The sequence below is a fragment of the Caretta caretta genome, chromosome 7, assembly GCF_965140235.1.
Source record: "Caretta caretta isolate rCarCar2 chromosome 7, rCarCar1.hap1, whole genome shotgun sequence".
In the NCBI taxonomy this organism is placed as follows: Eukaryota; Metazoa; Chordata; order Testudines; family Cheloniidae; genus Caretta; species Caretta caretta.
In genome coordinates, this window is record NC_134212.1 from 99020454 (window position 1) to 99308811 (window position 288358).

Genomic DNA, 288358 nt, shown 5'->3' on the forward strand with positions numbered 1-288358 from the left:
CTTCCCACTAGTTGTGCATAATCTTTTTTTTTTTTTAAAGGATTGTTATTGGCTTCCATAAAACATTAAGACCTTAACATGAGCAATATGATCAAAAGAGAGTTTGAAGTACAGTGTAGTAAATAATACCAAGCAAGCAAATGTGGGCTGTGACATGAATAACAGGAGGTATATTTTGTCGGAAAGCAAGGAATCCCATCCACAAGTGGCTCTCTCCATTCTGCAGAGTTAGAACAAGCTCTCCCTAATTTTGAATTAGGCCAAATCACATGCTGGCCTGCAACTAACCTTACAAATGGCAGGGATCTGTGGTTCCTGTTAGTCCATTTCACATCTTTAGTGCTGCATGAAACAGTTCTTAGCTGTGATTGAAAAAACAAAACAAGAAACCCCCAAACACCACAACCTGTTGTTATATTTCTTCTATTCAGCTTGAGGGAAACCATTAAGAACACAGACTTGCAGCCATACCTGTCAACCCCCGGACTCTGAAATGAGGGCAGTGACCCTCCAAATGAGGGAAATCAATTTTTTTTACTGAATACATCTGGCAAGGATGCAACACGGGTCCCAGGGACTGGCAGGGATTGTGTGGGGGAGAGTCCCTTGGGAACGGCAGAAGGATCCCTGAAGATGGCAGGAATGGGATGAGGTTCCTCTGAGCGTGGCAGGAATGGGAATGGCAGGTGGGGGAGCCCTGGGGCTGGCAGGTGCCCACAGGGGGCATCTGGACCAACATTGGGAGCAGGTTTAGAGGAGCTGGAGTCTGCCCCTCTTCCCATTTCAGCAACAGCTGCACCCTACCATAAGCCTTGATGCTCCTGGCCTTTCTGGCAGGCTTCCTGAGGGCGCAGTGCTGGAACACACTTCAGAACAGGTACTGCTTCATGCGTAGGACCTACCAAATTCAGAGTCCATTTTGGTCAATTTCATGGTCATAGGATTTTAAAAATTGTAGATTTCATGATTTCAGCTATTTAAATCTGAAATTGCAGTGTGTTGCAATTTTAAGGGTCCTGACCCAAAAAGGAGTTGGGGAGGTGCAAGGTTATTTTGGGGGTAGTTGCGGTACTGCTATCCTTATTTCTGCGCTGCTGCCTGCAGAGCTGGGCCCTCAGTCAGCAGCCGCTGCTCTCCGGCCGCCCAGCTCTGAAGACAGCAGCACAGAAGTAAGGGTGGCATGGCATGGAATTGCCACCCTTACTTCTGCGCTGCTGCTGGCGGGGCGCCGCCTTCAGAGCTGGGTGCCCAGCCAACAGCTGCTGCTCTCCAGTCACTCACCACTGCTCTCCAGCCGCCCAGCTCTGAAGGCAGCGCAGAAGTAAGGGTGACAATACTGTGGCCCGCCTAAAATAACCTTGCGACCCCCCTGCAACTCCCTTTGGGGTCAGGACCCCTAATTTGAGAAACGCTGGTCTCCCCCATGAAACGTGTATAGTATAGGGTAAAAGCACATAAAAGACCAGATTTCACAGTCCGTGACACATTTTTCATGGCCATGAATTTGGTAGGGCCCTATTCACGCAGGTCAGAGCTCACTCTGCAGCCATGATGACCTGCACTGGGGCAGCCGAATCAGGACTTTGCTATGGCAATGTAGAATGGAGGGACAACTTTATAAATTGGAGCCAGATGTAGGATGTCCTGCACAGTGCAGGACACTTGAGAGGTATGCTTGCAGCCGATGAAGATTCTAGATGTCCAAGAATTCTATCATTTCCTCAGCCCAACAATGTCAAATGATATGCCAGATAGCCAACATCTTACACCTATATACATTTGTCATCAATATCACTGATATAATTTATTTTATGCCTCAATGGAGGATTTAGGTATGCTCTGGGACAAATCCTCAAATGAGCAGATTAGTTAAATTTAACAGAATGTAGACACACCAAAATCTGTGCCAGGAGTTTATAGATTTATTTCTGATCTGATCACACCCAGCACATTTACTAATTAATCATTGGAATATTTAATTCCTATATCTTCTTCTCACTTGGGCTTCCCTAGTGTTCATCTGGCAAAACTGATAAACAACATTGGAAGGACACACAACCAACTGCTGGTAGTTCTGCAGATTAAATACAGGCCAGATCCTGAGCTGGTGTAAAGTGGCATAGCTCCATTGATGTCAATAGAGCTATTCTGCTTTACATGAATCTGGTCTGGGGTTGGTTAATGCCTTATATAGTGCATAAATTGCAGAATATATCTCTCCAGAGCTGTGATTTAGGGATATGCTAACAACCTGTGGGCTTCTCAGAAAATATATGAGTTTCCCCTTCACAGATACCCAGCAAACTTGCAACACTCAGTACCTTCTATGGAGTTATAGACCAGTGACTGGAAAAAGGCTATGCCCTGCGTTACCTTGCAGAATTTAAAGAACTTGCATCAGATTATAAAAGCTAAGTGAATTGCATCATTAGTAGGGTCTTCCAGTTCATCTTTAATTATAGTAGATAACACACTTGTGGCTCTTAGACTGTCTATCCGAGCCTTTTTTTCTGAAAGATTTTCCAGTTTTGCTAACACTAGTGTGGCCACTGTTTGATCTAAACCTGTACAATGCAGGTTTACACAGTATGCTAGTAAAAATGTCAGTGGGTCTTGGTGCCTTCTCTACACCAGTGCTCCCGTTATCGCTACCCTCCAGTCAAGGTACAAAATTTTTCAGAAAAAAGAATAGAAATGTTGTGTCCTCTTCAACCCCCTTAGAAAACAAGAAGGTCTCAACCAGCCATCACCAAATTGTATTAATCAGGCTGAAGTTTCACGATATAATGTGGAAATACATTCTCTAAAACTGTTACTAAAACTCATCTGTTTCTGTTTAGGAAGCCCACAGTCAGTGTAGCCAAAGATGGTTTCCACTTTAAGTGAGCCCACTATTTATAGGTCACCAACTTCTCAGATTCAAAGACACTGAAGGTGACTTCACTAAGCCTGATTAATCTCTGTATTTTATCCCAAATAAGGGTACTCTTTCCTTTTAGCTAATGGTTTAAAAATTATCTTAAATTTATCATTTAGGAATGATAGTGGTCAATAAAATGAAAACTGTAGTGGATCTTGATTTGGCTTAACCATTACTGAGATCATAGCCTCGTTCATGATGTGTGGTGGTCTGTTCTTAACAAAACATTCCCTGTACATTGCCAACAGCAAAGGGGATCATTTGGTTGCAAATTTTTTTAAATACAAGGGGGAACAATGGGAAATTTATCAGGTCCCAGTGCCTTGTTTCCAAAGCAAACACAACAGTTAGATCACAGATTGCTGCACTGTGAATTACTCTAATTGCTTACTGACCAAACAGTATAGCCCCATAAGCAAGTTTTACTTATGGCTTCCTAATTCTATATTTATTCAAAAGTGTATGCACCTGAGTAATAGTGACAAATACTTTGTTATTCTTTCAATCTATGAAAAAAGCATTGTTGCTGTGTGTCACGAGCGTGAGGTATTAGGGCCTGATCCAAAGCCTAAAGTTGATGGAAAGATTCCATGGGCTTGGGATCCAGTCTATTAATTTCACGAAGGAGCAGTCTATTGTTATTAATAATAATTTATATTGCACTAATGCTCACAGGTCCCAAATTAGGACTGGTGTCTCATTGTGCTGGGACACATAGAAACCCAAAGAAGGACCTAATCCTTGCATTAGATAGTTTACAGTCTGATGAGGCTTGCTAATATGAGCCAAGCTAATAGGGAGTTTATTTATGATTCATATTAATTGGAAGCTTGCTTTGTCCCCATGTCTATTATCCCTTTGAGACATGAACAGTCTGATTTAGCTCTTAACATTAACAAAGTCCGTCCAATTCTCTTGTAGTCATGCAGATTGCTTCTTCTGTTTCCAAGGAATAACAGTGAAACAGTTCAGCCTCTAGATCTCCTAAATCTGTCAAGGGTTTTCCTTCCCCTTCCCCTTTTTTCAGTTGTTTGAGTAACCAGTTAAAAAGCCTCTTATGAAAGCCTTCAAGGCCTCAACACACACCCTGAGTCACATCTCCTGTGCAAATGGCTCATTTGAAAGCATCAATATTGGAGTTGATTGCATCAGTAAACAGCTGTCCCTGTGGGATAGTGGCATGCAGTTTGAGAATATAGGTCAATTGACTAACACAGATTAACAGATAGTGATCAGACAAGAGTTTGGGGTTATTTTTCAGATTATTTTGTTTTATAAAGTTTCCTGTGAGGTACCCATAGTCATTTCTAAATTGAATGGAGATTTATCCACTAGGGAGAAAACAGTGTTTGTTTTGACTGGGGTGTTGTTCTCTGCACATCTACCAGCTCTAATTCAGCTGTAGTAGGTACAGAGATAGTCTTTTTTCTTAGACTATATCACCCTGAGAACATTACATCTTTTCCCACTCCAACATCATTACAAAAATTAAAGTCACCAAATTAGTCATTACAATACTTTACTTGGGCTAAATCTAAAAGTGACTTTTTGAGCAATATGTAATTTCAGAATCTAGTGTAATCATTAAAGTATATCTATTTGCTCTTTCATTCTTTCACCATCTTGCAACATTTTAAAATCACAAACAATGTCATTATTATGAGGAAATATTTTCCTCCAACATTTCTTATCTCTGGCTTCTTCTGCTAATTTGTACTTTGCACAGGTGTCTCACAGGTGACACAAGCAAAATATGGTAACTCACCCTCTTTTGTCCAAGCTAGGCTGGATCTTGAGCCCATGTGAGCAGTCACACACAGAGATTTGTTCCTTTTGATAGCCATGGCAACCACACCACACTACAAATCCTGGAGGCAAGTGTGATAGACACTTCTAGTATCAGAGCAATATAGTCACCGTTGTGTGGGTTCCCCCAAGAATGACACATCAGGAGCCACATAAAACGACCTTTACCCCCAGTCTGGCAGAGATAAAAGGCATAGGACAAGAGATAAAAGGCAGAGGTTAGTTAGAATACTGGCTACTTCAGTTGAAAGGGTTACACTAAAGAGCATTAAGAAATATATGAAGAAATAATAATGTACGTATATAAATACAATTAAGAATTCTAATAGCTGATTGGTCAGAGTTAACTCTTTCAGTCTACAACTCATCTAATCCCCATAGCCTACATGGTCCTGTAGGTTATGTGAGTCACTGCCCAAATCAGGATCTAAAGTCTATGTATGCTGCAGATGTTTCTCCACTTTGGTTCTGAGTATTCTTATTCTTCCCATTATTTAATCTTTCCCTTGAGGAATGGAAGCCCCATTCCAGTCTGTTCAGTATCAGAAGCTGGGAACACCAGTGAAGACAGAGAAATAAAAGCATTCTTAGAGGGATCAGAAACAACAAAATGAGGCTGAACAGAAAAATGCAAACCATCTGGGGAAAACATAGCTCACGAAAGCTTATGCTCAAATAAATTGGTCAGTCTCTAAGGTGCCACAAGTACTCCTTTTCTTTTTGCGAATACAGACTAACACAGCTGTTACTCTGAAACCGAGCATGAAGTAGTTTTCCTGGCCCATGAAAATTTTCCAAGGTTTCAAACAATTCTCTTTCCACTTAGGGATATTGACAGTTTTGCAAACAAACGAAAAACCACAAAGAGAGAAATCCAGTGGTTAGGGCACTCACCTGGGATGTGGAGGGCCCAGGTTCAAGTCACTCAAGTCCCTGTGTCTCTCACATGCCAGGTGAGTGACTTGAACATGGGTCACTCACCAGGCGAGTGTTCTAACCACAGGGATAGCCCAGGACACACACCCACGCTTTGACCAGAACTGATATGTTATCACAAAAAGTTTTGGTTTTGACAAATTGGCATTTTCTGATCACACATTTTGTCAAAAAATTCCCAACCAGCACTGTATATGAATTAAATACGTAAAGCTGAAATCCTGGCCCTATTGAAGTCAATGGGTCTTTTGACATTGACGTCAATGGAGTCGGGATTTCATGGAAATAATTTGTTTATATGCAGGAGAACATAACACACTGCAACATTTGCAAGGAAGGAGAGCATGACACGTGCCAGGTTACCCAGGGTCCTGAGGCATCTCGCTACCACCTGCCCTTAATGTGAGGATGTTTTGTCTGTGCCTGTTGTGGATTAGCTCTCTGACTCCACTGGCCTGTGGCATCACAAGCACTCTCCTCTAGGCCTCCACAGCTCTCATCTTCTCTCTACAGGTAAGCAATAGGCACACACCAACCCCCAAGTCCTCTGAGTTTCTCATCAAAGAATAGAGAGTTTCAAATGATGGTAAATCAGAATATTGGGAAAATATATTAAAAAAAATCATAACATGCTTTCTAAAGCCTAAATTTAACTCGTATGAAATTCCCTCATCTCCTATAGCTTACCCAAGTCCTTTTCCTAGGGTTTCAGCCAGGCTGGCTAAAATCCCCCTTTCATAAGATAAAGCCTGCAGGTGGCTTGTCTTCACAAATTGAAGGATGCCCAAGGATTCATTTGCACTCCAGTTAGACCAGACCAGACCTTTGTACATATATACATAACTCCTCACATATTTTCTGTACATAAATCTCGCAATGGTTATAACGACCAGTGTATCACAGGCTTTCATGGCATTCTTTTGGTGAACCCAGGAGTACAAGAATCCCCTATCTACCCCTGTGCCATTTGCCAATTGTCATCAAGAGGTCTTTGGGTGACAGAGAGGATTTACTTGGCATAGTAAATGGGTAAGAATAATGGGTTGAAAGTAAAGTTAAGGTTGAGGGGAAATTTCTTGACAGTGAGATCTATTACCCTGCAGAAAAGCATACGAAGTAAAGTGAGAGAAGCTTCAAATGTTTGACACGTTTAAACTAGATTGAAACTGTAGGGATGATTTAAAAAGGTGGAGTCTAATTACCTGATTCAGAAATTGTATAAAGCCATTATTGTTAATGTCATGCATAGAATAGCAGGGGATATAATCCCATGATTTACTAATTGAAGTGTTCAAAAAAAATAAGGTGTTGTCTCTCTTTAAAAAGTGAGCAAGTGAACACCATGAATTGCTCCTTATGTCATTAGGGAATGTATTGTAACCACTCAATTCATATTGCATCAGCACAAAAGGCCCTTTATAAAAGTGATAAAATATGAGTCAAGACAGTTCCTATTTTCTCTGTGAAAGATTATATGGAATTTAAGAGAAAAAGATAATCTTTCTATAGGTTTTTGAATAATGAAATATATCCTTGCTATAGAACTTGATAGGATGGTAAGAAAAAAACCTATCACACTTTTTAGGATTTTGGAATAATTTCAGAAGAAAAATATTGGTTTAATCCCTATTAGATTCAATAGAACTTTTGCAAAAGGTTAACCTTTTTACCAATTTTATAGCTAAAATGTAAGTTAAATTAGAAGAGCTTGTTAAGAGCAGTAGTTTCAGTTCAGACCTTAACTTTAAAATCATTTTTATTTTCAACTGGTCCTGTAGTTTCTGAAAAGAGTTTCAGATGATGGTACCAGGAAAGTGCATGGAGAGGCCTTGAAGTCAGAGGTGTACCTATGTTTCTAATTTTTCAATGCAGCACACCAGTGTTTTCATAGATATGCAGTGGTCTAATTCTTATTACATTGTATTTATTAAATGTGTACTCACAGGGTGCTGTAACTGCATATAATTATGAACCCTTTTTGCCACCAATAAAACAAGAGTGTTGAAAGAGAAAGTTTAAAAAAATTAATATAGAATTTTGTTTATTTGCCAAAGATGGCTCAAAAGAAATTTACAATAACAAACTGAGATTTGACTGTGCCCTTCTGATCAGAAATGTCTGTAGCACTGTAGTGTAGACATTTCTTGTAGCAACAGAAGGGTTTTTTTTCCCCATCACTGTAGTAAATCCACCTCCTTGAGAAGAAATAGCTAGGTTGACAGAATAATTTTTCTTTTGACCTAGCAGTGTGTACACAACGTGGGTTAAGTTGATCTATGTCACACAGAGTGTGAAATTTTTCACAACCCTGAGTGAGATAGCTAGGTTGACCCAAGTTTTAGTGTAAACCAGGCCCCACAGTGGCTAAAGGCCACTACAATTAGTAGAGTAGGGAAAGGTAATACTTCTCGGCACACAGGTCAGTAACAAGTTGCATATGCAAGGGGACAGTTGGCTCCTTACTAAAGCTCAGTGGGGGTTTTTGATTGGCTAGCTCCCAGTACCAAAAGAAAGGAGAAGAGTTGATGGGAAATCAGGACACTGAAACTGACAGACCCCAGGAACAATGGGGAGAGGTCAATGCTCCAGGTCAGCCTGATTGACAGGGCAGGCAGGCTAATCAGGGAGTCAGAAGGAGTCCCATTCTCCATGTGAGCTGGAATTGCCTGAGACAGAGTGGGGCTGAGCTAAGGAGAGAGCAGGAGCCTGAGCTGAGCTGGAGAGCAAAGTCACAGCAACAAAAGCCAGAGCAGCAGCCCAGGGAGCAGGTCAGTGCTGGGAGGAGAGCTGCAGCAACCAAAGCCAGAGGGGCAAGAAAAGCAGCCCAGGGAGCTGGAGGCAGAGCAGCAGTGCTAAGGCAGAATGGAGCTGGAGCTGAAGCCGTCCGAAGCCAGGTGTGGTGAGCAGCTAGGGAGAGTGAGGGGGACTCTGAGCAGTGGACCCAGCATAGGGAGACGCTCCCAGCCAAGAGGCCTTGCAGGCCAGACTTGGAAGGGAACCGTAACCCGATGGGGCTGGGGCAACGCTGGGAAGAAGAGTCCTGCCACCTAGAGCCTGAAGGCATGTGGCCACCGTCAGAGCGAGTGTCCGACCCACAGCATCCCTGCAGCACAGCCAGAGCCTGAAGAGGAGGCCTGGGACTTGTGAGGAACAGACTGAACTTCCCTTACATTCCAGAGACACTGGTTGTGATATCCCCATGCCACAGAGCAGGGTTATGTGTTTTCCTTTAACTTTTCCCATGTTGTCCTTATCTTTTTTTAATTGAGTGTTAATAAATTGTGTTTGCTTTGAACTGTATGGAATGATCAGTGGGTCAGGGAAGTGTCCAGAACGGAGAGAGCACTCCAGAGTGGGGACACCCTAGCCCCTGCCCAAGGTGACCACAACAAGGTTGGTGGTCGAGCCCTCAGGAATCCTGGGTCCAGTCTTGTTGGGGTTACGAGGACTCTGCCACACAGGAGAGTGGAATGGGAGCCCTCGAGGTCAGGCAGGCCTCTGGGTAAAGGAAATGGTAGCGAGGACTCAGATCCTTTCGCTAGCCCACTTCACCGGGGTAGTGTATAAGCCAGGAAAGTTCCCCACAATAGCAGGACCATAGCTGACGCATAGCAAGTGAGGAATGAATAAGTGATCCAGATATTAGTACTAGAACATGAGGTCATGCATGTATGCATATAAATCAATGCACATTAGTGTGCTAGAAATTGAGCATTTTGACCGTCCCCATTTCCCATCCAATCTGAAATGAGGCCAGCTACACTTAAGTGTCCAATGCAAAGTCAAACTAGTCGTTTACCTTTTTTTTTTTTAGCCAATCAGGAGTCAAGGCCAGCGGGGGAGAGGGGGAGGCTTTAAACTCTGTAATGTGCAAAAGGATGGTGCTACATAACTGCTTAGTAACAGCGTTCCCCCACATTTCAATGACAGACAGGGCGCCACTAGGACCCAGAGGACAGTAACTGCTCGAATCAATCGATACCTGCAGCTGCTGTCTCTGGCTGGTGGCACTCAGGTTCTGTGCTGCTTTCCAGCAGCTCCCGAGCTCGCCGGGCAGCCAGCGCACCAGCCAGCGTTACAGGGGCAAAAGGGGAGGAAGGTGATGACAACCAATCAGGGTGGCCCGTTCCCTCGAGACGTCATAATCACAAACAATCCCCAGAACCTGCAGCAGCAATAACAATAACAGACTGTGTCAGCTGCTGGTCAGTCGGCGGTGCGTACGTGGCCACAGTCCGCAGCAGCTGCTCCCGCCAGCGGCGTCGGGGGAGAGCAGGCAGCGAGGGCGGGCTGAAAATAGAAACGCTCCTGCCTAGAAGAAACTAGAGGCAATGTCGCAGGGCGAGGGACCCAGCCTACAAGAGGAGAATTTGCACGGTAAGAGCCAGCCCTTCCCCCCCTTTCCCAGCAATGCCTGGGCCCCTTCATTTGCAGGCCTTGCTAGGGAAAGCGCCCCCATCAGCCTGCTGTCGCCTAAGGACTTGCTGTCCAGAACGGGGGCTGTTGGAGACTCGGGTTCCCTTTGTTTATAGCATGTGACGTCTTCCCAAGTCTAGGTCTGCTGTTACGCTGTTAACAATCATGCAGTAAACATGAAACTTGACAAGCATGGGGGGAAATGTCAGCACTTGCAAATGGACGGTGATCAGTACTGCATGCGCAGGGAATATACAGGGCTGTCCTTAACTCCACAAATGAGTGTGTGATTGTGTGCGGGCTTATTGTATCTTGCCTAGATACAGGGTTAATGTGAGCCATTTAAAAACCACACAGTCAGTGAGGGATCTCGTTACACCACCCCTCCCCGCACCGTGAGGTTGCCATTAGCAGCAATCCAGTTATGGTAACATGGCAGGTACAGTTATAGCTGCATGGATGGCTGGGTGTTTAAGAAAGAAAAACACCTTCTTACAAGCTCCCTGATATAATTCATGTTCCTTAGACTGAGAATCCATGGGCCAGGTATGGTGGATTTGAGTCTGTTTGGAAAACACGCACAATCAACTGTATAAAAACGGTTTCTACAAAACCAACTTCTATAAATTCGACCTAATTTCCTAGTGTAGCCATACCCTAAGACACTGATTTTCTACTGGAAGTAAATAATGATGATCTATCATTTAACATCTTTTTAAAGTTCAGATGTATCTATTCTAGTTTGACATCTCCACCCCTTGCAGCAAACTATAATACTTTGACTGAATATACATTTGTTTCAAAATACTTAGGCACCATGGAAATGGAACAAAGTGAGTTAGGATTATAATAGATATGCATATTTTACTAAGCGTAAAAAAGGAAGTGAAATCAGGGCATGTATTTGCCATACTTAAAAAAATAAAGAAATCAGTTTGCAGAAAAGGAGAAATGAATTTCCCTTATTCACCTCAAATTGGAGAAAGTGGGTATTTCCTATAGATAGATAGATATAGGAGTTTTGGAAATAAAGAAAAAAATCTAGTTTACATTCCCACTGTTCTCTAGGATTTCCCTTTGTGCCAATGTGACAGACAGAGCAATTTGGTTTACTTGATTACCCAGTGTATATATACCAGTTTAGGAGTTTCGCACGTAGCAAAACCACAAGAGGGTGTTTCATAACTCTCAGGGCCTTGGAAGATTTAAAAAAAAAAAAAAGACTCAGATGGTCTTATTTCTCGGTCACTGATACAGGGAGATAGGACACACATTGCATAAAGGGACTTTGTCTGGTATGTCTCATATCCTCTGTATGTTTGGAAAAGTTAATGATGTTAAACACTATATACAAACATTTATATGGGTGCCACATCTGGAATGGGACACTAAGACAAGTTTGCCTGATAAACCCATGCTTACACCTGGGATAGAAATACCAGGTTTTCTTGGGAAATAATGTTCCATTTTATGTATCTTGAGTTGTAATTTTATAGCAGTTCTGGCAGGAGATTCTCAGAGAAGTCAGAGAGAGAGAGAGAGCTGTTTCTCCACCCGGGAAGTCAAGGCTGGCTCAATGTCTAGGTGACAATAGAGATGAAAGAAATTCTGACTAACATGAAAAATGGAACACGTTAAAAAAGCACTCAAATCTCAATCACACAGCCCCACCGCCACGAATAGATTCTCAAGAAATATGTGCTCCCTGGTAAGGTACAGAGTGTGTTATTTGCAAACCAAAATCAGAGTTAAGAGATTGTGCATTCAAATGTGCTCTAGTGTTATTGTACATCTTCCTTGTATAGGATGATATGTTGGAAATGCAAAGGAGTTTGTTGGGGAGGTGAAGAGGAAGACTGTGGCTGAGCATTAAAGCATGTGAAAGACAGTTGTTTTAAAGGGGGTTTTCACTGATATATTTGTGATATACAGAGAGAGACTTCTACTCTGTACAAATTGAGTTTTTCCTGCTCTCTGAACAGTTTGTCATTTCAGACATCAGAATTTTGTGCAAATGTTCTGTGGCAGTGACTAATTTTGAAAGTACGGTATTGTGGTAGAGATATTCACAAAGCCAATGATATCCCATCAGTTACTCCATCCATGCCTTTTCTCATGCTGGTCCCTATTTTTGCATAATCTTGTCTGGTCCACTGCACAAGTTAACCTTATTTTTTCCTTCAGATCCCTCCCCATGACTCCCCAAGCCTGCCTTCCAGCCTCCGCCCTCTTATCTGTTTATGTTCCTGTTCTTTATAAAAACATGAGCCTTCAGTATCTAATCACTATTGCAACAGCTGATTTATAGTAATCTAGCCATCGCCCCCATCACCAGAATATCCAATATAAAAAAAGAACACAATGTATATGTAACATGTATTTAGCTCATGATCTTTTAAAGTCATAACTCTTGTCCTCTCCATATTCTATCATATACTGCTGTGTTATGTCTGGATTGTGTGTTAAATCAGGGACTGTCTTTAGTTTGCTGTGTGAAGCAGTTTTGAACGTCTGTGGAACTGTATAAATAGGAAATGATCATTAAAAATGGGTTTGAAGCTGGGATTTTGACAATTTTAACACTATTACCAGCACTAGCAGTTATCAGAGGTTCTTTCTGTACAGCACATACAAATTAGGTCCAGATCTCTTCCATCATATGAGAACATAGTTTGATCTTGTTCAAAGAGTAAAAGATGGAACAGTGATTTAACTCAGTTGCACCTGGGGCTCCTGACACTTGCGTCTGTATTGTGGATGGGCCCTTAAAGGCTAAAGAAATAAAACAGCTCTTAGGTGTTAGAATAGCAAACAGAGTATTACTTGTGATTTCCATTTGTTTAACATGGCCTAATATAACCATTTATTCTAATCAGATATTATTGTGCATTCTAATTATTGCAGGACTACAGAAATATTTTAAAGTCTAAAATCAGTCGTGAGAGCACTTAATTATCACTGTTTATCTTGTCTTTAATTTGAATAAGTATTCTGACATTGCTAGAACTTGGAGAATGAGTAGCCATTTGCAATCAGAGATAAAATGCTGAGTATTTACTGTGATTAAAAGAAATAAGGTTACTTGTGCAGACATTAACCTAGCATTAGGATAACATTTTTCAAATTCAAAGCACTTAAACGTTATTTAAATAATCAAATATAATTATTCTAAGCAAAGATCCTGTCCAGATTCACAATAGTAAAGCATGTTACATTATTTTGGTACAAAGCTGACAGCATGTAAGGTAGTAATCAGTACACTGCATGTATGCACAAATCCTACCTTTATATTTCTGGTGTTGTTTGGATAAGAGTTTTTTGATTCATATGTTTCTGGCATGCTAGCAAAAAATCAAATATTTGGCTTATAATTATTTAAAAGTTGACTTACGGTACTTTCACCAATCAGATTGCAGTATGCAAATATATAGTTTGTACTGTATGACAGTTGGCTGAGTTATGTGATATCACCAGTGCACCATCCAGTGACAAGCTAATTATTTTCCTGTAACTGTGAGTACAGGCATAGTTTCAATTTAATTTCTTTCATATCCTACACCTAGTAAATGGAAGAGCAAAAGGCGAGCGAGGGCTGGAAAGAGGCATTTGGAGCAAGGCAGGACAGGATGGGAGCCAGATGGTAGGCTCAAAACTGCTGAAGGTGCAAAAGCCAGGGCCACAGTCAGGCCACATCTACTTAAACATCCACACTGATGACTCTTCTGAGCCTGTTCAGGATTTCCACCACAACATAACAGAAGGACGAAGAAAGGTTTTTATATAGACAATCAGACAGATGAAAAGGTAGGAAGGCAACAGATGGCAGTTAAGTAAAGTGTTTTCCCCAACTTTGTTATCACCAGATATTTGCATGCAAAGGATTATATGGAGTTCCAAATTTTAGAGGAAGGTTATTAAATTGTCCATTTAGTCAACCACAACACAAAATGACAGGTTTCAGAGTAACAGCCGTGTTAGTCCGTATTCGCAAAAAGAAAAGGAGTACTTGTGGCACCTTAGAGACTAACCAGTTTATTTGAGCATAAGCTTTCGTGAGCTACAGCTCACTTCATCGGATGCATACTGTGGAAAGTGTAGAAGATCTTTTTATACACACACAAAGCATGAAAAAATACCTCCTCCCACCCCACTCTCCTGCTGGTAATAGCTTATCTAAAGTGACCACTCTCCTTACAATGTGTATGATAATCAAGGTGGGCCATTTCCAGCACAAATCCAGGGTTTAACAAGAACGTCTGGGGTTGGTGGTGGTAGGAAAAAACAAGGGGAAATAGGTTACCTTGCATAATGACTTAGGCTTGAATAGAGACTGGGAGTGGCTAAGTTAATTGTTTCCAATTTGCAAATGAATTCCAATTCAACAGTCTCTCGCTGGAGTCTGGATTTGAAGTTATTTTGTTGTAATATCGCAACTTTCTTTTCTGATTACTGTCTGTAATCGCGTGACCAGAGAGATTGAAGTGTTCTCTGACTGGTTTATGAATGTTATAATTCTTGACATCTGATTTGTGTCCATTTATTCTTTTACGTAGAGACTGTCCAGTTTGACCAATGTACATGGCAGAGGGGCATTGCTGGCACATGATGGCATATATCACATTGGTGGATGTGCAGGTGAACGAGCCTCTGATAGTGTGGCTGTTGTTATTAGGCCCTGTGATGGTGTCCCCTGAATAGATATGTGGGCACAGTTGGCAACGGGCTTTCTTGCAAGGATAGGTTCCTGGGTTAGTGGTTCTGTTGTGTGGTATGTGGTTGCTGGTGAGTATTTGCTTCAGGTTGGGGGGGCTGTCTGTAGGCAAGGACTGGCCTGTCTCCCAAGATTTGTGAGAGTGTTGGGTCATCCTTCAGGATAGGTTGTAGATCCTTAATAATGCGTTGGAGGGGTTTTAGTTGGGGGCTGAAGGTGATGGCTAGTGGCGTTCTGTTGTTTTCTTTGTTAGGCCTGTCCTGTAGTAGGAGACGTCTGGGAACTCTTCTGGCTCTATCAATCTGTTTCTTCACTTCCGCAGGTGGGTATTGTAGTTGTAAGAATGCTTGACAGAAATCTTGTAGGTGTTTGTCTCTGTCTGAGGGGTTGGAGCAAATGCGGTTGTATCGCAGAGCTTGGCTGTAGACAATGGATCGTGTGGTATGGTCAGGGTAAAAGCTGGAGGCATGTAGGTAGGAATAGCGGTCAGTAGGTTTCCGGTATAAGGTGGTGTTTATGTGACCATCGTTTATTAGCACTGTAGTGTCCAGGAAGTGGATCTCTTGTGTGGACTGGACCAGGCTGAGGTTGATGGTGGGATGGAAATTGTTGAAATCATGGTGGAATTCCTCAAGGGCTTCTTTTCCATGGGTCCAGATGATGAAGATGTCATCAATATAGCGCAAGTAGAGTAGGGGCGTTAGGGGATGAGAGCTGAGGAAGCGTTGTTCTAAGTCAGCCATAAAAATGTTGGCATGCTATGGGGCCATGCGGGTACCCATAGCAGTGCCGCTGATCTGAAGGTATACGTTGTCCCCAAATGTAAAATAGTTATGGGTAAGGACAAAGTCACAAAGTTCAGCCACCAGGTTAGCCGTGACGTTATCGGGGATAGTGTTTTTGACGGCTTGTAGTCCATCTTTGTGTGGAATGTTGGTGTAGAGGGCTTCTACATCCATAGTGGCCAGGATGGTGTTATCAGGAAGATCACCGATGGATTATAGTTTCCTCAGGAAGTCAGTGGTGTCTCGAAAGTAGCTGGGAGTGCTGATAGCGTAGGGCCTGAGGAGAGAGTCTACATAGCCAGACAATCCTGCTGTCAGGGTGCCAATGCCTGAGATGATATAGCGCCCAGGATTTCCAGGTTTATGGATCTTGGGTAGTAGACAGAATATCCCAGGTTGGGGTTCCAAGGGTGTGTCTGTGCGGATTTGATCTTGTGCTTTTTCAGGGAGTTTCTTGAGCAAATCACTTTAGATAAGCTATTACCAGCAGGAGAGTGGGGTGGGAGGAGGTATTTTTTCATTCTTTGTGTGTTTATAAAAAGATCTTCTACACTTTCTGCAGTATGCATCCGACGAAGTGAGCTGTAGCTCACGAAAGCTTATGCTCAAATAAATTGATTAGTCTCCAAGGTGCCACAAGAACTCCTTTTCTTTTCACAACACAAAATGGCTTGATTGGATTCCTGTTATCTCTTGAACATTCTGTCCACTCAGAACACAGCCAGCAAGATCCTCTCTGTCCTGTCGCTCAGATTACATTTCACACTTCACAAATCTCTGTATTGGCTCCATTCCTTCTGCGTTCTATTAAAGCCACTGCTTTATTTATTTTGATTTCATTTCTTTGTGTATGTCATGCTCCCTACGCTCTGCTCAAGCCTCTCACCTAACTGTTCCTTTTCCTGGTCCTGATTTATTGGCTTTTTTAAAATTTCTTGTAAGAATGGTCCCTCCAGTTAATACATGCCAGTACCCTCCCCTTTCCACTTGCTCTCATTAAAAAAGTCCCACCTATTATCTTCACCAAAATGCAAATACTGTCATCTTTTACCTAATTGTACTGTGCCTGGAATGCCTGGAATGCAGCCACAGCCCCTGAACTGGTGAAAGTCGCCTCTTTCTCTGGCAGCGGCACATCCCAAATTTCGCCCGCCCCCTCTTCTCACCCCATTGCCCCCTCCCACCTACCCCCTATTCCCCCGAAGGCCACCACCTCACCTTACGTGTGTGTCTTCTGCAAGGTTCAGACACCAAATTAGGTGGGTGGCCCTTCATTTTCTCATGTGCAGCTGCCCAGGCGCGCACCTTAAAGGGAACTATCCACGGACCACCTGAATGGAGCTCATGGACTACAGTTGGAGAACCTCTGCCTTAGATTATAAACTGTTCAGGGTACGGACACTATATTGTGGTATTTACTATTGTAAAGCTTTGTGTACATCAACATTTTATATAAATAAGCTCCATTGATTTGTGTGTATATATGTAATTATTTAAATGTTATCCACTTATTTGATTTTATACATGAAGAACCAACTCCAGGTCCTTTGAAATATGGGTGGTGCTTTTAACATGGAAGTTAGTTGTTACTGAATACATTTTGATAAGACAAACATGTCACTGTCAACTGATCTTACATTTATTGTAGGTAGCAAATAGCTGATCTAGCAATTGCCAGACATCCTATATTGCCCAACAGTGATACTTTAAAATGTGCTTAATGAAGAAGGTAAACAACAAGCACTGTTTTTATGGAGCAATGATCCTACTACATTGAATAAATTAACAGTGAAAACATTGGCAGAGGAAGTCAGTCCTTGAGAGTAGAATCCGTATCTGTCAACTGCATTGAGCTGTGAAGATGCATACAGTGGATTATCCCACCAAATTAAAATGAAAGCTTCTGTAACGGAGTATGCATACAGACACTTTGTACTTTCATATTTTTCCTGTGAACCAGAACTGCATGACGTATTAGCTTTCTAAGAAAAGCATCTAAGTATTATGGTAGCCATTCTTCCCCAGTTCATAAGCTGGAATACTATGGCGTTGAGCCAGTATTTTCTGATACATTTTACATCACCCTGAAAAGTCCTTGGTGGGAGGTCTGACATTCTAGCTCCTTTTACACAGAGCCACTTGTCCACAAGTGTGCAGTTGCTATAAAACAAACCATATTACACAAATGTCTGAGGGGGGGCCTGATCTAAAGCCCATTAAACTCAATTCAGAGACTTCTGTTGACTTTAATGGGCTTTAGATTGGGTCCTTAACGGACAAGAAAGTGGCATAAAAAGAACAAACAGTCTGAACAGTACCAATATATTTACTCTGGGGAAAAATGTCTTCAGACAACTATTTTGGAAGTAATTGAAAGGGTTACAACTTTACCTCTTTGAAAGGCATGTTAGAATAGAGTTTTACTGTTAACCAGCAATAACCCATGTGTACCAGGTGTAGTCACATTGTAGAAAGCAGGAGTGAGGTTATCAGACCTAACCTGGGTGTTAGTCTGTTTTGCAACTTTCAATATTTGTCTTTGTGACTTTTTCCTGTTTTGTTTTTAATTATGCCAAGCAGGGTCCTGGGTGGAACTGCACTTCAGCAGTAATGGCAATGGTAACCCCGTCCAGCCAACAAGCCACGAGCAAGTACCAGACTCTATTTCTATTTACAATGGTGACATGGAGAAAATACTCCTAGATGCGCAGCATGAATCCGGAAGAAGCAGTTCAAGAGAAAGCTCCCGCTGCGATAGGTAGCTATAAATACATTATTACAAACACAGAAATGCTCATTATAGTGCAATTTTCCTGGTGTGTGGGTGTGTGTGCACGAGAGATGTGTTTATATAAACACATTTATATCTGTATAAAAATTTACAACAAATTGTTTTTTATAGTAAGTAAAAATAGGAACACATTCTGAAGTAGCCCATCCTGAAACCATAAAGAAACTGTAAGGGAAAGAGCCATGGAAAATTTAATCACACAATGTAAAGGGGTCTTCCCAAAGTTTTTGACATGCTGGGACTTTGTAGGGAAAGTGTATCAGCATCAGCTGCACTTTGCACAGTTACACTGCTAAATCACTGGCAACATTCCTGCTATAATAAAAGAAAATCTGATGCTTTCACAACCTGGGTTTGCACATGGTGGCTGCCATCCTAAGAGACTGTACGATCAGTCTGTGTGGAAACAATGCCAGTGCCATTCTCAGGGTGTAAGGTGTTACTTTATTAGCTTTATGGAAAAGTAATGGTGGAAAAGTAATGGTAAAAAAGGAATGATAAAAACAATGTGTGCTTGTGACCTTAGGTAATTGCTAAAATGATATTTTAGCTTAAATCTAATTTACGGACCATGGAGCTTTCTAATAGCAGCATTTCAAAGCAAATTTCCATATGGGGCAGCTCTCGTAAATTGACAGATTTCATTGGGGCTGTGACAATTTAAACCAGTGGAGGATCCTCACTATAAAGTTTAATTTGATTCAAGGAACTAGAAGACTTATGGAATGGGCAAGGGGATGTAGGAGCTCCCATTTCTAAGTGGCTGATCTGAATACAGGCGAAAAGCCATTGTCATCTATCCGCTGTTCTTCAGTGATATTTATGAACTAAGTCGTGGGGATAAGTCTAGTAACCCTGTAGACAGATGTCCACATCTGCAAAAAGTTATACCATGCATTAAACTGACTTCCTTCTTGGCAGATGTAGTCAAATGAGCATGGAGGATGTGTTATGCTGCAACCCTAGAGGTAGTTCCATTAGGTCAGTATTTAAGCACATCAGTGGAGAAGCCTGTGCCCTTGCTGCCCATGCTGTAACTGTCCAGTAGAAGAAACTTCAGCTGTGCCAACAAAGTTTGTTTGCTAACTTTTAGTTCCACATATAGAGAATATCAGCATGAAGAATTTAATGAGACGTTTCCCTCCTTTTGCTTCTGTTTACAAAGCCCTCCTCGTTCCCAGACACCTCAGGACAATAACAGAGCTTCTGAAGTGGAGACTCACAGCAGTGGAGAAAAGAATAGCTCTCAGGTAAAAGCTAAGTCACCCCTCCTTTGAGAACCTGTTTGACTATCACAGTTCCAAGACCAGTCTAAGGAAACTTACATAGAAAAGATGAGATTGATCCTACAAAGATTAAACCACTGAGTAACTTTAATCCTGAAAGTAAAAGGGATTTCCCTCTGGAGTCAAGATACTCAGTTGTTTAAGGGTATGCCTACGCATAAAATACCAACAGCTGGCCAGTATCGACTAACTCGGGCTCCTGGGTTCCAGAGCCCGAACTCCAGCCTGAGCCCAACCATCGGAGCTGCAATTTTATAGCTCTGCAATCTGAGCCAGGTGACCCGGGCCAGCTGCAGGTGTTTTATTGCAGTGTAGACACATCCTAAGTCTTTGTAGGCTCAGGCCCCATTGTATGGACAGTTCTAAGCCACTGAGTTGCATAGTCACTCTTTTTGAAAACATATGAGCTGGGACTTTCAAAGGGCCCCAAGGGAGTCAGGTGCTCATTTGTATTTCAATGGCAGTTTAGTGCCTGACTCTCTTAGGCCTCTTTAAAAATCCCATACATATAGGTCAAAATGTTCATAGTCTGAATTTACAGATTAGGAAGGATGGTTCAGTAAATACTCTACAGGATGGGGACTCAGGAGACCTGGGTTTGATTCCCAGCACAGCCACCTGCACCATGTGTGATCTTGCCCAAGGTCATACAATCTACTCATGGTCTCAACTGCCCATCTGTAAAACAGGTAATACTGCCCTATCTCACAGGGGTCTTAGGAGAATAAAACCCATTAAAGATTGTGAGGTACTCAGATATTACAATAATAGGGTCTGTAGATATACAAATATTATTGATATTCACTAATGTCATATAGATCTGCAAGGCCGAAATTTCCTCCTCCTGACATGACTGTAACCCCTTTGTATTGCTCAGGCTTACACCAGAAGGTGTTTGTTGGGAATCATTAAAAAAGGGATAGATAAGACGACAGAAAATATCGTATTGCCTCTATATAAATCCATGGTATGCCTATATCTTGAATACTACGTGTAGATGTGGTTGCCCCATCTCAAAAAAGATATATTGGAATTGGAAAAGGTTCAGAAAAGGGTAACAAAAATGATTAGGGATATGGAACAGCTTCCATATGAGGAGAGAATTATAAGACTGGGACATTTCAGCTTGGAAAAGAGACAACCATGGGGGGATATGATAGAGATCTATAAAATCATGACTGGTGCTGAGAAAGTAAATAAGGAAGTGTTATTTACTCCTTCTCATAATGCAAGAACTAGGGATCATCAAATGAAAATAAATAGGCAGCAGGTTTAAAACAAGCAAAAGGAAGTATTTCTTCACACAACGCACAGTCACCCTGTGGAACTCCTTCCCAGAAGATGTTGTGAAGGCACAAACTATAACAGGGTTTAAAAAAGCTAGATAAATTCATGGAGGATAGGTCCATCAATGGCTATTAGGCAGGATGGGCAGAGGTAGTATCCCTAGCCTCTGTTTTCCAGAAGCTGTGAATGGATGACAGGGATGGATGACTTGATGATTAGCTGTTCTCTTCATTCCCTCTGGGGCACCTGGCATTGGCCACTGTCGGAAGCCAGGATACCAGGCTAGATGGACCTTTTGGTCTGACCCAGTACAGCCATTCTTATGTTATGTTTGTTGGTTTTATTTTTAAATAATAATGTGCTGCAAGAGCACATCATGAATTTAAAAGGAGTAACTTCAGGCATAACAAAACCTTCCTTTTGTCTGTTAGAAATTATAGCCTTATAGGTAAATTTTAAAAAGCAATGAACTGGGATTTAGCCATATGATCCCTATTCACTTTAATAACTGGGATTGAGCAAGTATATTTCAACATGTTACTTTGATAATTTACCCTTAATATTTTGTGTGTTAAATATATTAAAACATTTTTATGCATTACTTTTTAAATACTTGTGAAGACTGCTGGCAACCAATGCAGCTGGTAAATCAGGATTAAAAAAGGATATTTACTGGAAGCAAAGAGTCACATTTTACATACTGTGTATTGTCACATTGCTGAAACAAGGCTAGAATCACAGGTCCACACAACCCCCTTATTAGAAACTTGCTATTAATCTTTAAATTTTTCATCTAAAAACTCTTTTGTAGATAAAGTTTTATAAGTAATTCAGTTAAATGTACAAAAGAACCTCAGAAAAGGATGAGCTGCCTGTCCAGAGCATGCTTTAACCCAAATAATCACGTGTCTGGATGCAGCGAGAGCTTCATCCTGAGTAAGAAAAGGAGGACTTGTGGCACCTTATAGACCAACAAATTTATTTGAGCATAAGCTTTCGTGAGCTAAATACACACACACACACACACACACACACATCACTGAGAAGGAAATATTTTCATTCATTCTCACACTCTTGCTCCCACTCCCTCCCTATATATATACACACACACACACACTTTTGCACCTAGAGAGAGAGAGAATCATGAGTGAACTGTTGATATATATTATACACAAAAGAAAACCTTCATTAAAAAGAAAATTATAAGATTGCAAACTCGAACACTCAAAAGTTATTATATGCCAGAATTAATGTTCTGTATGACCTTAATTTGTTTCCCTGTGTACACACACATTATCATAGTCTTAACTTACATGATCACATACTCTTTTTTCACCACCAGGACCCCTGCCTCATTCAGTGCACACTTAATGAGCAGCCATTCAATATTTTGTTTTCTCCTCATTGTTCAATGTGTAGCCCCAGGCCTTATTTACTGTACATTATTCAAATGCTTCTCTGAAGACAGAATTAATTTCCTCATGGGCTTTTCCATAGTGCTCACCACTGTAGTATCTGAACTCTTCACAAACATTAATGAATTTATTTTCACAACACCCCTTTGAGGTGAGGGTGTGGTATCCCCATTTCACAGATGGGAAATTGAGGCACAAAGAGAGTAAGGTCAAAAGTATCCACAAATTTTGGTGTTCAGTTTGAGATGCCTAGTACCTTATTTTTTCAAGAATTTAGCATTACATAATTCGTTACATGTTCAAAGCACAGCTCCCATTGACTTCAGTTGCAGCTGTGAACGCTCACAACTTCTGCAAATCAGATGCAAGGGTCTCAAGTCAGGCACTGAGAAAACAAGGAACAGGGATATAGGACTGGCAGGGACCTCCTGGGTCATCAAGTCCAGCCACCCGCTATCACAGTCAACCCTGTATTGTATAATCGTGCTCAGAAACTTAAACTGCATCTTAACACTATTTCAAACAATTAGTGACCATGTGGGAGAAGTTTGGTTTAAGGTGATTTGCCCAATAACATATAGGCATTCTGAAGCAGATGCAGCAATAGAATCCAGTTCCCCAGGACACCATTCAACTACCCTAATCACGAAACCATCCTTTCTTTTTCCTGCAGTCCCCTGCCTCATTTACTACACACCTTCCAACTTCTGCAACATATGAGGCAGGGTCCTACAGACAATAGCCACCTTTTCTATTCAACCCTGATTAATCTTCAAAGAAAGTACACCCTATGCACTGAATGAAGTGTGGATCCTATGGAAAAATTAGTTTGGGATCATGTAATTAAAAGACTATCATAATACATGTGCACAAGGGGACGAAATTAAGATTTCAGAGGCAATTTCTAAGTTTAAGTTTCTGAGGAAAGCTTTTCCTAGCTTTTGAGTGCTTGACTTTGTAACCTTAATAATGTGGTGGTGTTTTTTTATATAGTGGTGTGTGTGTGTGTGGTTTCTTAGATTTTTAAAAAGTGAACTGAAAACACAAGCCTTTCATTATGTGGCATCATATTGAAACCCACATGGGTCATCAGCAGGCTTGGAACCTTTAGATTCAGCACGCAGACTTCTCCCAATTGAGCTAAGGGAGTAACTGATAGCAGGTTGTCATCCTCTATATGGAGTATCACCAGAGGAGGAGGAGGAGAGATTTTGCCTGGGGTTTCAGTTATTTGCTGACAGCCTTGGAGTGGTGAGACTAAGAATCTTGGGTTCCATTCCAGGCTCTGGAGGGGAGTGTGCTCTGGTGCTCATGGACCCTTCTACCGCCCAAGTCTGACACCTTCCAAACCATCCCCCTCCAGCCAGTCCCTCTCTGTTGAAGTCCTGTCTCTTCCCCATCCCTGGCTCCCCATCTCAGTCCCAGTCTCTGTTCCTCAGTGCCTATTTTCACAGGGATGGCAAAGCCACATCCCTGACACAAAGGCCACCCTTTGCCAAATTTCACATCCTGTGCCAAAGCATGGGGACAGAAGAGCTTTTCACATGGTTTGTCATGGGTTAAACACATTTTTTCCCTAGCCCTGTTGGAAGTGATTGAACCATTTTGGCTGAAATTTAAAAAAAAATAAAATAAAAAAATGCATAGAGGGAAGGCATTGAATACTGGGTTGCAGGAACATATGGACGCCGCAAGTGAACTTGAGAATTAGCATGGGGGACAGATGAGAGGGCTGCATTGTAGCAGTACAACCCAAAATGGCCTTACGGTGGGCAAAGCCAGAGAGAGTCCAAGTTCTGTAAGTGAATCCAGTTTCTATAAGGATGGTGGTGGTAGTGATTTGTGTAGTCATAACCATCTAGTGCACTGTTTGATGAAGACTCTTTGTTTTAGTCTGAAGAAGATTTTCTTGAAAGAAGAAAAGAAATAGAAAGGCTCTTGCAGAAAAATTCAGACTGGATATGGGACTGGTCCAGTAGGCCTGAGAACATCCCACCAAAGTGAGTGTCCTCAGCATCCTGCAGTCCTTCTGCTGGGGCTTTTATTTTTATGGGTGGTAAATGTACATTTGCTAACATGATAATTTGTTTTCCTCTCCTAAACTAGGGAATTTCTCTTTAAACACCCTAAGCGTACTGCCTCTCTCAGCATGAGAAACACAAGCATGATGAAGAAAGGGGGCATATTCTCAGCAGAATTTTTAAAGGTTTTCCTTCCATCTCTGCTTCTCTCTCATTTGCTTGCCATAGGGCTAGGGTAAGTTTTTTTTTTTTTTTTTTTTTTAAAATAAAGTCTTTCTACTGTAGCTTTCTCCTATCTGTTATCTGAATAGTGTCATTCCAACCTGTAGTTCTTCATATGCCTACAATTTAAATGGTACAACTATTTTGACACACTGACCAGTTATTCACTAACTGGTATCCACTACTTTGAAGCTATTGTATCACAAAAGCAAAGCAAAGCATGGCCAGACCTGACCAGTCATCTTATGTTTTGCAAGTGTCCTACCTGTTTGTGGCAATGCTTGTGGCATTGCTGTATGGGTCAGTTTTCCTCAATGCTTTTCTCAGTAGTTGAGGATTTACCTAGAGAACTGTCAAAAGCTGAAGTTAGGAATTATACAGACATAGTATTCAGTTCTGTTGTGATGGGTGGATTTGAAAGGGAAAAAAGCCAGTGGGTTTTATTCCGCATGTTTCAGAAACATGCGAGCGTCTATAAAAACAACGAGAGGGGTCTTTTTCAAATTAGCATTGTGCCAGATCATATGGACCTGTAGGAAAGGGACTGGGGGAAGAGATTAATCCCTTAACTCCATCCACTCAGGGCTGGGGTTTCCCTACCTGTAGAGGGTGCTTCAGAGCCTATCCCTAAACCCAGAAGATACCCAGGTATCCCCACAGATGTTAGGGAATCTGTGGGAGGCCAGGCCCATCCACATCAAGGCCCCATGGAGGTTTACTAGGGACTTCCCACAACCCTAGAGGGAGTGAGCTTTGTGGAAAGGACATAGAATTCTCAATTGTCATGTCTTTTCCTAGGAATCTCTCTGAGGTTAAAGGGGAATGATCTGCTTCCCACACCAGCCACAATCTTCCTTCCTCCCTTATCTGCTCAGTCTCTGCCCTCTCACCTGTGTAGATGCTAGACCTCTGAAGAGGCCTCTAGAAGTTCCGGGGGGCAGGGGAAGGTTTGCCATATGTTGCAGAGCCACTGTTATAAACAAACAAGGTGAAGCTTGCTCATTCCACAGGGCAGCGTGACTTGTTGTGATCTCATACCAGCATAAATCAGCACTAGATCCAAAGGGTTCAACCATTGTAAAACTGTTGAACATAAAATAAGAATCAGGCTTAATAACTTGCCAGTGCTGTTTACAATTATCGCATTGGCTTGTTTTCAGTATGCCTTCCCTGATGGAGTGTCCCTTATTTCCTCTCTGTTCACACACCCAATCCAATTGGTTAGGGTCAGACTGCAGATAAAGGAGAAATATCTGAAAGGTACACACTTCTAGGTGTGTGAGGGCACAGATTAGCTAACTTAATATACAAATCCTAGACCCCAACCATCTAATAAAATAAGTGGTTTTAAACAATCCAACCTTTACTTTCCCCCAAATCTTAAATATATGTTTAAACTCACTTAAAATAAGTCTACAAAGTTGATTAAATAGAAATAAAAAAAACCTGTATCTGACTGTTCAAAATGTATAGAAACATAGTGAAGTTTTCCTTTGAAGTACGAACAAGAATACTATAATATTATATGTATTTCATTAATTGACTCTCCAGAATTTCTCTGACCTTGCAACATTCTAGCTCACTTACGGATATAGTAGCAGAAGATCACAACCTGTAACACCTTCATGAAGTGCTATGTTTAAATGTGGTCACAATGGTTAATTTTCATAGTGGTCATTTCTTTCATTTGAGAAAAGGAAACAAATACAGGAAAGAACACAGAATAAGAGTGAAATCATATTGAGGTAAAAAATAATGAACAAACAAATAATAAAAAGTGATTGATGAAAACACTAAGTCAAATAACTGAGTGGGTGTAACAAAGCTCATCTTACACTGAGCACGTTATTTTGCCTCTTAATCTGGTGTCAATTATGGGTCAAGAGTACACAGAATCATAAGCAACCAAAAGCTGGTGTTTATAACAAACTCTTTTGCAATCTTAACAATAGCAGGTACTGCGACTGCTTCTATAAATTACATTCTAGTAATCTGATGAGGGAAAAAGCATTCCTTACATGCTGTACATTCTTTTTAAAATGAAATGCGTATTCACATGTATTCTCTTCCCCAAGGATTTATATCGGAAGACGTCTGACAACCACAACTACAACCAGCACCTTTTAAAGGAAGAATAAAATTTGGTCAGGCTCAAAGCAGTGAGAATATCCATCTGGGAACACAAATGGTGAATGGCAGGAACTTCTGAGCTTGTGATAGCTACAGGACCTTGCTGTTTGTTCTGTAAACATGTTCCTAATTTAGTAGTAGATGGGGGACAAGAAATACTGAAGCCAAGCTATCATGTATAATGTTTTAGATCAATTTATAAAGCATGTTTCAGATTAATATCTGCTGTAATGCTTGGTAGTGAAATATCATTGAAAATTTAAAAGACCCTCAGTGTTAATAAACAAACTCTTAGCTTTCTTGTACTGTTGTGATGCAGCTAGGAATTCATCTAAACCATTATTTCTTTATATTTCTGAAAAAGTGAATATTGTCATTATTAAGATGTGGCCTTATATATGCTATTAGAGAATCCTGTGACTTGATTTCAGGTGACTCATTTTCTTAAGGTTTTGATTAGCTCTTCTGCATAGGGGAGACACCAAATGTTAAGACACTCTCTAGATGCTCAGCTGGTACATACAGTGTAGCTTCAGTGGAACTATGTTAACTTACAGCAGCTCAGAATTTGGTCTACAAGAGCCTCAATTAAAATTTGGGCCTCAGTGCCGAACAAATTATTTCCTTTTGCAGTGCTCTTTATTGTTTGTCATTTAAAATTCCTCTTGTTCTATATTCTTGCAAAATATGGCTTTAAAACAAAGTATTTTTTGATTTGATGACAGAAAAAGTGCATTTCCATCCTAAATTGGCCTACTTATTTCCCTTATAAATGTTAAGGAACAGCATACTTGCTTATTTAGGTATACTAATGGAACTCATTTTGATTCAGGAATTTAATCTTACTGTAATAAGGAAAAAGGAGATTGATTTTTTTGTGTGCCAAATTCATAGGTCTTATGTATTTTTTAATAAAAACTTGTGGATTCACAGTTGTTTCCCCTTTTTAAAAAATATTTCAAACCAATTTCTGAAAGCTGTTTAAAAGGCAAGTGCTCTCTTTTGGACCATTTCACTGGGTTTATTTTTTTCATACCTAATTCATCTGTGTTATCACAAATAGCAAAGAAAGGTTTACTTAACATGATTTCATGATTCATCCTTAGATATGAGTAACTCTGAACTACTAACTGATTAAAAGAAATTCCCAAGTGGAAATAATTGAAAGGCATGGTCTTTCATTATACACACACACACAGGATCTGCACATACAGATTTGACTTTGCTTTGTTTGTGATAACATCATTGTTTAGAAATAAAATTTACTTTGAGTATTGCCAAATGATAAGGAGAAAATCAAACAGACTTATCTTTTGTTCTTGGAATGGAACTGAAATTAACATAGCTGTTTACAACAGCTCCATGACTGTATACAGTGGGCACCTGTGCTACCTCACTATATTTATGCCCCATCACCAAAAATGTCATCACAGTTATAGGGATAGTTTGCTGCTGCAAAGGCACGAAGTGGCACTCATCACCTAGCCCCTGATCTTGCAGACAGTTACACATGTTTATCTTTACACATGAGTAGTCCTTTGGGGATCAGTGAGACTCTACATGTGTATGAATTTAAGTACATGTAGGATCAAGACCTGTTTTTTGTTTTTTTACATTTTTCTTAAGGTTTCAACTGTGGATTTCTAGGATTTCTTTATTTTCTGAATAATCTTTCCCATCAAATTGTAAAGCATTTGAAAATAGATTTTGTTTGAAGCCTAAAACTCCTTACACAGTTTCACTCATTATAGCCCCAGATGAGCTTTGTGTGGGCTGATGCCTGCACCCATGCAGAGTTCACTCCATGATTAGGAGCCAAAGTTTACTGACAGTTTTTATTCAACATCTCCTCTCCCCCCCACACCCCCGACAAATATTATAGACATTATCTAGATGTTTGAGTGGCTGTCAGAGCAAGTGTACAAGAAAAATAAATACATTTTAGTGTAAAGACTTAACACCAATTATTTTTTGTAATTTTTAAGAACAGAAGTGAGCACCAGTAGGGTTTGTTTTAATTATTAGTAGTAAATATCAAATAAGTTTATATTCTTCAAACCTGCAGGGTTAGCTTTTTTCCCCCTAAAATCAGTGTGTGTGCATGTGTATCACATTTTTATGTAACAAGCCTGTAGTACTGCCCTTTTTCCATTGTGTTAGATTGATATTTCTTGTTGCATTGGAAGTTCCATGTTTTTAAATATATCCTGGTATAATTAGCGATATTTTAAAGAAGTTTAACAGAAGCTGTGAAATGCATTTGAGAGAGACTTCCTGGTATCATTGAAGTAATATTCAGTTAAACATTACCAGAGTAGATTGTGACATGACTTGTAAGAAAAATACTAACCATTAATAAAAGGAAGGAAATATGTTTTGCTTCATTTTCTTATATTAACAGAAGTAAAGAAATCTAACCCAGGGAAACAGTTACTAGTGGGGTTCCCTGCTTTTGGGAAGGATGCTGGGGTATGTAGTTCTGTGGACACTGACTTAAGAGTTGATTAAGTGTGGTTTAAAACCTTTATAGCCCAAGTGTGTCACCCTGTTGAGTCCAAGCTGTAAAGCTTTAAGGCTGCATCAGAATCTGTGCCACAATGCTGTTTGCATCCTACAAGACTCTAAAACCTATTCAGCTACATTTACTGCACCACCATTTTCTTTTCTATTGTTCCATTTCCAGTATAAAATTCTCAAAATAATCTGAGTTGCAAAATACCTCTCATTTAGATCATCCCTTATGAAAGGATTAATATCTTTGCTCCTAACTGAGTCCTTATACATAGGTGACAAATAATAAGTTAACAAACAATAGCTTTTTCATCAGTCGAAATAAAAATCACTTTTCAAGCAAATTTCACTTGGTACCTGCAATGTCAATTACATATGTTTTCTTAGTGGTTGTGAAAGGTGTCAGATATATTCATGCGTATCATATATTACTGTTTTGCACTAGCCCCAGTATGCTCCCTATCAGGATCAGGACCTTGTTGAGCTAGGCTCTGTAAAGGCTTACAGTGTTGGGCCCTGATGTAGAGTGGAGCTCCTGCTGGGTGCATCAGAGCTTCACTGATTGCGGTGGGGGCTCCTAGCAGATGCAAGGGTCCGATCTTTACGGAGCTCCTTGCAGGACTGGGGCCTAAACTGAAGCATGATGCTACAAATGTGCGTTGCCAAACACTGCAAGTAAGAGGTAACAGTAAGATCTCCTAATTACATTGGCCAGCTATCTGCAAAACTCGATGGTTCCAAATCAACACTGGGAGCTTTTTGATTTTGTATACCTAATATCAGCTATTCCCAACATCACTGAACTTAAGCATTTGAGTTCAATAAATGTACAGTGCCATGGCTAACAGACAGTTGCAAGGAAAGCACATTTGTCAAAGGTTCAACACTTCTCTCCTTTCAGTGAAAGGCTGAGCATGCTCTCAATCTAGATCAGTGCCACCATCCTCCGTGAAAAGGTCCAGCAAAACAAGTCTCTCTCTACATGCAAACTGAACTGAAACAACTAAAGGCATGAATTAAAACCAATTGTCATTTTGGTTCTAGCTTGTGTGCAGACAAGCCCTAAGTCAAAAATAAAGCAGAACTTTTTAATTTCAAAAAGAAATACAAAGTATATAAACTCATCTTCTCCCTCTTCAAGTCACCTCGAAAGGTCAGGTTCAATCCCTGAAGAGCAATACAGAATAGTAGTCAGGCAGTCCATTCTGATACTTTCAGAAAGAACAAGTGATTCAAAGGCAGCATGTAGCTTTCCGATTCCATTTCTCAGATAAACTTGATGCATCCCAACAGTGCTGTGCGTGGGTAATACAACTCACTGGGAAAACTCAAACGCCAGTATGGCTCCTGTTCTAGCACTACTGCTTCTGGCATACAAAGAAAGGTGACTGATTCCCATGGGAGTTGCAGGTACTCAACACCTTTCTGCCTCAGCTCAGAGCCCCATTTACCTCAACGTGAGTCCAACCACATGGAGCATTTTGCAGAGTTGGGGCCTAACTTTGGTGAGATCTAGTACAATGTAGAATATTTTTCTCAAAGAAAAGTCATGGAAATGCCATGGCTTGCGGCTTGTCAAACTACATTGAGCAAGGCATGAGAATACACTCTGTGGGAACAATCCTGTGCCAGCAGAAGAGTAGGATATAAATAATTTGCATCCCCAATTAATATTAAAAGAAAGTTGTACTCTCTATGTGCCAAGACTAGTGGGTTCATTAAAATAAAGTTTCACCACAGAGAAGAGGTGCAAATATACCTAACTAATAAGCCAACAGAAAAAAAGGGCCAAACTGCATAATTAAACTTAAATACACTTTTATTTGTAGCTAATCCAGGAGACCAGGCAAGCAATTCAACCATCTTTGGCAAGGAGTAAAAACCGTGATAATGTAGGGGGTGTGTAGGGGCATGCAGGATAGGTGCACAGGAGCGCGTGAGGGCTGGTAGGGGGTGTGTAGGGACGGGCAGGATAGGTGCATAAGGGCGTGTGAGGGCTGGTAGGGGATGTGTAGAGGGTGGGCAGGATAGGTGCATAGGGACTGGTAAGGGGTTTGTAGGGGGCAGGATAGGTCAAAATCATTGGAGATCCTTAAATTACTTATTACTTTAAGTATCAAATGAGAGATGTTACTACTTCAATTTTCCCCCAGTTCCAGGATCCTCACTCAATAAACTTGTGTTCACTGTTCTGACATGCTATACACATCATGAAAAGTATTCCAAAGAAAAAACATTACTCATTTTACAAAAAGTGACCTTGGAGGTCATTTTAAAAAAACATCTTACAGGCAACTTCTATTAGACAAGTGATTGTAGGACCAAGATTTCAGGCTCACTCCAGACTCTAAATTTGTAGTCGAATCAGAGAGTTAAGTTTGCCAGCTGCACAAAGAGCCTTCTGAAGTCTGCACTACAGCCACAAAATTTCTGCTAGATAAAATCCTTAGTTGGCAGAAGATCAGAGATTGTAGTGAGGTCATTCATATTGCACCTGATATATGCTGCATTAATGAAAAATGAGGATCAACTTGACCAACTAAAGATTCACTAGACACAGAAAAAAAATTATAACCCTCTGACCTTTTCACATGGTTGAAAAAAGGCAAAAAATTGATGGATAAATGTAACCATATTATCACAGCAGTATTAATCTAGCACTATTATTACTATATTGAACATTTAACAATATAGTATTATATGGTGTATATATATATATATATATTACTGTATAAAGTACTAGACTAGCTCTATCTTGTGGTCAAATTATTAATTGCTTTTTGTACATGCAGTTCCTACATGGATTTCTTGCTTCAACTACCAGTTCATTTATACAAGCCTAGAGAGCTCAGAATACACTACAAATACACAAGTATAACTAGTGGACAGCTAGTGTATATATTATGGGTACAGAACTCATTACATCCTGGGACTTAAAAAATAAACAAAAAAAATGGTTACTTACCTTACAATATAACTTATAGTACACTAAGTTAGGAGCAATAAATCATCACAAGTCATACCCAGGATCTGACCCAAAGAGAACCCAGAGATTTCTCATTCCAGGCAAAAATCATAGCTCTAGTTAATAAGCCCACTTGCTTGTCACCTAGCTGGTTTTCCTTATCAAGTACAGGACAAGTTTTTGGTTTGAATGGCTACAGTTGAGTCTCAAAATTTCTGTGTAGTGTATCCTTGATCTATTTTCTATAGGGTCTTTTGGAAAGAAGTCCTCTGCTGAAGTTGTGACTTGTCTCTTTCACTGGTGAGGCAACTGCTTTACCCACATTGGGTTGCTGTTTACAGGCGGGAGATAGCACACTGCTCATCCTGGTCTGGGGACCCACTCAGCCAAGAAGGGGTATGGTACAAATATCTTGACTGTGAGGAATAGCCTGCGTGATGGCCCCAGGAGCCTGGAAGGACGCCTGTCTGCTCCCCCGGATCCTCGCTACTGTAGGGGACACCTCTCTGGGCCTTACCCATTAAAAACAGGATTGATGAAAGGAGAAAGGGATTTTTCACTTACCTCCCTGTAAGTGATGGTGCAGCCGTGTGAGTCTGTGACCGTCTGGTCACAGACTGCATGAAGTGCTACTAACGCTTAAGTGTGGAGACATCCAGTGAAGAGGGAGAAGGGCAAAGAGAGACTCCCCTTCCTACTGGTCAGACTCAGAGCTCCTTTTCCTGGCAAAGTGAGGGGGCCACAGGCTGAAAACCAGACCAGCATAAATCTCATTACACTGCAGCCTGTGGCAGAGCTTCACAGAAGTGGCAGGCTTCTCTGCAGGCCCAGACATGCTGCAGGGTGAGGGAAAGGTAGTGAGACTGTCCCTGAATACGGATAGCCTCTGTGAAGAGAAATGCCCCAGCAAAGAGTCTCTCAAGGGAGAAGACAAAGAAGGGGTTTAAACCAATTTTTACAGCATGTGCTCATTAACAATACGAACTATGGCCTTTGGAAGGGGGTTTGTTTGCATTTGCAAGACTTACCCATGAGCCAGCTGTGAAGGATTCCCCTCTCCATGGGAACCCTCTGGTTCTTGGTTAACTCTCCCATGGAAGTCAGCTTCAGGTGGAATTGAGGCCTAAACACCTGTCCAACTCAAAGCCCCATTCCCCAGCAGAGTGAGGGTCAGCAGCTTGTGGCAGCAGGGCATAGCTTGCTATCTCAAGCCCAGGCCTTGGCAAAGTGAGGGTGGATGGCTTGTGGCAACAGGACACAGCTCGGCTTCTGATGCTCCTGAAAAGCTGTCTATAGCACCTCTTGGACTTAGCTCAATGCTTCTAGAGCTTCCTTTCTGCAGTGGTGGAAGGCAAAGGGAGCCCACTTAATAGGTGCTGTACCAGAGAAGCCAGATAGTTAGAGCATCAATATTCTGGTAAGTCCTAACCTCAGGAGAGGGAGAGAAGTTGTCAGATGAGATTTTTTTTTATTCATTTTCATGGAATATTAATTTAAGTTATAAAATAAAAACAGTCTGGAAAAACTGAACTGCTTGACACAGAAAATCTGGTGACCTGAACTGAGTCCTGGAGCATCCAGCAATGCTGGACCACATCCAAATTCCACAGGTGGGAGGTATTCCTTATTAGTGATGGATGGAGAGAGAAGCTAGGCAACAGAAAATTGACATTTTAACTTTTCACTTTTATAGAAAATGCTAAGAGGAAGTCAAGAAATGACACGGTCTAGCAGAAAAAAAGTTAGGCACATCTCATACAGTTTGAATTATGGATATCTTCATGGAGAAGTACAGAAACGCCACATAATTGCATCATGTATAATTTGTATTTAAATATGTTATTTAAATTAATCCATGGAATTAAATATTTGAGAATTCCACAGTCAATACCATGAAATATACTTTTTAGCACGAGCATCTTCATCCTCTGTTCATACTATATGTTATCAATCTAGCTTAAAGGATTCCTAGATGACTTCAGCATATTGTAATTTCACACTTTGCAAGTTCTATAAAAATGTGATATTAGTCTCTCTCTCCACTCTGTCTGCCCTAACAATAGAAAGTACCAGTACTACCAATTAGTCTAAGATATAACTCTTTACTCAAAATCACCTATCTGAAAATGTACCTATTTTTAGAAGTTTAAAATGCACACTGAATGAGCATGATGACCTTTATTTTTCAAAGAATCATACTCTCTGCATCTTTAAACAAGTGAAGCGCTCTCTGTTATATGTATTACTTAGATTTACGGGAGAAAGATACAAAAGCAAATACATTGATTTTAATTCTCCAGCTTACTCTGGTGCTCGGCTCCATAGTTTTCCATTGATTTTTTTCACCATTAACTTATCTACCAACTCTCCATGTAGTGATTAGAAATGGTTGAGACTAAGCCCAACTCTTCTCTGTTCTTTTGCTACTTCCAACCACACTCAAACTGAACACTATGGCCTGTCTTTTTTTAAAGGGTCTAAAGATTTTAGTTGTCTCAATTTTTAGGTAACTGACTTGAGACCCCTTCAAGGGAGCTGCTTTTCATTCAGTGCTGAACAGCAGCCTTCTGAAAATCAGGCCCTCAATTTGAGCCTACAAAATCACTTGAAAATTTAAGCACTGACTTGTGGCACCTTAGAGACTAACAAATTTATTTGAGCATAAGCTTGTAGTTCACAAAAGCTTATGCTCAAATAAATTGGTTAGTCTCTATGGTGCCACAAGTACTCCTTTTCTTTTTGAGGATACAGACTAACACAGCTGCTACTCTGAAATCTCTCCTCTCTGTAACTCACTGAGTCAGGTCAACATTTCGGCGCTACACAGTCCAGCCACGTCCCCTCTGCTCCTATTTGCTACCTGTTTCTCTAGCACTGCAGCTGCACACAGTGGCAGTTTTTTGCTGCCACCATTCCTCCTAATTTAACTTTTCCACCTTTTTAGGGCTTTGCGAATGGCAAGTTTTTCCCAGCTCCACCCAAGCCTTCTGTCCCAAACTGAGCTAGATCCTGGGTCTGGAGTTGGACAGGCAGCCACAACTCCAAGAGTAGAAGAATGGACCAGAAACACCAGTGCAGAGTAGAGAGAAACTCCAAAAGCAAGGAGAACCCTGACCAATGAACTCAGGGGGCAACTTCCAGGGGACCCCTGCATAACAAAGAGGGGAGGCTTATGGGGACACAAGTCAAAGTAGGTCATTGGCACCCTGGAGAAGCAGGGCTTCAAATCAGCCAACAAGGAGGGCTCTGAAAATGGAGTTCCCCCCCTCCCAGAGGGAATGGGACCCAGTGGGAAGATTCTGAGGCAGTTGTCTTGAGCGGGCTGCAGGCTGTAAGGAAGGCAAGCCACAAAAGAACTCACCAAAATTGCAGCACAATTTCTACATTCCTAAAGCAATAAAAATCTAAAAGGCCAAAAAGGAAAAGAAAAAGCACAAAAAACCAGGAGACAGGAGTCCTCTGACGACTACTCCTTCTGTGAGTAAGGTAAGCTGTCTGGCTCCCAAACCTGAGCAGGCTTCTGTGAGTAAACCTCAGAGTAAATTTCTCCTCTCAAAATCCTCCCGAGGCTGCCATACCCCTTCACTCCTCCTTCGAGGAAGTGATTCGGGATAAATAGAACAAGACTGATAATGGGAAGTATGTTAACAAGAGCAATCTCAGGCTATACAATATCCAAGAACCAAAGACTCTATTGCTGATAACGAAGGAGGAGTTTTCCCCCCTAAGAAAGGATGGAGGCCTGTCAAGGTTCCTTCCCCACTCTGAACTCTAGGGTACAGATGTGGGGACCTGCACGAAAAAACCCCTGACGCTTATTTTTACCAGCTTAGGTTAAAACTTCCCCAAGGTACAAACTGTTTTACCTTTTGTCCCTGGACCTTATTGCTGCCACCACCAAGCGTCTAACAAATATAACAGGGAAAGAGCCCACTTGGAAACATCTTTCTCCCCAAAATCCCCCCAAGTCCTACACCCGCTTTCCTGGGGAAGGCTTGATAAAAATCCTGACCAATTTGCATAGGTGGACACAGACCCAAACCCTTGAATCTTAAGAACAATGAAAAAGCAATCAGGTTCTTAAAAGAAGAACTTTAATTAAAGAAAAAGTAAAAGAATCACCTCTGTAAAATCAGGATGGTAAATACCTTACAGGGTAATCAGATTCCAAACATAGAGAATCCCTTTAGGCAAAACCTTAAGTTACAAAAAGACACAAAAACAGGAATATACATTCCATTCAGCACAACTTATTTTATCAGCCATTTAAACAAAACAGAATATAACGCATATCTAACTAGATTGCTTATTAGCCCTTTACAGGAGTTCTGACCTGCATTCCTGCTCTGGTCCCGGCAAAAGCAACACACAGACAGAGAGAACCTTTTGTTTCCTCCCGCCTCCAGCTTTGAAAGTATCTTGTCTCCTCATTGGTCATTTTGGTCAGGTGCCAGCGAAGTTATCTTAGCTTCTTAACCCTTTACAGGTAAAAGGGTTTTTCCTCTGGCCAAGAGGGATTTAAAGGTGTTTACCCTTCCCTTTATATTTATGACACACCACTCTCAAGAAGGGATTTAAAGCCTCTTCCACCACCCTCTCAGCGTCCCTTGCAGCTACCTGCATTGCAGGAGCATCTCCTTCCCGACTGGAAGATCTCAAAGCCCTTAAAGATAGAAATTACCCTGACTTTGGCTCCACTTTAAGGAAAGTCTCCCTAGGAACAGAGTTTGTAGGTGACACCTCAATGGACACAAGGAGGTCCTCAGCCCAAGGCATGGCTTCCAGCTTAGTAGCCAGGCACCACCTATGGCTTCAACCCTGGAAGGTGGATATTCACTCTAAGCAAGTCCTGTGCTTGGCTCTTTTGTTTCTGGAGAAAAGCAGAATAAGGTGGTGGCTAAAAATACAGAAAAATCCAAACAGCCTTCCCTTCCCCACTAAAGGCCCTCTGGAGAGGATATAGATAGGCCTTCAAAGAGAGGTGCTTCTTTCACTCATCAGCATAGAGGTACCAGAAGATTCCCCAAAGGAAAACAGAAGAATCAAGGTCCAGTGGTGAGGTGAAGTCTCCAGAAGGACCTCATTCCCCTTCCCCCCCAATTCACTTCATGACAAAGACTGCAGAGGCCTCTATCCAGAACTGAATCTAGGAGGCAGGATTTCCATTTCCTAAAGGAATGGTTTTCATCAGACAAGTGGGTCAGTCAGATAGCGAGCCAGGCATACTCCCTCGAATTGGGGGATCCACCTCACCTGTTCTTCACCCAGTCACTCAGCTCCAATGACCCCATCGAACAACCTGATTCAGAACAAAATATCTCATCTTCTAGATATAGGAGTCAGAGTGTTCCCACAGAAGAAAGGTTCTTCTGGTTCCCTCCCACAGACTTCGGAGGTTCACCCTGGCACCATAACATCCAGTACCGAACATTCCAATTCAGCCTGTCGTTGGTTCCGGGGGATTTTAGAAAGATGGTGGCAGTGATAACAGCCAGACTCAGGATGCAGGGAACTCATGTGTACACTTTCTGGAATGATATCATGATCAGAGCACCATTGCAGTCAGCAGTGCAAAGGGCCACATCTTCGATATTGAACCTTCTCCAGGAGCACAGCTTCATCATCAATGCCAAGAAAATCTCTCCTGTTCAATACAAAATAAAGTTTCTTGCTTCAGAGCCACACAAGGCCTGCCATAGCATTATGCCTCCAACTGGCTGGACTCCATGCATCACTCCCTGGGCACAATCAAATATCAGAAGTCTTCAAGACATTATATGAAAGGTGTGGGATCACTGCACAGAACACATGAAAAATAAGTATAGGTTTGAATACAGGTGTTCAGCTCCTTACAGTGGTGGTCTGCCCATGACAATGACCACAAAGGCATGCCCATCTGCCTTCCAGATCCTTTAGTCCCTGCAATCAATACCAGCCTGGAGGGCTGGGGAGCTCACTGGGGGAACCTTAAGAGCCCAAGTTCTGTGGAGCCACAGCATAAACCTCTTGGAGCTGGGACTGGTCAAGATAACACAGCAAAGATTCCCGCCCATCCTAAGGAGAAACTACATCCTGTTTCAATAAGACAATACGACTAAACCACCAAGGGAGAACAAGGAGAACACTACACAGGGGAGCAATAGAAATAATGAGGTGGGCAGAGCAGTTCCTCCTTTCCCTCAGAGCGATCCACATCAAAGAGGACCTGAATCAAAAGGCAGAGTGGCTCAGCAGACGGAGGGGCAACAACTCCAAGTCGAGCTTGAATCAGGAGATTTTTGATCTCATTGTTCAGATGTTTGGCCTCCCTCCCACCTGTTTGCAAATCATAAAAATGCAGAGCCGCAGACCCTAGTGTGAGGTTTTGGGGATCACTCAGACCAGTAAGGGGTTCTGTCCCTGTAACTCGGGTGCCTTAATGCTGTACTGCCATGGCTCAGAATCCTGACACCAGTAGCCAGCCCACAAGCAAAGATTTCACCTTGGCTTTCACCAGCCTAGTTACTTTGCGAGGTGATCCCAACAGCCCTTTCAGTCACAGGTCTCCCCAACTCTATCTATCCAGAGTTCTTAGCTACCAGCCTCTCAGACTTTTCCCTCTGGTTCATCACCCCTGAACGTGTGAAAACAGCCTCCCCATTATAATTCACTTTGGCGCACACACTCCACAAACGAGAGACCTGTTTTGGGTAAAAATAAAAAGAGCAAACAGAAAAAAAATCACAGATTCAAAGATGAAATAATAAGGTAAAGCAAACACATACAAGTTACAGAAAATAACAAAGATGCTATTTCAGACTTTACACTTCTATATCTGACATATTAGAAAAGTGAATCTAAGTTACCTATTCCCGCTGAACAGTTTCATAGCAGAGGCTGTCCCTCAGTTTCTGGATGAAGACTTCAATTTTAAGTCTCCTTTAAAAAGGCTTTTTTTAAAAACAAAAACAAAAGAACCTTTCCCCCCCTCCTGGCATGGACACTCGTGGTTACATTGGGCAGTAGGGAGTTCTAAGTGTTTTCCCATTAACCGTAAAGGCACCTCATTTGTCTTCTTTTGTGGGTTGTACAACACTAAGTGCTCCCCTTCCTGCCTGACTCCTCCCTCCCTGACTACTTCATTGTTCTGAGGTGATGAAGTTGCACCAGTTTACAATCACAATTTTCTACATATGTATATACACAAGTGTACAGGTTATGATTATGGATGTATCAATGTCAATGAACATCCAGTTCAGAATATTAAAAGCTTCCATGAAAGACGTTTCTTGACATTTTTATGCATAGTAACATTGTATAAAACCAGCAGTTATGCAAGCTTTACAGCTTGGAAATTGCTCCTGCTTGCTGCCAGATGAGTTGAGGTGTAGCCAGACCGTGTGGCACCATATTGATCTGCCTCTGCGAGCTGCAAAGAGAGCAGAGTAACCCCAGATGTCCAGAACTGTAGAAGACACTGCTAGCTGAAAGAAAATTATCAGTAAGAAATTTTCCATTTCATCTATAGCTCTCAAAAGCACTTTATCCCTGTTTTACAGCTGGGGAAACAGGCACAGAGGGTGAAATGATTTGTCAAGGTCACCCAGCAGGCTGAGGCAGGAATAGAACCTAGGTCTCCCGAATCCCAGTCTAGTGCTCTAGCCACTAGACAACATTGCCTTCCCTTATCAAAAGGAGTTTTATACAACTGATTACAGCATACAAATCTTAAAATGTTCTAAAGGGAGGATCTTCTTGGATATGCTTGTTGCATTTAAACATCAATACATTTTATGGGAAAGAAGAGTATCAAAGGATAGATCAAAAAGGGAAATTCTGACAACTGTAAATTCTGATACAAAGATTCAGGACAGTTACACTTTTCATTTCCTCACATAACTGAAAATTACTCGCTCCTACAGATTTATCCTCCCTCTCAGAAATGTTTGCATAAAATAAGGATCCTTATTTCCTAAACTGAACATTTTTACCTGCCAACATGAGAACTTGGAACTTAATTTCTCTTGCAATATTTGTAGACAACACATATAGGCTTGAAGAATTCAATTTTTAAAAAAATTGACTGATTATATTGATATATTTGTAAGCATTTTTTCAATTTATACATTTAAATTTTCACAATTGTGGGAAATTTTTTTTGCGGGAGTCCGACCATTTATGACAGTACATATTGAAATTCAAAAAGTTAAAATTGTCAACATCAGATGTCAATACACACTGAGTAAATAGTTTGATTTAAAGCTAATAAGTTATCAAGGAGCGTTTTTCTTACTTTACCTATCTGTAAATTTCTATCATCATCAATTTTTTTTTTTAAAATCAGTTTGGGTGTACACAGTGAAATCAACATTTATTAGCTTTTACTGATAAATATGCTAATCCATCCAGTACTACAAATATCTAACGCTAACAATATTTCTCCTGTTTATACCTCCCACTTGAAATCATACTATAATCCTGTCTCCTTAAGTACTTAAGATACCATGGTGTTGGGTGCAGTATAACAATCTACCTAGAAAACAGACAATGGAAATCTCGCTCCCACCACTGCCAATGGAAGTTTTCATCCTGGGTCAGGATCAAGACTAACTTGAAAAGAATAATGTGGTGTTCCAAACTGATTTCAGATACCAAACAATAGATTTTATTAATCTCAATTTTTATTTTTGTGCAAATATTTGAAAACTGGAGTGGAAGAATCCCACCCACCAAAACAAAAAGACAAGAAAAATTGTTTCCAAGTAAGATGCATTGAAAGCTTTTCATGAACCACCAGCTGTTTAACCAAAGAAATTTAAATTCTTTTATATAATCTCTCTTACAGAATCCTTTAGTTTTCTCCTAATCCTACTCATGGTTTGGGGTTTGCTGGACGCAACCACAATGGCTCTATAATAGGCAGCCCAACTATATTTACAGTCATCTAGTATGGTGATATGTCCTTCTGAATTAAGGATCTGACCGTACGAACACACAGTCCCGATCTATACTAGAAAATGAGTTTGGTTTAACTACATTGGTCAAGGGTGTGAGAAATCCATACCCGAGTCATGTCAAGCCAACATAAGTCCCTGTGTAAACAGCACTAGATCAATGGAAGAATTTTTCCGTCAACCTGGCTACTGTCTCTTGGGGAGGTGGATTGCCTACACTGACAGGCGAACCCCTCATGTCAGCCATACATAATGTCTACACTGAAGCACTACTGTAGCGTTTTAAGTGTAGACAAGCCCTTACACATATTTAAATTTGCTCAGTGGAAAATTAATGGGGCTACTCAAGTGAACCAAGTGAAGTGCATGAGAAGTGTTTGCAGGAGATTCTATAGGCTTTTGCTAAACATACTTGGTCATTTCCCTTTCCTAAGAAGCATACCAATTTAACATGGAAGTCTACAATGAATTATGTTGGCAGAACTCAGCTAAAATTTCAGAAGCAAAAATAAGGAAAAAGTTGTCAAAATACAAAGAGCACGTTCAGGTAAACATTTAAAATTTATTAAACTTTTTGGTCAAAATAATTGAACAAGTATATACAATCCCATTGTATTAGCTCTATTATGTATTTTAAGAACAAGGTCAAATCTAATGTTTAAATGACCTAGTTCCACATTTCAAGATTTGCAAATAGTGTCACAACCAATATACAGTATAAGATTTTTATTTAAACTTTATTCATAGAACCCCAAAAAGTTAGCTGTATTTACTAGCTTATTGTGAACAAGAGTGGCACTATGGACGTTAATTGAGAGGGAAGGAACAGAGACATTTTTTTCTTGCATATCCATATCTGGTTGAGTAATCATAATACACCTTCATTTTATTAAAAATGGAGTGTAAACCACACTTCTCTATTTCATCACGGAGGCTCAAAGGATCTGATTTTCAGAAGACACCTCTGATTTTGCAGGCACATTTTATAGCCTTTACATATCTAGGTAATTTGATGCTATTAAAATGTGCCTGCAATTATTTCAGGTACAATTTTACACCCACACCTGTTTTGGGTGAAAAACTGAGGGATGAGTTGCAGGCCCTTTTGAAAGAGAGTACCAAGAATTATTCTTTAACCTTCTGTTGTCAACAGGAACAGACATTACCACAAATGCATTTCACATGTAGCCTCCATATAACCTTATCTCATGGTCTCAACATGGGTTACAATATGTTAAAATTTGTTATGTTGTGCTGCTGTTTGGCATAAGTTAATTTTTTTAACTGCAATGTGAAATTCAATATACATATTATGCCAAATTTTAATATTTAAAATAAAGTATATTTTTTTCCAAAACAAGAGGTACTAACCAGGTTAAAAAAAAAATAATGCACATAAGGTATGTGTTTATGTCGAACATTTGAGAGGCATCTGTTAAATCGTATTTTTAATTGTTAAAGCAGCAATTTTGTTGAATGTTTTAAGATATTTTTTTCCTTCTGTTGAAGGGGGTCTCTTTCTAGTATGGCTCTAGATAACTTTATACCAACCTTTTCAATCTCCTACTTTTTGTATAAAGTATGATGTAATTTTACAGGCAACCAACACAATTTCAACTAATGACAGTTTTGTGGAAACTAAATTTTAGAGTAGTACGAAATATTTCATACTACACAAATCTGTTCATACCTGCCTGTCAAAAATCAATGTTCTGGGACAAACTTTTCAAATCTTCCCATCAGAATTATTTTTCACAACCTCAATACATGCGATAAAAAAATAAAAAGACTGAATACATACTTTCAGATTTAAAAACACTTTTTATAGTTTGTTATTTTTATTAAGTGGTTTACACCAGAAGGTGTGGTTATAGATACAGTTGGTGAGTAAATATACATGGAAACCTGCCTACAAACCCAACTCAAGACCTACCTAAGTGCTCAGAGATAAAAACACCTAAGCCTAGATAAAAGGCCAGAGAAGGAATGTTTACAGGCATAAAGCACAATAAATGTTTTGAAAGGCCCAAATATTACAGCAGAGAAAGAGCGCAGAGACAGAAATTATATTTTTATGACAAGTTTTCTTCTTGGGTGTTAAATTTTTGGTCTATAAACTGGAAAGGAAGGCTCAGACTTAAATAAATACATTTGAGTATTGGCCTTTATTGAGCACTGTCCATCAATTCTGCTTCTAGTGGGCTTTTTCTTGTTGAAAATTGCAACTCACATCCCCCTCACTGAAGGCAGAACTACACCATGAACTCAAAACCAGGCAAGCTTCTCTCCTTTATCTATAAAGGGAAGTAAGTGCATCAATGTTCTTTACTGGTAGGACAACAAGGCCTTCTTTTTTACAGAAACAACTGAGCTTAACTATGCAAGAAGACAACTTTGTCCTCAAATAAGCCATCTTTAGTTAATTTTGTCCTGGAATATATACAAGTTATTGGTGGCAGCTACAGCAATGATGTTCTCTGTGGGGTGCCATGCTGTATGAAGGATCTTCTTGTTGAAGTCCAGACTGTCAACACTTATCTCATCTTTCTTTCTCTTACCACCTGTACACACTTTGCGTGGCTTTAAGATGGCACGAGGTTTGCTACTTTCTCTTGATGCTTCTAATGTAATATCCCGTCGTGTGTTACGGTCAAACATCCTAAAGAAATTGTTGTAGGAGCCAGTCATAATAGCACTGTTTAAAACCAGAAGAAAAGGAAATATTTTACTTGGATTACTAAAGACCATAATATATTATTCCACTGCAGTGTACCTCATTTATTTCTTCTGTGCACAGAATGAATGACGGCCAGGGCTCAAATTTAAAACTAGAACCTTGCACTATATTCTTTTCTCTTACTTTATGTCCTTCCTCATTGCCACTCCTTTGATCCATTTTCCCACATCATTTATTTCATACATCACATTCACCACTGCCTCCTCTCCAGCTCTCTCCCCACCCCCTTGCTATCCTACATATCCTCTCCCCTCACTGTCTCTTCTCTTACAGACACAGACAAATCACTCATGACCTTTCCCTGCTCTAGCCCTCTGGACCAGCACAAGAAAAAATGGCTGGTGAAGTAGCAGCACCCTCCCTGTCACAGCTGACAGAACTGCCCCTACTCCTACTGTAGTATTATCCCTTCCCTACCCCCTCTTCATCCTACAACACTGGAAGCAGCCAGGGGGAAAGGTAGTCCTTGAGCAACCACCCAATTCCAGCTAGCAGTACCAGAAATGCAGGGCAGCTCTCCTGCACTGCCGACACTTGGATGTGTATTTCAAAACTGCTTCCTGGAGCCCAAAGCCACTTCCCAGATACCAGTTATCTCTACCTTCCCCTGATGAGAACAAATTATAAAAGTTAATACAAATATCTACATCACAGTAAAAATTCAATAATTGAGAACAGTGTAAAACGAGTTGACTTTAATATCAAAATACAAGGAATACTATACTGATTGGATTATACCAGAGAGGGAGAGAACTTCTCTGGGGTGCAAACAGCACCACATAAATTGTGTAACAAGAACGACATCAGAGCCTTAATTATAGAACAGATTTGTTTATAACAGTCTAAACCTATGATTTTGAGAAATCAAAAAGGTAACGCAGGTAACCTTTCGCCTGAAAATTTCAGAAAATGATCAACTTTGTTGAAAGATATTTAACTCTTGTATTAGCAGAAATGTAAACAGATTGACAGCTCCTTTCTGGAACTTGATACGAGCAGGGTAGGACTGCTAATATTCCAAGTGAGATTTTTGCAATGACCCTAATAAGTTCTTTGTCATGGTTACAGATGTAGCTGCACCTATGTCCCCTTTCTGATCTCTCCTAGTGCACTCCTTCAGGTGTTAGGCTCATTCTTATACCTATCCCAGGGTGGAATTTTGCAATGCTCCCTCTCCTTGACTGGGACCTGTGCTACAGTACCCTATCAAACATTTCTGCCCTGCAGATTTTCCTGTGTTTGCGTATCAGGTTCTTCCCTTCAGGAATCTGTGACCGGAGGTCTATATTGACCAAACAGCCTTCTTAAAACAAAAACATGGTTTATTTTGCTGCAGAAACAAAGCCTTAGGGGACAAAAGGATTTTAAAATAAATAAGTCTATGTGCATGTCTATCTTATTTCAGAGTCCTATCATCCCATGATGGGGACACAGGCAGGTCTAGCTTCCCCAGAAACTTGGAGTGAGCCATTATGTCAGAGTCTTATTTTAATCTGGTTCCTTGCAGGTTCTACCTCCCCAGGAGAGCATGTTCCTATTTATACCCTGCTATGGTTCTCTTGTTCTTTGGTGGGTCCTGGCCAAAACCAGTTTTGTAGGATGTTTGGAGACTGAGAAAGAATCAAGCTAGCAGTGCTGGCATTGTCCCTTAACAACTCTCCAGTGTTTGCTGATAGGTAGCTCTCGAGCCATTCTTCTCCTTCCTGCCTGTATTTCAGACATACCCCTATTGAGCTAATATAGCAGTATATTCATACAGTAAATACCCAATAACCAGGCCAACATACAATATCAATAAGTTATCACAGCGCAGTTCCAAACCACCACACTCTTGTATATCACTTTTTATCCAGAAATTTTTAATGTTTCCATGGATCATATAACAAAACAAAAGCTAGAAGACATAAAACTGCATTATACAGCTACCTCTGTTTCTATATGTATTGTTTACCTCTGACAACAAATTTAAGGACAAAGCCCAACAGAAAGGTTGGAAATAAAATTAAACAAAAATTGATCTTTCAAAATAATGAAAACCAGTTCTGTATATGTCTTATTTAAAAAAAATATGAAAAAATTGTTTCAGGATAGTTTTAAAGTCAATATCCAAAAAAGCTAGTTGTACGCAACTGCAGCAATAATTTAAACTAAAATAGGGTTAATTGAGAGAAAGTTTACATTGCCTTTGCCATCTTTTTGAGGATGCAAAAGGTAAATATTTTCAGACCTTAATCTTGCAAATTGACTTCAAAAGGACTGTTCACATACTTAACATAAGTTAAGTGTTCTCAGGATTGGGGACTAAATTTCTGAAATTAACCTTACCTATCAGAACCATTCCAGCAGCACTCAAACTTGTCAAAGATGCAGTCATTTTCATAGAGAGAACAAAGCTTGCTTCGAAGATATTCATGAACCTTAAAACATTTAAGGAAGTATTAGACAGATCTAAAAAAAGAAAAAGATGCTTTTTTTTTTTTAAATTAAAAAATATGAACACTTTACCTGATATGTCTCTACAGGCCTGTTTTCCATATTGAGATCCCACACTTTAACTGAAAGGTAGTCTCTTGTCATCATGTATCGACCACTGTGACTGAATTTTACATCAGATATTGAGGAAATAATTTCTGAAAAGAATGATCTGCTGCTGGGATCTTCAGGCTCTTCAAAAACTGTAAATTAAGATGTAAAGTAAAACTGAATCCAATACTCAAAATGTTACAAATGGCAATGCTATTCAGTATTTACATATTTTAAAATCATGGACCTGAATACTAAATCCTCCATTTAAAAAAAGAAAAGAAAAAGAGATTATAGCCCTGCTTAGCTTTTTTTTTTTTTTAAAAAAGGTGATCTTTCTTTAAAAAGGCACTAAGTTCTCGTAGCTAGAACCACTAGCTGCTAAGCTCCAATGGGTTCTCCCATTAGGGCATATGAAGAAGCTGCAATTCCTGGAGTTTTGGAATGAACATTAAGAGGCAGAAACTAACCAAAAAACAAACAAACAAAAAACAGTATATGAAGTTAAATTCAAAAGTCACTGTGTTCCCTCTAGGACTACTGATTATTCTATAACTTTACCATAATGTAAAACTAAAAAATTTTTAAATGTGAAACAGTAAGAGAAGTCAGCCTCTCCAGTGTACATTTCTTTTACAGATCCCACATCTTTTAGTGGTGCTGTAGGGTACATGGTTTATTTATAAGTGAATATAAATTGCACCACACACAAAATCTACTGAAAGAGCAAGTTTGTATTTACACTGAAATTCAATGAGGATTTTTGTCTGTTTTCTTGAACCGTGCTTCTTGGTTAGGTTGAAAGTCATTTACTCTTAATTCTTCAAATCAATGACAAGATGAACCATTCAACACCAAGGGAATAATAGCAAAGTTCTTTCTTACAAACCTTTTATGAAAACATCACAGACTACAGTACGTTTTACAGAGTAAAGGAAACTAACAAAAATATGACAAGTTAGATTGGCCATTGACATTTCCAATTATATAAGCTAAGTTGACTAAAAAGGAAATGCGCCATACCTTACTTGCCACAATGTTTAAATATTTCTCTTCCCCAATCAAAAACCCCTCATCTTTGCTTCAGAATATGAGCTTACCTAGAAATATCAATGCAATTTAGGTAAACCCCAGGAAGCAGTGATATATAAAACCATTACTACTGTAATACAACCAAGAAACAACAGGCTGTGTGTAAAGATGGGCCCTATTCCTTATGGTGGAAATATAAAAGCTTTCCTCACCTATATGAGGCTGTGTGGCTCAGTGCTTCAAAAACACTGGCCTTTCACCTCTGGGAACTGGCTTCAAATCCAGCACAGATCATTATGAATAAAATTCATTCCGATAGGTGTAAATGGTCACAAATGAAATGGGTTCTGGCAGCCTCAGCCCAGTTCCTAATGCACAAAGGTAGATGTCAATAAACTGCCCTTAACTGGCACTTGTTAAGCAGATACCTTTGAGAAGCACCAAGACTGAGTCTGGACAGAAGACAGGTCTCACTGGTGCCAAAAGCACTTGAGTCACATCGTCAATTGTCTCATGCTACACTTCTGCTTGCTGATGGCCTAGAACAAGACAATTAAAATGTTCCATTCTACAAAACTATGACTCCTTACCTTTGTAAGTTCTTTACCAATAAGCAGAATTTGACATTTTAATGTTTGTTTATATAGGTAGAACACCTACACGGTCTCTTGTTGTATATGACAAAAGTCTATAAAGCAAGAAGATATAGTCTAAATTACTTACATTTTGAATGTCTATCACAGAGGGCTGAAGAACGCATATCACAGAGTCGTATAGTTCCTTTGCTACTACTGTAGACAAACACATTACAATGATGTGGGTGAAACTCTGCAGCAGTAATCACTTCTGTTAGTTCCTCCATGTTAGCGGGCTTAATATCTACAATGTCTGAAAGTTGGTTGGTAAAGGCAACAAATAGCATTTCCCATTTTTATTATTTCTAAAATACAATTTCCAAAAAATGGTTAATTATGGTTGTAGTATATTTTTAGAAGCATAAGGTAAGTTCCTCCCTTCTGCTTTGTGGACATTTACTCACTGTAAAAGGACAGGAGTAGCATAAAAATAATCCTGGGCTCGTCCTAGAATCTGTACCCTAAAAACTAAAAATATTTGTGTGGAAATTTTTTTGCAGGATCTTACAAACAGAACACTGAATGGCCTTCGTTCCTCTTATGCCCTGAAACAACTTAATGGCTATTTTATATTTCTCTCACCTTTGCTTTTATTGAAGACACCTACGTTACTTGCCAAAATATCTCTTGGACCATTTTGGCCTGAAATAGGCAGCCGTGAGCCATAGCAAAAGGATCACTTTCAGTATTGTCTGTAAGGCATATCCATACTTGCTATGCAAAATTCTAAGTCTTTACTTTATTTCAAGATTAACATCAGACTACATAGCTGACACTTTGAATACAACAGGAGATAGAACTCTCTAGCGAAATGGAATTCTTTTATTTTACATATATTATCAATAAGATCATTTAATGGAAGACTGACCCCCACATTTAAGATATATGGTCCCAGAATTTCACCTCGTCTTCACTTTCTGCTCTGCAAAATTAAACTCTACATATCTTCCTACGTGCAGCTTTTCATTTCAAAAACATGTTTCACTGTGAATTAGTGCATTTGAACTAGTGTTTAATTATATGACTAGAGTTAAATGGAAGTATTTAGGGAACTTGTGTTTAGTAAAACTGCAGATATAACAATGAAAGTGTTTCTATTAATAGTCAAAACAGAAATTTATATGGAATCATAGAATTCATACAGGAAAAGGATACTAAAACTTCTATCTGTGATTTCTAAATGCCATAGGTTAATTCTTAGGTCATCTGCAGAAAGGTATGTTTCATGATCACTATTTACTGAAATAGAGTTTATGTGATACGTGTGCGCATTTGCAAATATCCTTCGGGGACTTGCTTCTACCATTAGGTCCATGGGTTTCAATATTGGCACCTGCAAAGGGGAAGAGAAGATACAAGAAAAGTCAGTGTTTATATGTGGGGAAAAGTTCACTGTAAAGATAAAAAAGAGCTAGTAATTTGTGATTCAAAAGTTTACACTGAAGATGAATTCATTCAACTATGGTATACATAGTCATATTTCCTATTATGTAAAATAGCAATGTAGACTACAGAAATCTCATTTTCTCTCTGTACAGGAACACAGTTCACTTAGTTCTGGGGCACTTTTCAAATCCACTGGGCAAAAAAATCTAATAAAACAGTTGCCCACCCTACTCTGATTTTCCATATTAGCACTCACAAACCAGATCCCAGGTTGCCATTTTTTGCATTTCAAATATGTAAGACTCTCCCATACCTCCCCATCGAGAGAAGTACATTTATACTGAACAATTTCGAGATACTCAATTTGAAACTCTCATATACCTGAAAACATATCTTCTGCAGTTACTTGTAAGATCTATAACAAAAATTAGCTAAACAAAAGAGATCTAAGCCTGTTTACTTTGAGCATCTGATAGCACTTGGTGCACTGACTGTTTCTCCTTTGTCAGTTAATCCCTTCTAAACATCAACAAGGGAGCTGAAAAACCCTTAAAACAACATTTTAAAATGGAATGAAAAAACTATTTGAAGGATGAACAACAAGAATATGGACTTTTAAAAGAAAATTAGTTAATTTACAAATGAAATCAACTTAACCATGTCCTCATAACACAATCTGATGCTCTTTTTACTGAACTATTGATAAATTATTTTTAACACACCAAGAGAATAGAAACAATTTTTTTTTAAAAAAGCTTAGATACAAGAGGTTTCTGGAGTTGCCACATACCTTGTTTATTATAAAAAAACATTCCTCTTCTTGCCACTAATGATTAGTCACATTTTAACATTTAAGGTTAAAATGTAAGAAAAAAAATATAATGGATGAAATAGAGTGCTAGGATGAGGTGGACTAAAATTATTATTTTAGGGTACATGGGTTTTATAATAAAAGAACAATCAAAATCCAGGAACACTAGAATTAGTGTAATTAAGGAAAGGTTAAGCAAAATCTAAATTACAATTAATGCAATTAAGTGTGAAATTCTCCTTTAACTCCTGGCTGCAAGGCTGCACAGAAGAACAGTGGGCACATGAGCCACACAGAGCGCTTCCACTCTCCATGTCCAGTGGAAAGGCCCTCTGTGCCAGTTTTGTAGATCAGTATTGAAGGAATGGGGATGTCTTTATATGAATCCAGTAGGCCTAACACCCCAAGGGTCCAGGAGTGGCTACACCTGCAATTCTGGAGTACCTGCTGTTTGGAGGGGAAGTCACTGTGTACCACATTGACAACGATACATTCCCTACATCTAGTTATTTAGGTTTTATGTGGGTGAAGCAGATTTCTAAAATGCACAAGAAAGGGTGAAGTAAAATTCACACAATGAAATCTAAAAGTAACTTTTGAGACTAAAATGTGAAAATGAAATAGCATCAGGCGAACATATTAAGAAACCACCTGAATCATTCCTGGGTGATTGATTATGAAAAACATACAAGTGTAAATATTACCAAATCTCAAATAAAAGGAACATATGTTATTAATAAGTTACTGGTGAAACTAAACCCTGAACCACAAAGCTTCCTAGTAACTGTGCCATGCAAGTAGTTTTTACTATTTATAGCTATAGGACACTAAGAAAAATTTTACCTACACATACAATCTTGCTCTGGAAAAGTGACTTGACCTATTATTGCAATTTGATTGGGTTGTGACTGGCTTTAATAATACTGTGTTTTTATACCCTCAGTTTAGTTTATACTAATATAAACACACATGACCAAAAGTAGAAAGGCTTCTCGTTTCTGCTCTGTAAGTATAGTAGAACCTCAGATTTAAGAACACACAGAATTACAAACACTGACCAGTCAACCACACACCTCATTTAGAACCAGAAGTAAGCAATCAGGCAGCAGCAGAGACAAAAAGCACAAATTCAGCACAGTACTGTGTTAAACAAACTACTAAAAAAATAAAGGAAAAGCTTAAAAAAATTGTAAGGTAAGGAAACTGTCTCTGTGCTTGTTTCACTGAAATTAAGATGGTTAAAAGAAGCACTTTTCTTCTGCATAGTAAAGTTTCAAAGTTGTACTAAGTCAATGCTCAGCTGCAAACTTTTGAATGTTTTCATAATGTTTTGTTCAGAGTTACAAACAACTTCCATTCCCGAGGTGTTCATAACTCTGAGGTTCTACTGTATTCTGTTTTGTCTTGACACAGCATTCAATCCATAGTCTTCTGCAATGGCTTCATATTTTAAAAAGGGCAAATCAGGATTAGGAATGGATACAGTTCTTTAGTTTATGATGGTGCAATAGAAGAAAATGTTATCAATAACATTTATCTGAATACTAAAAACATTAAATCCACAAGCAGTAAATCAAAACCATTAGGAAAAAAAAAAACACTTTTGAGCCTTTTCAATTTCAGAACAAGCTCCACTCAATCAAATACAAGATCAAATGTCTCTTGTAATGCATCCTTGAAACCATTAAATTTAGACCTACATGGCCAAGATGGCCAAACAGTTTAATTAAAAAGTGAGCTGAACGTTACTGAAAAATATTCTTTAAATTTAATTTTCCACCCATGTCAAAGATAACCACCCTGTGTTAAGTGCAAATTTATGATCCACACACATGTTGCGAGATGGGTCATTAACACAACAGGCTATTCAGGGAGATAAGTAGAAGTGATACACTATCTTTGAACCTAGATAGTGCAAGAGTCTTATGTTAAAAAAAAAGTTCATTCAAAAATATTCTTCTATCTTAATAATTTTACTGTCTTCTATATATTATTTAGACGAATGAAAGGATACACCTAATGAAAAATTTTATTAACTTAATTTTAAACAGACTTTAAAAACCCTATTTATATTTACAACAGCATTAAGATGTTCTAAGATGTTCCAAGATGTCACTAAGAAGCTCATAACAAAATATTTGTGTCGGAAGCACTCTGGTCTTTAATCTTCCCAAAGCATCTAGGCAGTGTTTTATGGACCCATGAATTAATGAAACTTCAGTAATATATTTAATTCTGTATTATCCTGAAATACCCAATACAGTTTTGACTCCACATAATACAAACTGCAATACAAGACAACTTTATAAATGAATAACACCTCTTTTTAAATGTACAAAGGTAAAGTTGTACATTCAAAAAAGCAGATTTAACGAGAGCCAAAGGAAAAACCAAAACACATACTCTTAGTGCTGTGATTCTAAATGGATCCCGAAGTCGTCCATCTTCATCTTTCAAGTTATAACCTTCAGCTCTTTTATCCCTTTCACTTATTTTCCATAATTTAATAGTTTTATCTAAAAACAAAAATTCACATTCTTGAAATTGAAATTACAAAATTAAAGATGATTCAATAAATTATTATAAAGTTATATGCCAGATTATAAACTCTCCCGGGCAGGGATTGTTTCTTCATCTGGGTTTCCTCTGTGCCTATTACAAAGAGGCCTCAATTCTGATTGTGGCCTTTGAGTGCTACCATAGTATAAAATGATTAAACACAAACACTACATACTAAAAGTATTTTACTTTGTTTGAATTGCTTATGAAACCATTCAGAATTGTCATTAAAGTTGCCTATTTTAACTAGTTATATACAATTTCCAGACAAAATATAAATTTTAAATGGTGTTAAAGTTGAGAATACAGTAATGCAGAGATTTGCAGGGATGTTCTTAATTCTTATTATGCCCCAAACAAGCAAGATAAACTGAGGAAGTTTGGAATTAAAACTGAAATGAAAAGAAATTCAAATATGTTACTGTATGGAAATGCATAGTTAAGAACCTAACACCTTAATTCTGCTCTGTAGCACCAGCATAAAATAATCAAAAAAAGGCATTTTAGTATTTGATATCCTGGATTAGATTAAGTCCAAAGAGACATTAGATTTTTCATATTTTTTCCCTTATGGTGTCACTATAGTATAGAGTTAAGGTTTTCTGGGTGCTCTACCAGTACATTTTTATTTCTTTAACATGCTTGGATTTCTTTTAACTTCAACTTTGAATTTCCAGGAAACAGCTTTCTCGGCCATTCCCTGAAATATTGGATTCCAATCTAAGGACTATAAAAGCCATGTTGGATTTATTATTCAAGGGGGGAAAAAGCCATGCCATAGTTCCTAAATTACTATAATTTTTCATATGCACTCAATTTCCCAGATAAGCATCCCCGAAGGCAGCAGCCTCTTTCCCTCCTCACACCCCCCCAAACCATGAGCTCTTCTTACAGCAAGCAAAATTAGGCCTCTCCTTCCACCTTCTGGAGCCAGAGAATAGTCCTTTGAATTTAGCTTTCAGCTCACCTGCTTTTTCAATATGGTTCAACTTATATTCCGTTGGAAAATCTACCTGTGAAAGAATCTTATTCTCCTTCAGGGTCACCAATCCCCATGATCCTTGTGCACATAAGGATATTGAACTATTAAGACAGAAAAGCTCTTTTTTCCACTGCAGAAAGATGGAAGAATCAGTCTCCAGGGACAAAGTTAGAAAGGAATGTTACCTTGAGCCCATATGTGAGGCTGTGTAAGAAGATTTAAGGAGGAGCACTACACAGGGTGAACCACCTTGTGAAGGTCAGAAGCATCTTGGTCTGCTGGTTCAGACAAAGAATTAAACCCTAGGCTTCTGGAGACTAGCAGGTCATCTATGTGAAATAAGTTGTCCAAGAATGAGGCTGTGAGTTTTTCAATATATGATAGATTGAAAGCTGTGACAAAAATATTCTGAGGACCACCAGCAAGGAGTATTAATGCAAGTGCGTCTTGACTGACTCGGTCCCACAAATTTCCATGTTAAAAGTTTTTCTCCAAGAAGGCATATGATTATTCTATCCCTTCCATGCTTACAGCAGAACCAAGGTACTAATGGGCTTCTGGGCTAAGTTGTGGTTCTGACTTTTGAGAGGGAAGAGGAGCAATGTAGGATCAGTGAAACTATGAAGCCATAAGTACTGCGTATACTTATATCTGTTGACATATCATAAATGGAGGGGGCATTTCTCACAAAATCATCTCCATCAACTAAAGGAGAAGGAACACACTGCACCTGAAGGAGACTGACTCCGCAAAACACTGAGTGTAAGGAAAAACATTCAAAGCCCCTGACTCTATCCTAACTAATCCTGAGGTAAAAACATGGTTGGGGGAAGAAAAAGTCAAGGTAAAAATCTAAGCAGAAGTCTAGCCTCTATCTGCTAAGACAAGGAAACAGAAGAGAAGCATGAATCATCCACTCTCCTTTAGAGGAAGAATGTGATTTTGAAGAAGTCTGCTATTTTTATTTGCTGTTACGAAAAAATCTACTCCTCTGACTTAAGGAGGGATGTTTGAAAAAAAGTTTCTCCTCCTTAAGAAATAAGTATACACATATGAATATACAGTAAAAGGTTTGGGTAGCATGCACAATGTATTTGCATTTAGTAATTTGTTTCTGTTATTCCCCATCAAGCTGACAAAGATTTGCAGTTGAACCAGTGACCTCCTGAGGAGTGAGACTTCCTTTATATTTTAAAATTCTATGAAAAGTGTGACATACCCATTTGAATAAACCTTTCTTTCAGAAGCTGTTATATGCACTATTTTCATAAACAAAAAGGAGACTGATATACAATGTTGAAATGTACAGGGATTTGTTCTGCTGTTTCACAGCTGATGTCCCTGGTGTTCTGTTTAACAGGTGATCATGAGATAATGGACAAACCTTGTGAAAGGTAATAGGGTATGGGTTTTCATCCTGTAGGTCATGATCACCCTCCCCTCTGCCCTTCCTTTACAGGGCGGGGAGTCCTGAAATTATGGGAAAGAATCCAAAATTTATTTCTGTTGCAATGAGGTCAGATTACAGAAAAGTTGAGAACACACCGGATTAGAAGACTAAATAATTTATTTGTGGACAGAGGTATAACACAGAAAAGTGATTTAGTGGAGAAAGCAGACTGTTTAAATCCAAGTCCATGTCAAGAAAGAAAACCAATTATTTTTAACTTTACAAACAGGAGGGGACTGTCCATTCAGAAATTCAACGTTCTTTCACGCAGTGTTGATGAGCTGACACTTCCATAAAATGTAGATGATTCCAGTCAAATGCTGGATAAGGCGACAGAAACATTCTCTAAGGAGCTAGGTTGAAAAATTGCCAAAGGGACTGTAACGTCAACAGGACGGACAAAAAAGCAGCTTTGGCTGTTAGAATGCCAAGAAATTTCTACCATGCAAGGAACAAGGTAAACTATCCAGTTATTTCGTAACTTAAAATTTACAGATAGACTGCAAGTCCTTTTCATAGAATCCAGGTAACAGATATATCATCTGAAACCTTTTTAAGTTTTCTTTCCATTCTATAAATTGTCTAATTCAATTTAGAATAAGCAAACTGCTGTATTTGTAGAACTGACACATATCTGAGGGAAATTGTTTGCTAGCATTCTGGAAAAAAGTGAATTCTGCATGGGAGACAAGGAAGAATGAGCCTTATTCTCAAACCCCAAATGCAAATCAGAAAAGCTATCACTTTTTTTTAAACCTATAAACTAGTACCTTCAAGGCCTCTGAGTAAGGGGGTTTATTTGGATTACAAACTGGGCAGGGGCCTTCCTTTAAAATCTTATACAGTGGCAAGTATATCATCAGCAAATAATAACTGTGTAACAGTCAGATGTACAATAAAATGTAGGCTTCCAGAGGCATACAAGACCCAGCCCAACCAAAGATACCAAGTTCTTTCACACTCACTTTGTAAGTTATTTTACGATAAAGAACACCAATGCAATTGTATACTGCAGTATTCCATATGAAACTTAATCACACTTGCTCCATTTTTTAAATCTATTAATTACAAACAATAAGGTTACACTAGTTGAAAGATAAGAGGGAAATAATTTTGATGTCATTTGTTTTCAGCATTTGATATCACTTTTGTACTCAGTTTCACTGCTTTCTTGTGTAGTTTCCATCTGTGTTCATCTTTCACACAGTAATAGGGGAGACAAACAGTTACAACTAGAAAAAAGTGATTGTAAAACAACAAAAATTGGCAGACAGATTCCGGGTCAGATGTAATACTTCAAACCAGTTTAAAACAAAACAAAACAAAAAAAACCCAACAATAGTTTCAGTTCAAGTTCATACGATCTCTTTAGACTTGCCAACCGGCATTTTCAGGACATAGTGTAGGAGTAATAACCTACAAAAAAGCCCTTCCCTATTAATAGTGCATTATGGTGAAACAGCAGTACTACAGTACCCAGCACAATGGTACTGCAATCCAGAATGGAGTATTTTAGTGGAAACCATAATGTAAGTATTTACTATTAACAACATATATTAGAAGATAACCATTAAGATTTCCCCCAATTTAATAAGGCAGAGAGGAGAGGTAGGGCTATATTTCAGATTTATTTGAGACTCTTAATTGTATGTATGGTATCAACATACCATGGTCATGTATGTAATGGAAATATAAACAAACATATTCCTGTCAATACAGCTGTTCCTTTTAGTTTGAAAGCTATTCCAAGCAGGCACCAGGCTCTGATGTTTGGGAAACATACCACATTGTGGGAACCACCAGAAATAATGTTGCATCACTAACATCAGGTTGCTCTGTCATTGAGGAACGGCCCTGCCACTGGACAGGGCCAGGATCAGAGAAACACAAAGAAAGTTTAAAGCCTACTTTTCTCAAGCTATGCTAAGGATATGGGGCTAAATCCTACCTTTTGAAACACATTTGTGCATGACAGAAGCAGAGAGCAAACAGAGCTTCTTACATAGCCTTCAGTCATGCAAGCAGAACATCAGGCAGGGAAAGTACTGCTGGCTATTATGTCAGCTTGCATATTACATCCAAGGACACATTCTGTGGGTTGGTAGGTATATCTTCCCATATTCCCCTAAAACAGCTAATGCATAGTTACTTCACTATTCTAAACACATGGTATCAAACTGAACATGTCTTGCATGGAATTAAAACTATGAAAAAAGGATACTATTCTGTTGTATGAAAGTAATGAACAAATGGATCCAGGATAAGACTATGAAATTCAACTAGATTATCAAAAGATCTTGCTGTTTTACAAAATAAAAGTACACTATGAAATGTCCTTACCATTTGTAGACAGCAGGAAATGAGCAGCATTCTGTTGTGGTAACCACCTAATTTTATTAATTTTTTCCTCAATTTCTAGACTCTTCAAGTAGTCAAACTCAGGTTCATGACTCTGAAAGGTACTGTAAACATTATATTCTCCCCGAGAATGCGGACGGCTTTTATTCTGAAAGGAAGCAGAACATTTTTATTAATGAAATAGAAGTTCTTTATGTACCTAGAAAATGACAACACTTCATATACACTCTAAGAACAGATAAAATCAGCCAACTATTAATGACAAAATAAATGTGAACGAGGAATTGGGAAATGCTACTGGGCAAAGTCTTGATGAACTGGTCAAGATCCATTAGAATGATATTCTGTATAACTGGTCTTTTACAATACAAATTGTAAGTTTAATTTAAAATGTCCATTTTTGTTTAGTTTTAGAAATTGCAAAATCCAGTCTGATCCTGCTATGTTTGATGCACCAGTATGCCCTCTGCTGGCAATGTTCTAGCCACAGAATTTCACTGCACATTAGACATGCCGTATATGGTTATGGAAAGACCCCATTTCTCACAAGATGTGTGGTTTTGTAAAGTTTTTAAAATGTATTTTTTTTTAATATACCAATGTTATAACATTACAAACTCTACAAAACTGCGCATATTGGAAGATAGTGGACTCTTACCACTATTGGGCAGCTCCAGTCCACAGTACGGTTCTGTGGCTGGTATGTCAGCAACAGAGAGCATGTGGTGCACCAAATAGCGATGGAGCAGGAGATCTACAGCTGGTCTTGACTTAGAGATCTGCAGAGAAACAGAAGTTTTACAGTAGATTAATATTATACAAATGTTTCTTCTTGTTCTTGTTATTTGGGACAGTCAACATGTCATTTCTAAAATTGTTATGCAAATCGACATTAATGCAGATTTGCATTAAAAGTGTCCTGCAAATTGTCATCTCCCCTTACCAATATGTGGCAAACCCACAACAATCAAGTAAAGATGGTCCAATCCTGCAATGTGCTGAGCATCCTAAACTTCCATTCATTTCAATGGAAGGTGAGGACACTGCATAATTCAAGATGTCAACTTGGCTTCCACTCTGTTTGAGGCCACTATGACATTCATTCCCCACTCTTATTAGCAGGCTCTTGTTCAGGTGCTTCCCTATGTTAACTATAACCATCATGAAATACAGCCACAATATGGAATAGGCTGGTGAGGCCTCAGGTAATTCCTTGTTTGGGAATTATCTAGATTAAAAAAAGTTGTGTATTATGTAACCCTTAATTGTACATAATTCTAAATATTTTTTAGAAAAGATTACTGTGAATAGTCACTGAAGAAGGAACAGGAAGATGCATCCTGCGAATATCAGAGTTAGCTCTGTGCCTACTATAGTACATTAACAGTTATCATGTGGAACAGGTAGTGAAGTGTATAGTTAAGGTTGACCAACACTATAACTGTCATCACACTGCGACTCCCTTCTGACAACAAATATTACTACACGACCCCAGGAGGGGGGGACCGAAGTCTGAGCCCACACGAGCCTCCTCCACTGCCTCCCCCAGACAAAGCCCCAGTACCGTGTGGGGGGGTGGTGGGGGGAAGGGGAGACAAGACTGAAACCCAAGGGCTTCAGCCCCAGGGAAGGCACCTGTAATCTAAGCCCCGCCACCCAGGTTTGGCCCCAGGTGGTAGAGCTCAGGCTTTCAGCTTTAGCTCTGGGCCTCAGCAAGTCTAAGCCAGACTTGGTGACCCCAATAAAATGGAGTCCCGACCCACAGTTTGAGAACTGCTGCTCTAGCCCGGGGGGTAAGCAGGACTTCCCTGCAGTTGCCTGTCCCAGCAGCCAGGGACTGCTGTTGTGCCAGGCACCAGAATTAAAAGCAGGAATACCGTCTCCTGTCTTCTCAATACTTCCACTGCTGGTGCTCAGAAAATTCTGAGAAAGAAATAGCAGCATAACTACAATGCAAAGGGATAAGGAGCCATGGTGGGGAGACAGGGACTGGGACAAGGAGCCAAGGGGAGGAAGTGGGAAGGCAAGAGTAGGACTGGAACAAGTTCAAGTTGACAGGACCAAGGGCAGAACAGTTTGTAGTCACTGAGTATGCTACACTCAGAATTTGGAATAAAACCCAGGATTCCTGAATCTCTACATTCTTTTATCAAATTCTTCTATCAAAATATGTACCTCATCTCCCTCTAGTGGCTGATCCATACAGAAGATGGCAAGTCTCTACTGCTAGCAGTAACTGTTAGCTCAAGACCCTGTCTACGCTGGCAAGTTTCTGTGTAGTAAAGCAGCTTTCTGCATTGTAACTCCTGAGGTGTACACACTGCCAAGCCACTTAGTATGCAGAAACTGTGCAGTTGCAGTGCTGTAAAAAAACAAAAACAAAAACCAAACAAAAAAAAATACCACACACACCACCCCGACATGAGGTATACAACTTTCTGCATTGGGGATACAGTGCCACAGTGCCAGTGTAGACACCCTGGTTGATTACAGAGCTACAATTGGCCTCTGGAACGTGTCCCACAATGCCTGTTCTTGCCTCTCTGGTCATCGGTTTGAACTCTACTGCCCTTCCCTCAGGTGACCACTCATCCCCACCCCGTGAATTCTGTGGGAATTTTGAAAGTCCCCTTCCTGTTTGCTCAGTGACATGTGCAGTGGTCTCAGTGCATCTTCCCAGGTGACCATGCCTGCTCCACGCACCAGGCAATCCCCCGCTTGGAGCAGTGCTGAGCTGCTGGATCTCATCAGAATTTGGGGAGAGGAGGCTGTCGAGTCCCAGCTGTGCTCCAGCCATAGGAATTATGATACCTCTGGACAGATTTTACAATGCATGACAGAAAGGGGCCACGACTGGGAAACACTGCAGTGAAGGGTCAAAGTGAAGGAGCTGCGCAACGCCTACCACAAGGTGTAGGAGGCAAACCATCGCTCTGGTGCCATGCCTACGAGCTGCCAGTTCTACAAAGAGCTGAATGGGATACTCGGTGGTGACTCCACCTCCACTGCAAAGTCCACTGTGGATTCTTTGGGGGCTCGCATGCCAGTTGAGAGTGGACCGAGCCAGGAGGAAGAAATCTTGGACGATGATGTAGCAGGGAAAGGGGACCCAGAGGCAGAACGATGACTTGGAAACCAGAGATGTTTGCAACCAGGAGCTCCTCTCTACCCTGGAGGAGGCTAGCCAGTCACAGCTGTCGGATCTTGGTGAAGCGCAAACAGAAGATGAGGCCCCTGATAAGTGGCTTTGATTTTGGGAATCACCGAAGCGAGTTGTTGGGGGCAGGAGGGTTGCAGAAAGCAGGCTTGTGTCTCTGTGATGCGTGTACCACAACATGCCTAGTCTGAGCAGAGGAACAGGGTGTTGATTCAGAAGCATCTGCCTCAGAGATCTCCAGGAAACTCTCATGAAGATACCGGGCAACCTGCAGCAAGTTCTTCGGCAGAGCTGCTTGTTTCTTGCCCCAATAAGGGTAACTTTCCTGCACCACTCTACTGTCACTGGGGGGTCGGGTGGGGGGATCACTGCTGCATACAGGAGAGCCGCATAAGGGCCAGGGCGGTCAAAAAACAGGAATTGAAGAAGTGGTGGGACAGCAAGAGGAGGGACCGAAAGGAGCACATGGCGCACCAGAACGAAGCCACAGAGTGGCTGTTAAATGTTATGGAGTACCAAGTGGACACGCTCCAGGTGCTACTAGCACTGCAGACCAAGCAGCTCCGCACACCGCCTCCCTTGCAGCCACTGTTGCAAACTCTTTCCCATGCGCTCCCCCAGACACCACCAACACACTCTTATCAACCTCCTGGCTCCAGTCAGTACCCGCTGCATTCCACTCCTCCCCCATCACAGTCCAGCACTGTTTACTCCCAGTACGCACTGCACTCAACAACCGTCCCTCTGCAGTTTAGCCCTGCTGAAGTACAGTACTCACTGCACTGTACTCTAAAGGAGAAGGTTGAATATAATACCTGGACATACACAAATCTAACTGTCCCAGGACCCCACCTCCTCCTGGGACCCTCCCCTCCCCCTCAGTGCTGATGTGTTTTTTGTTTCTCTCTCTCTTCCAGTTGTTGATTTTTAATAAAAGAATTGTGTTGGTTTGAAAGCAATCTTTAGTCTATTAATTGAAAGCAAACATAGCCCTGAAAAGCAGCAGGCAATTTTCTTAAATCTTCATAATACATTATCTGCACCAATCACAACCACCTCCTAGCATTAAGAGCACTGCACTTCCGAGCACAGCAACAAATATTAGTGGCTTTCAGCTTCAAATTGCTGCCTTATGGCCCTGTGCTGAACCCCTCTAATAGCCCTGGTCTCCGACTATTCAAATTCAGCCTCCAGGCGCTCAGCCTCAGCAGTCCAGCCCTGAGTGAAGCTTTCGCCCTTCCCTTCACAAATATTATGGAGCGTACAGTATGCAGCTATAAGCATAGGAATATTGTCATCAGCCAGGTCCAGCCTCCCACATAGGCAGCGCCAACGGACCATTAAATGGCCAAAAGCACCTTCAACAGTCATTCTGCACTTGCTCAGCCTATTGCAAATAACTCCTTGCTGCTATCAAGGTGCCCCATGTATGGCTTCATAAGCCACACCATTAAGGGGTAGGCAGAGTCTCCCTGGAGACTCTGGGCATTTTGACAATGGGCATTTTGACTTCCCCTACGGTGATCTTCTGGTCCGGGAGGAAAGTCCCTGCTTGCAGCTTCCTGAACAGGCCAGTGTTCCAAAAGATGCGTGTGTCATGCACCTTTCCAGACCAGCCTTCGTTGATGTCCGTGAAACGCCCACGGTGATCCACAAGCACCTGGAGAACCATTGAGAAATACCCTTTCCGATTATTGTGCTTGGCGGCTAGGTGGTCTGGTGCCAGAATTGGAATATGCATGCCATCTATTGTCCCTCACAGCTAGGGAAGCCCATTTGTGCAAAGCCATCCACAATGTCACGCACGTTGGCTAGAGTCATGGTCTTTTGGAGCACGATGTGATGAATGGCCCTGCACACTTCGTCAACACGAGTCCAACGGTCAACTTTCCCACTCCGAACTGGTTAGCTACCAATCGGTAGCAGTCTGGAGTAGCCAGCTTCTACGGTGCAATCATCACACGCTTCTCTAATGGCAGGGCAGCTCTCATTCTTGTGTTTTTCCGCTGCAGGGCTGGGGCGAGCTCACCACAGTACTGTGAATATGGCTTTCTTCATCCAAAAGTTCTGCAGACACTGCTCATCATCCCAGACGTGAATGACAATGTGATCCCACCACCCAGTACACAAACCGTTACAAGATGGTGCCAAATGTGGATGGAAGCACAGGGATTTCTGGGATGTGAAGCAATGCCTCACAGGGCATTGGGACAGCACCCAGGATGCCCCGCAATCCCCTCCGCCTTCCCACAACTCTTAGCGACAGAAGAGAAAAGAGATGCTTTGTGGGATAGCTGCCCAGAGTGCACCACTCCGAATACTGCTGCAAGTTCCAGAAGTGTGAACATGCTATTGTGCGGGCAGCTGACAGCGTGCACACACAAGCAGCTTCCCTTCAGTGCTCTTTGAGCAGCGCTGTAACTGCCAGCACTGTAACTCTGCAGTGTAGACATATCCCCAGTACAGACCTCTGCCATTGGGGGTCTAAAAGTCTGTGAAGCAGATAAGCCTATATATATATAAAAAAATTACCCCAAAAGTGTGATTTTAGAAGGAAAAAGACTTTTTGCTCTGACTGAATTAAAGTCTAACCTTCAACCCAAATTTTCAGTGTAAAAAAAAAAAGCTATGCAAAAAGAACCAAAAAATAAAAGGGGATGTTATGAATATCTGTCTATAAAACTCAAACTGTTCTTCTCTGTGCACGGCTCAGTGAATGCCTTGTTTGTGTTTTCCTGTTATTTCAATTCCAACTTTTCATAGCTTTGTATTTTTTTAAATCATCATCATCGAGTTGGGACTTTCATAGGATAGTTGAAATAATGTGTGTGGACTGACCCAAGACTTCAAATGTCTCAAAATAGCTTTAGACCTGCTGACTGTCTAAACATTTTTCTATCTGTGGATTTTCTGACCTGAAATTACAGCAATGAGGAGGTTCTTTGTTTGGTAAAGATGACCTAAACTGAACCCCATTGGACAATGCTCATGACTTCAGAAGAGGAGTACTCAATTCTGATTCCCCAAGGGACTCCTGAGGAGGTGTTCCAAAGGAAAGGAACCAGATAGGCCACCATCTTCAAAAACTGAAGTAAACACAGTTGCCATAACTTGTGGGTCTGTTTGCTGCTGCAGTGGCTTCTGGCCTGAAAAAAAAAAGAGGCCTGTACTTGCTCAATCCTCCCAGCTGGCCACCAAGGGTAGGTTCCAGCAACATGCAACGTCTAAAATTCAACATTTACAAGCCTGTTTTCTCTAGAAAAGCAGCAACTTCTGTCAATGTTAAAACATCCAAGCTGATAAAACTAGTGGCTAATATTCTCAAACATGTACCAGCATCCTGAAGTTGAATTAAACCACAAAAGTATCAAATGTTCAAGTTTTGTGTTTTTTCAATTTTTGTTAGTAGACAGACCTCTCTAATAAAAATGCAAGAACACTAAAGGTTTTTTTTTAGACTCCAACAGATGGCTAGTAGCCATCAAGTGTGTGCACAGCTGAAACCCACGGAATTTGAGAAAGTTGCAAGGAAAGAATAAAGTTTATCTAAGAACCAAGCATTTTACCAAGTGTTTTATTGTTTTACCTCTTTTCTCGGCGTTCTCTATACATTTGGGTAAATAAATAATGCTTTGTTCCGAGAAACAGTTTTTGAGTCACTTTAATCAGATGCTAGTCACGGGCCCTCAGAGAAAAAGAGCTTACAGGTGCTGGATGCAGTTTGGCTTATCATGTAATAATAGTTGGGAAATGGGGCTGCCACCCAGAGATCCAGTCCCATAGTGGTTGGAACACAGGTTTCCACCACTGAGAGAGATGAAGGAATCCAAGTCTATTACCTGAAGGACACACTTGAGAGGGACCAAAAATGGTCCCATAACTGATGCAAGAAAAAAAAAGTTGACATACATATATTGACAATTTCTTTGTGGGTTGCACAGCCTCTGAGGACCTAGTGTGAATACCACCCAGTCAGCTTTAAATGTGACCAATCCCCTATGCTCTCACATGGTTCATCAAAAAGGTTGGAACATATGAGAAGTCAATATGGCTCCACTTGATGGAATTTCTTTTTGGTTTCCCTAGGTTGTTAAGAAATGCAAATTACACACAAATAGTCACGTTAAACCAACACTAAGGTTGCTAAGTCAAGAACTCAAAAGTTCGATGACCCCAGAAATATTTATCTCCCTTGTGTATATGCATTATAATCCTGTCTTAAACTACATGATCATTTACTAGAGAGACATGGTGAGCAATATCTTTTATTGGACCAACTTCTGTTGGTAAAAGACAACCTTTTGAACCACACAGAGCTCTTCTTCAGGTCTGGGAAAGGTACTCAGATTGTTGCAGCTAAATAAAAAGTGGAACAGATTGTTCAGCCTAAGTAGTTAACACATATTGTAAGAGACCATTCAAGGTGGTCAGTTAACCTCTGAAGTCATAAAACAAAAAAGGGAGGTAAAAGTGGGTTACAGATTGTTGTAATAAATCATAAATCCAGTGTTTTTATTAAATTTGTGATTTTTAGTTTTGTCTAGTAAAGTTATGAATTCAAGCTCCAAGGCTAGCCTTTTGAAGGTGTTGTGCAGGTTTCCCTTGAGGATGAGGACTGAGAGTTCAGATATGCAGTGACTGTTTTGTGAAAAGTGTTCGCCCACCGGTTATATGGTGCTTTTGTCTTAGTTGTCTATGTGAGTTCAAGCCATATCAGACCTCTCAGTCTTTGTCCTCAAATGAAACCTGCACAACACCTTCAAAAGATGAGCCTGGGGAGAACTCCTCCTGTCACCGTAGGAAGCATCAACACTCAAGTGCTACAGCAGTGCAGTTGTAGCATTTCACCTTGAATGGTCTCTTGAAATGTGTGTTAACAATGTACGCTAAATAATCTGTTCCATCTTGTATATAGCTGTGACACTCTGGTCACCTTTCCCAGAACTAAAGAAGAGCTCTGGAAAGTTAGGCTCTTTCACCAAGAGAAGTTGGTCCAACAAAAGATATTACCTTGTCTCTAACATTCTGGGACCAACACAACTACAATATTACAAACAAATGATCATATACTATTTTTTTCCATATGATCCCTGTCTCATTCAATTCACAGAATGGATGATACTAAGGGAATGAGGCTGCTGTGTGTTGGACCTTGCCTCAATTGCTGCAGAAGCTGGAAGCTGCACAGTGAATAAGGAAGGGCATTGTAGGAAGAGAAAAGATGGTCTCACAATTTACAAGGTTGAAAGCTACTCTGAAGATCTAGATTTTATCCCCCGCCTCTGCCACAGAATTCCTGTGTGATGCTGGGCAAATCACTTAAACCAAACTTTTCAGAGGTTGCCACTAATTATGTGTTCCTCATTTTCTGAGTGCCAGGGGTCTGAACTGAAGAAACACTGGCACTCTCAACTGCAATGGAAATCAATGAGAGCTGTGCTCTGAACATATAAAAAAAAAAGTGTTATAAAATACTAAATTCTCTACAAAATAAATTAAAAATAAATCAGGCCATGAGCACCTCAAATTATGACCTAAATTAGTGGCTTTACCTTAATCTCCCTGTGCCTCAGTTCCTCATCTGTAAAACAGGAAAACCCCCACCCAACCTCACTGCGGTGTTGTGAAGATTAATGTTTGTGAAGAATTCAGATGCTACAATGATGAGTGCCACAGACAAGCCCATGAGGAAATTAATAATTCTGTATGCAGAGCAGGGTTTGAATTGTATCCAGTAAATAAGGCATGGGTCCATATATTGAACAATGAGGCTAAAATGAAATACTGACTACCCATTAACTGAGCACTACCCATCTATACACTTAATGAGGCAGGGCTCTGTAAAAATAGTATGTAATTTTGAATTAAAGACTGTCAAAATGCATACACACGAGGGGTACAAGTTAAGGCTGCATGGGACACCTTAATTCCGGTAATTCATAACTTCTGAGTGCTTGACTTTGCAAATTGAACATTCTTTATTGTAGTTTTTATGTATAACTCTATAATGTAGATATAAATGTAAGCATACTTGAGGGCTCAGAGACAGGATTTTCCTCAGGCTTTCAAAGCAAGGTATAAAAATGCTCTTTGGAGGCAGAAAAATGTTGAAAGAAAGTGAACATTCCACTTGGTAGCAACAACCATATAAAGATTTCTTTTACAGATATGGCAAAGCGATGGTAATCCAAGTATTTGGCTGTGTAAGGCTCAGACAGTAAATCTATGTTCTTTACATACCATGAGCTTATAGTGTAGTATCCCAATGTACACTATTTGTGTGTTGTAATAAACTGGATTATGCACATTTTAAATTTAACCATCTGTATTTATCCAGATTGAAGATACAGAATTTTTCTGTGTTTTTTCCCCCTTCTATTGTGAAGATTATGGTACAAACAATATGCAAATATGAAGTGTATATATACACACGCCAGCCCATTCTGAGTAACGCAGGAAAATTTTAACTGGTGCCTACCATCTCAATGACATTATCTGCTAAACAGTTGTTGAAGAAGGCCTTCTCTATGCTCTTCCCTGCCAGGTTGCCACATATTTTTGGGGTTGATTGGGAAGCTGCTGCCTCTGCTATCTTTGAGTCGGCTGCTCCTAGAACACAGCAAGCTGCTGATGCTTCAATTTTCAAGCACCCTCTGTTTTCCTCCTAGCAGCTGAGCTGTCCATGCCTTCTTTCTGAAGACAGTTAAAATATTTCTAAAAGAGACTACAATTTTTTGTCACCCTGACCCTGAGCTTTAAGTTAAACAGCAGGGCCCATGGCAATCTGCAGAATAATTGTGATTGTACAGGCTAAACAGAAATACTTGGAATGGCCATTGCTTCAGATACATCATTGAGTTCAATAAAGAGATCGGGACAATTTCAAATTTTCTAAAGAAATATCATGGACTAGAAAACAACATGAGAACATTTAAAGTTGGTGATATCAAAAGCTGTAGCAATATCATGCATGTTAATAAATGAAAAACTCAAGAGCAGCTTCAGTAGGCACACTTCATTGTTTTTGAAGTCACTGACCTCTTGTTCCCTTTGAAATATAACCACTCTGCCACCCTTGTCTCCTGTCGCAAGAAGATCTCCAGAGTAATTAAATTCAACTGTTGAAATAATATCAGCTGTAAACATAAAATAGAGACAAAGTAGCATTATAATGTGTAAACTGAGCCAAATAGTTTAAAGACCTAGAAACTGAACACAATACAGAGGAAGATAACTATTCCACTTCGATAATATGACAGCAAAACAATCCTATCTAACTTACAGCATTACTATCCAAAACTAAAACCAATACTTTTGGGCATGTATATCTTATTTTTATATCTTATTGCTGTACATTTGCCGAGTGGCAACAGTTGCTGAATAGAACAAGGTAACAAGCGAAGCCCACAAGGGTATGTCTATGCTGGAAACACCCGCAGCTGGCCTGTGTCAATTGACTTGGGCTTGCGGGACTCAGGCTGTGGGGCTATAAAATTGCAGTGTAGATGTTTGGGCTCAGACTGGACCTCAAGCCCTGGGACCCCCAGGAAGGAAACAGGTATGAGAAAACTTCCCCAGAGGACAGGTTTCCTTCTAAGCTAATCTCCAACAATTGAGGGTTACAACCTAAAATATGAGCTTTATATCCTCTCAATTTTTTTATTTTTGCATTTATTGCAACAATTCTGAATATTTTTGCTACCCAAATAAATATCTAATCTTGTTTTCAGTATTGCTAAGTTTCTGGCCTTAGTGATATTCTGGGGCAATGAATTTCGCAGCCTAATTGGGCATTGTATGAAAAAAATATTCCTTATCAGTTTTGAATTTGCTACCTTTAATTCTTTTGAATAGCCCCTTGCTCTGATGAGACAAATACACAGACACTTCTCCCAGTTTTCTCTATACCATTATTTTGTATTTACCATATATACTCGTTCATAAGCTGAATTTTTTTAGTAAAAAAGGGAAGCATCAGAGAAGGGGGTCGGCTTATGAACGGGTATAGAGAGGGGAGAGGTGGGACACAGCCCCTTCCCCCAACAGAGGGAGCAAGGAGAGGCAGCACAACCAGCAGAGCCAGAAGAGAAGAGGCGGGGTCAGAGTCTCTCCGCTTCTGGCCATGCTGCTCTCCCTCCAGCCTCCGAAGCAGCTGCAGCTCTGGGGCTGCCAGGCTGCAGCCCTGCCACTCAGCCCCGCCCTCCAGAGCACGCTGCAGCCGTGCCGCCTGGTCTCGCCCGCCGGAGCAGGCTGCAGCCGCACTGCCCAGCCTGCTGGAGCAGCTCCAGCCAGGTCAGAGACATCCTCCCCTGGACCTCCACAGATAAGGTGGGAAGGGATGGGATGGGGAGAGTGTTGGGGTCCCGGGCTAGGGGTGGGATCATGTGGGGGGTGGTCACAGGTGTTACTCCCCTGATCCCCGGCTTCTCCTTCCCAAAAAATTTCCCCACCAGTTGCTTTCCCATCCCGTCAGGGTAAGCAGCTGCCACGCCAGGACACTTCGTCTAGTTAGGTTTACCTCCGTGCCGGCAGACGCTCGAGGTAAACAAACCATCTTGGCCCGCCAGTGGCTTATCCTGATGGCCCAGGAGCCAAAGTTTGCTGACCCCTGAATTACAGGGTCAGCTTATGAATGCGTCATAAAAATTTTCCATTTTCACTTATCCATCTTGGGGGGGTCGGTTTATAAACAAACCGGCTTATGATCGAGTATATATGGTATGTCCCCTGAAATTTGTCTCCTTTCAACATAAAGAATCCCAATCTTTTTAATCACTTATGAGTTCACCTATACTTATAAATATTTTTATTATCAGCCTCTGAACCTCCCCTCTAATTCTGTAACATCAGTTTTGAAATGGAGTGACCAGAACAAAACACATTATTCCGGATAAAGGCATACCATTGCCATACAATGGCACTACAGTATTTTCAGTATTAATTTCCATTCATTCCTTATACACTATCAATTTGCCTTTTTTTTTTTTAAAGCAAAAAAATAATTAAAAAAAACCCTCTGCTAAACGGTCAAGCACAGGCCTTCACTGAGTTGTCCAAAAGGATGCCTAGATCTTTTTCCTGAGTTTACTGCTAGTTTAGAATCCAATAAAGTGTATTAGTAGTTCAAAGTACTCTCTGCTGTGCACATGACGCTACATTTTATCAATCCTGAATTTCGTCTGCCATTGTGTTGCCCCTTCAATTAACTTGATTAAGGGCCCTCTGAGGTTCCTTAAAGTCTTCTCCAGCCTTGACTAGATAATTGTGTCATCTGCAAGTTTGCAATCTCACTGATCATCTCCTTTTCTAGATAATTTTAATAAATTAAACATTAGTCTTACCATATAATGTTGTGGCACCCTGTTGAAACCTTTCCATAATAAAAAGTGTCCATTCCCCCCAACTCTATTTCCTATCTCAGTCAGTTTCTGATCCATGACAATACTTTGCCTCTCTCATAACCTGAAACTATTTTTTAAAGTTCTAAAACACATTTCCTAAAATAAATTTTCTGCAATACATATAGAATATTCTGAATACTGGATGGTATGGCGTAAAAGTTTTTAATGGCACTGAACAGAATGATCTAATTCAAAAATAGTTTTGACAATCCTGAGCTCCTTGAAGCTGACACAAACAGATACAAGTATTATCACCACATCATACATATACAGATATATGAAATAGGAGTGTACATCACATATACAATGAGAAATTGAAAAAATGTGAAAAAGCAGAATGAATGAGCAAGTGATTTAAGAAAGTAGTGGAGGCAATCCAAATTTGATGCATACAAATCTATAGATTTAGGATATTTTCAAGAATTTATTTCAAATTTAAATGTCCAGCCTTTAAGTTACGGACTATTATCGCTGTACAAATAAGCACACTGCTACCATAATATCTGAACGCTATACAACAAGCAAGACCATTTTTAATAGTGGAAACTGGTAAACTGCCTCTGAAAAGAAACTGAAATTAATCCTTCTCTTAAGCTATTACTGATAACCTATAAATGAAAGGAAAAAAACATTTTTAGGAAAATGCCTAACATCTATTCTATCCTTCAATTCTACCTACCAAAGTACTCATTGACTCATTCTCTCAAAAAACAACAAAAAGCAGAAATTGGGAGACAATCATTATGTGTGTTTTTCACAGAGACTGATTTTGTTTAATGCCTATGAGTGGCTGATGTCACTTGCTTAAAATAGATCTATTATTTACTATTTGCATTACAGCAACACAGATTGGGTTCCCATTATGTCAGGCACTGTACAAATAAGATACAGTCCCTGTCCCAAACACTAACATTGTAATAAGCAAAACAAAGGGTGCAGGGAAACAGAGGTACAAAGTCGTGAAGTAAATTAGGCAAGCTCACACAGCAGGTTGGTGGCAGAGCCAGCATTAGAACCCACTTCTCTGCTGACTCCCAGTCCACTGCTCTGTCCACTGAACTATGCAGTCTGGATTTCATACAGAACCCCAAAAAAACATGCTGGGTGTATTAAAGACATGTTTGATATGGAGAGTAGATATCTAGACATGGTGTAATAGGATAAGGTAACAAAAGAAGTGGAGGCAGTGGAGTTAGTGACAAAGTTCAAAGGTGGCAGAGGTAAACAAGGTCAAACAGATATTTGAATCATCTTGCAACTACAGTAGCCATTTGGGTTGGCTGCTAGAGACTATGAAAGTATGGGCTTTTCCTGTGGAGCAATCATTTATTTTGTCACTACTGGAAAACTAATGAGGCCATGTGGGAGGTGCAGCCACTAGAATGACTTTTGGGTGGGGCACTGGGATAAACATAATAAATTGCTGACAGTACATACAGGAAAGTAAGTTTTGGAGAAGGAAGTCAAATGGGGTACAGAAGAGTACACAAGATTACTCTTCTGTTCTGATGTTGCCAAGGAGCTGAGGGAACTACACAGAGCACAGTAGAGCCACCACTGCAACTTCCAGTTTGGAAAAGGTCACTTAACTTCTGCTTCTCTAGCCTGTCATTCTAACAATGTTTTAGAACATCCATCCTCTCCCCCTTGCAAGCCACTTTTTTAAAAAAAGCAACCAGAATTGTAGGGGTTTTGTTTTTTAAAGTCACCACACTAAACTTGATGTATTTTTAATTACATTTAATTGGTCACATAAGAATACTTTTCTTCTACTAGTTGCAGGACCACCAATTTTCTCTACTACTAGAATATATCAGGCAATCCTTGACAAGAAGGAAGTAACCAGTACCGAAATTTCCAGAAAAGTGAGGAAAGAACAAGTAGCATCAACATCATAATATCATCGCCCAGTCCTTCCCGAAGAGAAAAAATAGATTTCTGGGCCAATTATACCATGAAGCACTACTCTTAGGAGTGGCACACTCAGAGAGAGCTATGAGATTAATTATGTATTACTTGGAAACATTTCTGAGGGCTTGTCCAACTTGCTGCCCTGCATGTTTCCCTGAGGGTGACTTGAGACTCACTCTGCCCAGGAAGCGGTCATAGGCCTCAGCAGGTACACTTGTAAATTAGGCAAGAGAGCAGGTCTTTTGGATTTATATGGTTCTATAATGCACTGTTATTAATCAGGCAATGATTTGTTGCTTTCTTAGGGCAGGCCCTCACTACCTGCCGAATCGGGCGATGTCTAGACGCAATAAATCAATCCCCAATCGCACTCCCCGTCAACTCCGGAACTCCAGCTTGCGAGAGGTGGAAGTCGACGGAGGAGCAGCAGCGGTCAACTCGCCGCCGTCCTCACGGCCAGGTAAGTTGACCTAAGATACGCCGACTTAGACCTGGGCTTACTGTGACAGAATGGATCTGAAGGAATACCTTCTTCCTGGAAGTAGTTCTGTTGATATAACTTAACTGCTCTCTGAAAATCTACTGTGCAGCTTTGCTCCTTTTAACATGATGGTCTATGGAGGAAGGAAACTAAGAAGTCATGGGACACATGACAGCTTCAAAGTTGTCAGCCATTCCTAGGGCCACTTTATCATCCTGGAATTTACGACACTCAATCTCTATAGATGGGACCCATCCTTTTTGATCTGACGTTAGGGCATTTAAAATGACCACCTTTTTGTAAGGCAGTAAATGGAAGTCTTGCTCAAAACACTTCTGTTAATGTGTGCAGAAGAGCGTTGAAATTCAGTGTAGGTACTCTCAATATTGAGATGCCCTAGTTCTTCACAACAACAAGGATTTTCACAATGTGGGTGGTCTCCTAACTACATGTATAACTTAAGATACCGTAGAGGGAGAATAGTTTCTCCATAGTTAAGGTCACAAACAACTTCCATTATTAAAGTCATATTTTTGCCTGTTTGCTTTGGTCTGCATAATTGTTTTGGCCTGAAGACTGCCGTATTTACTGTAAAGGCATAGGAGAATGTTTCTGTAAAGTATGCAAAAAAAGCAAAATCGTTTGGAATGACAAGTCATTTAAAATGTATTCTGATTTGAATTTGATTGTCTAATATTTGTCTTCTTGTATCTCAAAACCCACCTGCTACTGTCCCTTCAAGTTTGCATACAGTTAGATCTTTTTGAAAACTTTTGTGCTCGCAGTATGTAGAGAAAAAAGTTTTAGTTAAGCAAAATTAATGAGTTTTGGATTGTTTTGGGATCCAATCCTGTCCAACTTCATTAGGATTTTAACATGTTAAAATACACCTGCTTTCCTAGATTTGTTAGTTACAAGAAAAAAAGAGAGGGGGAAAGGGCTGAGGACGTGAACACCACCACAGGAAGGGGGAAACAGCAGTTGCTGGAGTTCAGCCATGAGGAGGGAAATACCTTCACAGTCACCCTCTCCATAGTGAGCCACTAACCCACAGAACAGCAATCCCCAAACTTTTCATGGTCATACCTCCCCGTCGGGAGTGGGGCCACAGCTCCCAAGGGTGGGCTGGCGGGCAGCGGAAAAGGGGATGAGGCTGGGCCACAGCTAGGGGCGTCAGGGGACAGGAGTGGAGCCGCAGCCAGAGGCCGAGGCTGAGCTGGGAGGGGCGTTGCTATCAGGGTTTGAAGCAGAGCTGTGACCAGGCTGCGGTGGGGGCCCTGGCTGGGGGCAAGGCCACGGCTGGGGCCTGATGGTGCTCCCTCCCTGTCCCCCTGTGGGGGCTGACCTGAGCCTCATGGTGCTCCATCCCTGTCTCCTTGTGGGGGCTGGCCCATGCCCCTCCCCAAACGTTCCTCTGTGACACCCTGGGAGGTGTGTGCCTCACAGTTTCAGGACCACTGCCACAGAAGCAAAGACACACAAGGGACAGAAACACACAAGGGGGTAAGAAGCAGGAGAAGGTAAATACACAGGAGGCAAGCCAATATTTTCAAAAGGAACTCGGTTATGGTATTCTCTGGACATGTTTTCTAACCCCTAGAACTATGTCAATAATCTAGATCTACTAAAAGAGCATTTAATTCATTTAAATTATTCGGAAGTTATTTCAACTGTACTACTGGCAAAGTTGTTTGAATTAACACATAATTATTACAAAATCCAGCTGGCACAGAGGTTAACACAAGCAGCTTGTTGACACAAGAAGGTTCTTCTAATTACACAAATATATTTATACTAATGTAATGTCCCCATGTGGACACAATTATTCCAGTAGAAAAGTGGCTTTTTTCCCCACTTTAACTTAAACCCTTCCCAAGCAACATAAGCTACACTGAAGGCAATTTTATTCTGGAGTGAGAATGTCCACTTGGTAATTACACTGTACTGGTTGGTATAAATGGTCAGATTTTATGATATAAACAAGTCCCCGTGACCTGTGGTCTTTACAAGACCTACCTCTCTGCCAGTATCTTTTTCAAGGTAATAACCAAGTATTTTTGCTTTACAGGAGCTGAGTTGGGAGACAGAGGGCAGTAGCTTTCAGTGTTCACACATTATAGAACTGCTGAAATGGACCCAGCTGCTGAGTTGTCATCTGTTTTAAGTTTACTGAGACTCAGAGGCCAACCAATGGCCCCATCCTTGGGTCCTTAAGCACATCTTTGGGGTGCAGGCCCTCTGTCTAGTGCCCCCTTCCCCTATGAGAGTTGGAACCCACCAGCTGCCTAGCCCTATTCTCAGATTCCCTGTTGCTTAAACTCACCCCCCCCCCCCCCGGAGCTCTATCAAAAGGTGAGAATGTCTTCTGGCTGTCAGTGTAACTCTCTCCTGAAGCAGTGCAGAAGTTGTTGCATATAACACACACAGACACTTTACTTAGGTTTTGTCTACACTGGACTTTCATCAGTAAAACTTTTGTCGTTGGGGGGGGGGGGGGAAGCGTGTGTGAAAAAAATCCCCCCTAAACAACAGAAGTTTTACCGACAAAAAACGCGGGTGTAAACAGCGCTTTGTGGACTGGAGAGCTCTCCTGCCGACAAAGCTACTGCTGCTCGTTGGGGATGGAAGTTTTTTGTCTGCGGGAGAGCTCTCTCCTGCTGACATACAGCAGCAACACTGCGTGCATTTTAGTGGCATGGCTGTGACGCCAAAAGGTATGTAATGTAGACATAACCTCAGAAGTCACCACTGCTCTTTTACTTAACAGATAAAACAATTACAGATCATTTAGAAAAACAATGAAAATCCTAAGTGCAAAGCCTCTTGTGAGCTCACTCTTTCCCTGGAAGTTACACAAGCAGAGTCTCCAGATTCATCAACCCACTACATGCTGGGTTGCTTCTTCCTTACCATAAGCTGGAAAAAAATTTTGGTCCAACACGGAGGCAAAACGACTACAGAAGACAAAGGGCTGCAAATTTAAAATTGAGTCTGTAACTTGGTAAAGACACATACAGAATGTTCATAATCTCAGAGACTACAAAAATTGTACAGAGTCCTTCAATTGTTAGAATATGACAACCTGATTTTAAGGTCTCCTATCTTAGCAGTGAGAAGAACATGCTCCGCATGTCCACTATTGAGGTGGGGCTCTTCCTTTTCCAATGGCTCAAAATCCTGTTTCTAGCCTTATTAGGTTACAAGATACTTTTAAAATTTGAGTATCGGGGGTAGCCGTGTTAGTCTGTATCCACAAAAACAACAAGGAATCTGGTGGCACCTTAAAGACTAACAGTTTTATTTGGGCATAAGCTTGCTTGGGTAAAACACCACTTCTTCAGATGTATGTGGTGTTTTACCCACGAAAGCTTATGCCCAAATTGAACTGTTAGTCTTTAAAGTGCCACCAGACTCCTTGTTGTTTTTTTCAGATTTTAAAAAGACAAGTTATAGGATTTAATGTTAACTGCCTTGCTCCTCAGGACAGTGTATTTTGGGGAAATTACACATTTTGGGACAGAAAGGGAATGAAACTTCTCCGGCCAGCTTTTTTTAAAAAAGAAGTGGTTACTGTTTGGAATGTTCACAATAGACCTGGTGGAAATGGATTAGTGAGCAGAGAGTGAAGGTGCACATAAATGCAGTTATTATAGGACTATCACCACAATATGTGGACATACACATTCAAGAGATTTTAAGTCTGACAAAATAGTATCAATGTGACATTGCTTCTAAGAATGAGTCTGTACCTAAAGCACAGCCGCAGCTTCATACATGTGGAACTCCATCAATTTCAATGGGTGAGCACCTACTGTGACGAGCTGGGGCTTCTGTCTGAACCAGTTCTGAACTGTGGATGATGATATGAAATTGCATCATGAAATTTCAGTGGCACAGGAAGCCTATATGTATGTGGATCCATCGTGAGTTAGCAGGTTGTGTCAGTTGTCTCTGCCCCGCCAGAGACAACTGAGTGATGGGCACTGAAGGATGGTGTATTCAAAAAGTATGACACCTTAGGACAATGTGTTTGCTCTAGCTGGGCACTTCCTCCTCTTGTCTATGGGCAAGTGAGGAGGGGCAACAACAGCTTTGGAATGTAATGGTAAGTTACCAGGAGCAGAACAAAAGAAGCCAGCGGCCCCAGCAGGAGTCTATACATGAATTCACAAGGGGAACAGAGGGAAGCAGAGCTGTTTTGATCAGATTAAGATGAGAGAGACTGCTCAAGGGAGAGGTTTGCTAAAGCAGCAGAGGACTGCACCTGCCTGTCCTGACAGAACACAGATGACCCTGAGTACTCCCAAGGGAAGGGTGAGCTACTGAGGAACACTACATTTAGGATGTTTATTTTGTACTCTCCTGTGCTTGACATGATTCAAGGTAAGAAAGCATAAAAATGTAATGCTATACAGAGTGTGTATGTGTGGGTATATGCTTCACAACTAGTGCATGCCACAGAGTTAAACTGTAAACCAAAAACTTCACACTTTCGGGTGGAATTCTGGGAGTGGAATGTGTTTAAGTAGCGGGGAGTCTGAAGGGTCAGTGCTGCGCCCAGAGGGGCTAGGTGGCTAGACACTGGGTTCCAAAATTCAGGGGACATGAGGGAAGAGAGAGAGTACATGCCACACAGAAAGTCTTCACCCTGAAAGTTTGCCCAGGGACCCCAAGATTAGGGCAGTGGCTGGACTCCACTCAGCCTGCAGGAGCTTTAAACACTCCAGGGATCCAGCAGACAGGGGGTTGGATTCCCCTCAGGGCTATCCAAATAGGTAGCCAAAATGGGACACTTGCTAGAATGTGCGACACAAACATGCAGACATCTGCAGGACTGGGGCCTAAACTCATCCTTTTATTTCAAAGACAGATCAAGATACACCGAAGTCCAAATAAAGCTAAAAATACGATAGAAATTCAAGCTACATAAATTCTTAAAAGTAGCACTTGTTTTGTGAAGTAGTCACACTGTTAGAAAGCACTTCAGGTATAAATAGCAAAATATATATAGTTAATACTTGATTACAGAAGACAGCATCTTTAACACACAATGCTTTAAAGAGAAACACATTTTAACATTGTTGTTAACCTTGGAAAGCCTAAAAAACCCTCAAGATGACAGTCTGATAAGGATCTTAGGTTCCTTCCAATGTTTAGGCAGTTCCCTGACTTGTCACTCCTGAAATTAAAACAGGAAAAAAGTCTGTAGTGACGGCCAGATAGATTTTAAAGTTATCCATAGTACTCCACCAACCAGATTTGAGAGTGACTAATGTTTGGTCTACACTACAGAGTTAGGTTAACATAAGTTGCCTTATGTCAACCTAATTATGTCAGTGTCTACACTACAATGGTGCTTCCGCTGAAGTAAGTGGCCCACTATAGCAACATAGTAACTCCACCAGGAGGCATAGTGCTTATGTCCTGTAGTTAGAGCGATGCAGTTTCTGTGTACACAGTGCATTACTTACATTAGTTGTTGGCTCCCACTGTGAACCCTCGCCCGTATGCATACCAGTGCTGACAGCTGGGTGTGGGCTCACAGCCTTCCCCCGCCTGGCACTGACATCCCAGAGCCTTGCTGCCGCCTCCTGGGGAGGGACTGAGTGGGAAGGAGAGCCTGGCCAGGGTTGGACTTTCCTTTTCCGCCAAATCCCTCACCAGGAGGTGGCAGGAGGACACCAGCTGTCAATCCTCCAAGCAGGGCCCACAGTGGGAGCCCCAGAGCTGACCAAGTCGCCAGAGCTCAATTTCACAGCACAGAGCACACCAGCAGTGAAATTGACAGTCTTGTCAGTTTCACAGCTATTATTTCTTCTCATTTTGTCTCCAGCTCAGGCTGTAAGGGGATAGCCAGAGCCCAAATGTGAACTAATAGCAGCCATGAAACTGACAAGAATGTTAATTTAATTGCTGGTAGGCTCCCTGCTGTGAAATTGAGCCCCCTCCTGGCTCACAACTGTGAGGCCAGCATCTGCCTGACAGCTGTGTACAGGGGAGGCAACTGTGAGCCCCCTGCCAACCCCCCAGGGCTGCCAGGCTCCAGCTGTCAGTGTCCCACAATGCCCCACTTCAGTAGGTGGAAGAGCACCACCCACAGAAGGAGCAAGTGTGGACATGAACCGCCGCTTTAATTATTTTGGTGGTTGTATGCCAACTTAAAGTCACTTAATTTTGTAGTGTAGACAAGCTCTAAGGAATATGGTTATACCTTTTGACCTCAAGGATCCAAGCATATCAGTATGCTGATATACACAACGTGATAAGACACTTCCAAGAGTACTGGACAAATTTATTTGAATGGAAATTACTGTGATAAGACCACTTTTGTTGCTTTGTGGTTTGTTTTAAAGAATTAATTTAGTAGTAAGTCTGCTGAAAAACAGCTATCTTCTATTGATCAGATAGGACAAATTAGAGAAAGTAGTAAGATCAATCACAGATCTAATTGGTGCTCACAAAGCATCAAAACTGAAGCCTACATTTAGAAAGTTACTTTAAACAAAGTTAGGCAATCCCAGAGCTATCCTTGCCTGTGAAATTTGGAGTTATCAACACGGAGGCTTTAGGCAAAATATTTCCCTGAAATAAGGAAACTACAATTGAGATTTAAGCAATCCACCTTTTAAGAAGTCTATCTTTGTTACACTTAGTAACTGAAACACTTGTTTGATATTATCAAATTTCTTTCCTCAATATCATTCTTTAGCAGTTCTCAGACTCTCCTACTTTGAAAACTACATCCTTCTATATCCAATAAATCTAACATCTATCATCATTTTATGACACCAGTTTGGAGCCATCACGGATATCCCGAAAGAGTGCACTTCCATTTGTTTAAAGATATACATATAAAAAAAACAATTCTGTATCAATCTCAGCAAAAATGATTAACTATAAATTTATAAAAGCTGTTTCAGCACAGGGATAGCATCAGAAAGAAAGCAAACTTCCGTTTTCTATAGTAATCAAAGAGGTGAAAAGAAGTTTTGAAAATGTATATTTCAGGTAGAACTTACCTGTATCAGCACACAATCTCACACTACTCAGAACAGTATTTTCATTAAAACAGCATCATACCAGAAACAGATGCTGAACATGATCTTGTACATTAAAGAAATACCTCTAACTTTAAAACTAAAAGCACACTTAACTTCCTCAATAGTTGCAAACTAAACATGAGGTACTTAATAAATTTATAGAAAAAACTCTCCATTTGTGTATTTTATGGATTGGACAGCACTTTGTGTATTGTCATTTGCAGATTTCTTTGTAGAGTCAGTTCCCCCACTTACATCTCTTTTTCCACAGAGCAAAAGATAAAGACAATTAAAAAAAATTTATTTATAAGACCACAAAAAGTGACAGGAGATTTGCAGTTAGTATAGTCTATACCAGTGGTTCGCAAACTGTGGAGCATGCCCTCCTGGGGGTTGGGGCAGGGCGCAGAGCAACTTTCGGAGAGGGTGCAGCAGGGCCCAGGCCAGCCCCCAAGGGGGGCAGGAAGGGAGCACCCCTCAACTCCGCTCACAGCCCTGGCACCTGCTCTCAGCTCCCAGGGAGGTGCGACAAAAAGTTTGGGGACCACTGGACTATACTATCATGACTCCATTGTAAGCTGATAGTGCCCCATCAAGTTAGTTTATATGGACAGCTTGATAAAAAAGACTGAGATTAGATGACAGTTCAGTAATCAAGGCCCAACACCTAGGGTCAAATACTGCAATGTTCACTACTGGTGCAGACTCTCAGACTTCAGTGAATGTTACAAGAACAAACTGATGCACACTAGCAGAGCCCAATGAAGGACTGGGAGACCAGTTATTTTTTTAATGTGATTATAAATATTCCTGTTTAAAGACAAACAGAGAGAGAAAGAACCCTAACAAATGCCAAAGGCTAACAGTATTTCAAGTGTAGCAAATTATAAATAAGGTCTCAATCCTGTAAAACACATGCGCTTTCATATCAATGGGACTACTTACAGGTGTAAAGTTAAGCATAAGGTAAAGCATTAAGCAGTATCACGAGCAAATGAGACTACAAGATTTTGATTTATAATAGGGGAAAAAACAAAGCTAAAAAATAAAAAATGATTTTTAAAATGTACTTTGATATAGAGCTAATGAAACGCCCCTCATCTGAAGTCCATGCTTTTCATATAAAAATTATTTAAGACACTCTTCAAAAACACTTAGGAATAATGACAGGTTTCAGAGTAACAGCCGTGTTAGTCTGTATTCGCAAAAAGAAAAGGAGTACTTGTGGCACCTTAAGAGACTAACCAATTTATTTGAGCATAAGCTGAAGTGAGCTGTAGCTCACGAAAGCTTATGCTCAAATAAATTGGTTAGTCTCTATGGTGCCACAAGTACTCCTTTTCTTTTTACTTAGAAATAAAAGATCCAGCTAATGCCTTTAGTTTACTCAAATTTTATGAACAAATGGATTACACTTGAAATCTCAGACAAAAGACTGAAGAGGAATGCTAAGAGCCACACCACCACACTGGTAAACTTTTACAAATATTGGGCTCAGTGCACACTTGAAGAAATGAGATTAAGTCGAGCACGGATCTCACTCCCCATGCCAACAAAGAGGCCCACTGCACACAAGGGGGATTCACTCATCTTATAGGGTAGGAAACACCACCATCATCCTCTGGGGGATCCACAACAGAAGGGCAATTTTAGTATGCTCATGTGTTAAATAAGAGATCTGTTGGTGGAGGTTGCTTAGAAATAAGCTGAATCAGCACATTACCTAGAAACCCTGGCTGTCCCCCTTCTGATGGAAGTACTGTCTACTTTCAATTTGCACTGGCCAGCAGTTATGTGAGCCTTGCAATACTAGAGGCCATTTTTGGGTGGACTTTCTGCCACCTTGAGCCAAGATCACTGCCAGATTAAATGTAGTTTATGATGCTAAAGTGAATGAGGCCACAACAGGTGCTTCTGTTTCACTTAGGCAGAACTCCTGTTGATTTAATAGGTACTTAAAATCAGGCCCATAGTTGGAAAGTACATTGTTAAGAGTTTTATAAATTATAGCTATACAGTTTTTCCTATCACTGACTATGCCAAGGGATGGAGCTTAAGTCTTTCTAACTTGCCAATACATCCTGTAATGATGTACATTGGCTCTTTGATAATATACATTTCTCGCACATTGAATTCTGATGTTACAAAATCACTGCATGAGGTAGTAAAACTTACTGGCTATTTAGAAAGGAGAGAGCTTCTGATTATATACAAATATCCTGGTAATCAACAGTGACTGAAAGGTAATTTTATCATAGTAAATATTTTGCCCAAACTGGATTGTTTCTTAAAATATAAGCAGCGGTGGCTCTTTAAGCTTTTTCACTGACAAGTGGTTTAAAGAAACAAAGACAGTGTTTCAGGAATACCTGAAAACCTATTAATATAATTAATTTACATAAATTCACAACTTTGCAGGGAGTTACAAGTATAGAAATAAACAGCTGATACATACACCCATCTCTAGTCTGAATATTATCTGCTCCAATAAATTGAGTGTCTTCCCATGCCAGGTATTTGGAGGAAATGGTGTTTCCCAAAACAAAACTAAAACATACTCATAATATTTTTGCAGTGGAAAATAATATGGATAAAATTAACTACGCTCTGAAAAAATACATTCAAAAGTAATTCCAGAACAATCCACATAAGTAGCTAAAGTATGTGTGTTTTATTTATTTATTTTTTTAAGTTCATGTAGTAGAAACTCAAATACATGAGGCAGATGTATGCAGCCATATGACATCCTCTTTACAAGCATGAATCTCAAACTGGGACAATCTGAATATGGGAGATCTTTTAAAAACAGAGACTGTAACTCATTGAAACTCATATAGCAACACTATACACGTCAATCTTGATTATTTAGAAGGGATGGACTTGTTAAAGCAAAATATATTTATCATTTTACTATTCTTATTCCAAAATACTCTACAAGTCTAACATATTTCAATTGTGCTTAAAAAGGTACTTATTTCCTACCCAAATGTCCTTATTTATAGCTTTCAAATGTCAGCAGGTATGAATAAATCCTTCATTGCCACAGGGAAATTCTAAACACTGCTTTTGACATGTACCCCTAATGAAGGAGCCTTCCTCTCCGCATAAGGCATAAACTTGACATGTCTGACTACCTTTCTTTTTAAAAAAAATTTACCACTGTCAATCTCCCATCTCCCTAGTGATTATAAATGAAGAAGAGGAGGAAGCCACCTTCTCTGTTATGCTATCTTGTGAGAGCAAGCCGTTCTGAAAAACACAGGCACTAGCTTAGTCATCGCACCACCCCCCTACACACACCCCATCCTCCGGGATTCACACTGGGGCAGGAGAATTGCAGCACCAGCACCGACTCCCCGCACGAGTCGTTATGCGCGACGCGTTGGACAAAAATAGGTGTTGGTGTCTGGGTCTAAGGCGGGGGCCGGGGTGGATTAAACTGAGCGCGGGACTGGGAGACACTGACACCCCCGACTGGGGACCCCTCTGACACGGTGATTCCTGCTCGACCGCGGGCCGCAGCGCCAGGTCCCCCGTCTTACCTTCCGCCACGTCCTCGTCGATAGCCCCCTTCACCTGGGAGAAGCACCACTGGAAGTCGTTACCACCTCCTCCTCCGCCACCTCCTGCCACCCCTGCGGAGACAGAGCGCGGTGAGGGCGAGCGGCGCGGGCAACCCCAACTGGGCCCCGGGCACCTAACCCCCAGGAGGCCGAGCTGACCTCTAACCCGGCCCCAGCTCCCCCTACCCAGCCCTGGCCAGGCTCCTCAGTACCCAGCCCGGCTCAACCCCCACCCAGCACCGGCTCGGCCCTGCCCCTCTACCCGAGGCCCACACGCGGTCCGGCTCGACCCCGAACCCGGCCAGCCCTCTGGCCCCGCCGAGCCAGCTCGGTCTCCCATGCCCCGGATCCGCGCTGCCCGCCCAGGCCTGACTCGCTGCCCGCCCCTGCTCAGAAGGCAGAGCGCCCTCCACCTGGCCCCTACCCTAGGCCAGGCCCAGGCCTCCCCAGCTGACGGCCGCGGCGCGGCGTGCGCCTCTCTCACCTGCCATGTCGCGCAGTGTGTGTGGGGCGGGGGGCTGCGGGGCCCACGACGGGGAGGCGCCGGCCGGGACCGGGTCAGAGCCGCCGCCGCCGCACACAGCTGCAGCCGCTGGAGGTTTTGGGGTTTCAAAATGGCGCCCATTGCCGGTCGGCCTGATCCGGTGACGTCATCCGTCTGCCTCCCTCCGGGCGGGGGAGCGGGGAGCGCCAGGCGGCGAAGGAAGCGGGCGGAGCCGGGCCCGAGCAGTGATGATGCGGGGGGGGGTACATGGGGGAGGAGGCTCTGACGGGGGCGTGGTGGGACCTAGACGACATAGGCTGGCCTGGGGCTGGTTGAGGTGGGTGCACCCAGGGACACTGCTTGAGGAGGGGCAGTTTATCCAGCTTGGGCTGTAGTAGTCGGCCAAATAGAAACCCGGTTAGCTGGGACTGGGGGATCCTGAATCGGGAGGGGGACAGGCTGGTGGCCTCTAGTCGGCTGGAGTGGGTGGCAGCTAGGCTATCATCAACTGCTTAATTTGTGCTTGTTCTGAGCCCCGACAGGCCTGACCCCGGGCACCTCTGGTCTTACTGTGTCAGTTACGAAAGTAAAGATGCTGCTTGAGCCCCAGTACCTCTTTCATTACCAATTAAGCACTGCTAACGCCAGGCCGGGGGAAAACACTTCGTTCAGGCTGAGACCAAAGGGGCAGAGAGGTGGTACAAGGCAGAGGTGACACGTAGGGGAGCATGTGGGGTTCAGTGGCCCCCTAGATTGGCCTGCCAGGGCAGAGGGATTCTGTCCTTCCGCTGTGCCTGCCCCCCAGCAAGCGTGGCCCCTGTCCCTGGCAGCCAGGTCCGAGCAGGGACTGGAAGGGGTGGGACCAGCAGCTTCTCACGCCAGCCACTCTGGGTCACTGCAGTGTAGCAGCTGCCTGAGAGAGCCTGGCTGGGCTACTCCCTGCCCGGGCCCGGCTGCTGGGGAGAGAGGCATGCTTCTGGCTTGCTCGGCTCCTGTCCCCAGCAGCCGGGCCTGGGTGGGGAGTGGCCCGCTGCCGCCCCAGCCAGGCTCTCTCAGGCAGCTGCTGCACAGATCAGTGACCTGGAGTGGCCAGCTTGAGCCGCATGAGAAACGCAGGGAGAGCGGCCTGGTGGGGGTGGGGGAACACACAGCAGGAGATGGACAGAGCCCACTCTGGTGGTAACTCTGGTTGGGTGCATGGCAGGGGTGGGATTGCTGGACAGAGGAGACACATGGTCCTCCCATTTAGGATGTGGGTCTGCCACCCCCTCGCCCCCCATCCCCGCCAGTATGGGGAGACACGAGTCATCAATGGTACAAGGCAGTGAGAGAGGAGCTGGTGGGGTGAAAGGGTGTCACTATTGTTGTGTATAAACACAACACCAGCTAACCTTGTTTCTATTTCAGTTTGGCTGGTCGGTGCAGCTCATGTTGGATAAACTGAAATTAAGGCCAAATTCAGAGGTGATGGAGACACCAAGTTGGTATCAGGTGAGAGGCAAAAGGATTGGAACTGGGAAGGTTAGGCAGACATCATTTCCACACATCTGGGCATTCAGAGCCAGCATTGACAAGACTGAGCCCTGGTGGTTGTACAGCTGAGAGCAGTTGCTCAGCATCATCCTGTGAGATCAATCAGGACAGAGAGAGTAGATCTCTGGTGTTTCCATTCCCCATGCCAGTTTATGCAGTCATTTCAGCAACACCATAATCAACTGTATCAAAGGCCACAAAAAGGTGTAACACTATCAGGAAGATATCTGGCTTCTGAGTGTATTTTTAAACAGAGTTCCACTTAGTATGTGGGACATATTTTTGCTTTTAAATCCCCCATTAATGGTAGGCATCCCTTTTTTGCTCCTCTTTCTTTAGTCCTCTGTTCGGAATCCTGCACTCTCTCTGAGCTAATACCATTGATGTATTTCTTTAAACAGCTGTATGTCTTTATAGGTTTAAGGATCTGATTTAAATACAAAATAACAAGGAGAATTCAGAGTTAATTTATCATTCCTTCTTAAACCATGCCATTCTGGTATGGTACTAAATAGTATTATAGAAATGTAGGAGTTAAAGGGACCTCGAGAAGTCATCAAGTCCAGCCCCCTGTTTTGTGGCAGGACCAAGTAAACCTAGACTATCTCTGACAGTTGTATGTGAAAGGGAACCCTGTTCCAAGTAAGAAATGTGAGCAGTACATATTCCCAGAATTGGAGGTTTTTAAGAACAGATTGGACAAAACAACAGTATTCTGTCCACCTTTCTTCCCAGGTGATTTTTTTCCTCTTGATAAATTTAATACTCACAAAATGTATTTTTGAAGTCCTTTGTTTATTTATGTGCAGGGACATTATAGACAATGGCATCTGCAAACTTCTGTCTGCTGCCCTGCCAGTGTACATCAACCATGATCTATTTTAGAGAGACCACTCTTAGAACAGTTTTAGTTTCTATGTCCGTTCAAAACCGGGGTATATGAAAAGTGCACTAATAACTTTTAATTTTTTTCTAGCTAATGCCTTGCACAACTAATCTATAGTATGAGCCACCCAAGGTGTTTAATTTATACAACTTTATACACAAATGGTACTTTCATGGAAAAATGCCCTGAATCTTTCATTTTAAAAAGGAAAATGATGTCAGTGTATACTAGAATCCCATAAAAATCCTTTAGGCCTTAATTAATTAAATGCAGCATACCACTGAAGTTGCATGTTATTCATTAATGCCAATTGGATTTCCTATTTTAAAATGTTCTTTTTTTAAAACTTCATCCTGGAATGATACAACATGAAGTAATAATATGAACCCCAATCTTGAAAACGAATCCATGCAGGTGCTACTGTGGGCTCCACATGAGCAGAGGAGTCCACCCAGGCATATCATCCTGCAGGATGTGGGCCACAGATGTATCTTCTAGAGGCCCAAATTGCCATTTAATTCTGACAAAGTTATATTGACATTATAAATGTGGGACAAATGTACTAATGTGATGCCAATTCATATTAATAGGAATAACATGTTTTTAAACTAGTATAAAACCAATGAATACTTCTTAGGAGTAGGACGTACACATCTGGGTCACAGACCACATTTTATTTATTGCTTCTCCTGTGGTCTCATTTATCTAGTTTTCCTGTAGATTGGTTTGTTTGATTAAATATACAATGAAAAAGAACAATCTTTATATGCCACAGGTACCCAATGGAGGATATATGTGAATGTGACTTTTCCAGAAATGTGCAGAACAGATAGTAGGGCAGAAAGTTTAGGAGAACTCTGGTTGGTTCATGGTGGTGGGAAGTTTGGAACAGGGGATGCGGGAAGCCTGATATGCTTATTGGTCTAGGTTTTGATGTTTTGTCTGTGTTGTAGTGTGGTGGTTCTAATGGTGAGCTGTGTCTCTCTGGGTGAGACAGGAAAAGACATGTACTGTTAGATGCCTTACCTTTTGTGGTTATATGTTAATATGTTACATATGTAACAATAACTTGCAACATAGCATTTTTGTGTGTCAGTATATCTATGGAGTAAGCTAGCTGCTTTACACATATTGTATAATAGCATATGAGTCTCTAGGTTTCAGTTGAGAAGATATGAATATTTACACAAGTAAGCATGTTCTGGCAGCAGCATGGGAACCACAAGTCCAAAACTTAGGGCCCTGAGGATGTGTGTAGACACATTCAGTATTCCAATTATGGCTTTTATATATTTGAAAAATTTCACACAATTTTAGTAGAAAAATGTTTTTATTAAATACATACATAGGTGCTGGAGCTAAGGGTGCCAGGAGTGCTGTTGCATCCCCTGGCTAGAAGTGGTTTCCATTATATACAGGGTTTACAGTTTGGTTCAATGGCTCTCAGTACCTCCACTATAAAAATTGTTCCAGCATCCATGAATACATATGCACAGAATTGGTCTGCGTGACCTATTTATTTATTTACTTTGTTAGAATGTTACACTAACTTGGACTATTTTCCTGTTGTTATGTAAACTTTCTCAACTTACAGCTTGATTTCAAGACAATTCTGAAGAGTGGTATGGTGGAAAGTGAGAGGGCATGATCAGATATTTAGATTGTAAGCTCTTTGGGGCAGGGACTGTCGTCTTCTGTGTTTGTACAGCACCTAGCACAATTTTGTCCTGGTTCATGACTGAGGCTCCTAAGCGCCATAATACAAATGAATAATAATAATAAATACTGATAAGAAATAACTTAATCATCATACTTGTATTCATTTGTATGCTATAAACCTGTTTAAAATGCTGCAAAGGTTGCTGGGTTTTGCTTACATCTGTGAAATATTGCACTCTGCTCACTTCCTTATGGCTGTGAAGTTATTTTTACCAATATGCCAGTGGAATTTTTTTCATATATAAAACATAGACAATATAGTATTAATTACCAGATGAGAGAAGCGTTAGGGTTTGATGCCATAGGTTGCTTAGCAGTGTCCAGAGAGACAAAGACCTAGCATTCAGCATCTGTACTCATTGTAATGCAAAAAAAAGTGCTTTTAGTAGCTGCCTCTCTCTACCCCAGCACTGGACTGAGAACTGGTGAGCAGTTGGCATGATGCAAAAAAAAGGGGGGCAAGAGGATGGTATGATTCATTAACGTCTTGATGCCAGCTAGCAGAGAGATCCTTTGGGTCAGATGTGTTCATAAGAATTCACTAAGATGGCATGTGAGATCTCTACCAAGAGCCAGTAGCCCCTTGGTCAGCATAATCATTGTGAAATGTATGGATGGATAATACCGTATTTAAGGAGGTGTGTGTCTGGACAGAGAATTTTGTTCTTAAGGCAAGTAACCAGGAAGTGACGCATCTTGTACAGGTTCCTTTCAAGCAAGAGGTAACAGCCACTTTTCTCTCTGTCTCTTCATGTGTGTATTGGACATTGTTTATCTCACAATGGATACCTATTCGCATATTGAGCCAAATGTTAATTAAGAGATTGTGAAATCTGCAAGAGAAGAAATTTATAGGAGGAAATACACAGCAAGAAGGGATCCCATAAAGACAGTGGATTGTTGGGATATATCCCAGGATGAATTGAGGAGGAAAGCTGACAGTGTGACTTGTCTCGTGATTGGAGGGTCACAGCCAAGCGTGGCTGTAAAATGTTAGAAGGATTTTGGTGAGCGCTGCTCTGTTAGATATTAAAGTATCGAATTAAGTGTCTAATTTAAGTATCTAATTAACTCTAGGTTCTATAATGTATGAGATGATTTTTATTTTATATGTAACTATTTGTTTCTGCTCCTTGAATCTATACTTTGTTAAATAAACTTTTACTTGTTTTCATTATAAACCTATTTACCTGCTATATGTTAAGTGGAGTGGTGATCTGAGGTATGACTGGTAAGCTGTGGTATACTTTTCCTTTGGAAGCAGCGAATGTATGAGTTCTGTGAGTGTCCTTTGGACAGGCTAGGCACTATAGGGCGATGCTAAGAGAGCACAGGGATTGGTGTGTGCTTACCACTAACCTGGAGAGAGAGTGTGGGTCTGTGTAGGCTTAGAGGAGAGTGAGTGTGTTGCCTGTGGCAGATGGAATCAGGGAGCTGAGCCACAGCAGGCACAGACAAGTCTTCCTTACACTAATAAGACCCTGAGATATAGGCTCACTTTACTAATGGTCAGGCAGCTGCCCCCAGTTGATAGAGTGGTTAAGGACGTTCCCCTTCTTCCTGCTGTTGACCATCACACTTGTCTTGTCCAGACTGAGCTTCAGCTAGTTGGTTTTCATTCAGATTCCAGTTACTGGCAGAGATCGGGTGATGTGCCAGCCTGGAGTGAATAAAAGGGAGATATAAAACTGGGTATCATAAGCATACTGAGGACACTGCAGCCCTTTTGGATGATCTCCTAGAGGGACTTCATATTGATGTTGAACTGAAAAGATGTTAGGATTGAGCCCAGGTCCTGCACAGCTGAGAGCGATTGCCCCAAACCATTGTGAAGGATCACTCAGAACAGAATGAGCAGGTGCAGGTTCTGTTCACCCAGGCCAAGTCCTGTCATGATTTGAGCAACATCCTGTGACCAGCAATATCAAAGGCCACTGAAGTGTCAGGCAGTGCATTTTTCCTCTCTCCGATATCCTAGGGAGATTCTTGACCACCCAAATTAGTACCAGGTCCTATCTGAAGTCTAATTGGATTATATGCCGTACGTAGGTATTAATTTAAGGGAAGAACTATAGCTCGCACATGTCTCATTTAAATTACCTTTGCCTTCAGGATTCATGACCCTTGTTGTAATTGTGGAAAAAAAGAAAACAAAACAGTTCTATATGCTTTTTTATGGATTTTATTATACATTAAAGAAACTTAAAATTAAACTTTCAGCAAAAGACTAATTACTGTACCTTCTTACTAAACTAAGCAGGAATTAAACACACAATTATCAAATCAAAGTTACAATAGGAATTGAATCAATAAGTCTATAAATTAACAATGATATGGAATGGAATCACAATCAGATCATTAGATGAACACAGTCAAGCATCAGATCTTGAAGTTTGCCTCCTTAGGTTTCAAATACTAACCCTGGAAACTTAAGGAGGAATAATTAAATTTTCATCCGTTTGAAGCCATATCTAGGTTGCTATATATTGAAAGACTTTCCTACCTTACCCACTGTAATAGAGTAGTCAGCAACTCTTAATCTTCCCTTTTGGGCACAGTGGTAAATGCAGGAATGCTTTTACAATCCAGGGCAGCACAAGGTGATTTGAGGTAGAACTTGCTGAGGACTTGGATACACACTTGCTATTACTTTATGCACACACCTTCACATCTTAAAAAGTGTTAGAGGGAAAATCAGGAATACAGTGATCACAAATCCCCATGATCACAAAATACAAAAAGAAAAAAGGTTACTTAGAGAAAGAATTCTCTAGCTTTCATAGTCTTTGGAGCATCAAAGTCAGGACTGGAGTTCAGGGGACATGGTGATGTGTTTGGTATGTCATGCTGGCCGGCTTTCTCTGGGCGCTTGGCTGGTCAGGCTGGCATGGCCTGTGGAATCTTGGCATCCTGTTTCCTTTGAACTTGCCTCGGGAAAGCAGAGATATTGGCTTTCCTTGATATTGGGGTGGCCCAGGAGGATCATACCCTCTTCTATATTTACCTGGTACTTAAAGGTTGCAATTCTTACTTGCTCCATTCTCATGGCACCTTCCTGGAGATCTGAGCAAGTCAGGGGATCACAGATCTCATCCCAGTAATGTTTTTGAATCAGGGTTAATGATGGGCAAGCTTGAATTTGTCAGTTTGGAAAATCCTCTCATTTTACTGGCAGTTCTTTGACAGTATCCATCACCGTACTGCAAACCAGATGTACAGTACTTCCAAAAAGTGTAAAAAGCATGGGATTTAATGGTAGATGACTTCATAGACATGATTTCAGGCCCCCCGTTTGCCCCACACACATCTTCTCAGAGTTCAATAGGTGTGTGCAGATGGTGCCAAGTTCCTCAAGTGTCCTACATATTCTGGATGTGATTAATGACCTAATGAGAACTATTTGAGTACAATACCTCACACTTGTCAATATTTCATTCTCTCTTAATTTCCTAACGTATTCTGGGCTTTTTACTGACAATTGGGGCAACAGTTTGTAGCTTCACCAGATAAAGGTTCACCTTTTTGCAAAGTTGACAGAGCTGTCTGAGATCCTGTTACTAGAAGTTCCACTTAAACTAAAAATAACTAGTTTATACATTATAAAGAAAATTGAAGTTTATATATTAGTCCTCACTCACATAAGGCTATTTTCCTCATAATGATGTCCATGAAACTTCTGGATATGACTTGTTGAAAGAGTTTGTCCTGACATCTTCTTAACTCTTTCCTAGGTAAGTGAAGTTTGACCCTGGAAGACAGGTGTGAAGGATATTGGTATCCAAAGTTGTTTTCTTTAGCAGAGGGTTGACCGCACCTTTTTTGAGGTTTGCCAGCTATTTGCTCTGACATGTCTTCTAATAAATGACCCAATTTCATCAGCCAGGACAGGCACAGATCCAGTTCATATGAGGCATACTGCTTGCATCACCACTAGAATTTCAGACATATATCTCATGTCAACTCTAGAATCAAATTAAATTTCCCTCAGTTCACTTGAAAGTTATTTCATTTTCCACAATTGGTTCTTTGCTTTTCCCTGCCTGCATGCTGCAGGGGCAATACTCAGCCAGTTGCTGAGTCAGTTGCTATGTAAACATGCTACACATTTTTTTTTTTTTTTTATTCAGTGGAAATAGCAAGCAAGAGTACCCAGGTGAATCACGGGGGTATGTTTACACTTCAAAACAGAACAAAAAGTACCTGCTCCAGAGAGTCTCAGAACGGCCTTGGGCTGTCCAGGCTCACTCTATGGGGATAAAAATAACAATGTAGATATTCCTGCTCAGGCTGGAGCCCGAGCTCTGATACCAGGCAAGCGTAATTGGTGTCAGAGCCCGGACTCCAGCCCCAGCAGGAATGTCTACACTGTTATTTTTAGCCCCATAGTGTGAGCCTGAGTCAGTTGACCCAGAATCTGAGATTTGCTGCCGCAGATGGACACACCCAATATTACCTTTCCACTTAAAGCAGAGATGAAATATTAATTAACTTAATAGAAACTCATAATTTTTCTATTTTATTATGTCTTATAATGTTGTAGAATCCAGATCCCCTGAATTTAAAGTTCTGATTTGTACAGAAAACTTTTCTTTGTATTTGGGGGTGAGGGAGGAACACCTCTCCATCTGTAATGCACCATATTGGAGGGGATTCTCCATTATGCCATTTTAAGACCTACAATAGTGAGAACTTCTGTGAAGTAATTTTAACACACAGTTGATATATAAGGAGCATCTGTCTATGACATTTCATAATCAAGATGCCATAGAAGGGGATAGTCTTTAGTTTGAAGGGAATTACTCATCCTTGTGATGCTTCCATGACTGAAGTATAAATGTGCTTGATTTCACAATTCTCTTAGAAGACAAAAGAGACATATTAGTGAATTAGTCATAATTGTAATAATTATTGTAATAAGATTTCTATTCTGTGATACTTTGCTACATGTCACAGTTACATATCCACCCAACTACAGCTCCTTCATTCTGTGGAGCCTAATTAAAACTTCAGAAAAATTCCAAACATTTTTGGGTTTGCCCAGCCCTACCTAGATTCTAAATGCAACGCGTGTCTTTTCCAGGGCAGAAGAAATGTTATAAACCTGTCACAGCTAAGTTGTGAGTCATTTCTTTAGTTAGGTGTGGTTCCTGATACTCCACTCATACTCTAAAACCAAGAAGACAGTCACTATCTGGGATTTATAACCAAGGCAGATTTAGCATGACAGCACTCATATGTTCAGACCTTTTCTACCTTTGTAATGCACTAAAATGGATATTTAATAAATAACAAGTATTTGCGTTTTGCAGAGGGAGCAATTAGAAGACTTTAAGGGTGTGGGTCTCCAAAACATCCTTCAAAATCTGAAAAATATTTGTTTCAGAAACTTTGCCATAGCATTGTGCTCTAAACATAGACCAAATATTTGTTTGCCTGAATATAAACAGTTTATAAATATGGTGCAGGAGAAGTCTGCAAAAGGCCTTTACTGAGGGGAAAAAGAAAAATGACATAAACATGGACTGTAGCCTGACCATCTCTCTTTTTTGCTGGAACTTTTCTACTTTGGGTGTCATAAACAAGGGCCAATTTATTGAATAGTAACTTTTACTTTGGCCTTTAAACAGATACATTTATTTTCTTCATTTTCCTTTGGTTTGTCTGAGCTACCCCTGGAAGAGGTTAAGGCCCCTGCAAAGGAAACAGCCTACTGGTGTAAATTTTTAATTGGCCATGAAGTGAAGTGACTGCATTTCACAGTGATGTCAGTTCTTTTATTTAGTGTGCACATCTGCATGCTGATTTCAGTTGTAGGAAATAAGTTTTTGGATGACACCCACGTATTTCCATTGGAGTAAAGAAGTGCTGTACAGTTGGTTCAAATGAAGAAACAGACTATTTCCTCACTTCCCAGAACATACTATGCCAAAGCTGGCAAAATTTCTTCCCTTGCTACTTTTCCTTTAGCCACTACTCCATAAATACATATTTAAGAGCAGTAGAAAGTTGATGTAGATATATTGGTGTAGATCTACTCTGGAATTCTGATCAGAAAAAAAAAGTGAAATAATTTAGTGACGCTGAGAAGCAATTGTATTTTAAAAAAATATATGAATCTGGCAAACTGGAGATGTGGGATTAAACTCTGGGATTCTCTGAGACATAAGCAGGCATACTGGCTAATCGTTCCTTGTCCAATGGTATGATGTCAGCTTGCTTGTTGTACAGAAAGTCATCCACAGCCATTTTGAAAGTGTTTGCCCTTTCAACAAAAATTAAGCTCTCAAGCTACATAGAAAAGGTACTATGCAGATGTGAAGTCTTGGATTCTAGTGCAGAAATAATGGGTCCAATTCAGCTATGAAGTGAGCGGGAACCAGTTTATGCTAGGACTAAGTTTGGCTCTATTGAAAGAAAAAGAGCATTTAAATTACTATTGGATATTGCAAAGAGAGTTTGAGGTCAGCTACCGGTTTGACATGATATGTTGGCTACTTTGAAATTTTAAATAATTGAAACATACTTAATAATTGAAACAATCTTGCTACTGACTGTTGTATATTCCATGCATCTATTTGCAGGAGCGATAGCTAACAGTAGTATAAATATAAAAATAGAGAATAACATAAAACAGAGTATGCAGTCCATATTTTAGAAATTAGTGGTATATCAATCTAGATGTAGATATCATGGTCAACAGTTAAATTGAAGACATACAGTAGCAGTCTTAGCAACAGCAGTTTAGGACCCAGGGCCTTTGTTTTTTTAAAATGCAGGCCTTATGAGCTAAGAGAGAATCTCCATTAATTGTCACTAGGGGCACAGGCAATGTGGAAAATCACAATAAGCAGGTTAAATGTGAAAATCCCATTTGTTTCAATAGGAATTAGGCAACTAACCTGCTTACACACTTACAAAAATCCAATTAGTTGGCTGTCTGTGTCTTAAGGCACCTAAATACCTTTTGAAAACCAGGTTCTGTGGGCCAGATTTTATAAATGGCTTGCACACAGTTTCCTATACAAAAATGTGTGCACGATTGTACACCTAATTTGTGTGCAATTACCAAACTGAGTATTTGTGGATTCAGTTTTCTGGCTAGACACGTAACTGGCCATTTGCATATATAGATATAATTGTGGCAATTTATTTATTACATAAAATTGGGTGTGCAAATGCACATAGAATTGAGTATCAAGTTAATAAATAAGACCCATAGCTCATAAGAGGCACTGTGTACCAAATTCTTCTTGCACGTATTGAAAAATTACTCCATGGAGTCAGGATTCTGCTCTGCAGGAAAGTAACAACTGAATGTTGTTGTGAAATGAAATGAGGAACACTTCCTCACACAGGTAATAATAAATGGAAAAAGTTGATGGCACTCTGTGATGCTTCCCAGGCGTGCATAGAGTTCTGAGACACCTTACTACTACCTGCCCTTTATGTGAGGCAGCCTTGTCTCTGCCTGCTATGGGTCAGCTCTCCAACTTCATCAGCCATGGGCAACACAAGCACTGCCCTGTAGGCCTACATAGGCCCATCTTTCTCTCTCTCTACAGGTTAGAGATAGGCACACTCCAACCCCTGAGACCTCCAAGTGTCTTCCTGGAGTGTCCAGATCCTCACACACACACACAATATTCACAAATTCACTGCTTCCAGAGAAGCAGTACAATCCACCTTACTGGTTACACCTCAGATCACTGGTCCACTGCACACACAGCACTTAGATGTGTTTATAGTAAAAACAAGTGAACATTTATTTAACAAATTATAGAGATTCAAGTAATGACAAGTAGAAATATTGGAAACAAATGATTACATATAAAATAAAACCATAACACATATACTAGAACCTAGACTTACTTAATGAGATATTTTCATGTCTTGTAGAACAATGCTCACCCAAAGTCCTTCCTGAACCAGACGTTAGGTGTAGGCCTAGGTTGCCTATACTTTAATCTGGACCTGCCTATTTCATACACCATGCGGAGTGTGCATAGGGCTGCAGGCTCCACTGGCTTCTAAAGTCATCTTCATGGCCTATTCTTCTGACTAGATCACGGCCTATTTAAGTCCTTTCACTAGTTCCCCACTTCCAACACAAGTGTCTTACTTTCAAAGTCCTCTGCAAACTTTCAAAGTCCTGTACAATTTAGCCCCACACTCAGGAGTGGCAGAAGCACCCTAAAAGTGGGGGGGGCCACAGGTGCTCAAACCATGGCTCCACCCCTCTCCATGCCATGCTACCCCGCCCCCAAGGCACAGCCCCTGCACCACCCCTTCTCCCTGAGTCCCTGCCTTCCCGCTGCCCATTCTCAGTGAGTCCCCACCCTCACACTGCTCCTTCTCCAAGAGCCCCCACCCTCGTGCCACTCCTTCCTCTCAGGGCTTGCCCTCACGTCGCCTCTTCTATCCGAGCCCCTGCCCTCACACTGCTCTTTCCCCCTGAGGCCCTGCTTCTGCGCCACCTCTTCCCCCCAGAACCCCACCCCCTTGCCTCGCTCCTCTCCGGAGCCCCGTTGCTCGCCCTTTTGGCTGGTAAAAAGTAAGAGAGCCATAGCCCCTGACACTCTCTGTTCCAGCAACCCTGCCCACACTGCCTATCCAATCTATTTTATAACAAGGCTGACTCTCACCTTCACACCACCATAGGTACCAATATTGATCTCTTGCCTTGTGGAAGCATTCTGTCCAAAATTCAGGCAGTCTGAAATTTAGGCATTAGACACACAACAGCTAGTTAAATGAGATACTGTACACTGCAGTAATTCTAGAGAGGAGTGAAAAGGAGAGGAAGGTTGGTCTCGAGATTAAGACACTTGAGTGGGATTTTAAGAGCTGTGGGTTCCGTTCCTGGCTCTGCTACAGACTTTTTGTGCTACCTTGGCAGAGTCACTTAGGCCAAAGTTTTCAGAATCATCATGTGGGAGAAATTCACAGTTCACCAGTAGAACCTTTTGAAAATGTCTTGTGTGACCAGTGGAAATAAAGTCCAACAACTCTCATGAGGTGCCCCAAGGGGCAAAGTTCAGGAGGCAAGTCTTCAAAGTCTGCTCTTCCTCCTATGATTGGCCTTTGTAGGAAAGGGCTGAGAAAAACAGCAAGGGGCAATGAAGGGAGAGCTGTGGACTATCAGCATAAGAAAAGCTGTGAATCCCTGACATCATCATAAGAATCTCCTGCTGGTGCTGAGGAGCAGGAAAAAGTGTCTGTATTATATGCTCCTTTTAAAGTCATTTGCCAGCAAGCCGCATAACACTTTTCAGAAAGAGGTAGAAGATAGGAGCAGTGTCACTTCATCAGTGGCCTCTGGCCTTTTTTGCTAACCACAGATGTAAGTGCAGAAATATGAGGGTAAGTGAATGAGGAAGGGGATAGACTGGAGTGACTTGGTGGGGTGTCAGGAGACAGAGTCTTGAATACAGAGTGAAGAGAAAATATCCAGATATAGGATCATAACCTGGATGAGTGCCAAAAGGGCCAGGACATAGAAAAGCGGCGGCCACAGTGCCTTCTTCAGTGCTGGGAGGCATGGGAGAGCACTTTGAATGTAGAATGAGTGAATACTATTATGCTGTTAGTGTGTTGTATGGCTATGAGACTTAGCATTTTTTGTTGCCTCTTCCATTTATCACATCACAAAACTGTGCATCTGTGTGTCTCACACAATTAAACTATGTGAAGTACTTGGTGTTTTCACTGTCATATGGACTGCCAAGAACATATCTAGATAAAGTTGTGCAGTCTAACAGAATACAAAATCGGCCATTAGTCACTATGCTGTAACACCAGTAGCCTTCTATTTATGACAAGCTGTGTCTAAGTAGTTGGTATAGATTGAATTGTGCTTAACAAAAAAGCAGTTTCTTACATAGCTTTATCATTGCTATTTGACAGCTTGAACATTTGTCAGTTGAAATGTCTGTCATTGGTATTTATAAGTAAATGAATAGACAACTTTTGCTTGTCAGTGTATTTAAGTTGTAGGGAGTAAAAAGTTCATGACCAGATCTGATATTCTGCAGCACCTGATCACTTCTTTTCTAACACTGATTATATTATATATTATATTATAACGTGTTGATTATCACACAAAAGGTTTTCTTTTCCTCTCTCCTGCTGGTAATAGCTCACCTTAACTGATCACTCTCGTTATAGTGTGTATGGTAACACTCATTGTTTCATGTGCTCTGTGCATATAAAGTCGTACTACTGTATTTTCCACTACATGCATCGGATGAAGTGGGTTGTAGCCCACGAAAGCTTATGCTCTCCTAAATTTGTTAGTCTCTAAGGTGCCACAAGTATTCCTGTTCTTTTTGTGGATAGAGATGAACACGGCTGCTACTCAGAAACCTGATTATATTTTGTTATCATAGAAATTGAAATATGGAAAAGATCTGTCAGGTCATCACCCTGCTGGTGCAGGATTATGCACTACAGTGTATTATCTAGTTCTGTGACCTATATGGTTTTAAATAAAATTGGTGAATCAGGAATTAAATAATAGATGAGAAAACTCCTGTTCATGTAGCTATGAGTAGACTCACCACAGGTACACTGCTTGTGACTGAGTTTGGCATAGCAGCCCATTAGTCAACTGGTGCTTCCTTTCCCCCAAATAGCAGCTCTGGCTCTGTGGTGGCCTCTCTACTTGTGACTTTGCCCTCCAGCCAGGTCACTTAAAAGTTTCTCCTCTTCCAGCATATCAAAGTCCCACAAATAAACAGTCCAGTGCCCCTATAACAAGGTCTTCATCCCTAACTCCATTCCTTAAATGGCCATAAGATATTGTGGGGAAGTGAAAAAAAGTTATAAAAGAAAAGCAAGTATCTAGAACAATTAACTCATGAAAACAATTTTGTAATACTGAATGACTATACACCCACTAGGTTTAATGCAGCTGATGGAAATCTTTCCTGTCAAGACCTGGGAATTGTGTCAAGTAGTATAGCGAGCAAATGCAGCTAGGAAGTCCATAAAGAGGAGGGAATGGGAAGTGATCACTTCCTTGTACTTATAGTATATCAAGGTAAAAGCAATGTTAAGGAAGGCAGAAGGCCCCCTACTTGGAAAATAACAAAAGCAAACTGGGAACTATTTAGAAACAAAGGTAATAAAATATGAATGAATAATGTATAAGTGGTGACATTGAGGAATTTAGTAGCAATATGACTAAGGGAGTCATGATGATAGCAGAGTTAACTATACCTAAGATATCAAGTTACCCTAAAGGTAGAAACCATGTACTATGGTGGAATGAGGAGTGTAAAAAAGCAATTATGGAAAGGAACAACACATATAAGAAACCAAAAAATATAATTAATAGTGAGGACTTAATGAAATATAAAATAAACAAGTCAGTTATGCAAAGGGCTATTAAAAAGGAAAAAAGAAAGCTGGAGAAAGTCTTGTGAAAAAATAAAGATACTAAAACATGGGCAGTATATAGGTAGTTTAGGACAATTAATCGAATACAGAGGAAGAGCAATTCTATACCAGGCCTCATTGTAGAAGGCCATTAGAGCTTTTAATCCATTGAAGAAAAAGCAGAAGCCCTAGCAGAAATATTCCATGACATTAGTAATGGTGAAAATCAGAGTATAGAAATCCTCATGAGGAAGAAAAAATCATTAGAGGGAATCATGAGACCTGGAAGAGGTGGGAGGAAGATGAGGATACAATATTAAATTAAAAATTCTGTATGAGGAAGCTTCAAAAAGCTATATCTAAAACCGAAAACTCTGCACCAATCAAGGATGACATATGTAACAAAATGCTAAAACACCTAGATAAAGAGAGTCTGAAAATACTGCTAAAACTGAACAACAGTATATGGGGAAAAGGTGAGCTACCAACGGAGTGAAAACATGTAGTTGTAGTCCCAGTGAAACCTGGTAAGCTGCAAACCAGCCCTGGTATGTACAGGCCAATTGGGGTACAAATCTTGTAAGTGAAATTAATACATGCAGCAGTTTACAAGCATTCCATAAGTCTAGACACTGAATACATTTTATACCTATTTTAACAATACTAAGATGCAGGTGAGCCAGACTGGCCCCAGCTATGTATTTGTTTGTGTTCAGTTGAAGCCTACGGGCCCTGCATGAGCTGGCACCTGGTTTGCCAGCATCACGCATGTCAGTCTTTGACCATTCGCCTTTAATCCTTTGGGAATTTAGTACTTTGTATTAGGACTGTTTGTTTTTCAAAGCTTCCTGAGCCACCACAAATCCTTAAATCTTATTTTGAGATCAAATGTCAGCTTGAATGATAGGATGATTCTGAGAACTAAATAAGGCATATGATTATCGGAGACAATAAGAATTTTTCCCTTAAACCATTATATATTGAAACATACATTTGTTTTCTTTCTGTTGCTTTGATAGTCTGAGGGTTCAAAAATATCTCATTGCTTTTTAAAATTATATTTGCCATAACTCATAACCTGTACCGCCAGAGCACTCCTGTGTTCCATTGGCTTTTATACCTGTTACCCTCTCTTTTAATAGTTGTGGAAGAAAATAGCTTGTATTAGCTACAATTCTGTTGATCTTTAACAAGGTGTTGCTATCTATATTGTAGTTAGACATCTACATAATGTTCTGGCTCCTAAAATTCATTTCTGGATGAATGGTGCCCTCTGCTGCTTGAGAATCACAGTTTCAACCTGGATTTGTGCTGGAAATGGCCCACCTTGATTATCATACACATTGTAAGGAGAGTGATCACTTTAGATAAGCTATTACCAACAGGAGAGTGGGTTTGTGTTGGGGGGGTGGGGAGAAAACCTGGATTTGTGCTGGAAATGGCCCACCTTGATTATCATACACATTGTAAGGAGAGTGATCACTTTAGATAAGCTATTACCAGCAGGAGAGTGGGGTGGGGGGAGAGAAAACCTTTCGTAGTGATAAACACCCATTTTTTCATGGTTTGTGTGTATAAAAACATCTGTTGTATTTTCCACCGTATGCATCCGATGAAATGAGCTGTAGCTCACGAAAGCTTATGCTCAAATAAATTGGTTAGTCTCTAAGGTGCCACTAGTACTCCTTTTCTTTTTGCGAATACACACTAACACGGCTGTTACTCTGAAACCTGTATATGAATTTCACACTTTGAAACCAATTACAGTGTAGTTCCCCTCTGCTTTGTAATACTTCAGACTGTCATTGAGACAGATTAGTTTTCTGTCTTTCATGCTATTCAACTCATAACTATTCACTGCAATGCTGCCCATTAGTATTTTAAAACTTCCTTTCCTTGTAAAAACTGGACAAATACTTAGCAGCTCATAGTGCTTTATGAACATTTCAGAGTTAATCCTCACAGTTCTCCTCTCAGGTTGGTAAATATCATTTTCCCCATTGTAGAGATGGGGAAACACAGCTTGATAATTGCTCAGTTACGGCTCTTCTGTGTCAGGTGCTTTGCGAAATACTGTATGTACAACAGTTATCCAGTGGTCCCCTTAGTGAAGCCTTTCTTTAAAGTGATAGGCTTCCAATATACCAGATGCAAGGGCATGTATGGCCATGGGCTTGTACACTTATGCCACCTAAAAATGCCCTTCTAGAGTCACTAGTGCCACTTAGATCACTACAGAGCTGACCCTCTGTACTGCCCCAAACTGAAAACTAGATTATACTGGTATCCAAAATGTGGTGCTTCTCTTGCACAATTGAACCATAGGAGGTGTAATTTATTCCTAAATTACTTGTCCAAGGCCACAGCAGAAGAACTCAGAAGTTTAAGGTTCCTAATACAGTGTTCAGATCACTAGACCATGCTCACTTATGAAACTTTACTGTTCCTATCAACCAGTATAGCACAAGTTTTACTGCAGCACTATGAACTGTACAACCCTGAAAACTTGGACTATGTAAACCGTGCATGTCTAATGTTTCAAATAAAGTATATTTATTTCTGTTCTCTCATTGTCTCTGGAAGTTTCCATTTTCATGTGGATTTATTAAAATAGCTTTCCATGTTTCCAAACTAGCCTCCCTCGGCTGGGTGGAGCAGGTTGAGTAGGCTGTTCAGCCACGGAGCTGTACGTTCTAACTAGGCCTCGTTCAGGGGTCAGAGTTGGAGGAATCTGGAAAATGCAATTCTCATTGTTATTATAAGGGTCTGAGACACACAAGTTAGATCTAAATCTAGATTCAAATCCTAACTTATCTAGGTTTTTTTAGTTAGAGAATGATGAAAATGATGATGAGGGAAAAATCAGGTCATTGTGAGAACCTGAGCACACTGAAAAGACTTTCAAAGCTACTGGGTAGCGTGACAGATATAGCAATTTCCTACACATCCTTGGTAGAGCCTATGGAATTAAGTTTAAGTATCTTTGGGGTGCATTGTATTAAATGCAAAGTTTATATATTTTTGTGGGCTGGGATTACATGTGGCCTCTCTGGGGGTGGGGAGATGTGATGTGAGGCCTGGGAGTTCAAAGGACTATATTGAAAATGTGCCAGGCAAGAATGGATTTTTGGAGCAATAAATGTGAAGTGGATTTCCTGGGGATTATCTCCAGGAGAGGCTAATGTAAATTCCCTATCTCCAGTTATGCAAAAACCCAGCCTTTTGAAGCTAGACCCTGAGGAGAGGGTCATTGTGTGCTGATTATCTGTTCCCAGAGGCTGAGATCAAAGGCCAAAGCTGAACTGCCCAGTGTGGGGACTGGTTTTGAATCTCAGATAGTGATGAACTTGTAACCATGGAGAAAACCCAGCTGTGGGTTTTGAAGGACTGACACTTACCAGAGTCCAAGGTTGGAGTTGGGGTGATCTCTGGTAAGCTTATTAACATGTGTGTACATTCTTTTATTGTTTTTAGAATGTTTTTAGGTTAAGTGTGCTTGCTTAGAAAGATCTGTGTGGTAACTTGTAATTGTAGTCAATTACACTGTTCATAGCCTTTGGAGAGAGGCTGATGTTGGCCTATTTTAGGCTGTCTGGCTTGCTGAAAATCTCACAGCATAAGGCAGGAAACTGTTCAACCTTAAAAACTCCTGGTCATGAGGGAGACAAGGGTCTCCACTCAAAGAGAAGTGATGGACTCTGCAACTGTGATAGGTGGTAATGCACATAGGTGTTGTCATAAATATAAAGGGAAGGGTAACCACCTTTCTGTATACGGTGCTATAAAATCCCTCCTGGCCAGAGGCAAAATCCTTTCACCTGTAAAGGGTTAAGAAGCTCAGCTAACCTGGCTGGCACCTGACCCAAAGGACCAATAAGGGAACAAGATACTTTCAAGTCTTGGGAGGGCAGGGGAAGGCTTTTGTTTGTGCTCTTTGTTTATGTGTTTGTTCTCTCTTGGGACTGAGAGAGGCTAGACAGAAATCCATCTTCGCCAACCCATCCTAATCCAAGTCTCCAATATTGCAACCAGTATAGGTAAACCAGGCAAGGCGGATTAGTTTATCATTTGTTTTATGTGAATTTTCCCTGTGTTAAGAGGGAGGTTTATTCCTGTTTTCTGTAACTTTAAGGTTTTGCCCAGAGGGGGATCCTCTGTGTTTTAAATCTGAATACCCTGTAAAATATTTTCCATCCTGATTTTACAGAGGTGATTCTTTTACTTTTTCTTCAATTAAAATTCTTCTTTTAAGAACCTGATTGCTTTTTCATTGTTCTTAAGATCCAAGGGTTTGGGTCTGTGTTCACCTGTACAAATTGGTGAGGATTATTATCAAGCCTTCCCCAGGAAAAGGGGTCTAGGGCTTGGGGGGATATTTTGGGGAAAGACGTCTCCGAGTGGTCTCTTTCCCTGTTCTTTGTTTAAAACACTTGGTGGTAGCAGCATACTGTTCAAGGCCAAGGCAAAGTTTGTACCTTTACAAGTTTTTAACCTAAGCTGGTAAGAATAAGCTTAGGGGGTCTTTCACGCGGGTCCCCCCATCTCTACCCTAGAGTTCAGAGTGGGGAAGGAAGCCTGGCAGGTGTCTTTAATACTAAGCACTTAGATACTGTAACATTAAAGTGCTCTATAAACATTGTGATAGGGTCGGGCCAGATGGCTATAGGAGAGTAATTTTTTTTTGAAGCAAAAAAAAAAGGTGTTTTTTTATTTGCATAACACACTTACAAAACAAAACAGCATATGCAATGTGTAACACAGCAACCAATCACAATTGTTTTCTCATTAGCTTCAGGGGAGGGAAGTGTTCAAGCTTGCCTGGGCCCAGAGCAGGGGGCTTCCTTGACTGTCATGGTCTTCCATCCTTCCGAGTTACCTGGTGGTCCAGAGCGAGGGGGCTTCATCGACTCTCAAGGTCTGCCACCCCTTCAAGTTACCTGGCGCCACGCTCGAGTGTCACCAACAATTCCCTCCTCTGAAAGCACCCAACAAAAGAGGCAGGCTGTGGGGTGGACAACCCGGGGGGGGGCACGTGCACCCACATGTGAAAGGACCCCTCTAAGGTGGTGGTGTCCGCAGCAGCAATGGCTGGGGCTGGGATCCCTTACTCTCTCCCCCAATCAAAGGGTCAAAACAAAGGGAGCTGGACGGCGACACCGAGCAGAGAGCCTTGGACAGCGCCCACTGCTCCTGAAAAGCATCAAGGGAGTCGGTGGACGCCGCCCAGAGGAACTCCGCCCTGATACGTGAACGGACCGAGGATCGGAAAACGGCCCCATAGTCACAGGAAACTCCATCGGCCAACCTCCTCTCTCTGGTTTTATAGATGGCCGTTTTAACCAGGGCCAGGAGGAGGTTAACTAGGAGATCCCGCGACTTTGTGAGGCCACGGATGGGGAGTGCATAAATAAAGGTGAGGGGAAAAATGCAACCAAAAACGTAATAGGAGATTTGTGAGGAGCCGGAACAGGGGCTGCAGCCTGGCGCACTCCAAATATACGTGCACCAGGGTTTCCCTCACACCGCAAAAGGGACAAGTATCTGGGATGGGGTTGAACTGCACCAAGTACGTGCCTGTGCTCACAGCTCCGTGAAGGAGCCGCCAACTGATGTCCCCGCTGGGCCTCGGAACCAAAGTGGAATATAGGCTGGCCCACCGGGGCTGCTCACCCTCCAAAGGTGGCAGAAGGTCTCGCCACTTTATGTCGGGGTGGGACACTAGGGTGAGGGCGTGACGGGTGTGGAGCACGAGCATGTATAGATGTTTCCTTGGCGCGGTTTGGAATCATACCAGCTGCAGTTCATGCAGCTGGCTCGCCGTAAAGGAGTGAGTGGGTCAATTGGGTCTACGGGGCAGGGGTCCAATTAAAAAGGTCCGGCGGGCCTGGGGTAGAGGGTGGGCGGGACGTGCCCTCGAGCAGGACCTGATCGAGCTAAGCTCTAGCAGCGGGCGGCAAAGCGGCCTTCGCCTCCTGAAGTACGCGCCGGGGAGTACGAGGGCTGGAGAGCTCCATGCGCCGGGCGAGCATCAGGGGATCCAGCCAGTCTCCCCGGTCGTAGTCCAGGAGGTCTCCGACTCTCGTGACTTCTGCCAGGATCAAGCTCTCGTGCACTGAGCGGGACTCCGCCACCTGCACACGGAGCTGGGGGTTGTGTAGCAGGGGCTCTGCGAGGAGATCTGCCCCCTCGGTGGCTGTCACGGACCTGGTCGTTAAAAACCGTTTCCAAGTCCGGAGGAGGTCCTGGTAGAAGACCAGCAGCCTGGAGAGGTCTCGCAGAAGACCTCCCGGACAGAGATAAAAGAGCTGCCGGTCATATCGGAGCCCTCGGATGCGGCGCAGGATGGCGTACACCAGTATGCTTCACACCGAACTGCCTGCACCATAAAGGAGCCTCTGTAGGGCCTGGAGGCAGAAGACGCAGTCCTGAGTGTGCAGACACTTCAGGCCCTGTCCTCCTTCCTTCAGGGGTAGATGAAGAACCCCTACAGGGGCCCAGTGCATTCCTGACCAAAAGAACCCCAGAATCGATGTCCGGAGGTTGGTCAGGAAACCCGGGGCCGGGACCAGGGTGTTGAGCCGGTAACAGAGCTTGGACAGGACTAGTTGATTAAGCACCAGTGCTCTCCCATGAAGGGAGAGACATCGGAGTAGTCCTGTCCATTTCCAGAGCCGCTCTATCACCCCGCCCTCTAAATTTTCCCAGTTCTCCGGCGGAGAGGGATGCATGGCAGAAAGGTAAACGCCAAGGTAGAGCAGCGGACCTGCGCTCCACCGGATGGTCTGAAGCGCGGGTGGGAGGGAGCTTGCCTGCCGCCAGTCTCCTACCGCCAAGCCAGAGCTCTTGACCCAGTTGACCCGGGCAGAGGAGGCTGCCGAATAGATGGCCTGGCAAGCCTCCACCAGCGCCAAGTTGCCCGAGTCCTCGACCACGAGGAGCACGTCATCAGCGTACGCCGACAGGACCAGCCGTGGTTCCGGCTCCTGCAGCAGAGGCAGAGGAAGGGCTCGATCGCCAGAGCATACAGCTGGCCCAAGAGGGGGCATCCCTGCTGTACTCCTTGCCCGAAGCTGACCGGTTCGGTCAGGGTCCAGTTGAGCTTAACCAGACACTCTGCGGAGGCGTACAGCACCCAGAAAAAAAACACAAATTGGGGTCCAAAGCCAAACGCTCGCAGAGTGTTTAGGAGGTACCCGTGGTCCACCCTATCGAATGCCTTCTCCTGATCTAGGGACAGGAGGGCAAACGACAGACCGTCGCTACGCCCGAGTTCCAAAAGGTCCTGAACCAGAAATAGATACTGCGGTCCGGGACGGTGTAGGTCTGGTCTGGGTGGATAACGTCCACCAGCACAGACCCTAGCCGCAGCGAGATTGATTTCGCTACGATTTTGTAGTCCGTGCTGAGGAGCGAGACGGGACGCCAATTTCGTAAATCGTGGCGGTCCCCCTTCTTCGGCAATAAGGTGAGCACGGCTCGCCTGCATGAAAGAGGGAGGACCCCACTCTGCAAAGACTCGGCCAAGACGGTGACTAGGTCTGGGCCGAGGACATCCCAATACACGCGGTAGAACTCCACGGTCAGCCCGTCCGTGCCTGGAGACTTATTAGTGGGCAAACGACGAAGGGCTTCCGAGAACTCGGCCAGAGTGAGAGGCAACTCTAGCCAGTCTCGGTCGCTCGCACTGACTGTAGGGAGCTCCTCCCAGAGTACTCTGCAAGCGCCAGGGTTGGTTGGATCTGGGGAGAAAAGACTTGCGTAGAAGGCTTGGGCCCTCCCGCACATCTCCACCGGTTCCGTGAGGGGGGTGTCGTCTTCTGCCAGGAGGCAGGTGACGTGTTTCTTGGCCCCCCTCATTTTCTCCAGGGCATAGAAGCGGGAGCCGCGATCCATCTCCTGAAGGAGGCGGATGCGGGATCGAACAAAGGTGCCCCGGGCCTGATGGTCCTCGAGGGCCCGGAGCTCCTCCTGCTTCTCCGGCACACTCCGCAGAGGAGCGGGTCCTCGGGGCTGGTGGCCAGATGCCCCTCCAGCTCTAAGACCTCCCGTTCCAACTGTTCTATCGCCACATTTCTCTGTCGGCTGGTGCCCCGGGTGTAGTCACGGCAGAAAAGCCAGATGCGCACCTTTCCCAGGTCCCACCATCGCCGTGCCGAGGGAAAGGCACGCTGCTGCGCTTGCCAGGCCAGCCAGAATTTCCGGAAGGACGTCACGAAGCCCTCATCCTCCAACAGGCTGTTATTAAAATGCCAATAGGCCGGCCCCGGCCTCTCCGCACAGAGGGAGGCTGTCACAGTGGCTAGGTGATGGTCAGAAAATGGGGCCAGCCGAATGCTGGAGGAGTGGGCTCGTGAGAGATGGAAGCGTGATAAATAAGTGCGGTCCAACCGGGAGTGGCTCGACCGATGGACCTCCACCCGGACAAAGGTGAACGTGGAAGTGTCATCCGGGTGGTGGTCGCGCCAGATGTCCACTAGGGAGTGATGTTCAACTATCTCCCGGAGGGTGTCCGCGGCGGCCGGGCTCTGCTTGGTCCCCGAGCTGTCCTGCTTCTCGAGGGTGGTATTAAAATCCCCTCCCAGGACCAGGCACTCGTGAGAATCGTGCCGAGGAAGGTGGATGCCTGCTGGTAGAATTGCAGCTGCTCCGGGCCCGATGTTGGGGCATAGACGTTAACGAGGTTAACCACGAGACCCTCCATATGGACCCGGAGATGCAGCAGGTGACCCGGTACGGCCTCGGCGACCCCTAGCACCTCGGGCCGTAGGTCGGGGGAGAACAGGGTCGCCACTCCAGCTTGTCGAACCGTGGCATGGCTAAAGTAGACCCTGTCCCCCCACTCCAGCCACCAACTGTCTTCGGCAGTCGGATCCGTATGGGTCTCCTGCAGGAAAACCACAGAGTACCCTCTCTCCCAAAGGAAGGAGAGCACCTGGAACCTGCGGAGAGCCATCCTACAACCCCAGGTGTTCAACGTTGCGATGGTGAGAGGTGTCATGGGGAGGGCCAGGGGGGATTCTCACTGGCAGGGACGCTCGCATCTCCCAGTGGGCCGCGCAACAGTCCATGACCCATCCCGTAGGTGAGTAATTGCTCACGGAAGACGCGGACCCGCCAGTAGGCCACGGCATCCTGCTTCCCCATCTCTTTACCTTCCCCCATGAGGGCCCTTGTGGCCCGGAGTATTTGAGAAAAGTCCCCCCCATCGCTGGAGAGCAAGTTGTACCTTGTTGCGGGAGCCACGGACATCCTCTAAAAACTTCCGCAGCTCTCTTTGCATCTCATGGGGGGGGGGGGGGGGGGTTATGGTTTCCCAGTTGTTCCCTGGCGGGGCCCTTGGTGCAGCCCTGTGGTCCACTAAAACAGACAAGCAGGGTGCGGACCTCCGACGGGGTGCCGACCCCCAATGAGGTGTCTGATGGGCTGGAGCTTCTAGGCCCGCCTCAAGCTCTGGGGCGATACGGGGCGGTGGAGGGAAAATAGCAGCTCCTAATGGGTCGGGCAGGAGAACACAAAGGCCGCTCCCTGGGGGTCATCAGTTGGGAATGTGAAGGAAACAGCCCCGCGGGGGGGCAATGACATTGCAGGAGGTAAATTGGATAGGGGTAGGGGCAGGGGCAGAGAGGAGGTTCTGGGTTTCGGGAGGCAAGCAGCTGGATGGTGGCACCTCCTGATCAAGCTCGAGGGTTAAGGGGGTGGGGAGGGAGCTCTCAGTGATACCGGGCATAGGCTCTATGGTGGATTTAGCGGCCACAGCATCAGGAGGTGGATTATTTTCTGTAGGGCCCCCACCTGGGAAGGAAGTTGATTGCTCTGCAACAACGGGGGGTGCCCCTGGCGACTCGTGTCCCGGCCGCGTGGCGCTGGCTGTCACCTGAGCAGGCTCGGTGGTCGTCAGTGGGGTGCCATCAGCGGCCGGGTCGGTGGAGGAGTCCAGGGGCTCCTTGGAGGTGGGAGCGGAAGCAGCAGTTAAGGGGTGGGAGCATGGGGAAAAGAGGAGTGGAGTGAGGTCACCCAGATCGAGATTTGCTGGCAAAAGGTCGTCCTCCCCCTGGGCGACTGGGGTCAGATCTAAGGCCTCGATCTCCTCGAACATGGAGGAGAGGACATTTTCCACCGCCCTGGGGTTCTCCCCGCCAGCACCCGCCACGACGGTTGCCTCGGGGTTCATGGGGGTTTCGGGTAGCGTCAGGACAGAAGGGGCTTCCTTGAGGGTCTTGGAGGGGAGGGTCTCCTGTGGAGGGGAGACACTACCTTCCAGTGCTGCCATGTCTTTCCCGGCTGACACCGGTGGGTGGGACGCACTTGTGGGCAAAGCGGAAGGCTCGGCATCGGTGCCCCCCTTCCTGATCTTCCGGGGGGCCTCTGCCTCGGTAGATGAGGTGGAGCTCAAGCCTTCCACTTGCCTCGCTTCCCCTGGACTAGGGCCTAGCCCTCCATGGCATCATCTGGGGGCTAGTTAGCAAGGGTCATGTCAGGGGGTAAAGGCGATGGCTCAGGGACTCGGGGAGGAATGGTGGGGTAGCATAAGGGAGGGAGGATTCTCCCTGGGGCAGGCTCTCTCCTATGCCTGGTGGTATCTCTGCCACACCCTCCTCCATAGGCCCCGCCAGATTGTCAGCAGTGGGGGCAGGGCTCTCCAGCTCGTCTGGGCATTGTAGGGGAGGTGCTCTTTGGGCCTGAGCGGGAGTAGCGGTGGTCCGAAGAGGAGGGGGAGGGGGGTTCGGATACCGGGCGGCCAGGGGCGTCGGCAATGATGGGGCCGATGTCTTGCCGGGTCTCGGGGATCCCAGGTGCCCCTCCTTGCTGGGCTAAGGGGCAGTCCTTCCGGACATGCCCCGACGCCCGGCAGAGGTAGCACTGGGCTTCCCCCGTGGAGAAGTACATCCGGTAACGGACCCCCTGGAGGGGGACTAGGAAGGACCCTTCGAGCGCCACTCCGTCACATGCCACCAACGGCACTAAAATTTGCACTTGCCAGTGGATAGAAAAGATGTGATGGAGGGTGGGGTCCTTGCAGCCCAACAGGAGAGGGCTGATAACAGAAACAGGTTTCCCCAGGGTGGAAAGGGCAGGTAGCAGGGGAGAAAAGGAGGGACAGAGGTCAGGACCAGGCGGACGCCCAGGTCCTCCAGCGGCTCTAGGGGGACAAACACCCCCTCAACCACCAGGCCCCTCTCCACCGCTTCCTGGGCAGCAGCCTCCGATGCTAAGAAGAAGATGACCTTCCCGTACATTTTGGAGGCCGCCACAGTGGCCAAGGGCCCCACCACCCTTGCCAACGCCCGCACATAGGTCTTCACGTGGGGCAAGGCGGACACCAGGAGGCATCGGACACCGTGCTTCCTTGTCATGGTGGGAAAGGGGCCCTGGCCGCTATTGATGGTGGCGGAGGTGGTGGGCGGGAGAGATGACGACGTGGCAGGTGGGGGGGCTGCTGCCGCCCAGGCGTATGTCCTGGGGGCTGAGGGAGGGACACCCGCAGAGCTGGTGGAGGGGACAGGGGGGAAGGATGCCATGGTCGGTGGCGGGGCCGCAGCAGTGGGGGTGGCCCCTGCCATAGAGCGCCTGGTGGTTTTAGCGGGGCCCTTCCCCTTCTTCTTGCCCTGGCCTTTCCTGCCGGCTGGGGGGGGGCTTCCCTAGAGTCTGGGGAGGCGATGGGCATGGCAGTGGCGGAGGTCACCCCGGTGTCCTCCATTGCCGATGCCCCAGCGGGGGCGGTGGCAGGTGATTAACAGGAGTTGGGGTCAGGTAGAAAGGGACAAATTATGGGGTGGACAATTCAGGGGGCGGGGGTACATGAACCACTGACGCTTGTCCAGAGAGTCCTGTTTGGTTGGCTGGTGCTTCTGGCCCACGCGGTGGAATCAGGGTGAGCAGCTGAGTCCAGAGGCAGATGTTAGACAGCCAGCAAAGATGGTGGAGTGGTGGGGGTGAAGATCATAGTGTGGGGGTTGGGAGGACACAGATGGATCGGGGGGCAGCTCCGTGCCACACCCCCTGTGTCCCTACAAACACAGTTAAGACACAGTCAAGGCCTCCCCCCACACGAGAGCACAGTTCCAAAGTTACTCAGTCTTAGGCCCACTCCACGGCGATTTGTAGATTCCCCAGGCGGTGTTCCTCCGGTAGACAGCTTTTTCCTCCTTTGTTCCAGGCTTTCTTTTTTGCAACTGCAACATTCCAGGGATGCCGGAGCAGATGATAAAAGTCCTCTCGGCCAAATATAGGTCCACAAACAAACGGCAAGCAGCTGGATCTGAGGGCTGGGTCCTTCCACTCCCTCCCCCTCCGGGGAGCAGGGCTGGCAGGCCCCTCCTCTCTCAGGGGGTGGGGTTTCAGCTGGAGTGGCAGCAGCGTCCAAGGGCGGGCGGAGTGGGGCTAACAGCCAGCTGGCAGCTGGCCAGCACTCTAGCAACAGCAGAGAAAGAAAAAAAAACAACAAAAAGAAAAGAAAGGGGGGAGAGCATCTGGCCCGGTCGGGGGGGAAGCCGAAAGCAGGGGCAAAAAGCAAGGAAAGCCAAGGCCAGAAGGCAGCAGCAGGAGAGCAGGCTAAGTAGGTCCGTTTTCCCTGGGTAAGGTAACAGGGAAGGTTGTTTTTTTTTTTTTGAAACAGAAAAAAAGTTTATTTGTAACACTTACAAAGAATTACCAAAGGAAACAAAACAAACTGTGCAACAAAACAACGCAAACAGAAGGTATAACACAGCAGCTTTCAGGACGGAGAAGTGTTCAGGCTAGCCTGGGCCCAGAGCTGGGGGGCTTCCTCGACACTCGTGGTCTTCCACCCTCCTGAGTTACCTGGTGGCCTAGAGCGGGGGGGCTTCCTTGACACTCGTGGTCTTCCACCCCCTCGAGTTACCTAGTGCCGCGCCCAGTGTCACCGATTATCCCTCTCCTGAGAGTGCCCGGCAAGATGGGCACAGCTGCGGGGTGGGCGGTTTAGGGGTGGGAGGGGTAGACACCCATGTATTATAGGACCCCTCCTAGATGACAGTAATGATGGTATCCACAGCAGCAACGGCTGGGGCTGGCGTCTCTCACTCTTCCTCTCAATCAAAGGGTCAGACGGAGGGAATCGGACAGGGTCACGGAGGAGAGAACCCCTGACAGCACCCACCGCTCCTCAAAGGCGTCAAGGAAGTCAGTGGATGCCGCCCAGAGGAACTACGCCCGGATACATGAATGTACTGAGGATCAGAAAAAGGCCCTACAATCGCAGGACGCTTCATGGGCCAACTTCCCCTCTCTGGTTTTATAAATGGCTGTTTTAGCCAAGACTAGGAGGAGGTTAACCAGGAGGTCTCGCGATTTTGTGGGGCCATGAATGGGGAGTGTATAGAGAAAAAGGTGAGGGGAAAAATGAAGTCAAAAGAGCAACAGAATATTTATGAGGAGCCGGAAAAGGGGCTGCAATCTGGCACACTCTAAATATATATGCGCCAGGGTTTCCCTCACATTACAAAAAGGGCAAGTATCCGGGATGGGGGTAAACCGTGTCAGAAACACGCCCGTGCTCACAGCTCCGTGAAGGAGCTGCCAACTGATGTCCCGACGGGCCTCGGGACCAAGGTGGAATACAGGCTGGCCCACCGAGGTTGCTCACCCTCCAAGGGTGGCAGGAGGTCCCGCCACTTTGTATCGGGGCGGGACACCAGGGTGTGGGCGTGAAGGGTGTGAAGCGTGAGTGTGTATAAATAATTCCGTGGTGCGATTTGAAAACTGACCGGCTGCAGTTCATGCAGCCGGCTTGCAGTGAAAGGGTGAGGGGTTTGTTGGGATCGGCACGGTAGGGGCCCAATGGAAACGTCCGGCGGGTCTGGGGTAGAGGATGGGCGGGGTGCGCCCTCGCGCAAGGCTCGGTTGACATAGGCCCGAGCAGCGGGGGTCAAGGCGGCCTTCACCTCCTGAAGTATGCGCCGGGGGGGTACGAGGGCTGGAGAGCCCCATGCGCCGAGCGAGCGTCAGGGGATCCAGCCAGTCTCTCCGGTCGTAGTCCAGGAGGTCTCTGACCCTCGTGACTTCCACCAGGACCAACCTCTGGCGCACCGAACGGGACTCCGCCACCTGCACACGGAGTTGGGGATTGTGTAGCAGGGGCTCCGTGAGGAGATCTGCTCCCACGGAGGCCTCCACGGACCTGGTTGTTAGAAACAGTTTCCAGGTCTGGAGGAGGTCCTGGTAGAAGACCGGCAGCCCGGAGAGGTCTCGCGGAAAACCCCTCGGAGAAAGATAAAAGAGCTGCCGGTCGTATCGAAGCCCTTGGAAACGGCGCAGGAAGGCATGCGCCAGTATGCTCCACGCCGAACTACATGCACTATAAAAGAGCCTCTGCAGGGCCTGGAGGCGGAAAACGCAGACCTGAGTGTACAGACACTTCAGGCCCTGCCCTCCTTCCTTCAGGGGTAAATGAAGAACTCCAACAGGGGCCCAGTGCATTCCTGACCAGAAGAACTCTAGAATCAATCTCCGGAGGTGGGTCAGGAAACCTGGGGCCGGGGCCAGGGTGTTGAGCCGGTACCAGAGCGTGGACAGGACTAGTTGGTTAAGCACCAGTGCTCTCCCTCGGAGGGAGAGACATCGGAGTAGCCTCGTCCATCTCCGGATCAGCTCTATCACCCCGCCCTCTAAATTTTGCCAGTTCTCCGGCGGGGAAGGATGCGTGGCGGAAAGGTAAACGCCGAGATAGAGCAGTGGACCCGCACTCCACCGGATGGTCTGAAGTGCGGGTGGGAGGGAGCTTACCTGCCGCCAGTCCCCCACTGCCAAGCCAGAGCTCTTGACCCAGTTGACTCGGGCGGAGGAGGCTGCCGAATAGATGGCTTGGCATGCCTCCACTCGCGCCAAGTCGCCCAGGTCCTGGACCACGAGGAGTACGTCATCGGCGTACGCCAACAGGACCAGCCGCAGCTCCGGCTCCCGCAGCACCAACCCTGTCATCCTCCTGCGGAGGAGACAGAGGAAAGGCTCGATCACCAGAGCGTACAACTGGCCCGAGAGGGGGCACCCCTGCCACACTTCTCGCCCGAAGCTGACCGGTTCAGTCAGGGTCCAGTTGAGCCTAACCAAACACTCCGCGGAGGCATACAGCACCCGGAGAAAACTCACAAACTGAGGTCCGAATCCAAACGCCTGCAGAGTGCTCAGGAGGTACCCATGGTCTACTCTGTCGAACGCCTTCTCCTGATCAAGAGACAGGAGGGCGAACGACAGACCATCTCTCCGCCCGAGTTCCAAAAGGTCTCGGACTAGAAAGAGGTTGTCAAAAATGCTGCGACCCGGGACAGTATAGGTCTGGTCTGGGTGGATCACGTCCGCCATCACGGACCCTAGCCGCAGCGAGATTGCTTTCGCTACGATTTTGTAATCCGTGCTAAGGAGTGAGACGGGACGCCAGTTTCGTAGGTCGCGGAGGTCCCCCTTCTTCGGCAGCAAAGCGAGCACCGCTCGCCTGCACGACAGAGGGAGGACCCCGCTCTGCAAGGACTCAGCCCAGACGGTGACTAGGTCTGGGCCGAGAATGTCCCAGAATGCACGGTAGAACTCCACGGTCAGCCCGTCTAGGCCCGGAGATTTATTGGTGGGCACGCGACGGAGGGCTTCCGAGAACTCGGCCAGGGTGAGAGGCAGCTCTAGTCGGTCTCGGTCGCCCACGCTGACCGTGGGGAGTTCCTCCCAGAGCACCCCGCAAGCGCCAGGATCGGTCGGATCCAGGGAGAAAAGGCTTGTGTAGAAGTCACGGGCCTCCCACACATCTCCTCCGGATCCGTGAGGGGGGTGCCGTCTTCTGCAAGAAGGCAGGTGACGTGTTTCTTGGCCCCCCTCATTTTCTCCAGGGCATAGAAGAAGCGGGAGCCACGGTCCATCTCCCGAAGGAGGCGGATGCGGGACCGAACGAAGGCACCTCGGGCCCGGTGGTCCTTGAGGGCCCGTAGCTCCTCCCGCTTCTCCCGGCACGCTCCGCAGAGGGACGGGTCCTCAGGGTTGGTGGCCAGGCGCCTCTCCATCTCTAAGACCTCCTGTTCCAACTGCTCTATCGCCGCATTTCTCCGTCGGCTGGTGCCCCGAGTGTAGTCACGGCAGAAGAGCTTGGTGCGCACCGTCCCGAGATCCCACCATCGCCGCACCGAGGGAAAGGCACGCCACTGCTCTCGCCAGGCCAGCCAAAACTCCCGGAAGGACGTCACGAAGCTCTCGTCCTTCAACAGGCTGTTGTTAAAGTGCCAATAGGCCGGCCCCAGTCTCTCTGCACGGAGAGAGACCGTTACGGTGACTAAATGATGGTCGGAGAATGGGGCCGGCCGAATGGCGGAGGAGTGGGCCTGTGAAAGATGGAAACGGGATAAGTAAATACGGTCCAACCGAGAGTGGTGTGACCGAAGGGCCTCCACCCGGACAAAGGTGAATGTGGAAGTGTCATCTGGGTGATGGTCACGCCAGACGTCCACTAGGGAATGACGTTCGACTATTCCCCGAAGAATGTTCGCGGCGGCTGGGCTCGGCTCGGCCCCTGAGCGGTCCCGTTCCTCGAGGGTGGTATTAAAGTCCCCTCCCAGGACCAGGCACTCGTGCGAATCTAGGGTGCCGAGAAAGTCGGACACCCGCTGATAGAATTGTGGCCGCTTTGGGCTCGTTTGCGGGGCATAGATGTTAACAAGGTTAACCACGAGCCCCTCCATACGGACTCAAAGGTGCAGCAGGTGGCCCGGCATGGCCTCAGTGACCCCTAGCACCTCGGGCCGTAGGGTGGGGGAGAACAGGGTCACCACTCCAGCTTGCCAAGTCGTGAAGTGGCTAAAGTATACCCCGTCCCCCGACTCCAGCCGCCACCTGGCCTTGACGGTCGGGTCCATATGGGTCTCCTGCAGGAAAGCTACAGAGTACCCCCCTTCCCGAAGGTAAGAGAGCACCTGGGACCTGCGGAGAGCCATCCTACAGCCCCTGGTGTTCAGGGTTGCAATAATGAGAGGCGTCATGCGGAGGGCTGGGGGGGTGGGGGGTTCTTATTGGTGGGGGTGTTCGTGGCCCCCGGCGGGTTGCGCAGCAACCTGTGACCCATCCCATGGATGAGTAGATCTTTTCAGAAGCCGCGGGCCCGCTCGTAGGCCACAGCACCGCGCTTTCCTTGCCCTCTGCCCTCCTGTATAAGGGCCCTTGTGGCCTGGAGAATTTGATCAAAGTCCCCCCATAGCTGAAGAGCCAGCTGTACCCTATTGCGGGCGCCACGGGTGTGTTCTAGGAACTTCCATAATGCATGCCGCAGCTCATGGGGGGGTGGGGTTGCAATTTCCGGGGTATTCCCTAGTGGGGCTCTTAATGCAGCCTCGTGGTCCACTAAGGCGGGTAGACAGGGTGCGGACCACCGACGGGGCATCTGACAGGCTGGGGTTATTAAATCCATTTCACGCCTTGGAGTGGAAGGGGATGGCAGGGAAAAAAGTGCAACTCCTAATGGGTTGCGACTAGAAAGTGCTCCCTGAGGGGAATCTGCAAAAGACAGGAAAGAAAAAACCCCAGGGGTGGCATTAGCATTGCAGGAGGAGGTGAATTGGGCAGGGACAGGGGTGGGGGCAGGGGCAGAGGTAAGGCTCTGGACTTCATGAGGTGAGCAGCTAAAAGAAGGTGCCTCCTGAGCAGAGTCGAGGGTTAAGGGGTAAGGGAGGGGGCTCCCAGTGACGCTAGGCGCTGGTTCCGTGGTGGCTTGGCGGCCATGGCATCAGGTGGTGGACCACCTTCTGCGGGGCGCTCGCCCGGGAACGCAATTAGGAGGAGGGAGCATGGGGAAAGGCGGGCTGGGGTGAGGTTAACCAGATCGAGGCCAGCCGGCAGTAGATCATCCTCTCCCTGGGTGACCGGGGTCAAATCTAGGGCCTCAATCGCCGCATACATGGAGGAGAGGCCAACTTCTGCTACCCCGGGGGCCTCTCCTCTAGGGCCCGCCTCAACGGTCGCCTCGGGGTTCGCGGGGGGTTTGGGTGGTATCCGGGCAGAAGGAGTTTCCTCAGGGGTCTCGGAGGGGAGGGTCTCTCATGGAGGGGGGATTCTGCCCTCCAATGCCAGTCTGTCTTCCCCTCCCGACACCAGCGGATGGATCTCACTCGTGGCCGTAGTGGAAGGCTCGATATCAGTGCTTCCCTTCCTGGTCTTCCGGGGGGCTTCCGTATCGGATGGGTGCAGCAGAGCTCGAGCCTTCCGCTTGCCTCGCTTCCCCTGGACTAGGGTCCAGCCCTCCATAGTGTCGTCTGTGGGTTGGTTGGCAGGGGTCGTGTCGGGGGGCGGAGGCGATGGTTCAGGGGTTTGGGGGGGTGATGGTGAGGCAGCATGAGGGGCGGGGGGTTCTCCTTGGGGCGGGCCCTCTCCTATACCCGGTAATATCTTGACCACATCCTCCTCCATAGGCTCTGCCAGGTTGGTAATAGCAAGGGTGGGACTCCCTTGCTCGCCTGGGCGTTGTAGGGAAGGTGTGTCTTGGGCCCGGACGGGAGCAGTGGCGGGTGGAGTAGGAGGAGGGTTGGTTTCAGGTGCCGGGTGGCCAGGGGCGTCGGCAACGACGGGGCCGATGTCCTGCTGGGTCTCAGGGGTCTCGGGTGCCCCTCCCCCCGGGCCAAAGGGCAGTCTCTGCGGACATGCCCCGCTGAGCGGCAGAGGTAGCACCGGGCCTCTCCGGTGGAATAAGAGACCCGATAGCGGACTCCTTGGTAAGGGACTAGGAAGGACCCCTCGAGTGCCTCTCCGTCACGCGCCGCCGCCGGCGGTAGAAGCTGCACTTACCGGCGGAACGAAAGGACATGACGGAGGGTGGGGTCCTTGCAGCCCAACGGGAGAGGGCTGATGACAGAGAGAAGTTTTCCCAGGGTGGAGAGAGCGGGTAACAGTGGGTAAAAAGGGAGGAATGGAGGTGAGGACGAGGCGAATGCCCAGGTCTTCTAGCGGCTCTAGGGGGACAAACACCCCCCCCCCACCGCCAGGCCCTTCTCCACCACCTCCTGGGCGGCAGCCACCGAAGCTAAGAAAAAAATGACTTTGCCATACATTTTGGAGGCCGCCACAATAGCCGTGCGTCCTACCACCTTACCAGCGCCTGCACATACGTCTCCACGTGGGGCGAGGCGGGCACCAGGAGGCAACGGACACTGTGCCTCCTGGTCAAGGTGGGGAAGGGGCCCCGGCCGCTGGTGATGGTAGCGGAGGCAGTGAGTGGGCGAGATGACGAGGTGGCAGGCGGGGGGAGCCCGCCACCGCCCGGGCATACGTCCTGGGGGCCGGGGGAGGGACGTTCACAGAGCTGGTGGAGGGACCAGCAGGGGGGGACGTCACAGTCGATGACGAGGCCACAGCGGTGGGGGCAGCCCCTGCCATGGAGGGCCTAGTGGTTTTAGCGGGGCCCTTTCCTTTCTTCCCGCCCTGGCCTTTTTGGCCAGCTGGGGGGGGGGGGGGGTTCCTAGAATCTTGGGGGGCGGTGGACGTAGCAGTGGCAGTAATTGCCCCGGTGCCTCCTGCTGCCGGTGCCCCAGTGGGGGCGGTGGCAGGTGTTTTGACAGTGGTGGTGGTGGGGGAGGCTCGGGGGTTGGGTGGGGGGGAGGTTGGGGAGGAACAACTGATATTGGTAGAGGGGCCTCGCCCCTCTCATTCCCCGCCATTGTGAGCAGGGAGAGACGGGGAGACACCAGAAGGAGGACGGGGGAGGGGGAAGCAGATTAACCGCTCCTCCCTGCTGGGCTGCAGGCGGGGGGGGGTACCAAATGGGTTGGACTGGAAAGGGGGGAAAACAGGAATCGGGGTCCGGTGATAGGGGCAAGCTGTGGGATAAACAGTCCGGGGTGTGGGGGGGTGTGGACCCACGCACGTTTGTCCAAAGAGTTTCGTTTGGTCGGCTGTTATGTCCGGTCCGAAAGGCAAAGTTCAAAGCAAACAGCTGGATCCGAGGCAGATGGCAGGTTGCCAGCAGGGACGGACGGCGGGGGGGCCGTGACAGTTGTAATAATGTTGGGGGGGGCACCGATGGATCGGGGGGCAGCTCTGTGCCACACCCCCTGTGCCGCCACAAACGCAATTAAGCCACAGTCAAACTCCCCCCCACGAGAGTATAATTCAAAAAATTACTCAGTCTTACGGCCCCCTCCACGATGATTTGTAGCTTCCCTGGGTGATTTCTTCTGTCTGCTATCTTCTTCTTCTCCAGCTCTGCTGGCTTTGTACCAAGGCTTCCGGCATGCTGAGAATGTTGCAGAGATAAGAAGTAAATTCCGAGCTGCCAGCAAAACGGCTGGGTCTGGGGGCTTCCACTCCCCCCTCCGGATAGTGGGTCGGCAATCTTCTCCCCCTCCTCCGGGGGTTTCAGCTGAGGCAAATAGCTGCGCCTGGGAGCAGGCGTGGGGGGGGGGTGCTGGCGGCAAGTTGGCAGCAAGTTGGCAGCCGACCAGCACTCAACGGCAGCAGAGAAAAGCGGCAAAAAAACCAAAGCAAAACAAAAAAGCGTCTGGCCCGGTCTGGGGTGGGGGAGGGGGGAGGGGACTAAGGCAGGCTCAAAAAGTAAGAAAAATCCAGGCCAGGGGGCTTTAGGAAAGAATAGAAAGCAAATAGCTGAGGAGCAAGCAAAAGACGTTCCGTTTCCCAACAGAACAATCAGGAACCTTCTGGAGACAATTAAGACAGGCTGATTAGAACACCTGCAGCCAATCAAGAAGCTGCTAGAATCAATTAAGTCAGGCTAATCAGGGCAGCTGGGTTTTAAAACGGAGCTCACTTCAGTTTGTGGTATGTGTGTGAGGAGCTGGGAGCAAGAGGCATTAGGAGCTGAGAGTGAGAATGTGGACTGTTGGAGGATTGAGGTGTATAAGCATTATCAGACACCAGGAGGAAGGTTCTATGGTGAGGATAAAGTAGGTGTTGGGAGGAGGCCATGGGGAAGTAGCCCAGCGAGTTGTAGCTGTCACACAGCTGTTCCAGGAGGCACTCTAGACAGCTGCATTCCACAGGGCCCTGGGCTGGAACCTGGAGTAGAGGGTGGGCCCGGTTTCCCCCCAAATCCTTCCAACTGCTGGTCAGACCCAGAAGGAGTCAACCTGGACTGTGAATTCAGAAAAACGGCCAAGCTGAGGGCTGCCGTGAAGCTCCAGGGCGAGCAAATCTGCCAATAAGCGCAAGAATCACCAAGGTAGAGCAGGAACTTTGTCACAACATAAACTAGTCAATTCTCACAACACTCCTGTAAGGTAGGCAAGAATTATGATATTATCCCTATGGGAAGCAGAGAGTCTAGATGATGAATCAAAGGCAAATCAAAATGAGTTTAAGTGCATTTAATTGAATGTAATTTATACTTTCCTTTGGCCCCTCAGCATGCAAATTGCACTATAGTAGGCTCAGTGCATCAGAACATTAGGCTTGGTTCTCATTGATCTGGTAGCAAACAGCAGCTTTAAATTCACTTTACCTGGCCACTACAGGATTCCCTGCTGCTACAGGGGCCATAGCCAGGGAAAAGTGGGTTGGCTGGGGTATCCCTATGCCTCTTCTGGTCCCTGGCATTAATTAAAGCATCCCTAAGGGGTGCCTGCCACAGCCACCTATGAGCCCCTGCAGCAGCTAGGAATAGAAGGTGCTATTATCTACACTGGCTGTCTTTGGCCCCCAATGGTTGTTATGGGAAGCCAGGGATCAGCACAGCCAACTCCAGAAACTGAGGGGCTACAAACATGGTGTAATATATTGTCTGCCCCGCAGTATCCCAAACAGGAAGATGGCACTGCAGGGCTCTCCTGTGACATTCCTGCCATCTGAGGATCAGGTTTGACCCCTGCTGAAGAAATGGAGTGTTCACATGCAAACCTCATGGATATACAGCTCTCTGTGCCTCCACCCTACTCATCAGTTTGATTTGCAGAGGCCCCTCCATGTGTGGTTGCACTGCATGGGGAAGGCTGTAGTTACTCCTGAGCTGATTTCTTGTGGATTTGAGGAGGATGGGGAATGATGTAGTTCTCACTGGTACAGTCCCAGCTCACCCTCTGCCTATCATTCATATGCAGATCCTGACCACAGAAAGCTTTGGAGTGGGGCCCTGAGAAAGGGTGGGAACTGTGCCATGAAGTCAGAGCAGACTCATACATAGATGACCCCTCTCTTCTGATGGAATCTGGGGAATGAGTGGACCCTAAAATTCCAGTCTTCTAGATTTTTATAATAAATCTCTGAGTGAGATAGATACATCTCTTTGATAGTACCTGCTCACATGAGTGAGCAGGAATAGAGACTGTGAATCAAAATCATATAATAAGGGATTCAACCCTCAAGCCTATTTGGAATCCCAGAGGAGTAGGCCCACCAGAACAAAAGGCCACCCCTTAAATGAGGGAGGGACTACAGAACTAGGAATCAACTAAACATGAGGGACAAAATATGATAAACAGGAGGGAGAGTCAAAGGTGTAAAACAAAGGAAACAGATGGGGATACCGAGCAGAGAACTCCAGTCAGTGCCCACTGCACCATGAAAGAATTAAGCCCTCAGATATACACCTTTGTAGGTATGAGAGAATGTGTTACCCATCCAACTCTCAAGAGACATTATGCAACTGGAATGGTCAAGGTCTCCAAGATAGGGCCAAAGGCCAATATCCTCAAAGGTGCTTGGGTGCCTAGCTCCCATTGATTCCTTTGAGAGTTAGGCATCTAAATACCTTTGAGGATCTGGGCCCAAGTCCACAACGAGTTTTCATTTCAGATCTGCTGGGTAAGAAACCAGACTTTCAGGGTTAAATGACTGGAGAACCAGTGCAGCTGGGCTCATTTAAGACACATGGCTGAGGTGTCAGGTGCAAAAAGGAGCAAAAGGAAATGCATGAGTTGAGGTGTAGAAAATGTTAGGTGGGGAACAACTGATTGAGGAGACCGCTGACTTTATTAGTTTTGCACGCTAGGTGAGGAGCAATATTGTTTTCTTTTGTGCTCTGCTGAAGAGGACAGCTTTTTAAATGATTAAGCCCCAGATAAGGATAAGAAGTTGTCTGAGCTTCCCTGGTTATGGGTGAGGGGAAACCCTATTTTTTGACTGCCGCAGGGAAAAGGACAGATTACTTGAGGTAGCAGGATCCAGTTTAGATTTAGGGGCCAATAATTCTTTTTCCCCTTTCTCTCTCCCTTCTCACATATATGTTAGTACGAACAATGTCCTGGGAGTGAAGTACCATGCTCTTCCCAAACTAAAGGTAACACTTAGTGCTTAATTCAGCCATGGTGCCAAAGGATCAATTAAGTTTCACCCGCTTAGGCTGCAGTTGAATTGGGCTAACTGTTTTTATCATTAAAATATCCAAAGGGATACAATCATAGTTCAAGGAAGTAATGAATGAGCAGAAGCTTGAACTGCAATCCTGTCTCCCACTTATGATAGGGAAACTTAGATTATAGTTGGATATGTTTAAAATACAATATTAAACTAAACTCTGCTAGTTCCTCTAAAATAAATAAAATTATTACTGGTGTTTTCTAAAGTGTCACTTCAGGATGGAGCAGTATGTTATGCTTGAGAATAGCCAATGACAGGGCCAGCCTTAGGGAAAATGGTGCCCTGGGTGAACTTGTATTTTGGCACCCCTAATGCCTGCTGCCTCCCTATCTATCGCCCCCCCACTCCTGACCCCTGCTGCCTCCCCAGACTCCCCACCCCTCCCCTTCACCCCGGCCCTGCTGCCTCCCCCTCATTGTCCTGAGTCCCCTCCATGATCTTGCACCAAAGGCCCGCCCCATTCCTTGCCTCTTGACCATTGCACCCTGGGTGGTTGCCCAGATCGCCCATGCATAAGGCTGGGCCTGGCCAGTGATTTAGCTTGATCTAATTCCCCATGCATGGCCTGGATTTTAAGAATGTTTGGTTTTAAATTCTTGTTCCAAAGCATTAATTCCCAATCTTTGAAAAGTGAGCCCCCCTTTCTGCCAATCGTGCCCCTCTACACTTCAACCCCAGTTTATGTAGTTAAGAGTCTACACATCTTAATTTATACAAATCCATTCCCACCCTCTGAAGGGGCAGTGTCCCACACTTTGGGAAACTGTTCCAAAGGGTCCATTTCCCCTTCCCAGTGAACTTCATTTTTGGCTTTAGATTTAGCTGTAAATCCCTGAATTGCTGTTAAATCATATCAGACATACCAGTAATCTGTCTGGATAAGGATGATCAGCTGGTGAAATGATGATATTCAATATGAAGAAATGTGAGTAATCTTGTGGGGAGGACTAAGGTGCTGAAATAGGCATCGGTGAATCCACTATTTTACCAAATGCATTAGAAATGGGGAGTGAGAGATTTTAAGAGGCTGGTTTCGGGTGTCCACAAATGACACTTTGGTGCCATTTTCTGTCAGAGAATGAAAAAGAAATGAAGAGAGGCAAAATCAAATATTTGCAAAACAGAACAGAACCTCTAAGAAGGCCCGTGAAATACCATTTTAGAGCACCTGCTCTTAAAGCACCCTATGATAGTGCACCTAAATAAAAAAAAAGATCCGCACTTCAAACTATGATCACATCCCCTCCTTCAAATATCCTTCTCTTCTCTATTGTAAAGATGACGCCCATAGTGGGCCAAAGTGTTGTAATGGTAGTAATAGCTACAACTGAAGAAAGGGGAGCCAAGTTAGAGTTAACTCTCCACAGCAGATGATGATGCATGTTTGGTGGTGCAGTGGGACAGTAGCAGTTGGAACCATAGGGAGTAGGCTACACAGGTGCCCATTCACCTGTTTTTAAGATGTAGGTGCTGGTTTGGGTGCCCAAATGTAGAACTGGGTATGCCAATGAAGGTGTCTAAGTGTGAAATCTGAGCCGCCCAAAATGACAGTAATAGTCTGCTGGGGTTTAGGATTTATATTTTGCAGCCTTCTCAAAAGAAGTTCGGTATTGTTCCCCTGTATTAAGATTTTTTTCAAAATTAAACAGACAAAGTATACAAAATTATTCTGCAGTTTAGCAAATCCTCAGGCTCTACCTCCCGCAACAAATGTACCAAATATAGATTGTCCTAGAGAACCAGTCACCACAAAGTCTAGGCACTAGATTCAAAAGAGATAGTTTATTCATTTAAGAAAGTTAGCCCATCTCAAGAAATATTGAATTTTTATTTTCAGTAGTTCTAGATGTGTTGAGCAAAACAAAGACCTTTTCACTGAGACATTCCTAGTATTAAAAACAGCCGCTACGTGAAATGGACTAGGTCATCTATGATACAACTCTTGAATATCCCTTCCAAATGTAGGGGAAGGCTGCACTGTTCCTTCTTTCACTTTGTGCCTAGATTAAACAGTGGAGTTGAATTACTTGTGTATATTATTTGCAAATGGATGTCAAAGATTTCATCTGATTTGAAGAGACACCAAGTGAAATAAAAAGAAAATCTTTCCCTTGTGAATGGTTAAATTCTGTGGTCCTTTTTCAGCAGCATGGTGCTTTAAAGACCAAAGTAATCAAAAGATCCAGGATGCTAAGAAGTTAGGGGAAAGGATTTGATACATAGTTTACATTGATGTTGATTCATTAATTTTGATGGAGTTAAAGCCATAGAAAAGGAATCTGGAACTAATGATTTTCTGGGTAAAACATCTTGTCACTTGGTGGCAGTATTGTTCCTTATTACAAAAGATTAACTGGAGAACATTTGATTGCAGAGAATTTCTCCTAAAAAAACCCCCAAAAACAACAACAAAAAAAAAACCCTAGATAAATGTTTAAATTTGTGGCCCTTTTAGAAACAGTTAAATCAAAACAGGGGCATAAAAGATACATACTTTTTTTTTGAAAAATGGTTGAAATACTATGGAGATTTATTATTCTAGACCAGGTTCTCTAGGTTGTGGGTTTTTATCTTTCTTTAATGTGGGAAAATATGTAAAACATAGAGAAATGTATCTGACTCTGTTTTCTAGTATTTGCACCCTCTAAGTCTATGGGTGGAATACTAACCCTGGAAAACCTTGTTGCATATGGAAATACTCCATCAAAGTTTAAGGATTTGTTTTTATACTCTACAAGAATGAGTGCATAATTGCTATCTGCTAATTCAGAAAACCAGGTGATGGATTACTAACTAAAAGACAAGGGGCATGGCAGAGAAGATAGATAGCATGGTTGGTAAAAAAAACCCCACTTTTTTTCCTATGTAATCTGCCATTAGTAGTCTTTTCCTGCCTATTTTCTTGTGTTTGTTTCATTTGTTTACCAAGGAAGGGGAGCTCACCAGAGAATTACAAATCCATATTGTCTGCATAAATGAAAGCAGTGAGTTCAGGATAACTGACTGCCCGATTATGGTGTCCGGATCAGAATAAGTCATGTTGGATGTTGTGCTATATAAAATGGTCATTGGTACATTTAGGCTGCTCAAGTAAAGAAAACACAATGTAATGGCATCCAACAGAGAGAGGGATTATTTCTAGAACAGGTTTCAGAGTAGCAGCCGTGTTAGTCTGTATTCGCAAAAAGAAAAGGAGGACTTGTGGCACCTTAGAGACTAACCAATTTTGCTTTCGTGAGCTACAGCTCACTTCATCAGATGCATTCAGTGGAAAATACAGTGGGGAGATTTATATATAGAGAGAACATGAAACAATGGGTGTTACCATACACACTGTAACAAGAGTGATCACTTAAGGTGAGCTATTACCAGCAGGAGAGCGGGGGGGAACCTTTTTTAGTGATAATCAAGGTGGGCCATTTCCAGCAGTTAACAAGAACGTTTGAGGAACAGTGGGGGGTGGGGGGAGGGATAAACATGGGGAAATAGTTTTACTTTGTGTAATGACCCATCCACTCCCAGACTTTATTCAAGCCTAAGTTAATTGTATCCAGTTTGCAAATTAATTCCAATTCAGCAGTCTCTCATTGGAGTCTGTTTTTGAAGCTTTTTGTTGAAGTATTGCCACTTTTAGGTCTGTAATTGAGTGACCAAAGAGATTGAAGTGTTCTCCAACTGGTTTTTGAATGTTATAATTCTTGACGTCTGATTTGTATCCATTTATTCTTTTACGTAGAGACTGTCCAGTTTGACCAATGTACATGGCAGAGGGGCATTGCTGGCACATGTTGGCATATATCACATTGGTAGATGTGCAGGTGAACGAGCCTCTGATATTGTGGCTGATGGGCATTACACAAAGTAAAACTATTGCCCCATGTTTATTCCCTCCCCACCCGCCACTGTTCCTCAGACGTTCTTGTCAATTCCTGGAAATGGCCCACCTTGATTATCACTACAAAAAGGTTCTCCCCCACCCCCCTTGCTCTCCTGCTGGTAATAACTCACCTTACCTGATCACACTGGTTACAGTGTGTATGGTTTCAGAGTAACAGCCGTGTTAGTCTGTATTCGCAAAAAGAAAAGGAGTACTTGTGGCACCTTAGAGACTAACCAATTTATTTGAGCATGAGCTTTCGTGAGCTACAGCTCACTTCATCGGATGCGTATGGTAACACCCATTGTTTCATGTTCTCTATGTATATAAATCTCCCCACTGTATTTTCCACTGAATGCATCCGATGAAGTGAGCTGTAGCTACGAAAGCTTATGCTCAAATAAATTGGTTAGTCTCTAAGGTGCCACAAGTACTCCTTTTCTAATTTCTAGAACAGAAAACTGAAGTTCTCATTCCCAGGGTATCACTTCACCTATTTATTGGTAATGGTGAACAATCAGGTGTGAGGAAATGTTCCCTTTATGGAAAATAATTTGAACATCACCACAGTGGAGGGGAACATTCTCGTATGAAGCTGCACTTTAAAGCTCCACCCATTCCAGATATGCTTCCTGGGGAAGTAGGAATCAAAAGCCATTTTGACTGCAAATTTCTATTTTAGATACTTATATATCCCCCATTAGTATAGTACCTGAGTGCCTCCTTGTCTTTAATATAGTTATTCTAACAACACCTCTGAAATAGGGAAGTGCTATTATTCCAGTTTTACAGATGGTAAACTGAGGCCCAGAGAGGCTATATGACTTATCCAAGGTCACCCAGGAAGTCAGTGGTGGAGCAGGGAATAGAACCTCATTCTCGCTCTTAATGGCTAATCCTAACTTTCTCACTCTTTTGACCCTGATGATTGTATTATTAGGGGAAGATGGGTTGTTTATGCCCAGACTATCACCTCTCCTAAAATGCAGCTGTTTGTTTCCTTCATGCTCCCCCATTCCTCCTCCCCTGCCACTCTTCTGTCTTGGGACAGATGCTCCTTCCCTCCTTGCTAAGTATTTTTGGGAGAGGGGGAAGTGTTCATGGCTCCTTTCCTGCTCACCCCCTTTCAACTCAGAATTTTAGTGTTACTTCTAATCCATTCAGCACTCACCAGCTGCAGGGAGTTCTGGGGAAGGAAGCAGCATCAAGACTTCATTTTGGAATACTCTACTGGCTGTTCCACTGGCCTTCATGTTAGTATTCTGTACTTCCCTGAGACACGAGCTAAGATACCATCTTTGGTTTTCCGGTGGGTGGCTCTCACTAGACTTAGAATGCTGTGCGTAGGGCTGGTTTGGAAATTCTCCCTCCTCCCCTCTCCCCCACAAAAAAAATAGAGAACAGAACATTTTTGCTTTTTTCATTGAAAATTTCATATTTGAATCAAATCAAAACCAAAGAAAACCTAAATATTTCCCAAGAAAATAAACCTTTTTTGCAAAAAGGTCCATTTTTCTGAAAAGCATTTTTCATTTAAAAAAATCAGTGAAACATTTTTGACCAGCTTTAGCTGTGGGACACAATCTTGTGGGATAGCAGAATTTGCCCTGAGACTCTCCCTTCCTCTGGGACAGACACATTTCATTTTCATACTAAACAGTTTTTGTATTTTAATAGTACAATTTACAAAAGCACATCAGGTTGAAAAAAAAAATAGGCCCGTGACAGATTGACTAAACTGATGCAAAAACTATATTTTGTTTCTCCTCTCCCTTACCTGTGAAGTTTTCATACACTTCCTTCTCCAGTTGGGAACACTGCACTTGTTAGAACAAACAGCATGAAGAATAAACAATGCTTCCAAGAGTATTTGGTTTTTTAACTCACCCCCCAGAATGAGAGTTTCAAAATGATACAATAAATAGATTATTCATTCGTAAAGGAGATACATTTTATATCAAGGTCCTAGTTAACTACAATGAAGAGAATGTCAGGAAGGTGTATGCACATTAAAGCAGCACCTTTCCATAGTACACTGAAGGATTTGTCAGCATGTCCACTATCAATCCCTGGTTTCTAATTTGGGAGGGGTTGGGGAATTGTCAAGGCATATTTGAAATTGATTGCACCCTTGCCCCGCCTCTTCTCTGAAGCCCCACCCCATTCACTCCATCCCCCCTCCCTCCGTTGTTCGCTCTCCCCCACCCTCACTCGCTCATTTTCACCAAGCTGGGGAGGATCCCTTTTCAACCAGGTGTTCTGGTTGAAAACCAGACACCTGGCAACCCTATACTAAGGCATGGGATGGGAGGTAGGTAAGCAGGAGCTGCCAACCTGGTCCTTCTCTCCTCGCCCTTCCCCTCACTTGCAGGGAGAGGCTGTGGTGGTGGGAGGGCCGGGAAAGCGAATAGTCAGTCTTAGTCTCCCTCCCCAGTACATTTTCTAACACAACTAACCAGCATGTGTGGGGAATAGTAATCTGTATGGGCCAGTAGTAGTTTACTACCCTCTGACAGTAAAGGAAGAACAAGGAAAGAGTCATGCCTCTCTAGAATATTTCTGGGGTGCTGTACCTGTGAGCTGCTCCCAACACAGGTTGCTTGTATACGCACTGGTTAGTAGCTAGTTTCCTAAAGTAACTCATCTTTGAGTTCAAAATAATTTAATTTCCCTCCCTGGAAATAGAAAACTCATATTGCCATGAAGCCCTAGGAACTATTCCATTTTTTCCTACTTCACACTGTCCATTTCAAAACCTGTGCCCACTTGCAGAAAGGATTGGCTGGAACAGTCTTCAGAGCCCACTAATGCTGCCCTTCAATGCGTTAATGACACCAGTGGCCACAAACTTGTGTGTTGTAGAAAATGGAACGAGCATTTAAGGGTCTGATAACAGCTCTTGTTTGATATTGATGGTTTGGCTAAGTTTGTCTCATTATTGACAGGTTTCAGAGTAACAGCCGTGTTAGTCTATATTCGCAAAAAGAAAAGGAGTACTTGTGGCACCTTAGAGACTAACCAATTTATTTGAGCATGAGCTTTCGTGTAGCTCACGAAAGCTCATGCTCAAATAAATTGGTTAGTCTCTAAGGTGCCACAAGTACTCCTTTTCTTTTTGTCTCATTATTGTTTTGTTTAAAGCAATAATTAAAAAAGATACTTCAAAGAGCAGCAGATACCTAACTCCTTAGAGTTAGTTCTATGACTCATGCAACATGACCAGCATGGGGCATATCACCTATATTGTAAACAACTCAAGGCAAGGAGGGGGACTGTCTTATTTCTTTTCTAAAGAGCCATAGAGCCTACTTTTTGGCACAATATAAATTATAACATCTGAGCAGGGGTAGGCTTTAGTACTGTGTGATCTACAAAGAGGATGAAAGGGAAGTAATGTTTTAGTTGTTAACGTGTGGAATACCTTCTTACCCTGGTGAGAGGAGCAATAAAACACAGGCTGCTAAAGATGATGGAATTTTTGCTAAATCCATTTGGAGACCATTTCCAATGCACACCTGTCCGTAATATAGCTATAAAGGAATATGTAGTGAGATGTTAAACTGCTTGTGAGAGGCACAGTACTCTTTCCTAAACATTCCTCCATCTTCCTTACCACAAAAAAAACAACAAATCAAAATTAACTGTGAAAAAATGATTGTCTTTGGTAGACCTATAGGCCAGACCTTGCGCTGCGAGACAGCTGCTTTATCTTCTGCCACTGATGTTAAGCATCCCTAGAGCTGGCTTAACTGACTACTGGTGCATGTGAATGTGTGTTGTTGTTTTTTCCTTGCACAGGGAGACCATTGACAGTAAGAGCAAATTATAGCAGCCCCATGGCTGTGCAAGTTTATATTGGGGACCAGATGTCGTCACGCTTGGCAGGTTGCATTGTGTATCTTTCCTCAGCTGCAGTTGAGGGTCTCGGCCTTAATGCTATCTATATGTTTGGAGTTGACCGAGAACATGCATCCATATTTTTCATTCCTTCATGCAATCTTGGGTGAACTCTGTAGGAGGCACAATATCCTCTGATACAAATAAAAATTATGTTGTGATGTATCACTTAAAAGAGCTGACGGAACTGGGAAGAATGATACACAGATCCCTGTGATCTCACAAAACTATAAGTGTTTTGCTTGATTCACATTTTGTTAGCTTCCTGGCACATAAAAAGAAACTGTCAGTTTATACTCAAGACAGACATATTAACAAATCAGACATGAAAAGCAATTGGTGAAGAGCAACTGAAGGATTTTCCTTTTGGTGGATGTTATGTCATACTAATATTTCCCCCTAATACAGCAGCAGTGATATTTAGTTATAATCTTTTCAAGACAGCTTGTCAGTGGTGTGCATGGAGAGTTAAGCTGAGCATGCCCATTGCACAGTACTGCACCTGCAGCACAATAGACATTTCTCTTCTGTTAGCATGAATAAAATCTACTTGTATTAACAGCCTGTGCAATGGAAGGAGAATTATTCACTCCATTGACTGTACTTACAAGTAAAGAGCTTTTTAGTGTTCTGCCTTTTCTGTCCTCTTCTGCAGCTTCTCCCTGTGAGATTGGAGAAGGAAGGACACTGGCTATGAACAACTATGAACAAAGATTTTATTATCAAACACTTGTCACCCAGGTTATGAGGCCATAGAGTTAAAATACTTCTCATACAATGACTTTGTCAAATTTAACTGAGGGCTAATCCAATCCAAATAGGTAATACTGTATGAATAGTTATGCTAGCAGGCATATTTAAAGGCGTGATCTTGGTCTCAATGAATTCAGTGACTTCAGTGGGAGCAGGATGGGTCTCAAAAAGTGTAAGTCCCCATTCATCTCAGTGCATGTCTTCTTAGACCCATGAATGTTAAACTCTTGCCAGCCTTTTAGTGAGGAACAGAAAACAAAATAAAAACCTTAGGATGTAGTTAACAAACTGGCCAGTTTGTGTACAAAATTCAACCTATTGCCCTTTTTGCATTGTACTAGACATTTCCCAGTGCAGCCTGAGGCTTTCCCCTGCAGTATAGATCCCAACCTGCCTGAAGGTAAAAAGAGTGGTGATCCAGGGAGGAGAAGGCCAGTCAACCTGGAGTGATGATGCCACTTCATCCCTCAACAAGCCCAGCAGACAGCTTTGATGTGGGTAGCCCCTAGTAATGCCACCCAGGGCAGTGGCATGAACATGGCCTGGCATTGGGATCTGTATTACCTGCATCCAGCCTTGCCATACACTCTGATTGATAACAGTGGGTGAAGTAAAATCTAGATTATTAACAGATGATGATAAGATATCATCCGTAAGATGATAAAAGGTCTGATGAAAGAAAACCTTCACAATGCTGAGAGAAATGTCATTTTCAGGAAATTGAGCATTGTATGTGTGATGCTTTGGGATTCAGCCCAGACCAGTGTCACCCCCTGCCCTCCAACTCTGCATGCCTTAAATGCTATGCTGTTGTGGCTCACAGCTCTCCCATCAACAGCTAGCATATGAGCATGCAGCTCATACTCTGGCTTCCACCACCCAGTTACTTTTTGCAGGGTGGTCCTCACCCCAGTCCTGAATTTCCCCCAAACCATCTGCCCTGTAGTGTCCATTCTTCTCTTGGAACACTTACAGAAATTAAGTTTGCTGCTTCTTTACAGAGACAGTAAACAGCAGCTCATTAATTTAACTGGGGTTTGACAAACACTCTTCTTTCACTCACAGCACTGTGTTGGTTATTATTAACAGTAAAATAAGTTTATTAATAAAAAAGGCATAGATTTAAGTGACACCAAAAGTAAGGAATAAAGATAGAAAGGGTTACAAGCAAACAAAAGTATGCTTCCAAGACTAAAGCTTAATTTAACAAACAAGTAGTATCTCTTGTTCAAAGAAGTGTTTCTGGACAAGTGTCTTTTCCAGCATGGCTGACCAGACTCTCTGACTAGGACCCTTCACCAAGTTCAAAGTGCTCAGTACTTTTGTCTCTTTGGGTGAAGGATGCCACAATGGCTTTTCTGTCTCCTTATCTTCACAAAGTTCATTGACTGCTTCAAGAGGCAGCAAGTCTTCCAGGTGGGTGCAGTCTCATTCTCTGTTGAGACTAAGTGGTCATCTTTTCCCCACTTGCCCCTTATGTCTTTGTTTACCTTGTGTGTAAATGTGATTTTCTTTCTTTGGTCACACCTTGTTTAATTTACATTGGAGACAGGTGGATAGCTGCCTTCCCTCTTGTCTGGCTGCAAACCTGTTTCTCCCTTTGTTTGGTCACAGACACTCTTCACTGATATTAAAACATATCTGTGAGTATTCATCATTCCTCATAGTGTTAATATATACATTTCACAATTATATTAATTACCAGTGTGTCATTAGTTCTCAAATGATATATTACACATCTTTTACATACCCACTAACCCAACATGCTGTTGTCATAATCTGTGTGCCATGCCTGACAAGAGTTGCTGACACAGAGTAGTAAACCATCAATGGACCTCTGTGTCCATTTTCCATGGCATATTTCTGCTGATATTCAGGAAAGGGTGGGAGAGGCGGGATTTAAAACCTGTGACAAAGGATTAGGAGTGGGTAATGAAGTGCATTTTTCCAAACTTGTACTACTAGGTAAGGCTAGCAATACAGCATCCAGCACACATCTGCTGGCTGTGTAATGATGCACTTTTTTTTTGTATTCCTGCACACTGATACTAATCTCTACAAGAAGGTGTTCTGGCTGCCAATTGGCTTTCTACTCAACCCCCTGACCTATCCAATGTCCAGTTCCCAAAGGGCCAATTCATATCTAACAGCAGGTCCAAAATTCAGTGGGCAATTGATTTCTCTCAGGTATGTGTGTTAGTTAGCAGAGGATTTGGAGAAATATTTGATAGCAGCCTGGACTAGAAATTCTTAAGCAGCTTCTGAAAGTTTCCAGCTTTTCCTAGTGCAAGGGTTCTCAAATTTCATTGCATTACAGTCCTTCTGACAATAAAAATTACTTCACAACCCCAGGATGGGGGGACCAAAGCCTGAGCCCACCCAAGTCCCACTGCCCTGGGGGAGGAGGGGGCAAAGCTCAAGGGCTTCAGCCCCGGGCAGGGTGCCTGCAACCTGAGTCCTGCTGCCCAGGGCTACAGCCCTCAGGCTTTGGCGCCGTCCCTGGGTAGTGTGGCTCAGGCTTCAGCCCCAGGCCCTAGCAAGTCTAAGCCAGCCCTGGTGACCCCATTCAAAGGGGGTCCTGACCCACAGTTTGAGAACCACTGTCCTAGTTTAATGGTTAATAGGCGCTGTAATAGGCGCCCTGCTCTACTCCATCCTCTTCCCTGCAGAAACTGTACAGAGTCCCTCAGGTGTGCTCTTAGTGAAGCTTTATTTCAAGTCCTCTTCATCCATATCATAGAATCTTAGAATATCAGCGTTGGAAGGGACCTCAGGAGGTCATCTAGTCCAACCCCCTGCTCAAAGCAGGACCAATCCCCAGTTAAATCATCCCAGCCAGGGCTTTGTCAAGCCTGACCTTAAAAACTTCTAAGGAAGGAGATTCCACCACCTCCCTAGGTAACACATTCCAGTGTTTCACCACCCTCCTAGTGAAAAAGTTTTTCCTAATATCCAACCTAAATCTCCCCCACTGCAACTTGTACTGTCATCCGCTACCACTGAGAATAGTCTAGATCCATCCTCTTTGGAACCACCTTTCAGGTAGTTGAAAGCAGCTATCAAATCCCCCCTCATTCTTCTCTTCTGTAGACTAAACAATCCCAGTTCCCTCAGCCTCTCCTCATAAGTCATGTGTTCCAGTCCCCTAATAATTTTTGTTGCCCTCCGCTGGACTCTCTCCAATTTTTCCACATCCTTCTTGTAGTGTGGGGCCCAAAACTGGGCCCAGTACTCCAGATGAGGCCTCACCAATGTCGAATAGAGGGGAACGATCACATCCCTCGATCTGCTGGCAATGCCCCTACTTATACATCCCAAAATGCCATTGGCCTTCTTGGCAACAAGGGCACACTGTTGACTCATATCTAGCTTCTTGTCCACTGTAACCCCTAGGTCCTTTTCGGCAGAACTGCTGCCTAGCCATTCGGTCCCTAGTCTGTAGCAGTGCATTGGATTCTTCCGTCCTAAGTGCAGGACTCTGCATTTGTCCTTGTTGAACCTCAGATTTCTTTTGGCCCAATCCTCCAATTTGTCTAGGTCCCTCTGTATCCTATCCCTACCCTCCAGCGTATCTACCACTCCTCCCAGTTTAGTGTCATCTGCAAACTTGCTGAGGGTGCAATCCGCACCATCCTCCAGATCATTTATGAAGATATTGAACAAAACCGGCCCCAGGACCGACCCTTGGGGCATTCCACTTGATATCGGCTGCCAACTAGACATGGAGCCATTGATCACTACCCGTTGAGCCTGACAATCTAGTCAACTTTCTTATAGTGGATTCATCCAGCCCATACTTCCTTAACTTCCTGGCAAGAATACTGTGGGAGACAGTGTCAAAAGCTTTGCTAAAGTCAAGGAACAACATGTCCACTGCTTTCCCTTCATCCACAGAACCAGTTATATCATCATAGAAGGCAATTAGATTAGTCAGGCATGACTTGCCCTTGGTGAATCCACGCTGACTGTTCCTGATCACTTTCCTCTCATCTAAGTGCTTCAGAATGGATTCCTTGAGGACCTGCTCCATGATTTTTCCGGGGACTGAGGTGAGGCTGACTGGCCTGTAGTTCCCAGGATCCTCCTTCTTCCCTTTTTTAAAGATGAGCACTACATTAGCCTTTTTTCCAGTCGTCTGGGACTTCCCCAGATCGCCATGAGTTTTCAAAGATAATGGCCAATGGCTCCGCAATCACATCCGCAAACTCCTTTAGCACTCTCGGATGCAACGCATCCGGCCGCATGGACTTGTGCACGTCCAGCTTTTCTAAATAGTCCCGAACCACTTCTTTCTCCACAGAGGGCTGGTCACCTCCTCCCCATGCTGTGCTTCCCAGTGCAGTAGTCTGGGAGCTGACCTTGTTCGTGAAGACAGAGGCAAAAAAAGCATTGAGTACATTAGCTTTTTCCACATCCTCTGTCACTAGGTTGCCTCCCTCATTCAGTAAGGGCCCCACACTTTCCTTAACTTTCTTCTTGTTGCCAACATACCTGAAGAAACCCTTCTTGTTACTCTTAACATCTCTTGCTAGCTGCAACTACAGATGTGATTTGGCCTTCCTGATTTCACTCCTGTGTGACCGAGCAATATTTTTATACTCATCTCTGGTCATTTGTCCTGTCTTCCATGTCTTGTAAGCTTCTTTTTTGTGTTTAAGATCAGCAAGGATTTCACTGTTAAGCCAAGCTGGTCGCCTGCCATATTTACTATTCTTTCTACACATCCAGATCATTTATGGGATGGTTTGTCCCTGTAACCTCAATAAGGATTCTTTAAAATAAAGCCAGCTCTCCTGGACTCCTTTCCCCCTCATGTTACTCTCCCAGGGGATCTTGCCCATCAGTTCCCTGAGGGAGTCAAAGTCTGCTTTTCTGAAGTCCAGGGTCCGTATTCTGCTGCTTTCCTTTCCTCCTTGTGTCAGGATCCTGAACTCGACCATCTCATGGTCACTGCCTCCCAGGTTCCCATACACTTTAGCTTCCCCTACTAATTCTTCCTGGTTTGTGAGCAGCAGGTCAAGAAGAGCTCTGCCCCTAGTTGGTTCCTCCAGCACTTGTACCAGGAAATTGTCCCCTACATTTTCCAAAAACTTCCTGGATTGTCTGTGCACCGCTGTATTGCTCTCCCAGCAGATATCAGGGTGATTGAAGTCTCCCATGAGAACCAGGGCGTGCGATCTAGTAGCTTCTGCTGCTTGCGAGTTGCCGGAAGAAAGCCTCGTCCACCTCATCCCCCTGGTCCGGTGGTCTATAGTAGACTCCCACCACGACATCACCCTTGGTGCTCACACTTCTAAACTTAATCCAGAGACTCTCAGGTTTTTCTGCAGTTTCATACCGGAGCTCTGAGCAGTCATACTGCTCTCTTACATACAGTGCAACTCCCCCACCTTTTCTGCCCTGCCTGTCCTTCCTGAACAGCTTATATCCGTCCATGACAGTACTCCAGTCATGTGAGTTATCCCACCAAGTCTCTGTTATTCCAATCACATCATAATTCCTTGACTTTGCCAGGACTTCCAGTTCTCCCTGCTTGTTTCCCAGGCTTTGTGCATTTGTGTATAGACACTTGAGATAACCTGCTGATCGCCCCTCTTTCTCAGTATGAGGCAGGAGCCCTCCCCTCTCACCCGCTCCTGCTCGTGCTTCCTCCCGGTATCCCACTTCCCCACTTACCTCAGGGCTTTGGTCTCCTTCCCCCGGTGAACCTAGTTTAAAGCCCTCCTCACTACGTTAGCCAGCCTGCTCGTGAAGATGCTCTTCCCTCTCTTTGTTAGATGGAGCCCATCTCTGCCTAGCACTCCTCCTTCTTGGAACACCATCCCATGGTCAAAGAATCCAAAGCCTTTTCTCCGACACCACCTGCGTAGCCATTTGTTGACTTCCACGATTCGACGGTCTCTACCCTGGCGTTTTCCTTCCACGGGGAGGATGGACGAGAACACCACTTGCTCCTCAAACTCCTTTATCCTTCTTCCCAGAGCCACGTAGTCTGCAATGATCCGCTCAAGGTCATTCTTGGCAGTATCATTGGCGCCCAGTCCCCTGTGGTTGCACCTATTTACGGTGTTTGCCAGAATTTAGGTCTGCTCAGCAGGACCTGAAGGGAAGAACAGTCTTCCTACTCTGAGCCCTCTCTGTGACTAGCCCTGTTCCTCCTTCTGTCTCTCCTCTCTCCCCTTGCACTTCCTTGCTGTGCCTCTTTTTATCAGCCCTGGGCTGATGGGGCCAACTGAGTTCTTACCCAACTCAGCCCACCAGACTGATTAGATCATTACCCCCAATCTGTTTCTCTTGGGGTAGTAACTGTCCTCTAATGGATCAGAGTGTAGGCCTAACTACTCACTCCCTGCAGCCACCCCAGCCAGGACCCCTCTTGCTGTCTTGCTGTCTGGGAGCCTTCTTGGCCTTCCTCCCAGAAAGGCAGTGTGACCCACCACCACCACCAGGGCCTCTTCTGGCCAGTTACCAGGTGCTGGGGCTGCCGCTGTCGGAGAAGTTACTGCTACTGCTGTTGCTGGAGGAGGCTGGCAGAGAGGTGCTGTTACTGCTGGGATTGCTGCTGTTACCTGGACTGAGTCTTTGTTTCCATCATTGTCTCTGCTGATAGCAAGGTGGTCGTTGTGGCTGCTGTCAGTGGGGGGCAGGGGGCATGGAGCCCTCCCCCCACTCCATCTGCTCTCCCACGACCACCGTTACCCACTCCGCAACTTCCACAGACCACTTGGGACTGCCTCCACTCGCCAACTCAGCTACTCGCCTCCACCCCGTTTGCCATCTGGGACTCCAACAGCAGCCGGGACTTTGCTCACAAGCGCATGCTGATGCACGTGTCCTCTCCCTCCCCTTGGACTTGCCCCTCCCCCAGCTGCACTAGGCTGGTGAGCTCTCACACCCTCTGTTTGCCCATCAGCCTCCCTACAGAAGTTTTCCCCCTTTCCCTTTGCTGTCATGGTTATTAGCTGGAATGATGCTTCATGTGCTCACTTCCCCAAGCCAGGATAGGACCAAATTCTGCTCTCTTACAGCAGGATAAATTATCATCCGTACAGTTACACTGGATTTGCATTGGTGTAACCAAGAGCAGAATTTGGCCTTATATTGGCTTGGAGAAGTTAGTACATGAAACATCAAATGCTTGTGGAATAAACACCTCTGGATCAAAGGGACAGTGTTACTATGGCTCTGCTTTAGGCAAATTTTTAGCAGCTTCTTTACAATTAAAAGGTCAAAATACAAGAATGGGAGAAAAAGAAAACAAACATTTTTGTATTTTTTGCTACTATTTTCCTAAGTACAAAAGTGCATTGTTATGATAATTACTTAGCTAAGATATCTTTATGTATTGACCAACACTGCTGCTAACAAGCTTAACTCTATGAAGCAGTTATTAAAATTAAAAACATTAAATGAGAGATGTTGATTTGCTTTTACTGAAAGGAAGTTCAAATCCCAGCCTAATTATATATAAAAAGTGGAGATCTCAGTAAACTGCTAACTTTTAGTACATTAGTACACAAAGAAGTACTTTGCAAACAAACTTACTAGTGATTTTTTTATGAGCATATAATTATTTGATACTAGAGCTGCTTGGGGGGAAAAAAGTACATATTGTATAGTTTGGCCTGGGGAAACTAAGATCAGATGATAATATATATAGTAAACACGTCTAAAAAATAATTATCCCAAATTGCTTTTGTGAAGTTAAGAAACAAGGGAACTAATCAAAGCCAGGAAAAAACATGATTTAATTAGGAGAAAAAGGGAAGTGCGTTAATGCGTCAGCAAAAATATTGTGGGATTGTATGGAAACTTTAATGAATGCTGGTGTAGACCACCTTTTAGCAGCTGCTCAATTAATTATTCCACTAAATAGGCAAAATATTAATGATCAGTCTGCTTCAATACATTCTGAGCCTAATCCTGTTCTGATTGGAGTAATGCCAAAACTCCAACTGGTTTCATTGAGAGCAGTATTGGACCCACAAATGCCACATTTGAAGGATCAAATATCTGCAGTGCTATTGCAAAAAAAAAAAAAAAAAAAAAAGTTAGAAAGAGTCTTCTTGATGAAGCTACTCTAAGGCCAGATCCAATTCACACTGAAATCAGTGTGAATCTTTCCATTGACATTAATTGGAACTGGATGAGGACTAGAGTAGAGAAATAAAGCATCATATGGCAGTACCAGCATTTGGATATATATAAAATGAAAGAAACAATGCTGAGATGTGTGAATGAATGCACTCTTTTGTAATAATCTTTGTACAAAATATGCCTTGTGAGGTATCATTTGAAAACCAATAAACTAACTGGTCAATAATGACAACATTATATCTAGTTATAAATATAACCTGAGATTATCTGAGATGTGTTTACCAGACAAGTCTGGGTAAATCAGCTTTTCAAACACAAAGGACAAGCTGATGCCTCTAGCCAGGTGTCATCAAAGTTGATGGGCCATCACAGATGAAGTGGCCATTCTTTGGCAAGGCAGGAACAAACAGACCAACATTTTAAGCAAACAGCATCAAACCTCTTTCACCACTAGACTCCTTGTCCCTGTCTTCAGAGTGAGAATAAACCTTATCTAGAGGTAACCCTCAGGCAAATGCATTTCAAAGAGGGACTGGCCTATAAAAGTGAGGAGCAAAACATGTCAAGGTATCTCTCCCTATCCAGCTCTCTCTCTTTCACCTAAGAAGACAAAAGGAATAGCCTTTGGACTTTGGGAGCAGATCCTGGCCTGAGAATTTGGTCAGCAATGTTACTGGGATCATGTGGTAAGGTATTTCACCTTGAACCACGTCTAGTTTGTTAAGTTTTAGTAGAAGTATTTTATCTTTATTTCCCTTGTAACTATTTCTGACTTTATGCCTTATACTTGTACTCACTTTGTAGTTAAATAAACTTTGTTTTCTTCTTTAATCAACACTAATCCAGCATTGTGTTTAAACTGAATTGTGTGGGTAACTCCATTTAAGGTAGCAAACTGTTGGATATTGATCCCCGGAGAGGGGTAACCAATCTAAAATATCTGAACTATCCAGCACTCTTTTTGGGGGGAAATTCAGGCCTGGATGTGTTTTGTTGGGGTCACCCTGCAAGTGGTAACCAAGGCTGATGGAAGCCAGAGTGTGACTGGAGTGTTGCTGACAGGCTGCAGCTATACACAGACACTCAGGGTGGGACCTGCATGCTGTTTGGCTCTTTGTGAAGGGCCTAGGTTGGGAGATATAGCAGCAAAGCATTGTGAGACACCCCACTGCAGGTGGTGACACAATCCCTCACTGGCTGGATTGTACCCTGGAATGTCATGAAATGATACTGACAACAAAGTGATCTAATAATGGCTGAGCATATTTCTCAAGGCTTAGAACTGGAGCTGAGAGGGCTCTAATGGGTAGACCTGGTTGGAAATTTTCTGATGGAATGCATTTCCTCCTCCTCAGCAGCCCCCTGAAGAGCTGCGATAAAGCTCTGGTTTCCAAGCTCCCACGCTCCCCACCTCTTTGGAGTTCAGCTGGTGGGCTGACAAGGGTTGGGGGCCAGGAAGCCCTGGGAGTAGAGCTGAGTAAATAACTGTCTTTTTTTTTTTTGTCCATTGAAAACTGGTGTAAAAATATTTTGTTTTGGGGTTTGTTTGATGCAAAATGAAATATATTTCAGTTTTGAGCTTAAACTTAAAAAAAAAAAAGAAAGAAAGTAAAATTCTAGAACAAAAAGTAATTTTTGAATCCAAAAATCAAAACATTTCATTTTGAAAATGTCAAAATGAAACATTTTGAACTTTTGGATTTTTTCCCCCCAACTGAAACAAGGAAAATTCACAAAATGTTTTGGTTGATCTGAACCTACATTTTTTGATGAAGAAAATTTTTGTCTGAAAAATTTCTCCCATCCCTACCTGAGAGCCCCGGCTTCCACAGTCCAAGGGCTTCCAGGCTCCCTAGCTCTGCAGTGGCTATTGTGCCGGGATGCTGTTGAACCAGGACTTCTAGGCTCCTAAGTGGCTCCAGGGAGCATATTTCACTTTGGAAACATCCAAGTGCTCCTGCTGCTTCTGGACTTTCTAGTTCCATGGAAAAAATCTGAAGCTTTTGGAGGTTTGTTCTTATTTAAGACAAAATATTTTCCAAAAACGTAACTTTTTCCACAGACCATTTCCTGGCCAGCTCTAATAATGGGATGTGGCAGTCCATGAAATCAAGGGGTTGAGCAGCGAAAAATCAGTAGACAATCAAAAAGGATCAGTTTAGTTTTCTTTAAAACAGGTTTTAATTCTGTCCTACCTTGTATTAAGCTGTGACACTCTGGTTACCTTTTCCAGACCTGAAGAAGAGCTCTGTGCAGATCAAAAGCTTGTCTCTTTCACCAATAGAAGTTGGTCCAATAAAAGATATTGCCTCACCCGCCTCTCAGATCCTGGGACCAACATGGCTACAACAACACTGCACTTTACTAAACACAGCTAAAAGCCAGTGATGTGCTGAATATTGTCTGCACATACTGTCAAGGTTCCTCCCTCACTCTGAACGCTAGGGTACAGATGTGGGGACCTGCATGAAAACCTCCTAAGCTTATCTTTACCAGCTTAGGTCAAAAAGTTCCCCAAGGTACAAAATATTCCACCCTTTGTCCTTGGATTGGCCGCTACCACCACCAAACAAATACTGGTTACTGGGGAAGAGCTGTTTGGAAACGTCTTTCCCCCCAAATACTTCCCAAAACCTTGCACCCCACTTCCTGGGCAAGGTTTGGTAAAAAACCTCACCAATTTGCCTAGGTGACTACAGACCCAGACCTTTGGATCTTAAGAACAATGAACAATCCTCCCAACACTTGCACCCCTCCCCCTTTCCTGGGAAATGTTGGATAAAAAGCCTCACCAATTTGCATAGGTGACCACAGACCCAAACCCTTGGATCTGAGAACAATGAAAAAGCATTCAGTTTCCTTACAAGAAGACTTTTAATAGAAATAGGAGTAAATAGAAGTAAAGAAATCCCCTCTTTAAAATCAGGATAGTAGATACCTTACAGGGTAATTAGATTCAAAATAGAGAATCCCTCTAGGCAAAATCTTAAGTTACAAAAAAGATACACAGACAGAAACAGTTATTCTATTCAGCACAATTCTTTTCTCAGCCATTTAAAGAAATCATAATCTAACACGTACCTAGCTAGATTACTTACTAAAAGTTCTAAGACTCCATTCCTGGTCTATCCCCAGCAAAGGCAGTATAAAGACAGACCCCCAGACCCTTTGTTTTTCTCCCTCCTCCCAGCTTTTGAAAGTATCTTGTCTCCTCATTGGTCATTTTGGTCAGGTGCCAGCGAGGTTACCTTTAGCTTCTTAACCCTTTACAGGTGAGAGGAGTTTTCCTCTGGCCAGGAGGGATTTTAAAGGGGTTTACCCTTCCCTTTATATTTATGACACATACTGACATAACTGCTTGCAGGTTTGAACTAGAAATAAAGTAGTGGTGTTCTCCCAAGCTATGCCAACACACCAGGCTCCATCCATTTGAGGTGCAGGAATAACATTTGAGACCCTACTCACAGCAGATGGGCAAATGTTCAACATGTGATCATCCATTCTCTGGGTTCCTTCTAGGGTGACCAGATGTTCCAATTTTATAGGGACAGTCCTGATATTTGGGGCTTTTTTGTATATAGGCTCCTATTACCCCCCACCTCATGTCCCCATTTTTCACACTTGCTATCTGTTCACCCTAGTTCCTTCCCATATGTTGGGGTTAATTGCTTCCCATAACTCTTCTAGACTTATTGGGCATGGTTTTTTTCTTTTGGTAGAGCTCAGGACACCCTCTTTGCTCTGCTGCTCACAATCAAGCTCCTCTCAGTTTGTTCCCACTCAGTGGAGCTCACTTGCCTCTTTGCTTCCAATGCAGCTTGTTGGTTCCAGGGGTCAGACTGTGAAAACAGTTGGTGATATTCTACCAAACTGCTCCAAACCCAAGCTTCAATCACTCATGTCAACATCAAAATAAGATGTTCCTCAAAGTAGATTGTGCAGATCTCCATAATACAGTTATGAGCTCGGTGAAATCTTGTTGTGGGCTGAGTTAAAGCCCCATTGAGATTAGTAGGTCTGAACACACCCCTCAATAGACATAACTGTAAGCATAAACCCCACTTAAAACAAAAGGTGTGTGTGAACCCACTCACAAGCTTTTGGCTGAGTATTGTTTTGGGTATGTGTGAGAAGAGGGATCTCACAGAAACTGAGGTCAGACAGGAAGAGACGGAGTGAGAGAGGCAGCCTGAAGGGACAGCTGAAAGCATGAGTCTGACCCTGGAAGAAACCTGGGAAGAAGTTTTGGGGCAGGGGTGCAGGCTAAAAAGAGTGCTCTTAGTTCTGTGAGCAAAAGAATATTTCCTGTTTTATTTCTTCTGTGTTCAGAGATATGGAACTTTGTACATTCTTTGTAAATAAACAAATTACATCAGAGAAATATCTGATACCATCAATTTCTACTTCCAGCTGGAACACGCACTGGGCCCCAAACTTTGGCTGAGGTCAAAAAGAGGCAATAGTATGATCATCCCTCAACTGTAAATGTTACCAACCCCTGAGATGAAAGAGCCAGGTCAAGCTTTTCAGAGTTATTGTTTTAAGCTGCCTGCAGATACATTGTATTTGGTTTACACATGGTTCACATTTTCAAGGTTGTCTTCATTGCCATAAATGCTAGTGACATTTTATGAATGAAAGCTTAGATTCTGGAGTACAAGATGGCAAGTGCTGCTTCTCCCCAAAAACAAAACAAAACAACCCAACAGCCCACCACTTACAAGCCACCACAAGATGGCACAATTTAAGCACTAAATGCCAACTGCAAGACAATTATTATTAAAAAATATTAAAAATTATGCCATTGAAGGTTCATTAAGACAGATGGAAATAGACAAAACCAGCTGTGTCCTGCTTTCCTCTTCCTTCCTTTAGAGTCAGACTTTTAGAATCTTGCTGATTAAGGTCCTGAGATAGACACTTCTTTTCCGGACATGCATCCAATGTAAATAGGCAGTGAAGTGGGCAGAAGGTAAAGTGGAACTCGTATTAGCTTCAGAGGGAACTAGAGCAAGCCAACTATATTTATTATGTACAATGACAAATTTCAGCATGGAAGGTGATGAATGCAAAATTCTGAATGAAGTGACACACTGAGTGGGGAAGAATAACAAGGCTTGACCTGTTGTGATAATTCAAGCTGAAATTTGTGATAATTTTGATAATTCAAGCAAACAATTGTTACAGCAAGAAATTTAGTTATTTATTATTCATTATTCTTGAAGCATACATCAGATATCAGCAAGAGCAGATGTCAAGTTCAGTGGAGTCTGGTTTGCTGTTCAATACTTGCAGTGATCATTTGGTGGTATATGGATCACATCTTACTTGTTAAAAGCTATTTCCCATGATGCTAATTTATTTTCTGCATACTTTACAGATAATTGGGTTTTTGGTTATAAGGATCAGACTGGAAGCGATTTATTTTGATTTCTATGTCCTTTTCATAGGAAAAAATTCTGCATGTTTGAGTATACCGGGGTGGGGGTGCAGATAAAGAATTGAACAGCTTGTGGAAACTGTTCAATTCTAGTTAGAGCCATTTTAAAAGACATTGACCTTTCATGAGAAAGCAATATCTGTCATAACTTGCTGTGTGTTCACTAAGGACACACACACACTTGTGCTATTTAGACATTATGGGTGTCTCAGAGCCACACCACCCCTGAGGAAAGTCAAAAAAGAATTTTGCCTCAGGGTGGCAGAATTCTTCCTACTGGCATCTATGGGAGCAGAGCCCGATGCTATATTTCTTTAAAAGTGGACCTTACTTCCCCCACAGTTTTGGTCCTACTCTATGAACCAGTGCAGATGGCAATGGGTCAGGGCTGCACTTCTTCCCCACCTTTCCCCAACCCCTTTGAAGCACAGGGACTGCTATTTATACAGCTCATTCATTCATCATCTGCTTGGAGTAGGTTCACCAAGGGATGATCCTTCTTCTGTCCCCTCCACCATCTCCACTGTGCAACACTTAAGTGCCAGCCACAATCTGGCCCTAGATGAAGATTTTGACTCTATGCACATATCTAATTTGGAAAATTTACTGTTTTTATTAATTGATACAAGCAGGCTCATGTGAGTTGATCAGCTTGAAGCATCCTCCCTCTCCCAGATTGATCCTTGAAACAGAATCCCACAGTAGTTTGGTTTGTAGGGCTTTTCTATCTATTGTAGTTAATGCAATGTAAGAATACAACAGGTTGAGTATTGCCAGCAGTGTTTGTTCCCAATCTGAAGTGAGACAATTTGGACACACATAATAGCTTCAATCAATGCGTTGAGGGAGCAACATGAAAGAAAAGAGCTGCTGTGCAGGCTAATATAAAAGACTTAGATTACAGATCATGTTCTGTGCTGTGTGACTTTAACAACCTAGATCTGGTTGTCTGTGATGGAATAAATTCCTCCCTATTGGTATCACTTTCTGACTATTTGTGGAAGATACGAGTTGTACTCTGTTATAATTGACTCTAGCATTAAGAATGAGTAATGAATCCCAGTCTACACCCAAACGAGCAAAAATCCACCGGACGTTCTGTTTAAAAACTCATAGTGCAGTATGTCCCCACTTTTGTTTACTGTCCTTTTTGGTATTTACCTCTCCCATTGCCGCTCCCATAGCAAGCACTCTCCACCAGCGCTCAAAAAACCAAAGTTGCTTATTTCCCTTTCCCAGAGATAATAGGCTAAATTCTGCCTAGACCAATGTCACTTACACCAATATAACTCCAGTAGTCTCAATGCAGTTGTACATATTGAGGGGACAAGAGAGTATGTTCCAATGTGTTGGTGTAAGAATACCATAAATTGGTCCAACTTGATCTTCAGAAAAACTAGTAATGGACTGTGATGAATGAATATGCTGCTGAATGCTTATAATGTTTGTGATGTTGCACCCCGTAATGCTTTATGGGAATATGCTTATGAATATATATATGACATAACTGGAATATGTTTTATGCTACATATGCCATGTAACATATCTCTGCAAAGGTTATGATCTACTGAATATATTTATCTTATTTGAATGTGTCATTTTTGTACTCGAAGTAATGAATATTGGCTGTATACTTGTTTAATTTTAAATAGCTTCAGTGAAGCACTTGGTCAGCTTCCTGAGAAAAGACTATTCTCAGTAAGTGCCAAATCAAGAAGTCCTTAAGCCAACAATGAACTTGGAGATGCCAATCCACATCTGAGCTTTCCCAGGAATGTGGCTTGGCTGGTAAGGAACTCAGTCATGCATGGATATGTGACTTGCCCATTTTACTCCAAAACTATTTTGTAGCTGGATTCTACACAGGGGGAGGGAAGGGTGTCCACCCACAAAAGAAAGTCTATTTAAACCCCTGGGAGACCCCTCCATTTTGTCTTCAGCTGGCTCAAGCGATAGCCTCTCCACCCCAAAGGATATCTGAAAGAAACTGGGACAAAGGACAGTTACTACAGGGGGTGTGAGTGATTGCTGGATCCAGACTAGAAGAAGACTAGTCTGTAAAAGGAAGCTTAGTGAAACACCTCTGAGGGTGAGGTTTTATCTGTATTCAGTTTTCTTACTGTATTAGGCATAGACTTGCATGTTCTATTTTATTTTGCTTGGTAATTCACTTTGTTCTGTCTGTTACTACTTGGAACCACTTAAATCCTACTTTCTGTATTTAATAAAATCATCTTTAACTTATTATTTAACCCAGAGTATGTATTAATACCTGGGGCGGGGGTGGGAGTTGAAACAGCTGTCCATATTTCTCTATCAGTGTTATAGAGGATGAACAATTTATGAGTTTACCCTGTATAAGCTTTATACAGGATAAAACAGATTTATTTGGAGATTGGACCCCACTGGGAGTTGGGCATCTGAGTGTCAGAGGCAGGAACGCTTCCTAAATTGCTTTCAGTTAACCCTGCAATTTGTGGGATGTGGTTCAGACCTGGGTCTGTGTTTGTAGCCAGCAATCGTGGCTGGCACAGCCAGTCAGGGTTCTGGAGTCCCAAGCTGGCAGGGAAAACAGGGGCATAAGTAGTCTTGGTACATCAGTTGGCAGCCCCAAGGGGGTTTCTGTGATCCAACCCATCACAGCGTTTAGCCTGTGGTGCGTGGGAAGGATTTACCTCAGCCTAGATGGTGACTGATCAGCATCATATAGAGCTGGGCATAGTCCCTTGGTGCAAGTGGCTGCCTTGAATGGTCCAATTTGTTCAGCCATGGGAGTTATGATCTTCCAAATACGCTGCAGGTTAAAGCACATTGGTTGAGAGATTGTTCAGTCTGTTTCCTATTGTACAGTAAATTCTATATTTTACAAACCTGTGTTTTGTCCTTGCAGTTTATAATTGAATTTTACAATCAATGTGTCTTGTGGCAATATGTATGTATGTATGCCTGACAATATAAGTTGTTCATTCTCCCTGGGCTACTTCTATCAGTAAGGAATCAGATATCTTTGCCTGGGTGTGATCAAGACCCAGAGATATTTATTTTTACTGCTTCTAGCAAACTGGGTCTTTATGGCTGTGCAGATATTGTTCTTTCAACAATTAGCTACTAAAGCATTGTTAGATAGATCTTGCATTGCGTAGCAATTGCTGGAACTTGCAGCTGGCTGTGCTGCAAGTGGACAAATCCATAAACCCTAACACTGATGATCATTACCTTTCACCATAGGTTTGTCTGTGTCAGGACATGGGAAGCAGCTACATTAATTTAAATATAAAGAAAAGCAACATGAAACAGCAATACTTAGCACTTGTATCTTCAAAGTACTTTACAAGCATTAACTAATGCCTTTGTGAGCTAGGTGAGTATTACTGCCCCCAGTTAACATTTGAGGGAATAGAGGCACAAAGAGGTTAAATGAAGTGCCTAAGGACAAACAGTAAGTTGGTGGCAGAGCAGGGATTAGTTACTGATTCCCTTTCTTTGGGCTCCTTACTAATGAGTGTTCGATCTCTCTACTACTCTCTAGTTCACATTTTTAGTTAATTAAATAGACAGGCAATCACATTCTACTTTTATTTACACTAGCATTAATCCAGCATAATTCCCCCAAACTGAGTGTACTGAATCAGACACCTATGCCTAAATATTAGCTATTAGAAGAAAAGGGCCTGATTTTCAGATCACCTACAGCTCCCACTGAAGTCAAAGACATGGATTTAGGTGTCTGATTTTGTACTTATTTTCTTAAAAGAAAATGTTCACCATGTGCACTGATGATTGACTGTACAAAACCAATCTAGTTCTGAACATCTCACTCAGATTATTTGCCTACTAAGGATTTGTTTCTTGTATTTGGCTTACTTGTACTATATACACATTACTACACATAAAAGACTATGTTAAAAGAACATTATGCTTGCAATCTCAAGCGTTCATGCTACCAGCTCTGCCTATACTTCTCTTTGGAAGACTGACATATAGTGCACTAGATAACTGACCCTGGAGAAAACTGATAAACTTAGATCTAATCTTTTTACTAATCACAAAAACTGGTTAGCTGTTGTTCTCCAGTATTCTGTCTTTTTCTCCCAGTTTGCCAAACTCCCTGTTAAAATGATTTACTCAATTCTATATTCATCTTCCTGTCACTTTCCACCGTAAAGAAATTCTAATAAATAACATACACAACATCCCACCCCCATTTCCTTTCCAGCCCTGGCCTCTTGTTTTCACACAGTAACCATCTGGAAGAGCTTATTTTCATTAATCTATTTTACTTGTTATTCACCTTCCTATTTTTTTTCCTAGTTACAGTGATGTTTGCTTAAAAGTATGGCACATGCCCACCACCTGCATCCAATATATTTTGCTCCACAGGAGCCAATGCAGCACTCATTAAAATACAGAAGGTACTTGTTGAGTTCAGTGAACACTCACTGAATATTAATGAACATCTGGGTTCTCGCTATGGATGGGAAAACTTGTTTGCCTGAATTTGAACCCACTCTAGCATTGTGGATTTGAAAGTTGTGCAGGTTCTGAACTTCCAATCCATCTCAAATGTGAACATTTGTTAAGCCTCACTAACTTCAGTTTTATAACAGTTTTATGGGTGAATTCAGTGCTTGTGACAGTCCTAGAGCCTTAAATTCCTGTTTTATCTAAGGAATGGGTACAGATCTCCTTGCCCCAGGGAGGGTTTCTCCATGAATGGGTTGAGGCTCACTGGTGGGGCAGCCTGGCAAAACTTGCACTGCTGCCTGCCTGTGCTATGTTTCTGCTCTGTGCATGCATAAGTTAATGAGTTTTATGTCCAAGGCTGGCACTTTGCTAAATTTCACGAGCATTAAATTCATTCTAGGTGAAATTTGCCCTTCCTGGGTAAAGCAATGGCAGTCAGATTGTCTATGGAACTAAACATCAGTGTTCTAATTTATGTCACCCTCAACTCATAGGCAACATGACAGGGTTGCAGTTTGGCCCTGTCATGGAGCCTATGGTTGAGAATAGCAGTTGTTCTTCCTCTGTCTGCTATGTGGGAGTTTTAGACCACTGAATCTATATTTCCATTGCCCTCTTATAACCCCAGTCCACACCCTGAGCCCACATACTTCGAGCTAGCATGAAACCCCCTCTGGACCATGTAGTGATTCACAGCCACTCCCATGAAACTTTCTTGCACAGTATTGCAACAGCATTTAAGTGGCATATCGTGGACCTGTCTGAATTCTAAGATGCTGGGCAAATCATGGATTTTTCAGTTTGTTGGCAATTTTAGAAAGTTGAAGAAAAATAATTTTCAATGAGATAAAAAGCAAATTTTGAATTTTTTTTTCAAATTGAACCTCCCTCGCCCCCCTCAAATTCGCAAAACAAAATCTCAAACTCTTTGTGTTTAACAAAATGTTATGGTTCAATGGCAAGTTTTTTTTTAAAATTGTATTTTCAAATGTAAAATTAAAGGAAATATGTAAGCAAAAGAAAAAATCTTTTTGACCAGAAAAATTAAAATGTTGTTTTGAAAGTGTCAAAAGGAAACTGTTGATTTTTCTTTCAGAATACTTTTTGCTTTTCAAGTTTAACAATTCGGGAAAACTGACACAAATTTGCAAAATGCTTTGGTGTCACCAAATCTGTATCTTTCACTGAAAAATGTTTGGATTGAAAAATTTTGCCCAGCTTTGTGGAAGACCTGTGTAGGTTCAAACACTATTATTCTGGACAAGACTATTCTTCGTGCATCTCTGAAATATAACAGAGTTAATAGTAGGATCTCAGAGCTCTTACAGTACATGTTGATGACTTTGAAATCCATGTGTTGTACATAGTAATGTATTATATTGACATGTAGTTTGGGAATAACATGCTCCAAAGAAATGGAATATAGTTATTTATATAATTAACAATTACATATGTTTCAAAGCTTTCACTTTTCCCGAAGTGAGAACTTCTGGCCTGTAGCTTTTTCCAATTTCAGTACTATGTCCTGAATCATTTAGTGCAAAGATAGTCCATGGATGTCGCTGGCGTTCAACACATTTGTATTTGAGATGGCAGTATTCAGACATGGATAGAAATTAGTATCTAACTTTTCCTTCTCTTTAAACTGATTATCAAAGAATGCATTTGTCTGATTTTTAATAAAAGAATAAGCAGTGTTTTCAATTTGTTAAATATTCAATGATCAAGGCTAGATTTCTATTTAAAAAGCCCTACTCCAGTTATAGTAACTGCCTGCCAGGAAGCATGTTTTAATATTTGTTCATCACACTGTAAAAGGCAATCAGAAGAACAAGCCAATCGAGAAAAATGTGTTTCCCTAAATTATTCTTCTAATTACTAATTTACAAAGATTTTGCTTATTAAAGAATGAAATTTAAAAAAAATGTTTTCAGCTATTTAGAACAAAACAAACAAGGAATGTATCTCCATGTATTGGGGATGAACTGTTAATTTGATAAAAGCTCTAATGGAGATATTTTCAAAACAGACCACCCTCCACTCCAATTTACCATGCAAGTGCTTGATCCTTTTACTTTTGGATCCAATGAGATCAGCTTAGGCCCTTACTGTCTTCTATTGTGCCTGTTTTCCATAAGGACCTATGTTTTTATTGACAGAAGGAATTAAGAGCTAATTAGAGATGACATCAAGAGAGTGTAGAGGGGTTGGGCAAACCAAAAGAGCAAGATGGAGGAAAAGATATTAAATAAAGTAGTGGAGAAAGTAAAAACAAACATGGGCAGACTATGTGAAGCTGGGAAAGCAATACTCTTAGTTATGCTCCATAGAAGGCACTTCAGGCTTTTTTTTACTTATTTATGTTTTTGGTAATGCCTGAGGGGCAGCCAAGAGTGAGGCCATTATGCTAGCATGGTACAAACACAGCGTAGTTGTCATAAATATAAAGGGAAGGGTAAACCCCTTTAAAATCCCTCCTGGCCAGAGGAAAACTCCTCTCACCTGTAAAGGGTTAAGAAGCTAAAGGTAACCTCGCTGGCACCTGACCAAAATGACCAATGAGGAGACAAGATACTTTCAAAAGCTGGGAGGAGGGAGAAAAACAAAGGCTCTGTGTCTGTCTGTATGCTTTTTTTTGCTGGGGACAGAACAGGAACGGAGTCTTAGAACTTTTAGTAAGTAATCTAGCTAGGTATGTGTTAGATTATGATTTCTTTAAATGGCTGAGAAAAGAGCTGTGCTGAATAGAATGACTATTCCTATTCCTGTGTGTCTTTTTTGTAACTTAAGGTTTCGCCTAGAGGGATTCTCTATGTTTCGAATCTAATTACCCTGTAAGGTATCTACCATCCTGATTTTACAGGGGTGATTCCTTTACTTCTATTAAAAGTCTTCTTGTAAGAAAACTGAATGCTTTTTCATTGTTCTAAGATCCAAGGGTTTGGGTCTGTGGTCACCTATGCAAATTGGTGAGGATTTTTACTAAACCTTCCCCAGGAAGTGGGGTGCAAGGGTTGGGAGGATTTTGGGGGGGAAGACGTGTCCAAACTACATTTCCCAGTAAACCCAGATAAAGTTTGGTGGTGGCAGTGGAAATCCAAGGGCAAAGGGTAAAATTAATTTGTACCTTGGGGAAGTTTTAACCTAAGCTGGTAAAAGTAAGCCTAGGAGGTTTTCATGCAGGTCCCCACATCTGTACCCTAGAGTTCAGAGTGGGGAAGGAACCTTGACAGTAGTAGATTGTCCCTGCCCTGAAGAGCTTACAATCGAAATAGGCAAAACATAAACAGTAAGTAATGGTGTAGAACACTCAGGCAGAGTGAACAATGATGGCGGTGAAAAGCGTGTTCGTTCCACGATTATTTTTGGGGGCAGTAGGGGTGAGTATATTTAGGAGGGAATAAGCTAAATGGGGAAAAAAAGGGAAGAAAACATGAGGCGATCAATACCTCCTGGGTGATATTTGAAAGTAAGGATAAATTGGTGTCCATGGATTTAAGTAGTCCTCATATTCATCTTGGGTTAAACATATAAATTTTTCTTTGATTCCTTGACCTTTACATTCCAGATGTTAAGCCATTTGTATTAGGAGAGGGAACTGAGTTCTTAGCTACCATAATTAAATAGCTGGTGCATAGTCTATAATAAACTAATCTATAAATAATAGCAAATCAATAGCATCTTTGGCCACCTTCCCATTAGATATATCTCTGGTGAAAGGGATGGCAATAAGCTCATTATTTTTGTGATTGTGGGCACAGTCCTGTAAAATATTGATGCCTTCAGCTCTGATTCATCCAAACTCTCAAGTCCTTTCTCCTGGCAGGACTCCCATTGCCTGCAATGGGAAATGAGGGCACTCTGTACCTTGCAGGACTGGAACAATAATTTCCAGCCTTATTCCCAAAACTCTTACTGAAAAGATTCCCCACCCCCCAACGTGAAAGGGGCTGTGTTTCCATCATATGGTGTATTACTAGGGTCACTTTCATAAGGGCTATCATTTTGCATTTCTTTTATATTCTGAAAGCTGTTAATTTATTTTTAATTAGATGTGTTTCCATAAAAATATTTTCTATGTAAATATGGTTGTAGCACACACTGTGCCCTATGAGTCTAACAGGAATAAATATTGTACTGGGAGAACATTCTGCATACTTTTAGTATCTGAACACATAAAACATCAATCTCCTCCCATTTATGTATATGTACAGTTTTTACATTGGCTTTATCAGTTATGGTTCTCATGAAGCATTATCAACAATCTGGCAAATCCTTTGGTGGCACTCTTATTAGAAATGGAAGGAATATGTTTGAGTAGGTTTTTCAGACATGCAACACAGTAAGTTCTTATGCCCAATATATGTCATACATGGGTTGCCACTTCAGGGGAAATCATTTCAGAACTGGTGTCTGTTTTTGCCATCACTGAGACATGAGAGGAAAAAGTGATCTCATGGTTAAGGCCCTTGATTGGTTCTCAGGAAAGTTGGGTTAAGTTTCTAGCTCTGCCACAGACTTTCTGTGTAAACTTAGGCCTAGTTACTTAATATCTCTGTGCCTCAGTTCTCCATCTGTAAAACTGAGCTGACATAATTAGACAAGACAAATAAAGGGAGGGAAAAAGGAAGTAAGACATTCAGGGTAGGGACTGTCTTTTGCCAAGGGCTTGTCTACATGAGGAAATTTACCAACATAACTATACTGGTATAATTCTACTGCTACAGCAACATAGGATAAACTGGAAAAAGGCTCTCTTATTCTGGAATAAGTACGTCCATGTGGGACGTTATATCAGTATAACTGTAATGATAGAATTATACTGGTAATTTCCCCCATGTAGACAAGAGGTTTGTACAGTGCCCAGCACAATGGGGCTTTGATATCAGTTGGAGCCTTTAAGTGCTACTTGTAACAATAATAGCTTACATTTTTAGCGCACTTCAGAGATGAAAATGAAGATATCAGCCGTTACAGAATATTCCCAGGAGTGGAGAAGTAAGACATATGTTTGTTTAAAAAGTGGGAAGCTCCAACTCTGAGTGTTTTTACCTATGATTGGTTTTTCCCCAGCAGTCCTGTGACCTTACCCCCCCCTCCTGCCCACTTCCTTATGCTATGAACTTTTGGTTCCATGTAAATATGTAGTTTCTTTCATATAGATTTTTGGTTTTGCTTAATTGTCTTTAAAACACAGAACAAAATACACAAGTGCAGATAGAACTGGATAGACAACTATCATTCAGCTAATCAGAATTTCACCTGCTCACGTGGCGTACAACTTAGACTTGTCATCAAAGCATTTGGTTGAGGAGTGCATATTATAATGCTGGCTGTGACATGAAGAGTTTCCTGCATAGCAACCAAAAGCATTGCCAACGAGCCACGGGTGTCCAGCACCTGAGGAAGAGACAATGTGATAATTGTAGACACCACTCTCAGATTCCACTCTTTTGAAGTTCTACTTTTGCATCTATTATTCTATCTGTAACCCCCTTTGGAGTTTGTCAGCTCCTGGAACACTGGACTGAGTCTTGACAGGACCTTGCCTATGGAGTGCAATAGTGGCTCCATAGTTTTGTAGACCATTTACCAGCCTGCTTAGAGTCTGTAGCAGGAACAGAATAGATGGTAAACCCCTGTAAAAGCCAGTAGTGGGGCTTGTGATGGGGTGATTTGTACAGACAGTTTGCTGGGCCAATGAGGAGCCAGGACTGCTCAATCCTTTGGTGTGAGGGGATAGCCTGACTCACAGACAAAGGGACTCAGTTTAGTTTAACTTTTTGGAACTTTTATTTTGAAGTCAGGAGTTGTGAGAAATGCCGTCAGTGAGGCAGGGGATCAACCCCCTGTTGGCTATAGACCCAGCTGAGACCTCCCGAGAACTCTGGACCAGGGAGCCAGGCAACCTGCCCCACTCAGGTGAAAATACTGTGAGAGGGCCTCTTTTGTTATCTTCAAGCTGGCTAATGTTTGCAGTGCTCTACACTCCTCTTCAGACTCATTCTACACATTTCCTCTGCTTGGGAAGGTGCCAGGGAGAGAGCTGGCATTTATGATACAGTTGTGAATGGTGGAAAGTGGGGAATTTATTGTATTATGAATATATTAGTTGACCATAACCCTTTACTTCCCTGGATCCACTGTTCCCTGCCTCCCATAAAGTCCCCATTTGTTATACTGTTGTTTTGAGGTGTGGCACATTATTTGTTGGGCTTTGTATTATTGTATTTTTTGTGTACAGGGTCCTATTCCTTGTTAAGGGTAGCATTATTAGCCATTTCTCAAGTGACAGAAACCTTTGTGTCCCAGGCACAGAGAGGAATCCCCTTGAGTGGAGGCACAAGGCATCTCAATAAAGAACCCAGGACCCAGCTCATGGAAGGAAAGGGGAGAAGCCACTCTGATTAGCAAGCACCAGGGAGGGACAACATAACTATCTACTATAGTAAGTATATCTGCTTAGATACTTATTACAGTTATATATTGATAAATATATTAATCTATTCTCTATAGCTATATATTCTTTATTTTACATAGCATCTTTCATCCAAGCTCCTCAAGGTGTGTCAAGGTTCCTTCCCCACTCTGAACTCTAGGGTACAGATGTGAGGACCTGCATGAAAGACCCCTAAGCTTATTCTTACCAGATTCATAGATTCATAGATATTTAGGCCAGAAGGGACCATTATGATCATCTAGTCTGACCTCCTGCACAATGCAGGCCACAGAATTTCACCCACCACTCCTAAAAAAGACCTCACATCTATATCTGTGCTATTGAAGTCCCCAAATTGTAGTTTGAAGACCTCAAGGAGCAGAGAATCCTCCAGCAAGTGACCCGTGCCCCATGCTACAGAGGAAGGCGAAAAACCTCCAGGGCCTTCCAATCTGCCCTGGAGGAAAATTCCTTCCCGACCCCAAATATGGCGATCAGCTAAACCCTGAGCATATGGGCAAGATTCATCAGCCAGATACTACAGAAAATTCCTTCCCGGGTAACTTGGATCTTACCCCATCTAAAAACCCATCACAGGCCATTGGGCCTATTTACCATGAATATTTAATTACCAAAACCATGTTATCCCATCATACCATCTCCTCCATAAACTTATCGAGTTTAATCTTAAAGCAAGATAGATCTTTTGTCCCCACTACTTCCCTCGGAAGGCTATTCCAAAACTTCACTCCTCTGATGGTTAGAAACCTTCGTCTAATTTCTAATCTAAATTTCCTAGTGGCCAGTTTATATCCATTTGTTCTTGTGTCCACATTGGTACTGAGTTTAAATAATTCCTCTCCCTCTCTGGTATTTATCCCTCTGATATATTTATAGAGAGCAATCATATCTCCCCTCAACCTTCTTTTAGTTAGGCTAAACAAGCCAAGCTCCCTGAGTCTCCTTTCATAAGACAAGTTTTCCATTCCTCGGATCATCCTAGTAGCCCTTCTCTGTACCTGTTCCAGTTTGAATTCATCCTTCTTAAACATGGGAGACCAGAACTGCACACAGTATTCCAGGTGAGGTCTCACCAGTGCCTTATATAATGGTACTAAAACCTCCTTATCCCTACTGGAAATACCTCTCCTGATGCATCCCAAGATGACATTAGCTTTTTTCACAGCCATATCACATTGGCAGCTCATAGTCATCCTATGATCAACCAATACTCCAAGGTCCTTTTCCTCCTCCGTTACTTCTAGTTGATGCGTCCCTAGCTTATAACTAAAATTCTTGTTATTAATCCCTAAATGCATGACCTTACACTTCTCACTATTAAATTTCATCCTATTCCTATTACTCCAGTTTACAAGGTCATCCAGATCCTCCTGTAGGGTATCCCTGTCCTTCTCTAAATTAGCAATACCTCCCAGCTTTGTATCATCTGCAAACTTTATTAGCACATTCCCACTTTTTGTGCCCAGGTCAGTAATAAAAAGATTAAATAAGATTGGTCCCAAAACCGATCCTTGAGGAACTCCACTGGTAACCTCCCTCCAACTTGACAGTTCACCTTTCAGTAGGACCCGTTGTAGTCTCCCCTTTAACCAATTCCCTATCCACCTTTCAATTTTCCTATTGATGCCCATCTTATCCAATTTAACTAATAATTCCCCATGTGGCACAGTATCAAACGCCTTACTAAAATCTAAGTAAATTAGATCCACTGCATTTCCTTTATCTAAAAAATCTGTTACTCTCTCAAAGAAGGAGATCAGGTTGGTTTGGCACGATCTACCTTTTGTAAAACCATGTTGTAATTTGTCCCATTTACCATTGACTTCAATGTCCTTAACTACCTTCTCCTTCAAAATTTTTTCCAAGACCTTGCATACTACAGATGTCAAACTAACAGGCCTATAATTACTTGGATCACTTTTTTTCCCTTTCTTAAAAATAGGAACTATGTTAGCAATTCTCCAATCATACGGTACAACCCCTGAGTTTACAGATTCATTAAAAATTCTTGCTAATGGGCTTGCAATTTCTTGTGCCAATTCTTTTAATATTCTTGGATGAAGATTATCTGGGCCCCCCGATTTAGTCCCATTAAGCTGTTTGAGTTTCGCTTCTACCTCAGATATGGTGATGTCTACCTCCATATCCTCATTCCCATTTATCATGCTACCATTATCCTGCTTTCCAGCAGCTTTCCAGCAGGAGAGTGAATTTGTGTGGGGGGGTGGAGGGTGAGAAAACCTGGATTTGTGCTGGAAATGGCCCACCTGATGATCACTTTAGATAAGCTATTACCAGCAGGACAGTGGGGTGGGAGGAGGTATTATTTCATATTCTCTGTGTATATATAAAGTCTGCTGCAGTTTCCACGGTATGCATCCGATGAAGTGAGCTGTAGCTCACGAAAGCTCATGCTCAAATAAATTGGTTAGTCTCTAAGGTGCCACAAGTACTCCTTTTCTTTTCACCACCAAAGTGTTACACAAAGAACAGGGAAAATGCCCACTTGGAAACGTCTGCCCCCCTCCCCCCAAATATCCCCCCAAGCACTACTTCCCCTTTCCTGGGGAAGGCTTGATAAAAATCCTCACCAGTTTGCATCGGTGAACACAGACCCAAACCCTTGGATCTTAAGAACAATGAAAAAGCAATCAGGTTCTTAAAAGAAGAATTTTAATTAAAGAAAAAGTAAAAGAATCACCTCTGTAAAATCAGGATGGTAAATACCTTACAGGGTAATCAGATTTAAAACCTAAAGAATCCCTCTAGGCTAAACCTTAAGTTACAAAAAGATACAAAAACAGGAATACACATTCCATTCAGCACAACTTATTTTATCAGCCATTTAAACAAAACAGAATCTAACGCATATCTAACTAGACTGCTTACTAACTCTTTACAGGAGTTCTGACCTGCATTCCTGCTCTGGTCCTGGCAAAAGCATCATACACACAGACAGAACCCTTTGTTTCCCACCCCTCTTCCAGCTTTGAAAGTATCTTGTCTCCTCATTGGTCATTTTGGTCAGGTGTCAGCAAGTTTATCTTAGCTTCTTAATCCTTTACAGGTGAAAGGGTTTTTTCTCTGGCCAGGAGGGATTTAAAGGTGGTGAGCCTTCTCTTTATATTTATGACAAGGTGTCTTAAGCCTGAGACTACTTCTTATTTAGGTATTAATATACCTATTTAGCAAATTGGTAAATGGAGGCAGAGAGATGCTAAAGGACCAGCTATCAGACAGCATTCCTTCTCTTAATGGGCAACTACAATATATCAATAGGAGTTAGGCACCTAACCTGCTTAGGTGCTTTGAATATCTTGTGAGGCCCTATCTGCATCTTAGGCACCTACATACCTAAATCTGTTAGTCTTTAAGGTGCCTCCGTACTCCTCGTTGTTTTTATGAGATCTCTGGAGTTCACAAAATTCCTCGTATTGGGAAACTAAAAAATAGTAAGGCATTCACAGAAATAAAGCAAGATCTGAGCTCTCTTTTGGCCTAAGGAGCTCAAGACAGATATGGAAGACGACTCCCTTTATGGAGAAGATAGCAAAGACGTGTCCTTTAAATGAGATATATGGGTGTTGTGAGTCAGTAGCCACTAAACGAGAAAACAATCAATTCTTCTATCCTTTGTAAGAAAGTTTTAAATAGTTGACTAAGGTTGGTCTAGTTTGGGGTGAAATCCTGGGCTTATTGAAGTCATGGGTAAAATTCCCTTTGACTTCAATGAGGCCAGAATTTTACCTCATGTCTAATATATGCCAATGATGCTTGAAAGCAGTAAGCAATTTCAGTACTACCCTGAAGGAGACTGTTTTGAATGAGATCTAGTGCAAAAAGATGAAGTGTGACTGGTAGATATAGAATGATTTGAAGCTATGTGGATGGCATGTGAAGCTAAAGAGATGGAGGGTAATGAGATGAAGGTGAAGTTTTCTTTATAAGTTCTGACTGATCTCTCTGACCCCTCAGTTAAGGTGGCCATTTAAAGTGTCAGGTTTATATTCCTAGAATATAAAATGTCACTATATCATTACTCATTTGAGCAACAGACTGGCAATCTGTGCAACTTGACAGCATGTACGTTTGCCTGGAGCAGCCTTAACTTAGGCAAAGCCATTTTTGTCCATTTTCCTACATTTGTTACTAAATATAGGTTCCCACATCTAGTGCACTGAAGCAGTCACATCCCTTTTTCTGCTGATGCTGCTTTTTTTCACAGCACATATCCCTTGGGTACCTAATGGAGAAGTACCTACTTCTGTGTAGGGGGATGAAAAGTTTTAATGAATTTCAATGGCATATGTTTTATTTGTAAAAGTGCCTTGCACAGTTTCCTGATTACTGTACCCATACATCATATGCAAATAATATATTCAGTTCTAATGAATTTGACACTTAATTTCTAATGTCATTCTGGAAAGCTAAATGAAGCTCTCATCTGGTTTATTATCTTTTACTTTTACATCAGTGCAGATGTAACCTGGAATAGAATCGGTTTTGTTTTTCTTTTATTCTTTATTCTTACAGCAATGTTTTCATCAGATGCCAAGTAATCAAATATAGACAATTCCATTACCAGAGTTTATCACCACAACTTTTAATTCAAGGTCAAAAAGCATCATGGAATCTTTGCTAAGGCTTTCTATTGATTTTCAGGAATGTTAATTTTGAGAAGAAATGGTCATATCCTTTGTATATTCATATTGCATACTTTGGATTTTAAAACAATGATTTCAGGGAGCTTTATCTCAAAGTATTTTATAAAGCAATGTTTAGTATTCATGTTGGAAGGACTGGATACAGGCAAACACTTATGCTCAGTATGCACTAAGCAGAATCCACTTCACACATTGCAGTGTGAAATGTAGCATCAGCAGGCCATGCTACTGTAGGTGTATTGTAAAGAACACAAAGGGGAGTATTAACCAGATTTCTGGGCTCCCTGCAGCTCCAGTTTAGGAAAGCAGTTAAGTCTGTGCTTAAGAGTGCTAAATTTGACAGTCTCAGGGCAGCTCTACACTACAGCCTAAATCAATATAACTTACATCGCTCAGAGCAATGCAAGTTTTGTGCTGTCCACACCGGCATTATATTGGCAGGAGAGTGCTCTCATGTTGGCACAGAGTGTCTTCACCATTATTTCTGACTGTGATTACAAAACGTGGGTTCTGTTCCCTTACTGGATGAGTGTAACTGACATAATGAGGTGAAGGATGCGGTAGAAGTAGAGAATTATATCCTGCTATGGAATGGTTCAGATAATCAGTACCAAAGTTAATTGTGTGGCTGTTTAGAAAGACTCCTATAGAATCCTCTTGAATGAATTCCGGTTAAATAATACTTTTCCAAAAGCAGTCTAGTAGTGGTGTGTCAGGCAAATTCTGATTCAAGTGGCCTAGAAAGGAAAAGGTTTAAAGTATCCTAAATATTTACTAATTCTGCCATCCTAACTTGTCCTAACTCTGCATCATGCTCCTGCTGTGTTACTGAAACTCAAAAGCCCTAATTTTTGTAAACCCATTTTAAAAACTATTTGAGAAGTTCTGATGATTACCGTCCTCAAAGAATACTACTTACCGCAAATGTAGCAGTCTCTATAGATGTCAGTTTTGGCCTCAACACTTGGTGGAAGGTCAAATCTCATCACAGGATGATAAGCTTCTGATCTAAAGAGTGAATGCACCAGCTACTGAGCTGGCAATGGGTTATTTTTATCATCCAGTACCTAAATCTATATTTACTTTCAACACTGAGCTGTGTGTCCTGATGCCTGCATTTGCATGCTATAACATTCCTGTTCACTTCTGAGAGTTGTTCTGCTTCATTTTAGAAGAATTTCTCAATAGATCAGGGCAATTATTTTTATAGAATATTTTACTGTGTACATAACCCACAACATGGGCTAAAGATTATTGCACACAGTAGCACTGGAACATTTTTCTTAATGAATGAAACATTTAGCTGGGCTTCCTTTACCCAACAAACTGCTATGCATACAACAATTAGTTTATGCAAATTAATAGAATGTAAAATTAACCTAGGTAAAATATGGGAATTAAACAGTAATTATACTTCTCGTTTCTAGTCAAATAATAGAGCAAAGTCTTTTTTAATCCAAAATATAGAAAGATTTCTTTTGTTTTCTTATCATATATAATTGTTAAAACCACTGGCCTTCAGGAATGTCCAGCTTTCCTGGTAATCAATTACCTGGATCAAATATCTAAAATATTTGGAGTACTTTTCCTTAAAGTTAGACTCAGCTTCAGTGTGTTTCTTCCGACATTGTAGCTAAAGATTGAGCTCAATGGAAGAGGCTGTAGCTAATACTCTTTTTCTGATGGCTAAGCACACATCTTGCTTTAGCTCATGTATAATTAACCATAAGGTTTTGAGAAAATAGCCTGTATGATGCAATACATTTTGGACTGATAAAGGGCAGGGTCCACCCCTGTGATACATGGTCAAGGAAAGCTTTGTGTATCTTGTAAAATACCAACTCCTATTTTGTTCTGAGCACGCATTGGTCAGAGGGCAGGGAGAAAAATTCCTCAACCTCCAAACCCTAGAATTTTGAATGACAGATGCTGGTGCTTCCCCAGTCAATTCTTTCCTTGGAAAGGTATTATCAAGGGTGAATAATAGAGGAATTTGCACATATCTCGAAAGAGGTCAGATACTATCTTCATATAAAATATAAATGAATCTTTAATATACTTGATGCAGACATGGGCTTAGGCTAGTTATGAAATGTGCTGTCAGTTATATCTCCTGATATTACTCATCTACTAAATACCACTGGAAAGAAAAGTAAATGAGTAAATTTCAGGGAAAAAAGCAATGTACGAAAAGTGAATCAGTGATGCAGTAATGAGGCCCATGGGTGTTAGGCTAAAAATTAATGAGGGAAGTACATCAAATTCCAAAGATAAATGTAATGTCAAAGCATATTTTCTTTTGCACATTGTTTAATGCAGAAACTTAATTAGATGCGTGAGCTGTCTTGTTAAAAACAACTCAAATAACTAAATAAAAGGTTTCGATTCACTCGGTTTTCAGAAGAAGTAATGTTTCACCAGTGGGTTGGTTTATCTGTTCCTCTTACTTAAGCTGAAATTTCATACGGTTCAGAATCACAATATTCACTACCACCAAGGAATCCACTCCCACCCCCACCTACCAGTACACAGTATTTGTGGATATAGAGAGCTTTAGTTGAAACTCTAGCAAAGTAAAACAGTGAGTACAAAGCCAGAAAAGGGATTAAAGGCAGAGCTGGGCATAAGACAAGACACTTACTCCACAGTCCACCAGCTTTTTTGCTCTTAGATGAGTGACCTCGCATTTGGCTGTGTCATAAATATAAAGGGAAGAGTAAACCCCTTTGAAATCCCTCCTGGCCAGGGGAAAGCTCCTCTCACCTGTAAAGGGTTAAGAAGCTAAAGGTAACCTCGCTGGCACCTGACCAAAATGACCAGTGAGGAGACAAGATACTTTCAAAAGCTGGGAGGAGGGAGAGAAACAAAGGGTCTTTGTGTCTGTCTGTATGCTGGTTTCTGCAGGGGATAGACCAGGAATGGACTCTTAGAACTTTTAGTAAGTAATCTAGCTAGGTACGTGTTAGATTATGATTTCTTTAAATGGCTGAGAAAAGAATTGTGCTGAATAGAATAACTATTTCTGTCTGTGTATCTTTTTTGTAACTTAAGGTTTTGCCTAGAGGGGTTCTCTATGTTTTTGTATCTAATTACCCTGTAAGATATCTACTATCCTGATTTTAAAGAGGGGATTTCTTTATTTCTATTTACTTCTATTTTTATTAAAAGTCTTCTTGTAAGAAAACTGAATGCTTTTTCATTGTTCTCAGATCCAAGGGTCTGGGTCTGTGGTCACCTAGGCAGATTGGTGAGGCTTTTTACCAAACCTTGTCCAGGAAGTGGGGTGCAAGGTTTTGGGAAGTATTTTGGGGGGAAGGACACGTCCAAACAGCTCTTCCCCAGTAACCGTATTAGTTTGGTGGTGGTAGCGGCCAGTCCAAGGACAACGGGTGGAATATTTTGTACCTTGGGGAAGTTTTGACCTAAGCTGGTAAAGATAAGCTTAGGAGGTTTTTCATGCAGGTCCCCACATCTGTACCCTAGAGTTCAGAGCGGGGAAGGAACCTTGACAGGCTGTGTTAAAGTGCATGCTGTTCAAATGAGTCCAGCTTAAGAAGCAATCCGGATCACTTCGTATAACTGTCTTGCCACCTTTATTGACAAGACTGTAAGCTCACTGGAGCAATAGGGATATGTTTTCCCCAAGCACTGTGTACACATGATCCAAAGACGGTCACTGGTCTAAAATTTGCCATATAAAGTTTGCGTTCAAAAAATTAGTCAGTGCTAAGGATTCTGTGCTGATCTCCTCTTCTGGATAAAACCAATCAACTTCACTTAGCTTCATTAACATATGTGGAACTTAGGGCTTGTCTTCACGTAGAGCACTACAGGGGTGCAGCTGCGCTGGTGTAGCACTTTAGTGAAGACGCCCCAACGCTGACGGCAGAGCTTTTCCCATCGGCGTAGTTAATCCATCTCCCCAAAAGGCGATAGCTGTGTTGATGGGAGAAGCTCTCCTGTCGACACAGCACTGTCTACACATGGGGTTAGGTTGGTATAACTACGTTGCTCAGGTGTGTGGACTTTTCACAGCCCATAGTTATGCTGATATAGTACAGACCTGACCTCAGACAAATGCCAGTATGAGCATGGACACTCCAAAGAATATGCCTACAATACCTCTTTAATGTCCTAGTACAAGGGTGTTCTTTTAACAGGTGAGTGATTTGCTTGTTCTTGATGCCAGTCACTGGGAGCCATTCACACTAAATATATTATCTCTACTTCCATCTAGGTCATATTTAAAATAATGGTCCAGTTTCATACCAAAGTGAATTTAACCTAATGTTTATATTCAATGTATTTTTTTTGTAAACTATTTTATCTTTAAGAATCGTGTATGGATTTCATTTTCATTAAATATGTTGCTAATATAATCAATACATGGAAAAGGAGAACTTTTTTTTTTATATGTAGATATTGTCTGAAGCTACTGATATGTTAATACACAGTCTCCTTACGTTCAAAATTAGGTACTTAGGAACTAAGAATCAGATATGATGTAACAACATTTTGAAAAAAATCAAAGAAAGCTTCCGGTATATTATAAGTAGAGCCCTGCAAATCCGCAGATATTCACTTTATATCCACGGATCACTTTTACGGATTGCAGATCAGATGCAGATACAATCCGTCCAGGGCTCTAATTATAAGAAGAGAGTGGCCTAGTCCTCTATAAGTGATACAGATCATTGTGACACAATATCTGTTGAGAACTATTCTTATGCAAAGACATGATATCCACTGCTTTGCTTTTGTTGTCACTGTTTCCTCCATACTAATGAAATTTTTGATTGGGTTCTTCTTTTACCTCTACTTCAAAACATCTCATTTGTATTTTGAGTACTGACCAGGGCTGCCAATTTTGGTTGGACATATTTCTGGAGGTTTCATCAAATGACATAATCTTTAATTAAAGATTAATCTTAAATTCCTGGAGACTCCAAGACAATCCTGGAGGCAACCCTAGTACTGACAAAGGATAGAAGGTGAATCCTTTAATAGAGTGAAACAAGCTAGTGCTTCACAGTTGTAAATAGTGAGTTGGGAGTGAGGGGGAGTTTGGAGGTAAGTTTTGTTACTAAATGCTTTTCTACACAATGCCTTAGTCTGTACCAGCTGGGGTGTACATTCTGAGGAGCACCAGTCCGTTGCATACTAACTGGCCATGCTAGTGCACACGGAAAGTTTCCTAGTGTTTGTTAATGTAGTTCCCTTTCAAACAGTACAATATTAACACTCCTTAGGGAATTGTTACTGATGCACCAGCAGGGTCCATGTGGTCTAGTTAGCTCATGACACACTGATGCACATTTAGCATTTACACCCCAGCTGGTATGGACTAAGGCCCTGTGTAGACAAGATTAAAATACAAATTTAGCTAAATCATCAAGAAACAGATGTGTCTTCTAAGCTATTTATTCTGAAGAATATCTCTTGCAATTTCTTCAGTAAAGCCATTTTTTTTATCATACCAGAAGTACTGTACTCTCTTGCTTCTCCTCTTGTAAAGCATGGACACTCAATTTCGAAAGGTTTGGCTCTAGTGAACAATTGTGTCGATAATGGCAAGATAACAAAAGGTTCCATCTCACTTTCCCATTGTTCTCTTGCCTCATTAAGGGTTAAAAGGAGTGACAAGTAATTATGACATTCTTGTCAGAAAACGTAAGCTGTTCTGACTTGAAATACATTGAGGAAGCAGATGTGTTCTTTTGAATTTTTATTTAACACCTTTTCTAACCATAATCACAACTTATGGGTACACACCTTGCCTGGGCATATTGGAAAATTTAGCTTTTGATAATTTCCCCTTAAAAATTTCCAATAAATTCAGTCACTACACTATTCCATTGGTAGCTTCTCCTTAGTGCTGTGTTAAACTGTTTAGCTAAATGCTGGTATAACAGATATGCTGTAGGTTGTGCTCTGAAGAATGTTAAAACTGGTTTTGGCAAAGTGATTTCACTGCAGAGGACCTTCAATCAACAACATTCTGATGCCACACCTAGCAAGGTATATATTAGTGATCTATACCATTAATAGCTATCACATTAGCATCTTTCCAGCTGAGCTCAGCTACCCTGACAGAGCACAGGAAGAGAAGTTGGTTGTCAATAGGTCTGTGCCTATTTAAGTCTTTATGGACCATAATCAGCAAATTGAAGTGAAATCTGCAGCAAATAGGTAGCCAGTACAAAAGAAGAAACACAGGCTCTAATTTAGTGTCCGTTGGACGTAGCCCCTCACTAATTGTGCAGAACCACTATCCATTCTTTTACAAGTGTTCCCCCACTGACTAGTAATGCTTCCACTTTGTATGGCTTGAGTTTGAGTCCATTTACTTTTATCCAGCTCCCAGTCTCAGCAAGATATTCTGAAGGCATAGGAAACATAGAATCTACATTTGACAAGCTGGAGACAAAGATGAGTATCAGTGGTATATTGGTGAGGTGGTATCACCACACAACATCTTTCACATCCTCCAAATTGCTTTATTTGCACAGTAAGCAGGAAAGAACAGCTGACGTATCCCCATGGTGCCCCACGTAGTACAGGCCTCAGGGAGGAGTTTTCCATCACTAACGTCACTTAAAGACTTGCCAAATAACTGTGACCATACAGTTTTCTATTTGTTACCCATCATTATGCAGGCAATGTGTTCTATCTTTGGCTTAAGAGCCATTGTTTCAAATAGCTGAACAATAAGGTTGGCTAAGATCACCTGCTTTAGGTCACTTTACACCTAAATCCTTTGGTGAGCCACCACAAGAAGGAGGGATTTTTAATGGGAGAGGAAAATTTGGGTAGATCTGCAGTTCACTACAGAACCTGATGGCAGCCTGTCTAACACTAATATTATTCCAAAATTTGGAGACCTATGAGGCTGGGCTCACTTGCAGAATCAAACTTTAATAGTTTTGTATTCTGATTCTTTGATACCTTACTATCAGCAGTAAACCACAACAAAATAATATAACAGAAAGCTAAATAGAGGCGAACACTTAGGTCCCGATCCTTGCGTAGTGCACAGTAGCTTGCACAGACATATTATACTCCAAGGCAAGTGCAAGGGCTATGCCAGGCTGCAAGTAACTTCAAGCACTAGGGCTCAGTCCTGCAAGGTGCTGAGACCTCAGTCTAAGAAGGCACTTAAGCACATGCTTAGCTTTGTGTGCGTAAGTTTTCCCGTTGCAACCACATGCTTGCAGTTAGTTATATACTTACATGTTTTGTTGTCTCAGGACTGGAGTGCTCAGCAGAAAGTCCTAGGTTTAGCTCTTCCCCACTGAGAGATTCTGTAGTAATCCTCAAGCCCCCTAAGCACCCACTCCCCTACTTGCAGGACTCCATTTCCCTTTCCCTAGGTCTCGCTCATCACTTTTTACCTGTTCTAATATATGCAACACTCACCTGCTCCACGCAGGACTGAGCCCTGTAATTCATTTTTTGTGTTTAAAATTTAATCTTAAAGTAGCAGAACATCAAACAAGGCTTCACCCCTTTTAGAGTGATTAAGTGTTTAAACACTTACATTATGCATATATTTTGTTTATAAAATTGCATGTAACTCTAATGCTGTGAAAATCAGCCCATCTATATGTTATGGCAAATCTCAAGTTGACAATGAAACCTCTTTCAAAAGGATAATGAAGGGGGAAAAAAACAAAACAAATTTAACTCCAGGAAGAAAAATAATATGGAATAAGACATTTCTCAGGACTTATTAAAAAAGTAAATAGTACATATTCTTCTAGGATAAATACATAAAATCCTCTGACATAAAAATCGTTTAGCAAGATTGCCTCCAGAGATTTTCTGTTAAATAACCTTGAGAAAACATATGTGTATTTATTGCTACTAAAATTTCTGAAACCGAGTAACAGCTAGTAGTCTACATTAAATTATGCTTGGTTTCTCTTCCCTTCATATGAATTAAGGTGTAATTATTATCAACAGGTTGGTCGTGTCAAAATGGAACAGCCCCAGGCAGCTACAATAGTAAGAGAAAAAAGAGCCTCCCTCAAATAAAGCCTACAGGAAAGGCTTTGTCATCACAAAAATTAGCTTTTACATTATAAGAATTCATAATAATCCATAAAAAGGCATTGTAAACCAGACCCATCCAGCTGTCAATTAGTGGGAGTGAGGGAAAGCAGAGAGTAAAATAGTTGCACTTAGTGAATATTATTAACTTAACTCATCAGGAGTAGGACAAAGCAAACTACAACAAATTTCTAATTTCTGAAAGCATATTAATATTTGAAAAAGCAATGTAATTTTCAGTACCTGTGTAGAGATTTTCTTCACCAAATAGGTGATTCTCCATGAAATATAATCACTTTCCCTTTTTTGCATTTATATTTACACATTTAAAAGAGATGTTATACAACAGCACTGCATATGTAAGTGAAATACTTAAACTGGAAGACACCGCAGACATCAGAAAGATGGGGGGAGGGCAAATCAATGAAACTAACATGTATGATCAAATATATAAGACTATTTTTCTGCCTCTCTCTCTCTGGCACAAAACACCCAAGTGCATGACCAGAAGGCTAGTGGTGAACACTACATGAGAAATGAAGCTGTGAATCTGATGGTTATAAACCCTGCAGGGCCACAACACACTCACTCTTATGCACACGTTAATTTTTATCAAGTCGGTTTTGGTATTTTTACTAGTGTCTTTGTAGTTTATAGCAGGCATGTGATGCAGCATCTGCCCCACACTGGCCCATAAGGGTAACATAGCCCTGGGGAGGCTTCTCAGGAGGCAGCCAATTAGAGAGGGGCTGTGAGGAGCAGCCAATCAGGGCCGGACTGGCCCATATAAGGAGGGCTGCAGGGCAGAGCAGCTTCAGTTGCTCCCTGGAGCTCAAGGAGGGAAAACTGGCTGCCTTACAGGTGGAAGAAAGCAAGCACCCTGGACACAGCAGTGCTGCTAGCGGGGAGCTGGGGAAGAGCTGGTGGCTTGGAGTTGTGGGGTAAGGCCCTAAGGCAAGGGCAAAGAAGGTACTGGGGCTACAGGGAAGTGGCCTAGACAAATGGACTGAGAGGTTAGAGGGGATACAGCACATGGCTGCCATCTACAGAGGGGCTGGTCTGGGACCTGGAGTAATGGGTGGGCCCAGGTGCCCCCCCCTCTTGCCACTGAGGAAGTGGCCAGACAATTGGCTGCAGTTGCCACTGAGGGAAGTCCCCCTAGAATGGGGGAGAACAGAGTGTGACACAGCCGGAGGAATGTGTCATGAAGAGGACACCATGGTCCTGGGAGTGATGTGGGTCCTGGAGCAGAAGTGACAGTGGTGAGACACAACCAGAAGAGGGTGCACTGGCTAGCAAAGGTAATCCCCGGGACAGCCAGCAGAAGGCACTGTGATGGTGAATGAATCCCATCACAAGGCATTATACTGCACCCATCACTGGTAGACTGGTTTCACAATAAAATAATGATGTGCCAGAGCAGGAACTAAAAGGCATCACTGATATCCTTTCATATCTGGCAAACACTCACCTTGTTAATAAAATAAACCTAACTTTTATATATCATTTTTCATCCATAGGTCCCGAAGAAATTTACAAAGGAGGTCAGTATTATTATCCCCATTTTACAGGTGCAGAAGCTGAGGGACAGGCAAGGAAGTCACTTGCTCATGCTCACCCAGGAAAGCAATGACAGAGCCAGAAATTGAACCCAGGTGTGAGCTGGTGCACTAATTTCGCAGACCAAAAATAAAACAAACAGCTGTCAGTCAGTGAGGGTCCCTTTTCTTCAGGTACCCCTTTATGGGAACATTTATAAAGAGCCCAGACAGAACAAAAACAGCAAAAGCAAACAAAAGCAGCAACTATAATCTGCAGCTCCTATTAACTATTATTAGGGCCCTACCAAATTCATGGTCCATTTTGGTAAATTTCACAGTCATAGCATTTTTAAAAATCTTGAATGTCATAGTTTCAGATATTTAAATCTTAAATTTCATGGTGTTGTAATTGTGGGGGTCCTGACACCAAAGAGTGTCATAGGGGGTCGGGGAGGAGGCTATTGTAGGAAGGTCAAGGAATTGCCACCCTGACTTCAGCACAGCCTTCAGAGATGAGTGGCCTGAGAGTGATGGCTGCTGGCCAAGAGCCCAACTCTGAAGGCAGTGTTAATGCCAGCAGCAGTTAGAAGTAAGGCTGGCAATATCATACCCTGCCACCCTTACTTTGGCGCTTCTGGTGGCGGCGCTGCCTTCTGGGCTAGGTGCCTGACCAGCAGCCACCACGCTCTGGCCGCTCAGCTCTACAGGCAGCCTAGAAGTAAGGATGGCAACACTGTGACCCTCCTACAGTAGCCGGATTTCATGGGGAGACCAGATTTCACGGTCCATGATGCGTTTTTCACAGCTGTGAATTTGATAGGGCCCTAACTATTATTATTTTTTGCCTCAATGCCTCAAACAAGGTTAGGGCCTGTTGTGTTTGGTGCTGTAAATAGAGATAGTGAAAGCAGTCCCTGCCCTGAAGCACTTATAGTCTAAACTGATGAGGGAGCCAAAGGGTGGGGGGAAACATAGGCACAGAGAGGTAAAGTGACTCAACCAAGGTCATACAGGCAGTCAGTAGCAGAGCCCCAAATTGAATACAGTCAAGAGACTCCCAGTCAAGTGCCCCCTCCTCTAGACCATAGTGCCTTAGGATATTACAGGAACAAAGCCAATTTTAGAAGAACATGTCAATGTGCTGGTCACAGCTCACTGATTCTCGGTCACTGGCCAGAAGAGACACTTAAATTGGCAATGCCAGGTGTCTCTGGATCCTTACATTAGTAGACGACTGGGTGTGGAGGAGCTTCCTGTCCGTCCCCTGTCTTGTCACATCCCCTTTGCCTCTTCTTTTCATCCCCAGTATTCTATCCCTCACCGCTGGCATATGAGGTGTCAGAGATGCCTCTACAAGCTTTATACCATTAGAGATTCCCCCATAAACAGGGGGAGTTTGCTAGTACAAATCTCTGGCTGCTTTAAGTTAATTTTACATTGTCTAAAGTGGCACAAAGGAAACTTGGAGGATTGAGGAATCTGGTCCCTAAAAATTTAAAAATTAAAATATTTAACTTAATTTGAGGGTTTTATTGGAGTTTTGCAAAAAGACAACTCATTTAAAGAAAGAAAATGTAGCAAACACTTTCTTATTGATATAAACTGAAAATCAGCAGAGAAACGCATGTCCTCTGTCTTAGATGCAGACTACTGCTGAGATCAGTTAGTCTCCCTTTCATGCAGGAGGAGATGGATGTCTTCAAGAAAAGCCAGCTTTTAGGGTGGTAAGGAGAAAGCTCTGAGAGAAGACCTTTTCAATATTGCAGCTTGAATTTGGGGGAAATAAAATGCGAGTGCAGGGTGCTCCTGGGCTGTTGCTTTGTAACAAGATGGCAAATTCAGTTTGCTTTCTACAGAAAGTTCTGTCACTGAATCATTAAATTGTGAATACCTTTCATTTGGGCCAGGGTGCATGAGTCCTAAGTTACTACCATGGAGTGTTCTTCCCCTGCTAGCATATTTCTAGTTGTGTGCATTATTTCCTGTGTGTTCGTGCTGTTTGTGTAACCATCTCTCCCAACATGCCAAGGCCAAAACATGGAATGCAATATGTGCCAACATCCCAGAATGAGGGACACACAATATTATTCACACAGGGAAACTTAAATGACTTTGGGATTCACCCCTGAAATAACTTTCTATAGTCTCAATTGCATGTGGTATGTTTTTTTATTCCAATTAAAATAATTGTCAACAATAAAAGTGAGGGAACATCAAATTTATGTGGAATGCAGATAACTTTGGGAATAAAATAAATGATGGTCCTTGAAATGAGACCATTGTATCATAAGAGACCATCCCAATCTTTTCATCTTTATATTTAATCATTCTCCTTCTCTGGCTTTGTCTCCTTTTGTACCACTATTGCATCATATTAATAGTGCTGAACTGTATCTCAAACCCTCTTTCTTTTTTTAAACTTGTGACTGATTCTCTCCTCAGGGGCAATGGTGTAACCAGTTTACTGTTATAGAGGAAGGTAATCTTTTTCCTTTGCTTAGCACTCTCTCTCTAGTCCGACTGGCAAATTGTCACTTTGTTCAGGGATTCTGGAGGAAAATATTTCAGTGTACTAAGACATTTTAAAAATTAAATTAGTGTTGGCTATGTCTCCAGCTTTTTAAATGGAAAATATTTAACATGCATATTTAACATTTTTCTCATTACTTATCTTTCCAGTAAGACAGCTGCAGCAAAATACCCGTTTGTAGAGACTGGTAATGTTCCTCTCCGATGTGTTCTTCAACCTCTGAACTAGCTCAAGTTCTTTCTGGGAAAGGGTGCATATAAAAACCTGATACCCCTGTATCTTTTTCTCTTTGTTCCTTCCAATGACCTGCTCCAACACAGCTTTGCAACATCAGAATGTGATGATTTTTTGAAGGCACTGTATAGTAGGAAGAAATCCTTTGTCTCTTGAAACATTACATCTGTTGGATTGCTTCTGAATTTTCTAATACTGATGATTTTCCATCAAAGTTTTTATTCAATAATTTGAACGCTGGCTTGTCAAGGTTCCTCCGCCACTCTGAACTCTAGGGTACAGATGTGGGGACCTGCATGAAAAACCTCCTAAGCTTATCTTTACCAGCTTAGATCAAAACTTCCCCAAGGTACAAAATATTCCACCCGTCGTCCTTGGATTGGCCGCTACCACCACCAAACTAATACTGGTTACTGAGGAAGAGCTGTTTGGACGCGTCTTTCCCCCCAAAATACTTCCCAAAACCTTGCACCCCACTTCCTGGACAAGGTTTGGTAAAAAGCCTCACCAATTTGCCTAGGTGACTACAGACCCAGACCCTTGGATCTTAAGAACAATGAACAATCCTCCCAACACTTGCACTCCCCCCTTTCCTGGGAAATGTTGGATAAAAAGCCTCACCAATTTGTATAGGTGACCACAGACCCAAACCCTTGGATCTGAGAACAATGAAAAAGCATTCAGTTTTCTTACAAGAAGACTTTTAATAAAAATAGAAATAAATAGAAATAAAGAAATCCCCCCTGTAAAATCAGGATGGTAGATATCTTACAGGGTAATTAGATTCAAAAACATAGAGAACCCCTCTAGGCAAAACCTTAAGTTACAAAAAAGATACACAGACAGAAATAGTTATTCTATTCAGCACAATTCTTTTCTCAGCCATTTAAAGAAATCATAATCTAACACATACCTAGCTAGATTACTTACTAAAGTTCTAAGACTCCATTCCTGGTCTATCCCCTGCAGAAACCAGCATACAGACAGACCCACAGACCCTTTGTTTCTCTCCCTCCTCCCAGCTTTTGAAAGTATCTTGTCTCCTCATTGGTCATTTTGGTCAGGTGCCAGCGAGGTTACCTTTAGCTTCTTAACCCTTTACAGGTGAGAGGAGCTTTCCCCTGGCCAGGAGGGATTTCAAAGGGGTTTACCCTTCAAAGTTTTTATTCAATAATTTGAACGCTGGCTATTGTTGCTTTTTTTTGTATTGTAGAAAGGAGTTACTGATATTTTTATTCACTACTTTAATCTTAAATTAGTGATGTTGATGTTCTTCTGTTGTGCCATTTCTTGATGACTGTAGCCTCAATGAATGCTGATTACTGTTTGTATAAAGTAGTGCCTAAAACCTGACAGGGTACATCTTCCATGCTGTACATTGCCATTTATCATTGTACTTTATTTTGTATTTTTTTCCAGTTTTCAGTGTACATGACAGTGTTCCTATCCAAGCCAATTTGAATGGTTTTCAATCAAGGTTTAGCGAGACGCAGTATAAATAACTTATTTTGATTTTACTAAAGTATTTCTTCATCTTCTTGTGCTCATTCTGTAATGCTATCATGTTTGTCTGAAAAGATTTAGTCTTTAAAACCTATCAGTAGACTCAATGAGCAGCATATCTTTAAATGTTTATGAATTTGTTCCTCCTAATAACCTTTCCATTAGGGGCATTTCTTGTTCAAATAAACATTTCCATGTGTTGCCCAAAAGGTTATTTTAACATCAGTGGTTCTTTATTTATTATTTAAAACACTGACCTCTTTTAAATGACAATTGCAAAAGAAAGTTAGAGAGAGAAAATGCAGGCTCATTAGAGGAAATTTTGGGTTCCATTACAAACTCAGCCTGTTTGGAGATGTGGAGAGAGGTTTGTATGTTAGCGCCTTCCCCACACAGCTACCAGATTAGTAGTGGAAGTCAATAAGTAAGCTCTGATACTTTTGATTTAGAAGGTAAGGGATCCTCATGGAGTGCTGATCAACAAACAACTACTCCTTTAGATACAAATCTTGATACAAGAAATGTTGTTGCACCTTTTCCTTGTCCTTTATGATGTATCAAGATGGCCTCAACATTTGCTGGAGATATATTTTTTAAATTTGGGATTACTTTAGCAATATCAGAAATATCTGTTCTTGCCTTTCCTGAATTTTAATGGAGCCTTAATGGAGAACTGGATTAGATACTCTGAGTGCACATACCCCACTGAAGTCAATGGAATTTTTGTCATAGAATTTGATCCTACGCCCATTGAATTCAAAGTGCTTTGTTAACTCAGGGCCAGTGTATGCATCACCTTCATGAATCAGGACCAAAGAAAACCCTTCTCCGAGGTAGGCGTTTGAGTTGAACAGATATTAACAAACAAGTACAATGTAGTTTAAAGAGTTGGATTAAACATCTTCTTCCTCCTTAATTATTCAGGGTTCAGTCTCCAGTGATGTCACAATCCTCATTAGTTTTCTGGTTCTCTAGACTAGAGGATCTCTAGGGATTGATAAATCTAATATATTTTCTGCTGTACTGACAAGAGATCAGACTAGTTTGAGCTGGAAAACAAAGATTTTCAAACATGCTGTTAAATTTATTACTTTGAGAACTATGGGGTTAATAGAAAGCTGAAAGGAAGGCCCCACTGGAGAAATGAATTGACAGCTGTGAGAATGTCATGGGAACTAAAGTTATTTGGTAACTCATTGTATATCCTTCCTATGGATGCTATAAATTGAAAGGCTCTGACTTCAGTGGATATGACAGTTTTCTCAATGGACCTTAGTTGTGTCCTTTTCCTTTGGGAATAAGGTTAACTAGGTTTATGGCAGTGGCTTGAGAGAAAAAAGGCCTATCATATGTCAATCATTTGCTGATTTAATTAGAGTTACACAGGCTTGAATACTGATTTCATTGACAAATGGGTATAAGGATTAGGGATATTGCATCCTCATTCCCTGTCACTATTTTTTTTTTTTATTGCAGTTGTATTGTGTTGTCAGGGCACTGGGAGCCAGGTTGTCTTTTAGTGCTTGTTAAAGCATAAGAATTCAAGAACATAAAAATGACCATACTGGGTCAGACCAAAGGTCCATCTAGCCCAGTGTCCTGTCTTCCATCAATGGCCAGTGTCAGATGATTTTAGAAGGAGTGAAGAGAACAAGGTGATTTCATCAAATGATCCCTGTCATCCAGTCCCAGCTTCAAGCATTCAGAGGTTTAGGGATACCCAGAGCATGGGGTTGCCTCTCTGACTATCTTGGCTAATAACTACTGATGGAGCTATCCTCTATGAACTTATCTAATTCTTTTTTGAACCCAGTTATACTTTTGGCTTTCACAATGTCCCATGGCAACAAGACTATGCATTCTGTGAAGAAGTACTTCCTTGTGTTAGTTTTAAACCTGCCATCTATTAATTTTATTACATAAGAACGACCATACTGGGTCAGACCAAAGGTCCATCTCGCTCAGTATTCTGTCTTCCAACAGTGACCAATGAGGGAATGAACAGAACAGGTAATCATCAAGTGATCCATCCCATCACCCATTCCCAGCTTCTGGCAGAGGGTAGGGACACCATCCCTGCCCATCCTGGCTAATAGCCATTGATGAACCTATCCTTCATGAATTTATCTAGTTCTTCTTTGAATCCTGTTAGTCTTGCCCTTCACAACATCCTCTGGCAAAGAGTTCCACAGGTTGACTGTGTGCGTGAAGAAATACATCCTTTTGTTTGTTTTAAGCCTGCTGTCTATTAATTTCATTTGGTGACTCCTAGTTCTTGTGTTATGAGAAGGAGTAAATAACCCTTCCTTATTTACTTTGTCCACACCATTCATGATTTTATAGACCTCTAGTATGGCCTTCCTTCCTTGTCTTTTCCAAGCTGAACAGTCCCAGTCTTTTAAATCTCTCCTCATATGGAAGCTGTTTCATACCCATAATCATCTTTGTTGCCCTTCTCTGTAGCTTTTTCCAATTTTAATATATCTTTTTTTGAGATGGGTTGACCAGAACTGCATGAAGTATTTAAGGTGTGGGAATACCATGAATTGACATACTGCCATTATGATATCTTCTCTTATTATCTATCCCTTTTCTAATGGTTCCCCACATTCTGTTAGCTTTTTTGATTGCCACTATATATTGAGCAGATGTTTTCAGAGAACTATCCATGATGACTCCAAGATCTTTCTTGAGTAGTAACAGCTAATTTAGACCCCATCATTTTGTATGTATAGTTGAGATAATGTTTTCCAAGGGGCATTACTTTGCTTTGAACGACAAAGAATTTTATCTGCTTTTTTGTTGCACAGTCACCCTTTATAATTCTTTGCAGTCTGCTTTGGACTTAACTATTTTGGGTAATTTTGTATCCTCTGCAAACTTTGCCACCTCACTGTTTACCCCTTTTTCCAGATCATTTATGAAGATGTTGAACAGCCCTAGTCCCAGTATAGATCCTTGGGTGATGCTACTGTTTACCACTCTCCACTCTGAATAAATCCAAATAAATACATCATCAAACAGAACTTCTGTTGAAAAAGTAACTGCTCTTATTTAGAGACACCGGCACCATTTAAAGTCATATTAAAGGGGAGAAAAGAATTTCTAAACTCTTTCAAATCTCTTTATTTATAATGTTCGTACTAAGTAAATATTTATTTGCATATCAAAGTATCACTAATTTCAGCAACTTTCCTTTCAGATCCTGCTTTCAAACAAAGACCCACAGGCTTCTGAGTGGAATTTTCTAGCACCCATGTTCACACAAGCCCTCAGCTCTGACACTTTTACAGAGCAATCTTTACCTCACTAAATGTGGCATTTACTACACATCTTAAAAAGGCTGATATGCTTGTTGTGGCAATACTTCCCAAAGAGGCTATCACTTGGAATGTAAACATCCTGCTTAATTTCCAATGCACATGAAACTCTCACTCATTCAAGAGCTAAAGTGGCTTTACTTTTAGCACTAACTCTTTCATCCAGATGTTCAGATTCTCATATATGCACTTTGGCTGATTTGTACCTCCCAAAGGCTTTCATAGGGAAAGATAAAAAACTAAAAACCAGTTGAGCTAAACATCTTATTTGACAAGGATGACCTAGATTTATGTCTTGCTCTATAGTTAGACTTGGATCTGGGTAAGATAGCTCCCTGAAATTGAATGTTACATGCTGGTTTATCATTATCACTCTTTCCTACTCACCCACCCATACGCTTTTATTGGTCAGGTCATAGCATTGTGGTGGCAGGCATGTCTAAATATCTGTGTGTTTAAAACTTTATTGGTAAGTGTAGATGTCAACAGCTAATGAATGAGATGCCCAGGAGCATTTTAATTTTTTTTCCCCCAGTACAGCCATCACTTCAGCCCAAAGGCACAGATAGAGTAGTTCTTTTTGAGTCCCACATTTCACTTATGAACAGAAATTTTCTTTGGAGCTGCATACTCAGGTCTCAGTAAACACTGTACTTATTTTCAGCCACTGGAAGAATGAAAAATGAAACTATTTTTGTGAGAAAATTTGAAGTTGTGTTTGAAATTTTTCATTCCCTCCATTGCTCTGAAATAAAAAAATCAAAAACGTCATCAGAAATGTTACTTAAATCGTTAATAAAATTTTTGATTTAGCAAATTAAAAATTTCTGTAGCCATTTCTATGTAATTGATAATTTTTAAAAAAACAAACCATTTTTGTGGAAAATAATAATAAAAAATTAATAGTCAACAACTTGTCCTGAATTTTTTTAAAGACCATTGTTTTGGACCCACTTTTTGTTCAAAATATGTCAACCTGTTGTAAATAAAACTTCTCTTAACTTGTTATGGAGCATCTGAACAATTGCTCCACTCCCCCAAATACAGCCCACACAAGCTGTAACAGAAGCTAGAGCCTCTCTGTGTAGCTATACTTGTGGACTGACATAATGGTGGAACCACTGGTCACTTCTCTGCCCCAACATAAACCACTCACTCCTCCAAACCCACTTTCTGTTTTAACATCTAGACAGGCGTGTTGTTGCACAATTTCTCCATGGCCTGTCTTACTGTACAATAGAACCATTAAGCATCTTCTGCTCCTCAGGTTTTCCATGTCCTGTGGAGTGGCTGCAACACTGTGATCCTGTTTGTGTGGTGAACATTGGCTATAATTACTACTGCAGACGTGCATATGCTATAAGATAAGCAGATGCCTTCATAATATGAACATAACTTTTCTGTCTCATTCTCTTCCATTCCAAAAGACAAAAAGAATATCAATGGTTCCTCTTGGGCACAAAGGAGCTGACACAATGGAGGATTGCGTTTAGTTTGTAGAATGTCCTTTTTTGACTTTTGTCTTTCATTTACATTGCCTTCTGGGGTCAATATATTCTTTCTGTGAGGCTGTTTATACGGATGCCAATCAGCTGCAACAATCTGGTCATTGATCCTTGTAGCTGAAACGGCAGAGTTTCTCTGCTGCTGAGGCAAAATTACCAATAAAATCTTGCAAAAGGGCTATTCCAGTTTCCTGAATGTTGGTGGCAAATGTAAAATTTGTGTCTGGAAAGTTTGAGCACTGTCCAAAATAGCTGAAGTTGTCCTCCTTGTAAAGCAGTTGAAAATCCTCAACATTGATATCTGTACTTTTATCTGAGGTGTGTTGGCCAGGAAGTAGTGAAAAGAAAGTTGGCAATAAGGCAGCTTGAGAAGGATTGCTCTGGCTGGGTTGGCCATTTTACTTTTATGCTTTGCCCGACAGGTATTGCAAGGTTGGCAGGTGATTAATGAGTGACTATCAGAATCTGATTCCTTACTGGGTTTAGGCATATTCCCATCATTACAATGTATGGTTTCACCAACCCCCAGGCCAACAATGCAGCTGCATATAATTTTTACCAGCAACTGCAACCAATCCTTAATGAAACTCTGAGAAGAGATGTTATCATAATCCTGGGTAAGTTTAGTACACAGGTAGGAAAGGATAATGCAACCTGGGCAAGTACTCTTGGGAAGTTTGGTATTGGGCAGAAGAACAGGAATGGGCAGGACCTTGAGAAATTTGCTGCTGCCAATGAATGGTGATCTGTGATTTGCTCTTCCATCACCCAAAGATACACAAGCAGACCTGTACAGCTCAGATGGTTTCACTAGGACTGTAATTGGTCATGCCCTTGTTAATGATAATTGGTGGTTAACAGTCACTGAAGTATGAGTTCACAGAGATGCTGAACTTGACACAGACCATTGGCTTCTGCTGACATAAGTGTGCCTCTGACTTCAAAGACAGTTAATGGTACAAAATTAGTCAGATTCAACCACAAGCTCTTACTACAGTCAAGTTATCAGATAACTTTCTGTTCTGACTGCCATCAAAGCCTTAGAGACAGAAGTCTTACTTCCTTTGTCATCTGATGAGAAATGACATTTTCAAGTAATCAGTGATTGCTGCAATCTCAGTTGTGGGGTTATCAGCCCTTCAGATGTCAGCCCTGAATCAGTGAAGACACTTACAACAGGTGGAGCTAAGAAAAAAATGAAGCTAAAATTGGAGTTTTCAATGACATGTTTGTTATTGGCTCAGTGGGTTTGACTTTGGAATGTCATTGTGTCAGAAAGATAAGGAATCCTGGTGGTTAACTGAAGCAGCCAGTTTAGAAAAGGCAGCCACCAGACATAATTTTGGACCCTTTATTCATCTTTGCAGTGTCAGTTGGGGAATGTGGCACCAGCTTGTCCAGTAAAGAATCAGGATGGCAGCATCAGGAAGACTCTGCAGGATCAGTTGCATCAATCGGAAGATCATATTAAGACATTTTTCAATTGTCTATCACCCAGCAATCCCTCTTCCATTTGAAAAGGGGCAGGAAATTCTGATAGAGCCCTCTTTCCTCAACCAAGAAGAGATCCAGATTGCAGTCCATAAGTGAACCAGAGGCTTGTAACATTATCCCTAAAATGTGAAGATTGTGAGAGTATTATTGTACCATCGCTGCATAGGCTCTTCCAGACCATCTGGCATACTTATATCATCCCCGAAGCCTGGAAAATGGGGGTTATTTTGGCTCTATTCAAAAAGAGCAATAAGGCTGAATTTAGCAACTGTAGAGGAATTACTCTGTTGTTGGACTGAGGGAAAATCTTTGCTTTTGTGTTAATATCTTGAATCAATGATGCCCTTGTGGCAAAGATTAGGATACTCAGCATGACTTTAGACCTCAACATTCTGCTGTTGACCAGATCTTTACCTTGAGACAGCTTTTTGAGACGATGGCTGAATTTAATTAGCCATGTGCTTTTTATAGACTTCTATCAGGTCTTTGATTCATTGCATTGAGGAAATTTGTGGGATCTGATGTGGCAATTCAGCATCCTGGAAAGATAGTGTCATTAACAGAAGAGCTCTGTAACAAAATGGAAAGCTACATTTGAGTCAATGGCAGATACATGGTGTGGATTACTATCTCAATGGGAGTTCGGCAAGGCTGTGCTGTCACCATCATTATTCAATATCCACACTGACTAGTTGATGGATAAGCTTGAGGAGACAGCTGTCGGTGGCATGAGTGCTACTATATGCATATATTTTGCTAGGCCCTGAACCTAAAACTGATCTCTTACCCGATTGGTTTCAACACACCTCCACATAGAAGTAAGGGTCTGTGCTTGTGAACCACCTGGCAGCCCTGTTTTAATTAGTCTGATTGCTAATAGGGTTGAAACCTGTCATTATTATTACACTCCCCGTCCTGCACCTCAGCTGAAGTTGTTGCTGAATCATCAGCCAGAATTCTGTCTCTTCAGCACTTTTTGGAAAGCTTTACAGAGTCAACCCCCATGGCTATTGTATTCAAAACCTTAATGTAGATGTGAATAAAATGTGAATAAAAACTTCCAGTCAGCTTCCAAGAGAAATAATACCCCCCTAACAAACATTTACTTTAGTAAACACAGAAATGGTAAACTGTATTTAGTAAACCTAAAGTGTTTTGTCCTGTACAGACTTGCATAACTCTACTGAAATTACTATACACATTCCTAGAATGAAAAATGAAAATGAGGTTTGTAACATCTGCTTTACAATAGAAAGCTTCAGCATGGCACTTACACTTCTATACTTTAGCAGACACATATAAACACATTCTTGCCCCTCTGATCTTCCTTCAGGATGATTTCTCAGTCTATAATTTGCCTAAGTTAAAGCATGTCACCTGGATTTCTTCAGAGGTTAATAGGTGATTTGCTTTCCTCAGCTTGTGATTAGGTAGGCCTGGTATATAGGAGGTCAGACTAGATGATCTACTGGGTCCTTCTGGCTTTAAACTTCATGAATCTATTAAATCTGTAGCCTGTATCCAAAAATTAAAATTTGAGACCTAGCTTGACAGCAAATAACTCTCCCAGTCTTGCATCTTATTCTTCTGTCAAGTCCATTTGAGTATTTGCTTCTGTGTATATGACCTAGGTTCACCGGGGGAAGGAGACCAAAGCCCTGAGGTAAGTGGGAAAGCGGGATACCAGGAGGAAGCACAGGCAGGAATGTCTGTGAGGGGAGGGCTCCTGCCTCACACTGGGAATGAGGGGCAATCAACAGGTTATCTCAAGTGCTTATATACAAATGCACAAAGCCTTGGAAACAAGCAGGGAGAACTGGAGGTCCTGGTGATGTCAAAGAACTATGACGTGATCGGAATAACAGAGACTTGGTGGGATAACTCACATGACTGGAGTACTGTCATGGATGGTTATAAACTGTTCAGGAAGGACAGGCAGGGCAGAAAAGGTGGGGGAGTAGCACTGTATGTAAGGGAGCAGTATGACTGCTCAGAGCTCCGGTACGAAACTGCAGAAAAACCTGAGTGTCTCTGGATTAAGTTTAGAAGTGTGTGCAACAAGAGTGATGTAGTGGTGGGAGTCTGCTATAGACCACCGGACCAGGGGGATGAGGTAGATGAGGCTTTCTTCCGGCAGCTCACGGAAGCTACTGGATCGCATGCCCTGATTCTCATGGGTGACTTGAATTTTCCTGATATCTGCTGGGAGAGCAATACAGCGGTGCACAGACAATCCAGGAAGTTTTTGGAAAGCGTAGGGGACAATTTCCTGGCGCAAGTGCTAGAGGAGCCAACTAGGGGGGGCGCTTTTCTTGACCTGCTGCTCACAAACCGGGTAGAATTAGTGGGGGAAGCAAAAGTGGATGGGAATCTGGGAGGCAGTGACCATGAGTTGGTTGAGTTCAGGATCCTGACACAGGGAAGAAAGGTAAGCAGCACGATACGGACCCTGGACTTCAGGAAAGCAGAATTCGACTCCCTCAGGGAACGGATGGCCAGGATCCCCTGGGGGACTAACTTGAAGGGGAAAGGAGTCCAGGAGAGCTGGCTGTATTTCAAGGAATCCCTGTTGAGGTTACAGGGACAAACCATCCCGATGAGTCGAAAGAATAGTAAATATGGCAGGCGACCAGCTTGGCTTAATGGTGAAATCTTAGCGGATCTTAAACATAAAAAAGAAGCTTACAAGAAGTGGAAGGTTGGACATATGACCAGGGAAGAGTATAAAAATATTGCTCGGGCATGTAGGAATGTTATCAGGAGGGCCAAATCGCACCTGGAGCTGCAGCTAGCCAGAGATGTCAAGAGTAACAAGAAGGGTTTCTTCAGGTATGTTGGCAACAAGAAGAAAGCCAAGGAATGTGTGGGCCCCTTACTGAATGAGGGAGGCAAACTAGTGACAGAGGATGTGGAAAAAGCTAATGTACTCAATGCTTTTTTTGCCTCTGTCTTCAGTAACAAGGTCAGCTCCCAGACTGCTACGCTGGGCATCACAAAATGGGGAAGAGATGGACAGCCCTCTGTGGAGATAGAGGTGGTTAGGGACTATTTAGAAAAGCTGGACGTGCACAAGTCCATGGGGCCGGACAAGTTGCATCCGAGAGTGCTGAAGGAACTGGCGGCTGTGATTGCAGAGCCATTGGCCATTATCTTTGAAAACTCGTGGCGAACCGGGGAAGTCCCGGATGACTGGAAAAAGGCTAATGTAGTGCCAATCTTTAAAAAAGGGAAGAAGGAGGATCCTGGGAACTACAGGCCAGTCAGCCTCACTTCAGTCCCTGGAAAAATCATGGAGCAGGTCCTCAAAGAATCAATCCTGAAGCACTTGCATGAGAGGAAAGTGATCAGGAACAGTCAGCATGGATTCACCAAGGGAAGGTCATGTCTGACTAATCTAATCGCCTTCTATGATATTACTGGTTCTGTGGATGAAGGGAAAGCAGTGGATGTATTGTTTCTTGACTTTAGCAAAGCTTTTGACACAGTCTCCCACAGTATTCTTGTCAGCAAGTTAAGGAAGTATGGGCTGGATGAATGCACTACAAGGTGGGTAGAAAGCTGGCTAGATTGTCGGGCTCAACGGGTAGTTATCAATGGCTCCATGTCTAGTTGGCAGCCAGTATCAAGTGGAGTGCCCCAAGGGTCGGTCCTGGGGCCGGTTTTGTTCAATATCTTCATAATGATCTGGAGGATGGTGTGGATTGCACTCTCAGCAAATTTGCGGATGATACTAAACTGGGAGGAGTGGTAGATACGCTGGAGGGGAGGGATAGGATACAGAAGGACCTAGACAAATTGGAGGATTGGGCCAAAAGAAATCTGATGAGGTTCAATAAGGATAAGTGCAGGGTCCTGCACTTAGGACGGAAGAACCCAATGCACAGCTACAGACTAGGGACCGAATGGCTAGGCAGCAGTTCTGCGGAAAAGGACCTAGGGGTGACAGTGGACGAGAAGCTGGATATGAGTCAGCAGTGTGCCCTTGTTGCCAAGAAGGCCAATGGCATTTTGGGATGTATAAGTAGGGGCATAGCGAGCAGATCGAGGGACGTGATCGTTCCCCTCTATTCGACATTGGTGAGGCCTCATCTGGAGTACTGTGTCCAGTTTTGGGCCCCACATTACAAGAAGGATGTGGATAAATTGGAGAGAGTCCAGCGAAGGGCAACAAAAATGATTAGGGGTCTGGAACACATGAGTTATGAGGAGAGGCTGAGGGAGCTGGGATTGTTTAGCCTGCAGAAGAGAAGAATGAGGGGGGATTTGATAGCTGCTTTCAACTACCTGAAAGGGGGTTCCAAAGAGGATGGCTCTAGACTGTTCTCAATGGTATCAGATGACAGAACGAGGAGTAATGGTCTCAAGCTGCAGTGGGGGAGGTTTAGATTGGATATTAGGAAAAACTTTTTCACTAAGAGGGTGGTGAAACACTGGAATGCGTTACCTAGGGAGGTGGTAGAATCTCCTTCCTTAGAGGTTTTTAAGGTCAGGCTTGACAAAGCCCTGGCTGGGATGATTTAACTGGGAATTGGTCCTGCTTCGAGCAGGGGGTTGGACTAGATGACCTTCTGGGGTCCCTTCCAACCCTTATATTCTATGATTCTATGACCTCTCCTTCCCCTCCAGCCCTTGAACTGTTATTGGCTAATCTCTCAGGCTGTGAATATGACACACACAAAACTGCCCACCCATAATCGTGGTTTTCTCCAAAGGTTTTTTTAAAAGCTATCAGTCATGCCTAGTAACTACAACCAAATCCCCTTCTTGGGGATGTTTGTGGGCACTTCTAGCTAAGCTCCTATTTGTTTTTGTTTCCTGAATCTGTCCAGAAGCACAGATAATTCAAACAAATCTATTCCTCCTCCCTATTGTTTCTCTTCCTTTTTTTGGAAAAAATAAAATGCTGCAATATTAACCATGTAAGTTACCTATTTGTAGTGCCTCAAGAAGTCTGTGGGTATCTTTAGGCATGATCGACCATTGTCCTGCACTGAGTGTAGCAAGTTACATCAGTGCAAAATGGGCATAAACCACAGCCACTCTCATCTGGCAGTGTTTTTACATTCACTTTGCAATGATATAAATTACTACCCAAGACACAGAGCAACAGTGAGTCTAGGTCCTATGTTTAAGGCCTTTTTTGTAGGGACGGTTGAAAAATTTCAAAATGTTTTCACATTGGAAAATGGGGTTTCACTGAAATTCCTATAGGTAAAGATCAGTTTCTGTAGAATATTGCATTGGTAAAATCATATTGAACATTTTGTTTGGGGTTGAAATTAATTTCTGCATCTGAGTGAACTGCTATGATGCCTCATGGGAATTGTAGTTCCAGGTCAGTCAAGCCCCATTCTTCCTCTGGGCCCAGCTTTCCAGCTGGACTACACCTCCTGTGATGCAATATACATCATCACCATTGCTAAACTGCTGTGGTGCATCATGGGACAGGGGAGAGCCCACCATGAATCATGTGAGATGTGGTTTGGCAGAGGAGATGGGCCCATAGTGGAGACTGAGAGATCTGGAACTACAACTCCCATGAGGCACTGACTGCTGAGCCAGACATAAAAATTAATGTTGACTTATAAAAAAAATATATTGAAACAAACTGTTGCAGTATTTCCAGTTTGATTTTTTTAAAAACTTTTTGTTCTGCAAAGAGCTTAGATATCTGTCCCAGTTGGGGGACAAAATATTGGCATTTCCAATATTTTCTTTTTTCCTTCTTTCTGGACCAACTCTAGTTGTCTCTATTCAAAATTTCAGTCGTTTAACTAAAGGTGTGATTTTAAAACAGTACAAAACTTTGATTTCACACTCTTAAGTTGATATAGCCCAGGTCTAAAATTGATTTACAATAAATCAATATAAGCAGAATTCTAAGGTTCAGATGGGATTTGTGACAGATATAGCAATTTCCTGCAGTATCCTTGAAAAACCTTATTGAATATAAGAATGGCCATATTTGGTCAGAGCAAGAGTCCTGTTTTCCAACAGTGGCCAATGCCAGGTGCTTCAATGGGAATGAACAGATCATGCAATCATCAACTGATCCTACCCCTGTTGTCCCTACCAGCTGCTGGCAAACAGAGGCTACGGAAACTCAGAGCATGGTGTTGCGTCCTTGACCATCCTGGCTAATAGCTATTGATGGACCTATCCTCCATGAATTGATCTAGTTCTTTTTTGAACCTTGTTATAGTTTTGACCTTCACAACATCCCCAGGCAAAGAGTTCCACAGGTTGACTGTGCATTGTGTGAAGAAGTACTTCCTGTAGCTCACGAAAGCTTATGCTCAAATAAATTGGTTAGTCTCTAAGGTGCCACAAGTCCTCCTTTTCTTTTTGCAAATACAGACTAACACGGCTGTTACTCTGAAACCAATCTTGTGTTATGTGACAGAGTAAATAACATTTCCTTATTCTTTTTCTCCACACCAGTCAAGATTTTACAGACCTCAAATATAACTCATCCTTCCTTGTCTCTTTTCCAAGCTGACCAGTTTGAGACTTTTAAATCTCTCCTCATATGGAAGCTGTTCCATACCCCAATCAATTTTGTTGTCCTTCTCTCCTTTTTTCCAATTATAATATATCTTTTTTGAGATGAGGTGACCAGATCTGTATGCAGTTTTCAAGATGTGGGCATGCCATGGGTTTATATAGAGGCATTATGATATTTTCTGCCTTATCTATCCCTTTTCTAATGGTTCCTAACATTGTTAGCCTTTTTGACTGTTGCTGCATATTGAGCAGATGTTTTCAGAAAACTATCCACAATGACTCCACGATCTCTTTCTTGAACGGTAACAGCTAATTTTAGACCTCATCATTTTGTGTGTATATATACTTGGGACTATGTTTTCCTATGTGCATTTATCAACACTGAATTTCATCTGCCATTTTGTTGCCCAATTACCCACTTTAGTGAGATCCCTTTGTAACTGTTCACAGTCTGATTTGGACTTAACTATCTTAATTTTGTATTGTCTGCAAATTTTGCCACCTCACTGTTTATTCCTTTTTTGAGATCATTCATGAATACGTTGAACAGCACGTTTCCCAATACAGGAATACCACTATTTACCTCTCTTCATTTGGAAAACTGACCATTTATTCCTACCCTTTGTTTCCTATCTTTTAACCAGTTACTGATCCAAGAGGACCTTCCCTCTTATCCCATGACTGCTTACTTTGCTTAAGAGCCTTTGGTGATGGACTTTCTGAAATCTAAGTACACTATATGCACTGGATCATCCCTGTCTGCATGTTTGTTGACCCCCTCAAAGAATTCTAATAGATTGAGGCATGATTTCCCTTTATAAAAGCCATTTTGACTCTTCCCCCCCCCCAAATTATTTTCATTATGTGTCTGAGAGTTCTGTTCTTATGGTTTATACCAAATTGAGTGGTACTGAAATTGGCTTACCGGCTTGTACTTGCCTGGATCACCTCTGGAGCCTTTTTAAAAAATTGGTGTCACATTAGCTGTACTCCAGTCATCTGGTAAAGAATCTGATTTAAATGACAGGTTATGTACCACAGTTAGTAGTTTTTCAATTTCATATCTGAGTTCCTTCAGAACTCTTGGGTGAATACCATCTGGTCCTGGTGACTTATTACTAGTTAATTTATCAATTTGTTCCAAAACCTCCGACTGACACCTCAAATTGCGACAGAAAGAAAGCTGAGATGTATGGAATCTCCCTCACATCCTCTGCAGTGAAGACTGTTCCAAAGAATTAATTTAATTTCTCTGCAATGGCCTTATCTTCCTTGAGTGATCCTTTAGCACCTTGATTGTCCAGTGTCCCCACTGATTGTTTAGCAGGCTTTCTGCTTCTGATGTACTTAAAAAAAAATTGTGGTTAGTTTTTGAGTCTTTGGCTAGTTGCTCTACAAATTCTTTTTTGGCCTGCATAATTATACTTTGACACTTGACTTGCCAGAGTTTATGTTCCTTTCTATTTTCCTCAGTAGGATTCAACTTCCAATTTTTAAAGAATGACTTTTTGCCTCCAACTGTCTTTTTTTACTTTGGTTTTTAGCTATGGTGGCTCTTTTTCTGTCTTCTTACTATGTTTTTTTAATTTGGGGAATGCAGTTAATTTGAGCCTCTATTATGATGTTTTTAAATTTTCCATGCAGCTTGCAGGCATTTCACTTTTGAGACTTTACCTTTTAATTTCTGTTTAACTAGCTTAAATATTAAGCTTTTATTTGTATTAAGCATATGTATTATTGTGGGCTGGGATTGTATGTTATTTCTCATGAGGGAAGAGGGGGGTGAGGCCTTGGTGTTCAAAGAGCTATATTGAAAATATGCCAGACAAGAATGGACTGTGGGGACAATAAGTGTGAGGTGGATTTCCCAAGGGATACCTACGGAGAGGTTAATGCAAATTCCCCCATCTCCAGTTATGAAAAACTCCAGTCTTTTGTAGCTATGCCCTGAGGAGAGGGTTATTGTCTGCTGATTACCTGTTCCTGGTGATTGGAGCTCAAAGGCCTGAGCTATATAAGGAAACAGCTGAACTACCCAGCATGGGTTCTGGTTCTGAATCTGAGATAGTTATGAACTTGTAACCACCAGGGAAACTGGGTTGTGGGTGTTGAAGGGCTGATACCTACCAGAGTCCAAGGCTGGGACCTGTGAGGGAGAATACAGATGCAGTTACCCTGAAATTGTGACAGGATTTGCACCAATTTTATTCAGTTGTTTTAAAGATGATTTAAAGTTAAACCAGTACAGCTTTGAATAGAGTCAAGGCCTAAGATACCCAAACCTCCGATATTCTATAGCACACCCTATATTGGAAGATGGGAAGTTTTGTTTAAAAGGCACTTTTATAAAGTGAACCCAGTTCCAACCTTTTGTATTTGCATTTTCTATAGGCCCTTTACTCTTCTGGTTACACATTTTTGGTTCTTTTGCAGTCTATTTTGCTGGTATTTCACCGTTGGGTGACATGTTTGGAAACAAGGCTTTTGTTAAAAAAATTAAATAATTCCTCATATTACCCTTGTGAAACATGATGTATTACCCTGTGCTATAGTCTGATCTGTTTCATCTCAGAGAACAGTATGTAGCTGTTACCAAATACTGGCATTAAGGCCTTTGTTTCAGTAATTTGTTTTTTTCCCACCATTTGCGAGAAAGAGAATGATACCCACTCAGATATCTGCTATTATTTTTTAGACATTAAAAGCTTGTTTGAGTTCCATCTCTTACACCCACATTGAGACACTGAGTGTTTGTAGCATTTGAGGTGATTTTCATACCAGATTTAATGAACTGTGCATGCTATGGACTGTAGTTTCCTGCATCGAAATATTATTGAATCTAAAAGAGTTTTTAATAGCTCACAAAGGGGATATTGCATATGCTCTACAGAAAGAATGAATGCTGAGAGCTGCATCTTCCTTCACACTAGGTATTACTCAACCAGTAAATTGGAATTTACCTAATCCTAAACCTTTCTGAAAATAAAAAAAATGGTTCCTTTTTTTTAAATGACTGGTACTTGCTAAACATTAATTTTATTATTACTATAATATACATCCATCCATTGAGAGGCAGTAGGATAAGTTCAGTCTCCTAGTTGGTTTTCCAGAGGAAGGCATCAAAAGTGGAGGAACTGATATTTTGTTTCAGACTTTACTGATGAATATTTGCAAAAACAGAAATCCTTTGAGGCTCCTACAAACAACCTAGCCAGATGGGACCAGCTATCTCAATTAACTGAAATGATAGTTTGTGGCAAATCTGATTTCAGCAACTCTCCTATCCCCTGAATTCTAAAGCCCCAGTACTGAATTCTAAAGCCCCAATTGTAAGCTCTTTGGGACAGGGGCTGTCTTTTTGTTCTGTGTTTGTACAGCACTTAAGACAAATGGATCCTGGTCCATGATTGGAGCTCCTAAGTGCTATAACAATAGAAATAAATAATAATATTTTTTCTGCTATGTGAGAGACCAAGTAATGAAGAGCTTTCACTTGAGGGCTTTGTATTCCAGTACATGAAAGGTCAGATAAAATAATTATACCCTTAGTCTGGGCCAGTTATGCATAGTGAGATATAGAAACAAATATGGAGCTTGTGTTACCCGCTCAATTTAGGGCACTCCACCTATACTCTACCGAGGGCTCAAGGTGTGACCTGGCAATTTAGGGCATCCTGGGCTATTTACTACCAAGGGCTCAAAGTGTGACCCAATCAATTTAGGTAATTGCACCCTTTCCCTTCCGAGGGTTCAGGGTGTAAGGTACTTATCCTTACCATGGGGTTCAGGAAGAAACCTGGTCAATTTAAGTACCCGCCCTTTCCCTTGGTGATCAGGGCTCTACGGGTCCGCGGAATCTTTTCTCAATAAAAGAGCCTTACACAGTTGTGCTCTAAACATCTATTTATTAGCAACACACACAGAATACGTATATCAAGCAAATCTCTCATGCTCACCACTCCCAATATACAGACAAATTTCACCCAATGGCCAGTTAGGATTCATTCATCTGGGGGTTCCCAGCAATGCCTCTGCATGTCACAGTCGTGCAGAGAGGTCAGAGTTCCAGCAGCTTGAACTGCAGTCCAGAAATGGTTCCCAAAGAGCATTGTTTTTCATTTACATTATATAGGTAAAACTAGCTCCCACCTTCAAATTTACGAAACCTGTCACATTATCCCTCTTCTAAATAACAAAAATTTAATCAATTACTCACTGGCATCTATGTGTCCTCCTTCCTGCCCAAGTTTTTTACATTTTATCTTTAATGCCCAAATTCTAACTTAGTTGTGACCTTCTCTGCTTATGCAGATGGTCAGCATTAAAACGCTGGTCAGAGCTTATTTTAGCATTTATTGAGTATCTTTCTGTATCCTCCCTAATTTCCCAGGGCCTGGGTATCTCTCTCGTTAGGTGGGGGTGCTTTATCAGCAGCAGAACATTCTTTTTTCAATTTTAGTGGTGAACCCCCTGAGTTTCACCCAAGGCTGGTTTAATATGGGAGCATAGGGGCGAAGGGGGGTGGGGGGAGGGGTTTGATCAGGTCTCAGGCCTACACCTGTAATTCCCAGATAATTTTAAAATGTATGAGAGCTGTGAAAGCTACTAGGCAAAATTCAGCTAGATTTTTTCAAAGTCAGAGACCACTGTAGAGGTTAGAAGCTTTATGTCAATATCGTTCCCTCCCACTCTGATCCTATTGACCCTCCTTTTTCATGCCTTTGAAGAAGGTTAGTGGAGCACAAGAAGGTTAAAGTCTTTTTAAATGAATGTATATAACCTGGGATTAGATGGGCTAATGGTGGAGGAGAGATCAAGGCGAGGAACCATTTTTGCTATGGTCATAAGGATGTGGAGTTCTGAAGGCAGCAGCCAATCAGAGTAGAGATATCTGAACAGTTTTTGAGGACATTAATGTTATTATTATATACATACATCATCAACAGAGACTGTGGGACAAAGTTCAATCTCCCAGTTTGTTCTCCAAAGAATTGCTGAAACATGAGCTTGCAATGGATCTGTTAAAGTACTGCATATCTGCAATCTGAAGCAATTCCATTTCCATTTCCATTTCAGTATTATTCCATATAACAAGATTTTATGAGACAATTGTGGCACTGTTGCAAGATTCTGGATATATTTAAAAAATAAGATACAAAGTTAGAGATGTAAATTAATGAGAGAAACCGAGGTGTGTAAAGAAGACACGAGAGAGGAGTTGGACAGAAGAAATGGCGGGGGGGGGCATCTTAAAAATAAGAGTAGTTAACAATGATTAAAAAAGAAAGAGAAATATGATATTAAAATACTGTGGTGGGCATCAAGCCGAAAGTTAGATGTGGAAATAACTACTAAGAGCTGTGCCTGGAATTCTCTTGCAGTTACAGTTTGTGCCTGCCAAAAGGGAAGCTAGGTATCCGCCCCGGTGAAAGTGCACCTGCTAATGCCCATCGAAAAAAGCAATTTTATATGTTCCCCTAAGGGCCTTATCCAATGTCCATCGAAGTCAATGGAAAGACTTCTGTTGACTTCAGTGGTCTTAACTGTGCAAATTGTGTTAGCACAGATACAGTATAATTGTTCCTTGAGGCTGTTTTCATTGCTGTCATTCAGAAATAACTCAGTTCTTCACAATATCAGCATCTATGATTAACTGAAATACAGCTTCTCTTCTTCTTTCTTTGTTAAATATTAGATTTACCTCAGCAAATCCATCCAGAGGTATGAACTGAGAGCAATGACTCTGATCTTTTTTATTTTTAGTTTATATTATTGAACATGGCTAATTAAAGATAAACACATCAGTTAATCTGAACAATCTGCATATTTCTTGCTTTTACTGATGTAGGTGGAATATCCTAAAGGAATTGTAAAAGATTATAAAGCAATGAAGAGGATTTGTATGCTAGCATCTAAGTCCTTCTTCGAACATTCATCCAGACTGACTCAGATGAAATTCTCATTTGAATATTGGAAATGCATCAACAATATTAACCCCTTTAAAGAAGCTTGTGGGCATCAAAATGAATTTCAGGTGAAACACAAAACTATGGTTTTATGTGTCCTTAAAATCAATTAGCAACAAGTATAGGGCACAAATTCTAAGTGCTTCCTCCTTTACCTGCCCCTCCCAAGTTACCAGTAAAACATACTCCTGAAACAGTATTGCACCTCACAGGACTTTTTACTTTGTGCCCAGGTAAAGATAACTGGGACACTGGTTTAGCAGATTGCAAGCTATGCTATGTAATGTATTTGAATTGCCACTTGAATTTCCACCCATATTGTCACAGAATAGAGTTGTACTTTGAGGTAGATATTTTTTTAATTATGAAATGCTGAGTTTATGCCAACCCTGCATTCTGATGAAGGGGTGAATTTTTATTATGCAGCATGGTTAATTAGATTAGATACAGTTCCTTAAAATGGCTTCCCACTGTACCACTAAGGTTAATTAAATTACATTATTGTTCTACAATGACTGTGACATGGACAGTACATTGTAGTGGAGATTTCATTCTCTGGTGTTGCATCAAATGCAGAACAGCAACACATTTGAACAGCTTTCAAGGTATTCCTAGAATAAAATTAACTTTCCTCCTCTTCTCCACAGAGTGCAGTGGGAAACAGTTGGGAGGCATTCACAGTTGAAACCAAATGGATTAAAAGTACCATTTTTATTGACAATATTTTCCTGGCCCTTAGCTCAGTAGCATGATTTCGTGTAATGCCACATCCTCAGCTAGTGTAAGTCAATGTTGCTCTATTGACATTGAGGGCACTGAATTCTGTCACATGATAGAACATAGACTTCAGCTGAACTGTGCTGATTTACAGCAATTGAGGAGCTGGCCCATATTATTTAGATTGTTCCCTAGGCATACTTTCCCACCACCTTTCTCATCTTCTGCAAAAGCACGGTAGTAGTTTTATATACAATCAGAGTGCTCTCACCGCTGGGGCACCTCCTTGTGGACACATCTGCAGATTAGCTCCACTCCAGGCTCCCCCTTTCTGCTAATCACTGCACGTCCTGCCACCGTTCTCTCTCTCTCTCACTCTCTGCAACTCTGGGTGCTGTGTCTTGGCCCTTCAGCCACATCACTGTGTGTTTTTCCCCTTCCAGGGTGTCAAAGAACCACTGAATCAGTAGCCTGCTTGTGGTCCCAATCAGCCTTCCAGTCCAAGGCCAGGTCTAGTGCCATTTTCCCAGCAGCTGGTAGGGGACATCAGGCCTGCCCTCTATCCCAGGTTCCAGTCCAGGGACCCTATATTTGGCAAGTGTGATCTGCTTTCCCTCAGATTCCGTTGCTCTTTCCCAAGACTCCTTTCTACAGCTTCCAGCTTCCCCCCTCCCCACACGTACCAGCTAAAACTCCATTCTCTTAGGGACTAATCACAGACTACTGAGCTCCATAACCTCAAACACACCTCCCTACTCCCAGAGAGTGACTGCAGCCTACTTCTCCTACAGCACCTTTCTATTGCCAACTTCCTTACTTTCAGTCCTGCCTTTTCCTTCCCAGCTGGGCTCCATCTTTAATCAATCCTGCACACCCTGCTGTTCCCCAAGTGCATCCCATCAGGTTACTTATCCTAATTTAACCTGCTCTTCTTTGTGTGGGGTGGGAATCACATACACATACACCTTTTTTGGAGATGAAATGGACATTTATTAGGTTCAATAATGAAAGCTGGTGGGAATGTGAAGAGGGGTTGCAAGTGCTTTGGAGGATTAAAATTCAAAATGATCTGGACAAACTGGAGAAATGGTCTGGAATAAACAGAATGAAATTCAATAAGGACAAATGCAAAGCATTCCACTTAGGAAGGAACAATCAGTTGCACACGTACTAAATGGGAAATGACTCTAGGAAGGATCCCTTTCTGCAGTACTCCTTATAATTTGGAACCTAATGACACCCTTTGGATGTTTGTTGGAACTCTCCTGCAATTTAGCAAGGCTACTCCTTTTATACTCCATTATAATACCAATTAACATTAAACTGCTATTTACCATATTTCTGCCACCTTCTTATTGGATCTTTACATTACAAGTTCTTTAAATTAACATCTGCACTAATGTCCTTCCTTTACTATCAATACAGCTAGCATTTTAATAGAACATTCACAGTTTTCAAAAACAGATACTGAAAACCTTGCTCAAACCAATTATAACCAAAACAGAATGTTAATATGACCCTGCTTCATATCCTTGCTAACTTTCACTTTCCCATAACACTTCATCTCCAACTTACCTTTGACTTTTCTTACACTAGCAACTTCAATTTCCCATACTCCTCTAGACCTAAGTTTTGGGCTTAAGTTGCCTAAATTTTACTTATTTCTTAACCCAAACCATTCTATAACCTCCATGGCAGCTAATAATTTTTTGAGGGTCAAAGTGGTTGCTTGCACTGATAAGTGCTCCTTCTTGACACAGCCAGTCCTTGGGTCTTTAAAGGCTAGATCATCAGGCTCAACAGGTAGTGATCAATGGCTCCATGTCCAGCTGGCAGCCGGTATCAAGCGGAATGTCCCAAGGGTCGGCCCTGGGGCCGGTTTTGTTCAATATCTTCATTAATGATCTGGAGGATGGCGTGGAATGCACTCTCAGTAAGTTTGCAGATGACACTAAACTGGGAGGAGTGGTAGATACACTGGAGGGTAGGGATAGGATACAGAGGGACCTAGACAAATTAGAGAATTGGGCCAAAAGAAATCTGATGAGGTTCAACAAGGACAAGTGCAGAGTCCTGCACTTAGGACGGAAGAATCCCATACACTGCTACAGACTAGGGACCGAGTGGCTAGGCAGCAGTTCTGCAGAAAAGGACCTAGGGGTTACAGTGGATGAGAAGCTGGATATGAGTCAATAGTGTGCCCTTATTGCATTTTGGGCTGTATAAGTAGGAGCATTGCCAGCAGATCAAGGGACATGATCATTCCCCTCTATTCGACATTGGTGAGGCCTCATCTGGAGTACTGTGTCCAGTTTTGGGCCCCACACTACAAGAAGGATGTGGAAAAATTGGAAAGAGTCCAGTGGAGATGATTAGAGGACTGGAGCACATGATTTATGAGGAAAGGCTGAGGGAACTGGGCTTATTTAGTCTGCGGAAGAGAAGAATGAGGTGGGATTTGATAGCTGCTTCCAACTACCTGAAAGGGAGTTCCAAAGAGGATGAATCTAGATGGTTCTCAGTGGTAGCAGATGACAGAACAAGGAGTAATGGTCTTAAGTTGCAGTGGGGAGGTTTAGGTTGGATATTAGGAAAAAACTTTTTCACTAGGAGGGTGGTGAAGCACTGGAATGGGTTACCTAGGGAGGTGGTGGAATCTCCTTCCTTAGAGGTTTTTAAGGTCAGGCTTGACAATGCCCTGGCTGGGATGATTTAGTTGGAGATTGGTCCTGCTTTGAGCAGGGGGTTGGACTAGATGACTTCCTGAGGTCCCTTCCAACCCTGATATTCTATGATCTCTGCTTTCATTAAAGAAAAATGTCATCTTTTCTTTCCAAGATAGTCTTAAAACATAAGCCATTGCTAAGAGTGAAAGAAATGTGCAGCTGCATTCCACTTCCCCAGCAGGAGGAGATCCCTAAAGATCCCCCCACTCTCATACTTATATAAAATGAGTCAGTTCAGTTTGGGGTGTAACCCAAAGAATCAACTCACTAATCTGCCCCCTCCCAAATTCTTAGTCTGGCCCTGGGCATAGGGGAGATCACGGTGGATAGAAGGAGGAGGAGGGAGGTTACTCCAATAAAATTTTTTTCACAATGCACCCCAAAGTGTTGTCTCCAGCTCTTCCTATTACAGTTTTCAGTTCCCTTTGAATATATCCCCTATTGCTATACATGTGGTATCTACTGCAAGGGGAACCCCATCCCCACGAGTGCCTACAGGAGCTGATGGTGGCCTGATCCAAAGCCCACTGAAGTCAATGGAGAGACTTCCACCGATTTCAATGGGCTTTAGATCAGATCCTGCTATTGCAGTAATTTGATTTATTCAGGCTCTTCATTGCAAGAGCCAATCTTAATTAACTGTATTATGTTAAACATTAGACATGGAAAATCTTTTACTGTCTTGCAAATTGTAAGTGATATTTGAAAACGACTTCTGTAATGTGACAGAGCATTAAAAATATGGATGATAATATATAAAAACTGGGCTGATTAAAATTAAAGCAGTGACTTTTTTTCAACCATTGTGTTTAATACTAAAATTAATAATTAAACATCATGTGCCTAGGCCCAAGTACCCTGCTCAAGTGGTGTGAGCAGCTTGCTTCTACCAGTATGTGAAACTGATGATAGTTTCGCTTGTTAAAGTAAAATAATATCTGTCTCAGATGAGACAAAAGAAAATTATGAGAGAAGCAAAACTTTTAGGGGCTATTTGCAAGATAGCCATGTAACTCCTGTTGACAGTAATGGCTGTTGTTAGATTTATTGATCTCTTGGTTTCTAATGAACAAAAGAGGAAAGAATCTTTTCTATGATCCTGTCAAAGCGTGATAAGAAATCCTGCTTTCATGAAGGAGTTTACTATGACAGAGGAAGGAGGCATTGCAAGATCAGAGCAACAGTATACACTTCCCATATGTAAAGGATTTATACAGATTTCTGGCTGGCCATGATGAGCTATGGAATAAGACTAAAAGGGAGCCTAGAGATGGCTGTCTTTATTAGTATGGCAATATATTAGGTGCATATGAGGAGAGGTCAAAAAGCAAGGCGAATTCACCGTGTAAGTGTTGATTAGGCCAAGTTCTGCTATCAGTCCATATGTCAAAGCCTATGGGAGTTTTATGCAAAAATCAATGACTTAAATATTACAAATTAAGCTCTGATGAGGGGCAGGAAAAGACTAATGTCTGATGGAGAACACGTCTGAAAGGGGAGGGAACAACTCCTAACCACTCTGGAACCCTGAAATATGTACTTGTGAGCAGAGCTGGTTGGGAATTTGCCAACAAAACATGTTTTCACTGGCGAAAGCCAGCTTGTCAAAAAACAAATCTGATCTCCAGAAAGTGTTGGTTTAAATGAATCTCCTATTTAAAAAATTTTGAAAAAAAGTTTCAAAATTGTCAAAACACCCCGTTTTGACATTTTCAAAATGAAAAGTTTCATGTTCCAGTTCAAAATGGCTTTTTGTTTTGCGATTTTAGTTAATTGATACTAAAAAAAAAAAAAAAAGATTTGGAAAAGGTTGAAGTAAAAATGAATGTTTTAAAGTTATTGAAATGAAATGTTTTGACTGGATTTTTCCCCACATTAGCAATTCATGAACATTTTTGAGATTTGAGATTTTGACTTTTTATTCCAGTTCATGACAGGAAAATTGTTTGAGATCCTCCAAACTCCTGTGGGATGGGAAAACTGCTTCCTGCCTAGTTCTACTATTAACTTTTAGCATAATTGCACAGTTAGCTAAAGGTAAATCTCTCTGTATTTCCTCACAACTGTTAACTGAACATGAATCACAATATTCCAATATGCAATAATTTGTAATAGTGGACAAAGAATAGTCCTCAGTAGAAGAAAAAATACCTTGAATACCAGCTTCTCTACCCTTCTTAGATCCTCTGCAGAGTAATCAGTGAAAGTAAGAAGCATGCTTTAGAACTTGGACATGATCAGAAGATACGTGGGCAGAGTTGCTGGATAATTATTTAGTTCCTCACACAAACATATTTTGTCTACTAGAACACCTCAATGGCACCTCTCAGGTCCTCAGACTTCAGCATGTGCCAACCAAGGGAGGCTCAAATATGTTGTCCATATTCTAACATGCTGCACTAGCTCCCTATTCATTTCAGACTCCATTTCAAAACTGCCTCCTTGTTTTTAAAAATCCTCAGTGGAATTTCTCCAGGATATCTCACAGCCTTTTTATATGTTCCCTTTTCTGCTCTACCAGTCTATATCTCTTAGTCCTATCACTGCAGATGCAAGAGCCGTCTTTTTTGCAGCTCATGTCCTCTGGCACAAGCTTCCCAGAACTCTCCAGCTCATCAACTCTCCATATATTTGCAAACTTCATCAAAAGGTTTCTCTCTCTCTTCTCACCTTGTCTTCCTTAATTTTTCCTGTTATTCTTTATTTTAAATTAACTATTTGAGCCAGTCCAAAAGTGGAAAAATGCCTCCCAATTTTTTGAATCCCCCCACTTTTCCTCCCAAAATTGTGTCAAAATTTGAAAATTCCCCCCCCCCCCTTGCTTGACTATTTTAATTTGCAAAGATTTTGGGATACGTTTTGTGTGAAAGTGGCTTTAACAAAATGTAGTTGCATTGTATACAAAAACTACTGATAGCTGCAAAAATATCAGGTGTCTCTTTTTGGGGGGGAGAAAGGAAATAATTATTCACCTTGTATCCCAGGATATAGCACACACAGCCACAACTGAAATTAACGGCAGTTACACTTCTACATCACAAGGCAGAGTAAATCATCAATTTTTTTTTAATGGACGTGTTAAAGCAGTGGTTCTTAACCTTTACTGCAGCCTGCACCCCTTTGGTTCTCAAAATATGTTCTCGCACCCCTTATTAAAAATCAAAATATGTTCTGGAACCCCTTATCAAAAATCGTTGGAGTAGGTCAGTTCTTTAAACCTAGCTATATTTTTTGTTTGTATATTACAGTAATCATTAAAAAATATATAATGTTCATAAATACATAGGTTTGACAAAACAAAGTAGTTGTACTTAAGTGTCTGTGCTTAATTTGTATTTTCAATTTACCTTCTAAAAAAATCTGGCATGTCTTGCACCCCCAGAAAGGGCATCTCACACTCCCAGGGGGTACGTGCACCCCAGGTTAAGAACCACTGTGTTAAAGGGTCATAACACTGCAATTGTTGGCCTGGCCCTTTGACCTTTGGCTTGATGATACTGGATGGATCATGTGATTTGCAATGGGGTAAAGAACCTCTTACTATTTGCTCATTGCTTCAAAGCCTGTCAGAAAGCTACTTTCCTCTGATGGCTGTGGAATGAGTCAGCGGTTGCAGTCCAGTTTGTAGTAGACAAATATCCACATCTCAGAACCCACAGCCATAGTCAGTACTAGCCAGCACTGTTATGGACAGTGAGACTAGGGAGGCCTAAGATGACATTGAGTGAATTGCCCGTTGATCCTTTTAGTATTCAGGGATTAAATCTTTTCCAGGGTGCATAGCGCCACCTTATTGCTGTGCCCAAATGAAGATTCCATTGTGTTCAAGGCTACATTAATCTCTGCCCAACAGTAGTTGGTAAAAAGACAAAGGACACTGATCAGATGAGCTTCTGTATCATCAGAATGCATTAGTCTTTTTGCTAAATGGAAAAAATTCTCAGTGAAAACTATCAAAGAAACTAGTAATCAGAATCCATGATTGTTCTACTTTTTAAGAGGATAAATTATCATACTTATCCTGTAAGGTAGAAAGAGCTCCCTGACTGACCTGATTCTATCACAGTCTGAGTCTACTTATGCTATAAGAAAAGGAGTACTTGTGGCACCTTAGAGACTAACATCGGAATGCATCCGATGAAGTGAGTTGTAGCTCACGAAAGCTTATGCTCAAATAAATGTGTTAGTCTCTAAGGTGCCACAAGTACTCCTTTTCTTTTTGAGGATACAGACTAACATGGCTGCTACTCTGAAACCTACCTATGCTATAATTCCTCATATATACAATGAATATACCCACTGAAATTAATTTCACTAGTTGAAACAATGTTTCATAGCCTCTCTTCTCTATACCTTACAGTAGCTAAGGAGATTGTCCTTATCTTGTGGCAGCTAGGGTGATATACTCAATGTAGTCTAAAAATTCTGAATATTTGGCAAAGCCTTTGTGGTCCAGCGGTGAGAACAGGCAGGACTGAGTTCTGCTTTCTAGTTGCCACTAGCTTACTGTGTGGCCTTTGTCAAATTGTTTAGCCACTCTGTCTTCCTTTTCATAGTTACTGAAGTCTATGTATGTCTCTCCCAGAGAATCTCCAAGATTTTCATACTCCAAGAGTATAAAAATTCTGCTGATGCAGGAAGTAATGAAATAATTATATAATCCCCCCTCCCCCCCCAAAAAACAAAAAAACAAAAACCCCTTAAGTTAACTTAGTTACAGAATGGCCTTTAATTCTAAGTTATTGCCTATCAACACAAACACTAAAAATCCCAGAAACCACCATTTAAACTGACATTCACATTCTCACCAGCCACTCCTCATTCCTAATTCTTAAGTATTACAATATTCAAACACACGCAGCTTCCTCACCTCTGCAACAAACTCACTTTCAATTCATGTATGTAACCAACCACCTTGCACACATACTTGCAAACCTCCTTTTTGGTCCTAAATGCACAGTAACGACATAACATTTTTCATGTACAAATAGCACCTTATGTGTATATAGGGAGCATTTCTTAATCTACTGTAACATACTGCTTATCTTTATGTGTACCCATGCCCCCTCCTGGATAAAATGTCAGTCCTGCTACAAAGCTAAAGGATATATCAATATGTCAGATGGAAAATGATTTTCCAGTAATTTCTCCCTGCATATTTCCTCTTGCATGGAGTGTTTTTGTTCTTCTATTAAGAACCAAGCATATTGCATATCTGTACTGATAGCTGTAAATCTTATCTGGAAACAGTTTCTTTTTGCAAACTGGAAGTTACAGTTGTTGTCCATACACATTTTCCCCTCCTGTACCACTAACAACGTTTAACTCTGTTTTATGTGCTAGTCAGATAGGACCTTCCACTGGGATCCAGGGAGGCTTTTACTTTGGTAATCTGACCATGTGAGAGCTCTCACAATACTATTGTGGGCCATGGCCAGGGACAAGATACAAAGCTTACTGATGTCAGTGGAAGTCTTTTCAGGGGCTTTTTCAGTGGACTTTGCACCAGGCCTCCTCTAAGTAGCTCGAGATAAGTCTGACAGACGTATTCTGACCCTATCTTGTGCATAGTTATTGAGTGACTGTTTTACAAGTGTTCTTCACTACTCTCTGTTGCTGAAATCAGGACTGAATTTTTAGTATATATATTGTGTACATGTAAAAGAAAAAGCAAAGAAGCCTAATTTAAGGATTCAGAGTAGCAGCCGTGTTAGTCTGTATTCGCAAAAAAAAAAAAAAAAAAAAAAAAGGAGTACTTGTGGCACCTTAGAGACTAACCAATTTATTTGAGCATAAGCTTTCGTGAGTTACAGCTCACTTCATTGGATGCATTCAGTGGAAAATACAGTGAGGAGATTTATATACACACAGAACATGAAAAAATGGGTGTTATCATACACACTATAAGGAGAGTGATCACTTAAGATGAGCTATTACCAGCAGGAGAGCGGGGGGGGGAGGGGGGGGGAAGAAAACCTTTTGTAGTGATAATCAAGGTGGGCCATTTCCAGCAGTTAGCAGGAACGTCTGAGGAGCAGTGGGGGGTGGGGGAAAATAAATATGGGGAAATAGTTTTACTTTGTGTAATGACACATCCACTCCCAGTCTCTATTCAAGCCTAAGTTAATTGTATCCAGTTTGTAAATTAATTCCAATTCAGCAGGCTCTCGTTGGAGTCTGTTTTTGAAGTCTTTTTGTTGTAATATTGTGACTTTTAGGTCTGTAATCGAGTGACCAGAGAGATTGAAGTGTTCTCTGACTCGTTTTTGAATGTTATAATTCTTGACCATCTGATTTATGTCCATTTATTCTTTTACGTAGAGACTGTCCAGTTTGACCAATGTACATGGCAGAGGGGCATTGCTGGAACATGATGGCATATATCACATTGGTGGATGTGCAGGTGAACGAGCCTCTGATAGTGTGGCTGATGTGATTAGGCCCTATGATGGTGTCCCCTGAATAGATATGTGGACACAGTTGGCAACAGGCTTTGTTGCAAGGATAGGTTCCTGGGTTAGTGGTTCTGTTGTGTGGTGTGTGGTTGCTGGTGAGTATTTGCTTCAGGTTGGGGGGCTGTCTGTAAGCAAGGACTGGCCTGTCTCCCAAGATTTGTGAGAGTGATGGGTCGTCCTTCAGGATAGGTTGTAGATCCTCGATGATATGAGGGAGAGGTTTTAGCTGGGGGCTGAAGGTGATGGCTAGTGGCGTTCTGTTATTTTCTTTGTTGGGCCTGTCCTGTAGTAGGTAACTTCTGGGTACTCCTCTGGCTCTGTCAATCTGTTTCTTCACTTCAACAGGTGGGTATTGTAGTTGTAAGAATGCTTGATAGAGATCTTGTAGGTGTTTGTCTCTGTCTGAGGGGTTGGAGCAAATGCGGTTGTATCGTAGAACAAAACTTGACAAGCTGGCTTCTTGGTCAAGCAGAGGGAATTTCCTCTGAGAAGGTTTCCAATGTACAGCATGAGGATGCTCTGTCCTCTGGTGATTAGAGTCTCAACAGATACCCCACCATAGAAGTGGTCCACCATAGGGGACCCTTATTCACAGGATGCTTGTGTCCAGCAACCCAACCCAGCCAAGGGAAGCAGCCCATGACCAAGAGAGAATGCTCTAAAGAAAGTGAGGCATTCCAGTGGGGCATATGGACTCTGTCTCTCTCAAGGGCTCTATACAAGTACAACAAATGTGGGGGATAGCACAAAACTTTCACTGGACAGATCTTAAAAAGAACTGGGGGAGCCTCAGGAAAGTAATCCAAAGTCTCTCAAAAAGAAAAGGAGTACTTGTGGCACCTTAGAGACTAACCAATTTATTTGAGCATGAGCTTTCGTGAGCTACAGCTCACTTCATCAGATGTTTACCGTGGAAACTGTGAAAAGTCTCTCAGAATCCCTTGGTTAGACAATCTGCTATATGTTTATCCCAAGTATATGTAACACACTCACTAAAGTAAGTTTTAAGGTAGGATATTGTGTACCATGCAAAGGCTCCAAGTTAACGTTTTGTGTCATACAGCTAGCTGCGTTATCCTGGTTAGAAATATTCTTCTATCGTGTTTATGGCTGGGTGCATATGTGATACTGGCACGCCAGATGCCAGCTCTGCAGGCATTAGCTAAGAAATGACAAACTTATAGCAAGAGATCAGGCCAATTCACCTGTATGTTAGTTTTGCTCAAAATAGGTATTAATATTATAAGATTGTATTTAGTGTTTAGACTCTATAAAATGCTTGTAAATTAATCTCACTTGCAATGTCTGTATGCCATGCTATAAGAAAATATGTAAGTTTTGCCTTATAACTTTGAAAATGTTTGCTCTGAACTTGTGAACCCAGGCACGGGCATTGTTTCCCCCACCCATCCAGAAGGACTATCAAAATCAGATGGGCCATCAATGAACATAACCGTACAAAGGATTAGTTAATGGCCCTATCACACCTTGGAAAAGTGGCACGCTCAGTGGCCAGGGTGGGGATTTGAGAAAGGGGTTGGAATGGGGGTGGGAGGGGACTCTGGAGGCCTGTGTGTGTGTGTGGAGGAGCTGGCTGCCCCATGGGGAGGGGGGGACTCTGGGCTCTGGCAGGAGAGGTGAGGTCTTGGGCAGAAGGGGTGGTCTGGGCTGGGGACTAGCTTCCCTGAGCCCGGTGTACACCTGCCACCCATGGGCCTGGGTAGCGGTCTCACACTCGGAATCTCCTTGCTGGTGGCTCATCTCTCCTCAGCAGTAACTTCCCTCTGCTGAAGGGACCTGAGGTCCGGCTCTGTGGTCCGGCTCTGTAGCTGAATGTAGGAAATAAAACAAAGTCACAGGAAAATTTTCCATCTTTCTGGCTGTTTGAACTCTTACAGGGCCAGAGACTCTAAACTGAAACCAGAGATCCCCAGGGGCTGCCCCCTGTTTCCGTTCTGAAAGACACTTTGAATTGATAGATCACTACAACTCTGTCACTCTTAGGATTTAGATGGTAACTCATTTGTGTGTATATGTTTGCTTGCTTTAATCTGTAGATAACTGTTAGTTCTTCCTAGTTAATAAACCTTTAGATAGTTTATATGGGATTGGCTACCGGCATTGTCTTTGGTGTAAGATCTAGGATACCAGTTGATCTGGGGTAAATGACTGGTCTCTTGGGACTGGAAGCAACTTGATCATTGTGTGATTTTTGGTATAAGTGGCCATGTATCATGTAAATGTAGTCCATTTTTTCTGGGTTGCAAGATGGACTGGAGAGTCTAAGGCTGTGGTGGGCAACCTGCAGACAACAGACTGCTCACAGCCCATCAGGGTAATCCACTGGTGGGCTGCGAGACAGTTTGTTTACATTGACTGTCCACAGCCATGGCCGCCCACAGCTCTCAGTGGCCGCAGTTCGCTGTTCCTGGCCAATGGGAGCTGCGGGAAGCAGCGTAGGCCACAGGGATGTGCTTGCCACTGCTTCCCACAGCTCCCATTGGCTGGGAACGCCGAACCATGGCCACTAAGAACTGTGGGTGGCTGTGCCTGCAGACGGTCAATGTAAACAAACTGTCTTGCGGCCCAACAGTGGATTACCCTGATGGGCTGCATGGGGCACGCGGGCCGCAGGTTGCCCATCACTGGTCTAAGGGGACCATTATGGGGAGGAGAGGGGGGACTGTGACTCCATAATAAGATTCTTATTGTGATCTAGGAGGAATAAGGAATAAGTTAGGAAATGAGCCCTAAATAGAGATGCCATAGCAAAGTGAATACTAATGTACACTATTTACTTTAAAAAAAACCAGAGGTTATAAAACACACAGGGATACAAGCTCTTACAAATTATGTGTTTAAACTGTTTATGGTTTGATGCCAAACTACTTTAGATCCATAGAACAATGAATCATACAAACTTGAATCAAAACTTGGTTAGTTTGTGCCTGCTTCCTTTGTAACTTCTAGATATGTGAAATGTTTTAGTATGTGAGCAATTGTGTAGCATGCATGCATCTGAAAATGTTTCATTCCAAATCCCAAACCATCCAGCCATGTCTCTTCTGTATCACCCTATTATCTAGTGAATTGGTAATTCAAAAGCTTGTGATCTTCAATGAAGGGTAATACATCTGTATGCATTACAGGGCTTTCTGAGTGCCTTAGCAATACAGAAACATTAAGAATAAACAGCAGCCATGTTTCATTGAAACTGCTCTGCAACAATAGTTTTGTATAATATGAATATTTTTACATAAAAAAACAAGGTAGCCTTTTATTAATATGGTAGTCTAACCATAATGTAAAGAGGCTAGATCTTCTGCATCTCCATCATGGAGTAGGTGTCAACAAATTTATTTCTCAAATTTGTATATTAATCTCATAAATATGAAATCCTCAGACATATTTGCATTGACTATGTCAAAAACATAGTAACATTTTTGAATGATTATCTATTCCCCTAGATATCCAGATTGACAATATTTTCTTAACTAATAAATAATCATAATGGTGGGGTAATAATATACTATGTTATGATGATATAGCACTTGTTACACTATAAATTTTCAAAGCACCATATAGACCACATTCTGCACTGATTAACAGCCTGGGGAACTCCAGGAACAGTGGAGAATTACATGTTTACACACATGTGCTTGTGGGATGTGTGTGTGTATATATATATATAAAGAAGACATGAACACATTCGTCTCCAATGTTCATAACTATAAAATATACACAAACATAACTTAGTACATCCCAGGAACAGAGCCATCTCTGGAGTGGAACATGCTCAAAGTCGTATTGCACAACAGTGTCGGAAAGGAATTTAGGAAGAATACTATATCCAGTTGAACTACAGAGAACACTAAGAAAATTATCTAAATTACACTTTGACCAAGATAGTTGAGCAAACACCATTCCATCTGCAAAATGTGCCAGGGAATCTTTAATAACCCCATGTTTTCAGGATCCCCGTTTTACATTTAACCTGTAAGACTCCTGTGGAAAGCTCAGTGCCCCATAACGACACTATTTTTAAGGTTTTGATTCAGTAGTGACAGGTCTACTTACTAAATTGCTGCCACCTACTAAATTACTTACACCACTCCCCTCAGTTCCCTGAGTTTCCCTAATTCAGGAAGGCACTTAAGCACATGTATGGGATTTTAGTGGGTGTGGGAGTTTAGTGGCAGTTTGGTGGTGTGCAAGGAATGCAAGATCATGGCCAATGCAGGTAGTGTGTATATTTATATACTTTTCAAATTCTAGGTCTGATTGAACTCGTGCATTAGCAGTATATGCTATTATCCCTAATTTATTTGTATGTAAAGCATGTCTGCAGCTTCTATATCAGCAAACTTTGCAATTTCCTACTTAATTGTGTACATGTTTAGTAAGCCAAAAAATCTATGCACATTTATATTTTTGTTCAGCTTCAGAGCCTCAGCATATGTAGGGTTTGTGGAACGCTATTTGAAAAGTTACGCAAAATAAAAATGTTTTTTTCCTTGAGAATAACTTTTGTTAACAAGAGAGGAATGTAAATGCTTTTTAGTAACTGTTGGCGTCTTTAAACCTAATTTCAATATGAAATTCTAAATAGTCTTCAGGTGCCAAAGCATTTGTATCAAGGTATAAAGATGTGTCTCAGATGAAGTATCTTTGTCCAGCCGAGGGGGGAATGGAAAGTCTTGCCATTCACTGAGCTGCGTTCTTTGTCACGGGCATACATATCTTAGTATCCTCTTAGAGTCTGCCAGGTGCTATTACCGTGCTTTGTCTTCATTCCTTAATGGATCTTGTGGTCATTGGGTGGTTTGCTCAAGGTCTGCTGTCTGCGCAGAGCTGGGGCAGCATACAGGGAAAACATGCACATGCAGCCAAACATCTAACCACACAGCCCAGACTTCAGTAAGAGATCTAAATCCAATATTTTATGGAAACTGTAATCCATCCATATTCCCCAGAACATAATCTGTAGCTGCTTCTCTCTAGCTCCAGTGCAAACAGAAAACATGTCTGTATTTATTGGGTCAAACATCTGTGATCCTGTAATGGTTTGCTTAAATAAATAGTGTAGAATTTTGGCCTTTTGTTATAAAACTTATCCTCACCTGAAGATGATAACGATGTTTTGGCCTGTCTTACTTTAGATAATATTTTCTGGCAAGTTATAAAGCTGTCAAGCGCAAACTTTCATTGAAATTTTAAGTGATGTCAGACTGTTTTTCCCACCATGCAATTTAGTTGTGCATGAGTTTCTGGTGCTCTGCATTTTATAAATCAATGGTATCTCTTTACTTGAAAGAGAACATCTACAATATATATCCACAACAATTCTATACTTAGAGAAAAGCAAAAATGCAACAACACTAACTATATTTTTGCCAAAGATTACTTACTTACAGAGTCCAGGTAATTTAGCTTACAATTTATAGTTTATAACTCAAAATGCTGAGCTAGAGAGAGAAGGAAATGTCACCTATAAAAATATGAAATATGATCTATTAGTGTATTTAACAGGGTAATTTTTTTGTTTTGTTTTTAAGGGTTGTTTTATTTATTTAACCTAATTTAAAATAAAAGATAGAACTGGGACCAAACAACAACATTCAGATCCTGATTAATGTCTAGTTTTCAATGACATTTTGTATAAAATATTTTTCATTATTTAGATGATTCCAAACTCCTGAAAACCCTTTACTTTCAAACATTCATCTTCGGGAGATTGAGGAAGGAGTTCCCATACAAAAGTCACATGGGCTAGTGGGTGAAGTAAAGGGCTGTACCTGTGGACATCCTGAGTTCTCTTGCACTAACTGCTAGTTAATAGGGCTGATAATATTTTACAGGTACCATATGTGGCACTTTAAAATATTATTCAAATATGAAATAGGCAAATATTTTTTTCCACAGTCCACAGATGGTCAAACCGAAGGATAGAGTGGCTGAATGAATTTCCCATTTCACACAGCTAGACAGTCAGAAGCAGGTTATTTAGAACCCATGTCTAAAACATATTCTTATATTTGTAAGATCACTTATTAAGGCCAGTCATTGGCAGAAGTAGAAACAGAATACAGGAACTTCTTAAGGCTAACCCATTAGGCCATGTGGCTTTTGCAGACTGCTTCCTCCTGCCACTAGTACTCCTAGGCCAAAGGTACTTTTTGAGTTTTCACAGAAAAAAAAATCACTTTCCCAAATTCATTTTAAAAAAATCAAAATATCAGCGATGTGAAATTGCACATTTTCCTACTAATCTCACCCAACCCTAATATTGCATTATTTACAAAAGCTGTTTGATTTTCATGATGCTCTGGTTACTTTTGGCTGATCCACACCTTTGTAATGACTGCAAAAACCTTACGAAGAATGGCATTGATTAGTCCCAGAATATATGCATACTTTGTGCAGGTGAATTTAGTTAAATGTATCTCTGTATATGAAAAAGTATGTATATAATCAGAGGATATTTGTACATAAAAACATCTTTGTTTTGTTATGGCCATGTTTTGGTTCAAAGTGTATTTCAAGACTGCCTAAATTATTTCCATTTGAAATGCAAGCATTTCCATCTGTGTAAATTGCAACAGCTCTATTGAAGCAAGAAGGAGCACAGAAAATTATTTTACGACATGGCATTCCTTTTTGGAAGATAGGTCCACAACAAGACTTCTGGATAGGGGTGAAAATATCCTTGCGGAGTCATCACATCCTTGAAAAATATTATTCCAGATTTTGTAGTACTGTAGTTATTGTGTAATTTATGGTGCATTGAGGTTTTTATGCTTAACTGACATTTACATCAAAACAGTGCATTTTACATATTTGCTCTGTATTCTGTTCCCTACAGACTGACAATATGATGAACTTGCATTTCATAGTTTCACTTTTTCAATACGAGTACACCAGAAAACTTTTGCTTCTACTTACAGTGCAAAATATTAAGGCTTTTCAATTTAAAATACCACTGGAGGTTCGTTGTATAGCCTTAATTCTTGCAATTTTATGTGAAAAAATATAGATATGTTAAAGTGGTTGAAATGTATATTAGTTCAAAAATGCATATGGGTATGTCATAAATATAAAGGGAAGGGTAACCACCTCTCTGTATATGGAACTATAAAATCCCTCCTGGCCAGAGGAAAACCCTTTCACCAGTAAAGGGTTAAGAAGCTAGGATAACCTATCTGGCACCTGACCAAAATGACCAATGAGGAGAAAAGATACTTTCAAAGCTGGAGCGGGGGGAACAAAGGGTCTGTCTGTCTGTCTGTGTGATGCTTTGGCCAGGAACAGATCAGGAATGCTCTTCAGAACTTCTGTTAAGTTAGTAAGTAATCTAGCTAGAAATGCATTAGATTTCCTTTTGTTAAATGGCTGGTAAAATAGGTTGTGCTGAATGGAATGTATATTCCTGGTTTTGTGTCTTTTTGTAATTTAAGTTTTTGCCTAGAGGGATTCTCTATGTTTTGAATCTGATTACCCTGTAAGGTATTTACCATCCTGATTTTACAGAGGTGATTCTTTTACTTTTTCTTTAATTAAAATTCTTCTTTTAAGAACCTGATTGCTTTTTCCTTGTTTCTTAAGATCCAAGGGTTTGGGTCTGTGTTCACCTATGCAAATTGGTAAGGATTTTTACCAAGCCTTCCCCAGGAAAGGGGATGTAGGGCTTGGGGGATATTTTGGGGAAAGACGTCTCCAAGTGGGCTCTTTTCCTGTTCTTTGTTTAACACGCTTGGTGGTGGCAGCATAGGGTTCAAGGGCAAGGCAACGTTTGTACCTTGAGGAAGTTTTTAACCTAAGCTGGTAAGAATAAGGTAGGGGGGTCTTTCATGCGGGTCCCCACATCTGTATCCTAGAGTTCAGAATGGGGAAGGAACCTTGACAGGGTAAGTTTGCTCCTTTCTAACAGACTGTGTTCACTTTTTGAGGCAAAAGCTGTAATTACTGATCAGATTAGGCATGCGATATCTCAAGCACATCACCAGAGAATCACTCAACCGTGTTAACATGGTAATAATGATGCTGTGTTCAACAATCAGGGCTCCAGCTCACCCACTGCTAGCGAAGATGAGAAGGCTAGGTCTCCTCTGCCAGCTTTGCTAATGTACAGTCACCCGACAGCTTGCTATTTTGGCAGACTTACTCGTCTCTTGTATTTCTCTCAATCATCACTGAGCTTATTTGGGAAAACAAATGGCCATTAATAAGACCTGACATTCACTCTGTTGAACAAAGTCTTCCTTGTAACCTACTTTGAAATATTTCTAGTAAAGACTCACTTTACAGGACACAAATAACTATGAAATAACTTTGTAAGTCTGGGCTGTCACCTCTGTGCCTCAGTTTCCTCATCTGTAGAATGGGGCTAAGGATACTGACCTCCTTTCTAAAGCACTTTGAGATCTACTGATGAAAAGTGCTTTTAAGAGCTAGGTATTATTATCTAGAAAATGTAGACATAGGTCTGTGTGTGCGTATATACACATGTCTTGTACAGTGTTACTGAAATTTGTCTTATATATATGGGACTATTCCAGGGATAAGTTGTATACATAATATATAGTCATTAACATTGTATATATTATACGTACATTACTGTAACAAGGAGGAATTTTATCAGGTTTGGTCACTTCCTCCACCCAGTGTGTCCATTTCAACACATGCTCAATTCTAATGTCTAGACACATTGAAGGTGACCATAAAACTTTTGTCAGTTATTTCATGTATTTATTTTTTCCCAAACTAGTACAGAGGGACTATACCATAATTTAAAGGGAGATACACTGTGATATCTTAGCTATATTACATTCCATGGCTGACACATTTCGTTTTGTCTGAGCATTAGCGAGAGCAGCTGTGGCTATTGTGTGGTAAGGTTTCCTTTATAATTAAAAAAAAAAAACTAAATGGAGACTGTGCCATAAGAACTGAGGCATGTGTGGGATTGATAAGTGGTCCATCATGAAATTATATTTTGCAAACTGGTGCAGTTGAGTGCAGACGACAGTGGAGAGAAACAAACTGAATAATCAAAACAGAGATAGCATTTCCCCTCAGAGGCTGGAAAACAGATGGAGTTTGCATGTTCCCTTCAAACAGAAATATGCACATTTTGAGCCTGATCCAGCTCCATTTATGTCAACGGGAGTTTTTTTCTTTTAATTTCCAAGAGGGCAGGATCAGGCCTTTCAAAGGATATTCTATTTTAGTTTAAAAGAAAACATCTCTCTCTGGCAATACTAGCTACATCTCTCTCAAGTTCTGAGCACCCCCAACGCCCATTTTCAGCACCTCTGCAAATCACAAAACTCCACAAAAGTCCACAAAACTCTATCAATAACATGTTCAAATAGATTTTTGCCCCCTTTCATGACATACATTCTGGTAATACAGTACAGTGACACTTCCAGAGTGCCATTTATCTTAGCATCTCAGAATGCTTTACAAACATATCTTTTGACTCGGAGACAACCTTCATTTTAGAGATGGGTAAAGTCAGGCACAGAAAGGTTAAGCAATTTACCAAGGCCACAGAGTGCATCAGTGGCAGAGCTGTGAACAGAACCCCAAAATTCTGGGGCCTACTTCTTGCTCCAAGCACTGGGCTACATTACCTCCCATATGATGCAACAGGTGCACTAGACATTTCATTACAAAATACAAGTACATTCTTGCTCTCAGTTACTCTGAATTTGTCTCTTCCCAAGTTTACCTATCAACCTCAGAATGAATTATTCTTCATAGGTTATAGTATTTGTCAGTTTGTCATTAAATCACCTAGTTTTAAGACATTCGATTCCTGTTGGTGTCTCAGTAAGTATCTTTCAGGATAGTTATGTTTAGCCTTTGTTAGTTTCTATTAAATATTTATGAATTATAGCTTAACTAGATTGAAAAGTTCTAGCTGTTATCCCAAGGTTTTAGAAGAGAATTAGTCAGAAATAACCAATATCCTTAATAACCTCCATGAAAAGAAATTCCCTGGAGTTTCCCCAAATCACAAATAACTCACCAGACTTCATGTTGACTGTTCTGAGTACCTGAAATAATTTACCCAGATATTACTTTTTGCAATAGACATAATTATAACTTTACGTGTTCAGAATCCATGGCATATGAAGGAGGAAAAAGAAAATCAGAAACTTAAGAGCAGCTTCAGATAAAGTGAACAGGAAGAAGGTAAATAAAAAGCTAATTCCTTTTGCTGAGGTCAGACTCTCAAATGGATTCTCCTCTTTCCAACAAACCATTAGTAAACTAATGAGTATTTGGAAGATGGTTCAGAAATGACAGCAACCATACTGTCATTCTGCCCAAAATAAAAACACTAAACATGCTAATTCAGATAAATACTAGAGCCAGTCAAAATTTTTGTTGGAATGATTTTCCAATGGAAAATGTCCTTTTTGCTAAACTGAAATGTTTCATGGGAATAATTCAATTTTGCTAAAAATTTACTTTTCCCTTGGGAAAATCCAAATGCTATTCCCCTCCTCCCCCGCTTCTGGAAGGCTCTTCTCAATTTCACTTTTGGCCAGCTTTCCCAGAGAGCTGATAAGGCTTAGACTATGTCTACACTGTGCACCTTACAGCTCTCCTGCCGACAAAAAGCCCCCCCCCCCAGTGAGGGGTGGTAGCTCTCTCGGTGGGAGAGTGTCTCCTGCCAACAAAGCGCTGTCCACACCAGTGCTTTTTGGCAGTAAAACTTTTGTCGGTCAGGGCTGTGAGGTTTTTTACACCCCTGACCAACAAAAAATTTTACAGATGGAAGTGCAGTGTAGACGTAGCCTAAGTTCCCTGACTTTGCTTCTTGGGGGCCAGAGAGGCTGAGCTATTGTCTAAAACTAAAACTATTGTCCTTTTGGCATTTTGTTCCAATGTGAGACAAAATATTTTTCAAAAATGGGTAATTTTTTGCTGGAAGGGTTTTCAGTTTCCAGCCAGCTCTTATAAATACATCTTAGCTGATGCCCTGAAGCAAACTGGTTTTGGAGGCCTGTAAAAACTAAAAGGGATGTTATTCCAAAGGTATTAGGTTGTATTAATAAAGGGAAGAATACAAACAAAGGGGTGCAATTGTCGTTGTGTAAGGCTCTGTGTTGTATTTACCTTAAAAATACAGTAACACATCTTTAAATATTATGTCATGACTTCTACATGGCTTAAAGGGGACACGTCTCAGAAACCTATCTGCTAGAAATTAGATCCAAGAGGTCCATATTATGTGCTGATTCACACCCATTACCATCCTATATATGTCAATGACATAGAATCATAGAATCATAGAATATCAGGGTTGGAAGGGACCTCAGGAGGTCATCTAGTCCAACCCCCTGCTCAAAGCAGGACCAATCCCCAATTAAATCATCCCAGCCAGGGCTTTGTCAAGCCTGACCTTAAAAACTTCTAAGGAAGGAGATTCTACCACCTCCCTAGGTAACGCATTCCAGTGTTTCACCACCCTCCTAGTGAAAAAGTTTTTCCTAATATCCAACCTAAACCTCCCCACTTCAACTTGAGACCATTACTCCTTCTCCTGTCCTCTTCTACCACTGAGAATAGTCTAGAACCATCCTCTCTGGAACCACCTCTCAGGTAGTTGAAAGCAGCTATCAAATCCCCCCTCATTCTTCTCTTCTGCAGACTAAACAATCCCAGTTCCCTCAGCCTCTCCTCATTAGTCATGTGTTCCAGACCCCTAATCATTTTTGTTGCCCTTCGCTGGACTCTCTCCAATTTATCCACATCCTTCTTGTAATGTGGGGCCCAAAACTGGACACAGTACTCCAGATGAGGCCTCACCAATGTCGAATAGAGGGGAATGATCACGTCCCTCGATCTGCTCGCTATGCCCCTACTTATACATCCCAAAATGCCATTGGCCTTCTTGGCAACAAGGGCACACTGCTGACTCATATCCAGCTTCTCGTCCACTGTCACCCCTAAGTCCTTTTCTGCAGAACTGCTGCCTAGCCATTTGGTCCCTAGTCTGTAGCTGTGCATTGGGTTCTTCCGTCCTAAGTGCAGGACCCTGCACTTATCCTTATTGAACCTCATCAGATTTCTTTTGGCCCAATCCTCCAATTTGTCTAGGTCCCTCTGTATCCTATCCCTGCCCTCCAGCGTATCTACCACTCCTCCCAGTTTAGTATCATCCGCAAATTTGCTGAGAGTGCAATCCACACCATCCTCCAGATCATTTATGAAGATATTGAACAAAACCAGCCCCAGGACCGACCCCTGGGGCACTCCACTTGACACTGGCTGCCAACTAGACATGGAGCCATTGATCACTACCCGTTGAGCCCGACAATCTAGCCAACTTTCTACCCACCTTACAGTGCATTCATCCAGCCCATACTTCTTTAACTTGCTGACAAAAATACTGTGGGAGACCGTGTCAAAAGCTTTGCTAAAGTCAAGAAACAATACATCCACTGCTTTCCCTTCATCCACAGAACCAGTAATCTCATCATAGAAGGCGATTAGATTAGTCAGGCATGACCTTCCCTTGGTGAATCCATGCTGACTGTTCCTGATCACTTTCCTCTCATGTAAGTGCTTCAGGATTGATTCTTTGAGGACCTGCTCCATGATTTTTCTGGGGACTGAGGTGAGGCTGACTGGCCTGTAGTTCCCAGGATCCTCCTTCTTCCCTTTTTTAAAGATTGGCACTACATTAGCCTTTTTCCAGTCATCCGGGACTTCCCCCGTTCGCCATGAGTTTTCAAAGATAATGGCCAATGGCTCTGCAGTCACAGCCGCCAATTCCTTTAGCACTCTCGGATGCAACTTGTCCGGCCCCATGGACTTGTGCACGTCCAGCTTTTCTAAATAGTCCCTAACCACCTCTTTCTCTACAGAGGGCTGGCCATCTATTCCCCATGTTGTGATGCCCAGCGCAGCAGTCTGGGAGCTGACCTTGTTACTGAAGACAGAGGCAAAAAAAGCATTGAGTACATTAGCTTTTTCCACATCCTCTGTCATTAGGTTGCCTCCCTCATTCATTAAGGGGCCCACATTTTCCTTGGCTTTCTTCTTGTTGCCAACATACCTGAAGAAACCCTTCTTGTTACTCTTGACATCTCTCGCTAGCTGCAGCTCCAGGTGCGATTTGGCCCTCCTGATTTCATTCCTACATGCCCGAGCAATATTTTTATACTCTTCCCTGGTCATATGTCCAACCTTCCACTTCTTGTAAGCTTCTTTTTTATGTTTAAGATCCGCTAGGATTTCACCGTTAAGACAAGCTGGTCGCCTGCCATATTTACTATTCTTTCGACACATCGGGACGGTTTGTCCCTGTGTCAAGGTTCCTCCCCCACTCTGAACTCTAGGGTACAGATGTGGGGACCTGCATGAAAAACCTCCTAATCTTATCTTTACCAGCTTAGGTCAAAACTTCCCCAAGGTACAAAATATTCCACCCGTTGTCCTTGGATTGGCCGCTACCACCACCAAACTAATACTGGTTACTGGGGAAGAGCTGTTTGGACGCGTCTTTCCCCCCAAAATACTTCCCAAAACCTTGCACCCCACTTCCTGGACAAGGTTTGGTAAAAAGCCTCACCAATTTGCCTAGGTGACTACAGACCCAGACCCTTGGATCTTAAGAACAATGAACAATCCTCCCAACACTTGCACCCGCCCTTTCCTGGGAAATGTTGGATAAAAAGCCTCACCAATTTGCATAGGTGACCACAGACCCAAACCCTTGGATCTGAGAACAATGTAAAAGCATTCAGTTTTCTTACAAGAAGACTTTTAATAAAAATAGAAGTAAATAGAAATAAAGAAATCCCCCCTGTAAAATCAGGATGGTAGATATCTTACAGGGTAATTAGATTCAAAAACATAGAGAATCCCTCTAGGCAAAACCTTAAGTTACAAAAAAGACACACAGACAGAAATAGTCATTCTATTCAGCACAATTCTTTTCTCAGCCATTTAAAGAAATCGTAATCTAACGCATACCTAGCTAGATTACTTACTGAAAGTTCTAAGACTCCATTCCTGGTCTATCCCCGGCAGAAACCAGCATATAGACAGACCCACAGACCCTTTGTTTCTTGCCCTCCTCCCAGCTTTTGAAAGTATCTTGTCTCCTCATTGGTCATTTTGGTCAGGTGCCAGCGAGGTTACCTTTAGCTTCTTAACCCTTTACAGGTAAGAGGAGCTTTCCCCTGGCCAGGAGGGATTTCAAAGGGGTTTACCCTTCCCTTTATATTTATGACACCCTGTAACCTCAACAGGGATTCCTTGAAATACAGCCAGCTCTCCTGGACTCCTTTCCCCTTCATGTTAGTCTCCCAGGGGATCCTACCCATCCGTTCCCTGAGGGAGTCGAAGTCTGCTTTCCTGAAGTCCAGGGTCTGTATCCTGCTGCTTACCTTTCTTCCCTGTGTCAGGATCCTGAACTCAACGAACTCATAGTCACTGGCTCCCAGATTCCCATCCACTTTTGCTTCCCCCACTAATTCTTTCCGGTTTGTGAGCAGCAGGTCAAGAAAAGCTCCCCCCCTAGTTGGCTCCTCTAGCACTTGCACCAGGAAATTGTCCCCTACGCTTTCCAAAAACTTCCTGGATTGTCTATGCACCGCTGTATTGCTCTCCCAGCAGATATCAGGAAAATTAAAGTCACCCATGAGAACCAGGGCGTGAGATCTAGTAGCTTCTGCGAGCTGCCGGAAGAAAGCCTCATCCACCTCATCCCTCTGGTCCGGTGGTCTATAGCAGACTCTCACCACTACATCACTCTTGTTGCTCACACTTCTAAACTTAATCCAGAGACACTCAGGTTTTTCTGCACGTTCTCCACATTGTGTGTGGTGTAAGTCAGTAGAGAATTTAGCCAAGAGAATGAAGTTATGAGAGAGGAAAGAGATGCTTCATCAAGGCACATAGTCTGTCTCTATAGCAAACGCACTGTTGAAAACCCATCTGACATGCTGTGTAGTACTGGTAATACACAACAGGGTGCAGCATAATGCAACAGAAATAATACCAGGTCTGAAAACAAGTATTTGGGAGTAGCTCTACTAAAGTCCACGGAATTACACTGGTGTAAAAATGGTGAAAGGGAGATCAGAATCAAGTCCACTATCTCTAATATTATTCAAGGATATTTTTCTGTCAAAAGGTATCGGTGGTTTGTGTTGTGTATTGAAGAATTACTGAGTACCTATCAAGATATCATTAATGAAATGCTTAAAAGAAAAGGTTTCTAAAGAGTGAAAGATCAAAACAGCAGCGGACCTAGCTTGGAGGAAGCTCCCTATCTCTCTGCTCTGTCATTAGACTAATACATCACAGGTGCATGTTAGCATATTAGTTGCAATTTACAACTATTTATCATACCCTGTCCATTATCAGACACTTCTGAAGAATAGGAAAGCAGTAGCTCATATGGACTCCATTTTAGTTCAGATGCGTACTGAAATAATCAAGCCTTTACTGTGCAGAACTGAAATATAATATTATTGGAAGAACACATTGAAATGTTTGAACTTAAATTTTAAATATTCAAATCTGGGGTTACATTTTCATGCAAGACTCTTGCAGTATGATCTTCACTCCTGTTTAGACTTTCCTATCTATCTGCCTATGTATTTATGTAGCCCCAGTGGCACAGGAAGTGATTGGTGGTTGCCTTTTTGCACTTGCTGAGCCAGCGTACACTAGTCAGATCTGGCCCCTGAGGATTTCCCCCATCTTCCCCTAATGGGATGATGCTGGCAGATCCAAACAAAGATTCCCTTCCCCAGAGTTCCTTCGTGAATAGTTTATCTTGGGATGTTGTCAGAAATATAAAGGGAAGGGTAAACCCCTTTGAAATCCCTCCTGGCCAGGGGAAAGCTCCTCTCACCTGTAAAGGGTTAAGAAGCTAAAGGTAACCTCGCTGGCACCTGACCAAAATGACCAATGAGGAGACAAGATACTTTCAAAAGCTGGGAGGAGGGAGACAAACAAAGGGTTTGTGTCTGTCTGTGTGCTGCTCTTGCCAGGGACAGAACAGGAATGGAGTCTTAGAACTTTTAGTAAGTAATCTAGCTAGGTATGTGTTAGATTATGATTTCTTTAAATGGCTGAGAAAAGAATTGTGCTGAATAGAATAACTATTTCTGTCTGTGTATCTTTTTTGTAACTTAAGGTTTTGCCTAGAGGGGTTCTCTATGTTTTTGAATCTAATTACCCTGTAAGATATCTACCATCCTGATTTTACAGGGGGGATTTCTTTATTTCTATTTACTTCTATTTTTTATTAAAAGTCTTCTTGTAAAAACTGAATGCTTTTTCATTGTTCTCAGATCCAAGGGTTTGGGTCTGTGGTCACCTATGCAAATTGGTGAGGCTTTTTATCCAACATTTCCCAGGAAAGGGGGGGTGCAAGTGTTGGGAGGATTGTTCATTGTTCTTAAGATCCAAGGGTCTGGGTCTGTAGTCACCTAGGCAAATTGGTGAGGCTTTTTACCAAACCTTGTCCAGGAAGTGGGGTGCAAGGTTTTGGGAAGTATTTTGGGGGGAAAGACGCGTCCAAACAGCTCTTCCCCAGTAACCAGTATTAGTTTGGTGGTGGTAGCGGCCATTCCAAGGATAACGGGTGTAATATTTTGTACCTTGGGGAAGTTTTGACCTAAGCTGGTAAAGATAAGCTTAGGGGGTTTTTTCATGCAGGTCCCCACATCTGTACCCTAGAGTTCAGAGTGGGGGAGGAACCTTGACAGATGTGATAATATAATTAATTACAATTGGCACCCTAAGAACACATTTATAGATAGACTCACTGTAGTGCTGAATTTCAATGATTCCTGCTGTATATAAGTTTTAACATTAGTTTAAAATCCATATCTTCAAAGCTTAATGCTCCCTTGCTTTACCCCAGTTTGATACATTTGTTCAGTTGTATTTCAGGATACTAGGTCAATTTCAAAATGCCTTTAAAACATTCTAGATTAAGAGGTACAATTAATAACTGAAGTGTATTATATTGTTTATTTTTAAAAATAGATTTTTTTTTCTGAATTGGGGTTGACCTCTTTAATTCTGCACTTGAAGAAACCAAATTACAAACTCTGTTATTATACTAGATGGAGCCTTTTAGTATCCTTGGCAAGAGAAAAGCTTTGTTATGCATATGCAGTCACATTCCACAGAAAAAAAATTAACATGAACATCCAGGTGATTTCATGAATATTCATTTGTACAAATTAATCAGCTTCTGTTCATTAGCAGCATTTATATTTGAAACAGGTATGCAGAATGTAAATAAAGGTTTCAGAGAGCTCATATTGCCATTCCTTAAAGTCTGGGGTATTGTCTCTATCACTCACCTTCAATATTTTGCCTTCATGGATGTGTGGATTACAGTTACTTGTTTAGTTAAAAACTTGCAGCTCCAATATCGATGTGATGATGAATTCTTGGAGTATTTACTGTAGCTCACAGGGGCACGATGTCCTCTCTGCTTTTTAATTATTGCTGCTTCTTGCAGTGCTCAGTATGACAACTTTGTGCAATGTGTTTTCAAGTTGATTGCTATTTGGGAAGTACACTTTTTGCTATTAATTCCTTTATACAACTTAAAACTTTGAATTTCATTAAAGACTGAAAACATATTTAATTGCAGACCCCAAAATGTATCATCTGCCAGTTGAATCAAACTCTGCCTTATGCAAGCAACAAAACACAATGAAATCATACAGTGGAATGTCTCCCATATGGGCTCTATTGTGCATCTTGTCAATATATGACTGGGGAAGCTTTACATGGTTATGGCAAATGCACCTATAGTGCTGCTAAATGAAAAAGGGGAAAAAGGGTAATTGTGAAAGGAACTTTAACCATCAATTATTTTCTCCTAAAGTCAAGCACTGCCTCATGTACTTCTTTTTCAGTACATGGTTATTATACGTATTCTCCTATACATTCTGTACATAGTGTTGATTATACATTCTGATGATATAAATATGAAAATCTTAAGAAAAGAACTGAGATGAAATGTCAGTGGGAGCGTGGCTGTCCTATTTCTTGATTAATTAAAACACAAATATTTTATTTTTAAAAATATGTTTGTGGCTTTGTTTCTCTTTGTAGAATGCTAACTTTCCTGTATTACATTTGAAATGGGGATCTCTGTCCACTCAGGGCCTTATTCATCTGTCTTTAGTCATTCTGTAGCTTAATCCATGAATAATCCTGATGATTTCACTGGGATTATACAGGGAGTAAGGTACTATTATGTGTGAGTACAACTGGCAGATTCTGTCCCTTAGTTACTCTCTGTGATAATAGATATATTTAAAGGGTAGGGCCCATTGAAATCAATGATCAGTTGAAGTCAGTGATCTGAAAAGTAACTAGGGAACTCAGAGAGATGGATCTCAGTTAAGTGATCATTTAGGTACCTCAGTAGGTGTTGGCCTATAACAGAGAGAACACAGTATTTGCCATCTGTGTCCATCCTTTCATCTACCCCGGGTTTTCATTTCCAACATCCTACTAATGCAGAGGTCTTTTCACTATAGCTGAGCCAACTGTTTTTGAACCTAACATGAAACCAGTTATCTGATAATTTCCCAGGTTCACAGAAAGTTTGTGAATGTTTCAATATGCCTGGTTGATTTTTCAAGTGAATTAGGGCAAGTTTTGTGTGAACCCAGGCCAGTTACAGTTTATGGATTTGGCTTAGGTAGAAACCAGTTAAAATGTAGGGTGATTTATAGGTTTGACTTTAAAGTGAGATAAACGTTGCCAGTTTTCGCAAAAAGAAAAGGAGGACTTGTGGCACCTTCGAGACTAACAAATTTATTTGAGCATAAGCTTTCATGAGCTACAGCTCACTTCATTGGATGCATTCAGTGGAAAATACAGTGGAGAGATTTATATACATCGAGAACATGGAACAATGGGTGTTACCATACACACTGTAACCAGAGTGATCAGGTAAAGTGAGCTATTACCAGCAGGAGAGCGGGGGGGGGGAGGGGGGGAAGGACCTTTTTGTAGTGATAATCAAGGTGGGCCATTTCCAGCAGTTGACAAGAAGGTCTGAGGAACAGCAAGGGGGGGGAGAGAGGGATAAACATGGGGAAATAGTTTTACTTTGTCTAATGACCCATCCACTCCCAGTCTCTATTCAAGCCTAAGTTAATTGTATCCAGTTTGCAAATTAATTCCAATTCAGCAGTCTCTCGTTGGAGTCTGTTTCTGAAGATTTTTTTGTTGAAGAATTGCCACTTTTAGGTTTTAAGTCCTCGTTCCTTACAGCAAACAAAGAGAAGGTAAAGTTTCTTGGGTAATAATACTGATTGTAAAATTATAAATGAATAATAAAATTAATATGGTACATCCTGTAAAATTACTCATGTGAAATTGGATATACTTTTTAGCAAAATACACACTTAGCCTGAGGAACACTTGCTACAGCATATCACTGCAACCAAGACGTCAGCAAGATTCAGTGGAAATTTATATGAATATCAAGAATTTTCATAATCACAATAGCAAGGTTTAAAACTAAAAATACCACTGTCTCCCCCCACCCCCTCGCCCAAGAATATAAAACCTTGTTCTTCAGGGCACAAACCAATCTCTAGCTAATTCGGGTTATGAAGACACCTTCCCTGGGGTTAGGTTGTTTTCCTTACTGTAGGGTTTCTTACACCTTTCTGGAACATAAGAACATAAAAATGGCCATACTGGGTCAGACCAAAGGTCCATCCAGCCCAGTATCCTGTCTACCAACAGTGGCCAATTTCAGGTGCCCCAGAGGGAGTGAACCTAACAGGTGATGATCAAGTGATCTCTCTTCTGCCATCCATCTCCATCCTCTGATAAACAGAGGCTAGGGACACCATTCGTTACCCATCCTGGCTAATAGCCATTAATGGACTTAAAACTCCATGAATGTATCCAGTTCTCTTTTAATCCCTGTTATAGTCCTAGCCTTCACAACCTCCTTAGGCAAGGAGTTCCACGGGTTAACTGTGCACTGTGTGAAAAAGAACTTTCTTTTATTTGTTTTAAACCTGCTGCCCATTCATTTCATTTCGTGGCTCCTAGTTCTTATATTATGGGAACAAGTAAGTACCTTTTCCTTATTCACTTTCTCCATACCAGTCATGATTTTATATACCTCTATCATATCCCCCCTTAGTCTCCTCTTTTCCAAGATGAAAAGTCCTAGTCTCTTTAATCTCTCCTCATATGGGACCCGTTCCAACCCCATAATGATTTTAGTTGCCCTTTTCTGTACCTTTTCTAATGCCAGTATATCTTTTTTGAGATGAGGGGACCACATCTGTATGCAGTATTCAAGTTGTGGGCATACCAGGGATTTATATAAGGGCAGTAAGATATTCTCAGTCTTATTCTCTATCCCTTTTTAAATGATTCCTAACATCCTGTTTGCTTTTTTTGACTGCTGCTGCACACTGTGTGGACGTCTTCAGAGAACTATCCATGATGACTCCAACATCTTTCTCCTGATTAGTTGTAGCTAAATTAGCCCCCATCATATTGTCTGTATAGTTGGTGTTATTTTTTCCAATGTGCATTACTTTACATTTATCCAGATTAAATTTCATTTGCCATTTTGTTGCCCCATCACTTAGGTTTGTGAGATCTTTTTGAAGTTCTTCACAGTCTGTTTTGGTCTTCCTGTAAAACATCTGGTATTAGTCACTGTTGGAGACAGGATAAAGGACTAGCTGAACCATGGGTCTGATCAAAGATGCCAATTCCTAGGTTTCTATAGTTTTATAGACTGCTGCTATGATCATCTGGGCATATCTCACCTAATTGATTCTCTGCCATCACAGGGGCCTTGAGCATTGCTGGCACATCGATCTCTCCTGTTCTCTCATGATAGTGGCACATGATAGTCTCCTGAAGCCTAGAATTTTTGGTTGAACTCAAGTCATTTGGCTCAGGATAAGGGTACTTGGGTGGAATTTGATGGCCTGTGATATGCAGGTCCAACTAGATGATCTGATGGTCCTGTAGGGAGCCAGGGTGGCTTCCCTCCGAACCAGAGGGTAAAGAGCCACTCTCTCAGCCTGAGTGGGTGGGGCCAGACCAAGCTTACTCCAACCCCAGAAGGGGAGGGCTGGAACAGGAAGTACAAAGGGCGGGGCCCTTAGCCCAGTCAGGGCAGCACCAGGGAGGGAGACAGACACAGGCTGCTCCCTTCAGACCCTGCTGCCGAGCCAGGGGAGGCCCTGGACCAGGAGAAACCTGACCTGGAGGAAGGACTGGGGCTACCAGGGCTGCTAGCCCCTGAGTACCCGGAGGAACTGGAGGAGCCAGGCAGTGACCCAGGCTAGCGTGGGCCTGATGCGGACGGGGAGCTGGAGCTGCCAGCAGCTGAATACCCTGACGAGCTGGAGGGACCAGAGGGACCCGCTTGAAAGACCGGGTAGGAAGTAGCCCAGGGGCAGAGCTGCACGGTGCGGTGGGTCTATTTGCTCAGCATGTTACGGATGGCTCCCTGCTGACCCAGTGGCGGGACCCTCTCCTCCCACCACTGTCAGGGCTCTGGGCTGGAACGCAGTGGAGTTGGGTGGGCCTGTGTTCCCCTACCCCGGCCCACCCGCCTAGGGTAGCAGAATCCCGACAACGCCACTGACTCTGGCCGGCGCTCCCCGGGCGGAGGGGCGCGCTTCAGACTCTGGCCGGCGCTCCCCGGGCGGAGGGGCGCGCTTCAGACTCTGGCCGGCGCTCCCCGGGCGGAGGGGCGCGCTTCAGACTCTGGCCGGCGCTCCCCGGGCGGAGGGGCGCGCTACAGACTCTGGCCGGCGCTCCCCGGGCGGAGGGGCGCGCTACAGACTCTGGCCGGCGCTCCCCGGGCGGAGGGGCGCGCTACAGACTCTGGCCGGCGCTCCCCGGGCGGAGGGGCGCGCTTCAGACTCTGGCCGGCGCTCCCATGCCTGTTCCACCTGCCTCCCCTGGCCAGTGCACCTCCCTCTAGCTAATTCCCTGGTGACAGAAAGGTGTGACCCAGGCCTGCCAGTGAGGCAGTAGCTCCCCACCGCCCCCCAGCGGCTCAGTGGACCAACTGAAACCTGTCACAGTCCCTTAAGGCCTTAAACTCCATGAAACTATGGAAGAAATGCGGTAGCTCAGGAATTTTTGGAGCCATACAGGTCAAGGGTTCGTAAGTTTATGAGGCTTCTATCTTACACATATTTCAGCAGACAGCTTCTCTTTAGTCATTTCCTTATGTTGCTATGGTATTAACAACATGGTAACATGCTATAAAGTATACAGTATTAGAAATAATTGATCTTTCTTGTTTCAGAGGACAAGGAAAATAAATATTATTTGCACTTATGGGACAATACCATGAAGCATCTTATGAAATCAACTACAATGACAGTGAATGGAACTGATGTTACAGAAATATTACAGTGCTGACTTGGGAACATGGAAACTTTACACTCTGTCTTAATGACAACTTTAGATCAAGAATCATGCTGAATGATATAATTGGATCTCTTATCCAAATCATTTTGAGGAAAATTGCAATCTTCAACCTAGGGACTAGCAAAAATAAATAATTAAATGGCCAAACTAAAACCATGAAAGATTTACATTATGATTGGATTTGAAAAAGTGTTATCAACTTTTGTAAAATGTATGGTTTTATCAAAATTGAAAAATTTAATCTATCATTTATATCTCAGGTCATAAATCTAACACTTAATCACAGGGATTCTTGTTAACCTACCCAGGCTTGAACTGACAAATTGGATGTCTGAAAGAAATTTCCCTAGGACATACTAGCATAGATTTTCTGTTTTTGTGTGTGTTTGTTTTGGCATTTAAAACTGAATATAATGCTTCCAGAAGCTGCCAGATTCACAAACCTAGTGCCTGAAGACCTATATTCATTGAAGAGGAAAGATATACTCACAACATGATTTATATAACCTTCCAGAACTGGACCATAAAAAGAAATCCCAACTAGCAACACCGACACTGGCTATGACAGAAGTCCTGTGGTCTTTCAGTAATGTATATTTCCTGGCAAGGGAAAACTGATGACTTCATTCTACCTCTAGGATAGAATTTGGATACATCCAGCATGAAGATGTGGTCTAACTGAACTCCTGTAAGGAACAACAATGGATATGCAAATCAAAAGTGAATCACCTTACTGAGTGGAAACAAAGAGGAGTACTTGTGGCACCTTAGAGACTAACAAATTTATTTGGGCATAAGCTTTTGTGGGCTAAAACCCGCTTCATCAGATGCATGGAGTGGAAAATACAGTTGGCAGGTATATATACACAGTACATAAAAAGATGGGAGTTGCCGTACCAAGTGAGGGGTCAGTGCTAACGAGACAATTCAATTAAAGTGGAAGTGGGCTATTGGGAATTTCTAGGGAGTGGAGATCAAAATGACCTGTTAAATGCTGGCCTCAGATACACGAAGGTGGGGCCATATCTCAGGAGTAATGTGAGAACAATAATTCTTGAATGAGGGATAAAGACTGGTATTTGCACCAGACAGTAGTCCTGATGAAACACTAAAATGTTGATCTCACAGTGAGATGATAATGAACTCTAAGACCTAGGACTTGATAAGCGGATTGAATGAGACATAAGGGAATTTTTCTCCAGACAGCAAGAAAACATTGTCAGGCTAACCTAAGGATGGTCAGAAAAGAACTCTGGACCTGGGGACGGGAAAACCTAGGGACAGTAAAAACTATTTCAGTGTTCCCTTGCAGCAGAGCCTAAAAATTAACTGCTTCTCTGCATCTTTTCTTATTTTGTTTTTCATTGTCATTCACTTCCTGTGAGTACTCAGTCTCCCTGACAGTACAACTCACGTTAAACATCCAAAAATAAATGAACACTTTTGAAAATCCGGGATTTAATGTCTCTGCACTTTACTTACTGCGTTTAGAAAATGGGGCTAATGATATTTACCAACTTGGTAGGAGTGAGGTGCAGTCTAGGCCATGCTCACAAAATGCCAGGTAAATGTAAAATACTATTTAAAATGGCAACAAAGGTTGGAATAGGATTCAGGAATTCTGAACTCTGAACCTTTGTGCCTAATTATCTGAGTATTTGGGCCTATGTAAAAGTTCTCCTGCGCTTAAAGCAGTTCAGCTGATTAGGCATTTTAGTACACAACTGTGCAGGGCATTCTTGTTTAAACTGATTCTGTTTTCTATTGCACATACACTATGGCACAGGCTCAAATGTTCATACCTTTCATATTCATAGCTAACGGGACAAAGAGTGTGAGGTTATATCTTTTATTGGGCCAACTTTTGATTGAGAGGGAGATAAGCTTCCAAGTTAGACAGCTCTCTTCTTTAGGTTTTTAGCTAAACATTTTGAGAGAAAATTAAGACTCTACTTATGAGGAGGGAAGATAACTCCAAGTTATTTCTGACCTAGCTGTATCAAATTGGAACAAAGATCTCCATCTCTATTCTCTAATTTATGATATGGGTAGATTTTCTTTTTGCAGTTGTCTCATGGGAACAAATACATCACAAAAGAAAATTATTTTCCCCTTCACTCCAAGATCAACAGATAGCAAGAATTAGCATAATGAGGAAAGACCCTTAGATCTTCTGAGAAATAAATGTAACAGGAAAGCGCACGCACACACACACACACACACAGAAACTTTGCCAGAAGAGGAAATTTAAAACTGTTCAGGTTCTAGCTAAGAGGAGCAATTTGGCTATAATCTCTGATGTTAAAGGAAAGTGTAACTACTGCTTCTTTTTCATTGTAGGGTATTAGATGATTTGCCCTCATTTTCCTATTGTTTAAATTAGCAGAGCATCAAAGAAGAGGTTGATTAATAATCTAAGGTCCTAATTAGATTGTAAGAGCTTTGGGGCAGGGACTGTCTTTTTGTTCCCTGTTAGTACAGTGCCTAGCACAATGGCGTCGCTGTCCATGACTGGGGCTCCTAGGTGTGGTGGAAATACAAATAATAAATACTAATAAGCATAATATCTCCCCTTCCTGCACAAAAATGAAAGTGGCACTCTGGATTGTACTTCTGCCACCTAGTGCTTCTGTCTGTAGGGGTTTATCATGGGATATATGTACCCCACGCTAACCCAGCAACCAAAGGGTTAATACAGGCATAGTCAGCTACTGCTGTTTGGCAGTATCACAGCAGCTGGGAGGTTAAAAGGACTGGGAAACTGAAGGGTGGGGGGTGGCTACAGAGCAGTGAACAGGGTAGAGAAAGATGCTCCTGTCAGCAAACTGCTAAAGAGCCGCCCAGAGACAACAGTTCAGAAGGGTATGAACTGACCGACATACTGGAGAGCCTGCAGAGACCCAGGGGCAGGTAGGAAGGCACTCAGGGCACTGTCAGAATCAATGAACCCCGATCCAGATTATCTAGCTCAAGGGCCCTGAGCTGGAACCCAGTAGAGTGGGAGGGCCTGGGTTTCCCTGCTAACCCCTGGTGGATTTGGGAGTGAAGAAAGGTTTTCAGACTTCTGGGTATCAGGAATAGGCTGACTGCCCAGCTAGGCCATGTGAACCTGGAGGCTGTGCCATGCTTGGCCACGGAGGGCATTGTTAATCTGATGCACCACCCCACTCAGTGGGGTCAGGCAAGGAGTACATAACTGCTCTGACTAGATCCCAAATGTTTCCTAACTTGCTGTTCTCAATCAATAATAAGCTTCAAAGCAATAATTAATAACACCAAACCAATTAGGAAAGGCTCAAAAATAATTTTTGCACAAATACATACTTTGTTGCATTATTGCCAATTTAGTTGCTTATTACTAAGTATTTGTGTTTGTACACTATCTATTTAATAGATTTGCTGCTGCTTTTCATGTTCTCCTGTAGGCTAAGTGTAGCCAGGCTCTTGATTACAAATACTTTTAATCAGGGCTGGATGTAGTCTCTCTCTCTTACCCTAATATCCTGTGTACACTATACTACTATAGTGTATGCCTTATTTTAAGCCACTCTGTGGGACTTCATTTTTTTGTATGATGTACTAATTGAGGTTCCCTTCATTTCATTGGCAGTATTCACTACTACTAATGAAGACTTTGCATGGTCTAATTCAGTTTAATCTCATCTTCCATTCTCTGTATCTGCTGAATTCACAGATCTCTTTTCTGTAGTTTCGCATCAAACCCTCTGACTGGAAATAATAGCTTTGTGCTTTACTCCTCTCTGGTCCTAACTTCACTAGTCAAATGTGTTCCTGGTGATGGGGGGGAAACAGCTGAGTGCTAAGAGTGGATTGAATTTCTTTCTTTCTGTTCCAATAAAGTTCACTTTGGAAGCACTCTGGAGAAGAGTCTGAAAAAGCTAAAAAGAAACTGGGTTGATGTATTACACACCACTTAACATCAGCATCCTGAAGGTCATGAAATAATAGTAGATCTAATCAGTGTAGCTTCTTAGTATACTGCTGCTTGGGAACAGACCTGGACTTCCAGAACAGGGAGAAACACTGGACTTCAAGAGAAACCTACCAATTTTCAATAGACAACTCTAGACAGACTCCTTCCCAAAAATCTCTCTGTAAGCACAGGCTGTTGGAATGGTCTACATCTGGCTACACTCATCCCAAGTCATCTGTGTACATAAGGCTATTATTATTATTATTTGTATTGTGGTAGTACCTAGGAGGCGGAACCCTAGCATGGACCAATACCCCATTGTGCTAGATGCTGAACAAAAACAGAAAGAAACTTTCACAGTCTCTTTCCCAAAGCACTAAAATCTAAGTTGATACCTTCTTTGGAGGACTTATGGATTCTGTACATCTTCAAACACAGAGATACCTTTACATGAAGAAATCTCACTGACTAATACATTATACTTGGTATTCAGTGAGGATAAAACGTTCTCTCCTTTATCTTAGCCCATAAGTCAGATGTCCATATGTGACCTTCCCAAGAAGCTCAGTTTCTCAGAAACATGAGCATGGACTTGTTTATACCCAAGAAGGACAGAGAGAGTCTGTTTTGTTCAGACTTTAGACCCACTGGTCTACTAAATAATGGAGAAGTGGACAAAAAAACTCTTAACCCTCCAAATCTTTGCTTAGAAGATATTTGGTTTGAAACTGAGGCACAACCATGCCCAGCAGCTGATGTGGATTTATTTTAGTTTTCTAATGTGAGAAACACCATGGGAATAATTCTCATGATATTTCCACTCCATCTCTTCAGATTCTCACTTGGAAAAAATTGAACTCTTGAAATATCATGACACAGGCTCCTTGTCATATTTCTTTGATGTCATGGCAGTGATGACAAAATGAGGAGAGTAGGTGTAACGGGGTGGCCTGGTGTAAAGGGATGGCAGGGGAAGACCGTTGGAGCAAGTAGACTCCAGCAGGGAACCCTGAGAATTCAGGGAAAAGGTTTCAGGCAGGGAAGGTTTGAAAGGCGCCCCGTGGGAAAGACTGGAAGCATGTACGTGATGGGTATTTTGGCTTTGTTTTGGGAATGAGTTTATTTTAATAAATCCAGCCCCAAGGATGGGTATTGCTGAACCAAAGAAAAGTTGCTTTGATTGTTTGATTTAAGGGACCCTGAGCTAAAGAAGCAGGGAAACTGGGGCATGGTTTCATGCAGAGCAACTTCAGGTCATTAATGGGGACTCGGGAGGCAGCTGATCAATTCCCAGTGGTGTGATTTTTAGGCCTTTCCTTAATGTGCTCTTACAAGTTAGTGGTGTACTTGATGCATTTGTATTTTATTTTGCTGTATTTGTAGTGTGTTGCATGTGGTGTTCTAGTGTATTATTTGTATATTTTGCAAGAATAGTGGTTTGTTTTTAATGGTATCTCGTGTTCGGTCCAACCTCTGCTCAAGTCCACAAACACTAAGACCTCTTATGCTGGTAAAACATTTAATGTAGTTTATTTATAGTATTAGTGGCCACCATTCTTACACACTATGTAACCGCCCCAACCCAAGGTGGAGGGGAATAGGAGAAGAGTTCATATGCTCTTTGCTTCCCCCTTTTCCTACTTCCTTCCTGTGCCTTTTGTATTCTCTGGCTAATGGCTTAATTAGCCTCTTAGGTGTCTTCAGCCTGCCAATTTGGCACAGCTCTCCTTAATGAGGTTTGCTGTAGACAGAATAATTAGAGTTGCAGTGATCAGAGTGCTAGCACAACAGCTGTTGCCCAGGGTGTAACAGCCCCACTAGCTAGAACCCCTCTTGCTGTCTCCCTGGTTGCTGTGGCCTGGGAGCCCTGCTGCTGACCTCAAGGAGGAGGAGATGCTTCTACTGCAGAGCACAGTGGAGAGGGTGCTTTGGTTAGTCTCTAAGGTGCCACAAGTACTCCTTTTCTTTTTGCAAACACAGACTAACACGGCTGTTACTCTGAAACCTGTTGGACTGAGTAACTTTGTCATCTTTGCTATCTCCTGGGCCTGTGGTGGTTGCTGCTGCTGTTGCAAGGGGAGTGATGAGTGGCCACTCATCTGGGAGTGCCTCCACTCCCTGGCCTGGCTGCTTGCCTTGATCCTGCTTCTACCTGGGACTCAATCAGCAGGGGTGGTAGTGACTTCTCTTTGCAAACGCATGTACCCTCCCACCTCCCCCTGGGATTTCCCTTCCCCTAGCTGTGGTAGGCTGGTGACCCCCCCCCCCCACCCACTTTGTTTGCCCATCCACCCCTCTGCAGCTTTTTATCATCTTTTTCTTTTTGGTACCCCACTGTCCCATAAGACTGTGAAGAGGGCAGCCCCTGCCGAGCCTTTCACTGTGCCTCCTGGCACGTTCCAACGTGTGGAGTTAGCTGAGGAGATCATAGCAGCAGAAGGGGGTGGTGTTGCTCCTCCGTGCCCCCCCACACACTTGGAGACCCTTCCTGAGGAGGCAACCCTCACCTCTTTGTTATCTGTGCCTCTGTCGATGCAGAGGTGGATATAGTCTTGGTCGCTGACTGGGAGAACTCCCTTGTGGTGGGCAGGGACCTGTACTCCATATTTGAGGAGATCAAGGCCCTGTGTCTGACCCCAGTTATCCATGGGGAGGACAGCCCCTTGCCAGCAGGCCTTGGTCTGGACAATGACTTTCAGAGCACCCTCTCCTTTCTCCCCCTTTCCTGGGGTGCAATTCCTGCTCCCGCTTTCAGGGTGTCCCTAGGCTCATCCACCTGCCCAACCATGTAGGCACCCTGCTTGAGGTCGCTGTGCCCATTCTGGCATTGACTGATGCTGAGTGGCTGGGCTTGGAGCTGTTGGGCATGCTCTGTGCCTCCTACACAACCCCCAATTCAGTGTGCAGGTGGTGGAGTCCCCCTTGGTGCACCGGAGACTGGTCCTGGCTTTGGACCAGGATTGGAGACCTCCTGGGCTATGACTGGGGGGACTGGGTGGATCCCCGGTACTCAGCAGGTACATGCGGCTCTTCACTCCTTGTGTCCCCCAGCGCATACTCCAGGAGGCGAGGGCAGTCTTACTTCCCTCCTCATGGGTCTTGCTTGAGCGGGTCCTGTGGGAGAGAGCTTCCTGTTCACCCCTTACCTGTGCCTTCCAGACATCATCATTGGGTGTGAGCCCCCCGGCCATCCTCTCTGCACCACCCAAGCCAGCTGCATGACCTTCAGCTGGCTTGTTTCTGAGCTGCACTCAGGAAACAGGAGTATGCGCTTGTGCTCCATACCCATCATTTCCTCATTGTAGTGTGTCCCACCCCAACACCAAGTGGCAGGACCTTCTACCACCTGTGGTATAGGTATAGTTTGACTTCTGTATTTGTAGGGGCAAGAGGTGGGGCGGGGTTTAGACTTGGTAGGGGATCCAGGTGTGTGGCAATGGGGGCGGGGGCATTGGATACTAGGGGGAGTCTGTTTGGTGGGGATTCAAGTGTGGGAGGGCTGGGTGGGGGATGGTTCTGGGGGTGGGGAATCCAGCTGCATGGGGGTTGGGTAGCTGGGGGGGGGGGTGGGCAGCTCCCCATACAGTGACTCCTACCTCCAGTAGCTAAGGAGTGATGGAGGTGGGAAGCGGAGTGGGGGGTGCAGAGCTACCTGGAGACTGGGGAGTTTCCTGTGGAGGGGTTTGAGCTCTCCCCTGTGGATCCCTGCAGGGGAAGTCCTGTCTGCCTCTTCTCTCTCCTTCCCCTGCCCCCAGCCCCCCCCCCCCCCCCCCCAAAAAAAACCACCCTAAACAAAACATCTGGGACTTGCAGCTGAGAACTCACCTGAGTTGGGAAGCAGCTCAGCCTCCTGACTTTTGTCGAAAACGGCCACCAGCTAGATCTCTGCTGGAGGGTTGCTGCACTCCTGCCCTCCCCTCACACAGCTCACGTGGAGAAACTGACTGGCAGCCCCTCCCCCACATCATTCCTCTGTGCTCCCGGGAGGGGTGGTGAGCAGCAATGTCAGGCTCTGTGCATCAGGAGCTGCTTTGCTGTCCTCCCCTTACACAGACCACGTGGGGGAAACTGCCCAGCAGGCACAGAGCTCCTGGTGTCACCCCTCGCCTCCCATCCCCAACGTTCCTCTGCAGGGAGAAATCTGCCCCCATACTGATATGACACGTGGGGGATGGATCCAATGTTCTCCCCTGCCCTCCCAATCTTGGCTCATGGTGGGCAGCCCCGGTAGACCAGTCTGTATTCCACCCTGGCCGACAGAGGATATGAATTGGTGGCTCCTTCATGGAGTCATGAGCATGGTCATGTACCTGAGTTGTTTCATCCCATTCCTGACACCTCTCTTGCTGCATGAGGGAGACCCTGGTGCACATTTACATCGAGTCCCTCTTCCGGCTCCTCCAGAACTTTCTCTTTCGGTTCCAGCTGCACTTTTCCTTGCACCTCCTGATGTACACTCACCCCATCGATGGCCCCATGAAGTCAGAAGACTTTCATCAACCTCCCTGTGGTGTTGGCCAAGGCAGCCATCCATCATACCAGGAAGAAGATGCTGGATGGGGAGGCGCTCTGCGGCTGTGGGGCCTATTTCTGCTCCTCCCTCAGGTCATGTATCCAGGCACAGTTCCTCTGAGCTGCGTCCACTGGCTCCCTGGATGCCTTTGGAGGAGTACTGTCCAGGGTTCTCTGCTTGGTGTCCCACTCTGGACCCCTTGACTTTGACCCTATGACCTCACTCCTGTCCCTGTTTTTCATTAGTCGTCCCCTGATCTCATCAGAGCCCTGAGCTCAGTGGCTTCTCAGCTTATGCTGGGAGAGGGGCTGTTAGTTCCCCCCAGGAACTCAATAGTGCTTTTGCCAGCATTCTCACACACCTTCATAGATTTCAAGGCCAGAAGGGACCATTGTAATCATCTACTCTGACCTCCTATATAGAACAGGCCATAGAACTTCCCATAAATAATTCCTAGTGCTGAGCTTCTAGACCATTCAATCTTGATTTAAAAATGGTCAGTGATGGAGAATCCACCATGACCCTTGATAAATTGTTCCAGTGGTTACTTACTGTTACCGTTTTTGTTTTTGTTTTTAAATTATGGTGGTTTCCAGTCTGATTTTGTTTAGCTTCAACTTCCAGCCATTGGATTGTGTTGTACCTTTCTGTGCTAGGTTGAAGAGCCCATTGCTAAATATTTGTTCTCCATGTAGATATTTATAGACTGTAATCAAGTCACCACTTAACCTTCTCTTTGTTAATCTACATAGAGTGAGCTCTTTGAGTCTATCCCTGTAAAACATGTTTTCTAATGCTTTATTCATTTGTGGGTCTTTTCTCTGAATCCTCTCCAGTTTATCAACATCCCTCTTGAATTGTGGACATCTGACCTGGACACAGTATTCCAGTAGTGGTTGTACCAGTGTCAAATATGGAGGTAAAATAACTCAGACTTGAGATTCCCCTGTTTATGTGGCATCTCCAAGGATCTCTGAGCATATACAAACATTAATAGAGATTGCAGCACACCTGTGAGGCCGGGAAGAGTAGAAGATTCCCATTTTATAGATGGGGGGGGGACAACTAAATAGCAGTGATTATATGAGTTGCTTAGTATCACAGTATATTGCAGTAGTATTGAATGCAAGTTGGTCCCAGGATATTAGAGAGACAAAGTGGGTGAAGTAATATCTTTTATTGGACGATCTTCTTTTGGTGAAAGGCAAGCTTGCCAGTTATGGCATAAATAGAACCCAGGAGTCCTGACTCTTAAGTTTTCCCTGTTCTTGTCTCCAGACACACTACTTTTGCTGTTACTACTAAAATAGTTTCTAACCCTTAACTTGCTTTTCTCTTCTTTACAGTAAAGGCAGACTCAGCTCAAGTGTGGGCAGAGAGATCTGATAAGTGAACCTGATGAACCGAATGAAGATGAGTGTATGGGAAAGTAATAAGTAATTTCTGGCTAATACTCCAGCAAGAGGAAAGAGATACAGGAAAAGACCAGAAAAGATTCCGTATCCCTCTTATTACTAGTGTGTCCTTTTTTTAGAGGCCATTGGTAGTTTTATACCTTGGTGAAATCATATATAATGTGTTTTACAGACATGATAACCTAGAGCCTGTCAGCAACCTGCAATAAGAGATTAACTTCCTCATACATTATCAGAGTCTGGATTTAACCCTCACCGTTTATTCTATGTATAGCATCCTTTATTTAAAGTCATCTGATGATGAAATTCTGTATCTCTACATTTTCCCTGCAGAATGAACAGCAGCCACAGAGGTCAAATAGTCTCTTTCTTGAAGATGAACGGACTGCACATGAAACAGAGGATCTGAAAATGGAAGACAAGTAGGTCTCATTGTAGTGTGACACTGTCTGTAAAATTAGGTGTTTCAAACATATGAAAATTTAATTTTTATTGCTAAATAGACTTATTTCTATCTACTGCTGTTCTGGTTTTATCAACTCCAGCACAATATATGGTTTATACTTAGAACATGAACACAGAAATATAAACTTTCTTGTATTAAACATTTCATATTAACTCCCAAACGCTGCAGGGGTTTTCCCACCTCGTCTTGTCCATTACACAATTGTTTAAAGAAAAGGAGGACTTGTGGCACCTTAGAGACTAACAAATTTATTTGAGCATAAGCTTTCGTGAGCTACAGCTCACTTCTTCGGATTTTCCACTGAATGCATCCAATGAAGTGAGCTGTAGCTCACGAAAGCTTATGCTCAAATAAATTTGTTAGTCTCTAAGGTGCCACAAGTACTCCTTTTCTTTTTGCGGATACAGATTAATTCAGCTGCTACTCTGAAACAATTGTTTAAATCTCTCAGTAAGGTACCTGCGTATGTTTTGGTTTGTAGGAGAGATAAGCCAGAACCAAGTCCCCGTTTGAATGCTTCCAACACTTGGGAGAGGAAGATAGTATTGTAGTCATAATAATAATACAATATTAGCAATTGTACAGTGGTTTTTCTGTCCATAGTCCTCAAATCTCTTTACAAAGTGGTAAAACATGATTTTCTGGATCCTAACCCAGACCTTAATTTTGTGACTCCCCTACATCTAGGGATTTGGCTTTTATGCAAACTAGCATCAGTTCTGCAGAAATTAGAAAATCCATAGATCCATATCTAATCTACTGTATTTTAGGTGTTTTGAGGGCACCTATCATCTACATATAGCTAAGAGTTCAATACAGTTAGACAATGTTATCACAAGAACTGTTACTTCTATGTTCATTCAAGTATAATTTAAAATGGCTGTCTCTTAACAGTCTACGCTTCCTGGTAAATAAAGGAAGTGGCCATCTTTGTTGTGATGGCACAGGACACTACCTTTGACAACTTTTCCAAAGAGCATTTAACACAGTTTCAATTCTGTCCTATCTGCTTTCTCTTCTCTACTCCCAACGTACGTTGGTTCTACCTCCGTTCCGCTACAAAAGTGGGAGGGAGGGCAGATTTTCAGCTCAAACCTCTCATCTGTTGGAGAGCCTTTAAAGCTACAGAGATGTTTTTTCATTGAGCCACAAAACCTTCCAAGCCTTGCAGGTCGATTGCAGCCACTCTGTCACATTAGCCCCTTAAATATAAAGGGAAGGGTAAACCCCTTTAAAATCCCTCCTGGCCAGAGGAAAAATCCTCTCACCTGTAAAGGGTTAAGAAGCTAAAGGTAACCTCGCTGGCACCTGACCAAAATGACCAATGAGGAGACAAGGTACTTTCAAAAGTTGGGAGGAGGGAGAGAGACAAAGGGTCTGTGTGTCTGTTGATATACTGCTTTGCCGGGGATAGACCAGGAATGGAGTCTTAGAACTTTTAGTAAGTAATCTAGCTAGGTATGCGTTAGATTATGATTTCTTTAAATGGCTGAGAAAAGAATTGTGCTGAATAGAATGACTATTTCTGTCTGTGTGTCTTTTTTGTAACTTAAGGTTTTGCTTAGAGGGATTCTCTATGTTTTGAATCTAATTATCCTGTAAGGTACCTACCATCCTGGGTTTACAGGGGTGATTCCTTTACTTCTATTTCTATTAAAAGTCTTCTTGTAAGAAAACTGAATGTTTTTTCATTGTTCTCAGATCCAAGGGTTTGGGTCTGTGGTCACCTATGCAAATTGGTGAGCATTTTTACCAAACCTTTCCCAGGAAGTGGGGTGCAAGGGTTGGGAGGATTTTGGGGGGAAAGACGTGTCTAAACTATGTTTCCCAGTAAACCCAGTTAGAGTTTGGTGGTGGCAGTGGATATTTTAAGGACAAAGGATAAAATTAATTTGTACCTTGGGGAAGTTTTAACCTAAGCTGGTAAAAGTAAGCTTAGGAGGTTTTCATGCAGGTCCCCACATCTGTACCCTAGAGTTCAGAGTGGGGGAGGAACCTTGACAGCCCCAGTGACACAGCCTGCAGGTCCTGCTTCAGCTGCCACCACAAGCAAGCAACATTCCAAGGCTGTCTCACAAGATTTGTGAGATGTGCACCCTTTTTATACCCCTCAAGCACAGCTTTGAGATCCCACAACAGGATTAATGGCCTGGCTGCTGGTTTCTTATTGATACTGCTTCCATTTCCTCTCCCCCCACCCTCCTTTCCTTTCTAAAGCATTTTACAAATAGCAGCTGGATAATGAAATCTCTCAGCACTCCTGTGAGTAAGTATGCTCATTCTGCAGATGGGGTACCTGCAGCACTGAGGTTAAATGACATTAATTCTGTTTCCTTAGGAAAGTCATGTCAGAGCCAGGGCTAGAGCTCATGTTTCTTGATATCTGCTTGCATAGAAATTTAAGTTGTCAACTCCAAAACATTTAAAAATCATGAATCGGGTCCAATGAAACACTATTTAAAATTACAGTACCTTGTCTCCACTGAGATTTTACAGAGGAAGAGCTGATGAGCACTAGCTATCCGATGGTAATGCAGCTTTTTGTAGCAGTGCAGAGAAAATCTCTGATTAATGGCAAGGCTTTGAGAGGGGCAAGGATGAAGTGAAAGAATTATGGTTATCTTGAGTTTGTTCTGTGAAATGCAAATAAAGACTGTTCTTAAACTTACCACTCCATTGAATTTCTTCATAGATATCTTCTGAAGTCATTAACACTGGGAAAGGATTTTAACTGTAATTAGCTTTAAATTTTATCTCTGTGTTAACACAGGTGATATTCAAACAAATTTAGTTTCTTACAAGCATATATGGAGCTCAGATATGCATGTTCTACCTTAATTTCACTCAGTGGGAGGTCCAGGAACTCATCCCTTCACAGGATCTGGCCCATGTAATAACACTGCGGGTGTCAGTGTTATTAACATTAAGTTGATCATGTTAGAGAATTGGCACATCCATATAGTGGAGAGGAATGATGGCAGTGGGATAATGGCTGGAGACTGGCAATGTCAGGATTTCCTTGCTGGTGTTGAGAGAACATACTTGAGCCACCTTCATTGTCTTTAACAAGTGTGTGTGTGTGAGAGAGAATGATACTGATCTATATAGCTGTATGCCTTTTTAAACCACTCTTAATATTTAAAAAAATCCCTTCTCCCCTCATTCCTTCAGCTTAACTATTAAAGGTATTTAACATCAGCAAGGCCAATAAAATATGTTATGAGTTGGTAGATTGCGTCCTTTTGGAGGTACAATGAAAAAAAAAATCTGAAATGTTAGGAAAATATACCAAAATACCAGGCAGGAATATTTTCTAAACACTGACTTTGAAACAATTTTTTTTTAAACAAAACTAAAATAAACAAACAAAACCCCTCTCAGGAAGACTCCAGCCTCAGCTGAAATGCAGCATGTGAAATTTCGGAAAGATGGGTTTGTATGTGCAGAAGTTGCAGGGGAAGAGTTTAAAAACAGGATTTATAAAGGGAAGCCAGCTTCAACCTTAACGCTGGAGTTGTTACAGCCATGCCATAATGCAGCCTATTGTTTTTGGAACTTGCCTAAGAACTTGAATGTGTAGAACAGGTGTTTTGTTACTGCTTGGCTTATTGGATGACTATCTCTGTGGATTTAGCAAGAGAGATTGCTTAATTAGGGACTGTCAGAAGTCTGGACACTCTTGTCAGGGAATTTATTTTAGTAATTTACCTCACAGATGGCATGGATATCAGTCACACATTAGGTGCAATTTAGGTTTGCAATACTTTTGGAGAATCACTTTTGGGGGGGAGACAAAGCCGAAAAATGGATGCTGTGGTAGCACAAATGGTAGGATGATGGATTATCATAGGGAGATACTGGTCTTTTTAAGAGAGAAGAGGCCAGTGAATCCGTGAGTGGTCAGTTGACCCAAATTAGGCCTCAGAGAGCACCGTGAGGAAAAGGGAGCAGGTGAGCACTGCCTGAAAGACTCAGGAAGGAGGCAAGTGACAGCTGCTTGAGAACAGAGGAGTGGTAGAAGAAGCAGAGAGTTGCTTGAGAGGAGGAGCTGCAGGAGAGCAGTAACTGAGCTGCTGGTAATGAGTTCTGTGGAAAACTCATTACCAGCATGGTTGGAAGCATGGGCTTGGGCTAGAGCTAGGGCACCCTGCCACGTTGTAGGAAGGCTTATGCATGGCCCCTAGGAATGAAGGGAAGAACCAATGTGGGCACTGTAAGCCATACCCAGAAGCAAGGGGTTGACTCTGGAGGGAGGTCCTGAGGAACAGGGGTCAGACTCGCAGACAAGGAGGCCTGGCGAGTATAAAGCTACAGGGAGCCCTCCTAGATTTATAGATTCCAAGGTCAGAAGGGACCACTGCAATCATCTAGTTTGTATAAAAAAGGCCACAGAACGTCCCCAAAATAATACTCCTGGGGGAGTGAAACACTGTAGGGAGCCCTCTCCTGGAAGTCCTGACTGGGGTTAGCAAAACAGGTTGTAGAACTCTCAGGGAGTAGGACCTGGGAATGGAGGCTAATGGAACTGCTACAGTGGTTACTGGAGCTGGAGTGGGTGATCTGGGAATGGTGACCTCTGAATGGCATGGAAGAGCTGCTTATTGTAACCTTGTTTTAGTTAACGGTTTTAAGAGGACCCATCTTTGCTACAAGCAATTTGCAGACCACGGCACTTTATATAAAGGGTTTGAAGTTGCTGCTGCAAGAGACTAATGTTCCTTTGTATGGCCCTTATAAAGGGGAAACTGAGGCAATTGTGCATGGTGTGCCATGGTTTGCCACAGGAGGGCACCTTAGACATGGATGTTTAGGACTGCACTATACAAAATCAGATCTGTGCACCAGATTTTGACACACCAGGTTACAATCCAGACCAATGAGTAGCTGTGTGACTCCTGTCCTGTAACCTAGGATGCCCTTGCTGCTGTAGCCTCCAACCTGGACTACTCACAAACAACCTCCAGCATTTAAGTCCCTTCCAACTACATCGGTGTGTGCTGCAGCCAGCCACATCTTGGCTTCTACCAGCCTTAAAGATTTCTACAGGGTGACCCCAGCACATTCCCAGTCTCAGATTTCCCCCCAGAAATGTATGTCCGATACTGCCCAGCCCTCTGCTGTACAGTACAAATTGAGTCCCTGTATTCCTTAAGGAAATAATATGCGCACAACTTGTTACCCAGACACTTCACCTTAAACACACTTGAGTAGATAAAACAGTAAAACAAGTTTATTAACTACAAAGAGATTTTAGATGAATAAAAGTAATGAGGCATAGGAACCAGAGATGGTTACAAATGAAAGATACAAAAATGAAGATAAAACACTCACTGGTGCCTAATTTATCAAACTGTATTAGGTTCAAAGAAAAGTTTTCTCACCACAAGCTTCAGCAGATTACTGACCAAACTCTCAGGTCAGGACCCCTCCCAGAGAGTCTAATGACTGCTTCCTTGTCTCTTCAGGTGCAGTGAATGAAAGGGAGAGGGTGTGCTTTTTTTTTTTTTTTTTTTTTTTAAATAGTCCTGTCCCCCCTTTGAGAAACATTTCCAGCTGGGAGCAAGGCAGTGTGTGTAGAAGGAAACTACATGCTGTTTCTTTGCTAAGATGTAAATTATTATTATTTTTTCCCTGCCCATTTTCTGCAAAAGAATGGACACTTAGCAGATTAAATGGTCTATCAGATTTGTTTGCATGTGCCTGAGGCATCAGTTTATCCTTGGTCTCTGAGGAGCTGGTTTGGCCATTCCCCAGACTTATCTGGAAAACTTACTTTTGGTCATGATTTCAGCTTATGTTTATAACATAATATATAACATTGCTATGTGCATTTTGCCATTATATTACTGATTATCAAATTACAGTATAAGTTTTTAAATGATACCTTACAAGACATACTTTATACAAAGATTATGACAACAACATATAGGGTGGGAACACGGCTATATTCTGTTACACAGATATGTAAAACTTTCAGTCCAGCTTCACTCTGTACTGCATGCTCTAACTGGATGCAAGTGGTGCATATAATGCAGGTGCATGTACCCTACTTCCCTCTAAGGGGGAGAATGGGGCTTCCAAGCTTCCTTGTAGGGGAGGGAAAATTGAACCCAGAATTGAGTGTACAAGTTCTCAGTCCTGGAGGAATGGGCTGCCAGCTGATTCTCATTAAGCATGTAGGCCATTAAAGAAATTGTTTGGGCTATGAGACAGACCCTTAGCTGCAGGGTTGCCCATACTGGTCCTGGCTCTGGGTCAAGAAGACCTTTGCCTAGAATTGAAAGGCACAAACAGACCATGCTGATGCTGCTTGGGAGTCCTGGGAGCTTATTACAGAATTCTACTCAGTACATATGACTAGGCCATGCCTCATTCTGTGAACCCCAAAGTCAGCTGGATGCTGCCTCCCCCACTGAGTTTAGCTGAAGCTGCATTGAAAAGATTAAAATCCACAACAGAGAAGAATTGTATTTTCTTCTTCCTTCCTTCACATGCTTGGCTTTTTCACTGACAATGCCTCTAGTGCTGTAAATGGATTCAACTTCAGTCAAACATTTTCAGGAAACTAATTCACTTACGGGAGACATGAGCAGTAATAGTGCAAATGTCCTCACTATGTCCTCTGTCTCTCCCCTGAAAACTGAAAATTTGGCTCAGTAGTAACAATAAAACTATATTAAAAAGATATAAAAGAACGTTAAGGTTGAAAAAGTCAAGCACTCAAAAGTCAGTTATGGTTGTCCGTGCAACCTTAATTTTGTTCCATATTTATTATGAAACTGTCTCTCTAATTACATGATCAGGTGCTATTTTTCCACAGGGTTGTTTTTTGTTTAACTCTGAACTGCTGTTTATAACCAGAGGGGAAAGCTGTAGGGGGTGATTCTTGGCTAGTACATGCAGGGGTAAAAATAAGTCGAGTGACTGACTGGGGCGGGGCCTAGGGCGGAAGGGGTGGGGCTGAGGGGCACTTACCTTACAGGGTGGGCTGGGGCTAAGTGCCCACCCTTCTCCCTCACTGGGGTAGCAGCAGTAGCCTGGGGCTCCAGGGGCTATTTAAAGGGCCGGGGCTCCCTTGCTTCTACTGCCCCAGTCCTTTAATTAGCTGCTGGAGCCCTAGAGTAGCGGCGGCAGGGCTCCGGCGGCTATTTAAAGGGCCGGGACAGTAGAAGCAGAGGAGGCCTGGGCCCTTTAGATAGCCCCCGCTACCCCAGGGCTCTGGGGGCTATTTAAAGGGCCTGCGGCTCCCCTTCTTCTACCGCCCAGGGGTCCTTTAAATAGCCGCTGGAGCCCCACAGCTGCTACCCCAGGGCTCCAGCAGCGGGGCTCTGGAGGCAATTTAAAGGTCTTGGGGCTCCAGCCACTGCTGGGAGCCCCAGGCCCTTTAAATTGTCCCCTGGGGAAGCCGGGCTGCACCAGTACGGTGCATCGGCTCTTGCCGGTACGCCATACCGGCTTACTTTCACTTCTGAGTACATGTGACCATGGAATCTTCCCTTAGCTTTAGACAAATTGATTAGCCTCTTTGAAGCTGCTGTCCCTGGGCTAGGGTTCCTTATTGTCTCCTGTTTTCCTTTACTATTGTAGCTAGATTTTCTGAAAATCTTCTAGGTGCCCTAAGCACAAGGAAATTGCTGAGTTAGTGTTTCAAATTTTTGTTCCCACTTCATTTGTCAATGACTGCATTTTTTAATCGGGTGCAATTCCTAACCTTCAAACATTATTGAAGCTAATGCTTTTATTTACTTGATGGACACGTAAGGCATCTACAGATTGTTTGAACTCATGACTGTGGCCTCTGCATTTTCAAGAACCTAGTCTGTAATGTCTAAACATAATAAAAACAACAATTTAAGAATGGGATAAGTCTCTCTGAACCCTCCTGCCATGTACAACAGTAATAAGGCACATTCCGCTACACATGAATCAAAGAAATAGTTTGATATATAAGATATGTCTATGCTACCTGCCAGATCGTCAGGTAGCGATTGATCTGGGGAGGGGGGGACTAGACTAGACGCGATAAATTGACCCCCGAGCGCTCTCCCCTCGACTCCTGTACTCCACTGCCACGAGAGATGCAGGCAGAGTCGATGGGGGAGCAGCAGCAGTCGACTCGCTGCAGTGAAGACACCGCGGTGAGTAGGTCTAAGTACGTTGACTTCAGCTATGTTATTCACATAGCCGAAGTTGCGTAACTTAGATCGATTCTCCCCACCCTACTCTAGACCAGGCCATAGTTCACTAACAATTCTGCAAACTAATTTTAAAAAAAATTGGCGCATCAGAACAGAAAATAGATAATACCAAAGGTCTAGTGGTTGAGATGGAATTGAATGGTAATGACTGTACAGGTTCCTAGAAATGACTTTGCTTGGAGGACACCGTGAAAGTCCATTTGTTTCATGATTCTAATATCACCAAGCCTCAGCTGGGTAGGAGAGTATATGAAACATATTCTAGTGGAGACATTACTTTATGCTACTTTCCATGCATCTGCTATGATCACAGAGTCTGTGGGAGAAGCTGATGCTAGGAAGTTTTTCCTGACCATTGTGTGCTTGAATTCTCAGGCTCTCTAGCTAAGTCCCCAGCCTAGTAACATAGGAACAATTACAGTAGAATTCACTGCATAGTCCTCTCTACTAAGGGTTTGTTTTGGAAGTACAAAGAAGCAAATGTCTCTTAATATAGTCAGGGAGCTGCACAGCCGTAAGAAAATTAAACCCAGCACATTCTGAATAGCTACATTGCAGATTTAGCCCTAAATTTAGTCCTAATTTTTATAAAATCTTTTAGAAAGAAGAAACAGAATAAATGAGCTGAAAATCCACACTGATATGTATGGCAGGATAAAGTACAGAATCCCAGTCAATGAACAGAGAAAAGAACAGAGACGTATCCATTGCCTCTTCCCTAGAAAATCTACTGTGGAGGGACTTGAATAGTTTATAATTAATAAGCATATTAAACAGAAAATGCATTTTAAAATATTCATACCGGCTTAAGGTTGCTGTATTGGCTATGCAGTACCTGTACTATATTAATCAGATATATAGATTGTGCTATTGCCATGAAACAGGATTCCTTACAGAGATAAAACATTGGGTCAGATCCTGGCTCTGGCTGTATCCATTTTGCCATAAAACAATGAAAAACAACAACAAAACCAGTTTAACTGGCTACCTAATGATGCACACACACTGGGAAGGGATCCTCAGGAGATATAAAGCTGGCATAGCAGTTCCTGCGCCACCCTATCTTGACTGCTCCCATCATAGCAGGTTCCTGGCAATGCCCTGCTATTTCTGTCTGGCAAAAGAGTTCTGTAGCATTTATTACGAGCCAGGGAGTGCTGAGTGTGCTTTAATTTGTGCTTTGGTCTGGCCTGGCATCCCCAGATCAGGAAGGTGTAGAAGTGTCTTAATGTCCCTTTCATGACTTTGGAAGTCACTTTGGAAGCATTATGTATATAAATATATATATTATGGTCTGGTCTACGTTGGTGGGAGGGGGTGGAAATCGATCTAAGTTACACAACTTCAGCTGTGTGAATAACGTAGCTGAAGTCAACGTACTTAGATCTACTCATCACAGTGTCTTCACTGCAGCGAGTCGACTGCTGCTGCTCCCCCATTGACTCTGCCTGCACCTCTCGCGGCGGTGGAGTACAGGAGTCGACGGGTGAGCTCTCGGGTCGATTTATCGCGTCTAGACTAGATGCAATAAATCAAGCCCCGATAGTCTGTGTATCATCTTGATTTTGGAAGTAAATGGCAAAGTGTGATTCCTGAGTATTTTGTTCTTGTTTTACTTATTGACAGCAAATGAATTCTTTCTTTTTATTTACCAGAACACCTTTTGACTATTTCCTTGTGTGTATAAATGAATTATTTTATGTGGTTGCTAAACTCTGCGTCAGATCCAAGAAAGGCCCATTTGAACAGACTACTTATGCATTTTTAATGCATTCAAATAAGGCATTCTTAAGACTCAATATACAACAGCTCAGGTCTTGGTTTTTATATATTTGGTTGGACACGTCAAGAGGAGATTTAGGATTTAGTCTTTAGGCTATTGGAGAAATCTATAGAATAATCACAATCAGCTGACTGCTTCCGGAGACAAGAGAATCTTAGTATCTGTACACCCAATAGGACAGATTATTTTTATATCACAAGCATTATGACCTATTAGAAATTTATGAACTATTACCCAGAATGGTTTGCCCCCAGATACCTTTAATCTAATATCAAGACGGCAGGAACACTGATAGTATATGTTGGTAATTAATTTTGCAGTTACCTTGGGACCCCTGTTCCCCACCCATCACAGTTTATTAAACAATGGATCAAAAGGTTTTCAGTCAAAATGCAGACACAGCTGCTTCTTTTGCTAGTGGTTTGGGATGCCTGCAAGGTGGTCTTCTAATAGAGAAGCGATTACATATTCAACTAATGTCACAGTGGGATTAAAAAGGAACTATTAAATAGGTAAGGAAATATCCGCATATCCTAAAGGATACAGTTACAGGACCCCAAATCCTCATTCTCTCTGAGCTGTCTCAAAAGAGACATTAACAGATGCTAAGTGCCACATCAGATGAAAGGGCCATATTACACTCTTAGCCAATTATTATGAATGAGAAAATAAAACTGGGAAATTGTTAACTTGCCAGATAAAGAGAGTGAGAGACAGTCTGGTAAATAATGAGATTGTTTTGTCCTTTCAGGTAATTACTTCAGAGTCCTGTGAAATAAATAGTGTAGTAAAGAATTTCCCCACTCCTTCTGCAGCAGGGATTGGAGCTGAAGTTCTGGGCTTTCCTCCAGAGGCAGTACTTGATAGCCAACACTGATACAGACTTGAGGGAAATGTCTTTTAGGAAGAAATACGAGAGATAATACAGGAGTTACAAGGATAAACACCAAGTCCTGCAGAATAAGCTCCCTGTAAAACGATACAAAGTTTTCTAAGATACATTGGCCCCATGCTGAAAGTTGCACTGTACTGAATTACATGATACAAAAGAAAAAAAAAAAACCAACAACCCAACCCAGGGTAGAAAATGTTTATGTCTAAATCAGCCCAGTATTACATTAACAGTGGGGAAAAAAGGTAAAGATGATTCAGAAGCTGAGCAGTCAGAACCTTAGATGGTTTGATAAATGCTATTTATAATCTTCTCTCTACATGCCAAAGCTTTGTATGTATGTGCCAAAGTATGTGGGCATCTTTAGCCTATTCACACCTCAGTTTAATTTATGAATATGTAAAGTGGTATTCTTTCCATTCTATCTTGCACAGGTGTTGTGAGCTTAGTGTGCAAGGAGATATGATGTTATTGAACAAAAGGAACGGTATAAATACAAAGTGTTAATTGTTTAATTGTTAATATGTTTAATGAAAAACATATGCTTGATAGTTTAATTTATATTCTTTGGAATTATTCACCTGATTCTGTTACTGTTAGAGGCATGTCCTAAGTTTTCCCCCTTTCGTGGAAAAGGGGCAGAGTTGCTCCCTTTCACATGTATCTGGACTCATATGTAATACAACAGCTGGCCAAGACAGACCAAGGGGGGGGGGGGGGGGGTATGTATTGGGGTAAAAAGAAAGGACAACTGGAATACTATGTAGATTTTCTAAAGGCCCTATTTCCTTCCCTGTATTAGTGGAAGATTGACATCTCATTTCTGAGTTAAAGATTAATCAACCAAAAAGGGAAGTGATACACATGCTTGCATATATGAATATTAAACTCTGACAATGGTATCTTTGAAAGGAGACAAGAACACTAAGCTCCAGTTATTAGGGAGTGAATAAGAGTGCAAATTACAATGATCTGAATTTGAACTATGCCACATTCTTCTCTAAAGGTCTTTGAAATTAAACTGATCTTTCCTTGCACTGTAGAAACAGATAGATGGTTAAAATATTCATTTTAATTATAGTACTAAGTGTTTCTTTCTGCCAGCTGCCTTGCTGATGCAGCCCCTCTCCTGATGACATCAGGTGTCCGTTTGAAGGCTTCACACACCGCCTGTCCTTGGTTGTCTTTTGTTCCCGCTAATGTCATCTGTGTTTAATTTTGTATTAGGTGACATCAAACTGTGTTTCAATTAGAAATCTGGTCTGGCAGCTGTCAGTGGTCCTGCATGCCTGAGACTGTTCCTGCCCCACCATTTTGAGCCTGAACTCAGAGGAGGAAAGGACAGCAGTTGAAAACTGGTCTTCCTTGCAGCTGTCATTCCTGCTGGCCAGCTATAATCAGGTCCCTGTGATGGGGTTTACAAAGCCACACCAAGCAGGAAGGGGTTAAGGAGTTAGTATTGGCTCAAGTGATGCTGCCCTGGAGCACCTGCAAATTATGTTGGGAGTGGAGGAAGAGTTCAAAAGGTGAGAAACTCAGTTCAGTACCAGGAAGCTCTGGGAGGAGTGCTAATCTCCCCAGCTCCCAGGGAGAGGCCTGATAGAAGGCAGAGCCTGCCTATAAATGGTCCTATGGATGATTTTTCTTCGCACTGTATAAATGGATAGTACTATAATTAAAATAAATATTTAACCATGTGTTTCTTGCCTATGGATGGTTCAAGCTTCCTGAAGTGAAGATAGGATCGACTATCGTTTCTGGTGGCTAACCAGCAGGTACTGAGCTGGACTGTGGCTTGACCAAGGCCTTCCACCCCACACGCACCCTGAACAAAAAGGGGTTGGTGGCTTGTCTGGGACTGGATGTTTATTGTGTGTGAGGGTTCCCTCTTTCTTCATTTCTTTTTCCTGGAAAGGGTAAACTCCTGAGGAACTCATCTGAAGGGCAGATCCTAGGCCCTATTCTACTACCCGCCCAAGTCTAGATGACTGGAATGGGAATGAGTATATAACCCCGTCACACCCTAAGGGGGGGCCTGTTGGGTGACTAGCTTTTTTTAGGCTCATGTTTCATTTATCCCAGGACTTTGAACCAATGGATAGGGGGCTTTCCTACATTGGTTTGCCTATCTGCTGTTGGACTTCAGGGGCAAATCTATATTTTCAGTTCTGATCTTACTATATTTTTATTTAATATATTTTTTTCATTCTTTTTTTCTAATTCCTTAGGTCTATGTTAGGCACTGTCCAACCAAGGATAGATGCCCAGGGCACACATAGCTATATTTCATGAACTCCAAGAAATAAATAATGATTTTGAAATATTACTGGCTTTTTTTTTGTTTTCCTAGACATTTTTAATATATCTTTTTGGGATGTAATGTGCAATTAAAGTGGCCTCTTTCCCTTTGTCCATTCCTCTAATTATTGTAGTCTTTAAAAGGAATGAGGAAAGAGGGGAGATGCAATGGACAAATTTATATCTATATCTAAAGAACCTTCAGCCATGATGAATTCAATGGCTGAATTGACACAACATAGTCTTTATTTCATTCCCTTTACAAGTACAAATCCCAATAGAAGAAACAAGCATAATACAAATAATGCATATTCTTAATAATCCAGCTAAAAATAGCCCAAGGATTTGATAATGCTACAGAAAAAAGTTACAATGAAAGAGAAAATAAAGATATAGGATGTTAAGATTTGGTCCTTTCTAAGATTTTACTCAAACTCTCCTTGACTCCAATCTAAATACAGATCTCAGAATTTCTCCCACGTTTTCCTAAATAACATTTCAGTATCTGTGAGATCTGGTTACAATGTGGCATATGGAAGGAGAGCAGCAGTGTGTGAGGCCTCACTTTAGGCAACCTTACATTTCTGTACCTGGGTAAGGAATTTGGAATTCAATATCCCCCTCCCCCACTCCTCTAACTTGCTGATCAGCCAAATAATATGAATCAGTCCATTCACCTTACACATTCTAAATGGCAAAATGTAGCAGTGATACAGATCGAGGTCATATCCTTTCATGACAGCTCACAGTCTCCCACATGCTCAGTGCCACGATCCATATCACAGGAATTAGTTTACTTATTAAAATAAATGACAATGATATAATTTTACTTCCCATTGTCAGAGGGATTGGGGCATAAATGGGTGAGGGGTTGCATTGGAGTGCTTGGTTTCTAATTTGACATTTTTTGGTTGTATATGCCACCAGTGATTTTGCTGTGGTGGATACTTTAGGAATAAAACAAAGTGATACCTACTCAACCCCCCATTATACCCATGCAGTTTTTCTTTCAAAGTTGCAAGTTAACTGTTGCACGAGTGGCAAAACCAAGTGCTCTGCAAGCTTCCCCATGCAGCTCTGCCAGTGCACCTGCAACACCCATTAGTTTTTTGGATTAGATACAACACAGTGTAAGAGTCAATGAAAGGACTCCCATTGGGCGTTGGATTAGGCCTTTCATGAGCAGAAATTGCTAAGACTATGAAACTGTGTGGCACAATTATGACATGGGCAAATGGGACAAGTATGACATCACCAACCACATTTTCATTTGTGACCCAAGGTAGGATCTGAAGACTGGTTTACAGACATGGAAGATTACCCCTCTGTTTCTGCACCACATAGTGTCCTACCAAAAAAGTACTTTTTTTTGCATGAGAAATCCCATACATAATCGCATGAACCCTTTCAACCGGATGGCTAAGGCATTACTTTGTATTTTAAATACAGATGTTTTGCAATTCCTGCCTGATCATGTGAACCATGATCATTGTTTTAGCAGGCACACAAAATGTTGTGAACAAAGCAGTACAGTTTTCAAATGCAAAATGAACCCAGATCCAGCTGTGCCATACACTTCAGGATTCTCACAGTGTGTCTGCAAGAGGTTGCTTTTCTGCTCCAGATCTGCCTATTAATTTTTTAGATGATCTCTTGGCAATCTGTGAAACTGAGAACAAAAAGAAAACCAAGCAGCAAGCCATTGTAATCCAGAGTTAAATGAATAATCTTTCTCTTAAACTAGGATTAGAGTTAGAGCTTTGAATTCATATTACATAATGCTTGTGACATGGACATAAGTGGAGAACAAACTTCTGGTATGGTCATACAATCTGACATCTACCTTAAAAGAAGCATCTACAGATGTATATTAAAATCAGTTCAGGGGTACAAGAAAGGGTTATGTTCAGGCTGGGATAGTTTTTTTCTTGTTTTTATCCTATATATAAGATTGTATCAAGTTCATGCAACCAAGTAAGGGTTCCAATTAGAGCCATTTTATAAGATCCTTTCAGGGAGCAAACTGTTCTTGGGACTCTGCTGGGGTTAGCGTTGAGACCAACTTGTTTGCCTAAAATAGTTAATTGTATAGTAGTTCATGGATGTGGGATAGGATTATGCTGAGCCTCAGTTCATGAGACAGGACTAGGTTTATGTTAAATTTATGAGCCAATTTAGGATTAGGATTGAGGCCGGTTCATAGGTTTAGTCTACCTTTAAAGTGTGCAACATTTTACATGTCCAATCAAGGGTCAATTTTGGGGTTTGTTCTTGGAATAGCTGAGGGCTTGAGATAGATCAAAGGTGTATTCTGAGACTACGTTTAGCACCAGATTGTAAAACCAATTTGAAGGTGAGGGCTAGGATTAGCCTTGGAGCCAGACCACATGCCTGGGATAGGGTGGTGGCTAGTTTCTGGACTTTGTAGGGTTAGAAGTGAAGTGAGATTAAATTTGATTCCCATACTAAGAGTACAGAAGGTCAAGTTTGCTGGTCTGATGTAAGGAGAGGGTTGGGGCCAGTTAGCTTCTAGCCTATTGTAGTACTAGTTCATGAGCATAGGCTAGATGGCAAGTTCATGGGCCCAGACTAGATTTAGGGGGTGTGCCAGATAGTGTACTTTGAGTAGGAATAGAATTGGAGCCAGTAAACAGGCTCAACTAGGGTTAGGGCCATCCAATTACAGTCTCTGACATAAAGAAAAGGAGTACTTGTGGCACCTTAGAGACTAACCAATTTATTTGAGCATGAGCTTTCGAGTCTCTAAGGTGCCACAAGTACTCCTTTTCTTTTTGCGAATACAGACTAACACGGCTGTTCCTCTGAAACCAGTCTCTGACATGTGACATTTATGACCCTATGCAACTACTCTGTAAAATTTACTTCAGAATGAAATGCTAGGACCAGTAGAAATAGTAATCTGTGTATTTTGATGTGTAAAAATTCAAATGGCTTTAAAGAAAATCTTGAACAATTAAGAGAATTAAATAAAATCGCATATTCCTGATTAGCACAGATTTGATGTTTACAGTAAATTATGAAGGAAACTTCATTTAGTAATTATGTTATTTAAATCACCAAGAAACATAAAACACTACTTTACTTTTAGTAATGAATTGGGGCTGTCTGTGCCATTTATGAATTCTGATTGCTATTACAGCAATTTTTTTTAACTGAAAAACTTTGCATCATGAATACCTTTATGTATGTGGATCATTGCTGATGGATCATTGCTGACAGATCATGTAGCAGGGACATACCAGCTAGATACAAAGGGAAATACTTAAGGTTAATGATGTTACTTAAACCTTACAAAGACTATGCTAAAAAGCGGCTCAAGTCTTGGAAATCCAGTTTAGTTGGATTAGGCAGGAAGGTAGGACCAGTAGAAATTAGGCTCAGTGACCAGGAGGGATTTAACTGCACACAGGAATAGTGGGATGCACAGGAAGAGGAAATGTGGGGCAGGACAGCATAATGTCACAAACTGGGTAGGGGGCTTCCTGAGGGGCAGAGACCAGACAGCATGTAACAACTTACATGAGGAGGGGATGCTCTGCTAGCTTGTCTTTTTGGATCCCGATGGTTCCCCAAGGACTCACGGGGGAAGGTTGAGATAGAAATGAGGGACACTGGGGTTTGAGATGCTTATTGTTCTGTATGATCAGTACTTCCTTGTGCTTTACATGACTAAATGTGAAAGAGCATAAAGGTGTTGGACACTGACTTTAACTGCTCACTACTGCTGTATGCCCCTTGAGAGAGTTAAACTGTAAGCTAGAAGCTTCACATGTTTTGCGTGGAGTTCTGGGGGAGAAGTGTTTAAGTAACTGGCGTGTATCAGGGATCAGTGCTGGTCCTGGGGCTTAGAATAGGTGGGCTGAGGAGCCCCATTTCAGAGAAGGGATAGCATACTGAGAGTCAGTGCCCAGGAAATGTGCCAGAAAGGCCAAGGAAGGAACTAGTCTGCATCCTGCTGAGGCCCTACAGCTCAACACATCACAGGGGAGCCAGAACAGAGATGCTTGTATTCCTCTCATGGCTGACGTAGTGGTTGGCTGGAAGGGGGAACTTGCTAGGATCTGTGGCACTGAGACACCTTGATTTCTCAGAGGTCAACAAACAGAGCTAAACTCTGTTTCTGTTACACTTGTGCAATCCTGCCCACTTCAGTGGAGTTGTACGAGTATAATTGAAGGTAGGCTGTGTTGCACAGGATGACAGTAAGGGGAAGAAAGTCAGGACTGGTAGGATTATAAACTACTGGGGTCAGATCTTCAAGATCAGCTGAACTGTCTCTAGTGCAGGACTCGAGGTGGGAGGACAGAGATTGGGTTCTTCAGAAGGGAGGCCACTTTGGTCTGAAGTGCAGCTGAGGCTGCTATAAATTACCCGTTTATGATTGCCAGAATGCAAGCACTCTGAACACCCCTGATGCTGACGAGGAAGGAGACAGGATCAGCTAGCTTACAGTCAGTTCGCCATCCATGTATTCCGTTATGCAAGGAGAAGGTAGGGCCTCTAAACTTCCAGGAAGCTTCCTCTCTTTCATTGTAGATAACAGGATCCTTCTTTGTGCAGTTATATTTTGTAAATTCCAGTGCTCACCCTGAAAATAAGAACTAAACAGCTAGCCGGAGAGGACAGTGAAATGTGCAAACCAAAGCCAAGTTGGTAGATCTAATTTGAGGTGTGAGCCTTGATAAAATCCCTTTAATGCAAGCATGTCCTTATTATTGTAGGTTTTTGTCTCAAATATAAAGTTTTATTTAAAGACAAAGTCACCTGGAATGAAATCCAAATGATTTTTGCCTTTTACAGCTGCAAATTGCTAAACAAGATTTGAACTACTAGTCTTAGTCGAACTTGGGATGACTCCTTGCATGTTGTTTTAATGTGATTTGAAATGTGGATACACTGAGCCATCCATAGTGAGCTCCACTTTAAGTAGAGCAGTGTTACTCGTCTTTATATACTTGCTTTGTTAGTGTTTTTTCACTCTGCATACATTACATCAAAGAATTTTCAAGCAATTTAGAACTTAATATAAAATTCATCCATTTCCAGCATACCTTCTTAGCAAGTGTGCTACAGAAATGGCACGCCTTGTTCCCTTTACAAGGTTACCAGCTGTCATAAAATATAATGCACCAGTCTGCTGAATATCACAGAAGAAATGGATAGAGAGGAAGGGAAACAAAGAGCAAAGTACTGTGAATCAAGAGAAGAAAAATAAACAGGAACATCTATGAAAAAAAGCAATTTGTATTAATATTGTTACTCCTTTTTGATCCGAGCAGTTATCCAAAGTTCAGGGCCCTGCAGTTGGTTTCTGCTAGGAAGAGAAATTGATGATAGTCTGTTTTGTATGTGTGTGTGATCTCTTTTTTTTGATGCAATTTTTTACAAAGAATAAAGTTCTGGTTCTCTGCACACAGCAGGAATCAAATAGGAGACCATTTATTTGTTCAAAGCTCCAAACTTTTTTTAGCCAATACTTAATCCAAAAGCACTCTCTCAGCTTTTTCCTAGGGCCACTATACTGGTGCTCCTGTGTCTGTCTGGAGCTTCTCTGGTCTTTGCTTCTCTCTGAGATGCAGATGTACACCGCTCCACCACTCTCTGCCTTAGACTCTGTGTTTGCTATCTCAGTCCCCACGGAACCCTCTTGGGCCACACGATTCAGTTTCTACTTTAGACTTGCTATGTCCCTGTGTTTTGAATAGTGCTCCTATTATTTCTGCTGCCTGGTTACATAAAAGACCTGAATGGCTTCTTTACATTTATCATGAAAGAAAGGCAGTGATTACGCCCACTGACTTCCACAGGGTTTAAACATTTAAAAATATTTATGCTTCAAAGATCAAAGGCAAAACTTAATATGGTTGAACCAAACCTCTCATACATAAGTGTAAGCTACAATGGCTTGGATCTTTACAGCTGGGTTTTATTTATGGGAGTTATGAAATGTCTCTGCTCCTTTGGGATGGCTTGTGGGAGCAGCTTTTACTCTCAGGGAAGCACAAGGAATCGTGGCTTGCATTAGAGATTAGGTTTTGTGTAATTTTAGTTGGATTCTTATAGGACATCAGGAAACAAAAACAAACTAAAAGAACCTGAAACAAACACCAGGCAATGACATCTCACACAGAAGATCTGACTTGCTAGTGTGCTCCTACAGTATACTATTTAAATGAAAATAAACGAGTGTGGTGAAAAGTCTAATTCAGCTTGTGGAAAATAGATGGATAAAAGAGTAATGTTGAATTGATCATGATTCTTAATGTAAAATAATTCTGCAGCCAGGTATTTAGGATTTTATTTCACTCTCAAACTGAGGTTTGGTGAGAATCTTGGCTTCTGAAGAGAGAGAAGGTTGTGCTTTATGTGACTATTATTATGAGCTGGGTGAAACCTTGCTATGGGTTGAGCTAAAACCTCACAGAGATCAGCTTCTCTGTGATACACCCTACAATTAACATATGTGTAAGGATGAGCTAATCAGAAGAACCCCCTACGACAAAAGGGGGTTGTGAACTCACACAGAGTTTTAAACTGAATGGGCAAAGGGCTTTTTGTGGGAAGGGAGGAGGAGACTAAGGGAAAGCTATAGATACAGGAACTGAGAACAGAGAGAGTTAGAGGCAAAAGCATGAAAGCAATAGTTGGTGAGCACAGTGTGACCCTGGAAAAAGCTTAAGGGAGAGCTTTTGAGTGAGTTGGCTATAGTGGTTTGGGATTATAAGCTAAGACCTTACTAGAGTGGCATAGCAGTGGCACCATAGCTGTGCCACCATACTTCCATAGTGTAGATGCAGACTACAGTGATAGGGGTTCTTCCATTGATGTAGGAACTCCACCTCTCCGAGTGATGGTAGCTAGGCTTCTGGAAGCATTCTTCTGTTGACTTAGCTGTGCCTGGTTGGGTCAACATCGTCATGGTGCTCAGGAGTGTGGATTTTTCACATTTCACGAGAAGACAGAGGCAAAAAAAGCATTGAGTACATTAGCTTTTTCCACATCCTCTGTCACTAGGTTGCCTCCCTCATTCAGTAAGGAGCCCACACTTTCCTTGGCTTTCTTCTTGTTGCCAACATACATGAAGAACCCTTCTTGTTACTCTTAACATCTCTGGCTAGCTGCAGCTCCAGGTGCGATTTGGCCCTCCTGATTTCATTCCTACATGCCCGAGCAACATTTTTATACTCTTCCCTGGTCATTTGTCCAATCTTCCACTTCTTTCTTTTTTATGTTTAAGATCCGCAAGGATTTCACTGTTAAGCCAAGCTGGTCGCCTGCCATATTTACTATTCTTTCGACACATCGGGATGCTTTGTCCCTGTAACCTCAATAGGGATTCTTTGAAATACAGCCAGCTCTCCTGGACTCCTTTCCCCCTCATGTTATTCCCCCAGGGGATCCTACCCAAAGGTTTCCTGTGACTATACATTGTCTGTGGATGGAATACAAATGCAGATACTGGGACAGAATCTGGTCTCACTTGCACCAGTTCTACCCTAACGTATCTCCACTGACTTCATTAAAATCATTCTGTGTTTACACTGGTGTAAACTGGAACAGAATTCAGCCCTTCACCTATTTTCTAAGGCTTAGCTGTCCCTGCTAATTGCTTTTCAATTAAGTTTGTGTTACTATATGTTATCTTACTACATTGGATTACAGATGTTTACATCATGTTGGCTGTCAAACTAGGTTATGACAGTTCACAGCTGCTAATAAAATAAAGGACTTTGGCCAATGTCAGCATTGCCTGGTACAATATACAGTAGAGTAATTGAGTAGCACAATGTGCAAGAGACCTGAAAAATCAAGTCCACTACACATGCAGAAATTTCTGTTTGCTGTAATTGACTTACCTAGGAAACGTCATAATCCGTGCCTTTTTACTATTTTCCAAATGAGTTAACTGAGGTCGGTGGAGGCCAAGTTATTTGCTCAAAGCTATTGAGTGAACTAGTTGCTCAGCTGGGATAGGAACATCCTGGATCATGTAGGGAGGGCATATTAAAGTAGTTCAACAAGCACATTTTATTTTAAGTGCTTAGAAGAGATTTTTACTATGTTTCTCCCAACCCCCCGGTTTCCTTCTTCTTTAAAGCTGGTTCTGAATGGTTGAGAGAGATGGTTCTAGTATAAAGTACAATTACCTAACAAGGTTGGCCTCTATTCCATTAATCTAACCTCGCTGCTTTGGATAGTGGGTTCCCAGAATTGTTGGTAAGTCATAAGGCATATACACAGAAAAATAAATGTTCAGAGACATCTTATCACTTCATTTTGCCTGGATTCATACAACTCCCAATACTGCTAATGAGAATTATTATGGCCCGTGTATCAATTTTCTCTCCATCAACGTGAGAAGATATAATTCTGCCTTCTACTCAGCAGAAAACTACTTGGTTTAAGGTGCCCACATTTATTTCAGCTTTTAACACTCCTTCAATAAAAAAAACCTCACATCAACAAATGAAAAAAAACAAAGAACAAATGAAGTGGTCATCATTCATTTACTTACCTCTTTGTAATGAACAATATGTACTGCTGAAAGCAACCCCAAGGAGAATTGTAAGACAGTGTTTTGTTCAGGCAGAATTATAATATTGACATTTCATGTGCTAACTTATCCTACAGACATCTGTGAGGCTGAAGACTAAACACTGATAATTAAATTATTTTGCATTCTAGCAAGCTATTGCTATTGACAGTTGTCATGTAAACAATGAATTTTAGTCCACAGGGATTTTGCTTAGGATCCAATTTTTAAAAACAGTCTGTCATCTTTAAATTGTTCAGAATGTTGAGATCCATCTGCCATGTTGATTTATTTACTACACTTAGAGTCTGATCCAAATCCCCTTCATATCAAGAGAAAGATTCCTATTGCTTTCAGTGGGCTTTGGATCAGGTCCTTGAAGTGTCATGAACTAGTCAACTCTCACAATCTACTTTTCCATTTTTGTGGGAGTGAGGAGATGGAGGGAGAACTAAACAAATTCTCTTAAAATATGAATTCTTTCATCACTTGTGCCCACTAACTTTTGAAAATTTCATTTAAAAGAAATCTGCAGTGTATAGATATATCTTTGTGGGTAACTGATATTACGAGCAGCAGAATCTAGAGCCATACAACTAATAGCACTATCCCTTTGTGAGCTGAAAGTCAGAAAATTTTCCCTCATTTGCTACTATCCAAGTTATAAACACACACTGACCTACTTTATAATAAAAGACGCAGCTAAGTATTGCACAGACTTAACCTTTGCAACAATAAAAGTTTAATGTGGGAACAATAATAAAATTAACCAGAAGATAGTGTGAGGGTTCTTGGGTCATCCAGGACTGAGTCATCTTGATACCTCCTGCTTACATGGAGACGGAGTCTTTCTTGGGTGTCAGCTCCCTAACACCACCAGCCTTTCAGCCACTCCAGCATTCTCTTCTGGGCTATGCCAGCCCTGTGTTTACCTTGCAGGCAGTGGCGTAGCCAGGTTCTAACATCAGGGGGAGCGAACACATAAAAAAAGGTACCACCCGACATATTAAATTACTAATTACATATTTTTAAATTCGTTAAACATATTTATTTTGTATTTAAAATAAAAACACAAGAATGATATTGTTTTACAAGTAGTGTGTTATTTTGCATTTAAAATATAAAAACAGTTTTACACTATGACATCTATTTATATTGTATATAAAATCAAAACAATAAAAACAAGTGTTGTTTACTTATTTTATATTTCAAAGATAAGATCAAAACAATATGATGATCTATGAAGCAACTACAACTACTTCTTTTGTCTAAGCTTCATTCTAGCAAAGTTATCTATTACATTATTATAATCTACTTCAGTAGCCAATTGTCTGTCAATGGAGAGGAAAGCTAACACAGACAATCAAAAATTCTAATTTGTTCACATTATCCATGTTGTCAAAATGCTTTGGATCTAAACCACTAAATTTGGCAGCCACATTTTTAAAATGCTCGAATCTTTTACTCATGCTATTTATAACAGAATCTAAGGACACTAAGTAAGATTCAACTATGAATTTTTCCCGGGCATCAAATATTCCTTCTTCATCCTCTGCAATTTTGTCATGGAATCTTTTTCTCTTACGTATTCTGTGCTGCTTATATTCTGTAGTCATGTCACATTTTTGAACTTGGTGGCTTCATTCTCAATCTGCTTGAATTCAGATTCAAATTCACTTTGAATGTTTTTCATATAATTTTCAAAAATCTGAAGCAAATGAGAAGCTGTTACCAGATCTAGACTACTTTTCTGTAAATATGTGGATAAATGGAAAGCCTTCTCTAGCACTTTACTCCAGAATATAAAAAGAACTAAGAATTTGTAAGTACTGACTGTTGCCAGAATACCCTTTGCCTCAGTGAGCTGTTTAGGAATACAGTTTTTTATCTCACCATCCACAATTCTTTGCAGGGCAATTACTCGTGCTGGTAAATTTTGAAAGACTGCCTCTACTGCTGACTTTCTAGACGCCCATCTGGTATCACAAAGTTTCTTTAGAGTTAATGTGAAAGATTCAATAAGATTGCATTGTTCTTCTTTTACTATTGAAAGACGAGGTAAACTGCCAGAAAAAAAAAGTATACAGACTTTCTAGAGTTCCAAAAAACAACCGAGTTTGAATATTGGAGCTTAATGCATCAATCAGAATTAAATTAAAATTATGTGCACAGCAATGCGTAAAGAATGCATTTGGAGCAATTTCCCGTTTCCTAGTTTGGAGACCTGACATTTCAGCCAACATGGTGCTTGCTCCATTGTAAGACTGACCATAACACTGAATGCATCCGATGAAGTGAGCTGTAGCTCATGGAAGCTTATGCTCAAATAAATTTGTGAGTCTCTCAGGTGCCACAAGTACTCCTGTTCTTTTTGCATAACACATAGTTATTGATAGCCCCAAGTTTTTGATTGCTGAAAGAAGAATGTTGAAAAAATCTTCAGCACTTGCTCCAGGTAATTCACTGAATTGTATAAATCGTTCCACTGCATCACCATTTACTGTTACATATCATAAGGATAAAGAAAATTGATCAATTGAGTCAACAATTATGGCAAAGTACCTAGCTACTTTGATTTCAGCTACTGTCTTTGATAGAAGCTTGGCTGATAAGGACTGTATCAGATCATTTTGTATGTCAGGACTGAGATATGTTGCATTTCAATCACTCAGTAATAAATGTTGTTCCAGTAATGTATCATTTTTAGCCAACAGCTTAATAAGTTCCAAAAAATTGCCTTCATTTGTACTTGGGGAACCTAAACCTCAATACTCGCAATGACCGCGGAATGCCAATCCCTGAATTCCCAAAAAGAGAACTGCCTCTATAATATGTTGTAAAATCATCCTATTTTTTTCCTCTTTCCTTTCCGCCATTAGAAGACCAGCCAAGACTGTTCTATCTTTGAACAAATGAAATTTGGTAAGGAAAAGTTCTTTCTCTGCTTTTTTGTGACTTTCACTTTTTTCATGATTTTCAATTTTGTGCGTACCTTTAGCAAAATTCTTACAACCAGTTTTTGGATCACTCTGAGCATCCAACCAATTTGCAAAAAGCCAACAAGCAAAACAAATCATAGTGTTTGCTCTTGGTGAGTAAACCAGCCAGTGCCAGTCGATTGTATGAACACTTTTCACTTGTTTTTATTTGTACCAAGTTGCACTGAAATGGCGTCCAGCTTCATCTTTTGGAAAATTGTCAAAATTATCTTTAAGTCCTGGCTGACAAAGGTCTAACTCAAGCAGAGCATGTACTAGATCAGCTGTTACAGGTGTGTCACAAAACAAGGGTGGATTTGTTGGGTATTCCCTATGTGTGTCAACAATAGCACGGAGTCTTACTGTGTCATTCATGTCCTCTGCATGATAGTCTGCTGAAGTAATCAGGTCTTCTGAGGACTCCACTGCCACTACCTGTGCAGCTGCAGCAGCCTGGATGCTGTAACCAGCTCCTAGGTTGAAGGTAGGTACTAGCAAATCTTCAGAGGGTTTTACCTCTGGTGAAGCCGCAATGGCCAGGGCACCGTCTCCAGCTCCTGGGCTAAAGGTAGGTAGCAAGTCTTCAGAATGTTCCACCTCTGGTGCAAAAGATGTCGTGGGTGTGTCAAATGAAAAGTAGGCCCCCAACCGCGCATATTTTGACCATTCTTTTACTCGATTTGCATCTTCCTTCATCTTCTTTCTGTCCCACCTTGATAGTTCCTTCTTCTTAGTGTGCTTATCCATCCCTTATCAGAAACAAATAAAATAAATATGAACAATATACAATTGTTTTTAAAATGTGATTTATTTAAAAAACTGTCCACACGGCAGCCAGGTCAATTTCACAGCACTATGAATTTGATGCCCTTCGAATTTAGTCGGCAAAGTGTTAAATGATTTGTTGAAAAGGCACCACTTTATTCAAAACTAGAGGAGAAGCGAAAACAATCCGCAGATTACGAAGTAATCAAACAGACTGAACTACTGGAAATTATCCAAAGCGTTCAGCATTTGTTTACACTGCAGGAAACAATTCTTCTGAGTACGTGTGCTTGTGTGGGTGCCTGGGTGAGTGAGTGTACATGTCAACCGATTAAAAAAAAAAGCACCAACAAAAGGGCGAAGACAAAATGTTTTAAAAAATGTGGGCCTCTTGGTTCTTGCAAGGGATTCACGTGTTACAAGACTGACTAATGCTGTAATGGTAAGTGTCACAAGTGTACAGATGTTTCTACCACATTTGATTATGTGATGGAAGCTTGTCCAGAAGAAAATGACACCGCTCAAAAATTATTTGGAGGTACCTGTATTGGAATATGCTCTTTCGTCAGTGTTCTTTTGTTGGCGCTTTTTTGTCCTGCGTTATTTTGTCATTCAGCCACAGGTGCCAACTCTCCTTGGCGCCAGTGGGAGCTCGCGCCCCCACCTGGCCCTGCCCCAACCCCGCCCCCTCCCTGCCCCTATTGGACCCCTCCCCAAATCCCTGCCTTGGCCCTGCCTCTTCCCCAGAGTGCCGGCGTTCCCGCTCCTCCCCGCTCCCTCTCAGGCTTGCCATGCGAATCAGCTGTTTCGCAGCGCAAGCACTGGGAGCCAGCGGGAGAAGAAGAACGCAGCTGCACGCTCAGGGGAGGAGGCGGAGCGGAGGCAGAGGTGAGCGGGGGGGGGGCAGGGCGGGGACCGGGGAGCTGCCGGTGGGTGCTCAGCACCCACCAATTTTTCCCCATGGGTGCTCCAGCCCCGGAGCACCCACAGAGTCAGCACCTAAGGCACCACTTTTGGAGAATGTGCTCAGTGGGAACGACCACTCCCCCTACTCCTCCCCTAGCTACGCTACTGCTTGCAGGTGTACCTCAATCCTCAAGTCCCTTTGAATTATTCCACTGTTATATCCAGCCCCTGATACTTACTACGCACAGAAACTCCAGCTCCTCTGCACTCAAAGGTGCAGTGTACTCTAGAAGTTTACCGGTTTTACCTTTAAACCACTTCTCCTGTGAGCCACACAGTACTGGAGAACACTTATAATAAAGCAAAAAAAGGTTTATTTAAGAAAGGTTAAGGATTTATTTAACTAGACTCAAGAGAAAGTTGTGGAAACAAGTAGTCACAGTACAAAACAAAATCATAAAATACAAACCTGGATCTACACTTATTAATAGTTACCTTTCCAATTGAATGAAGTACATTTCCACCCCCCAACCTACCAAGTTCAGCCTGTTGCAGAGCTGGCTGGTTTCTCAAGAACCAGAATCCAAATGCTTGTGAAAACCCTTCCCATCCCACAAAGTATTTTCTTCAGTTATTGGATCCAGAGTGCCTCTCCCTCCTCAGTCATACTGAAAATAGTCTCTTATTTCTATTCACAGACAGCACAAACTTTTGTCTTGTTAAATTTCCTTTTTACCTTTAAGTGGTTTTGTTTGTCATTACTAGCAATGGCTTCCTATTCAAACTCTTAGGCCTGGTCTACACTAGAAAATTAGGTCAGTTTAACTACCTCGGTCAGGGATGTAAAAAATCCACACCCCTGAGTGGCATTGTTAAGCCAACCTAAGTACTCCTGTAGACAGCACTAGGTCGATGGAAGAATTCTTCCATCAACCTAGCGACCACCTCTCGGAGCGGTGGATTACCTATGCGGATGGGAGAACCCCTTCTGTTGGTGTATGTATTGGTGTACATATACACTGTTGGTGTACGTGTAAAGTGAAGTGCTACAGTTGTGCAGCACAGTGGCCAGCCCGGCAGAGTCGGTGTTTCATGACCTGCACTTCTGTACCCCTGATGTTGGCTGCAGAGAGAACGCTGATGTTAGGCCTTGTCTACACTGCCACTTTACAGCGCTGCAACTTTCTCGCTCGGGGTGTGAAAAAAACAACAACCCTGAGCGCTGCAAGTTTCAGCGCTCCAAAGTGGCAGTGTGGACAGTGCACCAGCGCTGGTAGCTACTCCCCTCGTGGAGGTGGTTTTTCAATAGGGCTGGGAGAGCTCTCTCCCAGTGCTGGTGCTGCGACTACACAGCCACGTTAAAGCACTGACGCGGCAGCACTTTAATGTTGCTAGTGAAGACTTACCCTTTGTAAGGCAGTCTTCCCAGCTGATCCAGAGAATCCTCCTGAGGCAGCGCTGTTGGAACCACGCCAGCTGCTTGAGATGTCGTCTGTAGGTTACCCAGGTCTCACATCCATAGAGAAGGATGGGGATGACAACTGCCTTGTGAACCAAGATCTTGGTGCCTGTTTGCAGATCTCTATCATCGAAGACTCGTTTGAGTCCTATTCCAAAGGATGTTCTGGCACAGTGGATCCTGTGTACAATTTCTGTGTCAATGCTGGCTGTTTGGGAGAGGTGGCTGCCAAGGTATGGAAAATGCTCCACATTTTCCAGGGGTTCTCCACTGAGGGTGATTTGTGGAGTACGAAGAGTGGTTTGTGCAGGTGAGGGCTGGTAGAGTACTTCGTTACAAATTGATAATCACTGAAACTAATTGTTTTACTCAGACATAGAAATAAGCACTATTGGGGAGGGAGAGGCAGATTCCCTGTGGTAGTGAAGTTGCACTGATTTGCACCAGCTAGGATCTGGCTCTATATTTCTAGTGTCTTCTCTCAATAAAAAAAAATAATGTTCATGATTTACTCATTCACTCATTGATTGATTTTTTGCCTTGATCCACCCTGCTCAGGCAGATGAAACTGAGAGGTTCAAGCATTTATCAATGTGCAGAAAACACTTCAGGAATTTACAAGTGTAGTCGTACTAGGAGATCTCCTATCTGGAGCATTTAATGCCTAAAGAGCTCTCTGCATTTTTATTCATCATTAGCAATACAGCAATTTGCCACTTTACCAGTTGTCTTGTAGGAGAGAAAAGCTGATAGTCAGCTGTCTATACTTGCACTGTTGGGGTCTGTCAAAGCATGGTCCGTCCAAAATAGTTCCCACTGCATAACACAGAAGAACAAGGCTTTTATTTTGCAATTATACATTGACTTTGTTCAATTTAGACAATGTATAATTGCAAAATAAAAGCCTTGTTCTTCTGTGTTATGCAGTGGGAACTATTTTGGATGGACCATGCTTTGACAGACCCCAACAGTGCAAGTATAGACAGTGAGTGTCACAGTCTGTTAATACATAGAATGATGTTGTAACCTCTTTTGACCTGAGCAGCTAGCCAATATTTGGGATCTTGCAGGTTGTGTCCATTAGAGGAGAAAGTGATGATGGAGTTGGGTATTTCTTTGATGAAGTTCTGATTATTTGCAAAAAATGTACATAAAGTCCCATTTCCCTGCACACAGTTCCAAGCCAGTTTCAAGCCAGCACTCTTTCCAAAAGGTCTCTCTTAGCTTTTTCTCAGGACCATGCTTCGAGTGTTTCTTTTGCTGTCTCTGGAATTTCCTTTAATTCCTTGCTGCCTTCTCTGTGCACTTGTGTCTGCTTCTCTCACGCTTACACAGCAATCAGATCAGTCAGACCCTGGGAAACCTCTTGGTCCGCATGGCTCAGGCACTAGCCAGTTTGCATGCGCTCTAGTCCTTGGGTGGTGGTTTTGCATGGTTTCATCTGTCGCCAAACTAAGGGACATTTAATTGTTCCCTCATTTAGCCTAAAAGGAAAACAACTATCATGTCCAACAGCTTCAATGTGGTGCCCGGCATAACAATATTATGTTTAATACAACAGTAGTCATATCTGCATTTATTTAGCACTATTTACCTTCATGGACCCCAAATACTTTACAGACTGTATGTACAAGAATCATTTTACCTATTACTGACATGAAGCACCTCTAGGGTGGAAATATTACTGTCTTGTATACCTGAAACTTTAAAGAACAGTAGACCAGACCCTCAGCCGTAGTAGTGCAGCCTGGTGCTGCTCTGCTAGAACAAAACTACCTTAAGGCTGCCTTAGACAGCTCCTAGTAGAACTCTCTTGCGAAGGATCCTTTGGTTTTCTAGAGCTGTTTTAGTGGCTCCTAACAACCTGTTTCCTGTGAGTGGTACAGAGCATGTGGACATAGGAAAGGAGATATAGCTGGGGGTATTCCTGCATCATGCCAATCCTGCTTCTGGATTAGACCTTTGAGCTTTTTTCTGTCTGTGCAGCTCAGAATAGTCTTCAAACTAATATAAATTGTGCCAATCCCAGTGCAGATTAGAACAGGGTCATGGATCAGCAATGGTCCTAACGACGCCTTTACACCGTTCCTTCTCCTTCATCCCTACCATCTTGAGCTGTGCTGAGTGCTCCTGGGCTGCAGCTCAGGTTCTCAGTGTACTGAAGATCCAAAAGGAATAACGCATCATATCGAAATCATAGGTGCCCTTAAGGCAGCCAGACTATCACTACAGAAGTTGAAATGTGGCCAGTGGTTTAGCATATGTATTTTGTTGGGTGTTAAAGATGAGATATTGAGTCACAATTCCACACAATTTATTTGTAAATTTTGAGACAGAATTATGGTCACTTATAGTTTCTGAACATGTTTATGCCAGATAATAAACTGATAAGATGAAACAGGTAGTGGCCCAAGTTACTGATTTCTGAGAAGTTCTCCTGCACTTCATGATCGTCATCTCAGCCTTTGATCTCTGGTTTGGTCCTTCAATCTCCCTCCTTCAGTTTTTGGTCCAGTATTTTTCCTAGTTGGGCCTTGTTCACTTTTTTTGGGGATACCTTTCCACATTATATAATCTTTAGCTTTTCTCCACGCAGCATTAGGCATTTGTTTTACAAACTTCAATTTATACTTTTTTGCCCTATTTTCATGTCATTATGTTTCCATGTCTTCTTTTTCCCAATAAAGGGACTTTTAGCACTACTTTTTGTGTAGTATACTAATTAACCTTCTTTTATCTAAATCTTCCAGTGCAATAAAAGAACATCACCTTTTTATTGTCAGGAATAAGCAAAGCATTATCTACATAAGTCTACATAAGAAAAAAATTGGCAAGACAACACTCATCATGTTAGGCAAAATGTAGTCCGAGGCCTTGGTGTAGATATTGTCCTATCCAAACTCATTCCCTATCCATAATTATAAACTATTCAAGTATAACTAACAAAACTTTTATTTTTACCATTCAGCAATTCTTAATCTTTATATTTCAAAAATATGTATTGACATAATCTTTGTTTTTTATTTGAACGAGGACGTTACGGTAGTCTTTAATATCAAAAGTTTTTCTCTTGAACATAGATTTTAGGGGACTTTTTACTTGAAGTCCAACATCATGTTTGTACTTTATTAAAAATGCTTTGTCAGTAATTTGCCCAATGCATTTTGAGGGATACTTTTATCATAGTTTAGTTCAGGATATTTAATTGTATTCATTCATTTCCTAATATTTTATTGGTTAAATACTAGAGCAACTGAGAGAATTCTAAAGCTGTGTTTTAATATCCCTTCAGTAGTGTTGTTGTCATAATGAGTTCAATATAGAGTACCAGATTATAAAACTCAGAAATAGAAAAGATGGGTCTAACTATGTGTAAGTCCTGAAATTATTAAATAATATTGATCCAGTAGAATAAGTTTCCTCTCCATTGCAACTGAACTTTAACTCTTCATAGCTGAGCCAAATATGATTATAGATCAGAACAAAAGAAAAGTTCTCTACTCTACTGTTATAGGGAGAAAATAATAATTCAGATGTCTTCAGAATTTATATTCTTTTAAGAGATGTCATCCAAGACTTAACCAGTTGGAAATATTAGCCAATAAATATCCACTTGAACATCATCCAGCAATATGAAGATACTTGTTAATGTTTTATCTTTAAACAGGCAGAGGGGGGCTGCACCAGACCCTTCTCCCTGGCCTAAAAAAAAATTTGGGGGAGGGATAGCTCAGTGGTTTGAGCATTGGCTTGCTAAACCCAGGGTTGTGAGTTCAATCCTTGAGGGGGCCATTTAGGGATCTGGGGCAAAAATTGGGGATTGGTCCTGCTTTGAGCAGGGGGTTGGACTAGATGACCTCCTAAGGTCCTTTCCAACCCTGATATTCTATTAATGTATATTAGATAGAAGTGGCCATCAAATGGCCTGATGTGGTTTGACAAAACCTCAGTCACCATTTTGGTTTCAAAAGAACAAAAAACATCTTGATTTCATCCCATTCCTCCTATTTATGCCCCATTTGCTACACTGAGGCATGGTGTGGGGAGGAGGAAAGAAGTGGCCTTCCTATGTTACCAGCAAAATAGACATGTCAACAGACTAGCAATCTCATCCCTTTGACTAGGTCTAAAAGCACAATGCCCACCATCAATTAAAAAAATCTACAACACAATTCCAAATTCCACAACCATTGTCCTGCATATTGTAGCAATCAGACCAATATCCCATTTATATCACTATCGTTGCCTTTTTTATGGCTGAGTTAATTGCAGAATAGTGGTGTCCTCCTCTTAGACTTGCTTCTATGTCTTCCTACAGGTACATCTGAAGTTCCTTCTCGGTACTAAAAGGGAATTATTCCGCTGAGGGAGTTTCTACTCAATGCTCTTCTTCTGCATCGACAACTAAGTTCATTCAGTTCCCTCTGCCATTCATGTAACATAGTAATTAAGACAAGTTATCAGTACAGTATTACTACTAGTTGCATTAACTTTTTTTAAAGAGTAAAACTACAAGGTGAGATTATGATGCAACAGCAATTTTGTTTAAAGATAAAACATTAATTGCAGCAAATGGACTTACTATCAATATACATGCATGGTGGGAATCAGGGCTGTGTTGTCAATCTGATAATTTCTCTGATAATGGTAAACTTGGGTTTGTCTATTTCAATGTACTTTGGAGAAAAGGGTAAGATATTATAGTAAGTGATATAAAATTCAGCCAAGGGCATCTTAATCAACACACATAAAAATTAAATGAGCAATTCAGCATGTTGTAAGATGAAGTCATTTTTCATCATGCTAGTTATACTAATACTGTAGATTTTTCTGTGATGGCTTTATTAATATTAAAAACCATTTTAGTGTGGAAGTGTTCCATTCTTCTTGAAGTTCATTCTGTCCCAATCTACATTTGAAATTTCAGCCCTATCCAGCCACACTAAGAAATGCAATGATTTTCTATTAGTGTTATTGAGTATAAACATAGCTAATGCTTCAGCATGAGCAGGGCAATTCATCCTTTCATGGTATGATGAAGTTACTTGCAATATGTAAGAAATCCACATGGGTTCAAAATAGTAAACAAGGTATGTAAATTTGCAAGAAAACACCTGAAATGCATTGCATATACATCTAGTCTCACATGTCAAATCCTTTCTGCATTACTACTTCAATGAGTTGTAAGTGGTATTTTGTAATATGAGGGGAAGTTCTGGGCCTGCTGAAGTCAATGGCAAAATTCCTATTGACTTCAATAGGGCCAAGATTTCACCCTTAATGCTTTGGACATGTGATATAGCAGATTTATATCACCAGGACAGAAAACTTTGGGTCAGATTCTTCAGTGAGATTATGGCTACAGCTGGTCTGGAAACAGGTTCCCCATCCTGTGAAAAATGTTGAGATTTTGACATTTTTTCACCATCCCGATTTGGGACAAAAAGCCAGAATCTCAAACTTTTGCCAACCAATAATAAGAAAAGGTGCAATTGAATCAAAGCAGTAGTTTTGGTAAATTCAAAATGTTTTCTTTTTTATCTTGGCTTTTTTTATTTCTAATGTTTTAAATAAAGATTAAAATATTCCAGGCAAAGATATTTTAAACTGAAAAATAGAAACATTTTGTTTCAAAAATTTCAAAATGGGGCATTACAACATTTTCTAAATTTTGTTTTAAATTAAAAATTCATTGAAATCAACATGTTCCTGTGGGAAGCTTTTATGAAGTGGCCTTTTCAGAATGAAAAAAAAAACATCAAAATTTTTCCAACCAGCTCTAATTGTGGCCCTTTTGTGGTGCTCAGGTGGCAGAAATTCACAGTAGCACATTTTCCTTGTCAGAGGCAAATGGTAACTGCTGATGTGAGGAGGTGGGAGGGGAAATGATTTAAAGTTTCTGGTGGTATGTAGTGAGGTTCAAGGCAGGTACTCAAGAGATAAGAGTTTTGATTTTTAGAGCTACTTTTGATGTCATGTTTTAGGATATGTAATAGCAGATGGAGACTGTTCCAGAAGAGAGTTACACATATAGAAGCTCTGGATTGCACTGGTGTATTATATCAGTTTGAAGGATAGAGATATTTGCAAACCAATCCTTTGACATGATCTTTTAGAGCTTCTATGATAACATCAGTCCCCAATAATTACGTCAGTAATCAGTTCTAATTTAACCTTATAAAATTAGGTTCACTTTTAACTAGAGCTGGACCCAAAACTAGGACATAGAATCAAAACCACTCAGAAATGCCCCTCATGTGGGGTTCCGGCTGTAGGCCCCATGCTTGAGGCTCTGCTTCTGGCCCCATGCCTGCCTCCAGCCTTTGCCCCCTTACCTCGTCCAGGTCCTGCACTCCCAGAGACATAACACTGCTCCAGCTGGGGTGGTGGGGGGGTCAGGGGTAAGAGGACTGGCTTTCAGCACCCACACTATTAAAAGGGTTCCAGTGCCACTGCTTTTGTGTATGTGTTGTTAAAATTTGATCCCATTTCCTAGAAGACAAAAATAGACAAGAACAGCCATGACGGCTCCAGTCCATCATTGAAGATCTCTCTAACTTCCATAGTAATGTAGTACAATGATTGACTAATAATAAATCTAAATGAATACATTTGCATTTATATTTATGTAAAGACAGCCCTAACACATCATGAAGCAAACAAACAATTGGAGCAGCAGAAATAGAAATAAAGGTGACATTGGTAATTTAAAGTAGTGAGTTTGTTCTAAAAAGTGTTAAATGTCAGAGGCATAACCAAGAACATCAGTACAATATTTCTAGCTGAAATCTATCTTGAGGATACTTGAGCAAATTTTAGTTTAGAAAAAAGAAAAGGAGTACTTGTGGCACCTTAGAGACTAACCAATTTATTTGAGCATGAGCTTTCGTGAGCTACAGCTCACTTCATCAGATGTATACCGTGGAAACTGCAGCAGACTTTATATACACACAGAGAATATGAAACAATACCTCCTCCCACCCCACTGTCCTGCTGGTAATAGCTTATCTAAAGTGATCAACAGGTGGGCCATTTCCAGCACAAATCCAGGTTTTCTCACCCTCCACCCCCCCACACAAATTCACTCTCCTGCTGGTGCTAGCCCATCCAAAGTGACAACTCTTTACATAATCAAGTCGGGCTATTTCCTGCATAGATCCAGGTTTTCTCACATCCCCCCCACCCCCATACACACACAAACTCATTCTCCTGCTGGTAATAGCTCATCTAAACTGACCACTCTCCAAGTTTAAATCACTTGCCCCATAACCTCAGCCATGCGGAACGCAATGCCATCCACAGCCTCAGAAACAACTCTGACATCATAATCAAAAAGGCTGACAAAGGAGGTGCTGTTGTCATCATGAATAGGTCGGAATATGAACAAGAGGCTGCTCGGCAACTCTCCAACACGAGTTTCTACAAGCCATTACCCTATGATCCCACTGAGAGTTACCAAAAGCAACTACAGCATTTGCTCAAGAAACTTCCTGAAAAAGCACAAGATCAAATCCGCACAGACACACCCCTGGAACCCCGACCTGGGATATTCTATCTACTACCCAAGATCCATAAACCTGGAAATCCTGGGCGCCCCATCATCTCAGGCATTGGCACCCTGACAGCAGGATTGTCTGGCTATGTAGACTCCCTCCTCAGGCCCTACGCTACCAGCACTCCCAGCTACCTTCGAGACACCACTGACTTCCTGAGGAAACTTCAAGCCATCGGTGATCTTCCTGATAACACCATCCTGGCTACTATGGATGTAGAAGCCCTCTACACCAACATTCCACACAAAGATGGACTACAAGCCGTCAAGAACACTATCCCCGATAATGTCACGGCTAACCTGGTGGCTGAACTTTGTGACTTTGTCCTTACCCATAACTATTTCACATTTGGGGACAATGTATACCTTCAGATCAGCGGCACTGCTATGGGTACCCGCATGGCCCCACAGTATGCCAACATTTTTATGGCTGATTTAGAACAACGCTTCCTCAGCTCTCGTCCCCTAAAGCCCCTACTCTACTTGCGCTATATTGATGACATCTTCATCATCTGGACCCATGGAAAAGAAGCCCTTGAGGAATTCCACCATGATTTCAACAATTTCCATCCCACCACCAACCTCAGCCTGGTCCAGTCCACACAAGAGATCCACTTCCTGGACACTACAGTGCTAATAAACAATGGCCACATAAACACCACCCTATACCGGAAACCTACTGACCGCTATTCCTACCTGCATGCCTCCAGCTTTCACCCTGACCACACCACACGATCCATCGTCTACAGCCAAGCTCTGCGATACAACCGCATTTGCTCCAACCCCTCAGACAGAGACAAACACCTACAAGATCTCTGTCAAGCTTTCTTACAACTACAGTACCCACCTGCAGAAGTGAAGAAACAGATTGATAGAGCCAGAAGAGTTCCCAGAAGTTACCTACTACAGGACAGGCCTAACAAAGAAAATAACAGAACGCCACTAGCCGTCACCTTCAGCCCCCAACTAAAACCCCTCCAATGCATTATTAGGGATCTACAACCTATCCTAAAGGATGACCCAACACTCTCACAAGTCTTGGGAGACAGGCCAGTCCTTGCCTACAGACAGCCCCGCAACCTGAAGCAAATACTCACCAACAACCACATACCACACAACAGAACCACTAACCCAGGAACTTATCCTTGCAACAAAGCCCGTTGCCAATTGTGCCCACATATCTATTCAGGGGACACCATCACAGGGCCTAATAACATCAGCCACACTATCAGAGGCTCGTTCACCTGCACATCCACCAATGTGATATATGCCATCATGTGCCAGCAATGCCCCTCTGCCATGTACATTGGTCAAACTGGACAGTCTCTACGTAAAAGAATAAATGGACACAAATCAGATGTCAAGAATTATAACATTCATAAACCAGTCGGAGAACACTTCAATCTCTCTGGTCACGCAATCACAGACATGAAGGTCGCTATCTTAAAACAAAAAAACTTCAAATCCAGACTCCAGCGAGAAACTGCTGAATTGGAATTCATTTGCAAATTGGATACTATTAATTTAGGCTTAAATAGAGACTGGGAGTGGCTAAGTCATTATGCAAGGTAGCCTGTTTCCTCTTGTTTTTTCCTACCCCCCCCCCAGATGTTCTGGTTTAACTTGGATTTAAACTTGGAGAGTGGTCAGTTTAGATGAGCTATTACCAGCAGGAGAATGAGTTTGTGTGTGTATGGGGGTGGGGGGGATGTGAGAAAACCTGGATCTATGCAGGAAATAGCCCGACTTGATTATGTAAAGAGTTGTCACTTTGGATGGGCTAGCACCAGCAGGAGAGTGAATTTGTGTGGGGGGGTGGAGGGTGAGAAAACCTGGATTTGTGCTGGAAATGGCCCACCTGTTGATCACTTTAGATAAGCTATTACCAGCAGGACAGTGGGGTGGGAGGAGGTATTGTTTCATATTCTCTGTGTGTATATAAAGTCTGCTGCAGTTTCCACGGTATACATCTGATGAAGTGAGCTGTAGCTCACGAAAGCTCATGCTCAAATAAATTGGTTAGTCTCTAAGGTGCCACAAGTACTCCTTTTCTTTTTGCGAATACAGACTAACACGGCTGTTCCTCTGAAACCTTAGTTTAGAAAGTGACCCACTTCACAGATGCAGGGCGTATTTTTGGAGGATTCATTATTTTGTAATATCTTATTTTGATAGGTATGTAAAGTACCTGCTGCAGGGGATCTTACCAGTCATTCCCTGTGCCATATTTTGTTCAGGCTAGCTAATCCTTAACTACTCTAGCTTAGAAATGTGTTGTTTTTTGTCCTTCAGCTTCTCCCTTTTTTTCCCTCACCCACAAACTGCCTCTCTTCACTGTCTCAAAAAGGTGTTTCCCCCCTTTGTCTTTTCCAGTCAATGTTTCCCTCCTGCCACCACCCATTTATTTAGCATAAAGGTACAGGGTTTTTTTTTTGTAGATTCTGGTGAGTTTAAGTTATTTCCTTTGCTTTTTTTTGGTCTAATTCTTTAATTACATATTAGCCAGCAACATTAATATAAGGATCCCTTCCTCAAACTTTCCAAACTATATATGATGACTGACAGGGAAATATAATAAAATGAAGGAGCAGAAATAAATATCATTCACTAATGCTGTATGCCTTTACTTCCCCTCTTCCCCTTTTTCTCTCTCCCTTTCTTTTTCTCTCCTCATATCTTTGCTTCCTCACTATCTGAGCCCATCTCTTTCTTCAGTGCCTCAGGAGAAACAGAGAGAGAGAGAGAGAGAGAATTACCCACAGGTGACAGTCACATCACTAAATGCACTATTGTACCCAAGGCTACATACAAACTCCATATAGTATATCCATGGACTTGGGACTTTCAGCACCCAAAGCAATCCCCCCTACCATTTGTGCTAAAGGAAAAACTCCATTAGTAATGACTAAGTAACAGGCTCTTACACTAGCTGGGAGCAACTAGTAATGGAAGATATGATCATATGCCCTAAAAGGGCTGATCCTGCTCCCTTTGAGGACCAGAGCAAAGCTCCAGTTGATTTATGAGGAGCAGAATTACACCAAAGTTTCAGAACCTTCAAAATGGCTTATCTTGGGTTTGGTGGAAGAAATAAGTAAAGGTTTGGAAAGGTGTTAGGTTCTCAGCTCAGGTTGTCCATTTCTACAAATTCTACACAAATCATATTCCTTCTTGTAAGGAGGAAGAATAATTTTAATTCAGCACACAAGGCAAAATGAAACATTACAAAATATCCTATTTAAATGCTGTCATATTTCAAGAATTTTTCTCATTTTTATTAAGTCTTTTCATTTAGTACTACAAAATACTACTGATTACAAAAATCAATCACATTAAATGGGAACTGTATAGTTTAACCTGTGAGTACAATATTCAGTATCATTTCATTAATTAAAATGCCTTTGGCACAATGTGGAATATTTGCCTCTCTCTCTCACAATAATTTTAAAAAGCAACATTCTGATTATTACTATGAAATACATGTGGAGGACTTTGGTTAATATTCTTTAAACAGAACATCAAAACTTGTTTCAAAGTTTTACCTCAGCGTTTGTAAACAGTTTGATACAATTATATTCTTGTGGGATTAGCCAAACTCTTCTGACAACAGCTTTCAGTTTGGAGTTATATCAACTGGGTATTTTGCTCAGTCTTTTCCCACTAGTGTACTAAGATGCTTCCCTCCTGAAGTCCATGTGGGAGGGGTTTAAGTTAACAGTGTTGTTAGTTTTTCAAAACAAAATATACTAGTCCCTATGATATATGCCCAGGTAATAAGTCATGCTAAAGTTTTTACAAATGTTGTTATTCCATTTCTGCATAGGGAAAATCTCCAACAAATAGGTTAAGTAACTTTCCTTTGGCCACGGAGGAGTGAATGTGAACACGGACGTTAGAATTCTGGAGTCCCTGCCCTGTGTTCATATTAGGCCATACATCTCTCTCTCTCTCTAATGCCTTTATCTCCAACTTCTAGAGTGTCTATTTAACATAATTATGTGCTTTGATTTAATCACCTTAAGGGACGGGTTATCCCACATGCTTATTATTCTTTACATGAAATAGTTCTGCCTGAGTTCACTGTTCAGTCATCATTTTTATATTATACCTTAGCCATTAGCTTTTCATCTCCTCACCAGTGTGAAAAAGTATCTCTAGCATGAATTCCCTTAGTGATTTTGAAATCTTGTTGCATCTCACTTTGAAGTCTCTTTTCCCATGGGAATAAACTCAACAACTTTAGCTCTCAGATTCATAGATGCCAAATCATTGTGATTGTCTAGTCTGACCTTCTGTATAACACAGCCCATAGAACTTCCCCAAAATAATTCTTAGATCATATCCTTTAGTAAAAACATCCAGTCTTGATTTAAAAATTTTCAGTGATGGAGAATTCACCACAACCTTTGGTACATTGTTCCAATGGTTAATACTCTCCCCGTCAAACTTATTTCCAGTTTGAATTTGTCTAGCTTCAATTTCCAGGCATTGGATTGTGTTATGTCTTTCTCTGCTAGATTGAAGAGCCCTTTATTAAATATTTGTTCCCCATGTACAGGGCCGACCCTTGCCATTTGGGTGCCCTACACAGCGTCCCCGTGGAGGGGCTGTGTGGGGCCCCAGGCCTCCCTCCCAGGGTCTGGGAGGCAGGAGCTGTGTGTGTGGGGGGGCACTTTTGGGGGCCCCACAGGCCCAGACTGGCCCGGGGGATTATCGGGGGGCTGGGAGCAGCCCACTCCGCTTCCCTCGCCCTGACCCCAGCCATGTCGCTCGGGAGAGGGGGTTTGGGGGAAGGGATCCCCACACCCCACGCACTCACCGGCAGTGGTGGGAAGCAAAGCAGCCCGGCCCCAGCACGCTCCACTACTTCAGCTCCCAGCCGCAGTGCTCCGCTTCTGGTGAGTGGGGAGGTGGTGGGGGAAACCAGCTCCAGCAGGGCCAGTACTGTTTACAGTGGGCCTGATTCTCATTTACTCTAAGGCTCTTTACGCTACTCTGGCAGTGGAAAGGAACCTCAAAGTGAAAGTAAATGTAATTTGTTCCCACTTTAAGGGCCCTTTCCACTGCTAAATCACTGAAAAAGGGCCTTAGTGTAAATGGGAATCTGGTCAATATTTTGTTTACGATCTAATGTGCATTCTATAGTAATTAGAATGATTCTGTGTTCTCTTGTAGTAGGAGTACAACCTACTATGTTGCTTGCTTCCCTGAGTGCTGCTGTGCAGTGGCTTGATTGTTCCAGCCCTTTTTTCTCTAACAATTCACCCCTACTTCCAATATTCTTTCTCTAATCAGCATACGGGGTGATTGTTCGAGTTAGCATACGTTCCGTGGCTAGCCCTTTTGTACTCAGATGAATAATTATTTTATTTTATGTCTCTATTTCACTGTAGTTGCTAATCAACAACCAAGATTTTCAAAAGTAACTAGTGATTTTGAGTTCCTGAGTTTCTGGGTGCCCAACTGAGGCACCTTAAAGGGGCCACATTTGCAGAAGGTGGGAACGTAGCATTTTTTGGAAAGTCAGGCCACTTTAAGCAGTTTGAAGTTGAGCACCCAGGAATGGAGGCATCTAAAATGGTGACTCACTTTTTTGAAATTCTTCATCCAAACCTTTTGAATCGTGTTGTATTGTTACTCGTTATTTGCTCTGCTTCCACTTTTAGTGACACTTCTATATTCAGAGCTCCTGTTTTTAATAACATTGTCCAAATCATTTATACATAGCATGAATAACTGAAGTCTTAACATTAATCTCTCATACACTCTACTCAACATCTCTTTGCAACGGTATAAGGTTAAATCTCTGCACATTCTTTGCTGTCTTCCTGTAAGCCAGCATTCAGTTTAACACCTTCTTTTTACTCCATGGGGCATGACTCTAATTTAGGCACTGATCCTGCAAACTGCTGTACTTGGGCAGACCCTTGCACCTACTTCAACTGGGTTCCACATGAGCACAGGGGTTTCCCTTAATGGAGCAGTTTGTAGGATCAAGGGTTTAGTCATTAATCCATGAAGTTGAACTATGTCAAATACTTTTAGAAATCTAACTATGCTTCATTCACTGATTGTCCTCCATTATGACAGTGATATAGTTCAAGGACACTAGCAGGTTAACAGAGCATAGACATTGCTATCTGAATCCACTCTGATTATACTTAATGAAACCATGTTTTGCCAGATAGTTTTCAAGCTTGCACCCACAAACGAAGTTAAACGTGTTGGCTTAAATTTTGTTGGTTTATCTTTCTATCTTCAGACTAAAGTGTTCGTGTTTTCCATTTGCTCTTTCCAATCTTCAAGGAACTTTTCTGAAGCTTGTGAAATTACAAAAAATGTCCCTTCATCAGTTTTCTGGGTCACTTCTATTAATACATGCACATTTTTGTATCCATAAATGGCGCTTTGTCTACTTTAAGTGCACCTAATGTTTTAAAAAACTAACTACTTCTGTTATCTGTTATGTACAGCTCAGCACCAAACCTCAATGTCATCCTGGAATTGATCCACTCATTTGGCAGAACTCCATCTTCTTCCACTGTGAAAAGTCTATGGCTGAATTCCACTTAGCTCTATGTCCTTATCCCTGTCTCTCAGCTCCCTCTACTGTCATTTTTAGCTCAACTGTCCAGTGGTTTTTTTTATTCTTTGTCTACTGTGTTTATAATTGGAAAAAGGACATTTTAATGGAGATATTTTCTGCAATTTAATTAAGTTTTGTTTCAGAAAGTTATGCCTGTTTTCTGATTGTAAAAATAACTTTACATATTTTCTACCTTTTTGTATTTTAGAACAACATCTGTTTGTCATAAAGGCTCTGTAAAACCAGTGGGAGTACTAATGTGCTTTCAGTTAAGCACATGTGTAAGTGTTTGCAGCACTGAGGCATTTTAGACTGCTCTTGACTTCGCTACATAATCACATGGGTTTCTGATGCATTTACATTTTTATTTTCCTGGGATGACTATTACAGCTATATTGAAAACATTTAACATTTTTGCATTGTTGACTTCCCATTCATTGCTGAATTGCAGCAAACTTTATTTAGGTCATTTTTGACTCCCTCAATGTCTGCTTTTATTTTTGTCTTCTTTTCCTTAAGACTTCATCACCATTTCAAACTGGTATTGTTGCTATTAGTTCTTAGATTATCAGCAACTTAAACTTTAATTTATCAGATCTGTCTCACTTCCAATAGTTAGAGCCAGAATAGATTGGTTGGATGGTTGTTCAATATATTTTATCACCGGGACAAGTCACTATAAGCATTACACTAGATCAGTGCTTCTCAAAGTGGTGGTCCGTGGACTGGTGCTGGTCCGCAAGCCATCGGCTGCTGGTCTGCGCGCACATTGGAAAAAAAAATTGCCGGTCCCCCACATCAGCTAGCTTGAGAAGCACTGCACTAGATAGCATTTACAGGATTGAGCCCTGTGGTGGGACAAGTTCCCACCTCATCCAAAAAGGGGTTAACAAGCCCCGCTAGGTGCAATCAGCTCAGACCTGGTGCACCTGTGAAACTTGCAGGAGAGTGGCTCCTTAACAGGGAGGAACCAAACAGAGTGAGGGGTAGTTGGACAGAAGCAGAGCTTATCACAGCTATGGAGTGGGAACTGCAACTCAGGAACCTGCTGAAGATCATCTGCCACCTGGAGCCTCTGGCTAAGTAGAGGGAACATTCCTCACTTTGTTTTTCTTTTCCTTTTCCTTTAGAGCCCAGGATGCTCAGCCTGGGCCTCTTAGACTGACAAAGGCTTAGAAAACCCTGCCCTTGCTCAGAGTATTATTTCATTTGCCTTATGAACTGGGGCAGGGAGAATCCAGACTCGTTGTGGGTTACAAGACTATTGTACTTTGCCTCTTTCATGTGGGCTACTGGAAAACCACAAGAAGAGGGAAAAGTGCCTCCCTGAGACTTGTAGCTGCTCCTGCTGCAGGCAGTCTCTAGCAGCACTTACAGCCAGGAAAAGGCATCGGACCAAGAAAGGTGCCCAACTCTCACCTGAAGAGCGTGGTCTAGAGGCACAGCCTATGACAGGTCCTTAGAAAGCAATCCTATGTTTTATGCATGTGTACTTCCTTACATGGTCAATCCCATTGACCTCATGTGAACATGAGTTCTTTACAGGATTGGGCTTTCTGATTTCTTCCCACATGTATTGTTTACATAACTATTCCTTTTTGCAATACCCAAATTAATGTTGTTCTGAATAGAATTTATTCAGATAAATTGGGTTCTAAAATGTTTTATTAGTCTATGCAAATCTATTAGACTCTTTAAAATCCCCTCTCACCCTCCCCCACCTTTTTCCTTCCTTCCATGTTCACAACGTTTGTATTCACCTCAGATTTTTGGTACCCAGTAATGTGCCAATGTGGAAAAATAATGAAAACAAAGAGAAATCAAACTTAAATTAAACATGGTATTAGCTTGTGTCCCTCTTATGCCTCAAATAACGCTCCTGACTTTGTGAAGAGCGTATGATGTCAAACTATATAGAAACCTATTATTTTGCAGTACAGAGATGTGTAAGATCTGTCAGCGTAGTGAGCCATTAGCCCTTTAAATAAATGAGGGGTTTATTGACCTTTCAGTGATTGAAACAAAACTAAAAGCCAAAAATACTGCAGCAGTGGATAGGCAGCAAGGGTGATCAGACAAAATTTTCTTGTTTGCACAAAATATTGCAGTAATGAAGGTCACTGTGCTGCTTATTGAAAAGCAACAAGGATTACATTGATTTGCTAGAAAGTTCTTCAAAAAATAGCCCAAAGATTTCCAGCTTTCTGCCACTTAACTTTTTGAGTGCGTGGGTGACCTATATATCGCTCTTTCTCTTATTTGAAGTGGAGTTGTTAGGTCCTCAGCAGTTCTGAAAAATCAGACTACTGAAAGTGTGTCTACACAGCATTTTGGAGGGAGCTGGAGCAAGCTTCCCAGGTTGGGTTGACAGACTTGTGTTGCAGAATTTGTTCCAGTGCTCTAAAAATATCTATGCAGACATACCCTTCAATTCCCATCCTGCAGACACATGCATAATGAACTTTATTGCTGTGAGAAGTCTCAGTGACTTTGATTGGGACTACTTACTGTAATAAAGTTAAGCATGTTCATGTTTGTAGGACTGAGACCTTGTGAGGTGCCTAAATATTGACCTAAGATCCTAACTGTAGACATTCCATTTTGAAAATCTTGGCCTGGATTCTGCTGAATTTCCTTCCTTGAAAATTATTGCTTAAAACTCCCACTATTTTAAATAATGAATTGCAATGCAGCAGGGATGATTTGTGAATACTTCAGACCCTCCTAAGTTAAACTTCTTTCACACACAATCCTCCTGTACATGAAAGTTGTGCCAAAATACTTACACTGGTGCAATCATCTTGAGTTGATACTTTTAAACCAAAATAAGTGTGCCCATACAAGAGGGTTGCACTGATCTAATTAAATCAGATTGTTTTAAATTTTGTTAATCCAGTATTACTTTTCCATGTAGACAAGACGAGAGAGTTATTTCAATGCCTGGGTGAAGGATAGAAGCATGTAAAAATGCTTTTTCTTAACTATATTGAGCAGTTTTAAAAGGCTTTTGTTTTACAGAACAAAATAGAAACAGGTCATGCTGAAAATACAGCAATATTAAAAATACAATAGTAATAGGGGGCAAATGGGTTAAGATAGATTTCAGCAGGGGAAAAGGCTAAACTTTCAAGATGTTCAGCCTGAATGTTATTCCCCCACAAACAAGTGCATGATGAGGGAGAGGGTTAGGCAAGCAGAGACTTTTAGTTAGACATAGGGCTGGGGACAAAAGGTCCAATCAGGCCATCAGAGGGGATGCAGGAAACCCTTTAAGAATAACTTCCTAAAAATCAGAAAAGGAGCAACACCTTCAGAAGGTGATGCTCTATAGGTAGTGATCACAGGACTGGGTAGAGTGTCTATTTCCACAGAAGTCACCTACTACAGGACAGGCCCAACAAAGAAAGTAACAGAACACCAACAGCTGTCACCTTCAGCCCGCAACTAAAACCTCTCCAGCGCATAATCAAAGATTTACAACCTATCTTGAAAAATGATCCCTCACTCTCACAGATCTTGCCAGACAGACCAGTACTCGCTTACAGACAGCCCCCCAACCTGAAGCAAATACTCTCCAACAGCCACACACCACACATCAAAAACACTAACCCAAGAACCTATCCTTGCAACAAAGCCTGATGCCAACTCTGTCCACAGATTTATTCAAGTGACACCATCATAGGACCTAATCACATTACCCATGCCATCAGGGGCTCATTCACCTGCACATCTACCAATGTGATATATGCCATCATGTGCCAGCAATGCCCCTCTGCCATGTACATTGGCCAAACCGGACAGTCTCTACGCAAAAGAATAAATGGACACAAATCTGACATCAGGAATCATAACATTCAAAAACTGGTAGGAGAACACTTCAACCTCTCTGGCCACTCAGTAAAAGATTTAAGGGTGGCAATTTTGCAACAGAAAAGCTTCAAAAACAGACTCCAATGAGAAACTGCTGAGCTTGAATTAATATGCAAACTAGATACCATTAACTTGGGTTTGAATAGAGACTGGGAGTGGCTGGGTCATTACACATATTGAATCTATTTCCCTGTGTTAAGTATCCTCACACTTTCTTGTCAACTGTCTAAATGGGCCATCTTGATTATCGCTACAAAAGTTTTTTTTCTCCTGCTGAAAATAGCTCATCATAATTAATTAGCCTCTTACAGTTTGTATGGCAACTTCCACCTTCTCTGTATATATCTTCTTACTATATGTTTCATTCTGTGCATCGGATGAAGTGGGCTGTAGCCCATGAAAGCTTATGAATAAATAAATTTGTTAGTCTTTAAGGTGCCACAAGTACTCCTGTTCTTATCACCATAAAACAAATTTATTTTCTTATTTCAAAATGTACTGTCACCCACCAAGAATAAAAATCAAACGTGTGGAAGGGAATTTGCTGGCCAAGTATTTAGTAGTTGTTGTTGTTTTTTTTTTCTTCTGCTGTTTCTGAATTGTCAGATTCACCCCACTATCACACAAATCAACTACATCCAAAAAGGAGAGTGATTGCACTTTAGCTCAGGGGAGGACACTCAACAAGTGGTGCTTAAGAGCATACAACTCCATTCCAAACAGCTGGGAAGTGGCTGCTTAAATAGGAGCTTGTCTTGAGCAGTACTGCTTTTACACATAATTTGACTGTGATTTAAGCTAAAAACTAGATATTACACAAGCCAAAAGCCTGCAGGCTATGCTGTGAAACTTTTGAAGTGGCTCTTTACAAGAGGAAAACATGATGAGTATGAAACCACCAGAGAAGATCTACTCCATTTCAAAGAAAAATCTGAGCAGTTAAGGGAAATTGATTATTCTTCAAACAGATATTTATTGGCTATGATGAAATGTGTCTGCTCAGGTGGTTAACATGAAGTTTTCCCTTTCAACCCTCACAGAGTATACATAATGTAATGGAAACAGTGAAAAAGATGGCCAGGGACTTTGCATCAGGAGTGAAAGTTTTCTGGAGTAGAGATCAAGAGAAGATGTGGAGAAGTATAGCCAGCATAATGTATGCAGAGATCTTGAGCGTCACAAGGTTTCTGGTCTTTGCTGAAGGAGACAAGATTGTTTTATCTTTCCTGGATTATGGCTATGAGGGAGAAAAGCATTTTGATGTGAGAAGACCACTCTGATCTCCTTCTCTTAGTATTCCTAAAGAAGATGTTAATGGGAGTTAGGCATTTGTAGGACTCAATCTTGTGAACTGAGGCTAAAGGTAGCTGATACTATATTCTGCCTTCTTCAAATCTAGTGCAAGTGTGTTTGGTGGTCAAACAGAGGCAGTAAGGACCAGATTTTAAAGATATTTAGGCACTTAAAGATACGTATTAGGTATCTACTAGGAGTCTGAAAAATGTGGGGGCACCTGACTCCTATTGAAATCAATAGGTGTTAAGTGCCTACATGCTTTAAAGGGGAAAAAGTCTACTTAAGTTGGCTGGTGTATGAAGCCTCCTCCAGTTTCTAGGTAGGATATAGGTTATGAAAACAGAACTCTATTAGTAAGGCTTCTTTTTCTGTTACTCTTGGGTATATTTTGTGCTAAACTGTTTGTATTTAACATGACTTACAGTAAACATATTATAATAGCTATTGAAACTTTCATTTTCAACAGCTATTTTTATATATATATATGTGTGTGCCTGTATATTTTTTTCTGTGCTGTGACTCATCTGAGAGGGTGCTGTGTTGGACTGAATGGGCTTCAGCTGTTGCTATAAGTTGGTATAACAGTCTTATCACATTTGTTTGACCCTCTTAAGATTTAAAGGACTATTTGGAATGGCTGTTACAGGTAATGCCAGTTCAGAAGGCCAGGCACTTGGATACTGTAACAATAAAAAACTTAGGTAGAGAGATTGGAGGAACAGGTCCCAGTTAAGTAGCTGTGGTCTCCATTTGGCTGGAGCATTCTGTAACATAAATTAAAAACTTTTGCTGAAACATGAACAGAACCAAAACAATACATACCTGCAATTTTGTAAGGGACTAGTGTGTCACTAAAACAATGTAGAATTTTCATAAGCACTTTTGAGGCTTGCCCTGAGTATTCCTGAATGGTGCCTTGCTGAAGTGCTCAGATCCTGTTTTTGTCTTATTGCCTTATCTGTGGTGAACACTACAATAGAACTACATCTCAAGGTCAAAGCTGCCTTCAGTAGCACATGGATCTGCTGGGTAACGATCATCCTTCTGGACAAGCTTAACTGTAAACTTGTGCAGGATAAGAGAGAGCCAATTCAGTTTAATAACCTATTCCTTATAAAGGGCCCAATCAGATCCCATTGACTTCTTTGGAAGCTGGAACAGATACTTTCCTGAGTTGGAAACTAGTATCTCTTTGGGGATATGATATAAGCACATTCTCAAATGTTTTCCAGAATAGGGATGAACTTAAGCACATAATTAAGTGCTTTTCTGAATTGTCCAGATTCTTAACTATAATTTCTTATAGCTCTTTCTGGAATCTTTTTTTCTTTAAAAAATTAAGAATTAAATAGCTATCTATATTACCAACCCCTCATTATTAATGTCATGGAAACAAGAGACATGAAAGGGCTGAGTGGATGATTGGTGGGTGAAGGGGGGAAAAGGAAATTATGCACCTTTCTTGCAAATTTGTTAGCCATGCTTTACCCGGTCACTATAGTTTGTAGTAGGAAGTGAGATATAATGGCTGATCCAAGCTCTTTAGAATCAATGGAAGTGTGTAGCCCCCTTCATTTTCTGACTGCAAGTATCCAACTGTGCAGAGAACTACAAAACAACTGAATGATGACTAAAAAAACCAAAATGTCTGCTTTGGGCAATAAGAAATCTGATTTCTTTAAATAAGCAACTGATGGAAAAATTGTTTGAGAAGAGGTTTTGTTTGTTCTCTGTAGACCTGTACTCGGTAGACCTAAAAAAGCCTGTCTTTAATTGGCTGCAGATATGAAACAGGAATCATATATTATTATAAAGGTTTTTAGCTGTAATGCAGACTTATTTTTCCATTCTCTAATTTTCTAAAGGGACACTGTCAGTTTGAAAATCAGTTAAAATATCAAAGTGTATGTCTATGCTGGAGCTGGAAAATGTAATCTCCAGCTTACCTGTGCTAGCTCTGATTGACTCAGCATCTTAAAAAGAAGAGTAGCCATAGTGGCACAGGTAACAGGGGTGTGTGCAGCTGCCCGAGTACATGGTTCAGGTTTCAGATGGGATCATACTGAGGTGGTAAGCCCCACCTGTTGCTTGTGCCACCACAGCTATATTTCTATATTCAGGATGCTCTTTGATCAGGGCTCATGCAGGTATTTCTACTCAAGATGAAAATTAAACCTTCCAGCTCCAGTGTAGATCTATTAGGTATTAATAACACTTCAATTTAAATCTGAATCTTAAATATCTAGTATCCTTCTTGCTGTTGTTTGTATATTTAATTCCATACATCTCCCTCATCTCATGTGAGAGCTGTGTGTGTGTGTGTGTGTGTGTGCATCCACAACATGCTGCATCTTAAAACAAAAGGGCAGCTACCTTTGCAGCATTTAAATGTGCAGCACACTGAACCTACCTTGGGTATTTATATGGCCCCATTGCCATAGTATCTGAGATCCTCAGCATCTTCCTTGTCTATAATCTCACAATAATCCCATGAGACAGGGAAGTGCTATTAGCTCCATTTTGCACACAGGAACTGAGGCACAAAGGATGAGATTCACAAGGGGGACTTAGGCATCTAGAAGGGGCACCTGGGCACCTATGGTTAACATTTAGGCACCACTGGCATTCATAGAATCCCTGCTCTGCTTCTGCCTAGCTCTGTAGGCACCAAGTCCCCAAGGCACCTAAATTTTGGGTGTTTGGGCATGCACACAGTTGCCTGACACCATGTCATAAATATAAAGGGAAGGGTAAACCCCTTTGAAATCCCTCCTGGCCAGGGGAAAGCTCCTCTCACCTGTAAAGGGTTAAGAAGCTAAAGGTAACCTCGCTGGCACCTGACCAAAATGACCAATGAGGAGACAAGATACTTTCAAAAGCTGGGAGGAGGGAGAGAAACAAAGGGTCTGTGTCTGTCTATATGCTGGTTTCTGCCGGGGATAGACCAGGAATGGAGTCTTACAACTTTTAGTAAGTAATCTAGCTAGGTATGCGTTAGATTATGATTTCTTTAAATGGCTGAGAAAAGAATTGTGCTGAATAGAATAACTATTTCTGTCTGTGTATCTTTTTTGTAACTTAAGGTTTTGCCTAGAGGGGTTCTCTATGTTTTTGAATCTAATTACCCTGTAAGATATCTACCATTCTGATCTTACAGGGGGGATTTCTTTATTTCTATTTACTTCTATTTTTATTAAAAGTCTTCTTGTAAGAAAACTGAATGCTTTTTCATTGTTCTTAAGATCCAAGGGTCTGGGTCTGTAGTCACCTAGGCAAATTGGTGAGGCTTTTTACCAAACCTTGTCCAGGAAGTGGGGTGCAAGGTTTTGGGAAGTATTTTGGGGGGAAGGACGCGTCCAAACAGCTCTTCCCCAGTAACCAGTATTAGTTTGGTGGTGGTAGCGGCCAGTCCAAGGACAACGGGTGGAATATTTTGTACCTTGGGGAAGTTTTGATCTAAGCTGGTAAAGATAAGCTTAGGAGGTTTTTCATGCAGGTCCCCACATCCCCTAGAGTTCAGAGTGGGGGAGGAACCTTGACACACCACATTTGGCACCTAGCTCACATTTAAGCCTCAGGGATTCACAAACAAGATGTTTCACTGCCTATCTCATGGTGGGTTTAGGTGTACATTGAGCCCCAGTGGTGGTGGTGCCAGTGTCCCCCTTTATAACCTGTAGTCCAGTGGCTAGAGGACTCACTCAGGATGTGGGAGACTAGGGATTCAAACTTTAGTATGCCTTAACCACTGGCTGGAAAGACATTCTCTGCTCCCTCCCCAGCACCCCCCCCCCGTCGCCCCTGCAATGCATCTTTCCACCTGTTGTGCTCTGGAGGCTGCAGGGGAGCAGCAGGCAGACCTGCCCACAACTACAGCTATTGCATAGGGTCACCTATCTGGCTGTGCAGAAATGAGTATAGGCAGCTTCCTAACCATGGCTCCCTGTTTCACCTTTCCCATGCTTACAGTATGTATGCTGGGTCTCCTGTGCTGCTGGTGTCTGTCACCAGTTTTGGAATCGGAAAGGGATTTTCTCCACAGATTGCTGTCTGTGTGGTTATTCCTGCCCCCCCCACCTTCCTGCTGGCATCCCAGACATTAAATTGTTTGTTTTTTTTGGCAAGCTCTAGTGCATTTTGATGGCTTGGAAGGGTCTCTTTTGGGTCTTGTTGAATGTTGTTTCTGAGCACTCACGTGGCATGGTTAAGGGAGACAGAGGATCTGGCTATGTGTCTGATGCAGATGCAGCTCCCTTTATCTTCCCTCCTCACCAAAAGTAGGAGAAATGAGGTAGTTGAAACTATTGCTTCCAGTCAGGATCCAGATGCAGCATGTGGTGGACACACACACACATACACGGAGGCATGAGGGTTGGCATGGCTTCCAGCCTTGCCCCTGGGTTCATAATACATTATTGACCATAAGTTGTTCTAGTGTAGGCTGCAAATGGCACCAAAGTAACCACTGTTTGTTAAAGTGGTGGCCTCTACGTTATGTTGTCTGCATCTCATTGGTCCTATGTCCATGCCAATGCCCTGTGGCAAATGTAGTTTATATGTAAAGATATATTGATATTTTACACATACTTGTGTGTGTGTATATAATAAATATCCTGAACATCTAAACCAAGATTTGTTCAGTGAGTGGTCCATGTTATTGTGGTCATTGTTAGCTTTTGGGTAACCGAGTTATGTTTATCTTGCCACCTGTGGGATAGAAATGCTACTGAATACACACACAGGAAACGTTGGTAGATTACAGGCTTTGGAAAAATCCTACACAGAGTTATGAAGTAGGGGAATGATTTTTTTCCCCTCACTTCTGAAAACAATGCAGATATTAGCATATGCTTGGGGGGTGGGATGGAGAATAGGCTACATTCAATTATTGTGTTTTGCCCCCTACTTGAATTTGATTTTCTTGTCACGTTTTCTATAAAAACTCGTAAGTTAAAATGAATAATAGAGCTCAATCTATAAACCTTTACACACTTTAGCAAGGGAAAAAAGTAAAGTGCTCAACTGAGCTGCAGGAGTTCAGTGTCACAGCATCAGTAGAAATGAGCAACTCACAGGAAATTTGTGCTTTGGAGACTTTCAACCTGAGGAAAACACTCATGATTATAAAAATAAGCATGAGACTGCAGATGAAGTACTGACCTTCACTCGTCATAAACTATTGCCAGTTTATTTTCCTTTTTCTGTTCACTAGAGGTTCATATCTACATCCTGAAACAACTCTGAACCCATATTGCAAACCACAAGGATCTCTTCCCGCATAACAATTGTAGAAAATGACTCTTAAACTTTTACAGATGGCATTTGTTAGGGTTCCTTCCCCGCTCTGAACTTTGGGGTACAGATGTGGGGACCCATATGCAAGACCCCCTAAGCTTATTTTTACCAGCTTAGGTTAAAAACTTTCCTAAGGCACACATTCTTTGCCCTTGGAGGGTATGCTGCCAGCACCAAGTGATTCAGACAAAGAATCGGGGAAAGGACCACTTGGAGTTCCTGTTCCCCCAAGCCCTTACATCCCCTTTCCTGGGGAGGCTTGAGAATAATATCCTAACCAGTTGGTTACAAAGTGAACACAGACCCAAATCCCTGGATCTTTGGACACTGAAAAAATCAATCAGTTCTTAAAAGAAGAATTTTATTTTTAAAAAAAGAAAAGGTAAAAATCCCCTCTGTAAAATTAGGTTGGAAGATAACTTTACAGGGTAACAAAAGATGCACAAAACACAAAGGAACCCCCTGTAGCCTTAGTTTCAAAGTTACAACAAAACAGGGATAAACCTCCCTCCAG

General features: G+C 42.2%; 2 protein-coding genes and 1 long non-coding RNA gene across 4 annotated transcripts; 2 read left to right on the forward strand and 1 right to left on the reverse strand.

Annotated features, from left to right (window-relative positions):
- Nucleotides 1-9651: 9651 nt before the first annotated feature.
- BNIP3 (BCL2 interacting protein 3) lies at nt 9652-29098 on the forward strand. Its single transcript, XM_048857881.2, has 6 exons — nt 9652-10039; nt 18155-18332; nt 19531-19615; nt 24247-24353; nt 24460-24609; nt 26672-29098. Exons 1-6 carry the CDS (start codon nt 9994-9996, stop codon nt 26721-26723), a joined length of 618 nt encoding a protein of 205 aa, XP_048713838.1. The 5' UTR covers nt 9652-9993; the 3' UTR covers nt 26724-29098.
- A 12579-nt stretch (nt 29099-41677) lies between these two features.
- On the reverse strand, nt 41678-83803 carry PPP2R2D (protein phosphatase 2 regulatory subunit Bdelta). 2 transcript variants are annotated; one of them, XM_048857198.2, is made up of 10 exons: nt 83646-83803; nt 83141-83233; nt 67804-67901; nt 57591-57756; nt 52663-52775; nt 49218-49395; nt 48151-48315; nt 46378-46547; nt 46198-46289; nt 41678-43830 (listed from the first exon to the last, which is right to left on the reverse strand). In XM_048857198.2, the coding sequence occupies exons 1-10, from the start codon at nt 83650-83652 to the stop codon at nt 43551-43553; spliced, it is 1362 nt and encodes a 453-aa protein (XP_048713155.1). In that variant the 5' UTR covers nt 83653-83803; the 3' UTR covers nt 41678-43550. The 2 variants fall into 2 exon arrangements, with proteins under 2 accessions (XP_048713155.1, XP_074987098.1); XM_075130997.1 differs by lacking the exons at nt 67804-67901; nt 83141-83233; nt 83646-83803 and adding an exon at nt 59784-59906.
- On the forward strand, nt 83163-235616 carry LOC125639652 (uncharacterized). Its single transcript, XR_012669406.1, has 4 exons — nt 83163-83251; nt 85053-85136; nt 155289-155424; nt 235280-235616. It is a non-coding gene; the product is annotated as an uncharacterized LOC125639652 (long non-coding RNA).
- Nucleotides 235617-288358: the final 52742 nt, after the last annotated feature.

Excerpts from the sequence above, each read along its gene's own strand:
- BNIP3 (XM_048857881.2), top strand. The coding sequence starts at position 9,994 with ATGTCGCAGGGCGAGGGACCCAGCCTACAAGAGGAGAATTTGCACG. Across the intron at positions 18,333-19,530 it reads GAAAGCTCCCGCTGCGATAG|CCCTCCTCGTTCCCAGACAC; the intron begins GTAGCTATAAAT and ends CTGTTTACAAAG. Across the intron at positions 19,616-24,246 it reads GAGAAAAGAATAGCTCTCAG|TCTGAAGAAGATTTTCTTGA; the intron begins GTAAAAGCTAAG and ends TCTTTGTTTTAG.
- PPP2R2D (XM_048857198.2), bottom strand. Across the intron at positions 52,776-57,590 it reads TTTCCTGCTGTCTACAAATG|ATAAAACTATTAAATTATGG; the intron begins GTAAGGACATTT and ends TTTTGTTTTTAG. Across the intron at positions 43,831-46,197 it reads TGCTGGAATGGTTCTGATAG|TGCTATTATGACTGGCTCCT; the intron begins GTAAGGTTAATT and ends GGTTTTAAACAG.